Raw genomic sequence first — 273,828 nt, forward strand, 5'->3', positions numbered from 1 at the left:
TTATAGAATGTCACATCAAGTTGGAGATTTCAGTCCTTGTCTTGAAAGTACTAAGATATCTAGGCCCAGGATGATCATCCAAAGCTCTGGGACTTTGACTACTCCTAACAATTCTGCTCCTTGGTACAAAGGAATTGCTCATTGTAAGGGGTAAAGCTCATTTATATATGGGACAGGACATTCTTGGCAGCCCATCCAAGAGTGTAGAACTAAGGGTATGTCTACACTGTGATTAAAAAATCCATAGCACTGAGTCTCAGGGCACAGGTCTTATGGGGCTCAGGCTGTGGGGCTTTACAGTTGCACTAATGGGGTTTCAGAGCCTGGACTCCAGCCTGAATCTGACCATCTACACTGCAATTTTATAGCCTCACAGCTTGTGCCCCGTGACCTGAGTCAGCTGCTCCAGTCCAGCCACAGCCATGCCATAGGTCTTTTACCAAAGAGTAGATGTAACTTCAGCCCTTCATGACATAAGGGTGACCACAAATCTGGCTACTTTCTGATTCAAGTGGAAAGTGCACTTCTTCAATCTCACTTCCACCTATCAAAAGCATAGAGCAATGCACTTTAAAACAACAAATCATAACAAATAAAAAACACCCTATGCAAATTTTTCCAAAGGAGAGGAATGAAGAAGTAACTTTTCTTGACAATTGTTAGTCACCTCATTTTATAGTCAAAAGATGTTCAGGTATGATGGCGATGGGTGAGGTATAAGAGATTGGGAGAGAGAGATCCCTTGAACAAAATATTTTTCAGATGATCAAATTTCCAGTAAATAACTAGTACCTGATGTATGCTGTAATTTACAGTGGGGTAAGTAATTAATATATTTAAGTATCTTATCAAAGCTGAAAAATATCCCCTACATATACGCAATTATTCCCGTTTAAGGCCAATTCTGCTCCCAGTTGAAGCTAATGGTTATAATAAGCTATAGTTGTCTCTTCCTTCACCAAGATGCCTTTTATCAGAATTGCATTATTAACACACTTTATAAATTCTCATCCACAAATGATGTTTCTATTTTATATTATAGATTTTTTTTGTGAATCTAGTGTTCATGAAAAATGCCAGATTGGCAACTCTGTGAAGCCATATATTTATCCACAGAAGAGGAGCAGCATGGGCAGCAAGCAGTAGGGAAAGCTTCCCCACACTGATTCAACTTGAAGGAATCACAGAAGAGCTTGACAAGAACTTCAGTTGTTTACATTTATTCAACCATATTCAGGTACTAGTAATAAGGAATTCAGTAAGTGTTAATTATGGTGATGTTTTAGCAGTAAGAATAAGTATGCACTAGAAACTGAAGTGCTATTGCCTACTTATCCTATATAGACTACCAAAACAAATAAAAGAAGCCATCATGTGGTGACAAATCAATCCACTAGTAGCCTGGACCAAATTTATACTGAGGTCTTAGAGATAAAAATCTTCATATCCATTTATCAGTCCTTTAAACCATCCATTCCCCCTATGTTTTTATGCTTGCAGCTCTTGTTGTGCCACAGTCTTTCATCAAGCTTTCACTCTTTCTTCATGTAAGATCCCGGTCTGTGGTAGATAAGGGGTCAGAATCTGAACCTGGATCCCAGTTGAAATTTTGCATTCGGCATGTAGTTCTCTAATAGGCTAAAGCAAAACCAGTGAAGCAAATGATGGAATGATCAAAATTCAAATCCAAATCTGAAATTTTGCTCAACCCCTTCTTTGCTAACTATATAACTCCTATGCACAAACACATTGTGAAATGAATGTTAAAGCTGGATATTGAGCCAGAGATTAACAAATAGTAGAACAACATCAGAGCTGTTGTATTTTCTGTTGAGTAAAAATGCTTAGAATAATTTACTATTGTATGAAGTAATGCAGCTGTCTTACTTAAAATATTCCTCTCTTCCACATGGAGAGAGAAATGACCACAAGAAGTGTTCCAGAAAGCCATTTCATTCCCATGTGGCTTGTTTTGCTAAATGAGTTACAATGATCTGCTCCAAATGGTGCATTTTTTCCTGCCTCAACTTATTTTGTACTTGTTCAGTAAAATAGATTCCAAAAAAAGACAGGATTGTAATTTTTAATAAGATTTGTTAAAAATAGCAGAGCAGTGGTCAAAGAAATGACCGCAGGAAGTGATTTGTTTCCTGTGATCATTCCTCCTCCTCCTCCTCTGCCACTGGCCTTTTTAAGAATATCAGCAGAAGAGAAAATGTTTCATTAATCTCATTTAAAATTCATCATAAATAGCTAATTAATTGTATAATCTGCTGTCAATCTAATAAATTACATGTGAGTTTGAGTCTTTGGAGGATTGGGGGCTTAAGCAGTGAGAATTGTCAGAGCAGCAAGTGCTCTCATAGATTACAGTGACACAATGGTGTATAGGACAAGTGTCTTTCTAATGCTGATACAAGGCCATATTCTTAGCTCAGTGCAGATCCCTTTTACTGGTCTATGTGCCAGAGAGTTCTGGAGAAGCACTACTCCCCAGGGTTCATGCCCATCTGGTCCATGAGAGGGAAATGGTTTGTGAATTAATGTAGCGGTAGATCTAAGGACATCACCTCTTGCTTCCACTACGAGTCTATCACCTAACTCTCACTACAGTGTGACACCGAGACTCCATGGAGCACAGGATTTTGCAGACCTCCTGAGATGGTACTCTGCCTTCCCCCTCTTCTGACCTCCCAGCAGATCCAGTATGATAAATGCCAGAGCAGGTATTAAAGTTGCCACTGTGATGACTATAACAGTTTTGGGTTCACATATGTACTTGTACATTAGTTATCGGAGTGTAAACATCTACTTAACTACAGTTTAACAGATATGTCTCCTCCTGGAATTTTGCTAGTGTTTTAGGATTCCAACAAAAGTGATCTATTTAAACAGTTGTGCACCTTTTCCTCAGCAATGCCATAAAAGAAGAAAGATTAACAAGGCACTGCTGGGTATTGTGGTAGTATAACCAGAGTGACAAAACAAAGCTTCAGTAAGAGAAGTCAGAATTGCAAGGTTTGTCCAAATAAGCCAGGAAGCCTCTTCTTCTGATTTCCATAAACTGTCATTCATTTCAAACGGACTTTTCTGCTGGATGGGTTGGTTAGTTATTTCATTTTGACTCCATCTCCAGTAATAATAGTAACAACTGGAATGAAAGGAACTATGTGATGTTCTTTTGTCTTGGTCTAGGATGGATTAGTAGTTCGGCCAAGGTCTGACTGCCCATTGGCGCCAGAAATGAAGTATTAGTAGCTACTCAGATGGCATAGTGTAGACATGCAGACTCACCCCCGTGGCACCTCCTGCTGGTGACTCCTGGGAATTAGCTTTTTCCAGCCAGGAGCACCCTCTGCAGGCCGGTGATCCACCTGTCCGCTGGTCCCGTGTCCCTCCTGGACGCCAGCTGCTCTTTTAACTGGGGTGCTGCCCCCTGGCAGTACTCCACCAATCTGGATCTCCCTTCCTTGGGGAACCTCCAATCCACTATCCCCACCTTCCCTCAGTTTTGGCTACTTCCCAGTCTCCATCTAACCCCCATTCACTGGAGCAGACTGCAGCATCAGCCACTCATCATTGGCAAAGGGGTTTGGACCCGCTGCCTTTGCCTACCCCTTGGGCTGCCCTCTGCAACCCCCAGTACCTGTTGCCTTCTACTAGGCTGTAGCGTGGGGCTTTCCAGGCTGGAGATCCCCAGCTCCTTTGCCTTTCCCCAGCCCTGCTCCACTCAGGTACTCTCCCTCTAGCTCCCTGCAGCCAGGTACTTCTCTCTCTACAGGCAGAGGGGAACTGTTTGAGCTCCTGGCTCACCGCCTTTATAGAGGCCAGCTGTGGCCTGATTAGGGTGTGGCCCAGCTGCGTCCGCTTCCCCAATCAGCCCAGCTTTTAGAGCTGCAGCTTTCATGCCCTCCCAGGCTGCTTTTTAAACCCCTCAGGGCAGGAGTGGGTAACCAACCCGCTACACATAGTCAAACTGGGAGCATTGATATTGTAGTAGTTTTGGGTGTCTATTTTCTCTTCAGTGCTTACTCAGAGCAGCAGTTCAATTGGAGTTCCTTGCACAGCTTGAAGAGCCTCTCAGCTGAGTTTTTCCTTGCCAGTCTGCCTTTCTTACTTTTAAATAGTAAATTGATTGAAGCATTTTAAATAAGAATGATTTTTAGAAAAAAAGGATACTATAGAGACATCATTCAGGAAGCTATTCCCTCGAAATGGATCTGAACCAAAACCCATAAAAACCCTAAGTCATGTTGTTCAAATGCTTATTTGCAAGAGTAAATCATTTAGTGCAAAAGTTGCAGAAATGGGCCCTAATGGATCTAATGGGCCTTTATCTTCATTTTCTGTTGCAGTGGATTCTTCTAGAAAAGACTGAAGTATGCACAGAAAGATATAACCTTAAACATTTTCTCCTGCAAATCTAATATTTTTTGTTTTGTTATTGATGAAGAATTTAAATAGTTAATCTCTGAAAATATCTAGAAGAATGGCACTTTTTTCCTGAAAGTAGTCTTCTTAAATGTTTATATTTATACTAGAGAGGAACAGGAACCATTCAGACCGAACAAAATGATGCATTATATTATGATAACATATTTCTAAATTATTGTGGTGTATCATTGAAACTGATGAGTTCATAATAGACAATAAATTCCTAAGGAAAAAAATCTAATTTATTAAAGTCAATGGGTGGAGAGGTGGGTGGGTGGCTGCGTGTGTTCATGCTCCTCTGATTCTCCTTTTTTAGACATTTCGTAGACAAATTATATACACACAATCTCAGGACATGATACCAACATTTAGGCATGTGCTTAACTTTATTCACATGAGTAGTTCCACTGAAGATCTAAAATGTGATTTGCTAACACCGAGTGAGGAAATGTTTTGGGGGCTATGTAAGTGCAGTTCAGAACATGAATAAATATGTGCTAGATGGGGACCCTAGGGTTCAACCCTTGACCCATGGAAGTCTATTTACGTTTGCTATTGAATTAAAAGGGATCAGGATCAGGCTCTTATTCTTCTGTCTCACATGTTGTATTTTTAAATATTTCCTTTACAATGCAACCATCTGCTAAATTTGGCCTACCTTTTCTAGAATTTATTTTATGAACATACAAAAAAAATCACATTGTAAAAAAGCACACAGGCTTTTGAAATGCCATTTGTGAAATGTTCCAACTATGTACAACTGGCTCAGTTACTACAGTTCACAATTGCCATCTGAACATCTATTTTTCCAAGCATTTAAGAAAAGTGATGTGTACATTTTTCATGTGTAATTAGGCAGTGTAATGTGATCCCTTGCTGCAGTCAAGCTGCCATGTGCTGTAGCCTCACTGAATAGCTTCCAGATTTCAACCCAATCTCTTCTGTCTAGACTCTACGTTGCTATTTTTTTCCCTCCTAGCTTAAAACAGACTCCAATATAAAATGCCAAAAACAGAAGTTTTTGTCCCTCTTTCTCATAAAGATGTGGGACAGATTTCTCAGGCCCAGACGAGAGCTGTGTCCCAGACTTTCATAAGACACGTGTCATCTGAAACTGACATTAAAGATTGTGCAGGCATGTCAGCAGGTCATGCACACAAAAAAATGCTTAAAAATATGGTTTTCATTAAGAAAGTGAGTATTTTTAGAGAGGTGTGGTTCAGTTCAGATGAAAAAGAAAGAAAAAAAATTAGTGCAGCACAAGAGTTCCCAAACTGCAGCATTATTTATATTGCTGTTGAAATGTGGTATATTCTCTTTATAAAGTTTTTTGGGAGAGTGAAATAATATACGCCAGGTCAGAACCAGGTGCATATCCTGTAGAGAGTGTTTATAATCAGAGAGTTACAGGATAGCAGATTTATACTAGAACAAACTCTCTAAGAGAACCTTGCAGCTTAAGTGCATTGTCTTAATCCTGAGAAATTTTACATTATATCTTCAATTGAGAGTTCTTTACTAAAAAGAAAATAAAGTTAAAATGATTTCACAGATAATTTCAAGGAACTGTATATGGTCTTATGTAGTTATAAATGGCATATTCTGTTATCAACTTTTTATCTGACGACAGTTCATTTTATTTCAACTCTGTCAATATTGATAAAAAGTCCAAAGAAGTGATTCAGTTCCATGGAAGGATGCATTTGTGTAAGATAGGCAATAAACTAGGTTTTCTTTCTTTGAACTACATTTCTGAACCATTTGTTCTGAAAAATTGCTGCAGATTATGTATGCTGGATTAAATATGCCTTCCAAAAATTCCTCAAAGTACAGTTGCTCTGTCTTTTAGTCTAGAAAATTCACATTTTTTTTGTTTCATGGGATTTCTTTTGAAAAAATGTTCATCTGTTCCTTTTATGCAATTTTGCAATGCATTAAATTATGCTTTATTTGAGGTCGCAATGGAATGGTTGTTTTTCCAGTGAAAATGTGCCTTTTTCATATTTTTTAGGTGACTGGCAATTGGCTTGAAAAGTAGGCTTATTTTCACTCATTTCTGAATGGAAGTGTATTGTGTTTGCTCAAAAATGCCCATGCTTGCTTGAAAAGTGTCCCATTTTTAAATTAAAAATTCACATACTGTAGCAAACTTTCTTTTCCAAAAAATAAAGTCTCTTTTTTTTAATTCATAGCAAAACTGAAACTATTGAAATATTGAGGCATTGTGCTTGCTCTTAAGTATATTTTCTCACAAACCTACAAGGAAGTTAACCCAAAAATGTGATTTCTAAATGAAGATTTCTATGCAATTGCAAACAGTAAAAGAAAGTGAACCAGACATTTCACAGAAATTCTATCATAATTAAAGTATTTTAAATCAATTTTTGCAGTAAAATCAAGATTTGTTAAACAATAATCCTCAAATCTCATCCTAAAGTTATCATATTTAATGCTTTTCATCCACCGATTTCAACGTGCTTGAATAAGTAATGTTACCCCTATTTGAACAAATGGGGAAACTAAGATACAAAAAAATGAAGGGCCAGGCCCAAAGCAGCTACACAATGAGTGAAGGGGAATAGAACTCATAGCTCCTGAATTTTAGCCAGGTGCCCTATTAACTACATTATGCTGATAAATTGAAAACACATTGGGTTTATTGTTGACCATTACCTATCCCCATTCAATTTTCCATTTTAATTTCAATCACCATATCAGCATGACTAGATATAGATATACAAGGGCCATTCCAGTGTTCTCTTAAGGACCCTATTCTGCACTGAGTTACAACTCATGCAGCCCAACTAACTAAAATGGGGATTGCATAGGCTGTAAGTCAATGCAGAATTTGGACCAATGTGTCTAGGCAGACATTGCTAGTGGAGTTTTATACAGAGATCTATCCCACATTGTACAGATTTCATAGACTTTGTGGCCCAGAAACCATTCTGATAATCTAGTCTCTAGTTTGACCTGCATAGCACAGACCATAGAATCTCACTTGGTAATACCTGCATTCTGGCTTGTATCTTGTAATATTGTTCATTGCTATTACATTCCTTGTAATATATGATAAATCAGTAAGGGCCTGATTCTGAGCTCTATCCCACACATGCAGAGCACCAAAAATAGAATGTACAAAAATGTAAGAGTTTCTTATCCGGCTGCATACAAAATTGTAGTTGCCCTGTGATACTTTCATCCTCCATGGGTCATATTATGGCAGGTTATGATGTCCTATCTGTGTGATTAGACTAAATGAGGAAGGTTTTGGTCATCTGTTCATATATATTTATCTGAAAAAAGAGTATTGGAAGCACATGTCATGAGTGAAATGTATTGAATGTACTTTTTGAATAAACGATGCATGTGAGCCTGCTCAAATTCAGAATCAGTGGGGAGCTGTCTGCATACAAGTGACTTTAAATATTTTCCAGTTAATTCAGCGATCCAAATGTAAAACCAGTACTCAGGGATATCATGTAGATTTGGGATACTTTGAAACTATAAGACAACAAGTGACTTATGCTACTCCAAAATGTAATTTTTTTCATCTGTGATTGATAGTATAGTCTTCATTTAATAGCTAATCCAAGCATAATCCAGTACAAATTACTACTACAAATTAAACACATTCTTCATGTTCATTAGTTCAGAAACCATGTGTGAAAAGAATGCAACAGAATATACATTGATTATACTAATGAAAACTGCAATTTATTATGGCATGACTCAGTGAAGTAAAGGGAATGTGACATTGGTTGGATAGTGAGGTATGCATAGGTGGAATGCCATTGGAAAACCTCCTTTGTGGTGTTACTTCACTTAAATTCATGACATGTCCCCCAAATGCTGCCACCAAAGCAGGAAAAAGTAATCATGTAACTTCTGTATATAAATTCAGGATATATGTAACCAGGGCCAGCGCTTCCATTTAGGCGACCTAGGCGGTCGCCTAGGGCACCAGGATTTGAGAGGGCGGCATTTTGCCGCCCTTGGTGGCAATTCGGCAGCGGGGGGTCCTTCCGCACTCTGGGTCGTCGTCGGCAATTCTGCGGCGGGTCCTTCACTCGCTCCAGGACCTGCCGCCGAAGTGCCCCGAAGACCGGGAGCGCAGAAGGACCACCCGCACCGCAGAATTGCCGCCAACGACCAAGAGTGCGGAAGGACCCCCGTCTAGGGTGCCAAAAACCCTGGCACTGCTCCTGTATGTAATTTGTGACCACTATAGTCACAAATTTGATATAGAAAGTATGTCTGGCTATATATAATACTCATCCACACACACATGGTATTTCCTGTTTCAGGCTAAGATTGTTTATTCCTTCTCTAATAATAATCTCAGTTATTATTCTGGTTTGTGATAAATTCAGTAAAGAGATTACTTGTAAATCTGTGCTGGATTAACAAGGCAAATGTGGCACATGGTAGAACAAAGCTATGTAAATACAGATCTGTACATAGACATAAGAACAGGTAAAACACTGATCATATGTGCTAGAAGCCTGGCTACTGAAACTCCATTCGCTGCCAGTTATTCACAGATCTGCCAGGCAGAGTCGTGTATAGAATTGCATCATCACATTTATGCCCTTATAGGAACAAAGTCCATAGATTTGAAGGCAGAATTTAGCCAGTACCAGTGGAACATGAGAAATACAGAAAATAGAGTAGCTTAATTTAAAGAAGAGAAAAGATCCAGATAGTGCCTTTATTTAAATTATAGAAAAAGTATATGCAAGTCATATTGAGTCTTTGTTTAATTTAGTTTTTATTAAACCATCGTCTCTTCAAAGGTCATAATATACCACATAATCAAAGGCAATGGAAAAAGAATAAAGTATATGTGTAAAAAATAAACAAGTAACCTTATCGTACTTACGATTAATTGTTCTTTATCAAACACTTTACAAACAGAAATTTTTAAGAAGTCAGAATTTCCCTTATTTTCCTCAGATGAGGACAAGTTAGGACCTTTTATATTTAAATGCAAGTTCAAATTCTGAACTTATTTATTAAATAAAGTCACAATTTAAAAATCGTGATCTGAGTCTTTATGGGCTGAATTTTCAAATGTTTCTGAAAGTGTATTAATCATTTGGCTCTAATTTTTTTAACTTTGACCTTATGGTTGAAGAACTTCATAGTTCTTGAGAAGATGCAGCCAGTGATCAGTGTTTCTGCGATAATTCATTGGACTATTAGTTATTCCTTTAATCCAGGAAGTTATGCAGACAAAATGTTGGTTTGAAATTGGGAGTGAGGGAAATGTTTTGTATAAAATAAGAAATTACATGAGCAATTACCCTCTGACTCAAAATGAAGAACAACCGAGTTTTTCCAATAACTAAAAAAAGTTTGCTGAGTTGTTGTGTTCATTATTCTTGTTTGCAGGAATCTACTCTTCCTAGCTGTAGGTAGGCCAGGAAGCAGAAGTGCCAAAATACCACAAGAAATGTTGTTTACATCAGTGGTTCTCAACCAGGGGTTCGCATACCCCTGAGGGTATGCAGAGGTCTTCCAGGGAGTACATCAAATCATCTAGATCAGGGGTAGGCAACCTATCGCAAGTGTGCCAAAAGCGGCACGTGAGCTGATTTTCAGTGGTACTCAGACTGCTCGGGTCCTGGCCACCGGTCTGGGTGCTCTGCATTTTAATTTAATTTTAAATGAAGCTTCTTAAACATTTTGAAACCTTATTTACTTTACATACACCAATAGTTTAGTTATATATTATAGACTTATAGAAAGAGACCTTCTGTAAACGTTAAAATGTATTACTGGCACGTGAAACCTTAAATCAGAGTGACTAAATGAAGACTCGGCACACTGCTTCTGAAAGGTTGCCAACCTCTAATCTAGATATTTGCCTAGTTTTACAACAGGCTACATAATAAGCACTAGCAAAATCAGTACAAACTAAAAGTTCATACAGACAATGACTTGTTTATACTTCTGTATATGTTATATCAGTGTTTTTCACCCAGGGGTCGTGATTTATTTGATACTTATATGGTAAAAAGGAGAAAGTAAGCAATTTTCAGCAATAGTGTGCTGTGACACTTTTGTATTTTTATGTCTGATTTTGTAGTTTTTAAGTGAGGTGAAACTTGGGGTATGCAAGACAAACCAGACTCCTGAAAGGGGTGCAGTAGTCTGGAGAGGTTAAGAACTACTGGTTTACATGGCAGTTGTAGCTCAAATTTCTGATTCAGGAGATTTAGATAGTTTAGAAAATGTTCAGGGAAGCATCCCAACTTCCAGATTATTTTCCAAATCAAACCTCTGAAGCTTCTGAGTTTCATCCACCACTAGTTTGGGGCCTGATCCAAAGCCTGTTGAAGTTAATGGAGTCTTTCTAGTTGAGTTCAATGAACATTGAACCAGGCCTTTACCGAATAATTCCTGTTAGTTAAACCTAGCCAGCAGCTTGAACGAGCTTCTTCTTCTTACATGATTATATGAAAATTGCTTGATTTTTTTTAAATGGGACATAAGGGCTGCATAGTAGGTTGATGTTGAGTTTTGTCTGCTACACGGTTAATCAGATGAGCTTTTATTTTTCTTCTAATGAAGTATTTTCTTTTACTATTCATTAGTACTCTTAACACACAGGAATACATATCTTTACCATTAAAAGTCATCCTTCTGTAAAACATAATCCCAGTGTTCTTAGGGACCTGTCAAAAAGAGTCAGAGAGATTGTCAAAATGTCCAAACTGTGACTTAAGGGAATCTAAGAACATTCCAATAGTCATCTTTTCTGATACATTTAAAAGAGTTATCTGGCTGTATGTAGAGAGAGGGCTATATGAAAATATCCTCCTATCTGTCTTGCTTTAAATGTCATTTTTACAAGAGAAAACCTTTTCTAATGAATGCCATCCATACCTATGAGAGGTGATATTGATAGATGTGTCACCTTTTTATCACAAAAGCGCTTGATGTTAGTTGTTAGGTTTTATAGGGAAAATGTTAACCCTTTTGATTTTAATGTGGAAGGTAACCACTGAAGTTGTTTTTGTCTTCTATATAGTGGAAAAGGTGATTTTCTCCCCCATGTATATTTGAGTTTCATCTGTAGATGAATGTTTACCTTTTATACATTGGTTCATATTCTGACAGGAAAGCTTCTAATGCATATTTTTATTTATATCGTAATATTGTACGCATCCTCATCCTCATAAATAACTTTTAACTTGTATAGATCTTCCTTTCATTTGAGAATCTATATAATAAATTAGACACATCATCTCTGTAAAGACAATAAATATACAGATTTTACAGAAGGATAAACTCATGCACAGAGAGGTTAAGTGATTTGCCCAAATCCATTCAATGAGATGGTGACATAACTGGAAGTAGTCTTGGAACCTTGACATCCCCATCCAATCCCGTGCTGCTAATTCTTAAATAAGCAGCAATTCTATAAAACTCGTAAGCCATCAATGTATAGTTAAACAGAAGTTATGGGCTTGATTCTGAAATTACTGGGTGAGGGTCTTTGGCCCATGTTATGCATGTAGCTGAGTTGTGACTGCTAGTAGCAGATATCCCAATGACTGATGATGGGACACTAGATGGGGAGGGCTCTGAGTTAGTACAGAGAATTTTTTCCCAGGTGTCTGGCTGGTGGGTCTTGCCCATGTACTCAGGGTTCAACTGATCACCCTATTTGGGGTCAGGAAGGAATTTCTCCCTAGGTCAGATTGGCAGAGATCCTGGGGTCTTTTTTGCCTTCCTCTGCAGCAAGGGGCATGGGTCACTTGCAGGTTTAAACTAGTGTATATGGTGGATTCTCTGTAACTTGAAGTATTTAAATCATGACTTGAGGACTTCAGTAACTCAGCCAGAGGTTAGGAGTAGGTGGGTGAGGTTCTATGGCCTGCAAAGTACAAGTGGTCAGACTAGATGATCATGATGGTCCCTTCTGGCCTTAAAGTCTAAATGACAGTAAATTAACCAGTGTTTGGCCATATGAACTCTGATCCAATTAAGAGTAGGACCATCTCCCACCAGGTTAGAGAAAAGGGAAATTGGAACAATCATGGAGGTGCCAGCAATCTTTAACTTAGCAGGGCCCATTTCTGTTTTCTTTTATACCCTAAATTCCCATAGAAGAAGGAAGTGTGGTTAATTCTGTGAAAGTAGTCTAGGGATGGAAGCTTGTTCTAATGAGTTCGCAGTAGCTTCAATGGCTAAAGATTGTAGGCTATGCAAATAAGATTTTGTGAAGACCAACAAAATATTTCAGTAGTCTGTTTTTTAAAACCTCAGCTAATATGTCTGCCTGCACCATGGAATGACAATGAAAACCAGTTTTTAAATGTAGACAAAAATCTCCATAATCTTTTTACAAGCCAATCAATCTTCACATTAAAGTAGTAATTACACTACTATTGGATATTTCCATTTAAAAAATGATTCAGAAAAAACTCAGACATATTTGCAGATTGCAGTAAATTACTCAAATGTAATTTTACTAATGAATATCCAAGTTAAAACTGAAAATATGTTAGTGATCCTGGTAGACACGCATATATACCCTGGTCCATTTTTATAGAAACTTTGTCACTAAAACACAGTGACAGATGCACAATATGTTCAATATCATCTTATTCTGTGTGTTATGCAAGTTGATAGAAATTATGCATTATGCAATTTTATAAAGCAGTTTGTGGTCACTATGTGTTATTAAGAACTGCTGTGTGTACAGAAGAACTGCATCTGACACATGCTGCAAAAGTTCTAGACTATCAGTTTGCATGAAATTGTCTGTATCCCAGCCTAGCCACCATTCTTTGGGAATAAAGAGCATCAACTATTGGACATTTTAGTCCGTTTATCAATCATAAAGGCAAATAATCGTGTTTATTTTGTCAATCTAATGACTGAATCTTAGTATTCTTTCATTACACAGTAGCCACCCATACAAAGTAACTATAAAATCTATAACTACCTTAATATATTGTGCTACTTTCTGTGTCGAAGAAGGATTCTTTTGGGCCCTCTTCATGCTAGATATATGTTCTGTGAAGATTTAAGTATATTAGTATGGGTAATCTCACTCCATTACCTTCTATAAAACAAGATCTGTGACTTCCTCCCTGGTGTGCATTTACCATATCGAAATGGGCTACTATTTTCATATTTAACTCACTGGTAAATCATAAAATCAGTTTAAGGAGTGTCTGCCCAAAGAACTGAACATACAAGATGATAAAAGGGAGCTTTTATTACTCATAACAGTATTGATGTTATATTAAACATTGAACATTGACTATTGTTTTGAATTGCAGCCTTGGCACCCTCATCCAGCCTCCCTTTCAGCTTTGAAATAGACCAAATTCAGAAATTTACAAGGCTTTTAAAAAACCTAGATGAAGCAATTAAATCTCCAGATTGGAGGATGTGATCCTTTAAAGGCCCTTTACAGAATATCAAAAGAAAGAGAGGATTATATTTAGCAGGTGTGAGAGCCCACGCAGGACATTTCATTGAGAAAGAGCCTGATATTATCCAGCAACAAATACTTAAATTAATATAAAACATCTTGGGGGGAAGTGGATTTTCTTTTCTTTTTTGAAGTATTAGGAAATTATTACACTTTGTGGCTCCTTCAAACCTGAAAGGTCCAGATATACATGAGTCAATGTTATGTAAAAAAGAAAAAAGGGCAGGGGCGGGAGTTTAAAACAAAAAGACTTTGGTAGGACTGGGGAGACAAAGAGTAGGGGTAATTGACCATTTGCCTTAAAGTGAGCAGAGTAGCTCTGCATATTCTTTTTCTGTCTCATTCATAGATCTGCACCACTACCTAATGGACCAAACCAGAAACAATGGACCACAGACTAAGCAGCTAACACAATCAATGGCATAGCCTTCTGAATGGAGCTATGGAGTCAGATTATTCTTAGTACAGGGCTGGGTGTTCCAGGGAAGTGAGGGTGGGGGACTTAAAAGAACCAGATTATTGATAGCTGCCAAACCAGGTTTGTGTTTGCGTACTCCACCTTGATCATGATGGAAGCATCATCTTTCTTTCTTCTGTTTTCTGGCTCACTTGAGATGCAACCTTTCAATACAGAGTTAGTGTATTCTGATTGGTTTGTCTCTATCTAGATAATATACTCAATCATCTAAAGCGGAAAACTGGACTCTGTGGTTTTGTGGGGGGATGTACCTTCCTCTATTCCTTTATTCACCAGTGTGTGGTCCTAAATTTTAACCAGTTGCTATTTTTTGCTTTTCTTGAAAACAGTGAACGTAATGCCCCAAAGCCCCATGTGTTCCTGTTATAACTCAATAAAGCCACTCAATTGACACTTAACTATCTGTAGCACTAACAGTGTTTAAGAGAAAGGACGGGCCAATTAAATAACACTTCTTACTGACAGATAGGCCTAATCCAACATTTTATTTTGCATTCAAGCTACCCACAAAGATGCATTATCTTATCTCCATAAATTGATTAAAGTGATTCAGGTCTGGGATAGATGTGTCCTGTCCTGTCCCACCTTTTGTTTAACTTTTATCTGTATTTCCTTACTCACTATTAACCTGATGTGGACACATTGAAAGCTGTCCTTTGAGACCTAAATATCCTGTGCTTACTGTTTTGTCAATAAGTCAAAAATCTATGATGTGCTGAAACTGATCTCACTTATATGACTAGTCTTAGTGGGAAGGACACTTGTGAGACATCTAGATTCCTGCATTGCCAAGTACCGTTTGGCACCTACAGAGTTAAAGGTCCTCAGAACCTATAAGGTCTGGTCTAGGTAGTGTCTAAAATCAGTAATAGACCCACTTTATTTTTTCCTTAAAAACAGGAAATGGAGCCCTGAAGGCTTTTTAACTGGAGAGAGTCCGGAGGGGGTATACTAGCTCTGCCCATATGAAGCCCTGAGCCTGACCCAGACTTGGGGGTCTCTCTGTGTGGGTTCCCCCCCATTATTTTGGCAGACTTTTTGGAATGTCTGGGAGCTAAGGGCTTTGCTTCATGGAGCAGAATTCTGAATCAAGAAAAAGAGAAAGTTATAGACTAAACCACAGAAATGTAAACATGTCTGCAGCTAAAATAACTCCACTTTCATTGAAAACACTCCTCACTCACAATCAGACTTCTGTGTGCTATGCTCAATAAAACTGCACGTTAACAGTAAGCAATTAATACATTATGTAGCCCTGCTTTAAAAACCGAGACACTTTTAATTATGATTATTGTTATGATCATTAAAGGAGTACTCGATTTTCTTCTTTATATGCTTTGCTCTCCGATTGCGACTGTTAGCTGGGGTTCCTAGCTGGGAAAGTGCAGGAGAAGTGTCTTTCAGAACATGAGTGAGAGCAGCGTGAAATGAACAGAAGGAACATTGCGCAAGAGAAAGTAGGGAAAATGCAGTTTCAACACGGAGATAAGGGAGAAAAGACACCTCGGTAAGGACCCTTTTTAATTTTAAAATTCTTTTTTGTTTTGTTGGGAGTGGGGGTAGGTGTGTGGTGGTGCTGGGGCTGGTGGAGGGCAGCTTACAATCTAAATGACACTGAGGAGACCCTCACGTGGTTTGATGGATCTCACTTCACTCCCTTGTCTTCTTGCCCGTTTTTTTTCATCCTTTCCATTGCTGATGTGTTCTTCTCGGGGTTTTAGAATTGATGAACTGTCCTTACCATAGCTGTGTCTGCGTTCCCTTCACTTCCTCAACTTTAACACCCCCCGCCCCAGTGCCTTCACGCTCCTCTCCTGTCTCCTCAGGAGTGGAACAATATTATGACCGGCTTAAACAGTTGCCGTGGATCCCACCCCTTACTTGTCTTTCATTGCACGGAGGTATCTGGTTTTTACACTTTAACGTCGGCTTTCCCTCGGATCGGGGCGCAGTCTTGTATCTCCGGGCGGTCTTTGCAGCCAGCCATGCCTTGTAAAGTTCGCTGTTCCGGGGGGAAACACCCCGGACGCCTGTGTTCTCTCCCCCAGCCCACTCTGGTCAGTTTTCAGGTTTCATTTCTCCCCCGCCCCTTCTGAGCACCCGGCTCCCAGGCTGCAGCGGACCCCGCGAGCCCGCTCCTTCTAGCCCATCAGGTCTCTCTCACCCCCGCCCCCTGCCCATCTGCTGGGTCCGTGCCCACCCGGGGCCGCGTGCTCGGAGCGCCCCGGGCTGGTCGCGGCGGGACTGGTCCCCCCGCACGGAGGGAGCTGGGGAGAGCCTGGGCAGTTGCCCTGCTCCATGATTGGAGCAGGAGAGAGGCTCGCCGAGCCCGGGGCCCGCGCTCTGGGCCGAGCCCATTCCGAGTGAAGTGAGTCAGTGCAGCCCGCGGCTCCCCCGTGCACTCACTCACTCACTCACTCACTGGTGGCGGCGGCGGCCACTGGCTTCACCCGCAGCCCCGGACTCGCCCCGTGCCCGGCCTCTCCCGGTAAGTCCCTTCTCCTGCCCGCTCGGGCCGCTTCGGGGCAGGGGGGGTGTACACAGGACGTGGCCTCGGCTGCCCCCCCAGCAGCTGGGACTGGGGTGGGGAGGGAGGCAGGCAGGCAGGGAAAGTTTGACAGGGCGCAGTTCCCCTGCCCCCCGGGGAGCGCCGGGCGGGCACCTGAGGGGCTGGCGATGCCCCCCGGGGCGGCGCAGGGCCCGGAGCGCCGGCAGCCAGGCGCACTCCCTGCCTGCACTTCCGCTGGGACAAGCGGCGGCTCAGCCTGGCCGCCGCCTGCCTTGGGTCAGCCCAGCCCCGCGCAGGGTTCGGCGGGCGCTCGCGGCGGTGGGCGCAGGCGGGCGGCAAGGTGCTGCTCCAGGAGGCTGGGCTGGTTGCGAGCAGGGTGCCAGGCTCCGCGGGGCAAGTTTCCTGCCTCTGCGCTGGGTGTGTGTAATGTGGGTAACGTTACTGCCCCAGGTGTGTGTGTCTGGGGAGAGAGAGCCCAGAAGAGGTTAAGGATCCTCTGCAAACGTGCTGCCACCAGTAAGCTCGTGGGGATAGATTCCCGGCTTATTGGTAAAATATGTGGAGCCTTCCGTAGGGCAACCGAACATGGGACGTGTGCTCGGTGGTGTTGCCCGGCAATAAGGGCTGGATGAAGGTGCTGCCTTGGTTTTGGGTGAATGGCTGAGAGACATCCTTCTTTCTCCACAGCCCATGCATGTGTGTATAGCGCAGAGCATAGAGCTGTGAAATATGCGCCATCATCACCTTGGATTGATTATACGTGGAATAGTTGCAAGAGAAGTTTTGTGCCTTCAGAGTTGCTTGTTGTTACTGATATTTCGCAGTAATCCCACATCTTTCCACAGCACTTGTATGTTTTGAATATAAGTGCTTATTATTTTTGGTTTGATCATTAGATATACTGGATGGTGGCAGGAAAAGTATGTCTTTATGTCCACTGTCCCCACACTTATCCTTTTAAACTGTCTTCAGTTTTAATTTCTTCATACACTTTATTTTCTGCCTGGCTGCTGGGTTTGTGGCTATTTCCCTATGATTTCTCCATATTTGTTCCTTTTCATAATAGCAGCACCAGTATTTTTCTGTCCTACAATCCATGATTCAATTAACTGGTATCAGTGGTACCTTTTAAATTGTACAGCTCTTGGAAAAGTTAAATGATGCTTTAAATGTATTTTCCTAAACCTTAAATTAAACTGAGATTATCTAGTGAGATTCAGAATTGGTTGTGGTACATTTTAGATTAAGTGCACAGATATAAATATATTTAGTGATCAGATGACTTTCTAGCAGTATTTTGAATGTAAATAATCAGAGTTACAAAACTAAAACTACAAGTTAAAATTAGCATAAACTTCCGTTCATGACTGTATTTACTATGAATCTACAGAACAGCAAGTAAACTTTTACTTTTTAGTCAAAATTCTAATCCTACTCTGTATTAACAAAATATTAGTTTTGGAGTAATAGTTTGTAGTTTACATTCTGTCCATGTAATTTTGAGTTCACTAGGGAAAGTGGGATACTTAGGTCTATGGACTGCACATGGAGAACTGTCACATTCCTTAGTTTTAACCCTTTATCCACTTGCATAGTTTCACTCAAGCAAATGGAGCACACTGAACAGGCTGCTTCTGGCTAAAACAAGAAATCAAAACTTTAATGATATTAGCTTAGGTACTGTTGAACTCATACCTGATACATACATTCTGGTTAACTGGGGACTTTAAATTAAGTGTTTGACAGCTTCTTAATTAAATAAATAAGAAAAGACAAATCAAACCAATACACAATCAAAGTGATGTGATACAAAGATATTTTGGTGTTGAATATCTTATCCATTTCTTAAAAGAAGACTTTTAAAAAATATAGGGATATTGTAAATTAAGTTATAATTCGGGCCTTATATTACTGTTTCATAAACACACGCATGCAAACACTGGCTAACTTGTTACAAATTTGTGCAAATCTTTGCAGGAAAAAAATCCTCAACTCAAAAAGCATTTCAGGATTTTGTTTTGAATAGCATCCACCCCCACCTTCTCCCAATTTATTCCCCAAGGTTAAACAAATCATATAGTACTGGATAGAGTTACATGTTACAAGAATTTTATAAATGATCTGTCAGTGTAAGTTCTAGAAGTGTTTAGTGTGTTTTTACCTTAGGAGTTTGGTGCTGCTAAAATGTTACTCAGTTTTGATTATATGATGTGCAGTCTTTAGTCCCCAAACATAAAGTTTAACTATGTGTCTTATATATTAGACACATCTTTCTGCTTATACTTTTGTAGTAGTGTCTTCTCATCCCTTTTATTTCTCTTCTTTGAAATACTTTTAATGAAGTTTGCTTTGAATTCTTGTTATACTCTCAAACAAGACAAGACTTTAATGCCATAGAGGGATTTAAGTGAAATAAGCCATGAGAGCAAAATGCAGGTTGTCACAAATTTCAAAATGGACTTTGTTGTTGCAAATTTGTTATTTATATATTATCAGGTTAAATTTTTTTTATCTGAAATGACAATTTAATTTCCATAGCTAAAATCATGGTTGCTTTGAAAATATTTTCTTTGTCATATTGGTATTAGGACACGAAGCACTGATGTGACTTTGCTATCTGCTGTTATATGGAAAACTTATTTTGTGCAGGCACTGTGCACATGTGTAAACAAATATAAAATCCGTGGATAACAACCTGTGATCCAACAACATTGCATGAGCAAAATAACTAACCACTGATGAGGCAAATCCCTTTCTATTTCACTCCACACAAAATGCCAACTCTCCTCTACCTACACGTAAGGCTAATTTGATTGGTTCTTTTTCACCAAAGTAGTTTATTAATGATGCACTGTCAGTCGTGTCCAGGTAATCAGCAAAGCACTGTTTCATCCCATTCCTAGTTATATGCACTCAGGGCTAAAGAACTCCAAAATCTTTTGCAGTCATGATGGTATCTGGGCATACCAAAATGTTACATTTCTTTCCCCTCCTTTTATGTGTGTGCGCAATTCTTAAATACAGGAGAACTTAACAGAATGGGTTAGCAGAGCCTTTTAATGTAGTGAGACTGAAAAGGACCTTTTAATTGAAAACATCTTTTAGAAATGTTTTAATTACTATGGAACTGGTTATTTTCACGGTAAATACATTTTTCTGGAAAAGGCAAATGGACAAATGTAAGGTTACGCCTTACTTCCTTTAATCATGCAAATAGTTATGTGGAAGTCAATGAGACCTACTCCAGATAGAAGTTGCTTACAGGGAGTATTTGCAAGAAAGGGTCCTGCGAGCCTGATACAGCTTCCATTGAGGTCACTGGTGCAAGATCAAGCTCTGCATATCTAATGCTGCACAGTGCATTTTTCTAACATGAAGTTGCTCTTTTAGTCTATATTTTGTATTTGCAACTTTCCCATCTGTTAATTTTAAAGAGATTTGGTCATAAAATACATTTTAGCAAGATGCTTTCAGTATAATGTTGACCCATGAGTTGAAAAAAAATACCTTTCATGCGGTAATGCCTTACTCTGGTTTTCATTAGAGCCTGCAACTATTCACTTTCACAACCAACAGAGTATTTTTTCCCCCTCTTATGGTCTTGGTCCTGCACTTCTTACTCAGGTAAAGCTCCCACTGACGTCAAACATCTCAGAATTTTGTCCCAATGTAGAATTCGGGTTTGAGCTCTACGGGGTCACATTTAATTTGGCATTCTGCAAGATGATGAAGTAGGAGGGCAAAATTTAATATGCTTACTTGGTAGCATAGTAAGACTAGTGTAGGTAGAAAGCTGGCAGTCTAAAATTACTTTGCTAAATTTAAATGTAAGTAAAAAATAGGCAATAGAAAAAAATTAAAGGGTATGTCTAAATATGGAGCTATGGACGTATCTGTTATATTTAACCTGCATTTTAACCTCCTCTATTTATAGATAGTGGTGTGTGTATAATCTGTTGGACTTGATTGAGTATAGGAAACAGTGATTTAACAATGAAAACTAAAGGGTATACACTTTTTTAGATACAGAAGATGCATGCATACTACTGATTAACATGGATGTGTGTATGAAAAATAAAATATCTGAGTTAGACATTTTTTATGTTGACTGGAGAACTAAAGTAATATTTGATGTAGTATAAACATGAATAGATTCACTAAAGGTCTGATTCCCATACATCTAATGCAGGCAAAACTGCCACTAACTTCAACAACTGTTTTGCCTGCATAGAGTAGGAGACTGTGTCCTAAAGATTTTTTTCTCAAAGTTGCATTGCAGCCACACTCTGGTAGTCCTTTTTAATTTAGAAATTTGTTAGAAGAAATAGATTGTTCTTGCATGCTGCTTGCATCATATGTAATCCCTTCTTGGCACAACTTCATTCGAATAAGAAAAACTTTCTCCAAGACAAAAAGAACAAAATCACTAGTTATTTTTGTTATATAAGAAAATTAATATTTATATGCTGCATTATCAAACAGAAGACAATAACCATATGTTTTCATTTTATCTTGAGGTACAATACACAAAGAATCATAAGTATGCCTTGATGGAGAGTAGTTTTAAACTAAGGCCACAAGCTTGCAACTACTTACTACACGCAGGAGTAGCCCCAGTGAACTCCATGTGACTAGTCATGTGTGAGGTTACTTGTGTGTGTATGTGGTTTCAGGACTGGGACTTTATTTTTGAGTTAAGGATGTTTTAAAACAGATGATCTAATCCATCAGGAGCCCATCATCATGGCGTTTGGGTGGCTGTTAAAGTATTCTTTCAGTGTCATAACTTCCAATTTCTTAACCTGTCCGTCAACTGGTGATGTGCTTGTATTTGTGCCTTTAATATAGCAATCAGTAGATTACTCATATGTTCTGACATTGTATAGTATTGTTAAAATAATTAAAATGGTTACCTTTTAAAAAAGGGCTAGGCCTAAAGATAAGCATGATTTCCTTTCACTGCTTTCCACTGCATTTTGGGGCCTTTTTCAGGATCTTGCATTTAATCCAGAATTTTCAACCACAGGTGGCTAAAGTTAGGCAGCTAAATTCATGTTTAGGCTCTCAGATAAGGGGCTTGGCTTCCAGAGATGCTAAATATGGATTAAAACTGATTTTAGGAACCCAATTCTGAAAATTTTGGAGTAAAAAGCAGATTCTTCAGAAGGTTCAAAATGGAGTGCAGATGTATTATCACTTCACAAGGAGCCTGGAACTGGAGAGGCTGTTCAGAGGGCTTTGCAATGGCTTTATAGGTAACCTCTACTTGAGAACAGGGCACAGGAGTTTGTGGGTGGGACAGCAATGTGGAAGCAGAGAATGGCCAGTGGGTAAGACAATAATACCACAACCTCATTTACAGCAAGGGGACATAGTAGGTTATGGCCACTACTACAGCAAATGGGCTGGGCTGTAAGAGCAGCAGCATCTTGGCATGTCTACCCAGCAAAGAAAAACCTGCATGTGGCCCATGCCAGCTGACTTGGGCTCAGGCTGTGGAGCTGTTCCATTTGCTCCGCAGTCTTCCAAACTCAGGCTCTGGTACCCTCACATCCCGCAGGTAATAACAGTCCCGACCAGACTGGCGAGGAGTAAGATTCCATTCCCTGTCATGCCCCAGCATAGATCCCTTGTACAAATGTCTTTTACTTCAAGTTATGCACCAAACACCATTAATTGGCCATAACTGCCATTTGTTCTAAGGCTTTGTGTAATTAGGAAAACGTTGTTGTTGTTATGCCTCAGTATTATATCATGGGGATTTAAAAAACAAACAAACAACAAACAGTCTTCAGAACGTACAAGATCTTTAAGCATAAAAAGGGGAAAGCTACCACCATGAGTCACCAATCAACCCTGCCAAAAACTGATTCTGTAAGGGTGGGCAATCTGGAGTTTTGTTAAATTCTACAGAAATCCAGCATTTTAGGCGCTCAAATACATTCAGTCTCCTTTGAGTTCCCTTAAAATTCTCATAGTGCCCAAGAGCACTGCTGTTTTCTGGAAGTCACGGATCATGATGTCTTGCACTCCTAACATGTTCTTGAGCTGCCCCTTAGGGATCTCTTCAAGTGCTCCAGTAATCGCTGGGGTCGTCTTTGTTCTAGTTTTCCATAAACATTCTGCTTCGTGGCAGAGTTCTCCATACTTCGCTATCTTCTCTTCCTGTTTCTGTCTGCTGGCATGGCAATGTCAATTAATATAGTCTTGCCTGTCTTTTCTATAACAGCTATGTCCAGCCTGTTTGCCTGCACTATTAAGTCTGTGACAATTGCCAGATTGAATATTTATTTCATGTTTATATTATGTGGTAGTGCTGAGAGTCCGGTGTGCGGATCAGGGCCCTGTTGTGTTACGTTCTATACATATTCGTATCTTCTAAATTATGAATCATGCAGATTACAAAATTTAGCTAGGAAAGTGTTGTGATTAGCCGTAGTGCTGTGTGTTAGCTAATTTGTTTTTGCTGATTAAAAGTCGATATGTTTAGTATGCAGGACGTGTTGTGATCAAACTTTTTTTAAAACTATTTTCTTTCATTGAGCAGTTTCAGTGTATTCAGTCAATTAATGATTATCTTAACACAATTAAATTTATTCATGAAAGTTTCATAAGTTTCTTGAACTGTACAGTGAATCACTTAGAAAAGTTAAGCTCAATTTAAAAGCTCAGCACTGTACAACACAGTTTTATACTTACCAGTATTATTTAGAAAATTAAAATGGTCTGTGTAAGGAAAGAAATTATGATAGCTTAGAAACCTTTGCTTCTGAATAATTTCAGTTTTCTAGGGAAGTGTTGTCAGTTCTGGATAAACTCCCTAATAGATTTAAATTTTGATTTAAAATTCAGTTTATGAAATGGACTATTCTCTATAGAATACAGAAATTAGCTACTGAGGATTTATGGTGTTACTTCAAAAGTAACGTGATATATTTCTTTATAACATATAGTGGGACTGGACTTCAAAGTCTGCTTTAGAAATAATCCGATTTTTTTTTTTTGCAGAACCTCATGTAAAATAGGTATAATAAAATTAAGCCATACGTTTTCAAAAGAAACTTTTACTGTCACAATTGCTGCACTGAATGTAGTTGACTGTTCAAAAGTTTATAGGTTTTCTTAGAATACATTTGTTCCAATGGCATCAAAAGTAGATTTTAACAGAAACAGTTGATGTAAAAAATCAAGGGCCCAATTCTACCCTGATTTACACCCAATGCACATACTGATTTCATTAGGCTTGCCTAGGGTGAAATTCAGAGAATATGGTTCAATAACTTTCTTTCCATTTACGAGTTATCTAGCATTTTTACAGCCAACAATCCACACTATACTCGGCATCTCTTGCAAACAACACAAGCTAAATCATCTGCCACCAATATATATGTCAACATTCTGAAACTATAAGGAACAGATCTAAGTAAAAGCAGCAAAGAATCCTGTGGCACCTTATAGACTAACATATGTATTGGAGCATGAGCTTTCGGGGTGAATATCCACTTCGTTGGATGCATCTAAGTAAATATCACTAAGGCCCCAATTCAGCACAGCACTTGGGCATGTGCTTCAATTTAAGTATATGCTGAAGTGATTTGCTACATCAGAATTTAAGATTTTGATCCTTATTCAGGTAAATCCCTCACTGACTCAATAGGAGTTTTATTGAAATGAGAATTGCACCCTTAGGGTCTGATCCAAAGCCCAGTGAAGTCAATGGAAAGACTCCAAGTGACTTAAATAGGTTTTGGATCAGACCTCAGAATACTAGCAGCTGATTTCAGAGAGATTGAACAAAAATCATTTGACTATAAAGAGATCAACTGAACAGAATGCTAAATTCGTATTTTAAAATTAATAATAAAACTGCTTTAAAGTTAGCACATTATGTTTTTAATAGCATTTAATAGTCTTGTTTCTACAGATACACAAATGCAATATCTTGGGAGCTGATCATTGTTTAAAAATGCATATATATTACCAAAACAGCAATAAAGTTTGCCAGTCAAACAGATGCTAAATCCACTCTTACTGTATAGTACTTTCACCAAGAAAAGGAAAAGCTATTTTATGCTTTCTGGTGTGATATGTATTTTAAATTCAGTCAAAAATGTGAAATGTAAATGTTTTGTCCATAAAATGTTTCAATATTAAGTTAGTTCTGAAACAAGACAGACATATACTGTACTGTTACTGAGATTCCATTCTGCTGATGACAGAACCAAGATAGCTTAGAAATGTCAATTTGTATTTTTTTTAAAGAAGTGTTCAAGTGTGTTTGACATTTTAAACATTGAGTGAATTTTATCCAGCAGAAGGCCTCTGCGCCACTTAAATCTCTCAAGCCCCACTTGCACTCTCAAAGCAGGGCTAAAGCAGCACATAAGCTTTGTGCTGGCCCTCTGCATAGAGTTGTTTTTACTCAGTGAGTGGTATCTTATCATGTGACTCCTCAAAGTGTTAGCTGAGCAACTAGGTGCAGCTTACCTCTGAAGTTGCGGTCATATTTTGAAAAGTAACTCTGTAAGAGCTAGCATAGCGGGGGGTAGGGATGTTCCATGGTTTGTTGGCTTTCAGTGCGTTCCATGGCAGTTTACTGGGGAAAAGGGTTTAACTGCCAGCCTTGCAAACTTAATCTGTACGCTGAGCACTATTCCTTCTGGCTTTTGCAACAATGCCAGTGGTAAAGATTCTGCAGCTAGAATTTAGTGAACAAATTTCTTGATGAGGTGTTAGCCAGATTAGAATCCCTCTAAGTGTCTCATTGCTGTGGTTGTTCTGCAGGACTAAAGAGGACTGAAAAGTAGTGAAAAATCTATTTCAGTCACTGAAGTAAGCAGACATGACTCAGAATACTCACAGGGAACAGATCTGTTGAGTAAAAAGGTGCCATTTTTACACAGTTTTCTGCCCATAAGTGCCCTTTAAACTCTTACTAAAATAACATACTTGCTCTGGCACTTCTCGTGGAAAGCTGAAATGTGAGTGAGAGAGGGTTGCTTTGCTGTATTTCAGTGTCCGCTTCAAAACTGGACAAATTGTGTGTGATATTTGTAATGAATATGTGGCATCAGACCATATTGTACGTAAGAGAAATATTGAAAGAAGCTGTTTGAACTCACTGGGAAGGGGAGTCCTGTTTGGATCATTTCAACATTTGGAGGGGGGGAAAGTGTGATTCCCCTTTCGCTTAAATGTGTATGTTAATGGTAAAATGAATCATAATTTTCAAACATCCTGGATTCCCAATAAAAGTTCTAATATAGGCTTTGCAATTAAATTTGTGAGACATATATTAAGACTCTTGTAATCATTCACTGCAGGTTACACTTAGAATGTGCAAAGTGAGTGGTCTAAGCTAAAAATGAGTCTGGAACCACAGTGATGTAAGCCACCAGTATTTGTGGTCTTTGAGAAAATGATGTAATCACTGGCAATCAAAACCCTAAGTGGTAAAGCTGATATTCAAGTGAGACTAAAACGTTCACTGCTTCTGTGCATTTAAGGTCTAAGCCAGCACCCACTGAAGTCAATGGAGCTATGCTGATTAACACCAACTGAGGATCTGTCCCAAATGAGACTTTCCATTGATTTCAGTGGAAGTTGGATCTGGCCCCCGTATAATCAGCAACCTGGTTAAAGAGAAATGAATTCACAAAAGGCCGCTTACTCCTATATACACAATAGTAAATTTCTGAGCAATAGTCTGTTTTAAAAGACGCAAGTTGGGAGCCTAAGAATCCTGACTGGCTTGTGACAATTCAAACCCATTCATATATTTCACTTCAACCTCAAATGTGGACTTGTCAGTCATGTTATCCACTCTCAGAGCAGTAGTCCTATCAAAAGACAGAAAAAGTGTTTAAATGTTCTGTAACAGAGTTGGCACTATCCACACCCTCTCAGAGCTAGAGGTCATTCTACAGCACCCTCCCTCTGTTTTCCTCCCTCCTCAGGGCCCTTTAAGAACTCACTGTCCACACATCATTCAAACAAATCCCCTCTTGGCCCACTTTGTTAAGACCTTTGGTACACTCCTGTCCTCTAGGTCTTAAGCCCAGTTCAGTGCCTCTTTTCTGATTAACCCAAAATAATAAAAGCAGAAATTCTTAGTTTTCAACTCAGCTGGCCTTTGCAGTCTCTCCCAAGCCTACCTGCCTGGAGAGCTTTCTCCCACTCACTCCAACTTTTTCCTTGTCACTCGGGGGCCTTCTTGCTCCCTGAAATTATCTAAACTCTTTCCCCAACATTTTACTGTAACATCCCGCTTTTTATATATGGGGAATCACCTGTCCAACCCAGGTTTGGCTCATCCTGTAATCAGGGCTGGCTTAGCTCTAGGCTCTCCAGCCCAGAGGTAAGCCACTCTGTTACAGGTTCTGTCCATATTCAACATTTTCAGTTGGTTTTAAATAAAAAATATACCAAAGGGTCCCTATGCTTCCCTAGTTCAAAATAACCTAGGATGAAGGGTTTGGAAACTTGGCATGTGTTCTCTGTGGATGAAGACCTGATCCCATGGAAGTGAAGGGTATATCCCCACTGACCTGAAGGGGCCAGGATTTCACCCTGATTCTTCCATTGGAAGTGACAGAGTCTTCAGCCATGAAATCTTGCAGATCCCTCAAGATCTGCAGAATTTTGTGGGGGGTGGGGTGGTGAACCTCCACACTTATCTTCACACAGGAAGCAAATCCTGTCTTTTGTACAGAAGAATTAGAAGGAATTTCCCCAGAACAGACGAGCAGTGTTTCCAGCCTCTGTATGGGTTCTTTTCCTAGAGGTACAGGATTACATGCATACAGGCTCTGTGCCTCCTACTGTCCCTGTCGCTTTCCAGTCCCTTTCCACAAAGATTCAGGAGAGCTGTGCTGTCACGGACTTCTAACATCCCCTTCCCATGTCTTCTGTCATGAGGCCCAGTAGCACTTCCACTGCAGAATACTGCTTGTTTTGTCCCTTTAAAATGTGAAAGGCATTTAAGATATGACAAAATTAACAGAAAGCACACAGGTTTGCATTGTTCTAGCACATCAGCTCCATTTCTCCTTCCCTTTAAGTGGGATGAGTGATTTTCATGGTGAAGAAGAAAGGGGATAAAAATCATGTACTTGGGACAAAAATTCCCTCCACAGTTCTTGTTAATTGACACCTGTGTTGGCAATCTTAGCAGAGAGTCTAAAGAAAGAATGGACATGAAGGTAGAATTCTTCTCTCAGACCTGTTGGGTCCCCTTCAGAATAGAGTTGAAGAGCATAATGTAGGGAAAGTTAGACTGCAGCTGCTGTTCTTTGGATCGAGGATTTCAGTGTCCAGTGCCGTCAATACATTTCTTTCATGAGCTCTAAATTCACTTAAACAAATGTATGACATACAAATAAAAAGCACTGAATCTGCTTTATAATATAGACTGCATTCTTGACTACAGATTTCAAATGTAAGCAGGAATGATCTCCTTTTGAGCACATAACGGAACTGGGTGACTCAACACAGGGCATTCTGCAGCAGGGTTAACTCTACGCTTTCAGTTCCCCAAGACCAACCAATTGCTGAGTTCCTCGCAAAGCCTGGAATGAGGCTCACATAGTTGCTAAACATTTTGTTGCTTTAAAGAGTCACCTGTCCTTGCTGTTTAATTAAAGTGTCCCTCCCTACTCTATATTATTCAGGAAGCAAAAGTTAGCCTGTATCAGTGTGCAATGCTCATATAAACCCATTTAGGCTCACAGAGGTGGCTCAGGCATTATCTCAACACAGTTTGTTCATGTTGATGCTTCTGAGGCATGTGATGGTCTAAAGGATGCTATTCCTACATCCTGTGCTGTTGGCAATAATGAATGCTTTGGGGAAATGGACTAAGGCAAACCCATTTCCTTCACAATTAGGGGGAAACCAGTGGTGCAGAAAATCATTAAACATTAGACATTGATCTACCAAGTCCCTACAAAAATGCCCTCTGTTTAAATTAAGATCCAGTTATGACCCCATTATCTTGAAAGAATATCTTGAAAGAAAATCTCAAATAAAAATAAAGTTAGTCATGCAGGCCACATGTTAGATTGTTCAAAAAATGGATGCAACAAGAAAACATTCATGCCTGTTATGAAGGGGAAAACATCTGGAGTGGGAGGTCAAGAATAACTCTGCATCCTACCCCTTAAAATATATGACCATCATTGTCCTGCCAGGATCAATTTCCATAGGAAGTATCTGTTGCATCGTTGTAAGTCACAGAGATGGCAGCAATCCTTCTGTAGCTTCCACATGTGCACTTGATATTTTTCAAAATGTCTGCTGTCCTTGCATGAATGTAACTTGCTCTTTCATGACAGATCTTTAATGATTTTTCTCCATCCTCCTTTGGACTTGCTCACTGCCATTCAGCACATATGCTGTGTGTTTCCTTTACTGCAGTGAGTAGCCATATTTATGAGTAGCAGTAATAATAGTCCTTAACAAGCCTGTTCTACTCTTACAGTATGACAAATTTGTGCTGCTCTAAAGTCAGCTTAGCCAGCATCTTGAGGATTCTTAGGTGGCTCTAGGATCATGGAGGTGCAAACATGGCTTAAAACTACCTTTCTATGCCAAATCTTCCTCAGCAATCCAATGCAATGAACTCCTAGGCCAAAACTGAGGATCAGGGCAAATATCTCCAAAGTATGTTATAAACATTAACTGAGACAAAGAACTAGTTAAGTAACTTGCATAAGACCACAGAGGAGAGTTCAGTACTAGAGCTGGAATTAGAATTCAGGAGTTCATGGCTGCCAGTCCTGAGCTTAGGCTACTAAACCACATCTTTCCCATTGATCAGTTATTTTAGGTTAGACTGGAGAGTTGGAGTGCCCTAATTTTTATGCAAGTTATTAAAATTTTGGCCTTTGTAATAAAGAGCCCCTAATGTTTTTCATTGGGATGTAAATTATTGCAAGATCTCAGAAATGCTTCTTCCATGTGACATTACACAATGGCATTCCTAAGGAAAGACACTACAACCAGACAGTGTAATAATTGAACATTAAAGAATACATGGTTTTGAATTGTTACTCAAATAAAAATCATTAAACTCATAATTGATAATGAGAAAAAATAGCGATTAGAGGTTTGCCATTTTGGTTCCCAAAGAATAAAACCAACTTCATTAAGCTGACCCCATACTGTCCTTTTTCGGCCTCTGTGAAGGGCAAACACTCCTGAAAATCTGAAACTCATGAATTTAGGTAATAATTTAGTATTCACATTTGAGTAAATTCATCAAAATGCAGACAGAATATATCAGAATTCCAGTAATGAGGAGCGTAATCTTGCTTCCAGTGATATCAATGACAATTATGTAGGATCAGATCCTGTGTGTGTGCCTGGAGGAACAATCCTTGCTCCCTGCCACTCCTCGCCCCCAAATGTGCTAGTCAAACTGGGGCCTGATCTAACTCTCATCAAAGTTAATGAAAAGACTCTCATTTACTTCAGTGCGAGTTGGATTAAATTGATTTCAATGGGAGTTGGATCAGACCCACAGAAAGTACTTCCATTTACTACTCTGAAGTCTATTTTAGCAGTAGCTTTAGGACCCATGTGCTTTGGAGGGAAAAAGAGAGGGTTTTGGGGGGCTGTACACATATAATAAAAAAAGAAAACAGGGTTCTGCAGGAATGGTCCATAACACTTCAGCATACATCAGTGGGCTACTGCAGTATTTGGGGCAATGATTGTTTTTAATAAAGGCAGATGTTAGTAGTAATGTTTCCTCAGACTAGCCTTGATTCTAAATACGCATACAGAGCTATTGATGTTTTCATGCAGCTGCATTACATTGACTATGGTGTTTTCTCTTATGCAAAAGTGGAAAGTTTGGGTTTTTTTTCCCCTTAAAATGACCATTGTGCCTTATTCAAAACAAAAATCAAAGAAGAAACACTTTTGGGTAAAAGGCAAAAGAAACAGAACTGTGCCAGGGCAGATTTTTATGGAAATGCTCTCTGAAGTATTTCCATGAAAAGGCAACTTATTCACTCACAGATGGAGGCTGCTTTTTCATGACAGAGAATAATGTACCACACCCTGACGCTGACATGGTGTATAACTTTTCACATATTTTAAAATTAGGCAATAAGGAGTCCATGTTTAAGGCACAAAGCTTTTCTTCTTTACTGTGATATAATCAAGTTATCCCCAAAGAGGGAAAAAGTTAACCAGGAAAAATTTATTTTATGGAAGAAAAATTAAAATATAAAATTGCACCAATGAATGAGCTATTGAAATGGAAAATTGAAATATTATAAAAAGTCCAACATTACCTTTAAATAATGTTACAATTATATAATACTTAAGTCTCATAAGCTCTCCATGCATTGAGTTCCTGTTTAATTCAGTGGGAGTTTCATACAGTAAAGGATTTCAGGAGTGGCCTAAAAAAGCCTAATTATGTTTCCATTGAAGTCAAGAGGCCTTTTGTCATTCACTTCAATAGGAGTAGGATTGGGCCTAAAAAATAAGAAAGTGTAAAACTGCTAAAACCATGGGTGCTGACTCCGTGGATGCCCCGGGGCTCTAGCACCTACAGGAAAAAAAAATAGTGGGTGCTCGGCACCCACCAACCACAGCTGTTTGGCAGTGCTGCTGATCAGCTGTTTGGTGGCTGGTGGAAGGTGCTTGGGGGAGGGTGAAGAGCAGCGACTGGTGGATGAGTGGGAGCCTCGGGAAAGGGGGCGGAGTGGGGGGCAGGGCCTCAGAAGAAGGGGCAGAGTGGGGGAAAGTACATTTTGGGGTGTTTGTGAAAAGGAAAAATCTTCTATGGACCTTCAGTCTATCTGCATATATGCAGATAAATGATGAAGGCATCAGTGGTAGCTCCACAATTGAGGTTGTCTTGAGGTTTGCAGTTTTATGCCTGGATCCTACAATAAGTTTTGCATAAGCACAGAAGTCTGCCTGTGTGGAGATTATTCGCAGGATTGGGGATTAAATCTTAGTTTAATATATAACAAATCTGTATCAACACCAAATTTATAACATTTACTCTTTGCGTAAAGACTGAATTTTCAGGAAAGTCATAAGTGAAACTCTGTTCCTGCAAACGCTTAGATATGTGTATGTAAGTGTTTGCAGGACTTGGGCCTAAATCTGTTCTGTAGTTTAGGAGTTAGCAATTGAAAATAACTCCTTTTCAAAACTTATAATTTGAGTCTGACATTTATTTGGCTCTCTCTAGCTAGCAAGTAGCTGGGTTATTATGACAGTTCAAAGTTTAGATTCATGCAGCTCTAAACTAAATCTCCAACATAAGCTACTTACATGCATTTGACTTTATGTGACTAAGGGTGGGTGTCAGTTTGTATAGGAAGGGAATAAGTTGAGGTGGTATGTAGGCTGTCACTGTGGGTACGTATTATATGTGGGTGTGATGCTAAACCATGTGGGAGTTGTATGGATACTAATGTTAGCTAATAATTTCCTAGATTTGTATTAAATGTATATAATTTATTTTGATTTAAATAATTGTTGAAGATGCCTATACAAAGGCTCTCAGCACTCTGTCTCTTAATGACAATTATAACGTAACCCCAGTACATTAAAACTAGAGTTGTCAAAGAAAGGTAATTCTGTATCACAGAGGATTTTGATATTTTGCTATTTGGATTCATTCTGATTAGGAGGAACTTTATCAGAATCAGGACTCTCCATGGAACACTTGGATTTCAACAAATTGGTGAATTCTGACAGGAAAAAAAAAACAGTTTTGTTGCAGTTTTTCCAACCAGCTCTAATAGAACAATCATTCAGGCAGGAACCCTTTCCCCCTTCCCCAAAAAAAAGAAAAGAAAAAAAGAACAGAAGCAGCTTCTTTCTACCCCTTCATTGCTCTTCAAAAACCTTATCAAATAGATGTTCTTTGCCCCACTCTTGGAGGGTCACCACATTTGGGCTATTCTGGATCAAGGGTGTGGGAACAAATTCTAGAGTCCTGGGGGCCACTCTGCAAATGCCTTGCTACCTCTTGTATAATGAAGGGGTCCAGCTTGGGTGGTTCTGCTGACCACAACTGTGGCATAATGACATTGTGAGACATGACCTCTCAAGTAATCCAGTCCCCAGGTCATTTAGGGTTATATAGGACATAACCAACAACTTGAACTCCACCTGGGATGAAATGCTGGCCCATTGAAATCAATGGGAGTTTTGCCACTGACTTTAATGGAACCAGGATTTCACTTCTGGAGATCAGTTATTGGTCAGTGCAGCTAGAGAACTGGCATCATATGATCCCAGCAAGATGCCCCACTCTGTGAGTGAGCTGTTGCTGTACTGGCTTCAGTCTCTGAATGGTTTTACGGCATAGCCCATATAATGTGCAATACAGTAGTTTAATTGTGAAGTGACACAGCCATTAATACCAGTGGTTAGATCTGCAGCCGAAAGGAAAAGCTGTAACTTCCTAGCCAGAGGCAGATGATAGAAAGCTGAGGGGGTTACTGTTGTTACATGACCATCAAGCAGCAGCTGGGGGGGGGGGGAGGGGTTAAAAATCATCCCAAAGTTGGTTACCACACTGGTAATGAACATCAGACATACTCCATCAATCAAAGGGACTGATATTACCTCCAGTATCTCCTCAGGCTCTTTCCTTTAACCCACGATCATCACTTCAGTCTTGTCTAGATTGTGCTTCAGCTTGTTCACTCTCACCCATGCCCCAATGTCAGCGAGGCCCTGGCTGAGGTGCTGAACTGTATCATTCAAGTTGAGTGAGATACGGCCATACATTTGGGTACCATCAGCATACTGAAAATACTGCACCTTATGCTTCCTTAGTAACCCTCTTAATGGACCCATAGTCAAGTGGAGGCGACAGACTGGTACTCTGTGACACCCCACGTTTAAGAAAACTTTTGAAAGAGGAGCAATTGCCTACACTTAACCATGGAGATCGTTCTGAATTTATCAGGTTATTCCAGTAAGTCAGAGCAAACCTTTTTGCAGAAGAAATGGGAATACATTTTTGTATCCACGACTCTCCAGTGTACAGATCTTAAAATGTGATTATGTGTTCTTCTAAGAACATCAGTACAGAGTTGTTGAAATTGACTTGACTTTCTGCATTTGCTTTTGACACTTCAGATAGTAAGTTAGAGGCAGGGCCGGCTCTAGCCATTTTGCCGCCCCAAGCATGGCGGCACGCCGCAGGGGGCGCTCTGCCACTCGCCAGTCCCCCGGGACCAGCGGACCCTCCGCAGGCACGCCTGCGGGAGGGCCACCAGAGCCGTCTACTGCCCTCCCGGCGACCGGCAGAGCGCCCCCCGTGGCATGCTGCACAAGCATGCGCTTGGTGTGCTGGGGCCTGGAGCCGGCCCTGGTTAGAGGTAAAAATGCTAATCGCACTGCTCTATCATCTTAGAATTCATCACCAGAAAACAGAATAGGAACAATATTTGGGTATGGTATAGAAAGGTATGGTTTAGTTTCTTTGTACTGTGGTACTTACCAAATACTCTAGCTTCTTCCTAAAGGCATACAATTCTCTCACCACACTGAGGTTTTGTTATAGCATAACTTTAAAATTGGTAGTTATATGCTACTAATGGTTTGGGACTGAATTTATGCAAATATATGCAAATAGAGAGTATACTTTTAAAAAAAATGTTAAGGATAGGTAAAAATGTAGATGTGTATATATTAACACTTCTATGAAAGTTACTTTAGCAAAATAATCATAGTTAGGTATTTGACTCACATGCATTGAGGAGCTATGACAATTCATACCAGCTGAGAATCTGCCTCCGAGTCTTTGAGTTTCAGTACTAAGAATTAAATCCTGACTTCTGTTGAGTTGGTATACAGAGGAAAAAAGGAAATTGGGGGTAAGAAGCTTTTCCTCCCTCCATGGCATTCAAAGGAACTAGAAGTCATGCCCAGATAATGAACTAGTCCCTGTATGGCTTCCCCATGTTGATTTGTTTACTCTCCCTTCTGTTATATTCTGTATAAGTTCTTATACCATGTCATCACTGTAATATCTGAGGGCCTTCCTGTAGTGCATTTTTTAATGTGACTAGCATCTGACACGTTACTCGTTCTCTCACACACTACCCCAGACATTTAATGTATTTAGGGGTCAATCCTCTGAGGAGCTTAACATACTCTCCATGAAGTCAGTGGGACTTGCAGGTGCTCAGCATCTAACAGGATTGCTCTTCACCTGGTAGGATTGAGCCATGATGATGTAAACAGAAAGCAACAGCTGGCATCACGTAGGTACGCTCAAAAGAATATATCCATGTCTTGCTACAGGCAAATCCCTGTCCTTCAGGAGTCTTTCTGCAATAGATGCACTGATCAGTGCCCATACTCCCTGTCACTGAACCATCCAAGTCAGTATTTAGTCCATATATTAAATGAAAAATGCTACGGACAATAAATCAGTAACGTACATAGACATCAGTGGAACACTTGTGATGACTGAGAAAAGGGGTTCTATTACCAGAGGTTCATAACGCCCTTTCATTCCACACAGAACAAAATATTAACCCTTTGAGTGATGTCACAGGAAAAAATTACCACCGGTTTTTTACTGTTGCATTATGAGTTAACTTTAAAAGATATGTAAATGTCACCGGAAAAAAATAAAAATGGCCTGGCAGATGTTATAAATAACAATAGCTGTCTCCGAGTGAATGAATACAAGGCTGAGTTCAATCTGCTTCAGTCCGTAAACTGTTAGTGCAGTGCTCTTGTGGTTTATGATGTCAGAAGTGCATTGGAGTGAATTACAGCCTTCTGTTAACTCTGGGGCCATTTATTATCCTGTGCGTAGCTGAAGATCTGTTTCACTACAAGAAACAATTAATAGAATGTTTTTCCTAAAAAAGAAGAAAAATCAGTGTGTATCAATGCTTTCCTTCCTTACCTCCCTTCATACTAAGCATTAGGAAAGGGATATTGCATCTTTAAACTAAGTCCCCTGTGCCTACATTTTTCAGCCCACCACAGGAAAGTTCATAGAGTGTGTCCAGAAAGATGTTTTTGTTCCCCCACCTTGGGTTTCAGTCCCAAGACTGCCAATTAAATTATCCCATAAATCCTCCATTATAGGTAGTAAAACCTAATTTTAGATTTCCTGCCCTCTCCAGTGTCTTGCCTGATTGCTACCAGTTGGATAGAGGCTCAACCTGTTAAGCAGACAATTGTAGTGAATTGGCTGTTTCTTTCTAGGCCACATGTGGAGATCTTTTTTAATATGTGGAATTTGATTATAATTCTCTTTGGCTTTCTTTTACCTTTTAGTTGCTAAAACTTTTTGTAAGGGTGCAACTTAGACATCTGTAATTTATTCTTCTGTAGAAATTGTTTGTAGGAGAAAAGGTTATTAAAATGTGGACTGAGAGAAACGGTAACCTGACAGGCACAGCTAAAATAATATTTCATAATTAGTTCTTAGATAGCTCTTGTAAAAGACTGTACTGATAAGGCAAACACATTTTCACCATTCCTAAAATGTAAGATGAAAACCATCTGAAAATTAACTACGGTAGTTCTTTTTCTGTTTGCCCAAATCCAAATATATCTCCCCCCCTACTGTGTTTATTTTCTTAGTGACACATTCTGCTAACCTTTCTCATGCTGAACAGCACTTTACTCCACAAACGGTCTCATTGATTTCTTCAGGGAAGAGACTGTATTTTTGTTCTGTGTTCTCTATAGCACCTAGCACATTGGGGTCCTGGTCCACAACTAGGCAGGAGCGGCACCAGGGTTTTTGGCGCCCTAGGCGGGAGTCCTTCCGTGCTCCCGGTCGTTGGCGGCAATTCTGCGGCGGGGAGGGGGGTCCTTCCGCGGCTCCCGGTCTTCGGGGCACTTTGGTGGCGGGTCCCAGAGCGGGTGAAGGACCTGCTGCAGAATTGCCCCCGAAGACCTGGAGCATGGAAGGACCCCCCCGCCGCAAAATTGCCGCCGAGGGTGGCAAAATGCCGCCCCCCCCAAATCCTAGTGCCCTAGGCAACCGCCTAGGTCACCTAAATGGAAGCGCTGGCCCTGCAACTAGGTGGTATAGTAATACAAATAATATAACATAGACCAGGGGTCCCCAACGCAGTGCCCGCAGGGGCATCTGTGTGCGCCCGCCTACTGGCCGCCAGACAAGCAGCCACTGAAATCCTGCCGAGAAGTGGCAGCGTCAGGAAGTGCTACTGTCTAAATCCCACTGAATTTCGATGGCAGCACCTCATGATGACAGTCTTTCATGGCAGCATTTCGGTGGCAACGCCTCTTGACGTTGTTGTTTCATGGCGACCACTTTTCCAGCGGCCACAGTCCTCGGCAGCTAGTTGTCCGGCTCTCGCCCCCCAGGAAAGGTTGGGGACCACTGACATAGGCCCGTTTGTAAAGTAAAGTGCTATGCAATGTGAGTAAGGAGGTCAGAATCTGGCCCTTTTGGTTTCAGGTTTTGAGCCTGTAGTGAATTCTGGGCAAGTGGACCTCTGCATTTTCATGGAGCACTTTCTTTACTGGGACTCCATGCGAATGCAAGGTTCTCCCTGTGTCGAGTTCAGGAAAAGATTGGTTCCAAATACTAAGAATATTAACTTCTTCTTTTCCTAATAGATTTAAATATATCTGTGGTATTTTGGCTAGAACTAGTTCCTCCAAGTTCTAAAGTTCTTGGGAAAACGTAAGGACACCTCACTGCATCTCGCATCCTTGCAGGATCTTGCATATTCGAATGTGGTTCTATCTACTGCCCCAACCAGGTTGACAGGGTTTATTGCAGTGCTGAGATGGTTTTGAACCATGAGCTGAACATGGAAATCCAAGTTTTAGTGATGAGTCAGGAATGACTTTTTTTCATCTCCAGAATAGAGTAACAGGAAATGGTAATGTTTAATTCGCAACATAGGGCCAAGTCTTGTTAACACTTGTACATTTGTGTATCTTTGCTCATGTAAATAGTCACACTGAAAGCAAAAGGACTACTTTTGTGAGGCAATTTGCTCACATACAGGATCAGACTCACAGACCTAACCGTCATGATCACTGCCTTTTTGACCTCTAGGCTGGATTACTTTAATGCACTTTATGTAGAACTGCTTGTGACAGCTACTCGTTTGCAGCTATTGCACGATTACACAAAAGGTCTTGTAGTTTAGAAAAGAAAGGGTTGCTGTGATGGACTGTAGATGCACTAAGTGCAATCCCCATAAGTGCAGAGTTGTTTTACTGAATTGTATAAAGAGCAATATATATATAAATTAAAGTGTGTTTCATTACTAAAATTATCTTCATGCATGCACACATTTTGTTTATTATTATAGAGCTGTTCGTGAGTGGGGAGTTTTTCACTTACCGAATGATCACTGAAGCATTTTTTAAAAAGTAAAACACATATAAAGAATAAAATAGGCTGTGCTAACAAAGCAAAAAAAGAAAGGGTGGTCAAAATTAGGGCCTACCAGCCATGATAGTGTCTCTTTGATAATTTAGGAAATGATACCTGAAATTTCCATGTAGTATTATTTAGGTGCTTATTGTAAGATTCACAATGTAATAGATGTTTTCTAGCCAGACAGAAAGGAACGGTCCCTTCCCCAAGAGCTCATAAATGAAGACAGACAGACTTGTAGACAGAGAATAGGGGAAATGGAGAAAAACAGATGCTTTTTCTATAATGAAGTTATCTCTTTACCTAAAACTGTGCACAATATGTGGGAGTAACTAATAACACTTGTGTATGTTCAGAGCCCTGTGTACTCTGCAGTTTCTTGGCCATCTAATTTGCACCAGAATCCAGTCCCTGCCATAAAATTGTGCTTCATGATCAAAACGTTAGGCTTAAAGAGTTATGTTCACAAAGGGACCTACGCACATAACTGCCACTTCAGGCATCTAAATACCCAGATTTAGGTGCCACTGGTATTGATAGAACCCCTGCTCAGCTGCTGTTGAATCCTGTAGAGCACCTAAACTGCCTCAACCCTTAAGTTTTTGCAGTACAAGTTCCCTAGGCACCTATGCTTCTTTCTCTGACATGTGCATTGCTGCCTCACTTTAGACATCAGGATGCCTAGATCCCAGGGCAATTCACAAACTGGGGTAAGGTAGGCGCTCTTCATCTTTGTGGCCCTGATCCTGTAGGCATGCTCTTAGCATACCTACCTCCATGTGAAATGGGGGTGGGGAGAACAACCTCCCTCACAACTTTTAGCCCAGTAGGTAGAGTACTAACCCAGGGTGTGGGAGAAACCCACTTCAAGTCACCCCTCTGCCTCATGAGGAGAAGGAGAGAGCCAATACGCGCACGAGACTGAGTTAAAACACTCACCCAGCATATGTGTGACTGAGGTTCCACTCCTCTAGCTCCAGTGAGGCTTTAACTATTTATCCACAGTGGAACAGCTTCCACAGGAGAGGTTGAGGGAGACCTATATGAGAACATGCCGGAGACCAGTGGTTAAGGCAGTCACCTGAGACGTAACAGATCCCTGTTCAGATCCCTTTTCCTCATCAGGTGGAGGGGGGACTTGAACTGGGGCAGGGGGAGGATCTCCCACATCCTGGATAAGTTCTCTAACAGCTGAGCTAAAAGTTATGATGAAGATGGTCCTCCTCCTTTTCTTCTTGCAAGAACCACCTTAGGCACCGAATTCTAAGAGAGGGTGCATAGCTAAGAATCCAAAGCACACATAAGGGTTGAGATGAGAGGGGTTTAGAACACACCCCTTTTCTTGGCTTCTCACAATGAGAACCTTGGGTGGGAAGCTGCCTAGTGTGTTAGGCTTTTGTGAATTCCATTCTTAGGTGCCTGTCTCCTTCCATTCATTGTATTGGAAGCCTGAGCGCTTAACTCAGGCTTTCTGAATGCCAGTGATTTTCTAGGTACTTAAGTCTCTTTGTGAATCTAGCCCAAGGGTTCTCAAACTGGGAATCAGGACCCCTCAGGGTTCATGAGGTTATTATATGGGGGGAGGGTCATGAACTGTCAGCTTGCACCCCAAACCCCACTTTGCATCCGGTATTTATAATGGTGTTAGATATATTAAAAAATGTTTTCCATTTATGAGGGGCGGTCGCACTCAGAGGCTTGCTATGTGAAAGGGGTCACCAGTATAAAAGTTTGAGAACCACTGATCTAGCCCAAAGTCTCTAAACATTATAGTTGCAAAGATAACCTTTAAAATGTGAACTGAGTGTACACCAATGCAGATATGTCTGCTCAAGTCTGCAGATAACATAAAACACGAGTTCTGAGAAGCATGGCGTGCCCCATCCGTCTGGGGGAGTTAATTCTGAAACCTAATGCTGTCAATGTGAATGTCAACATTGTTAACTATTTATCAGCTGCTCATCATTATATTGGGCACTTTCATATTTACCTCAATAAATATCTCACTTTTTAAATTTAAATTAAAGCTGTTGCAGAGTGTCCAGTTTCCTGCATTGGAATGTGAAAGAATCAAGCTGCCTTGCTGCAGAATTCAAGTTAAGCTTGCTGCAGAGCCTATAGGGTCTTGGTTATGCTATTGTTACAAGCAAAAATGTCTCTCTGGTACCTTAAGAGATAGCAAGTGCAGGAGTTTATAATTTTGAGTATTACTGATGCTTTATTATTAATAGACTAGCGGGGATTTTTCCAGACTTCCATGAGTCAGAAGAGCTCACATTAGTAAATCTTACGTATTCATTTATTTATACAATTATATGTTGGGTCTTGTAGTCTTTTCAGCCCAGAAAGAGCCAAGATACTGGAAGTGTAAATATATTGATTGGTTTTTAGAGGTCACAAATATCTCCTTTAGGTTCTGATTCATTCTGAGCCGTGTGAATCTAAAGAGGAGTAACAACATTACCAAAGATGATGTATACTGCTCCCTAGGATAAACTGTGTATTCATAACCAGAGTGAAACCTTGGCAGAGAGCAGTTAGAATTAGTTGGCACCATCAAGGCTGCTTTACTTTATGAACTACAAGTTTGTATGAGTTGTATGCATTCATTTATTTTGCTGATTCAGGACCCAATCCTACTCCCAGCAAAGTCACTGACAAAACTCCTATTGATTTAATTGGTGCAGATACTATAAGAGCCTGATTCTGGGATGTGGGGAGATGAAGCTGCGTGCCTCCAGTACAATTAAATGCTGAGCACTGTGGTCTCTCACTGACGTCAATCGGAGTGCAAGGCACTAGCAGCTTGTTAGGAGTGTGTATTCCCTGCAGGATCAGCTCCATCATGGACAAAAAAAATTGGTTCCATCCTCAACTGTGCCCAATAAGTACTGGGAGCAGTTGAGGGGTGGGGGAGCTGTAAATAAAGAGCTATTTGTAGCTCTCTGAACTTGGAGCCAGTCCTTCATTAATCAATCTCTAACATAGTTTAAAACAGCCTCAGTTCTGCTGTAAAAAACAGTAGCTGGCATGACCCCAATTGGGCAATGACCTAGGCTGAGGATCACCAGAGATTCTCCAGCCATGCTCCCTACTGGCCCACTAATTCTAAGGCTTGGGTTGGCAGGAGAGCCATCTGTGTGGCAGAATCTTTAGACAAGATGTTGGTAGAGCCCTTTGAAAAAAGAAGAAATTTCTGTCTTCCTTTTTAAGGGATGACAAAAGGGATTCAAATAGTTCAGTGGAAGTCACATTTCTTTTCTCTCATGTGGCGACACCACGGCCAATGGAAGAGCTCAAGCTCCAAAACAGAGGGAGTTGTGGGAACAAGAGTTCAGGGGAGGAAAATTCTACCAGAAGCCTGGACAATTTTTCTCCTGTTAACAACAAACCCTCAGCCTGACAATCTTGGAGAGGCTGAGGACACCTGTGTGACTGTAGGGCATCTATTAAATTTCCTTACAAATCAGAAGAACTTCACCAAAAACAAATGGATATTTAGATTAATAAAGAGCAGGAATTTGATTAAGCAGGAAAAGTTCATTCAGTCAAGGACTACAGAGGACCTGCAGAAAATGGCGAGGATGTAAAAACATCCTCTAGCACCTACTTTCCTTAGAAATGATATAACAGGTTTCCGCCACAGGGGAAGCTGCTTGGAGTTTATTTCATCATTTTTTAAAATCAGACAGAAGAGATATAGAGAAATCAGAAGTGTGCTGGACCCCAGTGCCTTCCACAATGGCACCATGCTGGTGAGTAGCTACCAAGGGGATTTACTCATCTTAATGGATCTCAGCGATATAGCTATCCTTTCCAGTCAGTGAGACATAGATGCCTAAGGGCTGCTCATGGTCACTCACATTATCAGCTCAAGGTGCTTCCATTTGACCTCTCAACTGCATGGGTACTTTTCAAGATTTAGAAGCTGTCATTGCCAACCTTCACTTCAGGAGATCACACATCCACCAACTCACCCTCTTCCTCTATTGCCATCACAGCTGACCTTCTCTCTCAGGTTCCAAACAGCCACAAAGATCCAGGAAGCCTGTACATAGTAGCATGGTTGCTGAAAGGAGCAGAATAAAAAGAAATGGTTAATCCATTGAGATCATTGACATCTTATTGGTCTCCAGAAAATGTTCTGTATCATGGATCTACACAACCACTTGGGACAAATGTATAGCATGGTATGGAAAAAGAAATTTGGACCACCTGGTGACCCATATTCTGTCAGTTCTTCAGGTTGCTCAAGATATTTTATCCACTGGTTTGGATAACCAGCCAGCAATGTCAGCCTTAAGACCTTTGCTGCTAAATAATTTTGTTTCAGATTTTGTATTATATAAAGTGCAAGAAAAATACTTTTATCTGCATACAAATATAGATAGAGACTTGTATGAACTAGTGTGCCGATGTTAGTTTATGATACTTAAAGGAAAATTACCTCCAACTAATGCATCCAAACCAAGATTTTCAAAAGTGACTAACGACTTTGGGTGCTTCAATTTTTGGGTGTCCAACTTGAGACCTAGTTTTGGGAAGGTGGGTCCCTAGAGCCTTGTAATAATCATGCCCCTTTAATATGACTCAAGTTGGGGCCTCCAAAATCACAAGTCACTTCTGAAAATCTTAGCTAGGTCAATTTTTAGAACATTTACACTGCTGCCCCAATATAACACGACCTGATATAACTCGGGATCGCATACAAGACGGTAAAGCTCCGACATGCTGCTCTGAGCAGCGTGCTAAGGGTGCCAGCCCAGGCTGGGCCGAGGGGTTCAATAAGGGGCAGAGGATCTTGGGGGCGGTCAGGGGCTCCCCCCCCGGGTCTGGAGGGCAGGAGCTGTGGAAGGGCACTTTTGGGGGCCCCGCAGTCCCAGAGTGGCCTGTGGGATTAGCGGGGGCCTGGGAGCAGCCCGCTCTGCTTCCCTTGCCCCGTCCCCAGCTGTGTCGCTCAGGGGAGCGGGCTTGGGGGAAGGGAACTCCCCGCGCACTCACCAGCAGCAGCAGAAGCGGAGCAGCCCGGCCTCAGCCCACTCCACTCTACCAGCTCCCAGCTGCAGTGCTCCGCTTCCCGCTGCAGGTGAGTATGGGGGCATCCTTTCCCCAACCTCCCTGCATTCACCTGCGGCAGGAAGCAGAGCAGCCCAGCCCCAGCCAGCTCCACTCCGCCAGCTCCCAGCCGTGGCGCTCCGCTTCCCACCGCAGGTGAGTGCAGGACCTTCCCCAGCAACACGGCTGGGGCCGCGTCGCTCCACTTCCTGACACAGGTGAATGCGATGGGGGGCATCCTTTCCCCAACCTCCCCGCACTCACCAGGGGCAGGAAGCGGAGCGCCGCGGCTGGGAGGTGGCGGAGTGGAGCAGGCTGGGGCTGGGCTGCTCCGCTTCCCACTGCTGCAGGTGAGTGCCTGTTGTGGGGGTGGATAGGGGTCGGAGCAGTCAGGGAACAGGGAGCAGGGGGGTTGGGTTGGGTCCTGGGGGTGATTAGGAACGGAGGTCTCTGGAGGGAGCGGTCAGGGAACAAGGAACAGGGTGGGGGCAAAGCAAGTTTGATATAACACAGTTTCACCTATAATACGGTGAGATTTTTTGTCTCCCAAGGACCGCGTTATATCGAGGTAGAGGTTTATATATTAGGGGAAAAATTAGAAAGTTACAGATAGTTGCTTGCTTGAACTAAACAATCTCAGAAGGAAGACAGTTGTTTTAATTTTTTGCCTTTGATTGTTTTGTCCTGTAATCCCATCATTATTATAATGCAATTGTGTACAGATTTCACTTGTCTTCTTGATTATGGAAGTTGATTTGGGAGAATCCCCTACTCATTGCTCTTCATTGTATCACAATAAATGTTTCCGTGTGTTCTTTTAAAAAAAAGAAAAGGATTGCAAACTATCATTATCCCCCCAGGAACATTGTCTTGGGATTAGGTATGTCAACTGATTAAAAAAATTAATTGTGATTAATTGTGTGATAAAAAAATTAATTGTGATTAATCATGTGATTAATCATGCTGTTAAACAATAATAGAATACCATTTATTTAAATATTTTGGGATGTTTTCTACTTTTTCAAATATATTGATTTAAATTACAATGCAGAATACAAAGTGTACAGTGCTCACTTTATATTTATATTTGATTAAAAATATTTGCACTGTAAAAACAAAATAAATATTATTTTTGAATTCACCTAATACAAGTATTGTAGTGCAATCTCTTTATCATGAAAGTTGAACTTAAAAATGTAGACTTATGTACAAAAAAAAACCCTGCATTCAAAAATAAAACAATGTAAAACTTTATAGTCTACAAGTCCAATCAATCCTACTTCTTGTTCAGCCAATCACTCAGACGAACAAGTTTGTTTACATTTGCAGAAAATAATGTTCATGCTTCTTGTTTACAATGTCACCTAAAGTGAGAACAGGTGTTTGCCTGGCACTGTCGTAGCTGGCGTTGCAAGATATTTACATGCCAGATGTGCTAAGGATTCATATGTCCCTTCATGCTTCAACCACCATTCCAGAGGACGTGTCCATGCTGATGATGGGTTCTGCTCGATAACGATTCATGACCGATGCATGTTCATTTTCATCATCTGAGTCAGATGCCACCAGCAGAAGGTTGATTTTCTTTTTTGGTGGTTTTGGTTCTGTAGTTTCCACATCATAGTGTTGCTCTTTCAAGACTTCTAAAAGCATGCTCTACACCTCATCCCTCTTAGATTTTGGAAGGCACTTCAGATTCTTAAATCTTGGGTCGAGTGCTGTAGTTATCTTTAGAAATTTCACATTGGTATCTTCTTTACATTTTGTCAAATTTGCAGTGAAAGTGTTCTTAAAATGAACAACATGTCCTGGTTCATCATCCAAGACTGCTATAACATGAAATGTATAGCAGAATGCGGGTAAAACAGAGCAGGAAACATACAATTCTCCCCCCAAAGAGTTCAGTCACAAATTTAATTAGTGCATTATTTTTTTAACGAATGTCATCAGCATGGAAGCATGTCCTCTGGAATGATGGCCAGAGCATGAAGAGGCCTGTGAATCTTTAGCGGATCTGGCGTGTAATTATTTTGCAATGCCAGGTACAACAGTGCCACATGAATGCCTGTTCTCACTTTCAGGTGACATTGTAACTAAGAAGTGGACCACATTATCTCTCATAAGTGTAAACAAACTTGTTTCTCTTAGTGATTGGCTGCACAAGAAGTAGGACTGAGTGGACTTATAGGCTCTAAAGTTTTACATTGTTTTGTTTTTGAGTGCACTTTCATGATAAAGAGATTGCACTACAGTATTTGTATGAGGTGAATTGAAAAATACAATTTCTTTTGTTTATCACTTTTACAATGCAAATATTTGTAATAAAAATAATATAAAGTGAACATTGTACACTTTGTATTCTATGTTGTAATTGAAATTGATATATTTGAAAATGTAGAAAACATCAAAAATATAATAAATTTCAATTAGTATTCTATTGTCTATCAGGGCGATTAATCACAATTCATTTTTTTATTGTGATTCATTTTTTTGAGTTGATCGTGTGAGCTAACTGCGAATAATCGACAGCTCTACTTGAGGTACATTGGTTAAATGGTAAATGAGAGTAAAAGGGAGTGTTTTCATTAAAATGAAACAACATGGTTTGACTTATTTGTTCTCTGTGAGAGGTTACACAAGGATGATGAAAAATAATAATGCATCTGAATAGATTGAAACAATGCAAAGGTCTGTGTAGAAAATGCAGGGACGGTGCATTGAATTAATAAAGTTAACTATTCAGATGTTGGGCAAATTTAAGGCAACTTTGTGTGTATATATTTCTCTTTCAGTAGTTGTGGATGTGGTTGGAGATGCACCCCATTTTCAATCTAAAACAAGAGTTTGCATCCCTTTAGGCAGAACAAACGTAGGGCCTTGTGAAGGGTGTACAAAGCTGTTCTTAGAGCTCTCTACATTGCTCTCTACAGTGATCACTCTATAAGTGCCTCTCACAGTGTAAAAGCTGTTTTCCAAGAGAAGAGAGGGTTTAAATGGGTGACCCACATTGTCTATAACCGTACAACACATTGGTAGTGAAGAGCACATTGTACTGTTGTTACCCTGTACTGAAACTTCATGCACCATGTAATGCTGGAGAGGTTGAAACTAGAACACTTTGTATGCTACAAATTGTTTCACAATGCGACTGAGTGGTACTGGTAATAGGAACAGACATGAATGTGTCACCTGCTCCTCTTTTATCCTTGTCATTTCCTGTGTTCCTAAGAAAACCAGTATTTTCTCCAAAGAAAAAGTTTGTTTCTTTCCTAGCAATTTCTCTTCTCATCATATTCTCTACTTGTGGTCACTTTCCATCTGCTGATTGAACTCTGATAGGTTAGTGGAGAAGGAGACCTGCACACTAAACTCCTGCCACAAATAGTTCTTCCAAAGATTACCAAAACTAACAATAACAAAATGGTTAACCCTGTCATCAGCTAACTTTTATTTGTACCTGTGAACACACTTGGACCACATTAGACCAGTGCTCTGACCTGTGTTGGTTTCTAATAAAAGCTTTGGGGTGGATTTAAGGTGTTGATTTTAACCTATAAAGCCCTAGATAATTTGAGGCAGTTACGGAAAGGATCTCATCTCTCTCCTTGTGATGTACTGCCGCACTTGAGATCAGCCAAGGTGCTGGGGCTGCCTCAATGGAAATGAGAAGGAGCTGGTGCCGGGGTGTTCTCTGGGAGGGGTCTTGGGTCCCATCGTTGGCTGTCAGAGCCGAGATTTGTTAATCCCTTGGGCATGTTGCAAAAATCATCTTTTCCCCACTATATGTAAAGGTTGGTGAAGAGGGTGTGGGATGAGATGGTTATTCTTATGGACAGTGCTTTAGTTTGTTTATGTTGTGAACTTCTAATTTATGCGATAGACATTCAGAGCCTATGGGTGCCTATGTGGTGTATTTTAAAATATTTGAATAAATAAATAAGAATATTCTCTGCTTTGTATGCTTCTCTAATGCAGTTGTGAATCCAATAGAAATGTAGCCCGTGCGTTCTATCTTCTCTCTGTTTCATTCTCAGAAGGTCACAAATTGGGAATTAGATTTTCTTAACTGCTGTGTTCTGTAGAGATATATTTTTCAGGGCCCTTCAAACACCCAGATCTTGCAAGATCTTTCCTTACCTTTGTTGTTGAATAGCATAGAAAGAAAGTAGGAGATTGGACTCCTCTTGAGGATTAATTCCTCAGGGTTACTAGTGCCATCTTGTCTTTGTGTGTAGCAGTTACATGGAAAGAGTTCTGAGGTCTGATATTCTGAATACAGGAGTGATTGCTACCAGGCAAGATATATTAAGAGTTGTTAAATATAGGGAAATAACTGATCAGAGTGATCCACATGGTTGTGAAGTGAGAGATTCAAAAATCGAAATTGAGACTTCATGTTGGGCACTTGAAAACCTTGGGCCTGATTCTCTGTTTCCCTTCATCTCATGTAGTCACCCAGTTCAAGACACTACCAGACATTACTTGATGAGAATGGTAGGATTTTACACCAACTGCACAGTAACATGACTATATGAAGTGAAGGGCAATAGAGAATCAGGTCCAATAGGTCTGAGCATCTGCATTTCTCTGAGGAAATGTGATACATATGGGTGGTCTGTTAGTGATAATGCTCAAACCTTAAAATATTCAAAGGTTATTTAGATAAGCATGCTCATCCAGCACATGTCTGAACATTTTTCAGTTGAGAAAATGAAGGCCAGAAATGCCCTAAGATGAATTTTTCCCATGAAGTTTTCAACAAGTCTGGTTTCAAAATCAGGAAATGCAGAGAAGCACATATATTTAAATAAACAGTACTGAACTTTCCTAACCTCACTAAGATTTGAGTGAAGCTGAATTTTTTTTTTTTGAGAGAGAGAGACACAATTTTGGTCATTTCTTCTTTTACCAGAATGCATATGTTTTCATCCTTAAATGCAGGAAAGTCTTATTTTGCAAACTTTTTTCTATAGAGCTGAGTGCTTTCTTCAGCACCATGAATGTTGTTTTTTTTTCTTAAGCAACTTTCTTCAATTGTCCATGTGACTTGCTCAAGATGTAAAATTCTGTATTTATGTTTCAGCTTCTGTTTGGTTTTGATTCCAGATGTTGGGACTATGTTTGTACTTTGGTGAGTTTCCTTAAGTGGGTTACTCTGGCGCTATGCCAACCCTCATTGAACTCAATAGAAAGACTCACACTGATTGCAATTTTTTGGGGGTAGATATTATCTTTTTGTTCTAAGAACATAAGAACAGCCATGCTGGGTCAGACCAATGGTCCATCTAGCCCAGTGTCCTGTCCTCCTACAGAAGCCAGTGGGAGATGCTTCAGAGGGAATGAACAGAACAGGACAATTATTGAGTGATCCATCCCCTGTCCTCCAGTCCCAGCTTCTGATGTTTACCTCCATGTAAACCAAATGGAAGTTAAATTGACATTGGACACCTTTATTGTGAAATGAGAGTGTCCTCATACAGACTTGCTCTGAAGTAACAAAAGGTGTGAATTAAAATGGATTTAATTATTTTGGTACAAATTTGTGTACAGACCAGTCCTCAAGTTACTGGCTGAACTGGCATCAGTGGGAGAAAAGCAAAGTTTGTGGTTAGACGTTTATATTTCCTTAATGGCATTTCATTTAATATTGTGTGACAAAATTCTCAATAAAGAAGATATTAGAACAGAGACTGAAAATCCTTGAATTATTGGGCAGATGCCAGAGCTATGCTGATTTACACTAACTGGAGATCTAACCATTGTCGTTTTAAATTCCAGGTTTTTTCCCCTATTTAACTGCACTGATCCAAATGAAGCCATTAGGGATTTTCTGTAGATGGATGCAGTACATACTGTAACAATTGTGCACTCGCAGTATGCCCTCTAAGCTATTAAATACTATAAAATGCTGCTACACTTTGTTGTTTGTATCCTGTCATTGGGGTTCCCACTAAAGTTTTGGGGACATAACATAACATAACATAAAGTTTGGGGACATAATTCCATTCAGATTTAAAATGTTCTCTTTTTACCTCTGTGAAATAGGCCTAATTGGGACTAATTGTCCCTTAATCATTGACAACTCCTTTGCCCTGTTCACTCTCAGAGTAGCAGTTAGGGATTCTTTCTCTCTCTCAGATTTTACCAGCTTTCCAGAATGTACCTGATGGGAGGGGGAGAGTATTCTGACAAAATGGTTCATTTTCACCATAAAAGATGATGATGATAAACTCTCTCCTTGTCATGAAGTCATCAGCATCTGCTTTTTAATATGTGCATTTGTGTGGTGAAGTTTTTAAAACAGCACACTGAACTCTTCTGAAAACCATGAGCACTCTCCTACTCTGGCCTTTGTACAACAAGGAGAAGAGAAGATGCAGTGACTGATGATTCTAATATGGACAGATTTTAATTTTATAGAGACTGTGGCCTTGTGGCACGATCTAGCGGAAACTCCAAATCATTATGAAATTACTTGGCATTCTCAGGCCATATTCTAGTCACAGTGATTTCATTAGATCTTATGCACAATTAATCCTTAGGAAACACATATGACTTCTGCATACTGCAAAGTAAATACATCCTACTGATTTAATTGAGTCTTTGTTAAATATGCCAACAAATACACACTTTTGTAAAACTATTGTATTTTGATTTCTTCTGTTTTGGTTTTGGCATTTGGTTGAATGATCGGTACCTTTCTCAAGTGCCCTTCAAGTGCAAATGCTTCTTTTCTTGTTAGTTTAGAGCCTGCCCAAAGCCCACTGAAGGCAGTGGGAGTCTTCCCATTAACCATAAGCCCTTAGCTCCTTACAGTCTACATTTGTGGTTGAGCCATTTAGCTGCTCAAGAGATTTCCTTGCAATGTCTGAATTGGTCAAAAAGAAACATCTGAATTATCTTTGTCCTTACGTACTGTCCAGTGGTGCCCATGGAGGTATACATGTTACACTGGGTGCATACCATTGGCAGTAGTGTGGAGGAGCAGTACTGGCTGCCCCCCTACCCATTCAAGTTTGGCCCTACTGGCCCTCTGTGGCAGGGAGAGGGTCCAAGAGCTCAGGCTCCAGCCAAAGCCCAAATGTCTACACCACAATTTTATTGCCCAGCAGCCTGAGCCCTACCAGCCTAAATCAGTAGATACGGGTCAGCTATGCATGTTTTATTGCAGAGTAGACATACACATTACCCTGTTTCTGCAGTTCTCTAGTCTTGCCTCTTCTCTGAGTTTAAACTGGGAATCTAGTTTGGTGGGACTAATTTATTTAATTATCCATTTTAATTATTCCTTGAATGGTCATCCCTGCAGTGCCTTGGGTTAACGATATTAAGAAATATTCACAGTTGTTCATAGCAGTCTTTACTCTTTGGTTCTTCTAAGCTCAGGACATTATCTTTCTTTCTTTCTTTCTTTCTTTCAGGAATCTCAAAGTGTTCATTCAAAGATGGATTGACTTCAGTGGTGTTATTCCAGATTTTTTCTAGTGTAACTGAGAGCGGAGTCTTGCTGTAACAGTATATTGAATAGAAAAAAGTCAATTTTTCTTTGGTACTGGATTGTAACTTAGAATTAACTACAGGAGTACTATCAACTTACATTTTGAAGCCAGAATTAACTACAGGAGTACTATCAACTTACATTTTGAAGCCTGAAGTATCTTCTCTAACAGGATATATCAACTTAAAATTTCACTTCTGTATGATTTTTTAAAACCACTTACTATCGTTACAAGTAATATATATGATTATAAATGACACAGATTAGAGGAAACATATGTTTCCAGTTTGTTTACTTTGTGCATTTGACACCACTTTGTGTGCAGTCCCTTTCACTGTTACCCCAAGTAATCAGTCAGTTTATCCTGTTGTTTTTGTGGGTATTTCACACAGCAACAAACAAAAACATTTTAATTATGGGAAAATCTGATTCTAAAACCACAAAAATTGTCAGGGGTTCACAGCAGCAAGTGCTATACCTGAAACTACCTTTAATTCAGTTTGAACTTGACTACCTTTTAAATCAATAATGTTTCTGTAAAGGTTTAATATTCTTTCTCTCTCTCTCAAGATACACATACTGGAGTACTTAAAATGTATACTTTTAGCTGTACTGAATAATGTTGATGTCAGGTCAGTGCAATGAGAAGTAACAGCCAGACCCGTCTGTACAATGCAAGGATGAGCAAAGGTGCAGGAAAATGAAAAGGGGCCAAAACTTGCAGGAATGGAAGAAGAGGAAACTTTGTTTCATGATTAATGGCCTGAAAATCAAAAAGAAATCTTACAAAAAGTAGAGATATGGACAGATTTCTAAGGATGAGTACAAAAGAACTGAAAAAGCACATAGGGACAAAATTGGAAAGGCTAAGGCGTGACATGAATTACACATAGCAAGGGATATAAAAAGCAGTAAGAAGAGGTTCTATAAATACATTAGGAACAAGAAAGAGATGAAAGAAAGTATAGGTCCACGACTCAGAGGGGATGTTGTGACTTAGTTGTGACCAGATGATTAACACAATTCGTATTAGCAAGGGGAAAAAAACAGTTTAAAATATTTAGATAAGTTAGATGTATTTAAGTCAGCAGGGCCAGCTGAAATTCAACCTAGGGTACTTAAGGAACTGGCTGATGTGATGTTGGAACAATTAGTGATAATCTTTGAGAAACTCATTGAGGATGGGTGACATCCCAAAGGACTGTAGAAGGGCAGAACATAGTACCTATCTTTAAGAAGGAGAACAAAGAGGAGCCAGGGAATTATAGACCAGTCAGCCTATCTTTGATACCTGGAAAGATACTGGAGGAAATCATTAAATGATCAATTATAAGAACATAGAGGGTAAAAGGATTATTAAGAAATAGCCAGCATGGATTTGTCACGAACAAGTCATGCCAAACCACTAATTTCCTCTTTGACAGCGTTATTGGCTGGGTTCAGGGGAAGCAGTAGATGTGATATATCTTGATTTTAATAAGACTTTTGACACAGTCCCACGTCACATTCTGATAAGAAACTAGGAAAATGTGGTCTAGATGAATTACTATTAAAGGGGGTGCACAACTAGTTGAAAAACTGCACTGAAAGATAGTTATCCATGATTTACTGTCAATCTGGGTGGACATATCCAGTGGGGACCCACAGGGATCTGTCCCAGGTCCCATACTATTCAATATTTTCATTAATGACTTGGATAATAGAGTGATGAGTGCGATACAGCAGGGCCAGAGTGCAGCAGGAGACTGATAGATGGGAGATACATAAGCCACAGGATGATCAGAGACTTATTCCCTGGGGACTGAGGAGAAGTTACTACGGATTAATTAGAGCACCTGGAGCCAATTAAGGCCCTGCCAAAGACCTAATAAACCTCCCTGTTTCAGTCAGAGAGGGAAGGAGAGCTGACTGTAGTTTGGAGGAGCACTATTGTTAACCAGAAGATCCAGTACCAGGGGAAGGGAAACCCTGCTCAAGCAGAGCAGAGGGACTCCGCGGACATAGAGGACTGAGAGAAACCCTGCCAAGAGGGTAGAGGGCAGAAAGCCCGTGAAGATGAAGGAGCTGGGACCCAGAGTAGAGGATGGGCCGGGTCCTTCCCTTCTCTCTCCCACCAGGGCACTATCAGAGCCCTGATGCCCAAGAATAGGGGCAAGAGGTTGCCGCCCTGACCCATGAAGAGAAAGTACAGGACTCACAATAATAGCGCTGGCCATTTGCCACAGGAATATGCTTATAAAATTTGTAGATGACACCAAGTGATAGGAGTTGCAAGCACTTTGGAGGACAGGATTAGAATTCAAAATGATACATTTTAATAAATTGGAGAATTAGTCTGACCTCAACAAGATTAAACTCAGTTAAGAAAAGTGCAAAGTACTACACTTATGAAGGAAAAATCAAATTCAGAAATACAAATTGGGGAATAACTGGCTAGGCAGTATACTGATGGAAGGGACGTGGGGATTATAATGGCTCACAAAATGAATATAAGCCTAGCAACATGATGGAGTTATGAAAAATGGGGTAATATGCTGTGTTGTATATTTGGCACAGGAGGTAATTGTTCTGCTCTACTCAGCACTGATAAGGCCTCAGCTGGAGTACTGTGTCCAGTTAAAAAGAAGTGGACAAATTGGAGACAGTCCAAAAAAGAGCTGGCTGAGGACCTACTGGACTGGAAGAAAGCTAATGTACCAATTTTTAAAAAAGGTAAATGGAACGAGCCAGGTAATTATAGGCCTGCCAGCCTGACAATGAATCCTGGGCAAGATAATGGAGTGACTGATATGGGAATCAATAAAGAACTGAAGGAGGGTAATATAACTAATGCAAATGAACATGGGTTTATAGAAATAGATACTGTCAAACTAGCTTGATATTTTTGTGATTAGCTTACAAATGTGGTTGATAGAGGTAATAGGGATGATGTAGTATACTTAGACTTCTGTAAGGCATTGACCTGGTATAGAACAACACGTTGATGAAAAAAATAGTCCAATATAAAGTTAACATGACAACACATTAAATGGATTAAAAACTGGCTAACTGATAGGTCTCAAAATGTAACTGTAACTGGGGAATCATCGCTTGAGTGGGTCTGTATCAGTGGAGTCCCACAGAGATTGTTTTTTGGCCCTATGCTATTTAACATTTTTATCAATGACCAAGAAGAAATATAAAATCATCACTAATACATTTTGCAAATGACACCAAAATTGGGGGAGTGGTGAATAATTAAGAGAACAGGTCCCTGATTCAGAGCCATCTAGATCATTTTGTAAGCTGGGTGAAGCAACCAGTATGCGTTTTGATACAGCTAAATGCATGAATATATATCTAGAAACAAAGAACGTAGTCCATTATGTAGAATGTGGTTCTATCCTGGGAAGCAGTGACTCTGAAAAAGATTTGGAGTTCGTGGTGAGTAATCAGCTGAACGTGAGCTCTCAGTGTGACACTATGGCTAAAAGAGCTAAAGTGATTCTGGGATGCATAAAGAAGGAATCTTGAGTAGGAGTAGAGGGGTTATTTTGCCTCTGTATTTGGCTATTGATGCAGCTGCTGCTGAATACTGCGCCCAGTTCTTGTGCCACCATTCAAGAAGGATTTGGAAAATTGGAAAGGGTTCAGAGAAGAGCCATGAGAATGATTAAAGAATGAGAAAAACATGCTTTATAATGATGGACTCGAGCTCACTCTGTTTAGTTTAACAAAGAGAAGGTTAAGGGTTGACTTGATTACAGTCTATTAGAACCTACATAGGGAACAATATTTAGTAATGGGCTCTTCAAACGAGGTGAGAAAGATATAACACATTCTAAGAGCTGGATGTTGAAGGTAGACAAATTAAGATTGTAAACAAGGGTGTACATGTTTAACAGTGAGAGTAATGAACCATTAGTGATGGATTCTCCATCACTGACAATTTTTCAGTCATGATTAGATGTTTTTCAAAAAAGCTATGCTCTACGAATTATTTTGGGAAAAGTCTGTGGCCAGTGTATACAGGAGGTCAGACTAGATCAGTGGTGGGCACCCTGCGGCCGATGGGCCGCATGCAGCCCATCAGGGTAATCCACTGGCTGGTCATGAGACAGTTGTTTCCACTGACCATCTGCAGGCACGGCCACCCGCAGCTCACGGGTGGCTGCGGTTTGCCCTTTCTGCTCAATGGGAGGTGTGGGAATTGGCGCGGGCCACAGGGAGCTGTGCCTGTGGACGGTCAATGGTAAAAACTGCGTCACGGCCATGCCAGAGGATTACCCTGCCGGGCCACATGCGGCTTGTGGGCCGTAGGTTGCCCACCACTGGACTAGATGATCATAATTGTCCCTTCTGGCCTTAAAATCTATTTATCTATGAGTCTAAAGGAGAGCAACAGAAGTGATAAAAGGTTTAGAAAACCTTATCTATGAGGAAAAGTTTAAAAAACTAAGTATGTTTAGTCCTGAGAAAAATAGACTGAGGGGGACCTGATAAGTCTTCATATATGTTACAAAAAGGATGATGATCAATTGTTCTCTATGTTTACTGAAGGTAGGACAAGAAATAAGTATAAAGTCATTCATTAACCTATTTGTTTATAAGCCGACCCCCCAAAATGGATAGGTAAAAATAGCAAAAACTGTATGACCCGTTCATAAGCCAACCCTATATTTCAGGGATTGGCAAACTTTGGCTCCTGGCCCGTTAGGGTAAACCTCTAGCGAGCCTGGACATTTTGTTTACTTGGAGCGTTCACAGGCATGGAGCCCCTCAACTCCCTGTGGCTGCAGTTTGCCGTTCCCAGCCAATGGGAGCTGCGGGAAGTGGCGTGGGAACGGCCAGCCGCGGCCACAGAAAGCTGAGGGGCTCCAAGACTGCAGACGCTCTAGGTAAACAAAACGACAATGTATTAGATATTCAATTCAACAATTCCATAGAGTTTAAAATCATCAAATTTTGGTGTAGACCCGTTTATAAGCTGACCCATGTTCTTTGATGTGTCACATTTTTACCAAAAATATTTGGCTTATGAATGAGTATATACGGTCATTAACTTAATCTTCTGCAAAAACTCTCTAACTGTAAGGTAGTTAAGCCTGGAATAGGTTACCAAGGGAGGCTGTGGAATCCTCATCCTTAAAAGATTTTAAGGAAAGGTTAGACGAATACCTGTCAAAGATGGTCTAGGTGTATTTGGTGCTGCCTCAGCATGAGAGGTTGGACTAGAAGATCCTCCCTTTCAGTTCTGCATTCCTATGATTCCTCTTTTCCTGAACAAATAGATGCTCCTCCATGTGAAGACTATCACTGAGGTAAGGCAGGGATGAGAGTAGTGGAGGATAGAGTTGAGAACAGTCACCCCATGCAGTATGTCCTCCTAGCAGACTGGTAGATTTCCTAGCAAAAATGTGCATGGAAGTTGTTGCAGTTTCATGCAATGTGGATTGGAGAGAGAGTGGGTGCTGTCTGTTTGCACAGACATCCCATTAGAGAGGACTGAAAAAGTTTGTGTGTTAATCCTTGGGTGCTGCATAGTTTTAAGGCCTCCTTCTTCTCTTGTACAGCCACTAATAGATACCCACACTTCAAGAGACCAAGTGGTGGCAACTCCATGAGTTCCTGCTCAGAAGTTCCATAGAGGAAAGAGCCTGCTAGCCTCAGATTAAGGAGACCTATATTATCTTCTTTGCTCAGCCACAGACTTCCTATGTGATCTTCTTCAAGTCACTTTGGCCTGATCTACACTGGGGGTGGGGTGGAAGTATCGATCTAAGATATGCAACTTCAGCTACGAGAATAGCGTAGCTGAAGTTGACGTATTTTAGATTGACTTACTTCATGTCCTCGCAGCGTGAGATCGACAGCCACCACTCCCCCGTCGACTCCGCTGTCACCTCTCGCCCTGATGGAGTTCCGAAGTCAATGGGGAGTGTGTTTGGAGATTGATGTATCGCATCTAGTTGAGACATGATACATCTATCCCCGATAGATGGATCACTACTTGCCGATCTGGTGAGTAATGTAAGCTTATCCTTAGCTCTCGTGTCTCTGTTCCCACTTCTGCTCCCTACTTCCCAGGGCTATTTGCAAAACAAGTACATTAAGGATTATGAGGTACTTAAACATCATGATATTTGAGTATCTCATAATCCTTAATGTATTATGTACCTCAACACTTAGTCATATAAGTGCCTAAAATAGGAGTTGTTGCTTTTTTCCTTGGTGTTTGTACGGGTATAATGTCCGGTGCTTGTGCAAGGGCCAAATTTCTGATAAGGTATAAAACTGGTCTTGCCCTTTTGTGGTTATTAAAGATTGCATGCATTTTCACAAGTGATAAGGGCTTTATCTTGATCTCCTAGCTAAAATTGCATTTGGATAATTACTCTCTCTAAAATTTCCAGTTTAGTTTCAGTTAGCAATCTTCCCTCACTTCCTAGCCTAAACTGTTTTCTAAGGTTAGTATGGCCGGTTAAATAGCTGTTGTTCTTTCCAGAGAGGATTGTATTCAGAAGTGGGTGAAGTGATTCCTGTATAGGAAGTTAGGTCCCTATACTGCACTATTGAAGTCAATGGTAATTTTGCCATGCACTTTAATGTGACACAGGCTGAGCCCTCTGTTGATCAAGTGTGTTTGGAAATCTAGCCGGATAAAAGGCACTGCAATAGTGTAATAAGACGATGAAATTTGTCTTTTTTATTTAGAAATGTATGTTGATGCCCATCTGCATGTCTTAGGCAATAAAAACAGCCAATTAGCAATTAATATAAAAGGACACTCTGCTTGTTAACAAACCTTTCGGTCATCCAACCTCCTCCTCCAAACTTCCAGAGCTGTGTGGAAAACAGTTTTCCCATCTTGTAAAAGTTTTGGAGAGTTCAAATTTGTTTCCCAAATCAAATATAATTTGAAAAGTCAAAATATTGGAAGTTTTTCACAAACTGATGATCAGAAATATTTTCATGTTCGCTCAATTGAATGTTTGTTTTAATAATTTTGAAATGTTCGTTTCAATTTTGACCTTTTTATTTTTTAACTGGTTTATGTATACATTCACTCATTTTTTTTTTAAATAAAAAGTTATTTTGAACTGGAAAACAAACTTAGCATTCAAAAATGTTGAAATGGGATGTTTGGATAATTGTGAAACTTTAAAAAAAAATTATTGGGAAACTTGTTGAAATGGATCCTTCCTGTGAACAGTTTAGGCTGCAGTGAATTGGTATTTTCTTATGAAAAAAGCTTGGTTGGAAATTCCTGACCAGTTCTACAAACTTCTTACTATTAGAAAGGTAAGCTGAAATCCTGGACAGATAGACTTAATTTATCCCACTGAGTCCTGCCCGTGAATGAAAACCACCCAACCTCTGAGTCCCAGAGGGATAACTATAACTCTGGTTTTGCAAAAGCTTATGCACATGCTTTACACACTGTAGGTAGACCCATTCACTTCTATGAAACTTCACTCAGTGGGCAAATTTAAGCATGTGTGTAAGTCTTTGCAGGGTTGGGGCATATGTAAATTGTATCACCCATGCATGCCAGGGTGAGTGAAAATGCCTTACCTCTGAATTCCTTTATCATCTTAGTTTAAACAATAATCCTTAGAATTTTGTTTTAGTGCTTCTTTTAACAATTCTATGTAATCTAAATGCCAACCTACAGAAATTCCACTTGTTTTTTCTTTACTTTTCTCCTAACGGGTGAGCAGACTCAGTACTCTGAGTACATTATTCTTGTATTTTGTTTCTAAATAGAATATTAGAGAAATCATTGACACTACTTTTGAGGAATAAAGACGTAAACTATTTAGTATTAGGCTAATGAGTTTCATACTAACTTGAAAAGAATTCCTGTACATTTCGAACCCAACCTGCTCCTTTTCTGGGTAGAAAGTGAATAATGTGTTTGTAAATTTTATGACATGGTTTTCATCACTGCTAGGAAGACTTTATACACACAAAAATCATTATTCTAAGCTTATTAGAATTTACAGCTTCACAAGTGATAGGGGTCCAGTGTCCATCCACTAACTGCTGCAGAATCCAGATGCTGAAAAAAATAAGTCCTAAATTATATATGCAGTCAGTTAGCTATTTATAGACATTCTTAAATGCATTTGAATAAAATGAAACAAAGCTGTGAAGGCCACAGATCAAAGTATTATTAAAGATGACTGTATCCCTTCCAACATACTTGTTTAGCTAAAGGTAACCATATTTCTATTTTATAATGTATTCAGATTTTATTAATAAGCCTGGATTTAAATGCAATGCAAATGCCAGTCTTTCTGATACCTACTTTTCCAGAGCTTTTGCAATAAAAGTCAACACTTATTGAAAATCACTTTCCTCTCTAAATGTCTGATGTTTATACAGCTGTGGTTTTTTAAAAAAAATCATACATTTGAAATGGAGGTGCCGTAAGTTAAAAACAGAAATTAAACCAATAGAAATAAGGGGTTTATGCCAAAGACAAATAACAAGGATGAAAAACATAAAGGGAAAATGGATCAGAAGACTTTCAAATCTACTGATGGACTGTGTTTTCTGTCATATATTTGTTCTGCATAAAAACAGCAATAAAAAATAAAAATATCATTTTTATTTGATAAATGTTTTAGAGAGGCATCACTATGTATTTAATTGTTTTATATTAATAAATTTGAAATTAAAAAATAAACATTGCCAGTCACAGCAGACAGGCTGATATTGGTGACAGTATAACCCCAAACATTTAAGGATGCATATCAATGTCTGAAAAACAACAAAGTGGGATGTGATTTCACCAAAATTAGAAGTGCTAGTCCCATATTCCATCAGTTCCTATATTTACTAACTTCTGGACCGATGTATTGTGAACCTTTTTTAGGAGGTTGGATCATCCACTCTATTGTGGGAAGGGAGTATGGAGGGAAAATCTCATTCTATTGGGGTTTTAGGAGAGATTGCTCCCTCATTGATTAGGTCCCCCTCTGTTGGCTCTGGCCTCCTAGCAAACTCCTGGTCTCGGATGCCTCCAGAATCCCCAAGTATGGGTGCAATAGGGTCCTTCAGTGGCCAGGCAGCTTAATGGCTAGATCATGGTTAGGGGACCTGTACGGGGACCTGACCCCCTTCTTCTCCCTCAGGTCCTGGCCCAGGATCCTGTGTCATTCAACCCCTAAACACTGGGAGATGGACTTTTTCTCCCAGCTGTGGGGGTGATGGGGGTCAGGGCCTGTTCTCCTGGCTGCTCCCTATGTGAGACTTTTTTGAGTTAGTTGGGCATGGCCCCACTAGTCCAGTTGCCCACAGTTGGACTTATCTGTAGGTTCCCCTTGGCAGGGAAAGATTTACTTGCCTCCAGTGGCTGCATTAGCAGGCAGCTTACTGGTCGTGCCTTCAGGCAAGGCATACAGAGAGCTCCTGTCGCTTCGCCAGTCAGCCCCTTGACTCAGCCAGGCTCCCTTCTTTTTCCCTCCTCTAGGCCTGGCATTGGCAGCAGGTATAATGGAAGTGGTGCTAACTGAGTACAGAGGTTTTCTTTAACCCTGCTGTGCCTGGCAGCAGTCTCTCCACTCCTTCAATGGGGCTACAAACATAAAAATCTTCCAGGGAATCTCCACATTGCCAGATGGGGTAATTTGTATCCCTCTTCAGCCGACTTATTTGTTATTCACTTCCTGTTGTGCACCCCAGCCTGTGGTGTATGCCCCAGTAGGGGATAGTGATGCAGAATCAGCTCCGCTCAGTACCATTTTGTATGGGAGGGGACTCTCCATACAGGGCTATAGGATGGGAATGATCAGGCCTGATGAGTGTCACTTAATCCAAACCTATGTTGGAAAAACATACATGTGCCTTCTTAGATGCATATTCAGTAGGGAGTGTTTTGATTATATATGAGTTTATTTCTCTTCAGTACTTATATGTCAGTACTCAAGATGCAAAAATTCAGCATGCAGTGCCATCATTTGGATTTGTCACACACTCCCTGAAGGATTTTGAGTCCATAAATAAAAGAAAAGAGTGTTTGTGTCCATATGGAGAATCTGCCACAGATTCTGTATTATATGGAGAATATGCTTCAATCAGGACATGCAATAAAATGTACACTGAAATATTCTGCTTTTGAGTTAACTGTTTCAGAAAAATATGTGTTATAGCAAGCCTAGTATTTCATCTGCTGTAACTTCAGGCCCAGGAGGACCATCTGACATTGCACTCCATATTTTTTATGGAAATATGCTAATGAGTGTGAATATAATGTAACTGGAATATGCTTTATGTCAAAGATCTCTTGTAAGGTATCATTACAAGGCTTATATCTACTGAGTGTGTTCACCCTATTTGTATAAATGTTCATTCTTGTATCTGAAGCTAGAAATATGAAGTATTACTCTGATGCTCTATTGTAACTATGCAAAATGTGGGCCCATTAATGGTGGCTTGAAATCTTGATGGCTCCACTATCTAGGACAATTGGTTGTGAATGGCTCTGTTTACTTGTAAGCCTTCTGTATAGGGTGTGTTCCAGGCAGTGGGTAATGAAGTCTCACAGAACATGTGAATATGTCACATGATCTGGAATCCATCTTAAACCTGGTGCGTTTCCATTTAGAAGGAGGGGTGTGGGAACCAGAGAGAGACAAAGAATTCCCGCCATGTGCTAAAGCTATAAAGGGGGTGGAGCAGGACAAAAGGAGACCAGTCATGAGAAATCCCTTAGCTACCACCTGAGCTGGAACTAACAAGGACTGTACCGGGGAAAGGATTGGGCCCAGACTAAGAAGGAGTCTAGTCTGTGAAAGAAGCTTATTGGAACATCTCTGAGGGTAAGATTTACCTGTAATCAGTTTCTTAAATGTATTAGGCTTAGACTTGCGTGTTTTGTATTATTTTGCTTGTTAACTTACTTTCTTCTGCCTATTATTACTTGAAACCACTTAAATCCTACTTTTTATACTTAATAAATCACTTTTGTTTATTAGTAAACCCAGAGTAAGTGATTAATACTTGGGGGAGCACAGCTGTGCATATCTCTCCATCAGTTTTATAGAGGCGGACAATTTATGAGTTTACCACATATAAGCTTTATACAGAGTAAATGGATTTAATTGGGATTTGGATCCCATTGGGAACTGGGTGTCTGGGTGCTGGAGATAGGTAACTTGCTAAGCAGTTTTTGGTTAAAGTCTGCAGCTTTGGGGACCAGACTGGGTCTGTTTTGCAGCAGACTAGTGTGTCTGGCTCAACAAGAAAGGGTTTTGGAGTCCCAAGCTGGCAGTGGAAAACAGGGTCATAGGTAGTTTCAGCACATCAGGTGACAGTCCCAAGGGGGTCTCTATGACCAAACCTGTCACAGACTCCATTGGTAGAAAACCTGCCAGGGGAAGTCTAGAGTAGTGCAAAGTAGTTAAAGCTTCCTCGTTGCCCCAAAGGTCCATTGAGCTACCCCAGCACAAAAATGGGAATGGTAGTGGGAGAGGTGATCTGGCTTGACAGTCCAGGGAATGTGCCACTTGAGCACATCTCCACAGCACTTTCCCCCTGTGAAGGTCCTGAAGGAACTTTAAGTGTTTTCCTTGTTCAGACTCCCCCAAGGAGGACAAGGTATGATTTAATTGACAGTGTTCCTTTGGGTGAATCCCCTGGGGTTTGATGGCCAGGCTGTGGCAGACAGGTGCAGTTTGCACCACCCTAAACCTGCAAGAGTGAATATGGTCACAAGTGTAAGAGAAAACAACAAAACAATAGTGCTCATAGAAAATTTGTGAGTAGGGGGTTGCTTTTCACTTCACAGAGACATACTCCTGTCACAAAACCCTTCATTTCATAATACACAGATTTTCCTCTGGTAAATTCTATTGCTGAACAATAGGTATTTCTGAATATGACAGTGGAGAGAAATATAAGAAATAGAGCAAATGTTACTATATTTTATTTCCTGCTCTATATATCTAAGCTAAGCTGCTATAGAGCTTGCACTCCTATTTCTAACATAAACTAATTTTAATCATTATATTCTCATGCTAACCTATAAAATGACAGAAACTTCGCCATGTTTGGCAGAGGATGGTGAATAATTTGCGGAGACAATTTACTCAATAAATCAGCCTCTGCTTTGGTTCATGAATTGTCTGCAGACAGCTTACAAGGACTTTGAATTTGCTATTCAAATTATTCACTAAATTTCTGTGAGTAATGTTTGTTGTGTTCATAGTTTTGTGGAATCTTCATTACAAGTACTCAAATCTAAGTGGTGCTGTATAATTTTGATTGGATACATAGTCACATGGTGTTGCATGTTGCAGAATTGGGTGACTAATTCTTAAAATTAGTTTGTTATGTAATTACTTAAGTTGAGGTTCAATCTATCTATATTTATCTAATTTGTTTTCTAATATTAGTTTAAAATGTGTGGTTTCTACCATCCCTGATGATGCAAATTCAATTATTTAATCATCAATATTCACAGAAAAGTTGAGTTGATTCATCCAGTTTTATTTAGATATTTAAAATATTGTTTCTTGTTTCTTATTTAGATAGCATTAGCCTTTGGCAAGTGCTTACATATGAATGAAAATGTTAATATTTGGATCACAATGTTGTGTAAAGCAAAGCCAATTCAATTTTTATCCGCACTTTCAGTGAGTATATATAAAACAGTGATATAGTTATCTGATTCGAAACCGATCCAGGGTCCTCATGAAAGGAGCTCTCACCCTGGTGTGCCTGGACCCTAATTTAGCTCTGATGGAAACGTGATCTTCAGAAAAAATCCATAATAGATTTCCAACCAGAAATCTGATTACAGTTTTCAAAGTTGTTTTTGCAATGAAAAGTACTAGAGACTTGCTTAAAAATATAGAAAAGCTGAGAAATAATAATAATTCTCCTTTACAATCCTAGTAGCCCCGATTAGTGGGGGAGAGCCGCCTGAAGGTCATAGACTTTTTGGTTTCAGACCGCAAGATTCGGGACTGATTATGCAAGACATCTGTGTGTAGAACTATTTAAACTCAAATGGAGTTCAGCCCATAGAAGCTTGCAGGAAACAGATACATGGTATGCATCTAGAGAATATCTGTTTGGTTACCCATTGTTTATTGAGAAGGATTTCATAATCATGCTTTCAAAATACTCTTATTTGACTTTACCTTTCAACAAAAGATATTCCATTTTCCTAGTTTGTGAATTCAGTCTGGAATAATCTCTCAGTATTCTTTCCCTTTTATTGCATGTATGAATGTGTATCAGCTGAGAATAAGTATTGCATGGGTTAAAGCTTTTGAAAAGGGCTTTGTCTTTAACAGTGAGCTAAGCATAAATTGGAAAGAACCACCATTTGGAGAGATATTCCTGTCCTGACGTCACCTTACTTTCAGGCGAGGCCCTATTTTTCTTTGGAAAGTTGTATTTCTGTAGAGTGCTTGTGTGCATAATTGTAACCTTCAGGCAGAAATTACGTGGTGGTCACTCCAGTGTGGTATGTTTTGTTTTTGTGAAGTTTATGGCTCTGCACCTTCAGGTTAGGAGATGGCCTGAAAATGTAGATATAGAAATATGACAACTGATCTGGAGTGAAACAGAATGGCAATAAAACAGACCAAGCAAGAGTTTTATTCGATCCAGCAGCTTTTTTGGTGAACTCTGTGGTTTACCACTTGGAATCCACAAGGTCGTGGATACATTCTTTACTTTCCCCAAGGTATTTCATGCATGTGTATAAGTATCCTGTAACAGGATAAGCATCAGGGACTAATCATTATCAAACACTTCTACACTGTATTGAAATAGACAGTCAAAACCTTGAACTATGGAAAGCAGTCATCGTAGTTAAATGTGTCAGACGTGACTCAAAAGTCTCCTTCCTTTCTGAAGATATTACTTCATTCATTTTAACCACATTTGTAAATGGCCTGGAGTGAAGAGATACTGTTTGGGGAATTCCAAACTCTTTTATACATAGTTGGAATGTTCAGGAATAGCTGCACTGCATTCCACATTGATACATAATCCAAGTTATAGGTTTGAATAAAGACATGGTATTTTTCCAAAAAATAAAAAATGTTATTGGTCAAAAGCGTATTGTATTGGGAAATAATAATAATAATAATGAAAACATTTTTGGCTGGTCCTACTGTGGAATAGCTAATTTAGGGCTGTATTTTGCCATGAGATCTGAGGGTTAAAACTTAAATTAAGCAGCAGCAAAAATGATTTATCTGTGTTACATTGTGGAAATGTGACTTCTCAACACAATTCCATGTTCTAAAGAGGGTTTTCCAAAGCTTCTGTCTACTGCTCCATTGGTCCCTGTGGATCTCCAAGCAAGGGACACTGTTTGGTAAAAAGGGGAGGTTTATTACCTACCAACAATATTGATTTTTTTTTCTTCAAAATGTATGCAGCTTAGCTTTATATCATATGAAAAGGATGCACCATCTCCTAGATGGATTAAATACTGCTTAATGGCTGCTGCAGGGGTAGAGACACAAGGGTGATAGCATCTGTTCGCACATACAGATGTTAAGGGCAAGCATTCATTGATAGTATTGAGTTCAGCATGGATAGGGTCATCCAAGAGCCTACAAAATCAGGCCATTAGCTTGTGAAAGATGTCAGAAGCATGATCACATATGTCTCGATTCTCAGTTACCATCTTCCTCATGCCAACACGCTGACATGTTACAGCCCAAAAAGAAAAGAATTAAAAAAAATATTTAAAGTATTTTTTGCTGAAAATGCTCTTTTTGAAGCTTTTCAGGTTTTTGTCAAAACATTGTTTTTTGTTTTCTGTTGAAAATGAGTTTTTGCATGTATATGAAAATTTCTATTTTGTCAAAAAGCCATTTTCCATTAAAAAAACGTTAAGGGAAAATTGTCAACCAGTTCTACTAGAAGCACAAATTTAATTTAAAAAAAGAAAAACACTTTATTTAAATTCAGCTGCCAAAGAATTTACAATTTATTTAATATATTTTCAAAAATGGAATTTACTAACATTTCTGGACAAAATTCACAGGTGTTTTGTTAGGTGGTAGTAGACACTCCTTCTCATCCCTGTCTGACTTCCACCACTACTGCTGTAAATCAGTATATATTGGTGTAACTTACAATTCTAAGAAGCTGAGGAAGGTGTATAGTGTATCAATTTGTATTCCCTCATAGGGTGTTTGAGTGGGTGTAAGGAGATCTAACTGACTCTGGGGGATTGTAAGGTGTTCTGATTTATGTATCACTTCTGAATTTGGTCCTCTGGTTTTATATTGTTGTTTTACTCCCTTCATTTAGAGTGATGAAATCCCGCTCAAATAGTGTACACTGATAGTGTCAATCAGCGGTTTCAACCTTTTTTTCATTTTTGGACTCCTAAAAATTTCAAATGGAGGTATGGATCTCCTTGGAAATCTTAGACATAGTCTACGGAACTCCAGGGGTCCATGGACCACAGGTTGAAAAGCACTGTTATGGATGAAGCAGCTGCCTCTGCAATGAAAATATTTCATCCAACATATTACCTCTGCAAGGTTTATTCTTGTGGGTTTCTAGAGTGCATGGATTATGACAAAAGAAACAACAATTAAAATGGTTTTAACTCAACCACAAAATAAACAGAAAATCCTCAGCCAGTGTTATACAACTCAGTGTGGAGATCTGCTCTTCTGTTCTGGCCTAGAAGAGCAGGGATGGTTATAGGCAGCACATTGGCTGAGTCTGCCCATACTATCCCTGATTTATAAATTCTGATTCATAAACAGTACTACGATTCCAGTTCTGGGATTTTCTCAAGCAGATACTCAGAGGCAGCTTTACCATATAACACAGGTTGCCCTGGCATGGGGCCCCCCAACAACAGGGGAACCCAGGGCCAGGCAGCTGTGGGGCCAGAAGCTTGGTCCTGCTAGCTCCTGGGGCTCCTGCTGCAGGCTCCGCCCCCACTGGCAGCCAGGCTCCTCCTCCCCCACCTCTTCTCTGCCTCCTCCCTCAGATGCAGCATTCCAACCCCTCCCCCATTCTCCCCGCACTGCCCTTGCCACCAAACAGCAGTTTGCCAGTGCTCAGGTCGCTCCGGGAGGGAGGGGAAAAACAGGGCCACAGCACACTAGGGAGAGGGGGCGGGGCCTTGGGGAAGAGGGTGGAATCGGGGCAAGGTGGAGCAAAGGCAGGCCCCCGCACTCTCCCTACACATCCCCCCCCGCCATGAGCTGCTCAGCAGAGGGCTGAGATGGGGCTGGGAGCATCTCCACGACCCTAGCCCACACCCCCCGCCCCCTGCTCTGACTTCGCACCCCCCCAACATCCCTACCCCACCCTGAGCACCAAATGGGAGTTCCTGCACCCCCCCCATTCTTACCAGCACCCGTCGCACCAAATGGGAGCTGCCCCAGGTAAGCGCTCCACACCCAACCTCCTGCCCCAATCCTGAGCCCCCTTCTGCATCCTAACTTCTGGTCAGACCCTGCACCCCAACCCGCAATCTGCTCCTGCACGCCGCCCACAGCTCCCTGCCCTCCCTGACTACTGCACCCTCTCATACACCCCCAGCCATGACTCCTGCACCTTCTCACCCCCAGCCACCTGCCCTATCTGACTCCTGCAACCCCCCAATACCCTCTGCCCCCCCCCAACCCAGCCCCTGCCCTCCCTGGCTCCTGCACCCCACCACACTCCCAGCCCCCAGCCCACCCTGACTTCTGCACACACACACACACACACACACACACACACACACACACACACACACACACACACACACACACACATCCCCACCTGCACCGCTCACACCAAATGGGAGCTGCCCCAGGTAAGCACTCCACACTCTGACCCAGCCCTGAACCCCTCCTGCATCCTAGCTCCTGGCCAGACCCTGCATCCCAGCCTGTTCCTGCACCCTAACTTCCTCCCAGACCCTGCACCTCCAGCCCTGAGCCCCTTCTTCACCCCAAGTCCTGGCCAGATCCCACACCCCAACAATTGTTTACATTTTTTTTATAAAGCGCTCTTATCCAAAGCGCTTTACAATAGTTAGCTAACAGTATGAACATGTTTGGAAAGATCATTAAGCGGTCCGCCGAGACCTTCAGCAATTTTCAAGTGGTCTGTGAAAAATAAGTTAGACTACAAAAACAATCAAGGTACCTCACTTTATTTTCATTTGCTTCCTATTACTTATAGGAGGAGGATGAAGAAAAAAAGAATGAACAACGGGGCAGGGGAGCAGGATGTTCTTTTTCTTGGCTGGGTGCCCAAGGAGGGGCCCCAAAAATGAAGCTGAGCACAGGGCCCCACTACTCTAAATCCGCCACTGCAGATACTATTATTGTCATGAATTGTGTCATGTGAGGAATTTACCTCTTGCAAAATATTCCTTCGAGGTGCACAATAGTCACTTTTCAGCTCTGAAGCAGTTTCTCACAAGCCTATGTGGAAAGAGAAGATTCTCATTTGCTCACTGGAATCCATAACAATTGTTCTGGCTCTGGAACATTTCTCTGTACAGAACAAGTATTTCTTTCTTTCATGGATTCCAAAATGTATTATATCATTTTCTTCTCCTTCAGAGCCTCCCACATGGTAACTAAGGCTGGGTGAAATCCTGGCCCCAATGAAGTGAATGGCAAAAATCTCATTGACTTCACCCCTGAACTGTAAGAGTACCAATAAAGGACTTAATTCACCTCTGAGTGCAATAGTGAAATGAAAATTGCACCCCCTGCGACCAGCAGAACAACTGTGTCACCTAGGGCATACACTTACCAGGGGAGAGCAGCTTTAATTTCTGGCAGTAGCCATATGCTCCAGTTACACAGCCACTGGGTCTGATACAGGCTGTCCAGGGAATGTGCTGAATCATCACCTGTCCTAGGTACTCTAACCTGGTCTTGCTGTACCCCAGTGGTCCCCAACCTTTTCGGTCTGGCGCCTGGCAGACGAAAGACCGTGGCAGCGGTTGAGCATCTGCCAAAATGCCACTGAAATTTGGCGGCATTTCGGGCGGCGACCGCCTCTGGATGACACCACGTGGCAGCAAGACCGTCATCCAGAGGCGTTGCCAGCCGAATTTCAGCGGCATTTTGACGGATGCTTGACCGCCGGCCAGGGTGCGGGCGCATTTAGATGCCCCACGGGCGCCATGGTACCCGTGGGCACCGCGTTAAGGACCCCTGCGTACACCCTGCCAGCTAGCTCTAGGTGCCCAGATAGAGTGAGATTAGCCTGGGTTCCATTGGACAGGGACTGGATAGAACCTAGGGAGTGAATACAGCTCCACCTTTTAAAAATGCTCAAACATCTTAAATAGTTTTCTGTAAAATATATGACATGTGCAGGCTACATGATGGTGTGGTAGGGTTTAAAGGGCTTTACTCTGGCACTCATTTGGGATGATTTGTATAACTGACTCCTGGATTCACCCCATGAATAATAGTAATGATCCCAAAGCCCTCATGCTAATAAAACCTCTGTACAATACCACATCATATTATTCGCTACATTACACACGTGTGTGCTTAAGTAAAATTTCCACTGCTGTCTACCATTCATAGCTTTTCATATAATCTCATACTTACATATTTATGAACTGTACGTTTGTACTGCTGTTAGGCTATGTCCTTTTAAAGGGGTGATAAGAGGCTGTTCCCAAAGTGTAATTACCAGCTGGAAGGGGGCTGTTGAATAAAATTCCACCATCCTTCTCTCTATAACTGGCTGTTTGGGATGTTCCTTTAATATGATCATTGCCTTCAGTGGAGCTATACCAGTTTACACCAGCTGAGCATCTGGCCCATGAAATTTAGCAGGTCAGTTTTCATACACAGAGGATTCCATTACGGTTATGATGATATAAATGCAACAAGCTGGAGTTTGCATATTATACATTTCTCAGATTGATATTGTGGGCCAAATTCCACCCCTGGTATAACTACATGCTTTGAGTTGACAAAAATAGCACTGACAGAATATAACTCTAAATTATACTAACGGACAAATTCGGCTCTGAGTTTCAGTATATGTAGCTCAGAGTGGAATTTGGACCTAAATCTGAGTTCATCTGTTAAACTGAATGGCAGGACATACTGTCTTACTGTGTTTTAGTGGAATACGTAGAACCTGCATCTAGATAAGCATAATGTGCCAATCTGTGAAAAAAATAATTTATGCTCTCATTATGAAGGGAAAGATTGCACAGGGGAAACACTACTAATGTAACAACAGGTGAGTAGACCCTCTAGAGTACGGGGAAGACTTTGCCAAATAACTAAGAGTTTATCATTGTGTACATTAGTCTGATCCTTTTGATATGACTCTAAAGAGAAAAACAATTTAATCACATCCGTTCATATTTCCAAGGCTCTTTGATGTATGCCTACAGCTTTAAGATATTCCAGTTGGAGTTGCAAGTATAAATGGAAAGGGTAGTAGACTCTATAGTTTATATCGGTCTTCAAATATGGAATTTACATATTATTGGTAGAGAGTATGACAGTAAAAATGCATATCCAGATTTGGTTGATTGCATCCTGTGCCATCATTTTATTTTATTTTCTTATTGGCGTTCAAATAGACCTGAACACAACTGTGGAAATTGTCCTCCTTAATTTAGTATCTAATGAACAATGCTACTTTGTTATGTTCTGTATATGTGCTTGTAAAACAAAGTGAGTGAAACTTTGTGTAAACTAGGGACACCTGGAACTATAACAATTTTGCTGAAGTACGGTTAATGTAAGAATTGCTCTGTAAACACTAAAATATGCTCTGGCTCACCATTTAGGCGCTGATTCAGGAAAACACTTAAGGACATATTTAATTTCAAGTATGTCCTTAAGTCCCATTAACTTGGGACTTAAATACATGCTTAAAGTTAGGCACATGTTTATGTGCTTTCCTAGATGGAGATGCTTTCCTGAATCCAGCCTTTATAGCTTGTTACTGCAAGGTGCTGAGCAACCTCTGGGGGTGCTCAGCACCATTCGGGATCAGGCTTTTAAGCTAGAGGCATGCTTAGCAAATATTACAGTTCAAAATATACAACTAAGGGCAGACCCTTTGACAGATTGTGACGCACAAAACATGACATGCATGAAGCTCGGGGGTTGGGGGTATTATGACAAAAATACTGTCTGGTTCAGAAAGTTAGTACCAGATGTCTGAAACATCTATATCCGACCAGTAAAGGTGAAGTGAAATGATTTAAATAATGGTTTTATTTTCGGGGGGAAAAACCCAAGAAATATAATGAAGGTTTTTTAGGCAATGATTTGCTAAGATAGGAATACAAAGTTGTGCTTTCTGTAGTATGGGATCTAGAAGGGCACTGTTTCTGGCCCGATGAAGCTGTAAATGGTTATCCAGGTCAGAATTAAGACTCTGTTGTGAAAGATATGGCTATTTCCTGCCATGCCCTTGTGAGAACTTATTGAATTAAGTTTAAATATCTTTGCGGTCCACTGGAGAGTTTTGAAGGACAGACACCTACCACAGCCCAAGGTGGAGTTGAGGTGACCTCTGGCAAGCTTTTTAGCATATGTGTTTTCTTGTTTTTAATATGTTTTCTCCGTAATACATTTCTTCTTAAGGTGAAAATGTTTGCTTAGTGCTGCATGGTAACGTAACTGAGGGTGTCCTGGGAGTCTCTACTTACTATCGGAACACTTCCGGCTGGCCATGTCTGGGGGTTAGCTTGGCCAGCCCAACACCCTCTTCTTGCAGTTCCTCAGCCTGCTGTCTCACTTTGTGGCCCCTCTCTTGCTCCTCAGGAGCTGCCACATCTCATCTTCATGACCTAGCCCTCCAGCCAAGTCACAAATAGTCCTCCCCTTCCAAGGTACTATCAAGGCCTTCCACACCATCCCAGATGGTCCTTAACTGCCCTGACTGAGCCACTCCATTAGTACCCAGAAAAAGTGGACCTATACAGTCTTCAAGTTCACTGCCCAGATTGTACCTCTGATTCAGTGGCTGTTAGGGGAACCTAGACTTTCCCTCTACTCTGGGTTCCAGACCAGAAATCCTGCCTCCAGTACCCAATGTGTGTACAAGCAGAAACCTTTATGCCACGCCTCTGCTCTCCTTCCTATCGGTCCTGTCCCAGGCTCTTACTCTCTACCCTTTTAGCCAACCCCCTATCTCCTGGATCTGATAGACAAACCCTTCCTCTTGAGTCCAAATCCCTTTCTCTCCCTTGTCCCAGGGAGAGTGACTGCAGTCTCTTTTCTCCTATCAGCTTCCTGTTTTTATAGAAGCCCCACCTGTTCCTACACAGGTGACTTTCTCTTACTTAGAGCTCTCCTATCTCCATAAATATTCCCCAGTTTTCAGCCTAAGAAGTCCATTGGCCCATGGTTAGGTTAACCATTAGGGTTAATTTGAGTGTGAGGGACACGCCCTATCACAGCAGGCAATATGCTGAGCATAGAGTCTGGAGAGAAAGCAAAGTGAAGTCTGTGGTCTTTTAGGCAGTCAGTCTTGCTGGGAATATTACAGTGTTGTCTGGGAAGTGTGCAGCCTGGAAACCCCCTGGTTAGGAGGGAGAGAGACATGGGTCTCTCTGCCCAAAAGAGGTGATGGTTGAAGATCCAGGTACCTAGGTTATGTCTAAACTAGCACTTTTGTCAGTAAAACTCTTGTCTGTCAGATGTGTGAAAAAACACACACACATCCGCGACTGACAAATGTTTCACTGACAAAAGTGCCAGTGTGAACAGTGCTAAGTCGGCAGGAGACTGTCTCCTCCTGACATAGTTACAGCCACTCATTGGGAGATAGTTTAATTGTGCTGGTGGGAGAGCTCTCTCCTGCAGGCACAGAGCAGCTACTCAAGAGACCTTACAGCAGCATACCTGCATTGGTACAGCTGTGCCGCTGTAAGGTCTATAGTATAGACATAGCCCTAGAGTGGGTGCCTTTGGTGGACCACAAGTGGGGAATTCAGGTGCAGTGGCCCTGAACTGTGACAAATGCTGTTGAAACAGCAACCTCCATGTGGGAGCACAGCTACAGATGAGTGCCTTAATAGGAAATATATAAAATTGCCATAACCTATCCATGTTTCAAATTCAGACTGAACAAACATTTTCTTTGATTTCCAGTTGGATTTATAAATTTCTCCCACCCTCTCTTTGTAAAGAATTCTCTGTTCTGGTGTCTAGATGTAGACTGAAAGAGTACCAGCATAATCCAGTCAGTTTTGCCTGAACTACTGTTCCTGGCTGTTCGCGCCAGGCAAATTTAAGATCTGATGCTATGTCTACATACACTGCAGTTAGACACCCACAACTGCCCTGTGCTAGCCAGGGCCGGTTCCAGGCATCAGCCAAGCAAGCTCGTGCTTGTGGCGGCAGATTCTAAGGGGCAGCATTCCGGCCAATCCTAGGGCGGCATGGCCGCCCTTTTTTTTCTTTTTTCTTTTTGTTCACCACTCTGGCCACCCTGTAGGGAGTGGTGGCACGGAGGAGGGGAGCGCCCTGCTGGGAGCTGGCCACACGCTCCATCTGCCCCAGCCGGTGCCAGGTCTGCAGCAAGCCTGGCAGCCCGCATCCTTCCCTCCCCTCCAACTCCCTTCTCTCTCTCCCCTCCCACTCTCTCCCCCTCCCCCCTGCTAGCCAGGGTGCACACTCCACTGCTCGGGGCACGTCTGCAGCACAGAGAGTCCCACTAGCCAAAAGTATGCATCCTGGCTCCGTCTGCCCTGCAGGTTTTATTTTGCTTTGCTGCTCCAGCCGCCCGCAGGTTTTTTGTTTTTTTTTTTTTGCTTGGGGTGGCAAAAAAGCCAGAGCCAGCCCTGGTGCTACATGACTCGGGCTCGCAGGGCTCAGGCAAAGAGGCTATTTAGTTGCAATTTAGACGTTCCGGCTCAGGCTGCAGTCCGAGCTCTGGCACCCTCCCATCTCTCAGGTTCCTCGAGCCCAGTCTCTAACCTAACTCCAACATCTAAACCGCAATTGAACAGCCTGTTGCTCTGAGCCCCATGAGGCTGAGTCGGCTGGCACAGGCTGGCTGCAGGTTTTTAATTGCGATGTAGATATTCCCTAAGAAGTCTGGTGATCCTGTTCCAAAAGTACTAAACTGAGGCCTGTCATAGTTTTCCCATGCAGAGTGAAGCCCACATATGTTAATAACTGGTGATTAGTGAACGGATGTATTTAAATTCTTCATCAGGGGCCAGATTTTTCAAGATATTTAGGTGTCTAAATATGCAGATAGGAGTCTAATGGGATTTACAAAGGGCCTAAGTGATTAATTCCTATTTAATTCAATTGGAGTTAGATACCTAGGTACTTTTGAAAGTCCCATGAAGCACCTATCTTATATTTAGGTATCTAAATACCTCTGAAAAATTGCCTCCAAATCTTATTTTATGGGCTAAATTGTGGCAGCTTTTTCTGCATATATGTTAAAGGAGACGGGCAAGCTGGGCAAAACCCTTAACCACGCTTTCTGCACCCAAACCTGCAAAATTCACACACTGCAGATCCTCCCTGATCAGACCCATGAAGTGGCATTCTTGTTTGGTTCCTGAATTGGCGTGTTCAGCTGTTTATCATGGATACTCCCTGTCCATGTTTCTCTTTATCTCCCATTAGCCTCCCTCACTATGATTTTAGTCCTGCAAGGTGCAGAACTCCTAAACATCCTATTGACTTATGTGGGTGTTGCTCTTCTGGCAGGGAGAGGGTCACAAATGTATTCAGGTCTTATCTTGGTTAGCAATTCAGTCACAATACCTGACTGAGTCTAGCTATCTTCTTAAAACCTGAATGAAACATTTCAAAATAGATATAATCACTGGTGCAGCAAAACTCTAAATTTTCTTTGATAATTTTTCACATTTTTCCAGTGGCTGTAAAAATGATGACCATGATGATAGAGGGAGTGAAATAAAATCTCACAATTTATACAACTCTAATATTTTAATATATGACATTTTGAGATCTTCAATTTTTTATCCCATAAAACACATTGGATAATGCTGCTGATGTTTGAGAAGGGGGTTGCAGTTGAAAAAGGAGTTAGGTTCATTTGTTCAATAGTTACTTTTTAAAAAAATTAAAAATTGCACATCTGTTTTGCATGAAATGTACCAACACTTCAAATCACGTGGGAGAGAAATCTCCAAGAACACAATCACTTCCAACAACCCATATGACTTTCATGGCTAGCTGGGGGAACTGCACCAATGGTGCACCTAACTGGAATTTTGCTTGCATTGGGCTTTCCAAATTGGGTCTTAAAGTTTACTAGCCCATTCTGATTGACTCAGGTGGGGGAAGGTTGGGCCCTTTGAGTAGTAAAAGGAAAATTCACTAATGGCCAAATTCGATACCTTTAATCACACTGAGTACTACCTTATTCCACAATGGTCCATTAAGGTGCAACACAGTGAGTCAAGGTATTAGCCTTTGGCCGTGACAGGTAAATAGAAGTTTGAGTCTCAAATGATCTTAACTGTAAAGAACAGTATGAATTAATACATCTCTGTCACTTTAAAAGACAAAAGGAGTTCAAGAATCTAAAGGAATCACTCTGCATGGAAAATGGGGATTTTCTAGGCTTTTAAGGGAAAACAAAGAAAAAATGGGTATCTTTTGCTTTAAATGAACTAAAATTGTTATGTTTTTGCATTTGTGTTCTTACTACAAACCATGGTTCTTTAGCACATAGCTAATGTTCCTATTATTGAGCAATATGTTATTTTAGATGAGACATTACTTAAAAAATAAAAATATTATCTAAATAATACTGTACTATCAATCTTATATTGGGAATTTCAAAAGTTCTGTGTTTTAAAATGCTATTGAACTAGATGATGGGGCAGAGCCCTAGCTCTTGTAGATGGGCACCAGCTCCATGGAAGCGATGCTTATTTACATCAGCTGAGGATCTACCCAATTATGTTGCATCTAACAGGGGAAGAAGAAATTCTAGAGCAACTCTGCCCTATATTAAGAATACCAGGGCTATACAATTAGAGCACTGGTATTCAGTTCTTATTCAGGGAGAATTGCCCTATTAAGTTTAAAGGAGAATTTTCCTGAATAAGGAACACAGGTTTCAACCCCTACATGCTTTCTCCTTTAATAAATAAACCTTAATGGAGGCTATAGAACCAATAATATCTTTCTTACAGCATCAGTTGTATTTGCTATAGGGGAAAAAAACTTACTTCTCCAGAAAAGAAAATAGAGTCTTCTTGAAAATAAATATAAGCATATAGACTCTTACATGATTTTGTTTTCTTGTCTGTGCAGCTGCCTTGGGGTTTGAACTGTTAAACACATTGGCCTCTTAAAGGACATGATTCAGACTGTCCCAGATCCAGCAGCTCATATCAAGGTAAGTTTTCTGTTGACTGTAAGTCTTTAAATGTTCAGAAAATAATAATGTTAAGGATTGTATATTCATATTACTTGCCTTCTGAATGGCTCTAAATTATATTAATTTACCATATTGGCTTTTGCATTCTCTTATAGTTGTACGTTGTCAATATTCACAATATTAACTCTTTTTTTGGCACTTGTTCCAAAGACTGAAATAGACTTCAGTTGGTCCTATCACATCAAATTTTGAGGATAAGTCTCTGTGGATTATAGAGCTATGTTTTTTTTGCTTAAAATTCATGATGCTCAATAAGTGAATCCACCTGGAAAATACAAAGCTCACACAGCACAGATCCTGTTCCATTGAAGTAAATGGCAACATTTCCACTGACTTTATGGCAGCAGGAAACTGCATGTAACATAGAAAACAAAGCAACCAAAAACCCATTAAAAAAAAAAGAGAGTAGAATTCTTAGTTGTATATAAATCAGTGGGAGTTTGGCCACTAACTCATGGGACTAGAATGTAGTCCAAAATGCAAACACTGCTTTTCTACATCCTTGAAAATGGTAATATTTTTTGAGCTTCACTGTGTACATCATAATAGAGCCCAAAGCATTTTCTTGCCCTTCTATCATGGAACAGATAATATTTATCTAAGTAGACTTACAAATGTAGCCAACTGCTATATTATTAAGAACGCTACAGTTCTGGAAATAGAACATATGCAGTACTGTACCACTTGAGCCCAACAAGCTAATGTTGAATACTGTATTTCTGCCTATAGATCATTGTAAAGGCCTTATTTGGAAGAGTTCATAACTGCTTCGGAAATGACAGATTTACCTCCTAAAGAACACAGCTGGAACTGTGATTGTCCAGTAAAGAAATGTATCCACACCAGTGTCAAAAGCCTACCGATATTTATTTACATCCAATACTTCAAGACTCAGTTGTTTAGGTTATCATTGCTCCAGCAGCCTAAAGATATCACTTGATAAATAAAATTGCACTAGTAAGAGAAATAGATTGACTGTGCGTTTGGTGCTGAGCAGATTTTAAATGAAATATAATGTTTCTTTTGATATCCAGTTCTGAGTATTAAATCTTCTGGATTTTATTTGTATCTTAACATTGGGTTTTACAGTATTTGATTCAATTATTCTGTTTGCTTGGTTGTAGTCTTATAGTTCTGTTCGCTTTTTTGCCTTCTGTGGAGTTCCTACTCAGTCAACTGAAAAATACCAGTCAGTGGGCACAATATAGAATAACTGCATTTCTGAAATTTGTTTTTATTGAGCTGTGAGTTAGAACAAAAGTACATGGTTGTGGGAAGAAAACACTTTTCACAGTCTTCTTGTATTCAGATGTTTTTAAGGAATATGAGCAGTAAAATATTGATGTGCATAATAATCTGATATGAAAATGGTAACAATTCAGATGTTTTTAAGGCATCAAATATATTTTTGCAGAGTGTTGGTATTTTCAGAGCCAAACATAACACCAAAAAGAACTGAATTTCATATATTTTGCCAAAAATGGCATCAGAAGTAGTTTTTTTCACACTGGGATTTGAATTCAAAGGGATGGGAGGTGCGTGTGTGTGTATGTGTGTGTTTGTGTGTGACTTTTGTGGGAAGTCTAATAATGAATGCTTCTGACAGACTGGCAATTGCAATCAACCATTTTTTCCTACGTGTATAGAAAACACACAAGCATAGGTCCTACATCTTCCAGTAACAGTTATAGGCTTTTTATAAACTAAATTTGAACCAGGCCTGAGACGTGTCTATATCCAACTGTGCTCGAAAAACACTTACTATAGACACAGAAGGCTTATGTTATTCTATCAACCTAGCACTGCTAAGCAAGCAAACTATATAGTTATAGGAGTAAGAAATGGAGTCTGTTTGCCACAGCTCCTGGTCAGCGGTGCAGCAGGGGGGCTGCTTAAGGCAGGCTTCCTGCCTGTCCTGGCACTGCAGACCACGCCGCGTCCTGGAAGCGGCCAGCAGCAGGTCTGGCTCCGAAGTGGAGGCACACAAGTGGTTCCACGTGGCTCTCGCCTGTAGGCACCAGCCCCCAGTTCCCATTGGCTGGGAACCAATTGGTGGAGCTGGTGCTTAGGGTGGGGTAGTGCATGGAGCTTCATGCCCCCCTCCCGCCTGCCTAGGAGCTGGACCTGCTGCTGGCCACTTCCAGGGCGCACGCGGTGTCAGAACAGGTAGGGACTAGCCTGCCTTAGCCAGGCAGCACTGCTGATGGGACTTTTAGTGGCCCGGTCAGTGGCGCTGAGCAGAGCCACTGCGATCCAGTGCATTATATTCTGTGACCCATACTGAGTCGCGACCTGCAGTTTAAAAACCACTGATTTAGATAATGGCATACAGAGTACACTCACAAAGTTTGCAGATGATATCAAGCTGGGAGGGGTTTGCTAGTGCTTTGGAGGATAGGATTTACATTCAAATGCTCTGGAAAACTGGAGAAATAGTCTGAAGTAAATAGGATGAAATTTAGTAAGGAAAAATGCAAAGTACTCTACTGAGAAAGGAACAATTAGTTGCACACCTACAAAATGGGAAATGAATGCTTAGGAAGAAGTATTGTGGAAAAGGGATCTGGGGGTCATAGTGGATCATGGATGAGTCAACAGTGTAGCACTGTTCCAAAAAAGCAAACCTCATTCTGGGATATTAGCAGGAGTATTGTAAGCAAGACATGAGAAGTAATTCTTCCAGTCTGCTCCGCGCTGATACAATCCCAACTGGAGTATTGTGGTCCAGTTCTGGGCGACACATTTAGGAAAGACATGGACAAGTTGGAGAAAGTACAGAGGAGGACAACAAAGATGACTGAAGCTCTGGAAAACATGACGTATGAGGGAAGATTACAATTTTTTTGTTTGTTTAGTCTGGAAAAGAGAAGACTGAGAGGGGACATGATAACAGTTTTCAAGTACATAAAAGGTTGTTACAAGGAGGAGGGATAAAAATTGTTCTCCTAAACCTCTGAGGATAGGACAAGAAGCAATGGGCTTAAATTGCAGCAAGAGTGGTTTAGGCTGAACATTAGGAAAAATGTCCTCACTGTTAGGGTGGTTAAGCACTGGAATAAATTGCCTAGGGAGGTTGTGTAATCTCCACTGGAGATTTTTAAGAGCAGGTTAGAAAAACACCTATCAGGTATGGTCTAGGTAATACTTAGTCCTGCCGTGAGTGCAGGTGACTGGACTAGATGACTTCTTGAGGTCCCTTCCAGTGCTACAATTCTATAATGCTGTGATTACTGCGCTTTACAATGAGAACTGAGGAGTGCCTGATCCCAAAACCCATATACCATCAAACTTTTGGAGTCTTTTAAATCTGAATGTATAGTTTAAGCCCATCTCTGATGAACGTTAAGCTTTAAAATTATGCAGCCTGATTGAAGCATTTATAATTTTCATTGTTCATTATTTTCCTCTTCGTTCTCAAAATGCAGTTGCCTCAAACCACAGTTTTGTGTTTTCATTCAAAATTGTTTGGCAGGAATGAAAAGAGAAGGATAATTTATGTGGACAATGTACCATGAAAGTATTCAGTTCTAGCTTGGAGTATGCAAAGAGGATGAATGGCTTGGAAATTTTGGTCCTGATCCTGCAAACACTTACAGATGTGCTTAAGCTCTGTTTATCTGAGTGGTCCCATTACAGTAGGGCCCTACAAAATTAATTGCCATGAAAAACATGTCATGGATCATGAAATCTGGTCTTTTGTGTGGTTTTACCTTATACTATACAGATTTCACAGGGGAGACCAGTGTTTCTCAAATTGGGGGTCCTCACCTAAAAGGGAGCTAAATGGGGGTTGCAAGGTTATTTTAGGGGGGATCGTGGTTTCACCACCCTCACTTCTGCGCTGCCTTCAGAGTTGGGTGGCTGAAGAGAAGCAGCTGTTTGCTGGGCACCCAGCTCTGAAGGCAGTGTACTGCCAGAAGTCGTGCAGAAGTAAGGGTGGCAATACCATACCATGCCATCCTTACTTCTGTGCTGGTGCTGGCGCTGGCAGCGGCTCTGCCTTCAGAGCTGGGCTCCCAGCCAGCAGCCACCGCTCTCCAGTTGCCCATCTCTGAAGGCAGCGCCGCCGCCAGCAGCAGCACAGAAATAAAGGTAGCAGTATCGCAAACCCCCCACACAATAACCTTGCAACATGCCCCCAACTCCTTTTGGGTCAGGACCCCTACAATTACAACATGGTGAAATTTCAGATTTAAATAGCTGAAATAATGAAATTTACAATTTTTAAAAAACCCTGTGATGATGAAATTGACCAAAATCGACGTGAATTTGGTAGGGCCCTACTCATATGGGTAAAGTTAATCATGTACATAACTGTTTGCAGGATTGGGACATTAGTTTGTCATTTAGACAGAGTTATTACTGGCGAATAAGTAGTGGTTAGTCACATGAGATTGGTGTACTAGGTAACTATAAACAGTAAAGATGTTTATTTGATTTAAAATAAGATCAAGAAATTCTCAAAAAGCTTCAATTAATATAAAGAAATTCATGTTGGACAGTCATTTGTAAAGTTTTTGATTTGTTGAAAGTCTTGTAGTACCAGGACCAAGTGTTTATGACAAAGCTTGAGTGCCCTGACTTTTCCAGAATAGTTTTGCTGTAGGAGGATTTTGTGCTGAAAAGATGATGACATCCAGTACTGTTTGAAATAGAACAGGTTTCCTTTATTCCTGGAAGAGGGGTATTGTTTTAAGTTGGAGCTGTAAGGAATTAGATGCAAAACATGATATAAAAGATTATTTTATCCATGGTACCACATAATCAAGATGTGTTTTGGTATTAACAGAATATCAGGTTTGGGCACCTTCAGCTGAGTCTGAGGACTAGCCAGCACAGCCTCCAGGCAGACTATGATTGCAGCTGAGTTGTAGTAGGACAGCCTGATTGGCCAGACCACCTGCATTTGCCAAAGGGAACCAGCAGGCCTGCTTTTAAGCTCAGCAGTTGCTGGTTGCTTAATGCTTTGGCCTACAGCTGTGATTGTGGTTGCTCCTGTCCTGCATTAGCTTCTGCCTTGCTCTAGTCCTGCTCCAGCCTTTGTTCCTACGCTGATCCTGAGTCTAGCTCTGACCCTTGCCTCTGGTTCCTGACTGGGGTTCTGACTCTTGGCTCTAGTTTCCAGCTCCCTTGGCCTGGTTCTAACTATTGAGCTGGATTGCCAGTGCTCAGGCCTGACACAGAAGGGTTCAAACTTAACCAAAAGTTCCTTTGTGCCATATGTATTAAGGGTCAAATCAAGAAAAGACAGCATTAGTATTAGCTTTTATGGAGGGTACGCAGTGAAAACATGGAATATGGAAAAACATGGAATGCTCTTTTTCTCAGAGAAGCAGAGCAAAGGCTTCTGGTGTTCTTCTTTTCCTTCGTGATAAGTGGGTATCTCACTGTTTAGCATTTAAGGGTGGAGAAGCTAAACAAGGAGCCAAGTAAGGTTTTTTTTTTGTTAGTCTATAAGGTGCCACAGGATTCTTTGCTGCTTTTAAAAAAAAGATTTTAAACTTAACAGTATATCTATTCATATCCAAAAGAGAGGTTATGGATGTTTTCAGAAAGGTCAGAGCTTAACTTCTCTTTGCAAGGGCAAGACTAATTGCCATTTACATAGGTTTTTACTTGACTTTTTTGCTCTACTGTTAATTAAAAACAAGTACTTGTAACAGTAGTCATAGCAACACATTGTGCAAATGCTACCTAAGATGAGCAGGGCTTGTTTTTAAAGGAACATACCTATAAAACACTAATAGTTAAAATAAAAGCTGTATTTTTTTTAAGAGCCAAATTCTGTTTTCAGCAACCTGGCCTGCAAATGTCTAGTGTTTTTCTGGAGGCCTGGATGTGATCCATTCAGCATGTTTCATGGCTGTGGGGGAATTTCTGGAGTCATATTTCAAGAAAGATATTAAGTCCTTTCTTTCTATCCTGCAGTATCCTCTAATTTGGATCAGTCACTTGGTTTTCTGAGGACAGAAGTTATGGATATGTAATAATGGAATTACACTATTTATTGAGCTAGATCCCCAGCTTGTGTAAATGGGTGAAGATCCACTGAAGTCAGAGCAAGGTTGATTTACATCAACTGAGGATCTGGCCCACATATGTCTACGTGGTTCAAAATTTTCTTTTTGGTGGATGACAAAACAAGAAGAGAGGCATAAATCTCTTGTGGGGGGGGGGAATGTTTATTTTTGATGTTTTGCTCTGGGGACTTTTGAGCTGTGATCTTCAGAGTAGTCATTAACAGATGCAGGATTCACTGACATCTGAAAAGTTACAGAGTAGTAGAGACATTTGTTGATTGTACTGTGTGAGAAGTTTTGAGAGAATATTTGAGAAGTTGAAGACAGAGGGGATGCTTTATCTCCTAGGTCAATTGTGGCACTTTTTGAGGAGACTTGTCAAGAAACATTTTAAACCATGGGCCACATTCTGCGGGCATACACCTGTCAACCTCATTGGTTTTGTAGGTATAACCAAGAAGAGACTGGCACACTGAATCTGTGGCATTGGAGATATACATTTGAAAGCTGTATCTAATATTATAATCAAAGCAAAGAGAGCTTTTCAGAGGAAATTGGAACTTTTGGAAAATATCTCCAGACTTTGAAACCTGGTGGGAGGACTTAAGCTATGTTGAATAGGAGATCCATGAAGGGTACTAGTGACTTGCAGTGTACAGTTATCAGAGGCAATATTTTACTCCTTCACCTCAAAATAATATGAAATAATTTCTTCTGCCAAATGTGAATACATTAATCCCGAATGTAAGGATTATTGATAAAGTAATGGGCATCACATCTGGAAAGGTCTTCTGTGTGAGAGTTTACACTCTGCCTTAGGGTATGTCTACACTACAGGATTATTCCGATTTTACATAAACCAGTTTTGTAAAACAGATTGTATAAAGTCGAGTGCACGTGGCCACACAAAGCACAATAATTTGGCAGTGTGCGTCCGTGTACCGAGGCCAGCGTCGATTTCTGGAGCGTTGCGCTGTGGGTAGCTATCTCGTAGCTATCCCATAGTTCCCGCAGTCTCCCCGCCCATTGGAATTCTGGGTTGAGATCCCAATGCATGATGGTGCAAAAACGGTGTCGCGGGTGATTCTGGGTAAATGTTGTCACTCATTCCTTCCTCCCTGAAAGCAATGGCAGACAATCATTTCACGCCCTTTTTCCCTGGATTGCCCTGGCAGATGCCATAGCATGGCAACCGTGGAGCCTGTTTTGTCTTTTGTCATTGTCACCGTATGTGTACTGGATACCGCTGACAGAGGCGGTACTGCAGTGCTACACAGCAGCATTCATTTGCCTTTGCAAGGTAGCAGAGACGGTTACCAGTCGTTCTGTACCGTTTGCTGTGCCATGGTAAATTGGCGATGAGATGACGATTATCAGTCGTTCTGTACCGTCTGCTGCTGTCATGGGTGCTCCTGGCTGGCCTCACTAATGTCGGCTGGGGGTGCAAAGACAAAAATGGGAATGACTCCCCGGGTCATTCCCTCCTTTATGTTTTATCTAAAAATAGAGTCAGTCCTGCCTAGAATATGGGGCAAGTGTACTAGAGAGCCAGTGCATCAGAGAACCAGAAAGCACAGCCGCTCCGTGTTGGATCCTGCAGAAATGATGAGCTGCATGCCATTCTAGGGTGTGCCCCTGCAACAACCCCACCCGTTGCTTCCCTTCTCCCCCAACCCTCCTGGGCTACTGTGGCAGTATCCTCCCATTTGTGTGATGAAGTAATAAAGAATGCAGGAATAAGAAACACTGAGTTTTTAGTGAGATAAAATGAGGGGGAGGCAGCCTCCAGCTGCTATGACAGTCCAGGCAGGACATTAAATGGTGGGGGGAAGAGGAGCCCAGCATCCTGCTGCTATGATAGTCCAGGCAGTACAGAAACTTTTCTTTAGACATGAAAGGGGGGGCTGATGGAGCTCAGCCCCCCATTGCTATGATGAGGACAGTTACCAGCCGTTCTGTACCATCTGCCGGGAATAACCGGGAGTCATTCCTATTTTTACCCAGGCGCCCCTGGCCAACCTCACCTGAGGCCAGCCAGGAGCACTCACAGGATGATGACGAGGACAGCTATCAGTCCTTTTGTACTGTACTGTCTGCCACCGGGGAGGGGAGGGGAGGGGAGAGGATGCTGCTGTTCAGTGCCGCAGCACCCCGTCTACCAGCAGTATGCGGTAGACATAGGGTGACATTCAAAAAAGTTAAGAAATGATTTTTTTCCCTTTTCTTTCACGGGGGGGGGGGGAGGGAAGGGGAGGTATATTGACGAGATATACCGTGAACCACCCCGGACAATGTGTTTGACCCTACAGGCATTGGGAGCTCAGTCAAGAATGCAAATACTTTTCTGAGACTGTGGGGACTGTGGGATAGCTGGAGTCCACAGTACCCCCTCCTTCCCCCCATGAGCGTCCATTTGATTCTTTGGCTTTCCGTTACACTTGTCACGCAGCACTGTGCTGTGGACTCTGTATCATAGCCTGGAGATTTTTTTCAAATGCTATGTCATTTCGTCTTCTGTAACGGAGCTGTGATAGAACAGATTTGTCTCCCCATACAGCGATCAGATCCAGTATCTCCCCTACGGTCCATGCTGGAGCTCTTTTTGGATTTGGGACTGCATCGCCACCTGTGCTGATCAGAGCTCCATGCTGGCAAACAGGAAATGCAGTTCAAAAGTTCACGGGGCTTTTCCTGTCTAATTGGCCAGTGCATCCGAGTTCAGATTGCTTTCCAGAGCGGTCACAATGGTGCACTGTGGGATACCGCCCGGAGGCCAATACCATCGATTTACGGCCACACTAACCCTAATCCGAAATGGCAATACCGATTTCAGCGCTACTCCTCTTGTTGGGGAGGAGTACAGAAATCAGTTTAAAGAGCCCTTTATATCGATATAAAGGGCCTCGTTGTGTGGACGGGTGCAGGGTTAAATCGGTTTAATGCTGCTAAATTCGGTTTAAACACGTAGTGTAGACCAGGCCTTATATGCAAACATTAATGTTTATGCTGGCAACACTTTTTCTACTTTTCTACTTTTACAAGTGGTGTAATGAGTCTGTTTTAAATCTCCTAACCCTCTTCCCAATGCTGCCAGCCAGATCACAGTTGTTGTGCCTTTATTTTTCCTAAACTGAATTTTTTCTTTGAATGTTCTGAATGATATTGATGGTTTATTTTGAGTGCTCATGAAAGGAAGAGATATTGGCGAGGACTAGGTTTAGCAGTGAATGTGGGTGAAGTGCAGTATTGACAGAGCTCCATAATTTGGTTCATTCATGTGACTCCCCAATCTGCTGGTGGTAAAGTCTGGTACATTATCCCTCCACTGTACCTCCTAATGCCTCAGATGGAGTTATCTTACATGTTAGTTACTTACATGTAACTCACCTGTCAACAAAGGTGAGTTACAATGGTTATTTTGACATTCTTACATGTATCTGGATACTGGTTCCTCCTTACTCTCAAAGATGAGGTTACGCTTTACATCATTTTGCATTCAGGACTGAGACATAATTGTTGCCATAGAGATTACAGCGGTCAAACTCTTTCTTTCTTTCTTTCTTTCTTTTTCTCACCAGCCTCACCGCCCCCCTATCCCCAAGAAAACATCATATTAGTAAAAGAAACGAGAAATAATGGCTTCTGTGTGCTGTAATTGATGAACTTTCAGCATTTCTGAGCAAATTCAAGATCTTTGCCAACAGCCAGATGGAAAACAGTGCTAATGACATGTTCAAAGGGAAGCATGTTATTTTGATAGAAGCTGGTCTAGAGACTTTAATCTCTATTGTTCTGGGGACAAATAGCACGGCTACCTCCTTTAATACAACCACTTTTAAACAACAATTATCTCTTTCATAAGCAGGAAGGGGCATGCTGCAAAGTACTTAATGCATTTTTAATGCACTGGCTAGCATGTATGTTTTCCACTGTCCTGTGTTGGATGGAATCAGATACTTTCAAATGTTATTACAACTGATGGAGGTTCTCCTTCCGTTCATATTGTAGAGGACTATGGTTTTGAAACCAAAGAGGATGGAGTCTGACTGGGATGGCTAAGCTGTGGGGAGAATGGACCACAGTGGGGGAAGAAGAGAGAAGACTGGGACAGAGACAGACTGCAGGGGAGTGGGAGGAAAGCTGCTGCATTAATGATATAGGATTATGTTCTTTACTCCCTGGAAGCAGAAGGGGTCAGGAGTGAGGTGAACAGAGGCAGAGGGGACTGCATCCACTAGAGAACACTTCCTTCCAGAACCTGGAATGCAACCTCAGATTCCTGAGTCTCATCATTCCTGACAAACTATATGTCTCATCCTCTTCTAATTCGCGGCCACACAGAGGATGACAACCTGCTACTGTTTTCAGTTACAGTGCTAGCTCACATGGCAGGGTTTTGCTGTGAATCTAAAGGTTCCAGCCCTGCTGATGACCCATGTGGATGTCAGTATGGTTCCACATGATAGAAATTCTATTGTTTTTTTTTAATTTGCTTTTCTAAAAATGTAAGAAATTACACACAAAAAATGATTAAAAAAATTGAGGTCACTAAGTCAAGCAATCAAAAGTTAGCAAATCAAACAATTAAGGCTGGATCGGGACTTGTGGGCAACATAGGCAGAGGAATGTCTAGTCTGAAATGCCACTGCATTACAGTTCCAAGCAGCTTAATAGCTGTGGGCTGGCTTCAGGACTTCTTCAGGTTTGCACATGGCTACTGGCAGAAATTTAGGCATCTACAGGGTTAGCAGAAGCTCAGCAGTGTTTTTGAGAATATCTGTGGCATCTAAAAGTTGGACATAGGTGTCTACAGTGAATCTAAGCCTTAGTCCCTGTATTTGCAACCTAGCAACCCCCTCAGCCCATCCAGTTTAGCTCTGACCTTCCATGTGCCTTGAGCAGTCCCTCCATTGTTTCCAGCTGTCTTTACTACATAAAAGGGGCTCAATTCTTTTTCTCATTGAGTCTGAAAGAGTGCTTGGCACATGCTTTAACTTTAACAAGGTGTGTGATTGTCTTTGGATTAAAGACCGATTTAATGGCGGTCATTAGCACCCGCTCTCATAACAGTAGGGTTTTGAGAGACATTGAAATCTGCTATTTCAAATTCAGTAAAATATTATTTTAAGTGAAATGCTATTACTAAATGAAATAAATATGGTTCATTAAGGTTATTCCATGATGAACCATCACAGTTTTTGTTTCACCATACCCTTGTCCTGGGTATAAGTTTTCCAGGAACCAAAAATCTGGTAAAGGTAACAGATGCGAATAATAGCCTCTAAGAATTCTACATAACTTCAGAATTCCTATATCCAACAGAGCTACCGCTGTGTTCTAACAGTATAAAACCTTTAATACTAGGGATCCTGTTTATAAAGAATATGTTGTACTGTATTTGTTTTAATCAGGAGTCAATAAACACAACTCACATCTGCATGCATACATGTCTTACTGCTCCTCATCAACAGGGAACATTTAGGGATAGGAAAGACCATTTGGTCCCTGAAGGTAACCATTCCCAGATCTCACATAACTCTTCTACCATGAGGCCTGATCCTCTAAACCCTTGCTCACACAAATACTCTTTGCTCAGGCACATGACTGCACACTGAAGTCAACAAGACTGCTTATATCTATATAGCAGCTGAGAGGTGTAATTTCCAGCATGGGTAGATAGATACGCTAGCTTTGCTCAGACTAGTGCACTAAAAACAGCAATGTGGCTGCAGCAGCACATGCAGCAGCTTGGACTAGCCTCCCCAGTGCAATTCCACCCAACTCTCTGGGTATGTACTTGGGCAGCTGGCATACAATGAAATGCAGCCACATTGCTCTCTTTAGCACTTCAGCCCCAGCTACGTGTGTGTGCACCTCCCAGCTTCTGTGCAGACATACTCTAAGAGGCTGATCCAAACTCAGTCAAAGTCAAGGAAAAGATTATATCAGGCTTCAAGAGCAGAGCAATTAAATTCATTTCATTAGAAAAACTAAACAGAGAAGTGAACTTTTGGCAGGAAACTGCCTGATTTGCATTTACAGCATCAGAAAACCAGTTGCACTTTTAAAATTCTCTCCCTTAACTGTATTCTTGCAGTGTTCTAGCCAATCCATTAACAGAACATGATACTTCTCAACAGACATCATTAACTCAGACAGAAGAAAATATACTTTAACTTATTACAGGATAATAAGATACAAAATAACAAATGCACACAACAGAAGCAATTATAAAATTAAACATTTAACTCCAAGATTAATTATATAAGTATAGTTAAAGTGCTATAGTTACATTGGTATAAGTCCCCCATGTGAATACTCTTATTCCGGTATATAAGTGACTATTTTCAGCTTATTTTAAGCCACTTCCAAAATGACATTAACTAAGGTCATTGAAAAAGGTCATCTTGTACCTGCATAAGATCATCCACACGGGGAGTTACACCAATATAATTATAGCACTTTAACATTTTATCTTATACCAGTGTAACTAAACTGTGTAGACTAACTCTAAGTAAACAAATGTGCTTTCTTGAGCTACTATTTCGTTCCTCTCTTTCCACTGAATCTACCTCATTTTTTATCTTGTGATGTCTGTGGGTATGAAGTCTGTGGAAGTCTGGTTTACATGGGAAGAACAGTATCTGAGATGAGTACTTTAAGATTGCCCCATCTCTAGATTCCTTTGTCTTCCGGGTTTTCTGAAAACACGTTTTACTTACAGCTGTCATAAGATCACAAATCATGAGCCATTTCTCAATGAAATGGACCTGTCAAATATGAGGAAACAATAAGGGCTGGTATAAAAAGTGAAAAATATTAATTCTTAAGAAAGAAAGACAGATTTCTTTTTATGAGGTAAACAGGTAGGGGACCAATATCTCAGCAAATGCCCTTGATGTCTTCCTTTCCAGTGGTAATCCCTATTCTTTTGAAAAGCTAATAAAAATGGTGTATGAAAGAAATTCCTGCGGCTGTGCAGAACTCACCCTCCTATGGAGAGAGCCAGATGTGCTAGTTAATAATCCATCAAACATCCAAATCTAGGGTAGGGATCACTTGGTATCACCTAAACCAGACATTCCATGTAGAAAGAATGCAATATTGCAGGCTGGTCACATTCAGACCAGAGACATGTGCAGTCTTATTTTTTTTTAATAAAGAGGGGACACAGACAGTCAGAGACAGAGACAGTATGTCTGTTCTGAGGAGCAGCGAAGTAGCAGGCACACTCTTCCACATGTGCATTAGTCTGTCAGCATGGATTCTGTTATCCAGATGTTGGGATGTATCCTATGGCAAGGACTGTGAGGGAAAAATATTTAAAAAGAAATCAAATTTCAATGATGAAATTAAGGTTACCAGACTTTTAAAAATACAATAGTGTAGTTTTGAAGAATGCTTTGGGTTTTTTAATTTTATTACTAATTCTAGACATAGTGCTTATTGTTGTTGTTATTTATGTATCTTTCTGTGCATCTTCCAAGTACAAATTCATTTAACTTAAGCTTTAGCTTAAACTTACCTATCAGCTTTAACACTGGCATGCCTCAGGATAAACAATGACATACACTTTTATTAAAATGTTTCAGATCAGCTCTAATAAACTGAAGAATAACTTGTGTTATTTTGCCAATTGGGTCCAGAGTTGACAAAGTACATCTTCAAAACTGATTGGGATCTCTTCTGGTCTCCCTCCACCAATTCCTAACCCAACATGACCTCTTTTTTCATTCAGATATGTCAGTTATTAATCCAGAAATATATTTGAAGTGACAATCAAAATAAATCAACATAATTTAAGCTTACATAAATAAATAAATAAAATTTACTTCTCCTCCCTCCATTATATGGAAAACTAAATTACTGATGGCATTTGTAATTTGAAAGCAAGAGCTTTGAGTTACTAAGTATAATATGTGTTGCATACACACAGATAATTATTATAGAAGTGTAGAGTGGTCATGGTTCTTTCCCAATCAATCAAGAGGGGAGACCACACCCCCTCGCTGTAATGCTCCTAGAGCCACTCTGTTGAGGGGGAAATTAGTCAACAGTTAATCAGTGCTGGCCTTCAGTCCAGGCCAGGCAGCAATTGGATCTGGTAGCCCCGACACTGCCAGAGCAGGGCAACTCACAGTTAATGGGTCTGGCCTGCAGTCAGGGAGGGTTGCGGCACGTCTCTAGGTCTAGCATCTTCAATTATGATGGGGCCATAATCAGCTGAAGGGGTCTGGCCTGCTGTCAGGCAGAGCAGTAGTGAGTCTATCTGTCCAAGGCCCTCAGTTGGGGAGGGCAGCAGTCAGGTAAAGGTTCTGGCCTACGGTTAGGCCTAACAACCAAGCAGTCTAGGGGAGATGAGCTCTCTGATGGGAGAGTCAGCGAAACAATCTGGCATCCTAGCTTAGGCAGGCGTCAGACCAATGCAGTCCTCCTGGCCTAAAGGTGGAGAGGCTACCACCCCTGATGGTGGGGTGGTAGGAGGACATAGGCCCGCCCACTCCACTGCGTCCCAGCCCAGGGCCCTAATAGTGGTGGAGTGGTCTGCCACTGGGTCAGCGGGGAAATCCGGCCACAATGCACTGGCTGGCTTACAGTCAGTAACACAACCAAACCCTAATTGGTTTCCCTGGGCTCCTTCCTATGTGTCGTTCGCCTTGCTGGGGTATACGGCTAGCGGCAGCCCCAACAGCTCCTCAATGTCCCTAGTGTCTGGCAGCTCCAGAAGCTCCTCCAGGTCTCTGGCAGTATAGTGGCCTCTGTCAGGTCTGGGCTCCAGCAACAGGGATGGGTGGGTGGGATGAGGGGTCCTGCTCCTTGCCCCAACTGAGCTGGAGGGCCTGCCTTTTATAGTTCCAGTTCCTGTCCTGTCCCTCTGCTTCCAGCAACCCTGTGTGTCCCAGTTCTGCCCATCAGGGGGCAGTCATGGTTCTCTTCCTGTCAATCGTGGGAGAGGGGGAGACCATGCCGCTTGCTACAAGCAGACAAGTCTTGGCGTTCTTTCTGTTATGCTTGGTTTCTGTGGCCCTACTTCCACAGTGAGCTCCACATGGGCACTGGGATGCAGAGCCTCATTGCTTTCAGTGGGACTCATGGGGTGAGGGACAGAGCCCACCTGCATGGAGCTCTTTGTTGGATTCTGACTTCAGAAGGTTTAGTAACAGAGAAAATGTCATGCACTACTGGCTTGAAATGATAATCACAAAAGAGAGGCAGAGCATCTGTGAATCAACATTACTTTAATGAGATAAATTGTATGGTTGCTCATCTTGACTGTAAATCTTCTGTGAGGCCCCAGAATCAATTGACATAAATTGATTCTGACATTCAAATGTTACTATCCTCACGTTCACTGGTCCTTGATAAGCCAAGGCTGCTGTACTTCCTGTTGTTAGAGAAAGCGAGACCCCCCCAGGTACAGGAAAACTTTCATAGAGCATATTTTGGTAAAATGTCAGACAGTGGGTACCAGAGCTACTTTATATCAATGTTGGTTACAATTTACTGTGGAAAGGCAATCAGAAAATACACAAAAAGAACTATGGCTGCAATAAGCAAACAAAAATGACATAGATTGTCCATGTATCATTTTTTCAGTTAGGTTGTCGGTTTAACAGGAGTTATGAGAAGTCTTGTGATTTCAATGAGAACCAAAATTCCAGATGTAGATATTTTGCTGAGCATTCTGAGAGTTGTCATAGAAACATATGACCTGTAGAGGTAAGTAGGATGCTGTCAGGGACCAGACCAGTTATGGCCAGCTGCTGGCCTGCTCCCTGACTGGCTTCACTACTGGGCAATCAATTAGTCCAGCTACACTGCCTTGGAACTGACCGAGTGGCCACGATCAGTGCAGATCAATTTATTGTATGCCCACAGCTCAGCTGTGCTTGCCCTTGTTCCAGTGTCTACTTCAGCCTGCTTGCATTCCCTGCTCTTGCTTTTTTCGAGCCATTGTTGAAGAGGTGAAGACAGCTTAGAAGTGTCATGCCAACCGACACTGTCAGCCAATCCCTAACCTTAAGGTAGAGTTTAAGGTTTGGCTGTCCACCCAAACCTGTAATCCATCTGTACATCCATGAAGCTGGACTACAAGTACTTGGGGCCATCCGGTCTCCCCATCTCAAAAAAAGATATATTGGAATTGGAAAAGATACAGAAGAGAGCAACAAAAATTATTAGGGATTTGGAACAGCTTCTGTATGAGGAGACATTTAAAAGATCGACTGTTCAGCTTAGAAAAGAGACCACTAAGTGGGGATATGATAGAGGTCTATATAAAATCATGAATGGTGTGGAAAAAGTGAATAGGGAAGTGTTATTTACCATTTTACATAACACATGAACCTGGGGTTGCCCAATGAAATCAGTAGGCAACAGATTTAAAGCAGATAAAAAGAGGTACTTCTTCACAACACACAGCCAACCTGTGGAACTCATTGCCAGGGGATGTTGTGAAGGCCAAAAGTATAACTGGGTTCAAAACAGAACTAGATAAGTTCACGGAAGACAGGTCCATCAGTGGCTATTAGCCAAGATGAGCATGGACTCAACTCCATGCTTTGGGGTGTCCCTAAATCTCAGACTGCCACAAGCTGGGACTAGATGACACGGGATCACTCAAAATCTCCCTGTTCTGTTCATTCCCTCTAAAGCAACTGGCACTGGCCATTGTCAGAGGACAGGATACTAGGCTAGATGGACCATTGGTTTGACCTAGTATGGCCAATCTTATGTTCTTATGTTAAGATATTTTCCTCTGCCCATCATATCTCTCAGACCTGGATTTGGTTTCACCAGCTGCTCTTCATCCAGGTGCTAATCCTATTCCATCACTGGGAAAACTGTGTTGAGAAGTATCTGAAAGGTCTCTTTAATTTTAGAAAATTCCTATGACGCTGTCAGACTTGCCAACAGACTCCAATCATCTGTCTGAGGCTGTTGCATTCTCAGGAGGGATTCTCAAGGATTATCTAATTTTACATTTGTACCACTCTAGTGCTTATCAAAACCATCGAAAAGGGTACTCAGCCAAAACCACAGTTTTGCCTGATTCAGTGCTTAAGTCACTGAATTTTGCTTAGATTTAGTATCAAACCATAATTCCCCTTCGCAGTACCTAAAACTCGACCCCTCTTCATTGATAAGGAGAACCTATTTGCAATTAACCCCAAGTTTCATGTGGCTTGGAGTCTCGTTGAAAATTTCACATTGTTTATTCCCAGCAATGTAGTCTCCTGTGCCTATTGCTTGTGCCCCCATCTGTCCATTGATGCCCTTTTGTTATTCCAATGCCTTTTTTGAATGCCTTTTTCTAGTTTGAGTTATATTGAACTGGCTCTTCCTGTTTGTATATGAATAGTAGCTTCCTTCACATACATTCACCGCTACCCCGACCCCTCCGTTTTACAAATTTTGCAGGTGTCTAGAATTAGGGAAGATTTTGCCAGCCTCTGGCGGAAGATATACAATACTGTCTACAATACTGTCATTCCTTTAAAAATTCCAGGAGCAGCAGCACAGCAGCAGGTTTATTGTGTGCAAAGCATGGCACACATATGAATTGTCCATCCTGCACTGCTTTTTCCACATGGATTCCATTGAAAGTGCTAATAAAATGAAGGGGGCAGGGTGGGGGAGAAGGCAAGAAGTGCTTTAAGGAGGCTACACATGTATTTGGACCTGAAACTTTGGTTGCATGCTGGCTGCTGTTATCTTTATTTAAACCAAGAGATGCAAAATAAAGGTTAATTCTGAAAGTCATCACAGTTATTTCATAGATTTTAAGGCAAAATAAAGCCATTTGTGATCATTAGGGCTGCAGGTTTGTCACAGTGGGGAAAATGATACGGATACTGTGATTTTTCTCTTTGTCTGTGACTTATCTTTGTGTCCATGATTTTTAAGAAATCACCATGCAGTGGTAACTTCTGCGGCTCCTGTCCTAAAAGGCTGGGTCCAACTCCTGGCTCCTAGTGCATGGATTCATAGTACTGCTTCAGTTTGACCCAGCCACGCTTTCAGGCAGCCAGGCCAAACCTGAGTGGGGTTGCGACCCCGTGCACAACCCTATAGAACAGGAGCTGCCGGGGCTGCTGCTCCGAGTTGAGTGCGGGGTGGACTCCCTTCTGCCGGATTTTGCCTTCTGGTCATGCTAGGATTAGGGCTTCAGAGCTGGGTCAGAGAGTGTTGCTGCAGTTGGCTGGTTCCCCCTCGGCAGGGCAAGGAGGAGGAAAAGGATATTGGCCTATGATTTTAACAATGTATAAAGCGACAAAGAGTCCTGTGGCACCTTATAGACTAACAGACGTATTGGAGCATGAGCTTTCATGGGTGAATACCCACTTCCTCAGATGCATGTGTTCTCAAACTGGGTGTCAGAACCCCTCAGGGGGTCGTGAGGTTATTACATGAGGGGTTGCGAGCGATCAGCCTCTACTCCATACCCCATTTTGCCACCAGCATTTGTAATGGTGTTAAATATATAATTTATTTTTAATTTATAAGTGGGGGGGGGGCACTCAGAGGCTTGCTGTGTGAAAGGGGTCACTAGTACAATAGTTTGAGAACCACTGATCCAGAGGACTAGAGAGCAGGAACAGAGTGCTGTAACTTTCTCACTCAGGAGTGTGAAACTGACCCTCTTCCTCCAGCCCCTCCCCCACCCCCCCAAGTGCAGCAAGTTTCAGCACTGTAAAGTGCCAGTGTAAACAGTGCACCAGTGCTGGGAGCCACGCCTCTTGTGGAGGTGGGTTTTTGCTGTGCTGCGACCACATAAGCCACGTTAAAGCGCTGCAGCAGCAGTGCTTTAGCATTGCCAGTGTAGACTAGCCCTAAGACTGGTATTGTTTAATATATTTACTAATTATCTGGAAAAGTAAGTGAGCAGTGAGATAGCAAAATGTGCAGATGATGCAAAGTTATTCAGGTTAGTCAAAATTAAATGAACAGTGAGGAAATTCCAAAGGTCAAATCTTCACAAAGTCAGATGATAGGGCAGCATGGGGACAGATGAAATTGAAGGTAGTTAAGTGTAAAGTAACTCACATTGCATAAAACAATTTGAGCCATGCATACACGTTACTGGGATTTCAAGAAATATATTAAACATGGATTCTGATACAGATCTTTGGGCACACCACTCTTAACCTCCTTCCATATTCAAAGTTGGCCTCCTACTCTGTTAAACCAGCTTTGAATTCATGACAGAACTTTAACCTCCCCCCATGAGTGCATATTCTTCTCAATAGAAGACTTTCTTAAGGGCTTCTGTGGAACCATGCTGCCACTTCAATGGGGAGTCCAGCTGTAGTGTGTGTAGGTGGCAGAGAAGGGAAGCTTCAAAATGTAATGCAGCTATATGCAATGTTACATTTCTGACTGGAGCTCCAGGGAAGCGAAAAAGAGGGGTGCCCTGTGGATCTACCTTGACCAGTGCACTCAGTCACTCACCCACACACTGCAGTTGCACTTGATTAATAATCATCATAATAATGCCATACTTGCTGTTGATGCCACTATCATTGTCTGTTGTGTTTATCTGGTTGTTAATGCGTTTGTTGAGTGGGATGGGTATGGAACCAGCTACTGCTACAGAGAATCATACTTGTATAGTGTTGTTTTTTAAATATGAAAATATGTTGGACTCAGTTTGATGCAGAGGAGAATTCTGATTATCAGTGATTGCATTTGCTGTCTCTTAGCCCTGTAAAAATGACCTATTTTACTTCTATGGATTCAGGAATAGAGAAGTGGGATATAAAACAAAAGTACTGAATAGTTGCTGTTCAGTGACATATTAGTAACCCAAGTCTGAATTTCATCCATAATCAACTTAACTTATAACCTCAATTTTTCTTTCAGAGTTTTTTTTTGTTGTTGTTTTGGTTTTTTTTTGTTGTAACCTCTTTGGCCAGGTTTTCATGTGATCTTAAAGAATGTCTTTTAAAACGAGCTTTGAGGTTTACTTGTGGCTCCCACAGGATTTTTTTTCTTCAGTATGAAGTTTCCACTTGGATAGCATGTCTTTGTGTCTGAATTCAGTGCTCAGGAAAGACATCAGACTGACAGTATCGGACACTAAAGTTCTCTATTTATCCACAGAACAAATACAGAGCAGTCATTGGCAGTGCAAGCTTCCTAAAATTGCTGTTGGAGTGGGTCAAAATTGGTTCATCAGAATGATTTCCCAACAAATATGCCCTTTTTGTAAAACTGAAACTTAAAATTTTTTAAATTTCAGTTTTTCAGAAAAATTTTGATTTTCCTTTGGGAGCATTGAAATAATGGCTCCCCTGCTGCCTGCCTGGAAGGTTCTTGTCAATTTCATCTTCTGCCTGGTGAAACTGGCAAGTTTTTCCCAAGGGCTGCCAAGGCTGAGTGCTTTGACTCCTTAACTCTCTAACTCTCAGCCTTCTCCCTAGCCCTGGGCCTAGAGAGGCGGAGAGCCTAGGTACTCAGCATCTCCAGCTGCAGAGCTGGGGGTAGGTGAGAAGGCTGAACATGCTAGTTCTCCGCCTCCCTGGCATCTGAGCTGGAAGGCTCTTGTCAATTTCTAGTGGACAGTGGGGAAACTGAAAAATTCTGCTTCTGTTCTCCCAAATAGATTTTTTTCTTGAAAACTCTTCCTATAAAAAAAAATTAAAAAATGTATTTTGACATTTTGTCCTGGGTTGGGACAATTCTCCCCAGCCCCAGCCCCCAACGTGAACTTGTTTTACAGAAAGGGATTTCCATTTTTCAGGCCAACTCTAGTGGCTCTGCCAGTATGCTTCACTCCTGACCTGAAACAAACATTGGCAGAGGTGAAAGGGTAATTCTATCTCTTTATCTATACTATGTTTGCCAACAGTGGGTATAATTACAGTGGCGGTTTCTGAGATCTAGATACCTGCTCATTGGGAACTGATCCAAGACTGTCACATGCATGTTGTATAAGCCACTGAATAGCCAGCCATCTGCTGGTAACAACTTTTGTTCAATACTGAACTGAGCTGGATTTAAAATAACTTTGTGGAAGGCTATATGTCCCATTTCTAGTCTCCCAAGCTAACCTGTGCTCCAATATCATATCTTTTCTTAAGAAACCTACATAATACCAATACCACACTTTTCTTTCAAACAGTCTCCATTACAATTAGTTTATGCAGACCATCCCAAATTCTGCTTTTGATTACATCTGATCAACCTAAGTGATTTGAATCAGATCATCCATGGTATTCTATTTGGTTTGAATCAGTGAAGCTATATGGCTATAACTGCTCACTCAGTGTCACCATCCTTCTAAGAGGCACCTGTTTCTTGATTTAGAGTGAAGATTTTCACTTTCTACAGTGCGAAATCTTATCTCTGATTAGTTCTATCTGTTCACGATGTCCCTTAGGTAAGGTCTTTAGTTATGAAGCCCTCTTTAGCTCAGTCTCCCTTTGTTCTTTGCAAATACTTTTTTCCTGAACTTGACGCTAAATGACTTGTATACGTATAGGCTGACTGCTTCTCTAGTGGAGAGAGATATTCACTCTTTAAGGGGCTTCTATATTGAAAAGGAATAGACACTTGCTACCCTCAGCCATAACAATAAAATAGATAGTGAAAAATCTCACCAAATATATTTACAGCTACTATCTTGGATTAGGTCCATCTGAGTAATCACAATGGCAAGTTTTACAGTTTTAAAATGTGTTTTGAACAATAAAATCTGTGGTTCTAATACACAGTGATGCTTTCCAAGCCACAGGAATTAGCTCTTTAGGTTTACAAAATTCAAGATGGCGGCTGTGTTTTCATGATTCCTGGGGAATGTGAAAAATGTAGCTTTTGGTCTCATGGGACATGATACTTTTAAAAGGTACAGAACTCTATTTTATGTAGTAATTTTCATTTCACTAGTACTTATAGGTTTACAAGCAATTTTAGAAAGCATATATAACCATCCTGTAATTTTAAGAGTATAGAATATTCTGCTTTAGTGCTCTGTCAGTGCTTGGCTGAGCCTGTTAAGTAAATACATGTGAATCAGTTCTTTGAAAAAAAGAAAGAACCAAGTTTCTCTTAAAGGGATTCAAATTCACAACCTCATTATTTACATTGATGGTATCATTGCTAACTAGTATTCATATGCCTCCTACAGATGTGAAATTTTTGCGGACAAGGAGGCATTCTTTGCTATTTGCAATATATGGTAAATAACTTACATTTATAGTGTAGTTTTTATCCTGAAGGAATCCCAGATTGCTTTACAAACTATTTTTATAGGAATCACTTCACTCATCACTGAAATGGAGCCAGTTCTAACATGATCTAACATGGCAAGTGTTCAACCATAATTTAAACTGCAAAACTTCTGCTAAATTGGAACAATTATACAGATTTTAACATTTTTGATGACGTTTCCGATTAAGGGCCAGATTCTCAACTGGTGTAAACTGGCATTTAGCGTCATTGACTTCTGTGGTATTACACTAATATACACCAGTTGATGAGCTGCCCCTAAGTATTTTTTTCGCTCTATAAAGGTTTTCAAGAACTTCAGAAGCCACTTCCATTCAAATTCACACTTATGAATTATGCAGCAGCTGCCAGAAGAAAATGGCCCCAAAATCTAGGAATGAGCACACAGTTCAGAACGTCCTGACTCCTATTCTCACCTCTGCCACTGTCTGTCCTTAATAATGCTTCCCACTTTTATACCACATTGCCAAAAAAAAAAAAAAAAAGGCCACATTCAGAGTCCACATTAGTTCGTTTTAGGATGACAGAAAACAAAATAGACATATCCTTGCTTTCACCAAGTGGACACATGGAAGGGCACCCCAGCCCAGAGAGTAGACTGCAGAAGCTAGGAAGGGGGCATAACCATGGTGACCTCTTTATGTTGATTTTAAGTAAAAGATGTTTGATAATGAGAAGACTGGATGTATGGTCTAGTGGCTAGGGCACTAGCGTGGGAGTTGGGAGACATGGATTCAGTTTGTTGCACTGTCACTGGCTTCCTGTGTGTCCTTGGGCAAGTCACTGGTCTCCACTGGGGAGGAGCAATCCAAGTTATGCTACTTCAACTATGTAAATAACATAGCTGAAGTCAATGTAGTCACCACGGTGTCTTCACTGCAATGAGTTAACAGCTGACGCTCCCCCATTGACTCCGCCTGCGCCTCTTGGTCCAGTGGAGTACCAGAGTCGACAGGAGAGTGCTCGGCGGTCAGTTTATCGCATTGACCCCCACTGGATCAATTGCTGTCCGTCAATCCTGTGGGTAACGTAGACAAGCCCTTAGTCTCTCTGTGCCTCAGTCCCATCTGTAAAATGGGGATATCAATGCTCCCTAACTTGCCTGGGTGTTGTGAGGATAAATGCACTAAAGATTGTATACGTTCTATGAATAGATTTCAAAAACTGCCATGATAGTCACTTTGATAGTTTTTGGCTTTGTCTCTGTTTTAAGATATGAAAGAAATTTGTGATTTCATATTTTAGGCATCCAAGATAGTGTTGGATTGTTGGTTTGCCAGAGAGCTATTTTGTTTTTGTTTGTGATCCGTTCAAATATCTGCAAATACTGGGTCAGTTCTGCAGTTCTAACTCACTTCTCACTTCATCAAAACTCCCATTAAAATAAATGGGATATTTGCCTGAGTTAAGGACTGAACGATTTGGTCTGGTCTGCATAGATGCTACAAACTTTGTGCTCTATGCTAAGGAAAATTGTATTTTGAGGAAATGAATCAACAGTTCCTTTTCAGCAATGATGTTTTTATTCTAAAAAGTATGCAAAGTCTTATGATCTAGTAAAATATATGACAGAAAGCTCTCCAAAACATATTTTTAGTCTCTGAGTTCCTATAATCCAGGAACTTTCCACTGGAGCTAGCTGTCCTCTTCTGAAGGCTTTTATTGTGAGAGACTTCAAGAATGAGGACCATCACACAGTGAGGGGAATTGTGTTGAATAGGATAGGTGCATATAAACACTGCCCCTCCACCACGCAAGAAACTGGAGAGTGAGTTCATGCTTTCAGATGCTTTACTGTATATTGCTAGTGATCTTGATGAATGTGTCACTCTGTTCCTCTCTTGACTTATGTTCATATAGTATGCATTCTCACTATTGTATGCTTTACAGTTAGTGTAAGCATTACAATCTAGTGTATGTGTGTGTGTGTGTGTGTGTGTGTGTGTGTGTGTGTTTTGAGTAAGCTTAAATGACTTTATTTTAATAAGAATTCAATCTTGGAATTCCTGCCTATAGCAGTAGGACTGCTAGTATTTGAGTTTTTGGCTTTATAGACCCAGGAAAATTATTCTAGAGCCAAAAGTGTGACTTACTTGGCTGGCGGTAGAATTTCCTCTATCTATCTCACTCTGCATGTGGTAGAACTTAAGACATTATTTCATTTATGACAAGCAAATAGTTTGCAAAAAAGAAAAAAAATCTACTTGAACATTGATGTTAAGGATCTGTGTCACATATGTGTAGGTGTAAACCCATTACACATCCAGGCTGATATAGAGACCTCTGTCCACAGGCAAAGTTTTCATAGGATTGTTTTCTGAAATACCTCAGCGAAATGAGCACTAGAAAGTCTCTGTTTAGTATGTGTAGGGACTTCAAAGTGATGACAGAATCAATAATTACTAGGGCTGTCAGGCGATTAAAAAATTAATCGTGATTAATCATGCAGTTAAGAGGATTAATTGCGATTAATCGCACGATTAATCGTGCTGTTAAACAATAATGGAATCCCTTTATTTAAATATTTTGGATGTTTTCTACATTTTCAAATATATTGATTTAAATGACAACACAGAATACAAAGTGTACAGTGCTCACTTTATTTTTATTACAAATTTTTGCACTGTGAAAAACAAAGTAAATAGTATTTTTCAGTTGACCTAATACAAGTACTGTAGTGCAATCTCTTTATCATGAAAGTTGAACTTACAAATGTAGAATTATGTACAAAACCCCCTGCATTAAAAAAAAATGTAAAACTTTAGAGCCTACAAGTCCAATCAGTCCTAATTCTTGTTCAGCCATTTGCTCAGACAAACAAGTTTATTTACATTTGCAGAAGATAATGCTGCCTACTTTTTGTTTACAATGTCATCTGAAAGTGAGAACAAGCATGTGCATTGCACTATTATAGCTAGTGTCACAAGATATTTACATGCCAGATGCACTAAAGATTCATATGTCCCTTCATGTTTCAACCACCATTCTAGGGGACATGCATCCATGCTGATAATCATCCAAAGAAGTGTAGACCGACGCATGTTCATTTTATCATCATGAGTCAGATGCCACCAGCAGAAGGTTGATTTTCTTTTTTGGTGGTTCGGGTTCTGTAGTTTCTGCATCAGTGTTGCTCTTTTAAGACTTCTGAAAGCATGCTCCACACCTCGTTCCTCTCAGAATTTGGAAGGCACTTCAGATTCTTAAATCTTGGGTTGAGTGCTGTAGCTATCTTTAGAAATTTCACATTGGTTTCTTCTTTACGTTTTGTCAAATTTGCAGTGAAAGTGTTCTTAAAACAAACAACATGTGCTGGGTCATCATCCAAGTCTGCTATAACATGAAATATATGGCAGAATGCAAGTAAAACAGAGCAATAGACATACAATTATTCCTCAAGGAGTTCAGTATTTAATTTAATTAACATATTACTTTTTTAGCAAGCATCATCGGGATGGAAGCATGTCCTCTGGAACAGTGGTCAAAGCATGAAGAGGCCTATGAATCTTTAGCGCATCTGGCATGTAAATATTTTGTGACACCAGCTATAACAGTGCCATGCAAATGCCTGTTCTCACTTTCAGGTGACATTGTAATGAAGATGTGGGCAGCATTATCTCTCATAAATGGAAACAAACGTATTTCTCATAGTGAGTAGGACTGAGTGGACTTGTAGGCTCTAAAGTTTTACATTTGTTTTTTAATGCAGGGGTTTTTGTACATAATTCTACATTTGTAAGTTCAGCTTTCATGATAAAGAGATTGCACTACAGTACTTGTATGATGTGAATAGAAAAATACTATTTCTTTTATGATTTTTATAGCGCAAATATTTGTAATAAAAATAATATGAAGTGAGCACTGTAAACTTTGTATTCTATGTTGTAATTGAAATAGATATATTTGAAAAAGTAGAAAAACAAAATATTTAATAAATTTCAGTTGGTATTCTAATGTTCAGCAATCTGATTTATCACGATTAATTTTTTAATCGCAGTTAATTTTTTTGAGTTAATCACGTGAGTTAACTGTGATTAATCAACAGCCCTAATAATTACATATCAGTTTCATTCTAGGGGCCAATAGTAATGATCTTCAAGTGGTGACTGAAGGTTGGGCACTGAAGTATTGCGGGGGTTTCATTGTTTTAGGTTGTATCGATGTGGAAGTATTTAAAGGTTGACCTCATATTCCTATATAGTTACATTTATAAACAAAATAAAACTTTATAAGAAATATTTCTAGAAATGTGGGAACTGATTATCTCATTGTTTAATGAAGCTAATCAAAGATGATGAATTCTTAGGAGATGTTGAGCATAAGATTATTATTATTATTATTACTATTATTAAGTTCTGATAATGTGTTCAGTGCTGCATAATACACACACTTTTATAATTTATTATTTCTATTGTAGTGGCCAGTAGCCTCAGGTATGGACCAGGACCCCATTGTGTTAGGCCCTATACAAACATAGAAAAAAAGACAATCCCTGCCCCAAAGAGCTTACAATACAGACTTTCCCCGACTTATGCAAGCATTCCGTTCTGAAACGTCTTGCATAACTCGAATTTTGCATAAGTCGGAAATGTATACCCGACAATTACACACACACAAAATAACCACAAAAAAACATCCGCACCATCCTCCTATTTCTAGCTTATAGAACTTTTTCCGTAAGTGTGGATTCGTGTAAATCAGGTTTGTGTAACCCGGGGGGGCGTCTGTATATGTCTGAGACAAGAGATAACAGATGAGTATGGTCAGATGGATAGGGGAGTACAAGGAATGAGAAAGTATAGTTTAAATAGACAAGTCAGTCATGGTGGGGGAAGGGATAGAACACACAGGCAGAGTAAGCAGTGTGATGATGGCAAGGGTCACATTTAGTTGCGTGATTGATTGATTTATTGGTGTGTTGACTTCAGAAGAGATCAGCTAATTGGAAAGAGTGAGGAGGTAGGAAGGGTTGGTGCAAATAGCCAATCATCACTGGCCAGAGAAAGTCAAAGAACTTTCTACAAATGGAACTTCTTCCATTTGACTGGAATGTCCAGCAATCCAGAGGTCCCGACTTAGACTACTTCTGGTCCTACTAGTCTTTGGCTGGCAGCTCTCTGCAATTTTCCTCCAAGCCACATGGTGGGGAGATGAGGAAGCTCCACCAGGACTGTAGTGACCCAGAGTGGCAGGGATGACACCTGCACAAAATACAGAGTTCCCTGCCCTGCAAAAGAGTTCTGTCCTGAGACGGGATAGACAGAATGCACTAGGAAACCCAGAGGAGGAAATAATTATGATTTTAAAAAAATAAATTATTAATAAAATTTATAGTAAAAAAATAGTCACATGAGACCTACTTTAATTCCTTTTGGCTGTTCACAAGTGAATTGGATTACGTAATTATGCTTTTCGATAGTTGGTGGGTATGCCAATGTGTTTTGGAAGTAATCCAGCAAGTTGATTGACTAAGGCCCTGAACCTGCAATGAACTCAGCACAAACAGAGCTCTATGCCTACACAGGGGCTGCTTGGTATGAATGCAGCATGGAGTATGTTGCAGGATCAAGGTCTAAGTGATTAAGTGTCGTCACAGTTGACGCTCTCCTGTTGACTCCGCTTGCGCTTCTCATTCTGGTGGAGTACCGGAGTCAACAGGAAAGCGCTCAGTGGTTAATTTAGATGCAATGGATCGATCACTGCCTTACTCTCTTAGGCACTTTTGAATACCTCCTCCCAATATTATAATTTGAAATCCTTCCTTATTAGTTAAGGATAAGGTGACCATACGTCCCATTTTGGCCAGTACCGTCCCTTTTTTAAGTCCTGTCCCAGCCCTCATGATTTTTTTTCCAAAAGGAGGCATTTGTCCCTTTCGCTCTCACTGAGTAAGAGCAAATGGGACAAATGCCCACTTTGGTCAAAAAAGTGTGTTGCAGTGTGGAGGGGGTGAGTGGAGATGCTAGCCCCTGGCAGGGGGAGGCAGGGCTGGAGGGGGAGCAGGGTTCCATCATTTCCCTCCCTTCCCCCCCCCCCCACAGGGTTCGAGCGACCAGGCAACAACCTCGCTGTGAGGGGGGATCCAGCCAGCAACAGAATGCGGGAGGGGCCTTGGGTGAGCGGCTGGGGATGTCTTATTTTCTCTTTGGGAAATATGGTCACCCTGGTTAAGGAATAGCATTTGCATGAATAGCTAGGATGAAATCCTGGGTCCATTGAAGTCAGTGGAAATTTTGCCATTGGCTTCACTGGAGCCAGGATTTCACCCTAGCTATTCGTGCAAATGCCCACTGACTTCAGTGGGGCCGGGATTTCACCCTAAATGACTATTGCTTTACAGATGGTGAATTGCATTACTTAAATTGCTTTCATTGTGTTTTAACAAGACCTATCATTCAAAATGTTTAGTTGTTTTTAAAGATATAGTTTGTATTTTGTGCACTCAGATTGCTGAATTTGAATAGAGAGACTAAGTATGCTCTTCTAAGTGTAAGAAGAACACTGAAAATCTGCCTTAATAAGGACTGTTAAATTAAAATTAAGAGATAGCAAGACTAAACCAGAGGATGATAACATGTGAAACAGGTGAGAGAGGGCTTAGGCTAGCTCTGGGCAAACATGTTGAGACAAACAATGTATTCAGTAAATTTATTTTTCCCCTCGTGTTTGTGAATAGTCCACGAACATACAGCAATTTTTTATGTGTTTGCTCTCTGAAATTGTTCAGATTTTTGTGTGAGCAAATTTCTGTCTATGGATTGCTCATAAACTATTCATTATGATAATTACAACTCAGTAACCAAGCTATATGACTGGTCCCTGTAATCACATGGTATTGTTGTTTCTTGAATAGGTGACTGAAATTGTATAAACACTTCATCCAGAAACAAATGTGGCATTACTCAATTCCCTATCATTTTCAAAATTAATCCTCTTTTGGGACAGAACTTCCAAGAATGAGGGCTTCTGTGAGGGTAGGAGGACATACACTGGGCTAGACTTTGAAACACTCCTTTGCACCCCCAGATTCCAAATGCATTTAGCCAGTGATTCTCAACCTTTCCAGATGACTGTATCTCTTTCAGGAGTTTGACGCCTGAGCCCTGCCTCCTGAGGCTGAAGCATGTAACTTAGATTTGTGGGGCACCTTTGATTCGTGGCATGGGCCCAATGCAGTTGTCGTGCTTGCCACCCCCTAATGCTAGCCCTGCACTTGCAATCCTCTTAACCTGTTCCACGACCCCCTGGGGGTCATGATGCCCAGGTTGAGAAATAGTAATCTAGATGATTCTGGAATCTGGAAGACATCTGCATACCACTACATGTACCCTTGGTTGAGAACCACTACACTAAGCTATTTATACTCTTATGTCAATGACTTAAAATAAAAATGTAACTAATTTTAAAATTACTGGGGCATGTTGCTCAACAATAGTTCTTTCTAATAAAGGGCCTAACACACAGGCTTCCTAGGTAATTCTGTACTATTATTGATTTACCACTGGTGTCTCTAATAGTAGCATGCTTTAAAGGAATTGACAAGTCCTACTGAGTTTTGTCCAGTAGTAGTTACTTAATTTGCTTGCAGAGTCATGAACTTCATTTCAAAGTGATCAAAAATGGCTGTCTGTTAGAAATACCCTACAATTAACATTCTTTAAAATATGCAAATATTTGTATCATTGCCTGCATAAATCTAAGTATTCTGACACATAATGAAATTGCATCAAATCAGGAATACATTAAACAACTGTGATAACCACTGAGATTCTATTACATCTTGATGATCTTTCAAAATCCAGCTGATGTAAACACTGTTAAGCCTTTAGTAGCAATGATGTAATTTGCCTTGTAAACAGTTTGAGGGCTTTAGATGAAAAATATCAACCTTAGCACTACAGTTTATAAACAAGCCACCAAAAATGTACATACAGAAAAGTCACACATTTCAACAATTTGTGCCTACAAGATATTAATCAGAGCTCTGTAGGTCAGGGGTGCTGTTTTTTTGTTCTGTGTTAGTACCGCATCTAGCACAATGGGGTCCTGGTCCATGACTAGGGCTTCTTGGTGCTACCACAAGACAAATAATAATAAATACAAGGACATCTCACTCTGGCCCAAAGAGATTTGGATGCCCAGTGCTCATTAAAATTTAATGGAGACTGGGCATCCAAATCCCCTAGGCATCTTTCAAAATCTGAGTCCCAGCATCTACCACAACAGTTCCCTCAGTACCTTGGTGGCACATTGGTTCAAATTGACTCAGAAAAAAAAGCGTGCGCCTCTTACAGATTCTGTGTATTCCTTTTAAAATTCCCATTGATACATTTACCAAACCACACCATGCTTGTCTTATGAGATCTGATAGGGTTCGAGCCTGAGGTGGCATGGCTTTAGACAAAGCACTATAAAAAGCCTTAAAAAAAAACAACACCTCATCTCACAGACACTATAAGGAGATCTATCCTAAAACAGCTCTCACTAAGTAAAAAATTACTGCTCTTAATATATGCTGCTTTCCCTACACCATTGCATTGACTACAGTTCATATGGCGCAGAACCCTCAGTTTCATGAAAAAAAACCCTGCTCTATAAGCAGTGTTTCATTGTATAAAGAAGGCCTTCATGACAAAGATGCAGAAGGCCATGCTGTTTGGGATGAGAGTGCAGAGGGGACCATTCCAAAGATGTTCTGTTTTGAGGGGTATGGGGACATGGTGACTCCTTGAAATTTTGTATGTGGGAAGGGCTTTCCTTGTGTTATGTTCAATTGTAGAAAAAATGGAGCTGTCCAGCAGTGCAGGCAAAAGATACTACATTTTCTTGGGGATATAGAAACCAATCGCCTGTTACACAAGTGTGTGTGTGTGTGTGTATGAGAGAGAGAGAGAGAAAGAGAGCGAAATGCTCTCCTACCACTTTCCTGCCCCCTTTCTACTAGCATTCTTGTTCATTTGCAGTCTGTATTATTTTTAACATTTGCCCATGCTGTAGGATCTAATGAAACACTGAATGTTTCTGACATTATCCACAAATGTTAAATACAAGTGGAGCTGGGTAGATGGACGTTCTCCTTTTCAAACACACTTTGAAACGCTGCAGTCTTCAAAGCTGGCTTACATACACTATGTCATGATATGCAGCCTTTTGTTTTGCATAAGTGTTTGTTTTAATGAGGTAGCCCAATGCAGCTCATTGAAATCAAAACCATATGATGCACCCCAGGCAAAAGAAAGGCAAAAATAATACAGATTTTTGAAGAGGGCTAGTCATACCACAGGTTACCATTATTACAGAAAAAACAAGAAGAATTTTAATATAGCTGTCTGGCCAAATATATTAATTTAACTTGAATGGCTTTTTCTGATATTATAGCTGTGAGGCACAGTGTTCTACTGGCAAGCATCTTCAAAACCTTTTTAAAAAGATTCATTTCAGATTATTCCTGTGCACTAGATTTTGATGGTATGTACATTTGGGAGTCCCACAAAAAAGTACCTTTTGATCATTTTGGTGACCTCTTTTGGGGTTTGACCTAAACGGAGAAAGTTTTAAAATGTACCCCTTTGTATTACAATGTGTCTTATTGTAAAAATTTCAAAATCTAGCACTTTGGTCACTGCAAGAAGCATCCTGAGGTATCTATGGAGCAGCTCTTTAAAATAAAACAAATGCGGACATGAGCCAGCACAAGAATGCACTTTTTATTTAATGTAATCCCCTTCACACAGATCAGAACCTTATATAGTTTTTTGGTCCTAGGTTTCCAAAGAGCTCACTATCCAGAAGCTCCCATTGCTCACAAAAAAAACAAAACAAAAACCCCAGCTGTTTGGTACTGAATGCTCGTGAACATCTGGACAATTCATTTAGGTGCCTAGATGCAGGCTGAGCTCATTTAAAATCTGGTTCTTGTGGTGGATGCTGAGCACTTTTGACAAACTGACCTTTATTGTGTCAATTCTTTGTCATACTTTTATCAACCTGAAAATGCTTTTTCCCCCTTAACCAGTTGTGTCCTTTTCTAGTTGACAAATCTGGGACATTCTCTCCCTTGTGTGTAAGTAGAGAGAACATGATCTCTTCTGTTTTTTCTTAACACCCATGTCAGTTTACATACCAACAGCACCTTGTCTCATCTGAACATCTTTGCACAATGGTATCATCCCATGGCAGCATAAGTCGGAGACATGGCAAGCTCCAGAATTCTCAATATGCTGAGCACCCTCAGCACCCATTCATGTCAGTGAGAGTCAAGGTGCTCAGCTCCTTTCAGCAACTTGCACAACAGAGCCCATTACAGTAACTCCCCACTTGAAGTCGTCCAGTGTAACATTTTGTTGTTACATTGCTGATCAATTAGAGAACATGCTCATTTAAAGTTGCACACTGCTCCCTTCTAATGTCATTTGGCAGCCACCTGCTTTGTCCACTGCTTGCAGGAAGAGCAGCCTCTTGCAGCTAGCTGGTGGGGGCTTGGAACCAGGGTGTACCGGCACCCCCCATCAGCTCCCAGCTCCCCTAAGTTCCCTGTGCAGCAGCTGCGCAGCAGGCTAGCAATTGCAGCTGTCCTTCCCCCCACTGCCATGAGCTGCTCCTGCCTTCTGCCTTGGAGCCGCTCCCCGAGACTCCTGCTTGCTGTGCGTGGGGGGGCAGAGGGGGGAGGAAGAAGGGGGCTAATGTCAGGGTGTCCCTCTCCCCCGTGCTCCTGCACCCCGCTTACCCCATCTTCTAAAGAGCACGGGGGACACATGACAGGGCTCAGGCTGGAGGGAGCTTGCTGGCAGCAGCTGCGGTCTCAGCAAGCTGATCTAATTAACCAGGCAGTGTACTTAAAGGGGAAATGCGCATCCATCTCTCTCACGCACAGTGTCTCTCTCTGTCTCTGATGCTGTCTCCCCTCCCTCCATTCCTACTGCCTTGTAGAGTGTGAGAGTTAACCCTTGAGGGCTCAGCCAATTGCTTGTTCATCATTTAGCAGTAAGGCATTCCCTGGAAAATATCCCACCCTCTGACTCCTCCACCTCAACCAAGCTTCACAATCATCATCACTGTGTACCAGTATTAAACGGTTTGTTTAAAACTTATACTCTGTGTGTGTGTGTGTGTGTGTGTCTGGTGAAAAAAAATTCCCTGGAACCTAACCCCCTCATTTACATTAATTCTTATGGGGAAATTGGATTCACTTAACATTGTTTTGCTTAAAGTCGCATTTTTCAGGAATATAGCTACAACATTAAGTGAGGAGTTACTGTTTTAGTTTGCTGCTGGTACAGAGCCAGAGGAATTGTACTAAACCCTATTGGCTCAATACTAACTGCTCAGCATAGCTGAAGGAGGGGGGAAAGTGTCTATAAGTTGCCATCCTGCTCACCTGATCCTGGGCTGGTTGGTTCCCAAATGGTGGCAGGAGTAACTTAGAACAGCCTATGGGATACTCTAACTTACACAAGCTGCAGTGATCCCATAAGAACCCCTGGGCTGGCTGTGGATCAACAGATGCTGGTTCTGTGCCAGCTGAAGTTTCCTCTACATCAAAGGGAATCCTCAGTTACCCCTTTACAGCAGCTTTTTGGCTGCTTTGTGGAAATGCTAGAGCATAAAACAGTTGATCAGGGCCAAAGATCCGACTTTATGTGCTTATCAAGGCAACAGAACTAATTTTAGAAAAGAAAATGATATTTTGTTTTGTACCTCTTAAAATTCAATCTCCGTTTAAAATAGCCACATAACCATTTACTTTTCTCTATATGCTTTCAATGATTTTGGAGCCACAAAAACAGTTTAAAGCATTTGTGATAAGATCATTTGAGGAAATACAATAGAAGTGGATGAAATATTAATATTTTATCACATGTTGCATTATGCTGTACTGTAACTGAATTAAAGTTTCTCAGTCCCAAGCAAATCACGAAAACACTATAATGATTTTTTGATGTTTAATGCATATCAGCAGTTTGAGGTATATCATAGCATCTTTTCTCAGACACAGAGAGGATGAAACACACTAATAGAGAGCCTGCCACTATGGATGGTAGTATTGTTAATCATCATCATCATGTTCATTTCAGTGGTGCCTAGTGGCCTACCAAGAATAGGTAAATATTGTGCTAGGCACTGTACAGAGTAGTAGCTGTTCCCTATTCAGAATGTTGTATCATTCCCCCTCCCTCTGATCCCATGGAAGGGCTTCTGTGAAAATATCATGCAAATGCTCCAGCCCTCTGCAGACATACAGTATTTTGAAACTCAGTATTCTTCAGGGTTGGAGAACTGAACCATTCTACTTGCATTGTTCATGGGAACAAATCCCCACCCCTCGTGCACCCCACATGCACACACACATTCCTGCCCCCAGCTGATAACATGCTATCTCTGGAGCTTTGCCCATGGGGTTTCCTGTGAGAGGGCATGATAAGGCCCATTGTCAATAAATCTAAGACAATTTTACGCAGTATTTTTGGTTTATGTTTCTTCCTTTGCCTTGCATTTGTGTTTGGTGATACATTGCCTTTCACATCTATGAGAGAGATGGGCACAGACTGAAACCTTGGATCCTTCAGACACAATTGAAATTTGTAGGGAATGGGGTTGAGTACAGAATCATGGCCAGCCCTTATCTGGGCAATGGGCAAAACCAACTCCCTCCCAGACCTAAATATCCCACACTTTGTGGAATTCAAAATCTGAATCCTGAGCTGAATTGTATTGCTCAGGCCCATTTCTATCATCAATACATACACATGGCTAGCAAGATGAACAGGGAGCTATTGTATTGGATACACTGCCTTTGATGCCTTCAATAGTCAATGTTTTTTTAAGAGGTAGTATTATTCTTTAACTAGATATTCATCTTTCCAGTAGCACCAACAACTATCAGAACCATTTTATTAATGGAAAGAGGATTTATCCAAGATGTAAAAGTTGTCTGATGTAGATCAGAAGATTGATTTGTATCCACACACAATTTTCTAATGAACCTGCTTTCTAGGTTTCTTTATATAATGATTCTTTGGCATCCTGGCTGGCTAAGTTTGCACCATTGGTCAACAGCTATGTTAAGGTTTCAACTTGACAAAGCTGGTTTTCCTCAGAGTTGTGTGTCTTCAAATGATTGGTTTGCTGTTCTAAGCATTGTTGGAGGATATCCAAACTTGAGTCAGATCTGGGTATTTTGCAACAAAATGTTCTTGTTGATAAGGATTGCCTTGCTTTTATGAAGCTGCATCTTTTTTTGTTTGCTTTATTGAGGCATCTAGTTTTAACTCTTAGTGGGCCAGATCCTGAGAGATGCTGAAGACTTGTAATGCCCACTGACTTCAGTAGAATTGATGGACAGTGCAAACCCTCAGCACCTCTTGGGATATGGCCCACAAACATCAGTACATCTTTCTCTGTGCTCAGTGGTTCTTCTCCAACTTAAGTGACTTGCGAAGATTTCTGCCAGATCATTTCACAACATCAAAAAAGTAGATTAATAGAGTTTGTACTAATTTCTCCTGTGAATCATCTTGGGGCAGCACCATTTATTTATGTTCTGTTTTGTTGCTCTCTGTTCCTTTTCATTAGTTTGTGCTTTTCTGGGAGAGCAAATCAACCACTTCTCTCTCTAATCTCGTTCTCCAAGGTTTTCTTCAGGGGTTTCTTCCATTTCTACTTATTGTAGCTGCAATCATGGGTTTTTTTTATGGATTTTCTAGGAACATTCCTAATGTCTTTTATCATCCTCCTTTAATCCTAGTTTGAATTTTTTTCACTTGTTTCTAAGCTTATCATTATCAGCCTACTTCCCAGCTTCCATTCGTACTCTCTGAAGCCTGGGTTCAGGAAATCATTTAAGCATATCCTTCATTTTAAGCTTGTGCTTAATTCTCACTGACTTGAATGGGACTTAAACATGTGCTTAAATTTAAGCGTATATTTCCTGAATAGCAATGCTTTCCTGAATCGGAGCCTGAGTGCATTGTCTTGGAAATTGTCTTGTCCTTATAGATGGTCCACTTCAGTCTCTGTTCAGAGATGGTTAGTCTGCTAAAAGAACACTACTCAAGGTTCTAAACTAACCACTACTTTTCCTCAGTTTCAGCCTACTTGATTTGCCTCTGCCTATGCTCAAGTGTTATCATTCCAACAGTTTTCAACTTAGAAACATGGGTATTTTTCATTTCCTAATGCTATACCAAAAATCATGAACACAGATTTGATGTTGCTTAGTAGCACCATGTTACCTTTCCAGAACATGGAAGCTGTCAGATAAACTGAAATCTCTAAGAAGCAGGAAATGTATACAACAAAACACAAAAATTAGAAAACCAAGAAATGCCACAGACACCTCCATGTCCTACACTCAGTCCCCTTTAGGGCAGGGAACACAACATGTAACCCTCTGAAAACACAGAAATACCACTGTGACACTGCACCCCATATTCTTCACAGTGATATTATAATGATAGGATTATGGCATAATTATGATGCATTTTGTACAAGATAAGTCATGTGAGGTCATTGAAAAATTATGATTTTCTGAATATGATTATCCTATTTGTATGCATGTATCATTTTTGTATCTGAAGTTATGAATATGGACTATGTATCTGTATTTCAAATGTTACACCTGGGTAACGCTCACTAGACAAGATGCTTTGAGCCATCAGGAAAAACAATACGCCTTAGGAGAAGCTTATCTCCCACTTGGGAAGCCTTCCTGAGAACACTCCAAACAACCTGTACGTAGTGGCTGCTACAACTCTACAAGGATGTGTGACCAGGCCACATGATCCTGGACTGCATCTTGGGATGTCAGTATTTTTCCACATACTGGTCTGGGAACCAAGCTTTGGAACAAAGGGTTCCCGCCATTTGAAAAAGCTGTATAAGGCAGGGAGTGACTTCATCTGTGGCTCTTCACTCTCCACACAAGAAGACTCTTGGAAACACCTGAGGAGCAAAGACTGAACTGGGGGAAGTGCTGGACCCAGGCTAAAGGGATTTCTAGCCTGTGAATGAAACATCTGGGAATTCCAAGCTGTAAAGCAAGTGCAGCTTGCCCCTTAAGAATCTGCAGCCTGCTTGTATCATCTCTTAGGGTGAGAATCTGCTAATTCATATCCAATGTATTTAATATATTAAGCTTAGTTTGCAATTTTTGTTTATTTCCTAGGTAATCTGCTTTGATCTGTTTGCTATCACTTATAATCACTTAAAATCTATCTTTTGTAGTTAATAAACTTGGTTTTGGTTTAATCTAAACCAGTGAGCTTTGACTGGAGTGCTTGGGGAAAATGTTTGCTTGGTTACCACAAGTGTGCATTTTTCTCTTCACATTGAGGGAGAGGTGGACCGGATATTAAACCCATATACTGGCCAGATTTGACCATGGCACGATGGTACTGCTCTGGGGTCCCAGGCTTGGAAGTTGGTAGTTAGAGAGCATGTGTGTACCTCCAGGGCCGGTGCTACCATTAGGCAGACTAGGCGGTTTCCTAGGGCACCAGGATTTGGGGGCACCAAAAAGCGGCACCCTCCAATTTTATTTTAAGTGTTTGAACGGCTGCTGTCCTGGGAGGAAGAGGGAGTCTGAGCTGCCACCGGCAGCCCAGGGATTCCCCTGGGTCAGCACGCCGCCGCTGGCAGCCCAGGGGTTCCCCTGAGTCAGTGGGCCACACGTTCTGCTTCTTTTGCTGCTGGAGTTCCTGGGATAGCCTGGCGGTTCAGGGATCTCCTGGAAACCACAGCGGCAAAAGGAGCACAACATGCAGCTCCTTCGGCATGGCTGCTGTGCCTCCTCCAGCATTGCTCCCAGCCCTTCCACGCAGCTGCGTCTCCTGAGTCCTCCTGCCTGGGGTCTGTACAGCAGAAGTCTCTGGCGTAGCGGGAGGAGAATAGAGCCTCCCCACCCCGGTAATGTGGGATGGATGTAGATCATGGGGAGGAGACGGGAAGAGTGCGGAGGCCACAAGCTGGGGGCAGGGCAGGGAGGAGTCACATGGGGAGGTCATGGGCCCCCTCTCCTTTGTGTCCCTCCCATGAGTGCAGCATACCGGCAAAAATGTGATTTCTACTTGCACTGCTGGGAGGCTCAGTGGCATTCCAGTTCCAGGTGGCACCCCAGAAGGAACCCGTCACAACCACATTAAGGTAGTCTTTCCCACATTGCATCAAATACAAATGTAGGTTTGACTTGCCACTGACATACAGAAATATATGGTGTCAAAAGTAGCAACAGTTCAGCCATGCACAGCAACACTACCTTGGAGTTTAGAGCAAGATATGAATAATATCTTGTCCTGTTGAAAACAAAAGGGAAATTTACATACGCAGCAAAGAATAACTCAAACTGATCTCTTTTGAAGATAGCTACTTCAGCAAACATTTGCTCGCTAACACTATATAAACTCAAGCAAATACAGTATAACCTCAGAGTTACAAACAGATTGGGAATGGAGGTTATTTATAACTCTGAACAAAACATTATGGTTGTTCTTTCAAAAGTTTACAATGCACACTTACTGAATACAGCTTTGAAACTTTACAATGAAGAAAAAAATGTGGCTTTCCCTTTATTTTTTCGTTTAACACAGTACTGTACTGTATTTGTTGTTGTTGTTGTTTTTGCCTCTGCTGCTGCCTGATTGTGTACTTCTGGTTCCAAATGAGGTGTGTGGTTGAGCAGTAAGTTCATAACTCTGGTGTTTCTAACTCTGTGGTTCTACTATATATCTAACTCAGAAGGATATGTGCCACCTACTGAATCACTAATATTTTTCCTGCTACATTCTGGATTTTCTTTGGAGATTTTCTATCCATGTACTGACCAGTTTTGACTCTAGTTAACTGATGAGATCACTGCCCGAAACAAGATAGTTGCATATACATATGCAGCTATCAATTACAGAGTGCTTTAGCGCATGCACCTTTAATTAATAATCAGTTAATTGGAGTGGAGTTTTATTTGCTGTCTTTTACATTTTTTTCATAGGCAGGCTAATTATTTCTAAGGTAGCCAGCTGTTTTCAGAATAAAAGGTACTACAGCCAGGGATGAAAGTAACTGAGGACACTTACTGGTACGAGGCCGGGGCAACTCTGGCCCCAGAAGGGGCAGGACCTCTTGCAGAAGGGGTGGGGCTAGGAGGATCAGCATTCCAGGCTGCCTGGCCGGTGCCATACGGGGCTCCCGTGTTGATTTAAAGGGCCCAAGACTCCGGACGCTGCTGCTCTCTTCTCTTCCCTCCCCAGAGCAGCTCCTCCCTCCCCCCTCAGCCTGCTGGCAGCCGGGGGGGCAGAAGGGGCAGGGACGTTAAAGCACTGTAGGGTCCTTTGCTGTAGCAGTGCTTTAATGGTTGCTGCAAACCACCCCCGCCCTGGTCGGCGGTCCCGCTGGTACGGACCCTACCAATGGGGGGGGGGGCACAGCAACCATTAAAGCACTGCTGCGACAAAGGACCATTCTTAAAGTGCAGTGCTTTAATGTCCCTGCCCCTTTTGCCTCCTTTGCCTCCCCTTTCGGCGGCCCTGCCGGTACAGACCCTACCAGCAGGGCCGCCAATGGAGGGAAGGGGCAGCAATATTAAAGCACTTTAATGTTGCTGCCTCTCTCCCCCCCATTCCCAGGGCTGCCGACAGGGGAGGCAAAATGTGGGCTGGGTATGAGCCAGTGTGGGTTCTTACTAGTACGCAGTACTGGCTCGTACCGGCTCACTTTCACCCCTCACTACAGCATATATACTTTACTCTTGCATTTTTAAATTTATTTTTCTAACAGAAGTTCAAGCTGGAAACCCCACTTCTTGGCAGTTGATTAGAACCATTTAGCAAGATTTTTGACACTGCTGTTATGTGGTTCTAAGTGAAATATTGCATTCCAAATTCTTTTGTCATGGAGAGAACTGGCAAACTTTGCATTGTCTAGAATGGATTATGCTTTTGATATTGATAGAAAAACAGCTGTGATCTGCAAATGATTGACTTGAATGAAGCCTGCTCAAATATGCTTTCTAGAGAAATACTCTGCCTAGTATTATTACTGTTATTTATAGATGTATTGCAGTAGCACCCAAAGGCCCCCAGAAACAATTTGGCCCCATTGTGCTAGGCACTGTACAGACATAAGACAATGTGGTCCTTGCTCTTGTAAGCAAAGTCAGGATGAGCTCTACCCTGACATCTGGTGGTGAATTGTGGCATGTTATGGAAAAGAACTTCAGAGGCTGATCTTGTTTGCATAGGCACACCCACCCTGCCTAGCATGATCCCTCAGCAGCCCAAAATGGTCACTTTGGCTGCTGTGGGATCCCCAGTTTCTCTGTTATTGGGGCAGGAAGAACAAAGTGTTGTTACCCTGATTATGTGAATCAAGGACAATGAAACTGTTTTATGACAGAGGGACTCGCCATCAACTAAGTAGCACTCGCTAGACAAGGGACATGGGTTCCAAAACCCAGTGTATTGAGAGAGGTTGAGAGAAGGTATTTGTACCTGATGGCATGGGTCCCTTTTGAGGGCCTGAAATACCAATTGCACTACTTCCTCTCTCTACTTGGAATATCAGTGCTAATTTTAATTCCATTAGGAGTCTAGTTACAGGCTGCTGAGCTGAATTCACTTTGGGTTACTGGTGCACCAGTAGTGAGGCTCCCTTACTACAAGCTGAAATCACTGAGTGCTGTGGAGGGGCCTGAAGATCTGTTGCTGAATAGCTGGCAGAGCAGTCTGCAGGATGACTGGAACGGCTCGTAGGACAGCTGGTGGAGTGGAGCAGTTTGCGGAATGGCTGGTAGAGTGGGGCAGCTGGTGGAGTGGCTCGCAGTGAAGGCTGCAGCAGAATTCCATGGAGAGGTGGGGCAGTCGGCCTCGGACCATGTAAGGTGCCCCTTAACACCGCTGTCCCCCTCTCCCCCCGGCTGGGAGGTAAAACTCTGCAGATAAACTTTAAAACTCTCGGACTGCACTGACCAGGGACAGAGACTTTTGGGGTGTTGGACTTCTGGGTGATTTTTTGGGTTCCTGGACTTAAGACCCCAAGGAGAAAAGGACACTGCCAAAATTACTTGGGGGGGGTGTCTTTTGCTCAAGGTTTGTCTTATGAATCCTATTTGTGGTGTTTCCCCAACATAATGCCGCGTTGTTTCCCTCCTTTATTAAAAGGATTTTGCTATACTCAGGTTGTGTACTTGCGAGAGGTGAAGTATTGCCTCTTAGAGGCACCGGGGGGGAGGTGTATCTAATTGTCCCAGGTCACTGGGTGGGAACTCGAGCCGGTTTTGCATTGTATTATTGAAACGGAACCCCTAGATACTGAACCTGGCCCTTGTTGCTGCCAACTCAGATAGGCAGAAGGGTTACGCTCTGAAGAGTTTACAATCTAAGGCCTTGATCCAGGAAAACACTTAAGCATGTGCCTTCCTGAACTGGGGTATTTTCCTGAATCAGGGCCTAATTTGAAACAAGAAACAAGAAAGGCCTCTCCTAACTCTATTGGCAGTGACTTCTTTGGAAGCAGGAGAGGTCTCCAATGGAGTGTAAGAAACCAATAGGAAGGACACAGGGAAAGATGTACACATACCTCTCAAATATTTTTCATTCCAAGATATGTCACTCATTTCAGTTCTAAAGTTCCTTATGCTCCACTTCTAGTGTTCAAAATCATTTATACGATAAACAAAGGATCATGATGAAGCTGAGATTACAGAAAAATTCAAGGAAGGACCACTGTATCATTTTAACTTTCCTCCCAGAATAACTTTGTTGTGCACCTCATTGCATCCCACATTTCGGCTGTGGCCGGGTGAGAGCTATGGGGGCAGAGGATAATGGTATTACATGGGCTAGCTATATGCACTACTTAATAATTTCAAATCACTTGACAGCTTTTTTTCCTATAAAGAAATGAAGAATATCAGCTCTCCCCCAACTTTGCCATAAGATAAATGACAGAGAACTGGTTGATTGAAATTGTTCTGCCTTCAGCTGTCATACAACTAAAACCTGTACAAATATGCAGCTTGATCCTGCAAATTCTTCCCACAAAAGAGCCTCTACTCATTAAAGCAGCTCTACTAAGGTCTGATAAACACTATCCATGTGGGAAGAGTTTGCAAGATGGTGCCCATAGCTTTGCCCTTGGACAAATAACTGGGCTCGAGTATTAGCATATTGAATCAGAAGGCTATCTTCTCAATGACTGATTTTGATCTTAGGTTTTGAAGATCCAGAGGAGAGACTGAATAAACTGACATAGCATTACTAAGTATCTTTAAGAGACAGAAAATTGCCTAGCTGCCTACAGCTGTTACATTACTGTATGTTCTTTGAATACTGATTATTTGTAGATAGTTGGTCTTTCAGCTCAATATGTGTGAAAGACCATTGATATCTGAGTTTGAATTGGGTGTGTGGGGTTGAGCTGGGATTTTTCTTCAGTTGTTTTAACATCTGGATGCTTTCATGTTGGGTATTTTTGTTTATAAATTGTCTGACTTGCAAACATTTGAGATTGGTGCAATGGAATTGAAATACATAATACATTTCCAGTCACTACTAAGAAAATGAATGTTCGGTGTCATTATTTTGTAAGATACTGAGACTATTACTAGTAGGTCAACTCAGGTTAGAAAGATAGCACTACCATATCTATACAGGGCTGAATTTGAAAGGGGCTCTTGTATTTTTCAACAAACCCAGTCACTAACGTCAGATACAAATAAATGATGCCTTAATTGTGGAGAAATGTATAGCAAATTTAGGAAAATTAACTCTTTCTACTCTGATTATAATTTAAAAAAAGATGATACGGAGACTGTTTTAAAGTTTCTCTTGTGTGTTGTCTTTATCTTTCTAACTTTGGAACAATAAATCACTGCTTTCCAAATCAGCCAGGGAAGGTCCAGATTTTCAGACGCTCACTGCCAGTTTTGCACCAGCAGTTTTGATCACCTGGAAATCTAAGTACATGATGGCACTTATAAATCAAGTATTTAGATGACCTAAACTGGGAGTTCCAAACAGTGTCTTCAATTATTTGCACCTCCAATTTGTGGTTGCATGAATAGAAGCCCAGTTGTGGTTTGGGTGAAAATTTGGCACTAACTTGTTTTAAATAACTAAGGCCTTATTAATATGCAAAGTCATATTCATATGCTTACCTTTGTACACTGTGAGCAGTCCCATTGAATCAGTGGAATTGTAGTGTCAAAAATACATTGTATACAATTAAGCACATGTGTAAGTCTCTGCTGGATTCAAGCCTAAAACTGTAGTATTTCCAAACCCCCCAAAATAAAGTTTTAAAAAAATACAGTTAATGTTTCTAAGTGACAACAATGCAGTTACCTGTCATGTCATTTACTAACTTAAGAACTTAGAAGCAATGAAATATTAATAGGTAAAGAAACAATAAATCTTGGTTACTTTGAACTCTAAGGAACATTTTCCCACTAAGATTGAAGAACACTGGCCAAACCATTTTTTGGGTGTCAGGTTATTAAAATTGACAGTGATTTGACTAATGTGTCTCTCCTTCTTGCTCATAGCAAGTTTTGAAGTTCACAAGCCAAACAAAATTATCAAGAGTAAGTTTCTAGACTAAAATAGGACTATAAAATGGAAGCTGGTAGTAAGTGTAAATGGAAGCCACTGCCTCTCCATCAGAAAGCAATAAGTATACATGGGGCTGTATAAGGGGGAAAAACATACCAAATGAATAGCAGATTCCCTGCCTAAAAATGTAAAGGCGTGAATGAGTATACAACGTACAGAACAGAATGCTGCATGTTCTTTACTGGCATTGTGTGCCTTCATTGTTTTTGGAGATGTGAAGTAATACTTTGCATAAAGATTATTAAAAATGCAATTTCTTTCTTTTATGGAGTAATGAAAATCTAACATTTTAGTGGAAAAGGGCCTAATTCTGCACCTGTTAAAGTCAATAGAAGACTTACTATTGACATCAGAGGAAGCAGGAGCAAGCCCCAAGCAAAGAAGAAAAATGGTGTTTGAAACTTTTGGTGTGTAGAGTTTTGTGAGAACCTGGCAATTATGGACTAGAACCCTCAAGGTGCTGAGTGCCATTAGTTGAGGGTTATCAGACTTTGCAGAGTTAGACCCAAAATACTGAACCTGTTAGTGTATATGCCGTTTTGAGTGAATAATAGATATAGAATATAAAATTCAACTTCAGCTCCATTTTATCTCAGCTAAATATGATGCATCTCTTTCTTAGTTCTGATTGTTGGAAAATTCTGGGCTAGGAGGTAATTGGGCAGACGTGTTTTAGCATGTCTGATGACCTATTCATATTGGAAGAAGGATTTAGGGATGTATTCTTTGGCCTCAGATCATGCATTAAACTCTTATTGATTACTGACTCCTGGATTTATCCATTTCTGCTCATCTTCGCCAGGTTATTACACGTTTTGTGACTTGTAAGGATATTTTATTACAGTGGAGGTATCTGGCAGCACTTCAGTTTCCACGTTGACCCTGGAAATGAGACTTGTGGAATTCACAAGAATAGATTGAAAAATTAGCAATGTGTGTATCCTATGTGGTTTTCTGTTGTAATGTTTTACACAAAGTCTGCATTTTAGTTTCTGCTGAACAAATTTATCTTTGTACCCCATTTGTCTTGATCCCTTCAGACTTAATTTTGCACTTGATTTGATAGTCTTTATGAGGCATAACTTCCAGTATATTGGGATTATTTCCTAAAAAGCTGCAATATTGTTATATTGCTATTTACATGTCAGCTGAAAGTATGCATACATATTTGCACACATATGCAGTATATATATTTATTCATACCGTGTGTGTATATGCATATATGCACATACAATGCACATACTTGTCCAACCTAAATAATAATATTTTCATGACAAGGACTCTGAGGTTATGTCTACACTGCAATTAAAAACCTGCGGCTGGCCTGTGCAAGCAGACATGGGCTCATGGAGTTTAGGCTATGAGGCTGTTTAATTGCAGTGTAGATTTCTGGCGTTGCGCTGCAGCCAGAGCTCTGGGACCCTCACATGGTCCTAGACCCCGGGCTCCAGCCCAAGCCCAGACATCTACACTGCAATTAAACAGCCTCACAGCCTGAGCGCTGCAAGCTCAAGTCAGCTGGAATAGATGAGCTCTGATTGTCTAATTGCAGTGTAGATATACCCTGAAATTTTGGGCTCATTGGTGTTAATAGGAGTATTGCCACTGATTTCTACAGGGCCAGGATGTCACCTCGTCTTCTTTGTTTTCTAAGATCCATGTATTATAATTATCATGGCAGGTAGCTGGGTGCATTGGTTTCTTAAACCAGATAAACCTCCTATATTCTTCAACTGCTTCCATTCAAGTTATCAAGAATTCTATCCATCTTTTTACTCATTTCATTGCAGAATCATGTAGTCATTATGATCAGATATTCTGTTTTTGGTAACCAAAGCATTTCATTTCACCATGACTTTCCTAAAATATTCACATCATGTTCCTGTTTCTATTTTTTAAAATGCATTTACAAATACACTGAGGTTTTAGTAAAATGATCATACACGTATCAGGTCAAGAACAACTTTTTCAAGTGATATTTCTTGGATGCTGGAAACACTCAGTATTTATCATTATATCTCACACACCCACGATGTCATGTTATTACAAACTTATGCAAGTTCCCTGGGATGTTCCATTTTGATAGTATAAAGTGTCTTCGTAAACTGTTTGGGCAATACCAAATACAGTGAACTACCACAATCACCAAACAAAAGCACTTATGCTATGTGAACAAGGCAGACATGGGCTTCCATACACATATATTATAAAGCTACAACACATGGGATTTTACTTAAGAGTAGAATCAGTGCTTTCATTGCCAAAGAGTTTAGTGAATAATTTGCAGCACATAACTTATTCCTGGTCCTGAAGTATCCATAAGCAAATTGCAATTTCCACAAACTTTTTGTTTGTGACTGGACCAATTTATTTTGCTTTGCTCTATGGATAGATCATGAATTGTTATAGTTTAGCTCAATACATGATGCTCAAAAATTGAGCTGTGTTCGTTAGTATTGATTGGTTGGTCACAAGTACATGGTGGCACAGGAGGTGTTAATCTCTTGCAGTGGGAGGGATAGCAGAACATGCTAGGCAGCAGTAGCAGAGAAACCAGATTAGAGAATTTTAGAAAATCATGAACATTTTTCTTTGTGGGCCACACAAGTCTGGCCTGAGGCATCTTTCCTAGAAGAAATAAGCTACTGTCACATTTACTGGCTGGGTGCAAACTTTCAATTTACATTTTGTTCATCACATTGCCACAACAGAATTGTGCAGTGGCTATCCTTTCTTCCTGTTTCCATGCTTTAAAAAACTCCAGTTAATTGTATCACTGTAGTTTGGACAGTCAGTAAATATGTTCCTAATCGGAATGCACTCATTTTGCGGTTATGAGATACGTGAAGAGGTTCTACTTTTACCCTATGCAACATGTGTTTAGTGTTTGGAAATACAGGGACATGAATGGCTCCCCATGGAGCTAAAATTTGTACATTATGGTTTCGACCAGAAAAATGTGCACTTTTAAGGGAGTATAGTATATGTGTCATCCCATCACCCTTTTTTAGCTTCAAGTCTCATACACAACCACTGAAGGCCACCAAAGATGTGCTTTTTAAGTCAGGAAAGAGTGTACAAGTTTTATCTAAGCATATAATATAGCCACATGCATGACATAAAAGTGAAGACCAACACTGTCTATTTGCACCTATAGCTTCTGTTGTTTCTCTGTCTCTTTCTCACCTCTGAAAAGTTTGTCTCTCTTTGAAGATAGTTGTATGAGTTGAAACAGGCTGATCTGAGGTTGGAATATTTTTTTTCATGCCCCTGAAGACTCCACCTACCTTTGGTTTAAATTGGACCATCTCTGGATACATAGTTAACAGCAATGGATGTAAATGCTCATTGTGCAAGACCCTTAGCATTTGAATAGAAAGAAAGAAAGAAAGAAAGAAAGAAAGAAAGAAAGAAAGAAATCTAGGTGGTCAAAGGGTGGCAGTTTTGAGTTATGAAGAATGATTTGGATTAGCCCCAGTCTCTGAGGGTGACTAGGTTCCAAACACAGATATTTCACATCTGTTTCTTGTTCGCAGTCACTAACAAAGAAGCACAATATGTACACACTCACAATTTTAGATGCATGTCTGATCCTTTAAGGAACTGAGCTAGCTATTTTTAAAAAGTACAGCCGTACCTTGTATTCAAATTTACAGATTAGGCAAAAGCCCAGAGGTGAAAGGTCATTTAAAGCAGTTGTAAGCATTTCTAGGATTTCCTGATTGGAGAGGAAAAAAAAGAGTCCTGCAGTTCTAAAAGTGTGCCATAAAAGCCAAAGTAATATGTGAGACAGTTTAATGGGTTCTATTCTTGATGAATATCTTGAAACAGCTTCACTAATATGGTATCGAAATCCAATATGCCAGACATATTATCTGTGTGAAATGTCTTATTATCTAGGGATGAAAAGACCTGAAGGGCAGTGCTCAATATTAAAATATTCAAACTGTTATATATTTGAGTTAAAAAAAATCCAACTTAATAATTTTAAAAAATATTTGTGAAAAAATGACAAAAATCATTACCTTTGACCTCACTATTATTTTTTCTTCCTGCGCAAAATTAGCTTTTTTGAGTTGTGGTATGATTGTCACATATAACAGCATTAAATTAACATTTAACATAATACTAATAGCTTTCACTTCTATAGTGTCTTTTAACCAAGTATCTAAAAGCATTTAATAAATATTAATTCTCACAGCACTCCTTTGAAATAGGGAGGTATAATTGTCATCATTTTACAGATGGGGAAATTGAGGCAGAAGAGGAATCAGAGGAAGGCGAAGGATATGTCTACAGTGATAAGCCAGGGATCTGACTCAGGTTAGAGCCCAGGCCCCTCCTTCTGTCCACATTTAAATCAGTCTGACTCAGGTCAGCAAGCACTCAGGAACTGGGTCCTAGGACCCTCCTTGGAGCCCAAGTCCCCCTGTAACTCAGTCCAAGCCCTGTCACTTTGCAGTGTGGATGCACCCATTACAGAAGTCTGCATAGTGCAGGATGGATGCATTAGCGCATCTGTGAGACCCCAGGTCCAGCAATTGTAAACCTAGGTTTACAATGCAGTGTAGATACTCAAGTGCAGGCTTAGAAACACTGAGTCCACAAGTCCAGGACCCAGAGACATGTGTTTACAATGCAGTGTAGACATACCCTTAATGCCCTATGCCGGATCACAAAGGACATCTGTGGCAAAGCTGAGAGGGAAATACGGTCCAATTATTACATTGATAGCTTGGGACTTGGGAGTCCCTTTTCAATTCTCCTCTCCTCTGACCTTGGGCAAGTCGCTTAGTCCCTCTGTGCTTCAGTTCTCCATCCGTAAAACTGAGATAATAGAAATTCCCTATATCACAGGAGCACAGTGGAGATAAATATCTAAAATATTGTGAGGTGCTCAGCTACAACCATAACAGGTGCTGTACAAGTAGCTAAGGTACTCAGAGCTGGGGATATACTCAGGACTCCAACGCCTGTGTTATTTTTCATGAGTGAGAGAGCGCTGGCCTGTAAGCAGGTTGAGAGTGTGTGAGTGTAAGGATGAAGACAGTAAGACAAGGTGCGGTTCTCATATTAGCATTTTTTATATATATTGATATTAAACTATGACTGAGAAGCCTCCTTGAAAGAGTGGATTTTAAGAAAGGATTCAAAGGAGGAGAGGGCAGAGGTATAGCAGATAAGGTGAGGATGGCAGTTCCTTGTATGTGGTTAGCATGAATGAAGGTATATGGGCGTAGGAGAAGGATGTGAAGGGAGCAGTCAGCTAAGCAAGCTGGGATGAGTGAAGACAGTTTAGAGGGGGCAAGAGAGGAGGCAAGGACAGAAAGGAGCAAATTTGTGACTACCATTGAAGGCAAAAACAAGGAGCCTGAATATGATTCTTTGTGGGGAAGAAATCTGCTTCTGGTAGAACAGTCTCTTTTGTGTAATCCTTGATGTTAGGTAGAGAGACTTCCTATAATTGTGTAGCAAACAATGCAAGTAGGCTAATGAGACAAACCAAAGCATTTCTTTTAGAGAGGCACTGAGCACCATCTAGTGACAATTACTATAACAAAGAAAAGCACTAGCCAGAACTCCGTATCTAGCTCACATTCAGTTCAGAGTAATCTAATCGAAACAAACAAGTAGTGCACACTACTTAAGGCATGCATTGCATGCTGTCCCAGTTCCACACTGCATGTTCCTTTTTATAAGGATATATCATTTGCTATTAAAAACAAAATCTCTGTGTTTGAGGAGATGTCAAAAGGAGATTGACGAGTTCTTTCTCTCTCTCTGCTATTCAAAATCTGATAATGCAGTAAATTAGAAATGTGAAGCTTTTTATGGAAAACATGGGCATAGAGCTACTTTGGATCGGAAGTTGCATGGATCCAGTGGCTGGAAGCACCTCCGTGGGGGGTATGGAGGGGCAGCAGCTACCATTTTAGACTATAGATTGAAAGAGCAGGCATGGAAGGCTTGCCCTGCAGTTTGGCCCTGGTTTGTGAAAGTGGATTATTTTCTGATGCACCCCCACTTAATTCCCTGCTTAAAGCCCATTTATGTGAGTTTTATTTGTGTGAGGGGATGAATTTAATCTCCTGTGAACAGATTTACTGGATTTATTTTTTTGAGTCAATGGAAAACAGTGAGTTAGAGAAAGGAAGTCCTGATGGAGAGTTTGGTGAAAACCTGATAAGAATACATTTTTCCCTCACATACTGTGTAGGTTTAGCTTGGCCAAACTGTATGAAAAGCTCAGAGCTATGTTTAATCAGAATACTGTGCTTTTTTAAATAACAAAAACTTACAAAATATTATTTGAGTAAGCGGCACTATTGCATGTTGCTGTGATGGAATGACCAGATGTGTCATGCATTGGATCAAAAAAATTCTTCTGTTTATGAAAATCTACATCTAAAAAATAATGCTATGAAAACTGTTTTTATTCCTTTCTACTTATTTTGTAGCAGTTTGGTGCTACTTCAAATATATTTCTTACATATAATACCCGTTACTTTTGGTGGGAAAATGCTTTGCTTTTTGCATACAGATAATTTCGCTTGATATATTCCAATAGGTTTCAGTCTTCACCAACTGAGTTATTCTCCTTTTTGGACAGAGCCAAGTTATTCATAAGTGTTTTGAGAGAACATTACTTGAAAATATTTATATTTAAAGGCATACTGCCAACTTTAAAAAACATGCTGTAAGCAAATAAATGAATTTACTTACGATACTAACAACACCTTAAAATATTGAAAAGGAAAGAATTTTAAGAATGTAATTTGCCTACCACTATTTATATATTTTGTTTACTTTTAGTATTTCTGACAATGAAAATCGATGAGGTCAGTCACTTTTGTTTATAGAGGTTAACTTTAAGACAATTGACAACATGGGGGGGACTACTTTGCCCTTACAGAGCTTCAGTGACAGGGCTGCCCAGAGGGAGGGGCAAGTGGGGCAATTTGCCCTGGGCCCTGCAGGAGTCCCATGAGCCCTGGCCCTGTGGCGGTCTGGGTCTTCAGCAGCATTTCGGTGGCGGAGGGCGCTTCAGTGCTGCTGAAGACCCAGAGTGACTGAAGAGCCCCCCGCTGCCGAAATGCCGCCGAAGACCCAGACTGCCACTGGATGAGTACAAGCGCCACAGCTCCCCCGCTTTGCCCCAGGCCCCCTGAATCCTCTGGGCGGCCTTGTTCAGTGAAGTCACTGAGGCTCTGCTCAGGCATATCATTAATCAGCATTCAGTAAATTGCATGACTGGGGCCTTAATTTCTTGGATCCTTATCCATTGCCAGCTGAAGTCAATGATGAATGTCCTGATAACTTCAGTGGTGTCATTTCAGGACCTTTGTGATAGACTTGATTTCAAACACTGCACAGGAATGATTATATGTTTTATAACAACTGTTTAAATTACTTTTTAAAAAAAATTATGAAATCATTTCTGCTAGTCAGATTTTATAAAATTTTGTTTTTACAAAATTTAAACTTTGGAATGTCCTTTCATTTAACTAGCAATTCAAACCAAAATTTGAAGTAACCCTAAGTTACTTAGCATTATGCCCAGGTGCAATAGATTGACTGGTAGAAAAGACTTTGCTACTGTTGATGCTTTGAAACTACCCATATCAAGACTGACTTTTATTTATATGAGGGCTGTCAAGTGATTAAAAAAATTAATCATGATTAATCATGCAGTTAAAAAAAAATCATGTGATTAATCGCACTGTTAAACAATAATAGAATACCATTTATTTAAAATTTTTTGGATATTTTCTACATTTTCAAATATATTGATTTCAATTGCTATACAGAATACAAAGTGAACAGTGCTCACTTTATATTTATTTTTTATTACAAATATTTGCACTGTACAAAACAAAATAAATATTATTGTTCAGTTCACCTATACAAGTACTGTAGTGCAGTGCTTCTCAAAGTCAGGCCAGCACTTGTGCAGGGAAAGCCCCTGGTGGTCCGGGCTGGTTTGTTTACCTGCCACGTTGGCAGGTTCGGCCGATCGCTGCTCCCACTGGCCGCAGTTCGCCGCTCCAGGCCAACAGGGGCTGAGGGAAGCAGTGCAGGCCAAGGGATGTGTCACAGCCAGCGGGAGCCACAATCGGCCGAATCTGCTGACCTGGCAGGTAAACAAACTGGCTTGGACTGCCAGGGGCTTTCTCTGCACAACCAGCAGACCAATTTTGAGAAGCACTGCTATAGTTCAATCACTTTATCATGAAAGTTGAATTTACAAATGTAGAATTATATATAAAAAAAACTGCATTCAAAAATAAAACAGTGTAAAACTTTAGAGCCTACAAGTCCACTCAAAAGTTTGACATTGTTTTGTTTTTGAGTGCAGTTATGTAAAAAAAAAAATCTATATTTATAAGTTACACTTTCACAATAAAAAGATTGCACTACAGTACTTGTATGAGGTGAATTGAAAAATACTGTTTCTTTTGTTTATCATTTTTATAGTGCAAATATTTGTAATAAAAATAATATAAAGTGAACACTGTACACTGTATTCTGTGTTGTAATAGAAATCAATACATTTGAAAATTTAGAAAAACATCCAAAATAATTAATAAATTTCAATTAGTATTCTGTTGTTTAACAGTGCAATTAATCACGATTAACTTTTTAAACCACGATTAATTATATATAAAGAAATCCTTAAATTAGCTGATAGGGGATTCTTTACTCAGTGCTGATATTTGACTCCAGTATGGAGATTTGTGAGCACTTAAAACCCCACCTTACATCAATCAGCATTCATGCAAATCATTTATCACCTTGTGTAAACTTTGGTCCTTTGACACACCAAACTACAGAATCATTACATATATTCTATCTATATTTTTCATGATGAAATATATCTCAGCTATCTGACTGAATTCTTAGATAAGCATCATTCACAGAGTAGATGCCTATCATTCTCAAAAGATATTAATTAGAGCTGAGTCAAGACTGGGAATTCCATTTTGTGGAGGTTTTTGAGATTTCAAAATTTTGTTTTAGTTTTGATTTGGAATGAAACCCAACATTTCAAAATTCTCCATGAAAGAAATTTCTGAAAACAATTGATTTTGGATCAATTAAAATATTTTGTATTGACAATCTAAATATATTTCATCTCCAGTTTGACTTTTTTTTATATATCACAAATTTCCAAAACTTTCTACACAAAAAGTTTTTGTTTGTTTTTGAAAAAATGCATTCTGAAAATGTCAAACAGGAAGTTTTTGACATTGACAGACCTTCCTCCCCTCCCTTTTTTCTCCATAACAAAACTTTGATGGTATTGACATGATTTCACAAAGCATTTCTATTTCAACATAATTGCATTTTCTGATGGAAAACTATTCCACAGAAATTTTTCCAACCAGATCTAGTATTAATGTTCAAGAAGCTGATGCTGTATTATTTACATAGGCAAGGAAGTCAATGGAAATTTTGCCTGCGTAAAAAGCATGATATCAGGCCATAAGTAGCATCATGCAGCTTGAAAATTTTATGTAGCATTTCATATTACCCAAAGGACATACATTAAGGAATATCTTCTATCTTAATGAATATTGTTATGAAATAGGGAATCACTTGAATTTATAGTCTAATACTGGGCTTCTCAAACTGGGGGTTGGGACAACTTCAGGGAGTCATGAGGTTATTATATGGAGGCACAAGGTTATTACATGGGGGATCACGAGCTGTCAGCCTCCACCCGAAACCCTGCTTTGCATCCAGCATTCATAATGATGTTATATATATAAAAAAGTGTTTTTAGTTTATAAGGGGCAGAGGGTCACACTCAGAGGCTTGCTATGTAAAAAGCCTCACCAGTACAGAAGTTTGAGAACTACTGGTCTAATACATTTCATAAAACACAAGGCCACAGCCAGGACTTACAGGGGCTGGGACAAGATGTTTTGTAAGAGTGGGATCTAATAAGCTGGGGGGCAGAGGTTAGGTTGACGGTGGAGTTTGGAGACACCTAAAAGTGGAAATGCAAAACTGATATGTAAAGGTGTATCCAGAAGTTAACAGCGCCATAAAAACAGTGCTATCTATGGGGGCATCACTCCCACTGCCTGCTAAACAGCTGAACAGTGAGTGTGTGGGGAAAGTGTGCTGTGGTATTACTGCCTCCCTGAAGAGGGCAAAAAGAGCTCATATCAGGCCTCCTAGTCAAGCTGGGCCCAGGACAACATTCCTGGTTAAATTCCCTGACAGCAGCCTTAACAAGACAAATTGCAGATCTATTTAAAACATATGTGTCATCTCATGTTAAAATATATATTTCCCACATTGTAACACTCTCATATTCATGACTTATAGAATCCAGGATCTGAAACAATCCTACCTATAGTATGAAAACCAGTCCGCTTAGGATAGGGTTGGCAATTATGGTTGCACGTATCCCTGGAGTTTTCATCACACCACATACTCTTTAATTAAAGACTAATCTTTAATTCCTGGAGACTTCAGGACAATCCTGGAGGGTTGGCAACTCTAGTTTAGGAATGTTTTAACTGTACACTTTATTCAGCTAATTGGATGTGTTTTAAAAATATGTGCAGTCCATGTTATGAGGCATGGAGGATAAGAAACATTTTTCTCTTTTGGAAATTTCTTTTCCCATTTTGGTCTCAGTCTTGCACATAACTTTGCATGGTTAGATCCTTGGGTCTGTGTAAAGCTCCACTAGCTGTACCAGTGGCTGGAGTAACTTGCAAGGTTAGAGCCTTTGTCAAGTCAGGTCTCTGAGTCTCCTCTAATAAACAAGAAGTTTAAGTTTAGAAAAGACCACAGCACTGCTCACTCCCTGTGATCCTGACTCAGCTAAGCATTTAAGCAAATGCTTATGTCTGTCCCTATTCAGGAAAGCATTTACGTATTCCATTGAGGTCAAGGGTCTTAGACGTGCTTAAAGTTAAGCACATGCTTATGTGCTTTGCTGCACTGGGGTTTATAGCTGCAGGTTTCAATGTGAATGAAAATTTCAAAAGAAAAACACTGAGACAAGCCAGGGAGACAGGGTTAAGAGAGAAATCTGAAGTGGGAATGTTTGCTGATCCTAGCAGTCTTTCCCCATCTAGCACGTTTTTTTGTCTTTATTTTATTCATTGACAAAAGCTGCAATTTTTTAAATCTTTGAACCATTATTGAAAATGATAAATAATATATAATGTAACATAACTAACATTCTTTCTATTTAATCATAACAATTTAAGAAAAGATATAAATTAATAAAAAATTTATATTGTTTTTGTTTTATATGGGCTGTGATTTGATAGGCCAATATTTTCCTGCCTGTTCAATACCAGTGCCCAGCCCTGCAACCAAATCCACGCAGACAGATCCCTGTACTAGTGGGGAGCCCTAATGAAGTCAAGGGCTCTGCATAGGCTCAGGGCTCTTCCTGTTCTTATTAGCTTGTAAGGTAGATAGTAATCTCTCGTCTATTGTGCACTGAAATCAACTGAAGTCAACAGGAGGTTTGGGTGAATGAAGAGTATAGGCTGGAGAGGGATTATTACTGACGCATGCTTTTAAATGGTTGTATGGGAACTTCTTCAGACTCTGTGCATGTTGGAGAGCTGGAACTGATATTTCAAGCTACATAATATTTTTGAGCACAAACATAAACTAAGTTATGAAGTTAATTAGAGTGGAAGTCACCCAGCGTAAGCATTGTACAATGCTTTGAAAATTTCGACAAAAAGGTTCTAATCTTTTGGATGTCTTGCTCATTGTTTGGAGATGAAAAGGGAGGAAATCAACATCCTCCTGGAGTACGATTACTGTAAATTGCTTTCTTTTCTTACTGTTCATAAAGAAAATGGGAAAGTAACCACAATTACCTACTCTGCATAAGCACAATAAAGTAACCACAATTTACCTACTGTGCATAGGCGCAATAATTAAATTAAATTGACATAGATTGTGAAAAGATACCATGCAGTACAATTGGAGTATATAAAAATTACCATAGGCGGACAGTAAATTATCTTATCACAATACTAACTCTGAACTGTTCTGATGTTACAAGTAGACATGCTGCACTAACATTAAATCATCCCCTCATTCTTTTTGTCACCTCTACCAGCCTCTTGGTATCACCTGTCTACAGCTGCAGTTTTCTTGCAGGTCGCTTTGAAGCAAAATGTAATGTCTAGCAGAGGAGAAGTCTGTGAATGAGTAATCAAAGCCAGATAGGAAATACTGGAAGGAATATGGGGCTCTGTGTGAATCCCTTAGAGTGAAAGATGGAATCATAACTAAAGCTATGGGCAGAACTTATCCCTGTGCTGGTGCGGAGCCCAAATCAGGGAGGGAGGGTAATGAAGGCTTGTTCAGCCTTGAACTCTTGTTAGGGCAGCCCGGAGGCTCCTCAGGCATTATTTGGGGTACAGGGCCACCCTGACAACACTCCCTCCTACTCCCATGAACACATGCCATCTTCCCACAGAGTGGCCTCGAATAAATCCTGCACCATGAATTGGCCCCTATTTTTTTTGCTTCTCTAGTGGGGCACTGTGTTGTGAAAAATGTCGACTAAATGCCAAAGGGGGCAGTACTAAGCAAATAGTCATCAGTTACACTAGAGGTAGGCGACCTATGGCATGCGTGCCGAAGGCAGAACGCAAGCTGATTTTCAGTGGCACTCACACTGCCTGGGTCCTAGCCACTGGTCCGAGGGGCTCTGCATTTTATTTTAATTTTAAATGAAGCGTCTTAAACATTTTAAAAGCCTTATTTACTTTACATACACCAATAGTTTAGTTATATATTATAGACTTATAGAGAGAGACCTTCTAAAAACATTAAAATGTATTACTGGCACATGAAATCTTACATTAGAGTGAATAAATGAAGACTCAGCATAGCACTTCTGAAAGGTGCCGACCCCTGAGTTACACAGTGAAGCTTTATTTTCCCTTTGTTTCATAAATGGGAGGGTAGTGGGGCAGTGTGAGAGGGTGGGCTCGTAGGCACTGGCTATTTGGTTTTCTACTGTCTGATATTTGTGTGCACCCACCAAGAAGCTTCCAATCTACTTTCCTGCTACCACTTTATTATTATTATTATTTATTTGTTAGTTGGGCTAGCACCTAGAGGCCCCAAACAGAGCTCCGTGCCCCATTATGTGAGGCACTATATGCTCAGATGGCAAAAAGACTGTGTACAGTTATTATTATCTTGTGGGGCCCTCATCCTGCAATGCTGATTGCCCATTGCGAGATTGACACCACTCTTAGCTAACATCTTGACAGTGGGAATGTTTCTTGTTCATCACATTTTTGGTACAGACTTAAAATAGCTGTTTGGGAAATCTATTCATCCTTTAAAGTGTGCCTTATGGGGTAAATTCTGCTCCCACCACTCAGCCTGGGTAACCAGGCTCTGCACTCGAAAGGTCTGAGATGTCCAGGGGAGGAGCAATCCTGTCCCCAGCCCATGGAGTGGCTGTGAGGCTGCAGTAGCTCACATGGCCTCTTTGCTCACCTTCCACAAGGGTAATGACTGTGGATTAGCGTGGTCACAGAGCCACCAGCCTGCCCCTGTAACACATGCAGTCAACCCTACAGAGCTGTGTTCCATAGCACATAGTTAGTAGAGACTCCTTGCCATATCCTTGGGAATCCTGTTCCTCCTTGCACACCGGTTCTGCTGCTTGCCCTGCATCTGCTACAATGCCTGCAGCATTGGGGCAGAGCATATTTTCCCTTGTGTGAAAGGTGAAATCTGTTTCATAGTTACACTACAGCCCCCAATGTCATTAACAAAGGGGAAACAGGCAAAACGATAGTCCCCAAAACAATTTCAGCTTTTATTTTAAAAAACCCACCACATTTCCATACTTCAATATTGTCATCCCAAGCATTCAGAAAGCATGAGTCAGGACTCCAAAACACCATGAGATTGGCTTAAAAAAATCACGAGTTTTAAAAGTAATCTGTGTTGGATGCTTATTGTTTTTCCTTCTGGTTTTTGAGCCTTTATGAGTCATGGAGGCTAGAAGCTTATTTTTTGTTGGTTTTTTTGTTGTTGCTGTTTGTTGTTTCATTTTTTATTTTATGAAAGCAGAGATTTTCACGTCATCTCTTGCCTCCAGGAGCTGGGGCTTTAACAAAAACATCAAACGTTTTGAGACATAAAATAAAAACACAAGAGCTGGGAACACTGAATTTGAGTGCTTGTGTGCATGGTTTTTAATTTTGTCCATACTGTATAACCTTTTCATCCTTCCCAAAACCATTAAAAAAATAAAATAATATTGCCAGCAGTTCAGCTCTCAGCCCTTTGGGGGCAGGGATTGTCTTTTTTTCCATGTTTGTACAGCACCTAGCACAAAGGGGTTCTGGGCCATGTGTGGGGCTCCTATGCATTATGATAACATAAAGAATAATAATTAATAACAAAGCAGCATCATGTACACACTCAGTTGAGAGGGGGAATAAATTACGGGCTCCAGTTCATTTGCTTTATAGCTAAAAATAACAGTATAATAGATCAGACAAGATATAAACTGTCAATACCTCAGGTAACTAGGCCTGAGATTAATGCACATATTCAGACATGGTGTAAATAGATTAGACTTCTCTGATGTCAATAGAGTTGTACACCAAGTCTGACTTTGGCCCTGAATCAGTAAATCCCCAGGGGATAGCCTATATGAAACCCTGTCAAATTTGGCCCATTTCATCTGACATCTGCATCCTGCTTCAGAGTGGCATGTCACACTTACTGCACATCAGATCACACCTGCCTAAGCTGTCATAGGCAATTGACTTTTTTTTTTGTTTAAAAAAAAAATCTGGTAGCCACATATCATCAAGAAAAACAACATTGTTTTTAGGACCTCTTATCTCTTCACTCCCAAATATCCTGTTTCTTCGAGCTGCAGTAGCCAGGACCAATAGAAACCTCTTCCTGCCATTGGCTGACTTCATTTCCCAGAGTTAGCACAATCTCATCCGCTCTAAACAACCTCATCAAAACTTCTTTCTGGTCAGAGCGAAGCAATAATTATTATTAACAAATATTAGCGATCAATAATCTTAATCACATTATGGCAAGCACTATTAAGGTAAGAAGGGGGTACATTTTTATTGGACGTTTTTTCAATAATATGTTCTTTGGTTTCCTTTATCAACACAGATAAGTTACAACTGGGCAACACCCCCACTGCCACAATAGAGGACAACAAGATTTCCTTTGTACTGCCTAGTAAATTTCCTTTTTCCTACTCCAACCATCCGCAAGGCTTAAAAACTTCTAACTCGGAAAAAAAATTGGGTTTTTTAAATTCACTGTTCAGTGCTGTGGATTGCATATGCAAAGCCCTTTTATGAGAGCTTCGAATTTTCTTGTAGGTATCATTTCTGACAACTTGGATGTGTATCTGGATTGCCGTAAGGGGATAGGTTATTCACTGAAAGAGAAGAAAAAGGGTTCCTCAGACTGCTGAACCTTTGGATACTTTTAAATGCTTCCCCTATTGACAGGGACACAAACATTTGCAAATGGAAATGAAGAGACATCAGCTCTTGTTTTGAGTAATGCAGATGTTACAGATTTATTTTTGTGGAAACTCTATACTAATATTCAGGATTTTTCTTAAATGTTGTTTTAATGGTGGTGGCAGTCTGCTTGGTGTGTGCTTTTTGTCTTTATTTTTTGGACAATAAAAATCTGTCATTGATTCATAACTAACTTTTATGAGTAAGCATTATTTTAACAGCTGTTTAAAAGTCTGCTTTGCTGAGTTTTGTAGGTTTCTTTGCTCAGATAGCTGAATAAATCTATCTAATTTTTGCTGTATTATGTTGCAATAGATAGCAGTTACAGATATAGCAATAGCTATGATTAATTGCAGAAGAAAGCTAACTGTAACTGAATGCCTGGTGATAATGAAACCAGTTTTATGTGAAGTACAAAACTACACATACAATAAGGACTCTGCATCAGTGAGTTATTTTTTTTTCAGATACAGGACTGAGATATTTAATCACTTTGAGGTATTACGTATTTTTATACTTTTCCAATTATGATGGAGATATAGTAAATGATATAGGACAGCAGCAATGGTAGGCCACTAAATAATTGATGCTGATGTTTGATTCCTGAATAACTTCTGCGTTGTTGTTTGAATTCGTCAGGTGTTTGATTGCTCTTTTTGTTAAAAATTTTGTAATATGAAAATCTTGCCTGAGGATTATTTGAATTGTGTGCATGTGTGTGTATGTTTGTATATATTTGTAAAGCAGTCTGTTCTTATCCTTTTGTAATGAGGGATGCTTTCAAGAGTCTACCTACAGAGATCAAAATATGAATCTACTTTGCTTTGTGGGCCAATACATGTCATATGCTGAGTACACCCTGCAACAGCTGGCTCCTATTGATTTCAGTGGCAATTTACGGGCACTCAGCACCTGGCAGGAGACATTCAGCACTTTACAGGATCAGGCTCTTTATGGAAATTTTGAGGTTCCTAGAGTCAACATGTTTGCTGCTAAGAGAAAGTGCTGTGTATTAATTTAGTAATGGTGAGCTGACATTTCTTTTGAGCAAGACGATCCTCCTAATGTGAGTGGGAAATTTTGCTTAAAAATTGAAGGCACAATATGCCTAGATGAAGTATAAGGTTTTTTGGTTTTATATATTTCTATATTTTTCTTTAGTATATTTATAGTCAGGTCAATGTTATATTGACAACTATATACACCACTATTATAACAACAACTATTATAACACCATTATGTTGTTGTTATATTACTGCCTTCCAGGACAGTGATAAGAACAACTAGCTGCATTTTACACGGCAGTTCCTTAAATTGAAGCTTCAGTAGAGATAGCAAAGTTCTCTTAAGTGAAATAATAATTAGATTTTGCCACCTCATTTTGGGCCAAATCCTACAGTGGAGTTTTGCCTGATTAAGGCCTGAAAGACTGTGGCCCTACTTTGCTGGAAAGTCCTTAGTTTTGATGCGAAGATTTCATTTATGTCCATCCACAATGTAAATTAACTGGGGCGAAATTATAAAAGTTTTACACTCTAAACTAAGCAAGTATATTTAACATGAAGATCATTTCCAGTCCCAAAATGTTCAATTCCTGTTCTAGATAGAGTAAATGAAGCAAGTATTTGACTGAGAGAGTGATCAGAAATAAACATTTCTGTCTATAGGCTTAAAATGTAAAAAGTAACTGTGTAATTTCTCACTGTTTTGCCATTTCAGAATAGCAAACTAGCTCCTCAGCTGGTGTAAATCAGTGTACCTCCGTTGATGGACTACATTGATTTACTCCAGTGGAGGATCTGGACCAAAGACTGAAAGCCTTCTAAATAGTCCAAATTGGATCTATGCATGTGGCTTTTAGTCACTTCTATGGGAGCCTTACACATTCATTAAAGGTGAGAGTTTGGCTCAGAATATTTTTGTTTTTATTTATAACTGAGTAGAATTTTTTTTATTGATTTATATGCAGAGAGATGGACTGTCGGTATAATTCATTGATTCACTGTTCTTTAAAATGCCTAAGGGCCCAATCCTGCAAACACTTAACACTCTTAACTTTAAGCACAGGAGGAGTAGTCCAATTGACTTTATTGGGACTAGTTGGTATATTTAAAGTTAACTATGTACATGAGTGTTTCCAGGATCAGGGGTCTCTGTCTCGAATGTGATATCTCTGTGATCTTGTAAATAAGCTAATAAGCGGATGCGCTCATGAATTCTAACTCTCTACTATCTCATAATAACTGTCCCTCAATTATATGGAAAGCAGAATGTCCTGAAATGAGCTGTCAAACTAATTGGCAAAACTCAATAGATTCATAAGCTTTTTTGCTAGCAATCCTGAACTTTTGAATAAATTATTCCATATATACTTTAGGAATAACCGTACAGAATCAAACCAGTTGTCCATAGAGTTCAGTATGTTGTCTCCACCAGTGGTCAACATCAGCTGCTTTAGAGGAAAGTGCAAGAAACCCTATGATGGAAAAATGTAGAATAATCTGCCTTCAGAGAAAGTTTCTTCCTAAACCCCATAATTTAGTAGTTGTTTAAACCCGAAGTATGAGGGGTTATATATCTAATTTGTTTGTTTATGTTACCCATCTAACTCATTATTCATATAAATGGCTAAATCTTTTTTGGCATCTGAAGGATAAAATGTTCCTTCAGGCAGAAGTCCTCCTGACAATTGGGATATCAAATACTAAGAAGCAATGTTTTCTTCCAGTGCAGATTGTAACCTGAAGACGTGTACAGTGTATGCAGAACACTATGTACAGAAAATGAGGGTTAGAAAATAAATACAGTATCATTGATTGTAGGCTTCTATTTTTCTTTCTCAGAATGACATGAAAAAATAATCCAATCTCCCCTTGTGGTTGATATTAACATACTTCTCTTGAATTTCTTTTTTTTTTCTATCACCTTTCGGTGATGGAAGGAATGTCAAATGCAAAAATGTCTATTTTCAACTGGAATTTTTAATTCCACATCCTACAGCAACCCCCACTTATTTTGTTCTCCTTGCCTGCCAGTGCAGTTACAGTTATTTTTAATAAGAAAAAGCTATTGAGTAATTAATAATCGACATTTTGTAATGGCTTATCAATTACACATGTGGACAGTTCTCTTAACCTAATCTACCTCTAAATATATATGCACTCTCCTTTTTATGACTTGTTTCCTTTCTGTGGTTGACTTCAAAGCGATTGTTTGTGAGATAAAGCGTCTACATGTTTGATACAGGAATTTGGAATACTTGAGGTTGCCAGGGCTGGTGTTACAAATTCTGTAGGTCTCCATGGACCACTGGTGTACTGATTAAATCAATATATACTGTACAAGAACCTTTCATCAGAAATCTTAGTGTTCCACTCTAAGCTACTCTGTATAGCACTGTTGTCCCCCTCCCCTCCTTTGAAAAGCAAAATACTTATTTCAAATATTTTTGAAACCAAGCAAAATTGAAGGCAGTTTCAAACTCTGCTGACATCTTATGGAAAGCTTTGAGAAATATTCTTCTTAGAGATGGGTGTGATTACTTTACCGCAAGCATCATTTGTGCAGTATTATGTATTTCTGTTAGTTGCATGAAAACAAAATATTAAAAGTTCATCGGTCCTTGTTACTTGTTCCTCATTTGGATTCAGTCCAACAAAGCACTCAAGCATGTGCTTGACTATAAGCAAGTAATAGCCCCATTGACTTCCATGGGACAATTCATCTGCATAAAGTTAAGCACACAGCTAAATGCTTTGCTGAATCAGGGCCTTAAAGCTTTTTGGCCTGATACTGTACTCCTTAATTCAGAATAAACTGTCATTGATTTAAATTGGAGTTTCGTTCAAATGAGGACTGCAGGATCAGGCCCACAATTATTTCCAGAACCAAACAATTATAGTGCCACAAACATAAAGTTATGACATCAAGTAGAAGTAGATTAAATCTTGTAAAATAAACAAACAAACAAAAAAGGGACCAAATTCAGCCCTGTTGTATCTCCACTTGATTTATGCCTGCCTGCATCAAGCCTGACTTTGATCCAAAGATACAGTTTCCATATAAATGACTCTTTAAGTAAAGAAGAAGAGATGAAAAATACCTAATGGATTTTTTGTTTGGTTTGCTTTTAACAGAAGCTAAGCTATCTCTAAACAGCATGTTTTTGAAAAAGTTCCATGAGACTTCAACAGGCCTTTGAAGCGGTAATGTTGGTAGAATTAAACATTCTGAACACACTGGAGATCTCCTGGTGAGAAATGCAGAGGCATTTTAAAGAAATGTTAAGGCAAAACAAAAATGTTTATTTTTGAAGTGGCAATTCATAATCCAATAAGAATATATGATACCATTCATTTAAAAATGATTACTCCATATCACTTAGCTTTCTAAAGCAGCATAGCAGGTTTCTTTCGAAAATCAGTTAAATGGGAAAAAAATTGGCTTATGTCACTTATCATTTTTCGCAAGATAAAATTAAATAGTGGGGCACATTGGGTCTCATCCAAAGCCTACTGAAGTCGGTGGGAGTTTTTCTAATAGCCTTTGAATCAGCCCAGTAATCAGCTAATTAAAAAGTAGCTTCCTTTGCTGGATGATGATAGAATAGGGTGAGTGATACCTGCAGTTATTTCTACTGTCAGCATTGAAAAGGTGCATGCTAATGGACTGAGCAAATTGTCATATACTCTGCTTATTTTACTGTTATTTATTTCTAAATTATTTGTTGATCTCTGCATGTGCTCATCACTGTACAGAACAGAGAAGTGGCCATGAGACTTGCCCCAAGAGTTTACATGTGCAGTTACTGAATCTTATACGTAAGTGCAGGGCCGTCCTTAGGATTTATGGGGCCCTACGCAGTATTATTAAACTGGTGCCCCTATGCCGGATGGCAGCCCAAGCTCACAGCCTGGTGGGGGAGGGGGAGGAGGGACTTGACAGCAAAGGATAATGAGATGCCTGACCTGCCTCATGCAGAGACTTCCATGCCCTCTCCCTCATGCAGAATGGACATGAAGAAAGTACCTAATTAAAAGCACTAAAATTTGGGAATGAAAAATGTCAGTCACAGGTTTTTTGATATGCCCTGAAGTTTGTCAGAGATTTATTTGCAAAAACTTCATAGTAAGGGTGAGTCAGCTGTCCTGCTGAATACAACATTACATATAATGGAATATATGATGCAGCTCTTCTCTGTTTTACATTTTCTTAATCAGTATTTCTAAACTGAATTTATATTTTAAATGTACTCAAATCTTAAGCCAGCGTTCCAGATTACTACATATTTAACTCACTGAAACAAAGACATTCTTTTAAATTAATCAGAGAGGTTTAGTGTGTTCATAACAATGTTCATTGCTTTTAGAAAAAGGGAACAGTAATTTACTTTGTGTGATCTCCATAACAAGGGACATGGTTATGAAATTTCACCAACTTAAAAAAAATATGTTTCCAAAGATTTTAGGTATAACAAGGATTTTGTCTTACTAAGGTACTGATTTTGCTGGAGGGTTCTTTTAAAACTAGTTTGTCGGATAGTCAGAAGTAAAGAAAGGGAAACTGTCCAGCTATCTGGAAGGGAAGGACTGTTGTCCCTTTAAGGGCTCTCTTCAGTGGGGAGTGGGGGGAGAGGTGGTGAAGGGATGGACAGAAAGGACACAGGAAGACTTGGAAGCACTTTTTTTTTTAACTATAGTAATTAAAATGTGTATTTTAGATAAGGGACGTCTTTTGAAGGATTTATTTAAAAAACTGTATGTCTGAAGATCCACACATTTAAGGCTAAAGATGATTGTGCATCTAAAACTCTATGCAAGCATTTTTTAGAAATGTGATTTTATAATCTTCACCAGCTCACTAATGAAATATTTTTAAAGCAAATTTTAAACTAAGGTCCTGTAGACTGACATGTTCTGTGTAAATATTACATTAATGCACAACTGTTTTTGTCAGTAAAGTCAGAAACTGACAGTATAAAAATTTATTTGGGCATAAGCTTTCGTGGACATCTGATGAAATGGGTTCTAGTCCACAGAAGCTTATGCCCAAATAATTTGTTAGTCTTTGAGGTGACACAAGGACTCGTCCTTGTTTTTGCTGATACAGACTAACAGGACTACCACTCTGAAACCTGTCAGTATATACCTTGTATATACCAAACGCCTGTTAAATGGCTTTATTACCCCTTGAATGTCTCTTTAACAGTTTCAGTGTTGTGCTAATAGGTCTGGCAGGCTGGAGGTTTTTTCACTTTTAACTACTAGATTCCCTCCCAAGGAAGACTCACCAGGCTTCAGCAGCCATCTGTGGGAGCCTGCAGGAAGGGTCAGAACAGGGATAGGAAAACAAGAGGGTGGACACTAAGACCCAGCGGTGCCCCAAATTTTCAGGTGCCCTACGCAGCTGCCTATGTTGCCTATGCCTAAGGACAGCCCTGCCTAAGTGTGGGATATGTGTGTATGGGGCCAGGACATAGTCGGCAGCATTATGAATAAGCTGTTTTCAGACTGGATAATGTCTCATCCCCACTTTATTTTTTAGCAATTAAGGGAGTTGTACAGTCTCATAGTAATACCCATCAGGGTGTTTAGGGGAATAGAGGTTGCAGGATATTTGGTGAGATTTGTCTTGGAAATCAATAGTAAGAGGAAGTTCCCATCACACAAGGGGCAGACTCTTCATGCTGCTTTCCATGTTTTCTCTCTCCCCAAGCATGCATGGCTCCATTGAGAACAGTGCTGACAGTTTTTGTTATGTGGATACCAATCCCATTAGGAACAGAAACGAGAACAATAACTTATTTCACTTAGATCATGATATAGATATTGGTAATGATTTTCAATCTGCTCTCCTGTGCTTAGTTTGAACTAGTGACCTAGAGGTGAAAGACACTGTGGAAATGATCATCCTATTTTACACTAGTAAAATAATGGAACAAATATTAACATAAGAACAACATCATTAAACATCTAAAGATTACAAGAACCCTGGGCAGTAAGCAGTGTGTAAAGCCGGGGTTCTCAAACTGTGGGACAGCACCCCTGAGAGGGTCATGAGGTTATTACATAGGGGGTCACGAGCTGTCAGCCAACACCCCAAACCCTGCTTTACCTCCAGCATTTATAATGGTGTTAAATATATTTTAAAGTGTTTTTCATTTTTAAGGCGGGTCGCACTCAGAGGCTTGGTATGTGAAAGGGGACACCAGTACAAAAGTTTGAGAACCACTGGTGTAAATAATGCATTGTGCCAGACAATTAAATTGTTTTCTAAACAGAGTTTGAAAATCAGCGGCTGGGAGAATGCAGTAGATATAATGGGTCAAGTTCATCCAGGGCATACCTCCATTGATGGGAACAGTGACCTTTGACTGATGTAAATTGGTGTAGCTCCATTGGTTTTGATGGAACTATGCTAATTTAGACCAGCTAAAAAAATGGTTTATTAAAAGCAGAATGTACATAGCTTGATTAAGAAGAGAGAGATGATAAATTACAAGTATTTGGAGTGAGTAAATTCCAAGGAAGGAGAATGATTATTTAAAATGGTATTACCTAAAAATGTGGCCATAAAGGACTTTACAACCGTCAGAGAGAGAGTCAGCCCCAGAGCTGTGAAGAGAACCCAAAAGTCCTCTGATTCTCTAGTCATTAGTGCACTCCCACTAGAAAAAGGAAATTTCTCACCTTGATCACCATTTGCAGTTTTGTTGAGAGGGAACAGATGATGGCATTTGAGCGCTATTTTGAAGTTTATGATTAAATACAGTGATATCACATAAGATTTTTTTAAAGCCTTGTTCTTTAGAGCTGAAAAACATCTTTTTTTAGACTATATGTTTATTACTTTGATAAACACTAAAATGCTGCCACAGCAATTACCTTGATGATAAAAGGTCTGTAGACAGATACTTCCTGTGTTCATTTCCTACCCTGATAACTTGCCAAATCAGGGAGTACCAATACAGGAAATGCTTTCAATAGGAACTTCCTATCTGCTAATATCTAATTCATTAAAAGGAACTAACCACTAAGTGTTCAATATAATGGGAATTCTCTAGCTATCACTGTTTCAATTTAAACCACAGTGCACCAGATTTGTTTACATAAAGACCAGAGATAGGCCGTTACTGCATTCAGCTACAAATTCTGTCTTATCACATTGGTGGCCCTGTATATTACGTTATGTTTGTAAAGTACTTTGGGATTCTTTAAGACCCCCCCTTCCTCATACCCCATGTGCTGTAGTAGTAGTAACACGAAGATTGGGTTTTATTCTGTTTCATAGCCTCATGAGTTAGAGATCTTGAATCTTTAAAAACATATGGACAAAGTTATGAAAGTATACCGTAGGGAACAATCTTTCATTGGTGGCAAGATGAACTAGAGGAGTCTTTTTCTTCCTTGATGTCTACCATTCTATGTATTCATTTCTTATGTGAATATCTTTTCTCATGGGTTCTGTATTAACCAAAGGCTCCTCCCTGTATTGGGCCGGGTGGTTTGGTGGCAGGCCAGGTAGAGTGAATGAGGAACTGAGGAGACTTGGCAGGGATACTCTCTGCCTTCCCTATTTATGTGCTTCTGCCACTCAGTTAACACTTCTCACCAGAACTAACACAGGCGCGTCCAATATGTAGTTTAGGGCATGGTCCAGATAGACTACTGAGTCAAAGATGGCGCTTGTAGTCTACTATGCAAGGTACAGTCATTTGAATTAACTGAAATGGAAATTTTGCCTTATTGGGCAGACAAATTAGGCAATGACTGACGTGCAAGTCTGGACTTTAGGTATGGAAAAGAGAAACATGGATCAAGGGAAAGAGAAACAAAGGCATAAAAACTCAAATGGCAATAGTAATATTTAGGCAAGTAGTTTCAGATACATGAATAGAAAGGACAAATCTTTTAGAAACCTGGAATGCTATCCAAGCCATATTGAAGTCAATGGGAATTTGGCCATAGATTTCAACAGGCCAAGAATTTCACACCAGTTGTTCAGGGCCTTGGGATTTAGAACCTGCTTCCTGTCTTTAGACCAGATTCTGGTAATTGTTCAGCCAGTAACTCCTTGACTTCCAAGGAATCACTCCAGTTTACTGCCAGTATAACTGAGATCAGTATTTTAGCCTTTGCCAACAGGATTGAGCACTGCTATGCCACTGAGCTTGTTCTATATCATACACATTGTGGCCTTGCCTTTGAAAAATAGACCCAAGTTCTGTTACCCCTAAACTGCTACCACAATGATGGATATCATTTTCAGAAGGACAGTTATTTAAACTGATATTACTAGTTAAAAGACCATGGCATTTTAACTGCAGCTCTTAGAGTTAGACTTATAGACGCTTTCAAACATAACTTGTGCTCCAACCAATCTGTTGGTATTATCTGGCAGAAGAAGGCAGTTGTGTACTGAGCAGTCTTCACAGTTACATTAACCTCAAACCTGCTAACTTCTGGAGCATACCTAAACTCCACCCGTCCACAGGGGAAAAAACTAGATTGTTCCTAAACGTGAGCCTTGAGGAGCACACTGGTGGTATAATGACCCAATCTGTCCTGCCAGGATTGTTAAACTAAAAGGGATTTAACATAAGCAGACTGAGCTAATTCTTGTCAACTTGCAAAGATTTTTGTTGTTGTCATTAATCTTTGACGTACTCACACCAACTTCGCTGATAACTTATATGTAGGATATTCCCTTGGTACAATAGCTACTGGAAGTGGTCAGAATGATTTCTTTTTGCTAACCAGATCAGCCACTAAGGCAAAGGCCAAAGATACAGTTCACAGCATATGCAAAAGCCCACTGCCATTTCATAATTTTTCTTGAGATTTAGCATCAGTGCACTGTTGCACATATAGTTTTCATGGAATGAAAAATCTGATTATTTAGTCTACACAGAAAAAAAAGAAAGGAAGAAAAGGGGATCCTGTGCCTTTAATGCTGTTTATAACGGTTGGACAGAGCTTGTCAGGTGAAGGTTAATTGCTCTCCAGTTAAAGCAGTTCTCTGCACAGATGGGTTATCAGGGCTGAACACTCGTTACAAGATTAATCTCATTTCCGACAAGACTTCCTTTTCCTTCAACTGATTTTTGCTCAGCCATTGGACCTGTCATCGGCCGTTAAAAGAAGGGTGGATTACCTCTGGGATATTAATGCTTGTGTGCAGTAAAACAATACAAAATGTGTGTCATATCGGCAGGGAACATCTTTAGGAGACAGCACATTTTCGTGCCTTACAAAGGTCGAGATTCATAAACAACTGAAACAATCAAGAGTATTTGAATTGATGCTCTTAATGAACACAAATGCAAGCTGATTCATCCAGAGGCCCCTTTTTGAATGTCAGGCCTTTTCTAAATGTATGATTTTTTTTAAGTTCCCAAACTGTATTTCTTTGTTGACATTTCAAATGAAAATTTGAGATTTCTGAGATGTGTACTATTTGTGGTGTGCTACTGTACTCTATAAAGATTACTTCAAAATAAGCTTAATCAGACCCTTTTTGTTAAGAAAAGAAATGAGAAGCTTGAGTGGTTCAATCAATATTTGTTTTAGCAAGAGGCAGTGTGGCGCGGTGGTGAGAGTACGGAACTCAAAATCAGAAATGTTGGGAATCTATTTCTGACTCTGCCAACTGAACTCACTGAATCAGATTTTCCACTCCCTTATGCTGAGGTAAATTAGAATTAAATCCATTGACGTGAAAGGGGCTACAGTGGTATAAAATGGATGTGCGAGGAGAATCAGGCTCATAATGTGGCCTTGGACACGTAACCAAATCTCCATTTTACCCAGCATTGTAATGATGTGGGAAACTCTGAGGTTCTGAGCAGCTAGACAGACTGAGTGAGTTCACAGGAGGCACAGGTCTAAACGCAGAACTCTCTCTGGAGTTTGGGTTTATTTCAGGAGTTCTGATATAACCAAAATAACACAACTTGGCAAAGTCTCTGGTTACCGAGTTTCTTCCTTGCAGATTTACAATCAGTAAATTCCAAAACAAAAAACAAATATTAAAACCAACAAACAGGGTAGTTCTTATGTTTCCTCAGAGCTTCCTGTCCTGGCTTCTGATCAGCAAAATCCGTGTCCATTTAAGGTGCTGAGTCTTTCCACTGACTACAATGGGCTTTGAATCAGGCTCATAGTGCTCTGTGTCATTCAAGGCTGTAGATACAGCTAGAAAGAGAGCTCTGAGGAGGGTCTAAGGAGGAAAACTTGTGAGTGCGTGGGCATTATAGTTCTGATCCAGCAAAACACTTACGCACATGCTTAATTTAAAGCATGTTAGTGGTCCTCTTGATGCCTAAAGTTAACCACATGCTTCCATGATTTGCTGTATTAAAGCTTATGGAATTTAAAGATGTTTTGATCCCTAAATATTTTTATTGAACTAACAAGACAAAACACTACTTGTACACTTTTAAGTGCAGTGGTATCTGTAATGTGTATGAAAAAGGTAGTGGAATGTTAGCTAGTACAGGTGGTTGCAGATCATATGTACGTGGTGAGATATGAAAATAGTATTGTCTCCAATCTGGAGTGGGAATATGAGAGTGGGAGGATTTGGTCATTGATCTGTGAGCAGGTCTACACTATCACTTAAATCAATCTAATTTATGTCACTCAGGGTGGTAAAAAAGACACCTCCCTAAGCGACACAAGTTACAGCGACCTAAGCGCTGTCCACATCCACACTATGTCAGTGGGACATGCTCTCTTGCCAACATAGCTTCTGCCGCTTGCAGAGGTGGAGTAACTGTGCCAACGGGACAGCACTCTTCTGTCAGAATAGAGCATCTTCACCAGATACTCTACAGCAGCGCAGCTGTGCCAGTGTAGCACTCCGAGTGTAGACCTGCCCTGTGTCTGGTAGGTAAGAAGCAAGATGATGTACTCTAAATGGCTCATTCCTGGAAGGTAGGGCCCCTGTGCAGTGAGGTTATAGTTCACATGGTATTATTAGAGCTTGTCAGAAATGTTCTTTTCCCTTAAAAAAGTTAAACAAAATCAGAATTTTCTCCACAAAAATTTCCATTTTGTTGAAAAGCCATTTTTCATTCAAAGAAGGTTTGATTATTGGTTTTAACCAGCTGCAATGATTAGGCAAAGCACAGGCTATTAAAGTGGGAGCATTTGGCTCATACAGAAATTGATAAAAGGTACAAAGTGTGGTTGTATAGGTTTCTGTGGTATTGATATGGATTTAAGTTTATTTGTGGAATCTTACCCCTGTATTTCCAGAGTTTCAAACATTTGGGATTTTTTTCACAAATTTACTCTTAATTTAGAATCTCTAGGATTTCAAGCATTTACTTTTTATAACTACAAGGCTGAAATTAAATATGGGCCTGAGTTTAACTCTGCAGAAGATTAGATCCAGGTCCATATTTTACAGGTTGGGGCCATCTCTGGTTCTATTAAGGGAAGAAAAGTGGCTGGTAAATCTCTCCACCTCTAACTGTATTGTAAGAGTTGTTTGCCTGAGAATTCAAGGTTACTAGGATATATTTAAAAACAGTGGCCAATATTTTCAAAAATAGGAGCCTGAAGTTAGTTTCTTAAGAACATATTTAGGCACCTTTATAAGTGGCCTGATTTTGATCAGGATTGAAGCAGGGATAAGCAGTAGGCTATAAATTCTGAACCTGAGGAACTGGCAAGTATGCTGCAGATTGGGCAGGTATCGACTCTTCCCTTCTGAATATGTGTTTCTAGATGTTAAATACCTTTTTAAATATAGTACCATCTATAAAATTATATTCAAGTCACAGACATTTAATTTTTCAGTCCCCAGGCTTCATAATGGTGCCTAGATCCTTTCCAAGCTATCTGAATTATATACATCGTGATAATCTCCAGATTCACTTTACTTTTTTGAGAGCACTCATCACGTACTATGAGTAAACTTTTTGGAGTATATACCATACTCAGTTCCATTCAAAGTACCTTTGCTTTCAGGGGCTGTTTTGAAGTCAAAGCTGAGATTCTCATGTATTCAGCTGACTCTAGAAACTTAGGCTTTAAGAAAAACACCAAATATTGTGAGATATAAAATCGTGAGAGTTGGCAACACTGCAGTGTCTATAGCAGGAGTCCAAAAATAGCCATATGTGGAAACGTACCAAGTTGGACGTCAGGGATCCTAGGAATTAGCCTCTTAAGACGTATATTGTAGAATAGAGTTGGGTATAGAAAATGGGTTTTGGATCATATTGCAAATGAAATGTCCAAGTTTGCAGATGACACTAGAACTCAAGACCGAGCAGAAAGAGGAACAACATAACTTGTTTAAAAAAGATTTGCAAAAGATTGCTCAGGTGACTGGAGCGATCACTGATAAATGCAATACAATGGTGTTAAATACAGAGCAGTTATTCTGGGAGCAAAGAACCTAGCAAGGGAATTTTTGGAAGAAGGAATGAATCATCCCCATGTTGAAGGGGGAAAGGATTTGGAAGTTTTTGCAGAAAAATTACCTGAAATTATCACCCTAGCACAGAGCAGACATCTAAAAAGGCAAAGAAGACACTAGAGCCTGAAGCCTGAATTCTCATGTACACTGAAGTGAGAGTAAATTACAGTCTCACCCACTCTAAGGCGTATTTATGCTGCCAGACTGGTGTAATGGGGCAATAGTGTGTATGAGAATCTAGCCCTATATATTAACAGACACAGAGAAAATAGACGGTCAATTTTTCAAAAGGTGTATATCCACAAGCAAGTGAGAGGTTTCAGAATAGCAGCCGTGTTAGTCTGTATACACAAAAAGAACAGGAGTACTTGTGGCACCTTAGAGACTAACACATTTATTTGAGCAAAAGCTATCGTGGGCTACAGCACCACATCTTCAGATGCATAAAATGGAACATATAGTGAGGAGATATATATACAGATACAAAGCAAATAAGAGCCACACAAACTTATGCCTGTGATTCATGATTATCAGTGAAAATCAGGCAAGTCCATTAGCAAACCAATGGTCAGGCACTAACTAGCAATTTGTGATTGTATTTGTGTGTGCAGCTGGGTAGACCTTGAATCTCCATTTTAAGATTTGGCTCATAAAGTGAGTGTTATTTGCATAATCATAGTGCTGCACTGAGAGTGGGATAGAGCCATCACAGCCCTAGGGGAGCTCACTAGCGTGCAGGAGTATGTATGCTGCCACTCCCCCTTGATCCACTGGCCTGTATGTGAGGATTGGAGCTATGGCCCTGCTGCCTTCCAGTGCCACCCTGCCCCTTTGGGGTGTCTTGAGCCCCAGCAGATGAACAGAGGAAGTAGTGTTTGTATCCCTGGGAGCATGGGGCCTGCAGTTGTGCCCAGATGCTGCCTAGGAAGGCAATGAGGATTTTTTGCACCCACCCTTACCAAGTTGTGGAACAGCCATGCACAATCTGGTCTAATATCTCACATTCACATTTTCAGAGTCGTCTTAACAATATAGAACTTAAACCTGGTGTATGCTAAATGTATCTGTATGAGGATCAGTTACGTGTTGTTATTCTCTGGATGTGGTTTCTGACAGATTTTTTAAACTTCAGCAAAATACACAGAATGAGTCCTGATTTCATGGATTTTAATGCATGCTCTGTGCTCTGCACACACCATTTCAATTCCAATTTTTGTACTAGACTGATCATTGAATAAAAGTGCCAGTAGAACAGAGATTCACATATCATAACAAGGACATTTCTCAATAGTACTGGCTTAGTAAAGATTTCCTGGTCTGTCTGAAGAGCAGAAGAAAACATTATTTCACAAATTACTTGTATTTTTTTCATGCTTTATCTTCTCTAGTAGTGCAGTATGGAGATTAAAACCATATAAAGTCTATTCTAGTCTGTTATTCAACACTACTCTAAAAATACCAAATACCAATTCCATCACTTTTTTGGAGCCCAAGGGAACTTTAATGTAGAAGCCTGTAAACTTATATACCTCACCAAGGAACTTTAGGGAGTAGCAGAGGAAGGTGGTTATGGTTTGCAAGGTTTCTGTTTGCATGCTGAGTTTTTTGCAATAATAACAAATAGACTCTCTCATATAACTTCTTTTTCCTCTCCCCGGCTTGCTCTGAATATCTCCAATGCACCAAAATCCACTTATATATTACCTTAACTCTCTCTGATTTCTATAGTCCCCTCTGATCTCCTTTCTTCACTCTCAAGGTCTTTCTAATATCCTGTTTCCTACAGGGACTTCCCAGTCTCAAAGATTTCAGCCTGCATTCTAATCATCTTCTGAGGCTTCTCCAGATCACCCTGATCACTTCTAGGACTTGATTTTGCCATCTCTGCCTCCCATCTCACCCAAATTACTCAAATTCTCTCTCAATTCACCTCTTTCCTTAGCTGCTCTTTGGCTCTGCAATCTCCATCTCCCTTTAGCTTCTCTGGGCTTCTTAATACCTGCCTCTGGAGGACTATACTGGTCTTATTTATACAATCAATCCCTCTAACCATCCCCTACTGCCCCAGACACACTCACAATAACACTGTTTACCTAGCTTTACCCTACATCTAGGATTAGGATCTAGATGACATATTTTTTTAGGGGAGTTTGCTTACTAAGCTAGGTCCCTTTTCCTTCCCTCTCTCCCCTCCCCCCACCCACCCGAGCAATGGTAATACCAAAAGAAGAGTAGATCAAACATCTTTCAATATTTTAACTCTTTAACCTGCTACTTATTAGTTGTCTATTAGACTTTGTATATTTTTGTTTAGAGATGAATTTTTATAATTGTTAGTAATTAATTTGGGCAGGAATATGGAATATTTTGTATTTTAATTAATAGGTTGAGTAATGCAATAGAGGCAGATAGTGTGTTTGTTTGTTTTAATTCACGAGTCAAAATTGGTTCTCTAAATACAGGTTTAGTAGTTAGAGCACAGGACTAGATGTCAGGATTCCTAGAATATATTCACAGTTTTACCACAGTTTCACTGTTTGACCATGGGCAGGTCACCAAGGTTTGAATTTCCAAGTGTTCACTAATTTTGAGTGCTCAACCTGAGACATCTACTGCCTGATTTTCAGCAGTGCTGAACATACACAGCTTCCACTGAAGTCAGTATAAGTATTAACTTCTCTAATTTAGTTTAATTTATTGTTTAAGTGTTTTGGGAAGCACACAAATATAGAAGATTATTAATAATTATTTATGAGAATAGTCCCATTAATGTCAGTACAAATATTCACAAGAGTAAGTGTTAAAACATCTTCCATTTTGCCTTTAACTGCCAAGTTTCGAGATCAGCAATACGGTTTTCTTTGCAAGAGTTGATTTCAGCGCTAACACCTAATCAGAGCATTTGGTGTTAGTAATGCTTTGAATAGAAGCTGGCGAAACACAGAACCCAGGACTTGATTTTCAAATTATTAATTTTATAGTGTATGTATTTGTGAATGTAAGTTTTATGCTAGCATGTAGTACATGAAATGGTTTGTAAAAGAAAGCACAAACACAGCAAGGCATGGCAGAAATTAAGTAAGTGGCATATGAAGACATCCTTGAGACCAAAATGTTTAACGTAATTAGAGGGAGCTACAGCACCATGTAGCTGAGGCAAATTCTTTATTCCAGTGACAACTAACAAAAGTTGCACTCCAAGTTCAGTGTCTTGCCTTTAATAGTGACCTTTGCCTGATGCTTCAGAGAAATGTGACAGGTCTATAATGTACATGGTCAGTGGTGCAGTTTTCTATGTGAGGAAGCAAAATGATCCTTGTGAACCCAGAGTGATCAGTTGTCTCATTGAAGGATCAGATCTGATTGCCTCTGTCTTACAAAATAGCTTGTTTTGAAGGCAATACTCTTTTTTACAGTCCCACAGGAGATGTGTTTGAGTCAAAGGCTTCAGATATTTAAAAGACACCCGGATGGTCCAATGTCAGTGTGAGTTTTGCCTTTAATAGGAGCAGGATTGGCCTGTAATCCTTTATATTTAAACATGTATATCTGAACCCCTTTTGCCTTGGTTACAAATATTGTTTGAAATCACCAGTAGTTACTTATCACCAAATGTGCTATGTATATGGCCCTAATGAACTGAGGCCTATGCCTGATGCTTAGTTCAAACTTGAGTACCTAATGCTAGGCACCTAAATTCATATTTAGGTATATACAAGTGGTGGCTTGATTGCAGACTTGTTAAACACCCACAGATACCGCTGTCCTGTTCTAGATGAAGTGTTTACTATATGGTGAAAACGTCTGTTAAAACTTCACACTGTCAAATTTCAACCTTCAGGCTTTCATGGGAAAGAAATGTGGTTCAAACAAACAAAAACACTCCAGCTTCCACTGACTAATAGCCTTTGGTTTGCTTGCAGTGTTGGTTGGTTCATTACTTCTAAGAAGTCAAGTCAGCAGTTACACTAAAAGATGGGGATTCTTTCAGGTGAAGTGTAGAAACATCTTAACCTTTATAGATGTGCTGCATGGGAAATTCACTCCAGGATGTGCAGGCCAGGATACTGCCACCTGCATTTCTTTGCAATTTCTGCTAGGGGAGGGGAGCTTTAATCTCAGTGGGGCGATTCCATAGGAAGAGTGCTATAAGGAGTGACTGCCAGTGGCATATATTGAATTAATGCATCCCCCAGCTGATCTAACCAGGGCTGGTGCAACCATTTAGGTGACCTAGGCGGTTGCCTAGGGCGCTAGGATTTGGGGAGCGGCATTTTCTTCGGCAGTGACCGCAGCAGCTGGATCTTCCGCCACCCCAGTTGCTGCCGGCATTTAGGCAGAGAGAGCTGGGGCAGGGGAGCGCAGGGAGGGCCGCCTGCAGCAAGTAAGGAGGGGGCAGCATGCAGGGGAACTCCCCGCCCCAGCTCACCCCTGCCCCACCTCCTCCCTGGGCACACCGCGGCTGGTTCGCTTCTCCCACCTCCCAGGCTTGTGGCGCCTAAGCTGATTGGCGCCACAAGCCTGGGAGGTGGGAGAAGTGAAGCAGCGACGGGGTGCTCAGGGAGGAGGCAGGAGAAGTGAAGCAGCGATGGTGTGCTTGGGGTGGAGGCGGAGCAGGGGTGAGCTGGGGTGGGAGGGATGCATCAGGGCGGGGTGGGGAGCTGCCACACGGGGGCGCCTCAGGGTGGAGGGGGGGAGCTGCCATGGGTGGGGGGCTCAGGGCGGGGCTTGGGGACGGGGGAGGGCGCAAGGTGGAAGTTTCGCCTAGGGCGCAAAACATCCTTGCACCGGCCCTGGCTCTCAGCAGACACCTTCCTGCCAAATAGCATCAGCCATTTTTAAGGTGGTGTTGGTCAGCTGCAGGCTGCCCAGAAAGGAAGAGGTACCTCCCCTTTGCTCTGCCATGTGGCCTTGGGGGGCAAATGCGGAGAAGAACAAGCCAGTGGCTCCATTCAATAGGAGCAGCTGCAGAAGCAGCCAAAGCAGGGAGATCCAGATATTCAGATTCAGATAACTTTCTGCAGTTTTGAGATGACCCTTTCTGTCTTGTGCTGATTTACTGTTTGCTCCAATTCTTTCCCAATTAAACACTCAAGGCTGGCCTGTGTCAGCTGACTCGGGCTCGTGGTGCTCAGCTACAGGGTTGTTTAATTGTGGGGTAGAAATTTGGGCTCAGGCTGGAACCTGGACTCTGGGATCCTGGAATGGGGGAGGGTCTCAGAGCTCAGGCTCCAGCCTGAGCCCAAACATCTACACAGAAATTTTTAGTCCCACAGCCTGAGCCCTGCGAGCCTGAGTCAACTGACCCTGGCCAGCCATGGTCATGCAGCAGGTCTTTTATTCCAGTGTAGACGTACCCATGTCTCTTCACCTCAGCTTCTCTCCATGCCTTCCCATCTTACCCTCTTCTCCTATGCCTTGTCTCCATCACCCTTTTCCCCTCAATGTCCCCTTTTCCTTCCTTTGTCTTTCCAGTTAACTGATCCCCTTCAAACTAAATCCACTTAAAAATACAAAAATTAAAACTAATGTGCCATTTAGACTCATAGACTCATAGACTAATAGGTCAGAAGGGACCAATCTGATCATCTAGTCTGACCTCCTGCACAAGGCAGGCCACAGAACCCCACCCATCCAATTTTATAACAACCCCTATCCCAGGATCGAGTTATTGAAATCTTCAAAACTGGTTTGAAGACCTCAAGCTGCAGAGAAACCACCAGCAAGCGACCCGTGCCCCACGCTGCAGGGGAAGGCGAAAAACCTCCAGGGCCCCTGCCAATCCGCCCTGGAGGAAAATTCCTTCCCGACCCCAAATATGGCGATCAGCTAAACCCTGAGCATGTGGGCAAGACTCACCAGCCAGTGCCCAAGAAGGAATTCTCTGCAGTAACTCAGTTCCCATGTCATCCAACATCTCCCCGCAGATCATTGAGCAGACCTATCTGGTGGTAATCCAAGATCAATTGCCCAAATTAACAATCCTATCATAACATCCCCTCCATATACTTATCAAGCTTTGTCTTAAAGCCAGGAAAGTCTTTTGCCCCGACTACTTCCCTCGGAAGGCTGTTCCAGAACTTCACTCCCCTAATGGTTAGAAACCTTCGTCTAATTTCAAGTCTAAACTTCCTAATATCCAGTTTATACCCATTCGTCCTCGTGCCTACATTAGTACTAAACTTAAATAATTCCTCTCCCTCCCTAACGTTAACCCCCCTGATATATTTATATAGAGCAAGCATATCCCCCCGCAGCCTTCTTTTGGCCAGGCTAAAGAAGCCAAGCTCTTTGAGTCTCCTTTCATAAGGCAGTTTTTCCATTCCTTGGATCATCCTTGTAGCCCGTCTCTGAACCTGTTCCAGTTTGAATTCATCCTTCTTGTACATGGGACACCAGAACTGCACACAGTATTCCAGATGGGGTCTCACCAACGCCTTGTATAACGGTACTAACACCTCCTTATCCTTGCAGGAAATACCCCGCCTGATGCATCCCAAAATCGCATTTGCTTTTTTAACAGCCGTATCACATTGGCGACTCATAGTCATCCTGCTATCAACCAGCACCCCAAGGTCCTTCTCCTCCTCCGTCGCTTCCAACTGATGCGCCCCCAACGTATATCCAAAATTCTTATTATTAGTTCCTAAATGCATAACCTTGCACTTTTCACTATTGTATTTCATCCTGTTCCTATTACTCCAGTTAACAAGGTGGTTCAGATCTTCCTGAATAGTATCCCTGTCCTTCTCCGTGTTAGCAATACCCCCCAGCTTCGTGTCATCCGCAAACTTTATTAGCACATTCCCGCTCTTTGTGCCAAGGTCAGTAATAAAAAGGTTAAATAAGATCGGTCCCAAAACCGATCCTTGAGGGACTCCACTAGTGACCTCCTTCCAGCCTGACAATTCACCTTTCAATACGACCCTCTGGAGTCTCCCCTTTAACCAGTTCCTTATCCAACTAACAACTTTCGTATTCATTCCCATCTTTTGCAATTTGACTAACAGTTCCCCGTGCGGAACCGTGTCGAACGCCTTACTGAAATCTAGGTAAATTATATCTACCGCATTTCCTTTATCTAAGTAATCCGTCACCTTCTCAAAGAAGGAGATCAGATTGGTTTGGCACGATCTACCTTTAGTAAATCCGTGTTGCAATTCATCCCAATTACCATTGACCTCTATGTCCTTGACTACTTTCTCCCTTAAAATTTTTTCCAAGACCTTGCATACTACAGACGTCAAGCTAACAGGCCTATAATTACCCGGATCACTTTTATTCCCTTTCTTAAAAATAGGAACTACATTAGCAATCCTCCAATCATACGGCACAACCCCCGAGTTTACTGACTGCTTAAAAATTTTCGCTAACGGGCTCGCAATTTCACGCGCCAGTTCCTTTAATATCCTCGGATGGAGATTGTCCGGGCCCTCCGACTTCGTCCCATCGAGCTGTTCAAGTACGGCCTCTACCTCAGTTGCGGTAATATCCACTTCCATATCCACATTCCCGTTTATCATCCCTCCATCATCCCAAGGTTCACTAGTCTTATTAAAAACTGAAGCAAAGTACTTGTTTAGATGTTGGGCCATGCCTAGGTTATCCTTGATCTCCATTCCATCCTCAGTGTATAGCGGCCCCACTTCTTCTTTCTTTGTTTTCTTCTTATTTATGTGGCTGTAGAACCTTTTACTATTGGTTTTGATTCCCTTTGCAAGGTCCAGTTCAATGCGGCTTTTAGCCTTCCTCACTTTATCCCTACACGTTCTGACCTCACCAAGGTAGCTTTCCTTGCTGATCCTGCCTTTCTTCCACTCCCTGTAAGCTGTCTGCTTTTGTCTAATCCCCTCTCTGAGTTGTTTGCTCATCCAGTTTGGCCTACGACTCCTGCCCATGGTTTTTTTCCCCTTTCTCGGGATGCAGGCTTCCGACAGTCTCCACAGCTGCGACTTAAAGTAATTCCAGGCCTCCTCCGCATTCAAATCCACAAATTCCTCCGTCCAATCCACTTCCCTAACTAATTTCCTTAACTCTTAAAATTAGCCCTCGAGAAGTCAAAAACCCTAATCCCAGATCTACATTTGTTTATCCTTCCATCTAGTTTGAACTGAATCAGCTCATTTGTTGCCATCACATTGTTCTCTCTGCTTGTTGTTAGACTCCTTCCCCTACCCTGTGCCTGCCTTGTTTATTTCAATTGTAAGCTTTTGGGGCCAGGGACTGTTTGCTACTGTGTTTGTACAGTGCCTACCACAACGTGTCCACATTCTTGGTTGGTCTCTAGACATTACTGTAATAATAATGATTAATAATAAGAGAAGGAGAGCGCCTCTTTCTTGATACAACACCAGGCTGTTAGAAAGTCCACAGTGGGAAGTCAACATATATCCTGGGTGAATGTGGCCCTATATGCTTGTATCACCTTCCTAACAGAGTACATATTTCACATTCATAACAAGCTAGCATTAATTCATGGTATTATTTTAGACAATAGGTTTTCATTGCAAATGATTAGAAAAATCTGTATTTCACCTTTTATCTATAGAAATCAATTATCAACCACATTTCTGAACTGGAAGAACAGAATGGGCTCAACTTCAAGTCATTTCTCAGATGGTACCAATTCATTAATGCGGAAAATGTATTACAGTTGCCAACAGAGGCAGTATTAGCTCATTGGGGTCCCTAAGCAGGAATATTTTTGTGGCCTGCCCCGCACAGCACATACTAAAAAGTGAATAGGGGGCCCCCTTGAGCTGCTCGGGGCCCTAAGCAATTGCTTAGTCTGCTTGTGCCTAGTGCGGCACTGATTACCAACTTTGTTCTAAAAATGGTGTCTTCTGACTTGCAACACTGTTTTGGGTAGGGCACCTAAAATACTTTGGCACTTAGTTCTGTTCCTTATTTTCTGTTTTTGTGTCCTAGACAACCCAGATATGGAAACAGGAGTTAGAAACAACACTGATATTTGTCACTGGCTTTTACCAGACGTGTCTCCATGAACTGTGTGCACAATACCTGCAGGAGCTCAGTGCTTGAGTTTTCCTGGTTTAAACGAGTCTCATTAACTTCAAAGATTGCACAGTTCATCCAGGAAATAAATTAAATTAATATTTTTTTCTGCATTCTTCTTCTTACCGAGTGAAGTGTGTTGTTTGCCGCACTTTGTGTTATGAACTTTTATTTTTGCTGGAAGCATAAACTGCATTTGTTTACATTCATTACTGAAACAATTGAAATCATGACTTGTACATTGTATAAAATGATACAACTGTTTCTGGCTCTTGAACATATAAAGGTGTTCCTGGAACCGTAAAACCCAAGGTGAAAATCAGTTAAGCTTCTGGATGATTTTGAAACCTCAAATCCTTTGAAATAGTTGGCAATATGCTTACTGCATATTTGCAGTTGCACAACTCTTCCTCTTTGTGACTTTTAAAGTTCCTCCTTCCTTTTTTCTTCAAGTCCCTTGGTGGGACAGCAGGGTTTTTGTTTTGCTTTGTTTTTGTTTTATTTTCCCCCTCTCATCTTGGTATAATGCATTGTTCTGTGGAAATGGGTTGTTTTGAGTTCACACTTTGTTTTCCTGCTGTTTTTCTGGGAAGTTGGATATGGCACAAAAGATATGAGAACAGCTTGTAGGAAATGGGTTTGTTTGGGGAAACAATAAAAGAGCAACTGATTGCATTCCTCCCAGATGTATGTTTTAATGTATAACATACAATATTTTCTGTGGCATTTATAAAAACAAGTGGAAGATAAACAAATCAGAGTATTTTCTTTTGAAGTATCTTAAGCTTTGTATGAATACTGCTTCATTTCACATTCAAATGACTAATAGTATCTAGTTTTACTACATTTCTAATGTCTTCATTGGGCCCTGAGTTGTGTGTGGTGGGGGAGGGGGAAGCACCTTTACTGTTTCCTACTCTAATATAAATATCTAAATGCTCTGGGCTATGTATTGCCCTCATTCCACAACTAAATCGCTGATGTCAGTCTAAAGCAGTACATAGTCCTTTCTGTTGACTATAGAGGTTAGTGATGTTGCAATGGTAAGACGTCCTGAAGCAGAAGTGCAGACGATTCTTCTAATTGAACTGACTATATCAAGCATCAGAAGCTCAACTAATCTATGCTTGTCTAAATCTGCTATGGATACAAATCTGCACAGCTTGCTGAGGTTTATTCATATCCATTTTTGGTGCAGTGATCATCTGCACATATGTTTTCTTTCTTTTACATGTATACTGTGATATATTATAAGTCAGATCTCTTTAATTAGTCATATACACCTCTACTCCGATATATTGCTACCCGATATAGCATGAATTCCAATATAACATGGTAAAGCAGCACTCCAGAGGGGCGGGGCTGCACACTCCAGCGGATCAAGCAAGTTTGATATAACACGGTTTCACCTATAACACGGTAAGATTTTTTGGCTCCCGAGGACAGTGTTATATTGGGGTAGAGGTGTATGTAATACTTGATCTGACCCAGTTGTATCCTTTAGATAACTCTCTAATTGTACTCTGGCTACATTTAATAAAAAATTGTTTGCACTGAACCAAAGACCTGATTCAACAAAGCACTTCTTAAAGTTAAACACATGCATAAATCTATACCTATTCAACAAAACTATTAAGCATTTGCTTAGCTTGATGCATGTGCTGAAGTCCTATTGGGACTTAACTGTGTTTGTGGCTGAATCAGGGCCTTACTGTTATAGCATTGAACTTGATATTCATTTGATCAGAGCAAAAGAAAAAATTAAAATGTACTTAAGTACAAATTGAGATATTGATTACAAACTATTGTAGAAAGGTATGTTAGGCTATACACTGTAAAAGCTGTCATGACAGGAAGTCATAGTGCACATATACAGGGGGCCCACTTAAAAAATTCATTCTGGTTTTAGAGAATACTTCAGGGCCATTACTATACCTCCCTTTGCAAGTGTTGTGTGTGATTTCCCCATTGCTGGTCTAGGATGGTGTGTCCCAGTGGTAGCTCTACTGCAATCCACAAAACTCTCACCAAACCTTGCAGGTGCCTAAATTCACTTGGTGCCTAATTTTTCAGGGTAAAATTTCCCTTGGCATCTGTGTTTCTGCCCCAGGTAAGTGCACTGCTCTCTCCCTCTAGGTATCTGGTCACACATCTCCTACCTAATGCCCAGAATGGTCATGAACTGGGGAAAATAGACAGCTGCCTAAGGATCTCCAATCCAGTAGGCGTGCTCAGAGGCTCCCTACCAGATCCGGTCCAATTCAAAATTTGACTACAGAGGGAAGTGCCCACCTCACTCCCTAGGCATGGGAGAGACCCAGGTTCAATTCTTCCCCTCTCTGCCAGAAGGGGATAAATGACTTGAACATGGGTCTTCCTTCTCTGAGGCAGGTGCTTTAACCACTAAGCTATGAGATGATCTGTTCTAGGGCTTGCTCCATCTCTCTTGTTGAAGCTGTTCCATAAATAATGAAAGAGTGATTGCAGCAAGGATTGGCTCCCAAGGTCTCCCATCTCTCTCTCCCATCTACTGAATGACAGAGTCTTTCTCTCTCTCTGTGGCCTAATGATTGTTTCACTTTGGATAAATACCTGAATAGTCATTGGCTAAAAGTTATAAGGTAGGCACCACCTACTCCTCTTCTGGCCATTTTGTGCAGAGTGAGGCAGACATCTAACCCATTCCTACAAGAAACTGCTGAGGCACCTAATCTTTCCGACTCCAAGCTGGTTTCCATTTGTGGATCACTAAGCAGAGCTAGGTGCCTCCCTGCAGCCCACACTTAGAAACCTATCTCTGAGAGAGGGGCAGGGCTTAGCTCACACTCCTCTCATTGACATCTACCATTGGCTACCTTAGGCAGCCCCCACCTAGCATACTGGCTTTTGTAGATCACATTCTAAGGTGCCTACCTCTCCCCATTCAGTGTATAGGGACCCTATACGCACCTAACTCAGCCTTTGTGGATCACAGTGTTGTTCCTGTGATTTTCTAGTTACCTACAAGTAGGCACTATGATGCTCAGCATTGCAGCCCCTAAGTCCCTTTGTGAATCCCATCCATTGTGGGTATAATAAGTGGTCGTAGGTTATGGTTAAGTGGTGGGAAGAAGAGTTGTTAATGTTTGCAATCTTATGTAACTTTGAGCATGTCTCTGGAACCCCTCCTCACTTAATCAGCTTCATTGGAATCTTAAATAAGATAGAAGAAATCACATGATGTCTTTGTTTTGAGATTTCCGGGGTAAATAAATTGCAAATCCAAAACCACAACGACTCAAACTGCATTCACATACAAACTGTAATTCCATATTGAGATGAGTAGCTTTGATAAAACAATTCTTTAAGACATGGTATTTAGGTTGTTGAGGCTACCTGTTATTTCAAGGATGCAGTATAGACACACCAAAAGAATAGAACTGTAAGACTAGAATGCTGTCTGTGTATAGGGTGGGGCAGCTATTTTGGCTGCGAGACTAAATTTTACAGTGTCATTTTGATCTAATAGCAAGGAAAGTTCTTAGCAAGAGTGGCATGCAGCCTCAGCTCATTTCCTTTTGGGCTGTGGCCCACTTTACAAACCTGCCACCCATTTCGCCAAACAAATCTTTGCTTGAAAGAAGACTGAGACAAAAACAGATGTTTGCACTTTTAACAAAGTAGAAGGCTCTTTCAGATTGATAAGGTCCAATGCTGGAGTAGTGCAGGACAAGCAGCGTGCTGGCACTGGTCCGACAGATTAAAAGGAGTTTTTGATCCAAGTACTCTCAGTTCTTTAGCTTTTTTTGAGTCCCTAAAGTTATCAACAAAACTGAAGAGTAAAATAGTTTGATGGCTTTCAAAGTTCATAGCTGAGAATAATATCAGAATGAAAAGGAATATAGGAATCCATTTAAATCACTTAAAGAAATAGCCCTACATGCCTCAGTGTTACAGTGTTTTACAGTATGGAAGTCCTAAAATAAACATTCAAAGTGTGATATTCTTTAATGTTACATATACAATATACAATGGGACTACTGAAGAATACAATTGTATTTTTTGGCACTTGAGTTTGTCTGGACCTGATTGTTTAGTGATAAATATTCTGGGCCTGATTGATCATTGTGTTGTTCCAGATTTAAACCAGTGTAACTACATTGATTTTAGGCTTTCTGTTCCATAAAGGACAGATTTTCAAAGGCACAAAAACTTGTTAGGTGCCTAACACACATTGGAAGTCATAGAAGTTGTGCATCTAATTCTCATTTTGCCTTTGAAAATCTCACTCTAATTTTTCTGTTCAGTATCTGAGGTGTTTATCTTTAATTTTTCTGTTTAGTATCTTTATAACTATTATAATCCATGGTAATAAGATAAGACCTGCCCCTAATTTCTCTGCTGTATTCTATACTTTTTAGTTCTTATTCTGGAAATATCATGTAATTGGATGAGCAGACAACATCTGAATACTCAGTCATTTTCATGTCATTGATATTTGGCCAGAATAGCTCAATAATCATCAATTTTTTTTTGTATAGGAAATATGTTTGTGCTCATAGACATCAGTGCACAAGGCCAGAAACCTTTGCCCTCTTTAGAGATTTTATGTAGTTAAGATAATGATGGAACTACTGCAAGCTTGAGCCAGTCACAAGCCGCAGTGTGCCACTTGTTTGAATAGCAAAGTGGCCAACTAATACATGAAGGTTAGAGCTATCTGAGCCATTAAGGATTGACCAATAGACCTTGCTGTTTGTGTGGAAGAAATAAAGGTGCTAGATCCACCTGTGCATAGCTGGAAGAATGTCTTGTTTTATCATGGGATGCCTGTTCCCTGATCTTGTGAATTCTGAGGTCAGCTCCCTATCAGAGACCTAATGAAATGCCTTGTGCTATGATCCTGCCACTTGCTCGGTGTAAGCAGAACCCTGTTCCCTTGGGTACCCTATTGAAATCATGCTAAGAGATCAATTGTGCTGTACAAGTGTTTACCCATCCTAAACCTGTTGCAGGACTGGGGCTTTAATCTTTGTAGCTGAACAAGACTGTTGTATGACCTTATAAGAAAACATAACAACGCTGTACACTGTTTTTATGAGACAGTGTTTATGTTGTATGATGAGCATGGCATAAGTGAAATGGTTTTTCTGTTTCCATCATTTAATTCTTGTCTGGGACCTTAGTTTTTAAAAATTTAAATGTTACATAAAATTATTCTTAGGTGGTTTGTGGAACACTGCACTATGAAATGGGAGGTCTTTAAGTCAGGCAATCATTTAGACTTTCTGATCTATGGAGATGATTTGTCCACAAATCTTCTGGATGTTATATTGTTATTTCTATGCACTGGAGACAGAATGGCCCAATAGAGGGAACTAAGCTAGGAATCAGAAAGACCTAGCATCTAGTCCCAGATTCTTGGTCACTATACCTCAGTTTCCCCACCTCTGAAATGGGTATCAATGATATTTGTCTTCCTTTGTAAAGAACTTTGAGATCTATAGATGAATGCCTGATGCTATAAATCTTATCTCATGGACAAAATGTTAAGACAAAAGCATGTGTAGCAGTCTCCTTGGCAAAAATGGGGCTTGCTGATGTTCTGGAAATGATATGCTATACAGTAAAATTCCCTGATAATTTATACTGAAGCTTTGTGCATTTCTAGTAATTAGAAAAAATATTTTCATTACAATACAAAATATAAAACCTCTCGGTTTAGTCTTTCAGCCCTTATCCAGAATCTTAGTTTCAGTGAAGTCAAAAGAATGACTCACGTAATTAGGGCTGCAGGATCAGACCTCAGCTGCCCAGGGCTTTTTCTCTTCGATAAATCTGGCCTTCAATTTTATAAACTTGTTTTGATTTAGGATTAGATTTTATTATTATCATTATTATTATTTACAAGTGGGACTGTAGCAGTGTCTCTCCCTTGCTTTCAAAATATCCTTTGTATTTTTCCCAGCAAGAGGTCAAGATATTAGATAAATGGCAGCACCAGGTCTTTACTTGGATTACCGTTGACGTCCCAAGTGCCCTTTTCAGATGGATAGAGGATGTTAACTGAACTGGTAATAAGATTCTCATGGGTGGAGGTGAGGATGACATTTATCTTGTACTAGCCAAGGCTTTTTGTTGTTCCTGAACTCTCTCATGAATATAATCGGCAGATTTCAGTCTGATCTAATGAATCCATGTCTCAGAGATGTATGGGTAAAACACATTCCAGATGTGTGCTGCAACTCCTGAAGCAGGTGGCTGCATTTTAGGTTGTAACTTTTTCCAACATATTCCTTACAGCCTATTGTGTATCTATTGATGATGCTTCTTTTGAGGATGGTCAGAATAGAGTTATAAGAATGGCATGGTCTAATAAGCTGTAGCAAGGTTTCAGCATTAATCATTACACTTTCGTTTCACTTACTATTGCCTGATACAATGAATTCAAGGCTCAAAGATTTGGCTATAAACTAGGCTGCAAGTTTGGGCTGAAACTCCTTCAACAGTTTAACCTCAGCATGTGTAGAGCCCTGCAGTGGGACTAGGATCCTGCGGGTCCCACAGGCCCCACTGCCATAATAGAGGGATCAGGTAAAATGTATTCTGCTGTGGGCAGGATTGGGTGGGCAAAAAAACAGACTGTGGGAAATTGCGGGAAAACATTAAATCTCTCATCAGTTTGTCATAAATATAATTTCAGCAATGTAAAGCAATTTTTCTTTTTTTTTTTTTAAATAAAGGTTTTAATGCTTAAATTTAAGTAAGGGCTAGAAAGAGATTTGATGTCTATTATAACAGGAATTTTTACGTAGTTTAAGCAAGATTTGTTTTATTCTTTCAGTGGTAAAATTTATATATATATTAACCAACCTCTTTTGTTTTGTTTTAAAGCAGCATGGGGGGAATCTTGCAGGATCTAAGATTTTTGTGGGTGGGAGCGGGATAAAAATGCAAGAAACAATGCAGTAGTGAGTGGGAGTGGGTATTGCAGGGCGGGACAGAAGTGAGATTAAAAATATAGTCCCACACAGGGCCCTACTCCAGCGCCCTGTGTTGCATGTTTCAGACCTGAATAGTGTGGAGTTGTCAGCCTGAAGGATTGCCCAATGTTCTGTGAGCTATCATTGACTGTCTGGCCACTGGCCCCACCTATGAAATCTGTTGCAATGTAGAAATGACATTCTTTAGCCTGTTTGAGATGAAGCTTTACTACCCAGAGAGCTACTTCCTAAAGCTGTGGAATAAACTTTTTAAAAAAGAACGTACGTAAATGAACACAATAAAAGTAGCAAGATGGAGTGATGAATTTCTGAAAACTTTGCTAAAAATCACCTGAAATGGTTACATTAGTCTGTACTGTGTGCTCTTATCCTAGCATGGTCTGATCTTTATTTGACTCATTTTTATGACCACAGTTTCATGCAATGACTTTTGATTCAGAAAACTGATATTTTACTCATTATGGGCCAGACATTCAGGTTAAATGGATGTAACTCCTTTGAAATCAGTGGAGTAATACCAATTTACAGTAGCTGAGTGTCTGCCCCAACATTTAAAAATGTTTTCACTAAGCATTGGGAAGATAGAGATTGGCTGGCTGGAAATCTCTTATTGCTGTCTGGCTCTTGAACAAGGCTGCCCAGAGGATTCAGGGGGCCTGAGGTCTTTGGCAGCGAGGGGCCCCTGTCGCCAAATTGCCACCGAAGACACAGCACCTGGGCGGCGGGTCCCGGGTTGGAAGGACCCCCTGCCACTGGTCTTCGGGACACTTTGACAGCGGGTCCCGGAGCGGAAGGACCACCTGCCGCCGAATTGCTGCTGAAGACCCGGAGCGGAAGAAGCTCCGGAAGCCCGGGCCCCACGAGTTTTCCGGAGCCCCCAGTGCGAGTGAAGGACCCTGTTCCAGGGGCCCCAAAAAACTCTCGTGGGGGCCCCTGTGGGGCCTGGGGCAAATTGCCCCACTTCTCCCCCCACACCCGGGCAGCCCTACTCTTGAACATGAAGATTCTTTTGGAAAGGTTTGGAAGGTTCCTTTTTAGATCCTTTTAAACATTCAAGCAAGAAGAACTAACTCTTCACATACATCCCATAACTCTTCACATACATCTGTATGTTTTTGAATTCATATACATCATTTATCACTATTGTACCTAAACCAGCTATAAATTCTACTAGATAGACAGATGGATGGGGGAATGGAGAGAAGATGCAAACATGGGGTTTCATAAGGTGAAGTGCAGGGACAAAGCCTACTTAGCGTGTTCATTAGTACATGAAAAATGGAGCTATAGAAACAATTGTCCAAATCTTCAGATGTTGTTGTAAAATATAAGCAAGAACATTAGTACATTGAAGAGTGGAACAACAGGAAGTATTTAGCAGAGCTGGTCAAGACATTTTTGACAGACCAGTTTTCCATTTCTCCAGATCATGTCAATAGTGACATTTTTATTGGGAAAATGTCAAATCAAATCATTTCAACTTTTTCATGTTAATAGTGACAAAATATTTAGTTTTGATAGATGAAATGTTTCATATTGATTTTATTATTTTGATTCATTTAGCTTAGAATGGTACATTATATTAAAAAACTAATTTTAATACTATACTATATTCGTATATTCTGTTTGATATTCTGTATATATAATATTTTCTATTGTCTCATAATACTTTGACATTGTCAAAATAAAACATTTTGACATTATTGGAACAAATAATTTAGATCTCTGTCACTTTTCCGGAATTTCCATTTTGTGAAAAAAATTAATATTGCAACTATTTTTGTTCCGATTCAGAACAAAAATTTTTTTTAAATGTCAGAATTTCCTGCAAAACAGAAAGTCCATTTTCCAACTGTAGTGTTTAGATAAGCAAGGGAAATGATTTCCAACATTGGGAAATATAAGCTTATGCATCTGAGAATATCCAGGTAAATAAGCATTATAATATAGATTCAAGTTGGATGAGGGGAAAAGGAACTGATAGCGATGATGAGGAATATCATGAAAATAGGGCCATGAAAAGTTTATGTATTTAAGTCAATACATTTAAAAACAAAAGAACTAAGTTCCTTTATTTAAGGGGCTAAAAAAGGCTGCACTTGGAATATTATTTACATTTTGCAGATATACTTTTAAGAAATGATAACCAGGTTATTGAGAAAGTACAGTGGAGGGCAACATATTCATTTGTGGTACTGGAGGTCTGTTTTGCAAGAAAAGGCTCAAACGATTTAATACATTTCTTCTGGGACATAAGGAGACTGGGAAATCATCTCGTTACAGATTTCAGATAGTTAAAGGGAATAAAAAAGATCTAGGATATCTGTTCTACCTGTAATAAAGAGGGTCCGAATCATGGCCATATTTTGAAAAAATGGGAGGAAAGAGTGAAACTAAATATTAAGAATTCCTTTTCTTATGTCTGATCCAACTCCTATCAAAGTGAATGGAAAGTTTACAGCTGACTTCAATAGGAGCTGGACTGGGCCCTTAGTATGTTATTGGAATGTTGAACAGTCTATCATATGATGATATGGGAGCAGACTGCATAAATGAGTCTCAAACAAAGAGGTGTATGTTCTGTACCTGGAATAAAGATAATACCATTATTTCATAACATTATCAAAATTCATTTAACATCCTGCTACAGTATATTTTTCAGTAATCTCCTGCATTAGTAGATTACACTGGTTAATGGTATACTACATTAAGAAGTATATTCTTCTCTTGGTTCTAAATTCTTTCACTGTGTCCTCAATGTTTGAGATTGGAGTAAAAGAAGGAATTGATCAGGTTGTATATACCCTTCATAATGTAGAGCATCTCAGTCATTTGTCCTGAATATTCTATTTTCCAGGCCAAGTAATCATGCATTTGATTAAATAAACATTTGTCCTAATTATTTTATCCTATTTTAAAGCCATTACTGTATCTATTGTTATAGTTGTTTGTCAGTCTGTTATTCTTTCTTTTTCACTTATCAGCAAAGTATAAACCAAACCCAAATACAAATACGAAAAAACTTTTAGTGCTTTTATCACTGGAACAAAAAGTCCAAGGGAAAAGCAAGAAGCCAAGTATCGTGGAGTAGGAGGGGAAAAAAACTCTCTGTGAAAAATGTATTTTCTTTTGGGCTGGTGATACTCTCAAAGAAATTTATGCCCAAAAAATTGAAAATATTTGTCTAATATGAATTTTATTTTTCATAATTTATCAAAGCATTATATTTCATGCACATATGTGAATAATCTTTCCTGTCTGCCATGGTAGCATGTGTCTCTTCATGCCGTGTCATGTCAACCACTAGTTACTGGAATTGAAAGCTTTAACTTCTGAGGTGTCATGAAATCCAGGAAGATGATCCATCCATTACTGTAGCTGTTCCCATAAGGGTACAAAACTTGGCAAGTTTAAAGGAAGTCTATTAATGGGTCTGTTTACTAATATATTAATATTTACTTTGCTTTATCCCACTGACCTACTTGAAGCTACTAAACTGGTTGGGTATGAAAAAAAAATTAGCATGAAAAGGAGCAATGCAAATATTTAATAGAAATATAACTGACATTCATATGCAAAATTACATTTTGTTGATCGATTACAGTATTAATACATGTAAGACTAGATCATGCAACTATTATTCACATTGATGAGCACATACATCTGACTGCAATAGGGCTACTTGTGTGAGTAAGTGCTTACCAATATAAGCAAGATTATACAGTCTAGTCTACAGTGAAATTATTTACATTACTCTTTAAAATTTTAAATGTAAAAAATTATTAAAGTTTTTTACTTTACATTTGTATTTGCAAAATAATGACAAAGTGTGTTATGTCAAATATATTAAATATGAGAAATTGCAGTTAGACTGTTCCTTTCCTGGCCTTCATGATTGAGGTAAATGGCATATGAAAGTCATTTTTACTCATTCCAGTTTAGACCTGATTAAGTAATAAAAAGTCTGTTCCCAAATAACTTCTTTGACAATTGATGAAGGAATTAGTGAATAATGTTTTAATGACTATCATTTGGTCATTTATATAGAGCTTGTTACAAATGGAGAAAACATAAAAATTCAGAATCACCGTCTTAGTCAATAGAGAGAAATCAAGGATAGATAGTATGGGCAGAAGTGTAGGAGGAAGCGTTGAAGGCTATTTACCATCTGTTTTTATATACCATATTGCTTATTGAATCAGAAGATTTTATGTAATCAAGAGACAATTTCCATATTTCTTAATATAATTTTTGTATTTTCCTACAGTACAAATATTTGTCTTTAATATGAGACTGTCTCTCTTATTATTGTGATCCATCGTTAAATTGTTAGGTATTGCTTCATCTTTGCAGTATCTAGGATTGGCCATTAATTGCTCAAACCACCATAGGCTTTAAGCTTACAACAAAAGCCATTAAAAAATCAGTATTTGCCAATTCTCACCACACAGTGCCCACACATGTACCACAGGTATCTTCTACTTAAAGTACAGGGAAAAGCTGTGGTAGTCTCAGATATAATTGTGTGGTAGCTGTTGACACATCATGAAATTTCAATTGCAGCCACTGTACTTTGAAAAGAAGCAGATGGCAGAGAGTATGATTGCATGACGGGAGGAGTTGTGGAATGGCAGTTAAGCATATTGCATATTTCCAGAGATGAAATCCAAGCCCCACTGAAGTCAATGGCAAAATTCCCATCGACCTCTGGGGTGAAATCCTGGCCCCACTGATGTGCTGGAGAAGGATGATGAGTCATGGAGGAAGTAAGGACAGTCTGGTTTAGGTCATGCTTTTACATATGTTGACTCCACAGACTCACGGAAATGCTTTGTCAACCACTGCAACTTATTCTGGCTCAGAGATGAAATAAGACTGACTCTGTTGTCCACCCTGTGTCCCTACATCCTTCCCAATGGAGAGAGGAGACATGCGGTGTCACCCAGGGCTCAATAGGAAAACATCAAGGGAGCCAGTAAAGGTTGAATAGTTGTAACGGAGAGTTCACTCTGCCTGAAAGCCCTCCACATCAGTTAACCCAGCAACCAGTCTCAGAAGATGACAGATGCACAGATATTCCAACATTGCCTCCATAGCCCTATACAAACGTAATGGCTGCTAAATCACAAAATAGGGTATAGACTACTAAATTAGATGAGGAATTCCTATAGTGAGTTGTGCGTGTTTTCCTTGGAAATCATCTATAATTGAATATTTTCTTGACATATGAAGCTAGACTCAGTCTCCTGGGTTTGGTTTTTCTGTCACAGTCTCTCAATTATCCACTGTAATCCTAACTAATTGGCATAGTCTTTCTGGTGGTCAGTATAACCTGCACACAAAGTTAAAATATATGTACTTTTTTTCCCTTTGTATGATATAATGTGTTAGATTGTGCATTGATAACATATTAAAATGTAATTAAGATGTGAGGCAGATACTATTGTTTTACACTTATTTATCCCAATATATGCAAATTTAGTAAATCTCATCTCTTACAATCTCCATTTGTTTTCTATAGTTAGCCCAAAATTGTCTTCATTTATGTTATTTTAAGCCAGGTTTTGTTTTAATGCTGAATAAATCATGTTTTTTATTCAATTGTGGGTGGGAGATTAAGTAAATAAAATCAATGAGTGGCATTTTGATGCCACTTCTGAAGACAGCTTAATCTGTAAGCAATATATAATAACATCCTGGCTTGCCATATTTGCAATTTTGCTTCTGCTTTCTCTTGTATAATTCACACTTTCTTATACATATTTATGGCAATCAGTATTGCCAAAGTTAACATTACATAATGTGTTATTCTTATTTAGTCCCTGTACTGACTGCTCAGTGGAGCAGAGGCGAAAGAAACGGGTAGAAAAGAGTCTCAGACACTGGATGTCAGTCCGTTCAGTGCTGCGGGTACGTGGTCAGGGGTGTGTGTATTTTCATGGAAAATTACCCAGAACTTTGTAAAACAAAATATTTTTTCCCCCAAGTAACTTTGTTACTTTAAATCTTGTTATATGAAAATAGAAAAACTTGGATTTAAGGATCCCTAGCTAATTTAGTAACTGACTCAGCATCAGCATTAAGGGACATCACAACCTTTTTCCCTCAGCCCTCCCTCAGGCCCAACCTCTGTGGAGCCAGGCTTTGAGGGCAGAAGGCCCCAGCAGATAACCCACACTCTAGGAACAGTATGTAGGCTGGAGCCCTCCACAGACTTTCCCAGCAGAAATTAAGATGACCAGGTGTCAAGGTTCCTTCCCCACTCTGAACTTTAGGGTACAGATATGAGGATCTGCATGGACACTTCTAAGCTTAATTACCAGCTTAGATCTGGTATTGGTGCCACCATCCGCCAAGTACTACTTTTTTCCCTGGGTAGTTTTGAGGGACTTCACCAATTCCCTGGTGAACACAGATCCAAACCCCTTGGATATTAAAACAAGGAGAAATTAACCATCCCCCTTCCTTTCCCCCACCAATCCCTGATGAGTCCAGATCCAATCCCCTTGGATCTAAAAACAAGGAAAAATCAATCAGGTATTAAGAAAAAGACTTTTAATTAAAGAAAAGAAAGGTAAAAGAAAACCCTCTGGGAGAGATTAGCATACCAGCTACTCTCACAGAAAACAGATTCAAAACACAAAGGATGTTTCTCTGAGCACAAATTTAGTTACACAAAAAATATGCAAATACCCAATTTGATTCTACCTCTAATTGCATAAGACAGGTTACAAAGAAATAAACATAAACCTATTTATTCCTTTCTAAAACTTACTACTCTGATAAGAGGCTGGTTCCTTGATCTTTTTCTCTCTGGCTGAAACTTAAACTCTAAACAAAGGAAAAACTTCCCTCCTTCCTTTTGAAACATCTTGTTCCCCCATTGGTTCCTCTGGTCAGGTGTTAGCTAGGCTAGGTGAACTTTTTAACCCTTTACAGGTAAAAGAGGCATTAACCCTTAACCATCTGTTTATGACACCAGGTGTCTGGTTTTCATCTGGAACACCTGTTCGAAAAGTGACCCTGGAGGCTCCAGTCAGTACCACCGACTGGGCCATTAAAAGTCCAGTTGGCGGTGCTGCAGACCTAAGGCAGGCCAGTCCCTACATGTCCAGGATCTGCACTGTGCCCTGGAAGTGGCCAGCAGATCCAGCTCCTAGTTGGGGGAGGCATGGGGTTCTGCACGCTGCTTCTACCCCGAACACTGGCTCCGCACTCCCATTGGACGGGAACTGCTAGCTTGATAGCTCATATGCTGCTGTCAGCTGGGGTTGTGTGTTGCTCAGCCACCCAATCACGTCCATTTGGTACCTTGGATCTCTTCCTGGAATCCTAAGCTAGTCTACCATTGATCCCTTGGGCAAAGGACCCACTGGGCAATACCTGCGCCCTTCAGTTCTGTATCAGCCAGAGCAGAATTTGGCACTAAAGGGTGCAAACCTGCCCTGGGCTGCATGGGTGCACAAAGTTGCTATTATATCTCCCAAAATCTTGTCAGCCAATTCTAACCAAGCTACAGTGACTTTAATTAGTTCATAATAACAACAAGAAGAAATGAAGTAACAGCATTAGCTGCAATGGCATAGTAAGAGATAAGCTTATAAGCTACATACAGCACTGCTTCATTGCCGGGTTCAGTCTCCAACTAACTAGAGCTGCAGCTGCCTTCAAAATGACAAATCTTTTGAACTCTGCCACCCAGAATGTTGCAGTCCATAAAGGTGCAGTAACCATGCTGTCACCGCAGTGGAGAAGAGACTGTAGAGAACCTCTTCCACACATGCAGCAAAGTAGGATCTATACACACTGCTTGAGGAAGCGTTCTGAGAGGGAGAGATGGCTAATGAGGTGGTCAACATGCCACATCCTCAAGTGGGTGTGGTTTGTGGTTTAGGGGTGGTGTCCAGCCCACCAGCTGGTTAGCACCTATTCTGCAGCCAGCAACAAGTGCTAGGCTGGCTTGCATTTTGTTTCTGCTCATAGGAAGAGCAGGATCCCTGAAACAGAGGTTGGAACCAGCTATATATCTTCTCCTCGTCACTGTATTATCTTGGAAAGAAATTGGTTCAAATTCTATAGGCAAGAAGGAAGAGAAACTCCCAGAGAGTCAGCAAAACCAAACCTTATTCATCTTATAGGGGAATTAATGCATGGTACTCATTGTTCCTTTCTCCAAATATGGCTTTTTAATTTCTTTATTTTAAATGGGTTAAAGGTTTGGTTAATTCAGTGTTGCTTAAAGATGCTAGTTAAACAACTCAGGAAACTGAACTTCTCTGTTTGTCTACTGAAAAGCACAGTGGCAGAGCATGCTTCCCCACCACACTCATTCCATCACAGTGCCTGAATCATGACCTAGAAAGCACCTTGAGGGCAAGAATGTAGTATATTCTCCAGGCATCTCCAATCCTTGGCCACTCTACTGAGACCAAAAAAATTGTCAATTGTGATGATAGCTTTTCTGATGTCAAAAATTCATTATAGCAACTGAATAGAGACCATTTACTCATTTCAGAAAGACCTCCAAACAGAGCAGACAATAATGACTTTTGGACACTTAATCTGGGGCAAAGGTGATCTGATGACCTATTGGACAGATAAATGCTCAGTATTCCATTACACGTACCCTAAACCATCCAGTCCATTCATGGTATATGAGAATTCCAGGATACGAAGACACCAAGATTCCGAGAGTAGAAGTTTCAAGGACCAGATCATAATTTGGTATAAAGTTGTTGAAGTCAGTGCAGGGTATGTCAGTTTACGCCAGCTGAGAATCTGGCCTCTAAGTTCAAGCCTTGGAAGTGAAAGATTTAAGTTCACTGCTACTTCTGCAGTGTTCTATTTAGTCATTAGCTTTCCGTTATTTTTTCTGAACTGTTAATAAAGCTTGAACATGGTGCATTTTAGTTCCTGATTGGAAACATCTAACAGGTAAGTTCTCTGGGCAGTTACTGCCTTTTGGTTATAGGTTTGTACAGTGCTTAGCACAATAGGGCCCTAGCCTATAGCTGCTACCGTAATACAAATAAATAATAATAAGCATGCAAACAATTAATGTATATATCCCACAAGACTTTTGAGACCTATTTCATTGTCTTAAGGGATTTTGTAGTATCTGTATGACTTCTCTGACACAGTGTCATGTTGATTTCTCTGCTTTGGTTTTCAGGAAGCTTTATCAGTAGTAAGTGAAGACCAGTCCTTGTTTGAGTGTGCCTACGGAACACAACACCTTACTAAGACAGAGATGACTGCCTCCTCTTCCAGTGAATATGGGCAGACATCAAAGATGAGTCCGCGTGTCCCCCAGCAAGACTGGTTATCACAACCACCAGCTAGAGTCACCATCAAGATGGAATGTAACCCAAATCAGATTAATGGGTCAAGGTAATGAGACTAGAGTTTAAAATTACTAGCAATGATGCTTTACTACTATCTGTATCTTACCTATCAAGGTACTTATATGGTCCTTACCACTTTAGTATCAGAGCTCCTCTACTTACCAACACAATGTGGAAGTATCTGTCCATGTCAAAATAGGATTTAGGGGGAAAGACATCACAATAATTTGAGGCTTGTGTAGTTTTTGCTGTTTTACTCTGACTTGAGTTTAATTCATAATATTGTGACGGTAGATGTAGCAAACCTATCTGATACAATGTATTTACTAAGTGTTTTTTCAGAAGCTAAAGAGGATTTAGTGGGAGAATATACCTTTAAGAATTGTAATTGTCTGATAAATAGAGCTGTACTAAATTGGAGAGTGCTTTGCCCATGTGTTTCACATAATGTTTCATCATGAGATTTTGGGAAACTGAATATTATTCACAAAGCTACTTCTGTGCAAAAAGTTTGTGAACTTAGAAAAAGGAGTAGGTATCCCACCCAAAAGCCACCTGTTGTTATCTTCATCCAATTAAAGTTACTGTAGTTAAATTAAAAGTTATGATTGGCTGATTGGACTTTGAAAGACTATTTTGGCAGCCACATTTGAAAACAGGCTAATTATTTCCAGTGAATAGTTTTATCCTTCTGTATTGATAAATGACTCAACCAGTATATTTTTGTGGTAAAATTATTACAGGAGTATCTTATTTTAATCGTGTTAGCTAAACATGCCTTTGTGTTATTTTTAAAAGGTTACATTGAGCCAAAAGGGGCCCTGGAAGAGTTTTCTTGGGTTTGTGATCTGGACCTGATCTTGTTATGAGAAAATGGTGGTAACGAATAGCTAGGTGTTTGAGCTGCTGTCTCTGCCAGAAATGTAACAGGACAATGCAAAAAGCAAGTCCTTATAATGACAAGCAGAATGATCTGTTCAACTTTACTCCCATGAGACTGCATGGAGTGACCTGAGGCCTCATGTTTAAAGTGCTTCACTCTAGAAACAGTTCGCGTTTTCATGCAAAATTGCTACCTGTGTATAAATAGAAGGTACAAATTCCCATCACCTTGTAAAAAACCTGCATTTATTCACACATTAATCTGATCTCCTACACTCAAATTATTCAAAACAAAAACCAAAATCTAAAATAAAAAACAAACCCTCCCCCCTCAAAAAAATAAAAGATCACATGTACTATGCTTCTGGTCATATTTGCTGCACTGCCAAATATCAGTGGTATAGGTATGATAAAGCAGTCCAGCTGCCGTGGATACTCAGAGAGGAATTCTGTACAGTAAATTGTGTATCATTAATGTAATAAAATACATTTTCAAAACTGGAGATAACATTCTATGAATTTCCACCAAATTGTCAAAAAATTGTGTAACAGAAATTAACAATTAACTGTGGTCACTATATGTAGTCTTCTTGTAAGTCCAATCATTTAGAGACAAATTTCTAGTTTTGTGTATTAAAAAGGTTTATTCATACATAAGAATGTAAATGTTTTCATCAATTAAAAAAAAGCAATTTTTCCTCCTCCCAAATATTACATTTAAATATTCCCCTTTTGTTTCGTAGAATCTATATGAAAATTGGTGGTTACAGTTTCTCTGGACAAGCTTAGTGAAATGGGTGGGGGGATATCTCAGTGGTTTGAGCATTAGCCTGCTAAACTCAGGGTTGAGAGTTCAATTCTTGAGGGGGCCACTTAGGGATCTGGGGCAAAATCAGTAGTTGGTCCTGCTAGTGAAGGCAGGGGGTGGACTCAATGACTTTTCAGGGTCCCTTCTAGTTCTGTGAGATAGGTAAATAAATAGCATTATTTAGATTTGTTGTAATTGTCTGTGGTATTATTAATAACTAGGGGTGCAAAATCTTAGCTTCAAATGCTCCCACATTTATAAGCAATCTGTGAGTCCATCTGAATTTTGCAGTTAGTCCCATTTCTATGATGGGCTGAACCAAAATTCTACATTAGAATTCCCCCAGATTTTGGGATGCTTGAGAGCCACACCAGTCTGAATAATATAGCTTGGAGCCATCTCTGTTAGTAACACAGGTACAAATTTTGTTTAAATATATGAGGGCAAATCCCTGGTTGCAACCAAAAAATGCACAGCGTGGTTCAGGAAGGGCTGCCAAATGTGGCTTAAAGCCTTCTTTCCATGCTGTGATACTGAGCCAGATGTGAACTGGGCTGGTCCCATGGTATAATTTAGGCTGACCTTCAGGCTGATTGAAATCATGTCAATTGTCATTTGCCACAAGAGGGGGTATTATGCGACCCAGGAGTCACCAAAGCACCTAGTCACACACCTTTTCCCTATCCCTATGCACTTCGCTGGCCAGAGGCTGTGGAAGTGGCATAGGAGCCATTATATGAGCTCTGCACCACTGGAGGACCACCCTACACTAGGGAAATGCCCACAGGGCTGGTTGTCCTGACAGTGTGGTGCAAACTAACTGCAAAGCTGGCAAGGTTTGAGCCCGTGATTTTTTATCTTGACAGTATCACCTAATAGAGTAATTGAAGATACCAAATGGTTACCATTCTTCTCCAGTTATGAACCAGTGTGATCTCACACATAAAATTGTATTCCAGGTCATGCTGTCTTAGAAGATAATGCAAGTCACTGTTACAGTTTTAAAAAACATGTGACAAGAACAAAGATCTTCTAAAGTAGTTACCATAGCGAATTCTGATTCTATATCTAAATGGAAGGAACATAATTCTTAATACACTGATTTTAAAATAAGTGAAGACACTATGTTTGAAGTAAGGTTCAACTTATTAATTTTGTTCTCATCAATGTGCCACATTGACAGAGCAAAACAAAACTGACAAATGACACTGCACTTACTATAGACAGCTAGGAGAATGTATAAACCTCTGCAACAGGGGTTGTCAATTATTTTTTGTCAAGGTCAAAATTTCTTCGTCATGGTATAGTCAACATCCAGACTCCAGAGAAAATAATAAAAAAATAGCAACAATAATGATAATATTAAGTAAATAAAAAGATTTTGGGATCCATTCAAAAGCATCTGGCCCTTCAGATTTGACCCGCGGTCCACCTATTAACTACCTGTGCTCTACAGTTTCTGAGACAAGAGGGTATATTGAAAAATAGCTTAACACAAGCACAACATTTTTCATGCATATGCAACTGCGTATTTAACACAATTTTTTGTAACTTTACTAAAGTAATTAAAAATAATACAAACTTTTTCTAGGGAAAGCTATTATTTTATTGAGCCTAATAGGTACATGCAAAAACAGATCTGTACTTAACTCTTCTACAGCAGTGAATATACTATCGGTTTTTTTAAAAACTTGAATTTGAAGCAGTACCAAATATTCTTTAAAATGAGTGGAAAATGCAGCTCAATCTAAGTTGTAATATAAGGCACTACTGTACTTGAATTTCTTCTTATAGCACAGGTAAGAATTTTCAAAAGGATAAAGGGACACGTGCTTTTTTTGGTTCCATGCAATGCAGTAAATGGCCCCAAAAGTTACTACAGCTAGAACCCAAAAAGGTCTAGTGCAAGAGAAAACCAGCTTCATGTTGGTTTGTCACATCACTGCATAACTGCGAAAGGGATTCTCTAACAGATAGTACAAAGCAGCACCTCTGAAAATCATGACTCCTTTCCTTAGATTGTGAGTAGTTGCATGTTTTTGTTATGCATTTGTACAGCACCTAGCACAATGGGAGCTTGATCCCTGATTGAGGCCCCTTAGCACTACTGTGATAAACAGTGAAATGTGCCCCTGGCAAAGTAGCGTAACAGCCAACAGGCATTACATCACAGGAGAATCCTGTTCAGAGGAATACCCACCTCACCTGTGCAGACTAGCAAGGTGTTCAGATATCATGCTCATGAATGCAGACTATGTCCCTAGAGCAGTGTTTCCCAAACCTGGGATGCTGCTTGTGCAGGGAAAGCCCCTGGTGGGCCAGGCCAGTTTGTTTATCTGCCGCGTCGCAAGTCCGGCCAATTGCTGCTCCCAGTGGCCGTGATTCGCTGCTCCAGGCCAATAGGAGCTGCTGGAAGCAGCGGCCAGCACATCCCTCGGCCCACGCCCTAGAGAGACAAGTAGGTTACAGCAGCTTGAAAGGAATATAGTGGCCATATGCAGTGAGTATATGTGTGTGGTCTGGTACAAATCTGGAAATGATGTGCTACATACTGGCATGTACCTGGGCCCCTGACACTTGCTGCTGATCCATGTGTTAGGGCACAATGTTCCACAGCTTTCCTGACAGCCTGTATGCAGTTTGCCTCATGTTTAGTTCAGTGGTAGTCTGATACTGAGCTGCATGATACTGACTGGACATCTGCTTTGCAATCTAGTATATCTCTTCATGCCTTAGAGCTTATCTACACTTACAGCACTGCAGCAGAACAGCTGTACCTAGCAAAGACACTACCTACCCGCGAGGCAGTAGCTGTATCAGCGAGAGAAGGCTTGCTGTCAATATAGTGCTGTCTAGACCATTGGGTAGGTTGGTATAGATATGTCCCTCAGAGGTGTGGATTTTCCACACCACTGAGCAATGTAGTTATATCGACATAAGTCTGTAGTGTGGACCAGGGCTTAGGGTACGTCTACACTACGGGATTATTCCGATTTTACATAAACTGGTTTTATAAAACAGATTGTATAAAGGCAAGTGCACATGGCCACACTAAGCACATTAATTTGGTGGTGTGCATCCATGGTCCGAGGCTAGCATCGATTTCCGGAGCGTTGCACTGTGGGTAGCTATTCCGTAGCTATCCCATAGTTCCCGCAGTCTCCCCCACCCCTTAGAATTCTGGGTTGAGAGCCCAGTGGCTGATGGCGCAAAAATCATTGTGGCGGGTGGTTCTGGGTAAATGTCGTCACTCATTCCTTCCTCCGGGAAAGCAACGGCAGACAATCATTTCGCGCCCTTTTTCCCTGGATTGCCCTGGCAGACGCCATAGCACGGCAACCATGGAGCCCATTCAGCTTTTTTTTTTTTTTACAGTCACCATATGTGTACTGGATGCCGCAGACAGAGACGATACTCCAGCGCTACACAGCAGCATTCATTTGCTTTTGCATGATAGCAGAGATGGTTACCAGTCGTTTTGTACCGTCTGCTGCCAGTGTAAATTGGCAATGAGATGACGGTTATCTGTCTTTCTGTACTGTCCACTGCTATCATGGGTGCCCCTGGCTGAGATCAGCCGGGGGCGCAAAAGCAAAACTGGGAATGACTCCCCGAGTCAATCCCTCCTTTATGGTTTCTAAAAATAGAGTCAGTCCTGCCTAGAAGATGGGGCAACTGTACTAGAGAACCAGTGTATCAGAGAGCACAGCTGCTCCATGTCAGATCCCACAGAAATGATGAGCTACATGCCATTCACGGGGGGGGTGCCCCTTCAACAACCCCACCCATTGCTTCCCTTCTCCCCCGACCTTCCTGAGCTACCATGGCAGTGTCCCCCCCATTTGTGTCATGAAGTTATAAAGGATGCAGGAATAAGAAACAGTGACTTGTTAGTGAGATAAAATGAGGAGGAGGCAGCCTCCAGCTGCTATGATAGTCCAGGCAGGACATTAAGCAGTGCAGAGGAGAGGAGCCCAGCATGCCGCTGCTATGATAGTCTAGGCAGTACAGAATTTTTTCTTTACACAGGAAAGGGAGGGGGCTATTGCTATGATGAGGACGGTTACCAGCCGTTCGGTCCCATCTACTGGGAATGACCAGGAATCATTCCTATTTTAACCCAGGCGCCCCCGGTCAACCTCACCTGAGGCAAGCCAGGAGCACTCATGGGCTGATGGTGACAACAGATATCAGTCTCATTGTACCATCTGCCACCAGGGAGGGGAGAGGAGCGGATACTGCTCTTCACTGCTACAGCATCGCGTCTACCACCAGCATTCAGTAGACATAGGGTGACATTGAAAGAAGTCAAGAAATGATTTCTTTCCCTTTTCTTTCACATGGGGGGGGGGTAAATTGACGAGCTATTCCCTGAACCACGCCGGACAATGTGTTTGAACCTACAGGCATTGGGAGCTCAGCCAAGAATGCAAATACTGTTCGGAGACTGCTGGGGACTGTGGGATAGCTGGAGTCCTCAGTACCTGCTCCCTCCCTCCATGAGCATCCATTTGAGTCTCTGGCTTCCCGTTACACTTGTCATGCAGCACTGTGTAGCCTGTAGATTTTTTTTTCAAACGCTTTGTCATTTCGTCTTCTGTAATGGAGCTTTGACAGAACAGATTTGTCTCCCCATACAGCAATCAGATTCACTATCTCCCGTATGGTCCATGCTGGAGCTCTTTTTGGATTTGGGACTGCATTGCCACCCATGCTGATCAGAGCGCCACGCTGGGCAAACAGGAAATGAAAATCAAAATTTCGCGGGGATTTTCCTGTTTACCTGGCCACTGCATCCGAGCTGAGATTGCTGTCCAGAGCAGTCACAGTGGTGCGCTGTGGGATACCGCCCGGAGGCCAATACCGTCGATTTGCAGCCACACTAACCCTAATCCAATATGGTAATACAGATTTTAGCGCTACTCCTCTCGTCGGGGAGGAGTACAGAAACCGATTTAAAGAGCCCTTTATATCGATATAAAGGGCCTCATAGTGTGGACGGGTACAACGTTAAATCGGTTTAACACTGCTAAAATCTGTTTAAACACGTAGTGTAGACCAGGCCTTACTCTTTTGCGGATGTCTTTTCTCTCCACATTGATTTGCAACCCAGAGGTTTGTTTCCTTATTTTAATAATCCAGTTCTTAAAAGTAATCCAAATAAACACAAAAAATAAATGCACATAGTAGATGGAGTGTATGGTCCTGTTTCTCATTTACATGGAAGCCCTTTACACTGGTCTAGTTACACCCACTTTAAGGCCTCTTTACCAGATCAGTGTGAAGGGGCTGTAGTGTATGTGAGAATAAGATTGTATGTGTATATAATGTGCTCCTTTATTTATGAATTATGTTTCTTAATTGGGTCATCTGGGATCTTCAGAATATCCTCTAATAATTGTATCTCTGGGTCTGTATAGCGTGAGAGGTAGAGCATGCAAAAAAGAGTGCAAGATGCTACAAAGGAGCACAGAAAATGTGGTTAGTTGCATATTGTTCTGTATGTAGCAGGACAGTAATTGAAAAGTTCCTTGTCATGGCATTATACTGCGTCCTGACCATATAATCTATAGTTTGGATGAGGATATAAAATGGTAAGAGTGTACAGACACTCTAACAACACACGAACAAAGTACGCTTTCTAAAAAGAAATATACTCCACTTTAACTCTTCTTTCCCTGATAATGCTTCAGCAACTTTGCTGTACTTATACTGCATTCAGCCTCAATACAAAATAGTCCCTGTTATAAGGACACTTGTGGATTATATTGGAAAAATTTGGCTTCCAAAACTATTACTGTTAAATACCAAAGAAACTACATTAAAGTAACATTAAGGAGTTATTTGCAGTGCGTTGCACAGGGAGTTAGATATGCAGTTTCCTTTAACAATAACAGTATTTGTAAGACTAAATCCCAGTGCACAACACTAGAAAATGTAGCCCTAAGGCTTACCTTAAACCAAGTAAAGCAAGGAAATTTGGAATTAAAGCTGTAATTTAGCTTGATACTGTTGCACATACAATTTATATCATAATACACTGTATCAAATTCACACTTCCTTCAAGTCCATTATCAATCAAGCCATTACATTTCTGCCAGTGACACCAATAAAAGAGTACCTTTGATGCTATTATACAGTCAACCTTTTGCCCGAATTTTCCAGAGTAACAATACTGTGCACTGGCATTCTATTTCCATCATCAGTTGCAAATGATTCAGTATGTTAATGGAGTATTACTGTACAAATCAGGAGATTGCATTTGTTATAGTGCTAATTATTTTTATGTTTATTATGTTATCTATTATAATTATAAATAATAAAATTATGTTTGCAGATTTCCATTAAAATTAATGTATACAGGCCACAAAACTATACAGAAGATGAAATTTACTGTGGTTCAAATGCCTACACAGGTTGATGGCTCTGTGTACAAGGCCCTGTATACCATTTCAATCCTCTGATTCTTCAGTGGCCTCTTTATATTCTTACTTAAAGGATTTAAAGTTCCTGATAAATAGCCTGTCTTTTTAAAATGGGGCCTAGATGGTGTATAGGGGTTTTTGTGACCCTTAGGGCTGGGATGAATTCCACCTATTATGAAATGTAACAATTTCCTAAAAAGCATTATGAAAATTAGCTTTAGTGAAATCACAACAGAAGTTTTCCAGAGTTAGCTTTGCTGATTTAGTTGCTTTAAACAAATGCCAGAAGTAATTATTTGGCATTAAGGTCTAGATCATTTGCAAAGTATTATTTTTCCGATGTCACCAATTGTGCTCGAGAGTTGCTTGGAAAACACTTGAAACTGAAAATTCATTTTTATAAACTGAAAATGTCATCTTTTTGGTTGTCTCTTTTGGGAATCCTTACACATATATATATATTTGCCTCAAACATCCTGGCAAGTCTGAACACATACTGTACAATGGAAGACTTGTTCTAATCTGAGTCCCCAATTTTGCCTCACATTCTTATCATCCATAGAACCTTGTTTTAAGATCTTCTAAATAACAGCTGTCTGTTTGATACTTTACATACAAAAAGGATAGAAAGAGAATAACTGGGATGACGACTGGGAGGTAGATCTAATTTTATTGTGTAGGTACTTTTTATCCATCTTAAATATTAACAACAAAAAGTCCACCTGGCAGAAATCATTTTAATACCATTCATTTTTCAGGGGCATGTTTTTTCCATAACTGAAGTGTAGCCATTCAGCTGGTGTTTGACGCCGTCCTTTCCATCATTGGTAGTTTATTGCTGGCACTCAGTACTAGTATTCTGGTTAAAACCTTGGCACAGACTAAACTATGAACCTAATCCAAAGCCAACTGAAGTCAATGGGAGTCTTTCAACTGACTTCAACAGGCTGATCAGGTCCTATTTCACTTCACAACAAAACAGAGAGAATTATCTAATGGGATGACTTATCTAATAGTCTTTATTTGAGCAGGCTCCATAAGGGAGCTGCAATCCTGGGAAAGGAATTTGGTCTTGGATATCCTACTCAGATACCTTTATTCCCACTGACTGGGTGGTTGGTGTTGGTGGCTGTGGGCCAGACAGAGAAAACTGAAACTTCAGTATCTTCTTCACACTGAGCTTTGTGTTTGTCTGCTTTGTGAAGCAGTTCATTGCTCTGAAAAGCACCAGTTTATCATTGTTTCTGATTTGGCTGTGGTTTCGGCACAAACATACCGCCAGGGATGGGAAAAAATGGTCTATCCAGCTCAACTTTAGAGTAGGGTTTTTGGTGTGGTTTTGGCTGGTTGATGCTGCTCAGAAGCTAATTATGTTACCACACTGTCTTCTTAGCAGGGTTGATGTGGTTCTGGTCTGGCAGGTGTGAACTGTGAAGAAATCACTTGACTCTCCAATCAAATAGGATTGGTTTACTTTAAACTGAAACAGATGCATCTCAGATTGACAATTGTTACTGAAATCATAAAAATTTAGAAGAATAGCTAAATATGACTGCATTTTTCACTTTTGAAAATTTAGACCAAGATTTTCAAAAATGGGGGCCTACATTTAGATTTATGACCTTAACCTCAGTCTCCTGAAAATATTGAACTAAAACTCTGTAAACCCCTTCATGATCATTCCTATAAGGTCATATGCACCCATGGGCAGAGGTGCAGCACAAGGCCTACGTGGCATTTAAATCCCACTTATGCCCTATTTTGAAATCTTAAGTGATGTGTAGGCCTTGTGGTAGCCCTCAGCACAGGGTCAGTTTTTTGCCAGTAGAGAACTGTAGGACATTAAAGTGTGTAAAACTCTGCTGGCTCATACCAATACAGTGTGGTGTTGAACATTTACAGTTTAATCTATAAAATATAAGTATCAGAGGAGTAGCCGTGTTAGTCTGGATCTGTAAAAGCAGCAAAGAGTCCTGTGGGACCTTATAGACTAACAGACGTATTGAAGCATGAGCTTTTGTGGGTGAATACCCACTTCATCGGGTTAGTCTATAAGGTGCCACAGGACTCTTTGCTGAAAATATAAGTAGTATCTGCTATGTTTAATGAGAAATAGATAATAGTACTTTAAAGACAAAAGAAAGAATTTTATGTGTGCAGTGTTGGTCAAAGGATATGAGACAGATAGGGTAGAATATCAGGGTTGGAAGGAACCTCTGGAGGTCATCTAGTCCAACCCCCTGCTCAAAGCAGGACCAATCTCCAGGCAGATTTTTGCCCCAGATCTCTAAATGGCCTCCTCAAGGATTGGATTCACAGCTCTGGGTTTAGCAAGCCAATGCTTAAACCACTGAACTATCCCTCCCCCAGTTGAGGCGATAACTTTTATTGGACCAACTTCTGTTGGTGGATGTTACAAGCTTTCAAGCTACACAGGCCTCATCTTCAGGTGAGGGGAAGGAAGCAGAGTGTCTGAGGTAAATACAAATTGAGAGAGATTGTTAAGCAGAAGGGGCAACACATGCTGGAAGCAATCACTTGAAATGAAGTGGGCAATTTGGGGTTAGACTGTTATGCATAAAGGATTTGAAGTGGTCAGTTAAGGGTAGGAGGGAGCGTGGTGTGTTACAAGTTCTTGTAATGAGCCATAAAACCAGTGTCTGTGTTAAGTCCATGGCTTTTGGTGTCTAACTCAGTTATGAATTTGTTTACTAAGATAAAGAAAATGGGTTAATCTTTTTAACTTAATATGTTTGTGCACATCAATTTCACAGCACATGTATGCTAATCACAAAAATCAGCAGACATTCCACAGACACTGGGGATTGTGGTTTTCATACAAGATGTCATTTCTATGTATGCATGGCATTCTGTACTTTGCTAGCTTGCTAGCTTTCTATATGATCTCTGCCCACAAAAGAAGGAATATGTGGTTTGGGAAGGGCCCCGACTTCCAACACACTAGTATTTTGTGAAACCGCAAACACAACAGGCTTATAAGCTCTTGAAATGAAATACAATTTGAGAAATGTAATCCATTACCATTATAATAGAGTTTCTATAAAAATAATAAAAGAAAAACAAGAGAAAATGGGTCCTGAAAGGTATAGGCCAACTGGGAAGTTATTGTGGCTTTGGCTTGACTACCACTGTATCAGACTTCAGAATTCTCCCTGGCAGTAATCTAATTGTAAATTATGTATATACAGAACATCGTTTCTTAGCTTTGGCTGTTAGTGCCCCCCTCTCCTTTCCCTTTCTTCACTCCAACCTCACACATAAGAAATATTGAAGTGTTTGTACTAATGGAGAAATGACAACGTGCAGTCAAACTTAAACCAGCTGTTTCCCTGCACTGTGAACACAAAGAGCAGGGCTGGTAATATTTATAGCTTGCCTGGCCTCTAGTGAGCTAGATGCTGACTGCCTTAATTTGCTGTGATGGCCTTAAGGCTTGAAGCAGCTGTGGATTGTGACATAGCCAGAAAAAGGCAGGAGTGGGGGAGGGGAGATTGTTTCAATTAGCAAAAAGTTGTTTGATTGAAAATGTATGGCTGCTGCATATACATCTTGGTAAATTAGCATCTTTCCTTTTGCTTGCAGAATTTCAATGAGGTTGTATGTGTTGGTACATGGAGTTTGCTTTATCCTTTTGCTATGTGAAATAATAGAAGGTTTTGATTTGACCCAGTTATAACAACACCCTGGTTCCATGTTCGTATTTGAGATACTCTCCAAAAATGGGTAAACTTATCCTGGTTAGAAAAAAACAAATACACAGTGAGTCAAAGTGTACAAGCATAGTTGTATGAAATGCTCACCTGCAAAGGGAATTGGCCATAGAGTGTGCAGAGCCAGGAGTTGTCTTCCTAGAGGAATAATACTAAGCTAATGATAAATAGTGAATGAGTCCAGTAATGGTGTTCTTTTCCATGGGCACTGAAAAGTGCCAGCAGTGGAACTACCATGAAGGATGTGTCCTGGGAAATAGTTTAGTAAGCTATGGAGGAGGGAAAATATTTTAAGACATTTTTATACAAGGCGCAAACCTGTTCTCATTAAATTCAGTGGCATAAACCCCATCAACTTCAGTGAGAACAGAGTGCTTGGTATGACATATTTATAACCTACGTGCATTTTTTGGTATTTTCATGTCTGCGTTATATTGTAATCATGTGTAAAGAATGTCATGAAGCTTTCATAAGAAAGAGGCTATGCAAAAATAGGAGTGTGTTCTCTCAATGCATCTACATACCCAGTAAACATCAGTGGGAATTTGCTCGAGTAAGAATTGAATAAGAACCACAGTATTTGCCTGCCTATGCACCTATAACACAAATTAGCCATAACTTCAGTGATGCTTTACATGGGAAAGAACATAGATAGCATTAATTGAACTCTGTCAACTAGTTTGATGTTCCGATATCATTACTGAAATCTGGTTTCATAGTCTCAGTTCACATGCAAAGGAATTGCAGTTCATGCCAATAAAGTCAGCCTTTAGGGTCTGCAAAGTTTCTAGCTGTTTCTTGACTCTTTCTGCAAGATTATGGCAGTTTGGGGATGGCTTTGGTTCCCTGAATGCTCCTGGTGTCCCAGGCAGTGTTGGTACCCAGCAGTCTTTTTCATATTCATCTGCTAAAGCAATTTGCAGCTGACGTGGACATTTCCACAGTAATGCAAACATGTGATTTAGGCACATAACTGGCCATGTAGTTTACGTAACTGTTGCAATGAAAAATATTGATTAAAAATGTAGTGGAAAATTTTGAAAAGTGTCAAAAAAGTCAATGCTGGTAGGGAAAAACTGTTTTGTAAAAAGGCCATTTTCAAAGAAAACGCTTTTGTCTGAAAAAATGTTGAGCACCTCTACTCAGTAGAATTTATGTTTGTGCAGAGAGAGAGGAATAAACTGAGTATAGCCTGGAACAACCTAAATATAGTTTGATCTTCAAATGGTGTAATTTTGGTCTAATATAATTGACATTTATTGGCCCTGCCTTTCTGAAGGATACTTCTTTGCATGGCAGGCCCCTGCCTTCTGTGGGAAAGGAGGCACGTGGAAGGCTCTCAGGTGTTGGGACAGCACAAAGAAGGAGTGTGGACTATATGAGCCTGCAGCAGGAATTGGGTGAGCCTGGTTTTGGAGATGGAAGGATAAACTCAGAGCAGAGCGAGTAATGCAGCCTGGAGATCTGTAAACATTGCGATGGAACCATGGTTCATGCCATAGAATCTAGGGGAGAGAAACCCATCCTGCTTCCCAGCACCATGGTGGGATGTTCTGAAGGGAAGCTCTACAAGGAGATTCTCAGAATTCTCCTCTCATGAGACCCCCTCCCGTGCAAATAGCCAGGGGAGGGAATAATCCAGGCTGTTATTAAATTAACCAAACCAAGCACTGTACAGATATTTCCATAACACAGCTGGTTTTATTTTTTCCCCTCTGGTAAATGAAAGAGAGTTTTTTTTTCAAATCATCCAAATGCTACAAAGAGATGGGTTATAATCAAAATTACTACATTATATTTCATTTGTCATCTTTTGTGTTTACACACAATATACCATAGGTATTTTACATCACTAATAAATATTTCCTTGAATAATGAAGAAAAAAAATTGTATTTCATATATTTATTTATGAACTCAATCCTGCTTCCATCAGAATCTATGAATGGCAAAACTCCCACTGATTTCAATGAGAGCAGGATTCAGCTCTAAATCTCCCCTATAAAATCATCTTGATTTTAAATGTTCGTAAATAAAAGGAACATTCTCAGTTCCAAAAGCCGACAGAGAAATATTTTGCTCAACAAACATTTAGCAGCTCTTAGAATCGAATTAGCTCAGTACCTGACAAAACACTAAGAGTTCTGCTAAACTGTTCTCGGTTAGTAACTATTGTAGCCTTTTTGAGGCTTTTGTAAATTCCAGGTGTAACAAAGTGTATTTACAAAAGGGTAAAAATAACGTGCAGCTGTGAAGAAAAACATCTCAGGTTTCAGTTCAAGCCTGCAGTTCAGAATGAATCACTGCAAAGCTGCACCCTTTGTACTTGGGCACACTTTCCGAAGGCAACTTTTCCACTGCCCTCTGTCCCCTGATGATTCAGAAATAAAGCAGACTCACGAAATGTCCTAAAAAAACCTTTTTAAAGACAATACCTCTCTTGTTGTTCTGTGTAGTAAAAATATTTTTTTTCTGGTGGCTGCCCTGCTTCTGTTTTCAGTTCTACTCTTCATATTATGAAAGTCAGTTTCATTTGCTGAATTAGGTCCGGTTCAGTAAAGCAATAAAGCATATGCTTAACTTTAAGGACTTGGGTAGTCTCTCTAGCTTTGTTGGTACTTGCTGGAAGTTAAGCCTGGGTTTAAATGCTTTTCTGAATGGGGGCTTCAGTCATTAATCCAGTAGAGTAAGGAACCAAACTCTTGACCGTCTGCTTCTGGATTTTAATGAAATATGCTAACTTAAGTTGTGATCCTTTCCCCCATCTGCTCTGTTTATAGTCAGATCAGAGAACCACCCTAGCAGTCCTGTCAATCTGCCAAAAGCCTTTTGCTACTACTGGATCTTTCACATCATTTATTGTTTAGTGTTTACAGTAGTTTTTTAATGCATGATTGCCTGTGGAAATGGTGCAGGCTAAAACTGATGTATTTTACAGATACAACAATCCTTTTAAATCCCTTACGTTCTTTTTATAGAAAAAGAAAATTAAGTAATTTTGCAAATTAGACCAGAGGATGTGGCTAGTAGTCTGTTTCACAAAACCATTGAAAATAATCTCATCATACAAAAAAATCAATGAACAGGCCAAACTGCCCTCACTGACATCCATGTAATGCCATTGACTTCCATAGGGTTGCACCGATGACTAAGGGCAGAATTTGGCCTGTGTCTCTAACTATAAATGGAGTTAAGTGTGCAATCTCATTTATGCACAGGTGCCATTTCTATTTGTTAAAGGTAAACAGAAAAAGCCAACATTTCAGCCACAAAGAGATTTTCTAAGAAACTTCCTCACAACATGTAACTATGTCTGGGAGAATTTTTTTTTGTCTGTTTACCTCTGTGTAGTAGAAATTAGGTACAACAGGCTGAAGTAGTTAATTCAATTTATGTTTTGAGGTGTGCATCGGGGAGAAATTTACTCTCTTAAAAATGTGTAAGTATTCTGACTGCATCTGGGCAGTGGTAAAATCTACCAGCACCCAACCTGAGGCCAGGGTGAGAAGCTGCTGTGAAACTCCTACATCCACTCACAGGGCTGTTTATTCAGGCTTGTAGTCTGGCATAATGGTTGCAGCAGCCTCACACCAGGCAGTTTGCACACAGAATATGTTGTGCAGGATGTTTTACATTTCCCTCTTGATTTCCTTATTACAGGTATGTAGGTATCCTCCTTGATTTCTAAAACCATCTTGTTTTGAGCCTCTCTACCTAATACGTATATCAAAACAAGATGGTTTTAGAAATCAAGGAGGATACCTACATACCTGTAATAAGGAAATCAAGAGGGAAATGTAAAATATATATTTGAATTTCCCCAAATCAGGGGAAAGAATCAAAGTTATATTTACCACATATTATGCATCTTGACCATGATGTTAAAGCCCCGGGGAGGGGAAGAGGGAGAGGGGGCAGTGGGAGCTGTCTAAAGCATAATTAGACACCTGAATGTTACTTGACTCTTTTTGTCTAGAATGTGGAGCAAATGCACCTCCTAATGCCATCAGAGCAGTGGTGGGGCTAGAGCTGAGGTCTCTGATCTCCTACTCTGGTACCCAGAATGCTGCTGGCTTATGTTTTGTGTGTGCCATAGACAAACAATATGTGGTAAATATAAATTTGATTCTTTCCCCTGATTTGGGGAAATTCAGATGGTCAGCCAGTTCTCACTCCTGGTGGTTGAGGGTCATGGAATCCAAAAACAGAGGAGAGTATCTCAAGATTGGTCCTTTGTCCTATTTAATTCGTCTGCATGACATGGAATTAGCAATTAGATTGGTATTGCTGGGTTAATTCTTGGTACTGCATGGCATGTGCATCTATCAAAAAATAGCAAGTTCAACTAAAGCAAAGTCCTCTCTCTAAGGCTCAGATTATTGCACTGTTACTGAAGGAGTATCTATTAAATAAAAAACAGCTACAGAATTCACCCAAGATCTACTGAAATCACATTCTGGGATCTGGAAGACAATATGTTCCAATGGATACAAAATGGGACTGGAACTGCAGGGGTTTTCCTGGTAGTATGTAACCTTGGGCAAGTCACTTTAGCCAAACTTTGCCAAAGTGTGCCTTGTTATGGGAAGCCACAATCTGAGACGTATGTGGGGACCTGATTTTCAGAGATGCAAGAACCCACAATAGCAGTTGATCTCAACTGGATATGTGGGAACTCAGCACCGTGGAAAATCAAGTGCTGTATTCAAGTACTGCACAAATGCAATTTAATATAAAATAAAAATAGACACACCAATAACTTGTGGACACTTTGAAAATTTGGGCCATAACTTCTTTCCATCTCCTCTCCTCATGTGTAAATCATTCTTCGTTAAATGCTGTCTAATTTATGGTGAAAAATGCTATATAATTGCTCGGTATTATTCAAATGCACATATGAGATTATTATAAAGTGCATATAGATAACCTATATTGGTAGTTTGGTTGTGAAATGTAGACTTAGGGTAAAATATCTGCCACAAAAGTCCCTTTAAGAAGTGTGTTGAATGCCTAATCTGTGTTTTTATGGCCTAATTTCCTGTCCAGGATCAGCCTAGAAGAACTCCAAACTGAATGGAACAGAAGTGGCAAAAGCAAAAGCCTTATTTCAAGAAGTTTCTCTCTTGCTGAAGTATATGCTCTAGACTGTATATTGTAACGTCATAGCCACAGCACAGTAATGGCAAAACAAGAAGTCCACCAAGTATTAAATGAGTTCAGCACAAAACTTTTTTTCATACTCACTGAAACAATTTGGTGATATTGGCCCCAGTTCAGCAAGAAATGTAAGCACATGCCTAACATTGCCTTCAATGGGACTATTTATAAGCCCAGTGGTTTTCAAAATTTTTGTACTGGTGACACTTTCACCTAGCAAACCTCTCAGTATGACACCCCTCCTTCTACATTAAAAATGAGGAAGGGTAATTTAATTTAATTTAATGAGGGCTCTGGGCTGTCAACACCACAGAAATGATAGCTCGCGATCCCCATGTAACCACCTTGCAACCCCCTGAGAGGTCATGACTCCTGGTTCGAGAACCCCTGAGCTAAAAGTTAGGCATGTGCTTAACTAACTTGCTGAACTGGGACCTGTAGTTGGGCTTTTATTTAGATATTATTTGATATTTGAACAGTAAAAATATTAGCATTTTTAAAATGAATCCTTAATTGAAAAGAATACTTTCATATAGCTATACATGTTAAGGTAATCTTTAGGAACTATCCCATTTAACTCATCCTTCTACATATGGTGTATAGACTCTGGGCCAAAATTGTGGGTCCTCTTCCCACTTTTGTCCTCAAACAAGTGCAAAGTACAAGTGTGAAAAAAAATGTGCAGAATCTGGTCATGTGTGGTCTTCTGCAGCGACACCCACGCACATTGCTTGTACCAGGAGCATAAATAATCTGAATTGGGCAGATTGAAGTGATCATGCCAAAACACATGGACCATATTGCAGGACCATTTTGCCCTACCCTGAAATGGACCTCCATGATTTAATACATGGAAGCCACTGCAGGTTCTGTGGAGTGTAAACTGATCGGGTTTGAGAGGAGCCAGGACTGAGGTGCAACTATATTTATGGGGTTAAAATGTCCAGGAAAAGAACATCTTTTAAGAGAGTAATTTTCTTGTAGACAAAATGTCTCTCTAATCAACATGACCTGCTGCCTATTACACACATCCACAGTACAGATGCATTATTGCAATAGCAGAATTAAATGAATGCTTAAGATATTAGTGCTGTATAACTTTAAAAAGCCCCACCCTCTTTACATTTAAAGATATTCCTCTGTGGTTATGTTCTTTCTTTTGATTTTTTGAAGCAATATTTGTCTATATGATGAAACACATTGAAGACATTAAATTAAGGGTCAAATATGCCTGTGTCTGGCAGAAAGAAAATTGTGATGCCATTAAAAGGCCATTAAGGAACCCCCTATGGAATGTTAAACTCTAAAGGCTCTATTCAGAAAGCAAAGCCAAAAGTAAAAAGGTGTCTGGTTGCAGATCCTCTGCAGACGTCCACTGCTTGACTACAGTACCATGGAGACTGTTAGGCAGGAGCTGAAAGTCTTTCCTAGTCATGCATGTGGTATTTTGAATCATGGCTTTGGCAAAAGCCCCTTTTATATGGGCATACATGAAAGTGTATGCACTGCACTACGTGATATGCATCTAATGGAACTGAGCACATACCTAGTGAAACAATGGCAACAATGGATGTAGAAAGTTCTCCAAAGCTAAGTAATAACTCTGGCTTTAAGTATATCTGTGTATTTTGCCATTTTCTCTATATCTCATATTTAGAGAGAAAAGCAGGGTCGCTGCCTGTGACAGTCAAGTCTAAATCCTCAGGCCCCACCTCTTAAAATAAATTAATTACTGGCTATAGTATGTTTGCAAATATAGGGCCAGATTCTCAGCTAGTGTAAACGGATGTAGTTCCATTTAAGTCAATCATATTTTCAGAGATAAATCAATTAAGGAACCAGAAGCAGGGTCTTTTGGTACTAGCTGCCAAGCTTCCCAGATAATTGCTCAACACTTACAATAAAGTCTCTCTCTCTCTCTCTCATATACAATTTGAATGCTAACAAAAATATTAGTGGCGGTGGTATAACAATGTAGGCAAATTCTGATTGTTTTTCTAGGAATTCCCCTGATGACTGCAGTGTTGCAAAAGGAGGGAAGATGGTCAGTGGCTCAGACAATGTCGGGATGAACTATGGAAGCTATATGGAAGAGAAACATGTTCCACCACCAAACATGACAACTAATGAACGAAGAGTGATTGTTCCAGCAGGTTAGAAGCTTTAAAAGAACCCCCCGCCCCCTTTTAAGTAACAGAATCTGTTATTGGTATTACTAGGAAATCTGTTCACCTGATAAGATTGAAAGATTACCCATTTTTTTTTATTAAACTAGATATGCAACATGTAAAAGACAAAGACAGTCTGGTAAGAGAGATTAGAAAGAAAGACTACTAAACTCCCAGAATTGTTACGAAGAATGAGTTGAGAAATATAAAAATAAAGCAACCTCATCAGCCAATGCTGCCCACATTTTGGAGGTTTCAGATGCCTCCTGCCCGGGGTGTTTTCCCTAGCAGCCCCTTTCTCTCCCCTAACCATAGAGGCTACAACTGTCACCTACTCTTGTGCAGAGTACACAAGAGGAAGAAATGTTCCTTGCACAATTTCACCCACTGCAAGTGACAGACGCAGTCTGCTCCTAAGCACAGTAAAAAGAGGCTCAGTTTGTGAAATTAAGCAATGTATAATAATCCATTTGTCTAGATTATTCTCTGTGTTTGAACAGTGTAATAAATTTTAATAAGCAAACTGACAACTTCCTGTAAGACAATGGTGCAGGCTGATACATTCAGTAGCTGGTAGGAACCTTTATTATGGAATTCAGAAGGTAGTTGGACAAGGGGACATTCACTACTTTGTGCCCTGTCTTCTTTGGGTACCTCAGGTGCTGGGAATATGCTTCATATTGTAGAATGATCAGCATGCACACGCCCAAACTCAAAACAACAGACAATCATGTTACAATATAAATATATACACAGGATATCCAAATCATGTAGACAGAAGAGTATAATTTGCTATTAGTTATTGATCTGCAGAAATGACTTTGTATGAAACATTCCTGCTGCTGCCACATTGCATAATGTTTTTACAGTTATTCAGTTGCTAGGCTCTGCAAGAGTACTAGCTGTGGCTAATTTTGCAAGCTGTAATTACATCGGTTATTTGTCAAGCAACATACACATACATATACACACACACACACACACATTGCACAATGCTCACATGTATTTGGACAAGGCTTTTTCTGAACTGTAGCAAAGAGATTCAGTGATAAAGTCTTCTGCAAAATTGGAAACAAGCAGCACTGCACATGATAGCATTCATATGTAACTTTGCAAAGTGAACACTTCTCTCAGTGTTAGCTCTTGACTTTTCCGAGCTTTTAATTACTGTAGGCTTGTAAAAGTGATACAGATGTCTTTCCTTTTAGCATCTCCCTTGAGATATATTTTCAGATGAATCTAACTGTGAGCTAGGGAGCAAGATGATCATAGCTACAACTAGTTATTTTGTAAATTATACAAAAAAAAAACCTGGGTGAAGCACATCTGTCACACATCTAGGTGTTTTTATTTCTCTCCCATAAGTGCAATGTACATGATGATGTGGCAATGCTTAGGAAAATCAGAACACAGGATTTATAACTTGCAGTTAAGCTAATGACAGAGTTCAGAACTCCTATTCAGATTCATCACTAAAAATAAGAAGCATTTAAAAAATCTGTACATATAATAAAATGGTTGGCGAACCACCGAAGGTTTGGTTGTTCACTTCAATTTAAACTGAATTTAACTGATGGACTTCTTGTGTTATCTCAGTCAGGACTGGGCAACCACTGATGCTCTCATAAAGAACACTAGTTCTAGCTCCCCCCATCACCCAGGATCCTTTCCTTCCTCAGGAACCAGACCCCCTATCCATGAAGATCACCAAGGTCCCTCAGACTAGCATCATGCCCACTAGGCTGTGAGCTGCCACACACGTCCCAGTAATCTGATCATTCTCTCTCTTGTGTGCTTCAAAATATAGGAGGGATCTCTAAAGTTCCTGAGAGCTAAGGACTCAGACCTTCAAAGGCTTAAAATCGGTATAGCATAACTAAATGGGAAGCCCAGGGTGCATGGAAATTGAAGTGAGCAGCTGCATATAGTCTGAAAGACTTTGATGAGCACTGTAGAGCTTTAAGAATGGCTTTGGGGAGCAGAATGGGTTAATACTGATTAGGATAGGAAGGGAGATTTTGAGGTTAAGACACTTACTGCACAGGCATGCAGAAGGTCAAAGTGCAATTCCCATCTCTGCCATGAGATTCCTGTGTGACCTTGGGCAAGTCACATAATCTCTTTCTTCTCAGTTCCCGATCTTTGGGAATGATGTATCTTATATGATCTTTTATCTGTTTAAAATATAAGATCTTCAAGACAAGAGCGGTCTCTTACTATCTGTACATAAAATGCATGGTTTGATGGAGCCAGATATTGGTAGAGGCCTCTAGACATTATTATTATACAAAGAAATAAAGGGAAGAGTGGTCAAGGGCTAAATTCATAGGACTGTTTGGGATGGTAGTGGAAAAAGGGAATTCAGAGGGAAAAGTGATGGTAGAGTTGGAGTTAGGGATTAGAACTCTGTGAATAACTGATTTTTTGTTCAGTGGATGAACTGAAAAATTGGAGGAAAAAAATCCTTTCATGTCAACCCAAACCAAAAGTTTTAGAAAATTTTGGGGGAATCAAAAAAGTCAAAAGAATTTAATTCTGGTTCATACTAAATATTTTGTTCACCCCAAAGCAACATGTTTTTTTCTTTATGTTGATTTTTATTTTTTTTTAAATTATGTAGATCTAATTTGAAGTAACATTCAAAAGGATAAGTTTCTCAAATCAAAAAGTCAAAGTGTTTCAACATTTTGACTCTTTTGGGAATTTTATTTTTTGAGGTTTTTTTTCAACTGAAACAATTTGGTGAATTCAATACAAATTTGTAAAATGTTTCAGTAAACATGAATTTGCAGTTTTTAGTGAAAAAACTTTAGTCCACAAATTTTGCTCAGCTCTTAAAAAAAAAAAAAGTGTGTGGTGGGGTGGGGGGGAGGAGAGGAATGGGCAAAAATTTGGACCAGTTCATTTTTCTCCCACAGCAAGTTTTGTCAGGATCTGATATAATTAACAAAAACTAGTGCAAGGCAGGATCTGGTTATTAGCATGCAGGAGTACATCACAACATTCTGGGACAGGGCCAGATTAATGAGATTGCAGGCACAGGGGTAATGTTTTTCAGAAGCCCCCTTTTCCTGAACCCTGTGTTAATGAAGATAAAAGCATACCCAGCTTATAGCAATAAACAAGTCATGTATATTACTAAATAAACTTGAAAAGAAAATTGAAGAAAACGAACAGGTTACATACTGCCTGGATAAACAAAAAATATAAAACTTTAAGAGTCAAATGAAATGTTGTAGGTTTAAACTGGCATCTTTATGCGATTCAAATTCACTTTTGAATCCTCAAATGACAGTAAATGTAGTAAATCCCATTCAGCTGACGTGATTGCAAGAGCATTAAGCTTTGTTTCACCACAGCAAACCAAAGACAACTTTTTATTCAGACAAAGCTTAGAAAACAATTACTCTGCTTCACAGCTGGCAATGGGTACATTCAAATACAGTCTCAATGCAATTAAAATATTCGGGAAGACATTACTCAGATCTCTGTCATGAAAAAATTTGATGATTTCAAGAGCACTCTTATCCTGCATGTCACAATATATTATATGTGCTGAAAATTGATACATTTTGGCAAAAAGCTCAGGCTCTAGATCATTAAAGTAAAGGTTGAGCAACCAGTGAGTGCACGTTTTCTCCTCTTCACTTTGTACTTTTAAGGTTAGGAAATGAAGAATGCTCTATCTACCTGAACCTATGCTAACTTATTAAATAACAGGCAAAACCTTGAAGTCTTTACTTAGTCTTCACTTAGAAAAAACTGGTCTTGAATTCACTGAGCATTTTGCTTGAGTAAAGAACATGAACTTCACCAGAAACCTTTGAATATGATAGTTACTGGCTTCTGTCCTGCAATAGGTGCTGTGAATGCAAACACCTGTACCCAGTGGTACTCTTCATATGGACAGGAATTGACATTAGTATGTGAACAATAGTGTAGGATAATGATGAGACATAACAGGTGGAGGTCAGAGATGTGGGAGGACAAGTTAACAGTAAAATGAATATGTAATAAATAATAAACAGCAGTCCCAGCTCATCACTGTACTCTGGACAGCCATTTCTCAGGTCTTCTTTCCCCCTAATAGGCCACATTCATTTTTTGTATTACTACACTGGAGTTAGTGCATCATGGATTATCATTGTCCGGTATGACAATAATGTACTTTGTTAATTTAATATTGGTCCCAGTATAAAAAATGGCAGCATGCCCCAGGGGTCGGTCCTGAGGCCGGTTTTTTTCAACATCTTCATTAATTATCTGGATGATGGGATGAATTGCATCCTCAGCCAGTTCACGGGTGACACTAAAGCTGCGGGGGAGAGGTAGATATGCTGGAGGATAGGGATAGGGTCCACAGTGACCTAGACAAATTGTAGGATTGGGCAAAAAGAAATCTGATGAGGTTCAACAAGGACAAGTGCAGAGTCCTGCATTTAGAATGGAAGAATCATGTACTGCTACAAGCTAGGGACCAACTTTCTTAGCATCAGTTCTGCAGAAAAGGACCTGGGGATTACAGTGGGCGAGAAGCTGGATATGAGTCAACAGTGTGCTCTTGTTGCCAAGAAGGCTAATGGCATATTGGGTTGCATTAGTAGGAGCATTGCCAGCAGATTGTGGGAAGTGATTATTCCCCTCTATTTGGCACTGGTGAAGCCATATCTGGAGTATTTCGTCCAGTTTTGGGGGCCCCACTATAGAAAGGATGTGAACAAATTGGAGAGAGTCCAGCAGAGGGCAAGGAAAATGATTAGAGGGCTGGGGCATATGACTTACGAGGAGAAGCTGAGGGAACTGGGCTTATTTAGTCTGCAGAAGAGAAGAATGAGGGGGGATTTGATAGCAGCCTTCAACTACCTGAAGGGGGATTCCAAAGACGATGGAGCTAGGCTGTTCTCAGTGGTGGCAGATGACAGAATAAGGAGCAATGGTCTCAAGTTGCAATGGGGGATGTCTAGGTTGGATATTAGGAAACAGTATTTCATTAGGAGGGTGGTGAAGCACTGCAATGAGTTATCTATGGAGGTGGTGGAATCTCCATCCTTAGAGGTTTTTAAGGCCTGACTTGACAAAGCCCTGGCTGGGATGATTTAGTTGGAGTTGGTGCTGCTTTGAGCAGAGCATTGAACTAGATGACCTCCTGAGGTCTCTTCCAACCCTAATCTTCTATGATTCTATGATTCTAATTTTATGCTTTGTGAAACCATTCAGATCCTACATTATGGAGTACTGACCATGTACGTCAGTGGTTGGAATGGGCCGTGAAGGAATATGGACTTCCAGACGTTGACATCTTGTTGTTCCAGAACATTGATGGGAAGGAACTGTGTAAAATGACCAAAGATGACTTCCAGAGACTCACCCCAAGCTATAATGCAGATATCCTCCTCTCACACCTACACTACCTCAGAGAGAGTAAGACAATTTCCCTTCTTTATGATAGTTAGAATAAATCTATCAACAGGATTTCCAGTTGTAGTGCCTTTTCAATTTGGGATTTCAAATCTCCCTACCTCAAATGTTACTGCTTCTGAGAATATTATGTAGGGCCTGAACCAAAGCTTATTCAAGTTGATGGAAAGACTCCTATTGACTGGAGTGGGCCTTAGATCAGGCTCATTGTGACTACTTTCAGAAATTATCTTAAGAATATCTCCAAATGTCCATATTAGGCAAAAATTAATTTGAACCCAGCCCATTCATCCACAATACTGTAGGAAGAAAATCAAAGGGACTTTTGGTTATGATGTTTTTTCTGGTCACGTACTCATCTTTCCATTTTAGGTATGAGAACCCTAAATGAGAGTAAAAACATTGATTTATAAAAAAAATTCCAGGCATGATTCTATGAACATAAATGGTCTGTTCTACTCTGCATAGGTGCGTGTAACTCTCATTGAAATTAATAGGAGTTATGTACATTCATGAAGAAGAGAACAGAATCTCCTAAATCTGAAACCAAAGGATTTGTAGCTGATGGCTAACACTCTAAGGGGGAAGAAGGGAATAGTGAATTAATTATTTGAAGGCTGTAGTCTTTGCATAATTTGCATAATTTAAAACATTAAAATTAGTGAATATGGTTTTAAAAACAAACAAACATTGCAACACCAGTGAGGTGCAGTCTTTTACACACACACACATATCGACAATCAGACCGAAATATTATGTATTAATAATATTATTTAAATGAATACCCTAGTTTAAGCTTTAACACACACACCTCCCCCACAAACAGCAGAACTAAACTGATTGTTACTATACTTGCTTTAAAACAATCCTATAAGGGGGAAAATGTTTTTAGAAGATAATTCTCAATTTTTTTTCATTTTGGTGTTGCTTTTTGTTTTGTTTTGTAGCTCCTCTTCCACATTTGACTTCAGATGATGTTGATAAGGCCTTACAAAACTCTCCACGGTTAATGCATGCTAGAAACACAGGTAATGCTGGCACCGCTCCCATTCCTATAGGTCATCTTCTAAAAGCACAGGATTCCTGTTTGAGTTGCATGCTAAAAAATGGAAATGGTAAATCACCAGGGAGACAGTGTATTCTCCCTTGATATTTGTGTAAGATTCATATTAGCAGTTATGGGAGTTTTCCACACACACACACACACACACTGAACAGAGGCAAGAACATTTAGGACCAGATTCTGCAATTGGATCCCTGTGTGCAAACTCTTGTACCCATGCAGCTGCAAGGGTCCACCCACATGCAACAAACTGCACTTAGTGTCTAAGGCTCTGATCCTATCCTGTCAGATCCACACAGGTGGATCCTTTTGCCTGCATGGAGCCCCACTAAAGTCAATGGAGCACTGCACAGTCCAGGAGTCCACCTGCACAGATCAGCTTGCAGTATTGGTGCCTAAGTCTGGTTTATTTCTCCCATTCAGTATACTACATTCTGGACCCATGCAGTATACTGGATCACCTATTTAAATACTATTTTATCACAGAAAGACCTGGATAAGCAGGGATTTTACTTTTCCCCATTTTAGAAGACAATACAGACTATTTTGTTGATGGAGTATTTCCAGTTTTAATCTTTTTAATTTAGACTGTACCAACAATCAAATGAAACCCACTAATTTAAAACGGTTTTTATAACCTCACAAAATGTAAAAGATGTGTGGAATTTTTTAAAACCCCAAATCCCTTTTTATCATGCTAGGCCATTATCCCCTACTACTGCTATGCTTGGGCCTTTTTAAAGTTGCGGGGTGGGGAGAGAATGTATTTTATGGACTGCTTCCTGTCCCCAGGTTTTCATGCTGTCTCTCTGAGTCTTGTTCTGTGCTGACGTACTACTAAGTGCTGATTCCTCTCTCTGTACAATGCTTTATAAATACGCACATAACTCTCCATCACATGCATTGTCTATAATATGTGACTTCTCACTAAGTCTCAGCAAAGTTTGATCTTATTTAAATTTTTTTTTAAAAGTTACTATTCACTCTTCTATGAACCACCCTGGACAAGTAGGAAATGAATATGAAACACTCCTTAAAAGTTTATTTCTTCCACAAAATTATATGATGTTACAAAATTTCACTCAAATATTTATAAAAAGAAATCAGTGGAAGTTTTGTTTTGTTCTAGCAGTTGCGTAATAGAGGGTGACATGGAATGCTATGTATTATAATTTGATTAAATACAAGTTTTGAATATCACGTTATCATGCCTGACGGTATTAGTTACCTACAGTGACCAGAAATAACAACTATTTAAGAAATGGAAAAGCTAATATAAAAAAGAATGTGAAATATTCTGCAATTTTTCTCCTTCACTGTAATAATTAGCACTGTTTCCTTGCAAAATTACAGCATAGTTACTCAAACATTAAATGCTCTTTGCTAAGATCAAATGTTTCATATCCCATATCTCCTCTGTCTAGGATAGATAGAGGATTGATCCAAAGTCCATTCAAGTCAGACAGAACTCTACATTCACTTTAATGGACTTTGGAACAGCCCTTAAATATTTCATTTTAAAAGTAGATGGACTTGAAGGTCTTTTCCATCTCTGTCAGTCACAATCCTAATTTAGCAATGAACTTCCCTGCACAGTTATCCAGTAGTTTCTCAGTGAGTCCCTGTTACTTTTTTCTCTGTAATTGCAATGATGTTGAGATTTTTTAGTTTCTCTGCCCAAAACAAAATAATCTGCATTTACTTCACTGGGATTATTGATACACTACAGCTACATAGATGACATTTTGTCAGCAATATCATACAGTATGTAAAAAAAAAAGAAATAATAATAATATTTGTTCTGTTTGGTTCTGTTTGTATAAAAATCTGGGATGGGAACTTCAAGCCTGAGGGGATTAGTGTCCAACTTTTAAAAGTCACATAATCCCCTTAGATTTCTTTCAAATTTCCAACCATGATAACTATAAATCTGTTAACATGGTTAGAGCTATTTAAATTCCTGAAATAGTCAGACATCATTTTCTGCATCAAACTGGTTATTTTTATAATGTTTCACTATACTCCAAGAATTAATTCTCTGGGAGACTGATCCAAAGCCCATGGAAGTAAATGAAAAGATTCCTACTGACTTCCATGGACTTTGGACCAGGACCTAGTTTATCTGCTGATAATATCCACAGGTTAGGGAGATGTACACACTAAATAAAGATAAGGCAACATAAATTGAACTTCACAACAGCTGTGAAACCTGCTGAAATCTGAGGCCAGTTTTTCTAAATTTAAAAAATATGAACTTAATTCTCTTCTTACTTACCTTGGTTTACACTGAGGTATCTCCACCAATTTGAATGGATTTACACTGATGTAAATGAGACTAGAATCAAGCGCTATAAACCTCACTGCTGGGTGATAAAACATTTATTAATATGCTTCATTCAAATACATTGACCGACTGTAATACAGTTACCACTGACAGCACTGACTGTGGAAAAAATAGTCCTTATGAGTTTTGTCTCCACTTTTTCTTGCAGGGGGTGCAGCTTTTATTTTCCCAAATACTTCAGTTTATCCAGAAGCGACACAAAGAATTACAACCAGGCCAGGTATGAATGATGATCTTTTTATGTGATGTGATCTTGCTCACTCCCACTACCCCTCTTTCTTTCTCCTTCAAATGTCTCCTATAAAACAGCACAATATATAAATGTTGAGTAACGTATATTTATAGGTATATATGGTCCCCTGTGTGGGATGAAGTGGGAGGGAAGAGCAGCTTAATTAGTCTGTTTTTTCTATAGTCATCTGTTTTTGAGGCAGTGTGGCCTAGTGAACTCAGGAGACTTAGGTTCTGTTCCCAGCACTTTCCATTGGCCTGCTGAGTAATCTTGGGCAAATCACTTCATCTGTCTGTGCCTCAGTTTCCCATCTGTAAAATGAGGATAATGATGCTGACCTCCTTTGTGAAGGGCTTTGAGATCTCCTGGAGTAAGTGCTGTGTAAGAGTGTGGTATAAGTATTATTATTTGTTTCTTCTCTCTCTGTTTACTGTTTATTTTTGAGACAAAACAACTAGATACAAGGATATAAAAGCATAAAAATAAACAACAAGAGATTCTTTAAGTATATCAGAAGTGGGAAGCCAATGACAGAATATGTGGGTCTGCTAGATCACCAGGGGTAAAGGGAACAATGAAGGAAGAAAAGAACAATACTGAGAAGCTACAGGATTTCTTCACTACTGAGGATATTGGGAAGATACCTAGCCTGGACCTTTACTTTTCCAGTAATAAAGAGCAGGTACTAGCAGGGATTGAGGCAACAGAAGAAAGTGAATAAAAAGCAATAAGTCACCAGGTCCAGGTGGTATATATCCAGGAATACTGAAAGGACTTAAAATTGAAGTGGCTGAGCTGCTAGTAAAGATATGCAACCTCTAACTAAATCAGCTAGCACATCAGAGGATTGCAGGATAGCAAATGGTGTATGTATATTTAAAAAATGCTCTAGATAGTAATCCAGGAAATTAATCACAACTAAATCTTGCACTAGTTGAAATGATAGTTAAAAATTAAATAACTAAAAAACCCTTAGAAGTTCATAATATAATAGGGTCTAACCGGCACAATTTCTGCAAGGAAAATCATGCCTCGCTTTATTGATATCAATAAAGTATTAGATATAGAAGAACCAGTTGACGTAATTCATTTAGACTTTCAAAAGACCTTAAACAGAGCCCCTCACTAGAGGTGACTAAAGAAATTGAGTAGTAATGGGATGAGTGGCAAAATATTGTCATGGATCCAAAACTGGCTAAGACAGAATGCTAAAAATAGGAACAAATGATCAACTCTCATCGTGACAAGAGGTTAACAGTAGGTGTCTCACAGTTCAATTAGGATGACTGATGCTTAATGATTTGGAAAAGGATGGTGACAAAATCTGTGACAAAAGTAAGGAAGCAAAATTTTCAAATGGCACAAAATTATTTAGATTAGTTAAATCCAGAGAGAACTGTGAGGAACTTGAGTGGGAATTAACCAAGCTAAGTGAATGGGCAATACAATGGCTGATGACAGTGAATGTTGATAAATGCAATACACCTCTATCCTGCTATAACGCGACCCAATATAACATGGGTTTGCATATAGCGCGGTAGCAATGGGGCTCTGGCGGTGCTTGAAAGGGTCCGGGGCTCCAGCTGCTGCAGGGAGCCCCAGGCCCTTTAGGTCACCGCTGGAGCCCTGCTGCTGCTACCCTGGGGCTGCAGCAGCAGGGCTTCAGCCATGATTTAAAGGGCTGGGGGCTCCCTGCAGCAGCCCAGAGCTCTTAAAATCACCGCTGAAGCCCTGCCACTGCTACCTGATGGCTGCAGCAGCAGGGCTCGCCGGCAATTTAAAGGGCCCAGGGCACTGCGGGGAGCCCCAGGCCCTTTAAATCATGGCTCTGAAGCCCTGATGCCGCTACCCCGGGGCTGTGGCAGGGGGGCTCCATCGGCAATTTAAAGGGCCGGGGGCTCCCTGCAGCCGGAGCCCCAGGCTCTTTAAATCACCGCTGCAGCCCTGCCACTGCTACTCCGATATAACGGCATTTCACTTATAATGCAGTAGGGATTTTTGGTTCCCCACAACCATGCTATATCGGGGTAGAGGTATATAATGCACATTGGAGGGAAAAATTTAAACTATTCCTATACTGAGTTTTAAATTAACCTCATTAATTCAGAGAAAAGGACCTGGGCATCACTATGGGCTGCTCAATGGAGACCTCTGCTCAGTGTACAACTTCTGTAAAAAAAAAAAAAAAACCTAACAAAATGTTAAGCTGCATAAAGAACAGGGTGGAGAATGATATGGAAAAGATTATTGTGCCACTATATAAATCAAGAGTTCAGCTTCATTTGGAATATTTTGTTCAGTACTGGTCACCCCATCTCCAGAATTATATTTGCAGAATTAGAGGGCATTCAGAGAGAAGTGATGAGAATGGTTAAAACCCTGGAAAAGCTTCTCCTATGGTGAGCAATTGGTAAGTCAGGGATTTTTTCATCTTAGGAGATGACCAATGACAGGTACATGATAAAATTATTACAAAATAGTGAGACATTTAGAAAAGGTGGATTGGGAACTTCTGTTTTCCATGTGTCTCAATATAAGAATGAGAGGACATTCAATGAAATTGAGAGGAAGCCAATTCAAAACTGATAAAAGGAAATACTTTGTCATACAACACATGAGTAGACTTTGGACCTCGTTGTCATGGGATGTTGTTGAAGCACAGAGCTTAGCAAGATTCAAAGAGAGATTGGACATTTATATGGATAACAAGAATATTCAATTAGAGTAGTAATTATAAACACAAATTTATATCAGATATGAAACCTGATGCTTCAGAGCTCTCACTAATCTCTAACTAGTAGGGATAGGAGAAGACTACATTGGGAGGAAGATTAGCCCACATCTGTCTACTGTGTGGAGTCTTCAGTCTTCCTCTGAATAACTGGAAACAGGATACAGGGCCGGTGCAAGGATGTTTTGCACCTTGAGGCACCCCCCCTGCTGCAGCTCCCCATCCCCCACCCTCCGCCCTGAGGCATCCCCCCACATCTCAGCTCAGCCCTGCTCCGCACACGAGCACCCAGAGCACGCCGTTACTGCTTCACTTCTCCCGCCTCCCAGCCTTGCAGCACCTAAGCTGATTGGCGCCGCAAGCCTGGGAGGCAGGAGAAGTGAAGCAGCTCACCCCTGCTCCGCCTCCTCCCCGAGCACGCCATCGCTGCTTCACTTCTCCCGCCTCCCAGGCTTGTGGCACCAATCAGTTTAGGCGCCGCAAGCCTGGGAGGCAGGAGAAGTGAAGTGGCAACGGCATGCTCAGGGAGGAGGCGGGACAGGGGTGAGCTGGAGTGAGGAGTTCCCCTGCATGCCGCCCCCCTTTACTTGCTGAAGGCAGCCCTCCCCGCGCTCCCCTACCCCAGCTCCCTCAGCCTAAATGCCTGCGGCAACCGAGGCGGTCACTGCCGAAGAAAATGCCACCTCCCAAATCCTAGCGGCCTGGGCGACTGCCTAGGTTGCCTAAATGGTTGCACCAGCCCTGACAGGATAGCAAACTAGATGGAACACAGGACTTTGCCAGTATGGCAATTCCTATGTATCTATCCTTAGTGCATAGTCCTCTGGATGGTTCATTCATTTTTTTTTTAATACAGGAGAATCAAATATGATTTCCTTACATAAAATGAAAGTAATTTCTTATATATGTATTTCCTTTCTGTCTGTATTTGTATTATTTGTTGTTTATTCTGTGAAACAAGAATTTCGATAAAGGTATGTTTAAAATATGATCAAATACATTAATATGATCCCTGAAATAACACAAACAAGAGTTATACAATAAAATTGTATCATGCCCACTCTCATTATGCTCCCCCATGGTACACCACAGGGCTTGGTCAGAAGAGAAACCACATTGCTTCATGGGAGATGTAGTCTAGCCAGGGAGCCCAGCCCAGAGGAGAGAACTGCAGCTCCCAGGAGGCTATGCAACACCAAATGCAGTATAATGTTGAACTGATTCAAAATGAAACGTTCTGGGTCAGTTCAGTCCACCAAAATATTTCAGTTTGGGTCCAGCTGACCTAAAATGTAAGATTTCATTTGATTTTTCCCAATAGAAAATCAAAACAATTGAGTAAAATAGAAATTTCCAACAGAAACTTTTGATGTTTCAGAAATAGTATTTTCTGTTGAAAAATCATTTCAGCAGAAAATTCCTGATAACTCTAGTTTTCAGACAAGGTCTAAATCTTAAGTGGAATGGGAACAGCCTAACTTTTACAGAGAAACTATTCCATAACTAAATGCCCTTTTGTTAATAACAGGAGTAGATGTGATTGTCCTCGAGGCAGTCATTGATTACAAGTAAAAGGAAAAAGAGGCATAGAGGATGCTAAAGTAAAAATGCATCAGCCAAACATTGGGAAGCAATTCCAGAGAGTGAATCAAAATTACACAATTACCATTGTTAAATGAATATAATGGAGAATAGGAAGTGAGTGAGGTTCCTGAAGAATTAGAATGACAAAGTCATATTTCTTCAGCTGTCCTGGCAATTGAATACCAGGAATTTTTTGCAAGTTAAAAGTGATACACTGTAGTAGCTCAGGAAGGACTAATATGGGATTACCTAAATGTCTCATCAAACAAGAGGGAATTACAAGATCTATTCTAGATAAGAACATAATGTTCCTATTTCTCATGAGTCAAAACAGACCTGCTTATCTATGATAGCAATATGTTTAACAAAATACAAATCATTGTTCAAATAATCTCCCAGATCCCGAACTAAGAATGAAGTCTTAATTTTGATGCTGTTTCAAGTAGGGCTGAGAGCTGGATCTTTCCTTTAAAAGAAGGGCCAGTCACACAACCATACGAGGATGTGTTTTGCCTCTTGACTGAAGAGTTTTCTCACAGTACTAAATTTATACTATTTAATGAATTTCAGGTATGTTGTATTTTAAAAATAAAATCCTAACAACTAGCACTTCTGTGCAGATGCACAAGTGCCATGCCACTTCCCTTTATATACAGTTACACAAGCGTTTACAATCTGAGGTTCCCTCCCCCCCTCCCCCTCAAGAAAGCAAACAAAGAACGGGAAAGAGTGCAGACTGGCTGGTGACAGGCACATATCTCATTAGTTTCATGTTTTTCCCCTTTCCTACCTTCTTTGTGGGAGAGTGAAGGGTTAGGAAAACCAACATCAGAGGGGTAGCCGTGTTAGTCTGGATCTGTAAAAGCAGCAAAGAATCCCGTGGCACCTTATAGACTAACAGACGTTTTGAAGCATGAGCTTTCGTAGGTGAATACCCACTTCCTCAGATGCATGAAAACCAACATGTGTACCTGACATGACCCTTTCCCCACTTTGCTCGTATATTGTGTCTTACTCCCCCTCCCTTTGGGCTAGATTCTTGGCCCAGCTCCAGATGTTGCACACACTGGTCACATACCGCGTCTGCGAATACCACCAGCATGGAAGGGTTCTCAGCAAGTGCAGGATAGCCATCTTGTGCACCTCCCACGATACTTCCTGGTGCACAGGGCTTGTAGGTGGAGGATATAGGTCTGACTAGGCTGGCAGCAGCAAGCAAAGGGGAGTGGATGAAGTAGGTGGCACTCTGACAGTTCTCATCTGGCTTATGATCGTGGATCATAGCCACCTAGTGCTTGTTTAGAGTAGCCCCCAGGCTGCTCTAATCTCCTCGTCCAGAGCTGGGCAGCAGATCAGGATCAGCTCCCTGACAGCATCCCCTCCGTTTCCACTGTGTGCAGTAGAAGCTGGACACAGCACACAATTTGAAACTTTGTCTGTCTTGGTTTTCCTTTTGGATGGTAAGTTCTCCAGGGAGACTATCTCTAACTATATGCTTTAATGATACTGAGCACAATTGGATCCTCATTTGATTGAGGCTTCTGGGTGCGACTATACTGTATAATAATAAATAATTATAATACTACTTTATACAGTTACTTAAATCAGGGATAAATACCTATACAGTTAGCACTATTTTCTCTAATTCTCTGTTTCCACAAGAGAAGAATGTGGTATAAAAAGAGAAAAATCAGGGAAAAAAGGCACAGTTACTTAAAATGTAATACAGAACAAAAAGTGTGTATCTCAGCAAAACCAAAATTTTGAGAGTGTAAGATTCCATCAGACCACAGTGATGGCAGTGCCAATTATACACTCAGGCCAAACAGACTAAATAAATTAAAGGCAATTTGGTTGTGAATTACACATTACACTTTGTTTCCATTCAATTCTCCCTCTAGTAGTGTCTGAGAATGGGCAGATATACAAAAGCCACACTCAGAGTTAAACTGCCTTCTCAGCTTGTTCACTACTTCCTACCTGATTTCATTTTTAAAGACCGTCAAAGAACCCTTCTAAAAGAAATCTAAGACACTATTAAGAATCTGCCATCCATCCAAAGGAGTCTATGTTCCTACCTTAATACAGCACTGATTTGGCAATAGGTGTATTTTATTTCCTTTCTTGAGCTCTCAAACCAGGCTCAAAGTTAGTATATTGTATATCTTATAGTTACTGGAGCAGAGCAAAAAGAGGCTCCATATGGCCCAGACTAAGGCTGAAATTAATGAAAAGGGAGGACGTGGAACCACACAGCTTCCTTCATCCCCAAGCTAGCCAATGAGTGGCTGGACACTCCTGTGTCCCCTCACTGTGTGTTCTCCTTCCCCGTTCAACTGGGGCTGTCCCAATCACTGCTGGCCCATCGTTTCCTACCTACTGAAGTGGTTGGGTGGCATTGCAGTGTGAAGGTTACAGACATGTGAGCTGTCACTGTCATGTTAACTTGTAGGGTGTTTCAGTTTCATTTTGCAACTATCTGAAATTGTTTTTATGGGAATGACCGTGGGGAATGCTCAAGTGTAAGCCATCAACTAACTGTTAGCCAAAAAGAGGTGTGTTTTGTGAATGATTCTGAAGGAGAGTGAGATTGCTTGGTGCACAAGAGGAGAAATACTGTATCCAGTGTAAGAATAAAAGAAGGAGCCATGGGCAGGAGAACAAAAGGCAAATGAAGGAAGCAAAGTTAACAGAGTAAAGGGCACATGCACAGGGAAAAGTAGGAGACAAGGACAGAGATATAGGTATAGCAGAGGTACTGAATATTTAACACAGCCCCACTGGGTCCAAAGGGTATCAGGACTAGCCATTGCCTCAGTTACAGAGCAAATCCTTCCAAATGCTCTGTGATGAATAAGAATAAATAATTTCTTTATTAAAAAGTTACATAACATTAAATAAAAAGAAAATTAAGTTTATCAAAAGTCTTAGTAGTTACTTAGCGGAACATCATAATAACAAGACCAGTACTGTACTGTCCCCACTAATATCCTCACTGGATGTGACCATATGTAGCTCTCAGGCCTTCCACATTGCAAACAGCAGCTACAGAGCCTCATCTCAAGGAGTGACAGCAGCAGACTAACAAGGCAGTAGAAAGACCAAAGTCCATTGTCTTAAAACAATGAATGGTACAAGAGACTTTCATCTGGTGCACGTGATGGGAAATCTCACTTGAGTGACTAATACTTACTCCTGTCTCCAACCTCCATGGATCCTTGAACCTATTCCAGTCAGCCAGGCTCTAGCATGAGCTGTCAAAGTGCCTGCTCAGTCCCTTCCCCTACATCCCACTGGCAGTGTGTGTGTGTGGAGGGGGAGAGGTTAAAGGCAAGAGAAGAGTTGTGAAGACCCTTGAAGGCGAGAACAATACATTTGAATGTGAGGTGGAAGGAGACAAGAAGCCAGAGAAGAGACATGGTCACAGCAGTGAGGGAGAGCCAAGATATTTTTGCAGTGGCGTGGTGAGTAGACTGCAGGGGAGAAAGGAAATAGGCAGGTAGTTAGTGAAGCCCGGGTGCAGTTGTCAGGGTGAGAGATGACTCTCGTTGCAATGGGGATCCTTCTCATTTCAGTAACCTTCTCATGTCCAGTGATTTAGCCATTAAGAATGTGTCACACTTCATGCCATATATACTTAAGACAATTTATTTTTCTCTACAGATTTATCATATGAACAAGCCAGAAGGTCAGCATGGACAAGTCATAATCACCCTGCTCCTCAATCAAAAGGTTAAGCATCTGTTTACTTTCTAGCATAGGGGCCCAGTTCATGTCAGGAATATCCCCTCTGGAAATAGAATTCAAACTTGAGCACCTATGTTATGCCGCAGAATTCTGCATTTGAGTATTCAAATGATTATTTGGGTGTCTGAAACTGGTACTTGGATATCAAAAGGCTAGTCTGAGAATTTAAATAAGAATTTGAGTATTTTAAACTTAGGCACCCAAATTTGAAAATCCACCTCCAGTAGGCCTATTTTTGATATTGCTCACTCAGGAAAAGAAAAGTAGTATGAGTTTGGATCAATGTAAAATCCTCAGCTCTACCAATAAATCAAACAGAGATATAGAGTGTAAGCACTGCAGACTCTGCAGAAAAAATAGGTTAATACTTACTGAGTAGTTGAAATGTTTTAAAAGCGATTTGAGTATTCCTTCTAAAGTTTGTTCTTTAAGGTTTCGGGTCCCATTTTCTCTTCTATGACTGCAAGCAGAGAGGAGTCTAAGGGAGAACTCTGCCTCTGTGGCATGGTCCCCTTCCCTTCCCATTCCAAGAAAACTCCTTCATGGAGACTGTCTGGGATTCTAGCTCCACAAAGTTGGAGGGAGCAGGCCATAGCTGGACTCCTCTGGATTCTCCCCACCCCAACCTGCAGGAGAACACAGGGCAAGACCCTTATCAACAGTGGATGCCATGAGATCCACAAGGAAAAAGGGGTTAAAACACTAGCTGCTTCTACTGGGGCAGAGGGAAACCACACAGACACCCCTCCTGTACCACAAGGGAAGAATTCAGAGGAAACACTATCTGTAAATCATTAGAACGCATAGATTTTCCTCTCCCCTGCATGGGTTAGTCACGTATAAGGAAGAACAGAGGCACTTCTTTGCGATTTATACAGTATATGCTCCCTCCAAAAAGTAACTTTACATGTACGTTATTTAGGAGAAATTCATTGTTTCTTTTCCACCCTACATCAGTATCTTCAACAGGAAACAACAGATATATGTTGTGTTGGAAAAGGTCAAATAGTGACAGAACTTGCCTTAAGCTGAAGACTTTCTGCTTTAGAATTTCTCATATGTGATACTGTCTTAGCAGACAAGTCCAATAAACATGTGAATTAATGTAATTAATGTGCCAGATGTAATTATCAGTAACAGCTATGTCCTTCCAGGAAGGCCCAAACCTGCTCTTATTGAAGTCACAGGCATGTTTGCATTTATTTTAATGGGGGCATGATCAGGTTAGATCAGTTTAACATATCAGGGCAAATCTCATAGTTGACATCACCAAGTGCTGAGCTGTTGAAGTCAGTGAGTTGACTCTTCTTGTGCCAGCGATGACTTTGGTCCACCCAATGTAAGACAGTTTTGGTGACTGATTTTGAAACTAGAAAAAATAGATAACTCTATGAATTTTTCTATTTTCAGCTACCCAACCATCATCATCAACAGTGCCCAAAACAGAAGACCAGCGACCTCAGTTAGGTGTGTGTAACTTTATTTAAGTTGGATCTGGGTTAAATGGAGTATATTAAATGTGATCTGAAGTGCACTGTCGCCTACCAACAAATAGCCAACTATGAGAGCAGACGCAAGCAATTAGCAGAGATCCCCTCATAGTGGCTGGGCTCATTGTAGCATCCTGCATGGTGGCTGAATTGTGTGTTCATGTCTTGTGTGTACAGGTGACTCAAACTGAGACCCCCATGATCTACAAATCAAAGATTCAAGAATACAAATTAACAATTTGCTGGAAAGTTGGATGTGGTGGACCTCCAAGTTGCCAACATGCTGTCACAGCTCACTGTGACTTTCTTTTAGTAATTCTTACAAGAGTCTTGTTGCCTTCAAGGGGATCAATGAGCTATTACACAAAGCACGCATATTCAGTTCAAGTACAAAAATGTGGAATCTAAGGATTTCAAAGGATTCTGTTCATAATGACTGGCTGGAGTATTAGCATCAGAAAAATGTACAGAAGTGAAGATTTCAGTATTTAGGAGAAATATAGATAAAACTGGAATTCTTCACACAATCCTACTAGAGTTTGAAACCCTGGACTCCTGAAATACAGGGCTCAAAGCTGGAAGGATTTTCACTTTGTTGGATAACTATCAGGAGAAATTATCAGTTTTATCAGATAATGTTCAAGTAATCTTGAAAGGCGAAAGAGTTTTTTGGCTGCAGAGCAATTATTGTATGGGGCAGAAACCCATAGTATTAAGTTATATTGTCCCTTGAATGAGAAAGTACATCAAAAATTCTGAGTCAGTAATGCCTTTTACTAATGGCAAAATGATAGAAATGGGAGATGAAGTACATCTGCAGGATAATCTGGATTCAGATGGACACCGATTCCGTGTTTTTTAAATGGACTTTCCATTATTCTGGATTTTGTTATAGCTAAATAAGAATATGTGCATGACTGAATTTCATTAGCTTGAATTGTTTATGTGGTTTGAGAAGTATTATTATTGCTGGTTGTCAAAATAGCATTTCTTAGTTTAATATAATCGGGCCTCCAAAGGCTTTCAAGAAATATACAGTAACTCCTCACTTAATGTTGTTGTTGTGTTCCTGAAAAATGCAACATTAAGTGAAACGATGTTAAACAAATCCAATTTTCCCATAAGATTTAATGTAAATGCGGGGGGTTAGGTTCCAAGGAAATTTTTTGAGGGCAGACAAAAGGCATTATATACTGTACAGTACTGTACTATACTGTGGTTAGGAAGTGCCCCTGGCTTACCCCACACAGATACAGCCCGCTGCAGGCAAGGACTCTAGGAAGCACTTTCACAGCAGGAGTGGCAGTTTCCCTGGAGAAGAACAGGCGCTGACTTTGCCGGGGGATGCTCCAGGCCCACCTCTTCCCACCTCCTCTCCGGAGCACGCTGCATCCCTGCTCCTTCCCCCTCCCCCCACCAGAAAGTCCTAAGCACCGCCAAACAGCTGTTTGGCAGCGATTAGGACTTTCTGGGAGGGAGGGGGAGAAGTGGAGACATGGCGTTTCCCCACTCCTCCCCCTCCCTCCCAGCACTTTGCGCTTAGGACTTTCTGGGAGGGAGGGGGGAGGAATTAAGACACGGCGCTTCTCCACTCTTCCCTCTCCCTCCCAGCGCTTCTCTGCTGCCAAACAGCTGTTTGGCAGTGCTTAGGAATTTCGGGGGAAGTGCAGACGCAGCATTTCCCCGTTCCTCCCCTTCCCTTCAAGAAAGTACTAAGTACCTGGGAAGCACTGGAAGGGAGGGAGAAAAGGCGGAAAAAAGGAACTTGTGCAATGCTCCCTTGTAAAGTTGCTGCTCTTCCACAGAATCTTATAAGCAGCGGATAGAGCAGGCAGCCAAACGATGTTATAAGGGAGCATTACATAACTTTAAATGAGCATGTTCCCTAGCTGAGCAGCGAAGTAACTTTGAAACAACGTTAAGCGGGTGGATGTTAAGTGAGGGGTTACTGTATTGGTAATTTATGTAAACTTTTTGAGAACATTTAGTTGCTGTGCGTGTGCTATGATTAGTATTTTACATTTATAAAGAATGCAACCTGAGTACACTCTTGGCTGTAAAGCTGGCAGCCAACTGAGAGCAGCTGTCAAGTGGCCAGAGAACTCAAGGCCTTGAGAAGGACTTGAAGGTCTTCTACTGCCCTCTAGTTTTGGCTTTGGTATTTGTGGAACAGAATCCCTTTTCCGTTTGTTTCTTGATTTGAATTGGGATTTTCAAAGGAGCCTAAAGGAATTCCATGCAATAATCATTGAAATGCTATGGGAGCTGGGTGCTTAACTCCTTTTGGCTTCTTTGAAAATCCCAAGCATGGGTCTTTATATAGCATATTCCTTGATGGATCAAATTTTCATAGGCGGTTCAACCCAACCTCCATTGTATGCATTCAGCTATGCACTTGCAAAGCACTTAATGGATGCTATTTTTGTACATTAAAGGTTTTGCTTTGCCTTCATAAAGTCTGCTATTTGTTTATGCAAAAATAGTGCACAAAAATGAGTGATGTGAAACAAACTAGGTCACACAGAAATAGAGGCCACATTAGCATTTCACCAGTTTTCATTAATTTAGGGCAAATGTCATTACTGGGGCATATGCTATGTAAATATAAGTGATGAAAACCCCCTTTGTTCTGGTCTAACAAGTGAATTGGCCTATGCCTACTAGCCCATATAACGTTTCATTGAGATTCACACAAAAGTGAATTGGCCTATGGCTCTGATCTGAGCTGGCAACTGCTAGACAGCATCACATATATTATTCTCAAAATGACTGACCAAGTATTATTATCTTATGAACTACAAATGGCTAATAACATAGTAAAAACATCCTGGTTGGTTAATAATTTAGATTGGTTAACGATTAAACCACACAGTGGTTTAATATCATGCTGCAAAGAGATGCAGGAGTAGGGTGACCAGATGTCCCGTTTTTAAAAGCACAGTCCTGTTTTTTGGGACTTTTTCTTATAGAGGCACCTATTACTCGCCACCCCCTGTTCCGTTTTTTCACAGTTGCTATCTGGTCACCTTATGCAGGAGACACATTAAAGAGTCACTTGTGGCTCGCAAACCTCAGCCTGAGTATCACTGATTTAAAGTAAGGAAGGATGGGAAGGGGGCAACTCCTCCTTTTCTGCTTGCTTTGGATAAGCTGCACTTCCTCAACAGCTCTTCTTTCTCCTTGGCTGGTCCCTTCCTATTTCAATGTACTTTAACCGCTGGACTTTGGCAGGAGATCTCGTGTGATACCACAGAGTTTGCAGGTCCTTAGGGTGGACTGAGTATTTGTGTATGTATCCGTGACAGTTACGTGCGCAAAGAGGTGTGTATGCATATTTGCGTGCACTGAATTCCGGCTATGTTTTGAAAATCTGGTCCTTTGTTTTGCCATTTAGAACTTATTCTAAAAACACTTTTCATTAAAATGAACTCAAAACACAAGAAAATAATGTTCTTAAGTAAATCAATTATTTTAAAACCACTGGGTGATAATTTCACTTTGTTTTTAATAATCCTTTTGTTGGCAAACAAATGCAGAAATTGCAACTTGTTAACAAGACTCTGAAGTAGAGTTTTTTGCCTCTTTTGTAATAACACCGGGATTTCAAAAATGATTTTATGTAATTACAACCTTTTAATTTGTTTCTTTTGTCCATATTTTTCTAGATCCATATCAGATTCTTGGACCAACCAGCAGCCGTCTTGCAAATCCAGGTGAGAAGGCGTTTTGCTGCCTGAGGGATGATTTTTCTTCAAATTTTACATTGTATCTCTATCACTTGTTACAGTTGGAAGGCAAGGTTCAGCAATGCAGTGAGCATTCTCAGCTCCCATTGAAATCAATAGAAATTAATCTGGATGTTGATGGCAGCTAGTGGATTGCAAGATTGGTAATCATATAAATAGTGTTACTGATTCAGAGAGGGTCAGTGCTAGGCATATGCAGTACTTAAGCCTTATTTTGAGGGCTTAAGTGGGATTTAAGCAGTGCATTGGACTTGCAGTGGCCCGTTGCACAGGGTTGGATTTCATCCAAAGAGAACAAGGCAAGTAAAATTAGTCCCATTTTTCGATTGGAAAGGAAAGGAGAGAGCAGTGAATATTTGGCCAGTGTCTAATGTGGCAGATTTCTCCAGTAACTTAGACCTTGTCCACATAGGCAAACTGTGTTTTTTATTATTAGGAATATATTTAATCCATTAAAAAATGCTATCCAAAATATTAAATAATGGCAGTTCATTTCATTCGTATGTTCTATACATGGGGCCAGATCCGCAGTTGGTGAAGCTTAACATCCAGTTTACCCTCACTGAGGATCTGGCCCAGGATGAAAATATGGGTTTGAGTGGTTCATATCACAAGTAAAACCACTAAGTGAATATTTCTTTTTGACATTGATTTTATTATTTGCAGAAATGATGCCACATACTAAACTAGGCAAATAAAAGAGACTTTTAAATAAATAACTTTATGAACTGACAAGCAGTAAATGGGAGCAAATGGGAAAGCAGAATCCCCTCTGCAAAGAAACAACTGGGTTAGAAGTCTCAAAGACATTCTCCCAGTATTGTTCCAAGAAAAATCAGAAGATTTTGTTTAAATATGGCATTCCATCCAGGAATATCTTACTGAACACAATCCAAACTATGACCTATAATGTTAAAAGGCGAGGGTGGGGGGAGGGCAGGGGGAGAAGGTGAGGGAGCTTCCTTGTAAACTGTTATTGATATACTATGGACCAGGCTGATGTAATTGTTAATCTGACTCCACTATAGTCAATCTGGTTTTACAACCATATAATTGAGATAGACTAACAATGCATATGCCAAATACTGTTACCCCTTCTTTGGCAGCCAAAGGGTAGAATGCTCCTTTCTCTCTACTCCCTTTTCCTATTGTTAGTAAGATTTATTTCTGTAAGAATGACTGAATCATCGTGATGATTCTTTTGATGATATTCGTGTGACCTGTTTAGGTTAGGAGTGTTTCAACACTAAACATTCTTTTTCCCTTTCATTTAGCTGTACAGTATAGTTACATCAAACAAAGTTATAGTTTAGTTTGCACTTTAAGATAAAGATTTTTGTATTCCATAAAAAAACAAATGAGAATTACTGCTGTTTTCAAGAGGGCTAAAGGAATTAGGTTTCTAAATCCCATTACAATTCATTGGAAGTTGGGCATCTAACTCCTTTAAACTCCTTTGCAAATCCCAGCATAGCACATATAGCATCAACTGGCTTTTCGCTAGCCTTGTGCCTATGGCATTGTGAAAAGAGCTAGTGTGAAATGCCCTGGATAGAGATACATGTTAACATTTGGGGAGAGCCACGGGTATGGAATTTCTATAAACTATTATTCCTGCACTTTAACAAGTTTTGTGTATTTATAAAATGGTGAAATTACCTTCTCATTAAAAGGAAATTGACAGAAACCATTTATTTTCATATGACTATATATTACATTTGGAAGGCAAGTGTTTATATTAAAACATATGTTGGATTGTTTATTCAGAAATTTGTGTTTTGTCCAGTGCTGGACTGTTTATTGATGTTCAAACTCTAATCCTCTAGTTATATTTCATGTATTAAAAGTGTGTGCTTTGCTCATACCATGGATTCTTTTGTTTGTTTGTTTGTTTAATCATGTTAATGGAACAGAAGATATTCATTAAGTACAGCTTGCATGAATATCATTTAAAAGAATAAAAGTTTCAGTTGCACTGAAGTATAAACTGCTAATATATTTCAGATGTGACTTTAGATTGATATGATAGTCCACCCTCATAAACTTTCTTTAAAAATGCTCATTTATTAGCTCCACATATCTGCTTTTTAAAAAAATCTAATTTTTGGACAGAGATATAGAGTACTTAGAAGTTAGCACCGAAAATCTGTTTGGCAGATTCTGCTGACATTGCGACTGCAATATACAGAGCATTGAAATCTGTTACAGAGTATCAGCGCTGCTTTATCATAAAATACAACTTTTTTACATGAATATTGGTGGCAGGACCTATCTAATACTACTGCCAACTGTTTAAAAGGTTCATATTTTATTTTTATAATGTTGTGTAGAGATCTACTGCAAAGTTGTCTAAAACAACACAAATTCTCTTTCTTTAAGATTTAATTCCCAAAGAAGGGAGAAATACCAGTGTTTGGAATCGTAACTTCAGCAGTCGTTTTCACTCCTGTTTGACAGAGAACAATTACAAGAACTTTATAGACCTTTTAATTGTTTTCTCAAATGCTGTGCAATGCAGTCAGATGCAATGCAACAGCAATCTAATGAGTTTCCATTCCTAACATTTCCTTAACTATTGGAAATGGGTGATATGGTTTGGAAAAGATCCAGCTTTCTCTAAACTTCTCCATTTTGTGTAGGTTTATTCCATAATGGAGAAAATTTAGTTGCAAAACGATATTGTGGGAACAAGAAAATTATTATGCAAGTGAAAGTTGTTTCTCCTGAACTTTAGAGATTAGTTTCTTATATCTGAGTTGTATTATTTCACCAGCAGTTTTCCAAAGCAAATGACAAGAGATAATTATTAAATATGCACATAATGGCATTTTGCCTGTCAAAATAGGGAAAACAATACTTTAAATTATGGCCCGGCTGTGCAGAATTTTTTTTTTTTTTTTGAGAGAGAGAGAGAGACTAGTTAGACTGGGAGACAGAAGCAGAAGTTGCAACATTTCCTAATTAGGGATCTGTGGTGAAAATGCACTTGGATTTCATATGTGAAAGTTGGGAAGTGTTGATGTTCTAATGTTATTAGTCATTGGTTCTTCACTTTCCTTCCCCCCCCCCCCCCCAACCATAGGGAGTGGACAGATACAACTGTGGCAGTTTCTGCTGGAACTCCTGTCTGATAGCTCCAATTCCAATTGCATTACCTGGGAGGGCACCAATGGAGAGTTCAAGATGACTGACCCTGATGAAGTAGCCCGGCGCTGGGGAGAAAGGAAAAGCAAACCCAACATGAACTATGACAAACTCAGTCGTGCACTCCGTTACTACTATGACAAAAATATTATGACTAAAGTCCATGGTAAGCGTTATGCCTACAAGTTTGACTTCCATGGAATAGCTCAGGCCCTCCAGCCTCATCCTCCAGAGTCATCCATGTATAAGTATCCAACAGACCTACCCTACATGAGCCCCTACCATGCACACCCTCAGAAGATGAACTTTGTAGCTCCCCATCCTCCTGCTCTACCTGTAACTTCCTCCAGCTTTTTTGCTGCCCCTACTACATACTGGAATTCACCAACTGGAAGTATCTACCCTAATACTAGACTTCCAGCCACCCATATGCCTTCTCACCTTGGCACCTACTACTAAGTAGGAAAAAAATTAGAGACACTTCTCCATGGAATATAGTACCCAATTAATTATGATGAACTATATTGGAGAACATGAATTAAAAATGCCTAAAGAGACATGAAAAAGTTTGACTTGTGGGAAAATGTCAAAAAGACTCTTTGTAGTAGGGAAAGTACTCAAGACGTATAAAGATGCTAAAATGTAATGTATATGGGCATCAAATCTGTGGACCAAACAACAAAAGACTGTTGTAGGTAAAAGCATGAAATGATAAGGACAACCTACAAAAGAAAGTGGTCTTAAAAAGTTGATAAGCTTCTGTGCAAAGTTTGATATCTTGCTAATGCAAACTGGGACTATACTATAGCAATATAAGGATCATTCTATAGTGACCTAACATACAGTATATGAATTTATTAAAAACAAACAAACAACAACAAAAACCCCTCAAAACTAAAAAGACCCACCTGTATTTAAAAAAATGGAAACATATCAAAAAGACTGGTTGAGTGTGGAAGCTGATTTGGAATACACCACCATTGTTTTTGGTTAAACTCAAAAGGCATTCCATTCATTGTAAAGATATCAGCTATTTCAAACTGTGAAGACAACCGAAGCTTTAAGATTCCTTGACAATACTACAGGAACCCTGAGCCAAACATTGGAATTGAGAATGTGCTGGAAGGCAAGAGTGTGATTGTAGATCAAGGGCCTGCATCTGAAACAGGAAGTAGAAAGGAGGAAGAGGAGGACGAAGATGAGAATGGGAGAAAAGAAACTTCTTTACCAGTAGAAACTGAAGAGACTGAAAACTTGGTAGTGTTGGGACTATAAAGAATTACATGTTTGGATTTCAGAAATATTTTGATATACCATTTCCAGTATTATAGAAGGAATAGACTTGATTTTTTTTAAGTGGAGAAAGGGAAAAGCAGTAGAATTCAGAAATCAGAATATGCATCTCTTTAAAAAATGTAAAACTGGAATTGTCTGATATTTAAAAGTAACATTTAGGACCTCATCATTATTAAAGGAGTGTGTTTTCTACTGGTTTAAAGTAAAAGACAACCCCCGACTGCCAAAATCAGATATCATGTAAGTATTTTTGTGAGGCGGGCGCCAGTTTTTCTTTTTCGAGTCGCGAACGCTGTGCGTTTGTCAGAATGAAGTATACAAGTCAATGTTATTTTTTTTCCTTTTTATATAATAATTATATAACTTATGCATTTATACACTACGAGTTGATCTCGGCCAACCAAAGACACAAAAAGGGACAATCAAAAATATTGTGGCCTTGAATTTTAACTCTGTATGCTTAATGTTTACACTATGAACTTATTAGTACTTAGAATGCAGAATGTATGTAATAAAATAAGCTTGGCCTAGCATGGCAATTCAGATTTACACTGTAGTCTGTATTTGCATTTCTAGTGACCAAGATACCTATTAGATCCTCTTCCTAAATGCTTTAAATATTTTAAAATATTCTGTTTTTAAACAAAAATTATTTATGAATTTTAGCAATCATGAAAATGAGGGACAGATCCACACAGTTCTGTTAATACACCTGAATTCTGCCCTACAGCACCTCTGTTGTTTCTGTCCTGAGATCCTCTTGAGTGGAGATTGTCAACTGTGCCAAATTTTTTGACGGCTTTGTGGCCAAACATGAAAAGTAATTCTAAAACTAGGGGAAGATTGTGATCCAGAAATTCTTTTTCATTATCATATGAGAAATCCCAGCCTACGTCTTACTACTATATTAGAGTTCGTTTAACTATCATACAATCTTGCTATTAACACAAAACCACTGCAGAGGTGATCCCGGCAATTACAGGCCGGTAAGCCTGATGTCAGTATTGAGTAAACTGGTTGAAATTATAGTAAAGAACAATATTGTCAGATTATAGATGAACATAATATGTTGGGGAAGAGTCAGTATGTTTTTTGTGAAGGGAAATCATGCCTCACCAATCTACCAGAATTCTTTGAGGGGGCCAACAAGCATGTCAACAAGGGGAATCCAGTGAATATAGTGTACTTAGATTTTCAGAAAGCCTTTGACAAGGCCCCTCACCAAAAGTTCTTAAGCAAAGTAAGCTGTCATGGGATAAGAGAGAAGGTCCTCTCGTGGGTTGGTAAGTGGTTAAAATATATGTATAGATGGTCAGTTTTCAGAATGGAGAGAGGTAAATAGCGGTGTCCCCCAGGGGTCGGTACTGGGATCAGTCCTATTCAACATATTCATAGATAATCTGGAAAAAAAAGGGTAAATAGTGAGGTGTCAACATTTGTAGATGACACAAAATTACTTAAGATAGTTAAGATCAAGCAGACTGCAAAGAACTACAAAAGGATCTCTCAAAACTATGTGACTGGGCAAAAAAATGACATGAAATTCAATGTTAATAAATGCAAAGTAATGCACACTCGAAAACATAATCCAAATTATACATATAAAATGATGAGGTCTAAATTAGCTGTTACCGCTCAAGAAAGATATCTTGGAGTCATTGTGGATAGTTCTCTGAAAACATCCACTCAATGTGCAGCGACGGTCAAAAAAGCGAACAGAATGTTGGGAATCATTAAGAAAGGGATAGAGAATAAAACCAGAAAATATCATATTGCCTGTATGTAAATCCATGTATTGCCCACACCTTGAATACTGTGTGCAGATGTGGTCACTCCATCTCAAAAAAGATATATTGGAATTGGAAAAGGTTCAGAAAAGGGCAACAAAAATGATTAGGGGTATGAAATGGCTTCCGTATGAGGAGAGATTAATAAGACTGGGACTTTTCAAATTAGAAAAGAGATGACTAAGGGGGGATATGATAGAGGTCTATAAAATCATGACTGGTGTAGAGAAAGTAAATAAGGAAGTGTTATTTACTCCTTCTCATAACACAAGAACTAGGGGTCACCAAATGAAATTAATAGGAAGCAGCTTTAAAACAAACAAAAGGAAGTATTTCTTCACACAACTCACAGTCAACTGGTGGAACTCTTTGCCAGAGGATGTTGTGAAGTCCAAGACAATAACAGGGTTAAAAAATAATCTAAATAAATTCATGAAAGATAGATCCATCGATGGTTATTAGCCAGGTTAGGCAGGGATGATGTCCCTAGCCTCGGTTTGCCAGAAGCTCGGAATGGGCGACAGTGAATGGATCACTTGATGATTGCCTGTTCTGTTCATTCCCTCTGGGGTACCTGGAATTGGCCCCTATCGGCAAACAGGATACTGGGCTAGATGGGCCTTTGGTCTGACCCAGTATGGCCGTTCTTATGTTGATATTAGTAAATAAAATGTGGAATGAATAACTTCCATTATTCCTCACTTTAAAACTGAGCGAAAGATAGCTTTTCAGTTTGTCATTACAATCCATCTTTAGTGTTTACACTGGGTAGAATATTTTCTTTGTATTCTGGATTCAGAGTATTTCCACACTGTACATGGGGTCCAGATCCACATTTAGTATATAATCGCATAACTCCATTTTTTACACCAACGGAGGAGCTGGCCTTGTCATTTAGGAATGGCTCTCCACAGCAGGCAGTGTTTATTGTGAAGAATACATACAATTAAGACTTCAAATGATGTTCCCTTCTTTGCTTTTCTTCTGCACCATTTAGTTAAATGGGTATGGTTTCATATTTTATTGTGAATATTTTGTATAACTATTTTTCATTTTGATCATCCTTGCAGTGCAACAAGAACTTAGTTGCCAGACCTCCATGTTCTGGATATCTTGGCAATAGTCTGTAAATGTCGGATTACATTTAAGAATTTGAGCATTACTCAGATTGAAAGCAACAGCACAATCAGTCATACAGTAGTAGCCTGGAAAAGATCCATTCGGAGCATGCAGCTCTTAAAAAAAGAAAAACTAAATGAAAGGTTACAAGAACTATGCTACTGAAAAAGGTTAGTCACTTGCTGTTTTTGAAAGTCAAGCCAGGCACACCTACCTTCTGAATATAAGCATAATAGTTTTCTTTTCTGTGGAAACTCATTTCTACAAATGTCTGATATTACATTGTGCACTCTACAGTAAAAAAAGTATGTTTATTATTGAACCACCTTTTAATTAAACATTTTTAAAATCCAAATAAAACAGCAGCTGTATTTAAAGAAATCATCTGGAAGGGGCATAGGAGTATTCACAATAATGCCCATAGAGTTTTAGAATATGTCTCCTCGCTGCTCTTATCTGCAACAGGAACGACGGGTCTAATGCCTCTGTTTTGACCCTTGCAGAGATTGCTTGGATCAAGATGAAGTATCACATCACATGTTGGAACCTGTGGCCAGTATAGGCCACACCTCTTAACAATTAAGAGCATGATCCTTGGGTGTGCCTTCCCTGGGGATCCTGCTTGTAAAGCAGCCAGTTGAATTGGCCCTAGAAAGATTGCTTCAGTGTAGGAGTGATGCCTCCCTCTGTCTCTGCTACTGGTGTAAGTGACATGGCCAAAGGGTAAGGAGTGTGGCCAGGAGTATGGCCAGAACATTCAGTGGATAATTCCTAAATGCCATTTCAGCCCACAGCACAGATGTTTCCAATTATCAACTTTTAAGAGTGTCCTCAGCAACCTTTACATTCCTTTTCTGTGTCTAGCATATTCCACCATTTGGATCCTGCAGATCTTCTTAGCCTCAAGCCCTAGATTCTTTGTATATTCTTCATGGAGACAAAAGGACTCAGTGATTTTGAGTGAGTGCTGAACATTCCTTGCTCAGTTCATATTGTGCTAAAACTCTTAAAATAAGGCTTAAGTTGGGCAAACTTCTAAACAGAGAAACAAAACCTAAACTTTAAATGAGCCTTTGTATATTTTTACACCTTTCTTTTCATTCTAACACAGAATTTGAAACAAGAATCTTCCAAGTGCCTCTTACAAAATAAACTCAGGTCACATTAGTTGCCAAATGAGGTGCTCCTCATAGCAGATTGGGTAGATATTCAAAATATGATCATGTATGCTCTCTGGGCTCCATTCTGCCAGATTCCTTGACCTGGGCTCCTTCTTGATCAGGAGGAGGGGAAAAGTAGTGGCATTCTCCCAAATGCCAACTACTTGTGGCACCAAACTGATCCGTCACTCACAGTAGATTGTGGAGATCTGTTGTATTTTTTACCTGCTTTCATGAGGAATGAAATAATTTTAAATGTTGACATTTATCATCACTGGTCCTCTGCATTAACCACTCTCTCTGAGTAATGGGACGTTCACACCTCTCAATACTATTGTTATCTACTGCTCATCTTGCTCACCTGTATGAGAAGCTGCTTGAGGACACAGAGGTGATATAATTTGTAGTGTTTTCAGTAAGCAGATGATGCTCTTATCCCCACGTGTGATGTCCCCATGTCATCAAACTGGAATTATGCAGTTCAGAGGCTCTCAGAGTTTAGCCAAAATGGGAATTTTAATGAGAGCTGACAGAATGAGTTACCATCAGGGAAAGATAAATAATGCAGTTAGGCTGACAGAAGCATTTGGTGGAAATGGTGCAGGAAATACATAATCCTGATAAAGGGAGTTTTGTCTGCCTTTTGTCACTTAGGTTTGCAATTTCAGGGGCTAGTTGAATTCTTGGCAGCTCCTAGTTGCTCAAATTCAGAAGTGGCCAAGAGCACTTGGTCATCTCTGCTTAGCTAAGAGCTTGCATCCTTTCTTTCAGGAGGAGGATTTCACCACAGTTCTCCATGCATTTGCCACCTACAGATTGGATTACTGCATTGCTTTCTCTTTGAGCTATAGAAGGCCACTCCAAAACTTCAGCTACAGCAGAACACAACTGCCTACACGCTCTGCAGGGCTTCTCACAGGAAGCACATTACACTTTGCTGAAGACTACACTGGCCTTCATTTCATTTTTAAGTGCACATTTTCATGTATGTAAAGTACTCAGTAGTTAGTCTCTTGCATGTCTTGGGAACTGGCACTGCCTTAATTATACACAAGGTGGTTGAGAGCATCTGAGGTGCTGGAGCTTACAACCTCCAGAGTTAAACAGAAGAGGAGTTACTCTCACTTATGCAAGGCAGTCTCAGCATAGGACCTTGGGCTCTGGAATTCACCCCTCCTATTCTCACAGGGTATGTCTCCACTGCGATAAAAAGCCCTCGGCACTGAGCGTTAGAGCGCGGGTCAGCTGACTCAGGCTCAGACCTATAGAGTTTGTGTGTTGACTATCAGGAAATGTTGCAAAGATTGGCCTACTTCTCTGTGTTTTCTGTGAGGGGTGCATTGAGTGAGGATTTTGAAGAGAAGGCATTGAGGCAAAGGTTGGGGAAGGTTTGTTAATGAGGCCAGTAGGCCATCTGGAAAATTGCCTCTTTTAAAATGACTTGTACATTTCCCCCCATCTTTGGAAAGGTGCATTTGAAAAATGCAAATAATTAAAACAACCCGACCAGCTTGATTTTTGAATTACGCTGAGATAAGATTTTTAGTTTAGTTAATGCTTCCCAATCATAGTCCTTTTGCATTATGTACAAGAATAAAGGGATGTTAGTGTCCTAATCCCATGTCATAGAAGAAATAATGGAAAAGGCCAGCTAGATCATCCACTCCATCTCTCTGCCACTGAAGAATTATTGTCTATTGCGTATTCACTGGTATTTACTCCCATCTCATTTCAAAAGTCCTCAGCTCTGGGGCTTCCATCCATTCTCTTGGGAGACTATCCCACAGGCTAATACATCTTACTGTCAATGAGGTTTTCCTGCTATTTACCCTCAGTTTTCCCTTCTGTAATTTAAATACTTTACTCCTAATTATAGAATCATAGAAATGTAGGGCTGGAGGGACCTAGAGAAATCATCATGTCCAGGCCCCTGTGCTGAGGCAGGACCAAATAAACGTACACCAGCCCTGACAGAAGTTTGTCCAATCTGTTCTTAAAAACATCCAATGATAGGGATTCCATAACTTCTCCTTGAAGCCTATTCCTATTAACTGCCCTTATGGTTAGAATATTTTACTAATATCTAACCTAAATCTCCCTTGTTGCAGATTAAGCCCATTACTTCTTGTCCTACCTTCAGTAAATATGAAGAATAATTGAACACTCTCCTCTTTATATCAGCTCATAACATATCTGAAGACTATCAAGTCCCCTCTCAGGCTTCTTTTCTCAGGACTAACCATATCTAATGATTTTACCTTTCCTCATAGGCCAGATTTTCTAAACATTTTATAGTTTTTATTGCTCTCCTCTGGACTCTCTCCAATTTGGCTACATCTTTCCTAAAGTGTGGCACCCAGAATTGGGCAGAGTACTCCAGCTGAAGCTTCACCAGTGTGTCTTACCTACGACACTCTTGTTAATACTCCCCAGAAAGATATTAGCCTTTTTAGTAACTCTGTCACATTGTTGGCTCATATCCAATTTGTGATTCACTATAACTGTCACAAGAGAACCTGGATTTCACATGGCCTGGACTTGACATAACTTGCAGCCATCTTGTGTACTCAGCTAGCCACCACTGGCTGGAAGTGAGGATACCACGTAGCAAGAAAGAATTTGACCTTGCTTAGGCAGACAAAAACCACTGTAGTGGCAGTATTACTAGCAAGGAAGCTAACTTTGAGTCTTTGTGCCTCTGGTTGTAAGTTTCTTGCTGAGAAGTTGCTTTTGCTGATAAAGATTATGAATTCTTTGCTGTTGCTAGGGAAACAGTCAGCCCATTAGGGGTTATTATGAGTCGTAGTTTTGTTTTAAGTTATCTGTAAAAGAGTTTAGTCAGTGTACTTTCGAGAAGTTTTGGATTTCTCCGAGTCAGGATACACTGACACTCTTCTCCCCAACATGGCAGAAGGCTGGCCACCTGAGAGCTGCTGTTGTCACTCATACCAGCTCAAAGTTTGGGTAACTATATTTTGGGGTGCTCTAAGACTACTGCTAGGTTTTTATGTGTGCTTTAGACTCATTAAAAAGGATTTTTGAGTGAAAGCAATCATTGTGTGTACCAATCATTTATCTGATATGGTGCTGCATCCTCACTGATTTATGTCTTGACACCAACTGGAAAATAGAGATTAATTACCATAGCTTTAGGTTCAGATAACCTTTAGCAACATAACCTCCATATCCTTTTGAGCAATACTACTACCCAGCCATTCCTCCATGCATCACACTAAATAATTTTTTATCCCTCCTTAATGTTTACATTTTTCAGATATTTGTATCTTGTTTCACTCCATGCTCTGGGTGTCCCTAAACCTCCAACAGCCAGAAACTTGGACTGACGGTAGTTGATAATTGCCCTGTTCTTTTCATTTGCTGTGAAGCAGCTGGCACTGGCCACTGTCAGAAGGGCTAGATAGACCATTGGTCTGATCCAGTATGGACATTCTTATGTTAGCATGTCCCCCTTGACTGGCACTTAGGCAAACTAGACATACTTAGCTTTGCAAAGCAACCCATTTATGCCTTTGATAATTGTTGATATTTGCTGGTTTTGCACTTCATCAATCTTGATGTCTCTTGTACAAGACTTGGCCATCTGCTCATCTTTCACTGCAGCCTCTTCCTTTGTGGCTTTCATGCTTATGCTGCTGATCGTGATCCTGCGGCTGCACCATATAGAACTCCCTTTGACCTCTATGAATGTTCCATTCTTAGTACCTAGAGGATTCAGCCCCATCATATCTGTGCTTTCTTCCATGCCACCCCTTTCATCTGGAACAGACTCTTTTGTACACCAAACAACCTTTTTCTCCTTCTTCAAATCCCTCCTCACAGCATAATGTCTGTTAAGCTTTTCCAAGTGATTACTGCAAGATCCTCATGCTCCCTCCAGCTCATTTAGTATGTCATCTGTTGTTCATTTCTGACCTATTTTGTCTGCATCCCAACCAGATTGTAAGCTGCTTGGGGCAGAGACTGTGTATTCTTATTTTGTTCTAAAACACAAATTGATAAAATAGTGATTTCAAATAAATTTTCATATATGAGGTTACTCATGATGAATTGTTCCTTTGTTTGGAAATTTCAGTGCTGCTCTGAAAAAAAGAGCACAGTTTTCCTTTAACCAGCAGAAGGTCAGACTAGATCAGGGGTCGGCAACCTATGGCATGTGTGCCAAAGACGGCACGTGAGCCGATTTTTAATGGCATGCTACTGCCTGCTGGAGTCCCGGCACCCAGCAGACAGCATCATGCCTTTAAAAATCCGGCCTGGCCCAGCCCGGCCCGCTCGTCTCCGGCCCCCTGCTCCCTCCCACGAGGGCAGGTGGTAGAAGCTTGGTCCTGCCGGCTCCCCTGCCTCTTCCCGCAGTGTGCTGGGTTCCTGCCCCTCCTCCGCCTCTCTGTCCCTCCCTTCCTGCTGGCCAATCGGCTGATGGCCCTTTTGAGGGAGTGGGTGGGAGAGGAGTGGAGTCAGTGTGCGGAGGCAGAGAAGAAGCGGGGGCAGGGCCTTTGGAAAGGGGGGTAGTGGAATAGGGGCATATCCCCTCCAGCCCCCTGCCGTGAGCACCCCACGACCCCAGCCCACAGCCCCGTCCCTCTGCTCTGAGCCCTGCACCCCGCACACCCCCAGGCCCCTGCCCTGAGCCCTGCAGCCCCACACACACCCCAGGCCCGTGTGCTGAGCCCTGTACCCCCCTCACACACACCCAGCCTTCTGCTTGACTCTTTCAATCCCCCGACCCCAGCCCTGACTGGCACCCCCACACATACACAGGCCTCCCACACCCAATGCCCTGACACCTGCACCTCCCTCACATGCCCCCAGCCCTCTGCTTTGACTCTTGCACCACCCACATCCCCAGCCCCCCACACCCTATGCACCCCCCACATCCTGACTCTTGCACCCCCCACATCCCCACCCTGAGCACCAACCGGGAGCTCTTGCACCCCCCCACACACACACATTCCCACCTGCACCCCTTGCACCAAATGGGAGCTACTCAAGTAAGCGCTCCACATCCAAACCTTCTGCCCCAACCCTGAGCCCCCTCCCTCATTCTAGCTCCTGGCCAGACCGAGCAGATGGAACCCCTGAGCGGCAGTGAGCTGAGCCGCTCAGCCCACTGCTGTTCTGGGGTCCCAGCCGCAGAAGCTTAGTCCTGCTGGCTGCTGCTGTACGGCAGGCTCCGCCGGCAGCCAAGCTTCCCCCTCCCCAGCCTCTTCCCTCAGCGTGCTGCATCGTGCCCTGCCTCCTCTCCCTCCCTGCCGCCAATGGTCCTCGCTGCTCAGACCATAAAAGAGGCAGAGAAGAGGCAGAAGCAGGGCCTTGGAAGGTGTGGAATCAGGGCGTATCCCTCCAGCTTCCTGCCATGAGCCACTCAGGGCAGGGGGCTGGGAGCACACACCCCCAATCCCAGCCTACCTCCCAGCCCTCTGCCCTACCCCTGAACCCCACCTCACACCCCAGCCCCTGCACCCCCCCCACACCCCATGCCCTGACTCCTGCACCCCCCACACGCCCACCCCGAGCACCAAATGGGAGCTCCTGCACACCCCCCCCCCACATTCCCACCTGCATCCCTCACACCAAATAGGATCTGCACAGGTAAGCGCTCCACACCCAAACCTCCTGTCCCAACCCTGAGCCCCCTCCCTCATTCTAGCTCCTGGCCAGACCCTGCACTCCCACCCTCAGCTCAGTGCAGAGAGAGAGAGAGAGAGAGAGGAAGAGAATGGATCAGAACGAGGGAGAAGGTAGGTACCCACTGTATGTGGGCAGGGCTGGGACCCCAGGCTGGCAGCGGGCTGAGCGGGGCTGGCAGCTGGGACCCTGGCTGGCAGGAGCCAGTGGACGGAACCCCAGACCGGCGGCGGGCTGAGCCACTCAGCCTGCTGGTCTGGGATCCTGGCCACCGGCCCCACTCAGTCCACTGCCGGTCTGGGATTCCAGCCCCGCTCAGCCCACTGCTGGTCTGGGATTCTGGCTGCTGGCCCCTTGCCAGCTGTGGTCCTGGTCTCAGGCCCTGCTCAGCCCGTTGCCGGCCTAAGTGAACAGAACCCCAGACCAGCAGTGGGCTGAGCGGGCCGGTGGCGTAAGATCAGCATTTTAATTTCATTTTAAATGAAGCTTCTTAAACATTTTGGAAACCTTGTTTACTTTACATACAACAGTAGTTTAGTTATATTATATATGGACTTATAGAGAGAGACTGTCTAAAAAAAACATTAAAATGTATTACCAGCATCAGAAACCTTAAATTAAAGTGAATAAGTGAAGACTCAGCACACCACTTCTGAAAGGTTGCTGACCCCTGGTTCAGACGAAGGGAGTGTGAATAATATCGGACACCAAAGTGCTGCACTGTAACTCCCCATATAGCCGTGAACTTAAAGGTTCACACGAATGTAGTTCACACTAATGTAGTCCTATTTGAAGAGTCTTTGTGGGACTTAATTAGTGAGTATGAGTCTTAGTGCAAATGTGGGATCTTTAAGTTTGCGCCTGCGGCATCCACATGAGGGAGATACAGCACAGCCTTTTGATGTGCACTGCTATTCACGCTCCCTTGGTGTATCTAACCAGATACTTATCGGCTCCATATCACAAGATATGCTGCAGGCTAAACTTTGCCTTCCACTGTCAACAATAGCTTCCATTTGTGAAAGTATTTATAGATTGCAATTGTAGATATCCTACATTTAATCTAAAATTCCCAAATATTTTTACATAAATCGTGATCCTTTTTCAGAGTAGATGTCACATCCCATTCACCAGACATATGCTGAATTGGAAATTTACACTATTTGGCACCGGAAAGCCACATATTTGAAAGGGAGACTGCTGTCTGTCCCATAATCACGTTAAATCCTACACCCAGACGCTAACCCACATCGTTTAACCCTGCATCTCGTCATCTTCAGGGAAGCTGCATGGTGCTGGTGATAATAAAGATTATTAAATACAGGCCCTTGTTGATTTCTGAAAAGTTCCACACCTGTCTGTGGTTTTTGTTGTTACACGTTAGTAGTTTGCCTCTTACCTATTTATTCACTGTAGAACCTTTGGAATTGACACCCTTCACTGTGAGTGCCTGTGCATTCACTTACACTAGCCAATTTATTCCTTTGGTACTGATTTTTAGATCACTATTATTGGAGTAAAACTTTGACATTCATGACACTGCCCTAGGTAAGGGGTAGGGAGAAGGTGCATGTTCCAGGAGGAGCACCTGAAAAAATTGTACCTATGGCAAACGTACTGGGCCTGATCATAGAAACATAGAATCTCAGGGTTGGAAGGGACTTCCGGAGGTCATCTAGGCCTCAAAGCAGGGCCAATCCCAAACTAAATAATCCCAACCAGGGCTTTGTCAAGCCTGACCTTAAAGACCTCCAAAGTCAGTGGCAGTCTGGCAGATATGTTTTGTTCAGCGGCTATTTTATGCTCTTTAGCATCTCCAGGTTGGAACAGATTGCGCTCCCTGGGGCACTGGTTCCACTGAATGGGCTGCTGTGGAGGGTGTAGTGTGAGCCCATTCCCTCTGTTACACCCTGTCCTTTTTCCACTCCCTTTTCAGTATAGCAACCAGGCCTCTGAAGAGCAAATGGACTTACTGTGAGTGGCCCTTGTGCAGGGTGAGGGAGGTTTCTTGGGTCCCTTCTGATGTTGACTGGCTGTACAAGTTAGGAAGGATGGTCTTGAGGTTAAGGCACTGGACTGGGATGCAGAAGATCTTGATTTCATTCCTGGCTCTACCACGGATTTCCTGTAGAATCCTGAGCATTAAATGCCCTCTGCCTTCATTTTTCCTTTCTGTATAATGGGGATAATAACACTTCTCTATCTCACAGGGGGGTAGTGAGGATAAATCCAGAAAGTACATGGGAGGTACTCAGATATTGTGGTGCTGAAACCATATAAGTACCTAGTACCTTCCTTGGACTGAAGTTTCAGTTTTCTATAAATTATTATTTTTCATGCCTTCCATAGTGGCATGGTCATAAGTGGCTCTCTGCAACAGCTGATCTGTGCCAAGCAAATCAGAGTCCCTGCCAAACAGAATTTACAGTCAAAAGGCAGGAGATTCAGAACAAATCAGTGACCCACCATAAATGTTCCAAGCTGCAATGTTCCATGGAAAAGATTGATCCTCAGAACTGTTATGAAAGTGAGAGAGATGGCTCCTCAGACAGTAACTGTGATGCTGTATAAAATGAAAGATCACTAGTGCAGTTACCATAGTTGCAATAAATCTTGTACAAAGTATGTCATGTAAGGTATCAATGGAAAAATTATAATCTGTTAAGTATGATTATCCTGTTTAAATCCATGTATCATCTTTGTATCTATAGTTATGAATATTGGCTATGTGTTTGTATCTCAAACATGTTGTTTTCTTCAGTGACGCCCCAAGACAGATTTGTATCAAGGGTTGCCCACCTGCTTGCTGGCCCATTAAAGACAATAAGCTTGCCCAGAGATCCCCTACTGGAGATGTTTCAGAGGGCACTAAGGCAATGGCTGCTCCATGATTCGGCAAGGCATGTAAGGACATGTGATCTAAGCCTCCATCTTTTTTCAAAAGAAACAGGAGTACTTGTGGCCCCTTAGAAACTAACACATTTATCTGAGCATAAGCTTTCGTGGGCTAAAACTGTTTTAGCCCACAAAAGCTTATGCTCAAATAAATATGTTAGTTTCTAAGGTGCTACAAGTACCCCTGTTCTTTTTGCAGATACAGACTAACATGGCTGCTACTCCAAAATCCATCTTTTTTCAGTAATTTCCATGCACAGGGGCTGAGGATATAGACATGGAGGCTGTGAAATCACTTTTGTCTTCATTGCTGCTCCACATTTCTAGACATAATTTCTAACAAAGGAGAACATTGACCAATGGACTAATGACCCCCAATCTGATGGGTGAACCAGGGAGACTTGTTACAAACTAGCTGATTTAATATAACTGCTCTTATCCTGACCTGAAAACTCTGAAATCAGTTGTAATGTATGATTTCTTTAACTGATCCATAACTCTTCTTTTCTTTTTATGTTAATAAACCTTAGTTTTTAGTTACTAAATAATTGGCTACAACCCTAGTATTTGGTAAGATCTAAGGTATATATATTGTGACAAAGTTCCTCCTCTACCTTGGTGGGTCCTGCGCTTATTGGCAGATTTGCTCACCTCAGTGATCTTCCCCTCTTGTGGAACCCACAGTCTGGGTCAGCTCCTCCTGTGTCTGATCAGGAGTTGGGAGATTTGGGGGGGAACCTGGGCCCACCCTCTACTCCGGGTTCCAGCCCAGGGCCCTGTGGATTGCAGCTGTCTATAGTGCCTCCTGTAACAGCTGCATGATAGCTACAACTCCCTGGGCTACTTCCCCATGGCATCCTCCAAACACCTTCTTTATCCTCACCACAGGACCTTCCTCCTGTCTGATAATGCTTGTACTCCTCAATCCTCCAGCAGTTCGTTTCTTTCTCTCTCTCTCTCTCTCTCTCTCTCTCTCTCAGCTCTTTGCCCTCTTGCTCCCAGCTCCTCTCTCACACACTCCTTCTCCTCTGGCTCCTCCCTGCCTGACTGGAGTGAGCTCCTTTTTAAACCCAGGTGCCCTGATTAGCCTGCCTTGATTGGCTGCAGGTGTTCTAATTAAAGTAACTATCTCCACTGCCTTCTAGAACGATCTTAATTGGCCCCAGGTGCCTTGATTAACCTGGAGCAACTGCCATTTGGTTACCAGGGTCCTAGGGATTTGTTTAGCCTGGGGCTAACATACCTGTTTCTCAGTACTTTACTGTAGCCATCTGGCCTTGCCCCATCACAGTATATATTGACCTGGGGAGTGGCTGATCCTTTGGGATTAGGAGAACCTTATGGATGATGAATCTGTTTTTCAGTAACCTCTCAGCATAAAGACCAGATGTCTGGGTGGTGATAGGAGCTGGAAGGCCTAGAGGACTGTGTTTTAGCTTCCTGTTAAACCAGAGTGGTGACACAGGAGCCCTCTTTTGTTACTTACTGGCTTGGTGAAATCTAATTATAGAATAAGCAACCAGTTTTAGGGTGTCTGCCCTGTTTTTATCAGTCTGTCCTGAATTTGGTGTTCAGCTGTGATCCACACCAGGCACAGCCATAATAACTGGGAACCTATTCAACATGTAATGGATGTCAGGATAACATCAAGAACAAGAGGAGGAGAAAACGGGTATGTCTACACTGCACACTCCTTATAGTGGTATGTGAAGCATTTACACTGCAGGCTGCCTTAGCACAGGTATAAAGAGCAGCGTAGATAGTGAGGCACAGCTTAGGTGAATAAAGACATGCCAGAACCTTAGTTATATACCATACATAGCTCTCTACACACCCAAGCCATGCCACCTCCATCTACATTGCTATTTTAACTGTGTAGTATCCCCCTGCTTTCCTACTGCCAGAGTGTTTCCCTGCCATAGGGATCTGCCAGAGCCTTTCCCTAATGCAGGGAAAGGCTCTGGCAGTGGGCCTGTCATAAACAGACAGCTAAGGGTTAATGTCTCTTTCACTTGGAAAGGAGTAACCTGAAACACCTGACCAGAGGACCAATCAGGAAACAAGACTTTTTCAAATCTGGGTGGAGGGAAATTTTGGGTGTGAGTTCTTTGTCCTTTGTCTTGTGTCTGACCCTTTTGGCTATGAGAGTGATTTTTCTATCTCCAGCTTTTTAATCTTCTGTTTCTAAGTTGAAAGTACAAAAATAGTAAGGCAATAAGGTTTATATTGTTTTCTTTTGTATTTACATGTGTGTAGTTGCTGGAATGTTTTGAATTGTATTCTTTTTGAATAAGGCTGTTTATTCATTTTTCTTTTAAGCAATTGACCCTGTATTTGTCACCTTAATATAGAGAGACCATTTTTATGTCCTTTTCTTTCTTTTTATATAAAGCTTTCTTTTTAAGACCTGTTGGAGTTTTTCTTTAGTGGGGACTCCAGGGAATTGAGTCTGCAGCTCACCAGGGAATTGGTGGGAGGAAGAAGTCAGGGGGAAAATCTCTTTGTGTTAGATTTACTAAGCCTGACTTTGCATACCCTCTGGGTGAGGAGGGAAGAGAGATTAGCTCTCAGTACTTCTGTTTTCCAGGACTGGAAACAGGGAGGGTGGAGTCCCTCTGTTTAGATTCACGGAGCTTGCTTCTGTATATCTCTCCAGGAACCCAGGGAGGGAACACCTGGAGGGGAGGACGGGGAGGGGAAATGGTTTATTCCCCTTTGTTGTGAGACTCAAGGAATCTGAGTCTGGGGGTCCCCCAGGGAAGGTTTTGGGGAGACCACAGTGCACCAGGCACTGTATAGATTCCTGGCTGGTGGCAGCTTTACCAGGTCCAAGCTGGTAACTAAGCTTGGAGGTTTTCATGCTAACACCCATATTTTGGACGCTAAGGTCCAGATCTGGGAAAAATGTTACGACAGGGCCAGTAGTGGGGAAAGGCTCCAGCACCTCCTTGTTGCTGGAGCCTTTCCTTTCTGACCCTTTCCTCTGCCAGAGCTTCTCACTGTCACATGTAGCTACACGTACCTTATGCGCTCCTGCCAGTGGTGTGCAGTGTAGCAATAGCCAAATGGAGCTGTCAGGGTAGCCACTTGTGCGGAGCATAGGGAATGGGGAGATGTGTAGGAAGAGCTGAGCTGCTGGTAGAAGCAGCATTATGGAGTGCTTTAAAGATGATGAGGGAAAGCGTCATGTAACATGAGACAATACTACCCTCATTAATATCTGTTTACAGCAGCACCCACTATATGTTAGGCACTCTCCAAAAACTCAAGAAGAACAGTGGGGAGAATGTGGGGGAGAATGTGGGAGAGTTCTTTATTAGTTTTATGAATATTATATGTGTCTCAGGTTACCCGACTGATATTACCCTATAGGCCTGCATGGAATTAAATCAAAAGGTGGCGGCGGGGGGGAGGACAAACCAAAGAGAGACAATCCAGAGCGAATACCAAGGTTCATCAACCAAACAAATGGGAGGCTATTATTTTAGAAATACCCACCTGGCTGGTTCTAACTAGGCCAGCAGAGTTATTTTCCCCAGACTTAAGCCTGGGATCAAAAGGGCACTAAACCATTAATCAGTCCTGCCAGGAAAGTGTTGGAGTAGCAGTGGCTAAAGTGAGGTCTCTGCCAGAGCGCCACTGAGATAACACTGCAGGGGTTGTTTGTCCCTCCCATCCCCAGAGTAGGGGTGGCTAGACTGAGGGGAATGTACCCAAAACTGGCAAGGAAAGAATGATGTTTAGGTAAGATTCATATGCATAAGCCTTCTTTGTTATTTTAACCCATTTCACTGATTACTGTGTTCAGGGCAAGTGCTTTCATTTAGCGACCTAGGCGGTCACCTAGGGCGCTAGGATTTGGGGGGGCAGCATTTTGCCACCCTCAGCGACAATTCAGTGGCAGGGGGTCCTTCCGCGCTCCGGTTCTTCGGCGGCAATTCTGCGGCGGGTCCTTCACTCGCTCCGGGACCCGCCGCCAAAGTGCACCGAAGACCAGGCACCGTGGAAGGACACCCCCCCCTCCACAGAATTGCCGCCAATGACCGGGAGTGCAGAAGGACCCCTGCCTAGGGCGCCAAAAACCCTGGCGCCGCTCCTGACTGTGTTCCTGCTGACTAATAAATAGTACCTTGTTCTGAAAAGTTTGAACTGTCTCACTGCAGATGATACATTGTCTGGTGGCAAAGCTCCCAAGAGAGAAGATTCCTGAAGGGACCCAAGCCAGACTGGCTCTGGTAAAGGAGCCACAGTGAGAAATAGGTGTGTTGAAACCTAGGGGCCCAGTCTAAGAGTGGCAGAGTCACAGGACTCCCCCTTGCATGACGTGGAGGCCCAGGACCTAACACCAGGAAATGTGCACTCATGAAAGGCTGCTGAGGGATACAAGGTATAGCACACCATGTGATGATCCATGACGGGGGCAGTCTCTGCTTCAAGGAGCTCACAATCTGAGGAAAGACAGACAGAGGTTATGTGAAGGGAAACAACAATAGCGATTTATACAGGAAGCAACTCAATTCACTGCAGCAGCACAGCAGCAAATATTTAAGAGGAAGTCAAATTTGGATGGAGTAGGGGCCTTGCTTTACCATACATAGGGGGCTGGATGGAAGAAGTTACAGAGGTCATTGTGCAAGAAACTAATAAATGGATAGAAAAGGCTGGGAACTTTGAGACAGAGGCTGTAGGAATGGAAAGTCTAGGATGGATCTTGGAGATGTTGAGGAGGAGGAAGGCGCAGCACGATGTATAGACTAGAGAGAGGGAGATGTCAAAAATAATCCCAAGACTGTCTTCCCACTGCTAGAGCCTTTCCCTGCGGCAGTGAAAGTCAATGATGAGAAGGATGCTGGTGGTTTTGAAAGTGATGGGGGTGCAGAAAGAGTAGAAAAGGGTTGTTGGGAAGATAAGGAATTCCATTTTGGCCAAGATCAGCTTAAGATGATGACAAGACATCCAAAAGGAGAGACAAGTTGGGATACAAGATTGGATAGAAGGAGAAAAGTTTGTGGTGGATATCTACAAGTCCTCAGCATAGAAATGATATCTGAACCTGTGTGAGCTGATGAGATTGAAGATTCTATAAAAGTGATACATGATTTCTCTTTCTTCACTTACCACTTTATTATATTTTCATCTAACAGTTCATTATAATTTCCACAAACATTTCATGTCGCAATTTCATTACAATGCAGATTGCAAGCAGAACCGCTGTAAAACAGCCTTCCCAGTGCAGGATAATTTCCACTGCTAATTTACTAACCAGTTACCATCCACTGAAGAGTTCTATGTGAAAGAAGTTAAACAACTTTATTTTCATTTTTCTAACAACCTATCATAACAATTAGACATTGTATTACAATGCTATATTTAGAGTATATAATAAATCACTCCTGACTCTGTAAAAAGCATCAGCTGATGCATCTTTGTTGTTTTGTCATAAACTGTATAAAATGCTGACTCAGCCCTCAGTAAATTGCTTGGGTCGATCTTTTCATTTTAATTGTATACCAAACAACTGTGGAGTTTACTGTATACAATGTCACATCTCTCATTGTTTTCCAGACCTTATGTGTTCTCCTCAAAGGAACACGGTCTCCTTTTTCACAATCATGATGAAGAATTTTAACATTGCAATTGATAGGAAGAAAACTATACACTGCTTTTGTTTTTTGTGTAGTTTGTGGAGAATGCACACTAAATATCATGAATTCTTCTTGTGCTGCTTAGTAGAGCTGGAATACATTATGGAGCCACTGCAACCTTCTTGTAGTTAATGTGGCATTTTAGTTTCCATTACAAACTAAATTCCCTAAAATGTACAGCAAATTGAATATTGGCCGCAGAATTGACACATTTTGTCTGTGGCTATTGTAGAATTTTTCTGCCGCGTCTGAAACAAATCAGGCAATGATTTCATTAATTCTAAGATGCTAAAAATATAGTCATCAGAGTACAAAATGTCTTTTAGCTTTCATTCTGCCAATGTGTAACATAAAAATGGAAAGGAAGGGAAGAAAATTAAAGCAGTTTTAGATTCAGCTAGCCAAGGGCTGGTGCCCAGAACCAAAGGTTAGTTGATTGAGGGTGAGATTTTCAAAAGCACCAAAGTATCTTAGGTGTGCAAGTCCCACTGACTTTCCATGGGACTTGTGAACCTGTCACTCAAGCACTACAGAAAAACCTATCCTAAGCTCTGATTTTTAAATAGTAATGTTAAAATGGAATGGTGGTTCTGAGTGGATATCAGTATATCATGACTACTTGAGTCCTAAGTTTTCATTTAAAAAGTTAGTCTCTAGACATACTCTTGGAGAGACAGATGTCAGAATGTAAAATAATCACTGCCTCTGAGCTAATAGTATTTACATGGAACAAAGGACACTGGGCCTCAGATCTCCCACTGCACAATCTTGTTTATCACTATTAGGGGAGCCTTGCTCTAGAGCAGATTCCAGCTTATACTGCAGTACCTTTGTGAAAAGGGAAACTCCCCAGGTAAAACTGAGTGTTGCAAGGGTATTGGAGCTACTTAAAAGAAAAAAAAACCTAGAAAAACAGGACATTCAGTGTCAATGTTACAAGAAACTTTGCTTTTTTAAATTAAAAATATAGGAAATTGTAAGTTAAGGTTAAAATTTGAAACCTGTATTCATGAGACCAAGGAATGTCACAGTAGAGGTCACCTAAACAGTCATAACTCTTCCCTTGTAGCGACTCCTAAATTCCCTTCTTTGTAGTTTAGTCTTCAACATTTCATGGGCAGAATCTAGGATATCTTGGCTCCATAAGCTGCACTGGCTTCTAGAGCTGCCTGGAAAATGGCAATTCCTTTCTATGAAAAAATGTTACATATCTGAAAAACATTTTGTGTCGGTTTGAGGTGGAAAAAAAGAAAACCGTGGCTTTTTTTCAGGAAGGGATTTTAAGAAAAATTCCACTATGGGAGACCTGGAATCGAATTCTTTTGGTTTCCCACTTGCTCTCCTGGAAGGCTCTCATCAGTTTCCAACCTGGCTGCTGGAAATGGAGAAAGCCTAGGGTGCTTGGACTCTCCCACCTGAGAGGTGGGGAGACTGAGTGCTCAGCTGTCTGCCTCTCCAGCTCTGAAGCTGATGGCGAGGCTGAGAGCCACAGAGGCAGACAGTCAGGGCACTTAGCCCTAGCATCCCTTCTGGAAAGCTTTTGTAATAAAGGAAATTGACAAAAGCCTTGGAGGCCTGCAGCTGGGAAGTTGCCATTTCAAGGTTCCTGAAGGCAAACTGAAATTTTCATGTGGAAAATTCTGATTTTGCAAAAATGACCTTTTTTGATCAGAAAATCATTTTGATGAAAAGTTCTTCACCAGCTCCAGTGACTTCCAACTCCTTTCAGGGTACAAATCAAGGGATTGGATTTGATTTCCAAAGTCTTACTTGGTTTGGGTCTTCAGTGATAGCCTTTCCTCATGTTCTATCCAGGAAGCTGAAGCTAGTTAAGGTGACCATGCTGACATCTGGTAAATGTGCATGGCTGGGGGCAGAGCCCTCCATGGAGATACCCTAAATTCTCAGTGGAAGGGCCTTCTGTGACATTGCACTCTATATGATTTTATGACAGTATGCTGATGAGTGTGAACATAATGTAACTAAAATATGCTTCATGCAAAAGGTCTCTTGTAAGGTATCATTACAAACCTTATAATCTACTGAGTGTGGGCATCCAATGTGTATCAATGTATCACTATTGTATCTGAAACTAGAAATATGAAATATAACTCTGAGGGCCTATTGTAATTATGCAAAGTGTGGGCCATTAATGGTGGTTTGGAATCTTGACAACTCCCATTAAGCAGGGCAATTGACTGTAGATGGCTCTATTTTACCTGTAAGTCTTCCTGTATACGTGTGTGTTGGCAAGTGGGCAATGAAGTCTTGCAGTGGCATGTGATCATGTCACCTGAACTGGAATCCATCTTTAACCTGGTGCTATTCCATTGAGAAGGAGGGGTGGGAACCCAGAGAGGGACAAAGAATTCCCGCCTTATGCAAAAGATATATAAGTGGGTGGAACAGAGAAAAGTGGGGCCGTCATGAGGAATCCCCTAGCTACCACCTGAGCTGGAACAAGGGCTGTACAAAGGGAAAGGATTGTGCCCAGACTAGGAAGGTGTCCAGTCTGCGAAATAAACTTATTGAAACATCTCTGAGGGTGAGATTTGATCTGTATTCAGTTTTATTACTGTATTAGGCTAGATTTGTGTGTTTTGTTTTATTTCACTTGGTAATTCACTTTGTTCTGTCTGTTACTACTTGGAACCACTTAGATCCTACTTTCTGTATTTAATAAAATCACTTTTTACTTATTAATTAACTCAGAGTATGCATTAATACCTGGGTGGGCAAACAGCTGTGCATATCTCTCTATATCAGTGTTATAGAGGGCAAACAATTTGAGTTTACCCTGTATAAGCTTTATGCAGGGTAAAACTGATTTATTTGGGTTTAGACCCCATTGGGAGTTGGGCATCTGAGTGTTAAAGACAGGAACACTTCTGCTGGCTGCTTTCAGTGTAAGTCTGCAGCTTTGGGGCACATGGTTCAGACCCTGGGTCTGTGCTGGAGCAGACTGACATGTCTGGCTCAATAAGACAGGGTGCTAGAGTCCCAGGCTGGCAGGGAAAGCAGGGGCCGAAATGGTCTTGGCACATCAGTTGGCCGTTCTCAAAGGGGTTTCTGTGATCCAACCCATCACACCTTCCACTCCCTCTTTGAGCAGAGGAAGAGGAGCTGCACTTCCCCATATTTAGCTCTTGCTTAGCATCTCTAGTTGGCTGGGCTAGTGACAAGTCACAGGGCTTTGTGAGACACTAACAGTATCTTCAATGGCTGTTGGGAAGGCTCAAGACTTTATGAGCTCATTGGATCACCTCTGCTTTGCTGGACTGATTTTAATTTCACATGTTTTGGTGAAGTCTCTGGCTCAGCTTCTTTCACATGCTGGGCCGCTGTGATGAAACAAACTAGTGAGCTCAGCCTCTCTGTCATGCTGGTCTAATGTCAAGACACAGGTTTCTGAGGGGCGCACCTCAAGCTTGTTAAGCTGATGGCAAAGTACAGGCCTCTGTCAGTTCATTGGCTCAGCACCTGAAGCTCGTTGGACCGCTGTCAAGGCACAGGCCATTGAGATGTCACTGTATTAGCACCTTTAGCTGCTAAATTTATGTAAAGAGCCAGACTCGTCATAGGTCTCCAGCTCAGCACATCTAGCTGGCTGGAATGATGCCAAGGCTGAGAGCTTTGTGTGGTGCCAGGGTCAGTAGCAGTGGATACAGTTAATCAGAATAGGAAGGAGGAGCTTACCAATTTGGCCATCATAGGGGATGATGTAGTGATGTCTTATAGCGTCTTGTGCAAAGGGACATGGCGAGTGGAAGATATGGGGACAAGGCCATACATGTTTATAAAAAGGACTCTTCGTGTTCAAGCAGGCCCACAGCCAGGTAGCCAACATGTGCATATGTGTGTGTGTAGCAAAGGGAGAACAGGGTATGTGCACAGGCAAACGCAGTTTGGAACTCTGTAGGGGACATCTATCCCCTAACTCCCCGCTTAAAAACAAAACAAAACTCTAATGGAGAGCCAAGAGGGCTGAGGGAACTGACAGGGCCATTCTCCTCCCCTTGCATTCAGTCTACAGGAGGGAAAACAATGGCAGGATTACCTTCTTCTCATGGAGGGAACAGACTGTTGGAGGGTGCAGATTCTGCCTCCCGCGTTCTTTCTACTCTAGAGGGGAAGCAGGAACCAGTAGGGAGACAGGTGTTCCAGAAGAAAAAAGGAGGTGGGAGTAGATGGGGGGGGCCCCCCAGGGTTGTACAATTCTTCTCCCATCAGCTGCTGGTGCTGTTCCACCTAGTGGTGGCCTGGAAACCCATAAACTCCCTCTGGTGTTGGATTAAAGAATTTTTGGGCCTTGTTTGCTGTGGAAATTAGGAGGCTCCCACCTTCACTCTAATTTGGCCCCTGTCATGATGGAGCAGTGGCCAGGCCAAACGTGAATGGCGCTGTGATCCCACGCATCAGGTCATAACACCACCCACCTAAATCCTGGAGGCAGGGGCCTCCCTGAGATGGGGTCCTGTGCAAGTGCACAAAGGCTACTCAGGTACAGCTCCTCCTGCTGCTCCCACTGCCAATATTTCTGCCAGATGTAGTCTCATTTTATCAGCCAGCAAAAGGCTAGGAGGAGGAGGAAATCTGAGGGAGCTAGACTCCCCCAAGTGCAGGCGAGGGAAAGGAGGGGAAACTTTACTTCTGCTTTTAGCAAAAGGGGGTGAGCTACACTCCCACATGCTCCCTCTGTAGTCCCTTGATGTATCTTCTCCACATGCAGAGCCTGCCGGAACTCCTGTAGCTTTTGTTGCAGTAATATCACAATCACTACATTCCCTATACCTAGGAGTGTGGTGTTCTGAACAGCAAATTAGAAGTTACTCTGTTTACATTCCTCTAATACACCTGCTAATCAAGTCACTTGAGAGACTCTACCTGGCTTGTGTTTTCCCTGATAGCACTTTACTGGTGTTGTATCTATTATTTAATATGCTAAAGGAGTATAGATTTTAAGAGGATCGGGTTTTGTAAAGGGAGGCATAATCATTTCTCTGGTACCTTCCTCCCCACCCCCATCTCCTCACCTCCTTGGGCTGAGCAAAGGTTGGAGAGTGGGAAAAGGAGGTCACGTTGTTTGTTTTAAGATGCCACCTGTGCTGCTAATCCTGAAATGCCTGGCCTGAAATCTAGACTGTGCCTATTTGCCCAGCCCAGAGTAGGCAGGAGTGCTGATTCACAATGCCTCAGTGGCACAAAGAGAGTGCTCAACCTGCAACATTCTTAGGATGGAGAGACAAATTAAATAGCCCAACTCCCTGCCCCCAACCATCACCACCTTTGCTGTGATTTGTACCCATGAGTTTGCATGGAGGAAGTAGTCCATGGACTCTCTTAGTGAAGGGATTGCAATTGTTCTGCACCCTTGCACTGGGCATGTAAGCAGTGAGGTTTCCTGCACCCTCTCCTCAGTGGGCACCAGCTTAAGGGCCAGGGACAACCTAGTCCCATGTGAAATAGACTGGGAGATAAAATAACTGGGATAACTCTGCTACTTGTATTCTCCATCTGTCACGGCATATACAACTTTCCCCCAAAAGATGGCACTAGGATTCACTGGAAAAGAGTGAACCTCCTGTCTGAAGATTTTATGTATGTGCAAAAATTCCATTGGAACTCTCAGACTTTCCTCTCCACAATTCTACCTCCAATAAAACAGATAGCTAAACATCTCCTGCAAGAAATAGAATCACTGCTAGCTAAAGGGCCCTTAGTTATGACTAATAATGACAGAGTAAGACAGGGCAAGATTTACACATGCTGAGGAACGTAAGACAGAGGAATACACAACAAAGGAAGGATTTCTTCTATGATATGAGAAGAACTGATTGTTTTTGATAATATCTGAACTTTGTTTATAAGGCAGAAAAAATGTGAAAAAAATGTGAAATTTAGAAATATATTATATTGGAAGGTTAGAATTAGGGTACTGAGATCTGCTATTATCTGCTACAAAATACTAATGCTGTGAGGTTTTGTACTGAGTAGTTTTATTATAGCATCACTGTTCATAAACCTGTAGTTTAAGTGACAGGGTCTGTGTGGTAATTTAGGCCCAAGATTTAAGATTCTGTAAAAGCAAATTATTTTACATAATAGTATCTATAAAATAACAAAATATATTTAGGGACTTGCATGCTCCTGCAGTTTTTGTAAAGTATAAAATAAGAAGTTTATCAGTTTAGTAAATCAGTAGTTTTTACCTGTAAGAACAGAACAAATGCCAACTTCCAAGAAAATGGACTCTACCCATCCAACTGCAATACCCCTCACCACAGTATTTAGAAAGATTTTGTAACATTCAAAAGATAAGTGGACCAAGAACATAACTCTGGCAATGAGAAAAGGTTTAGCCAGACTCCTTGTTGTGCTGAAAAAAGATGCAATTAATACACTGTACCACCAATTCTATTGTGGCAATATTTTTAAAAATTGAGGTCATACCTTGTAGAAAAGCACCACCTTAGAGTTATGCTCAACAGCCATCACAGATGCAGAAACACTAGGTCTTTCGGTGGTCCCAGTCCTAGCTACTCATATACTATTGTTTGCTTTGGCAACTATTAGTTAGGAACCTCAAGCTATAGACACTCCTTGCAGGATGAGTCCTCTTGTACTTTGCAAATGTGGGCTGGTACCTTCTGGAAGGTAGTTATCCCACTCACGTGTTCAAAAAGAGAGGATAATGTTACTCCTGGGGGAATTCTGCACCACTGCACATGCATATTTCATGTGCTGCGCATACTTCTAATTTTTTTTTCAGAAAATAGCATCTGCTGAAAAGTTACTGCAATTCCGCTCACTAGAGGGTGCTTTGGTGCTAGAATAGAGCAGCTACTCATGGGCAGCCCCAGCTAGATAGGGAAGGGAAAGGGCCTGCCTTCTTCATAGCGCCTGTTGGGTCAGGTCAGGAGACGTGCAGAGAAAGACAGCACGAGGCTGCTGAGGGGTCAGACAAGGCCTCATAAGTGCTAGTGGGGGAGGACAGACTGGGCCAGTGGCTGAATGGGAGTGGAGGTGCAGGGCCGCAGGGATGAGGGAGGTGTAGGGCCACATGGGCAAAGGGGGAGGAGTGCAGAGCTACAGGATGGAAGGGGGATGGCTGAATGGGGACACAGAGACATATGGGTACAAGGGCAGATGTGCCTGACTGAATGAAAGAGGCTAGGGGGTCAGCCAGGTTCTGCACAGGGAAAGCTCCCTAACAATCCCTCCCCACCTCCCCCCCCCCCCAAAAAAAAACCCTGCTCCATACTTTTCTCACCCACACCCAACAACTCTTCACGTTCATACTCAGCCTCCTTCCCAGCAATTTCTTCCCTCTCTCTCAGCTCCTCCATTACCCCTGACTCCCCCATGTGTTTGCTCTGCTTCTGAGGGGTGCGGGAAATACATTTCTGTATTGTAGTTTAGTGAATTATTGCTCAGAGTTCTGTATTAATATGCCTAGTAAGGACTCTATTTGTCAGAAAACATTTCCTGGATCTTTTTGTTTGTTACAGACATAAGAACATAAGAATGGCCATACTGGGTCAGACCAAAGGTCCATCTAGCTCAGTATCCTGTCGTCCAACAGGGGCCCATGCCAGGTGCTCCAGAAGGAATGAACAGGTAATCATCAGGTGATCCATTCTCTGTCACTCATTCCCAGCTTCTGGCAAACAGAGGGTAGGGACAACATCCCTGCTCACCCTGGCTAATAACCATTGATGGACCTATCCTCCATAAATTTATCTAGTTCTTTATTGAACGCTGTTATAGTCTTGGCCTTCACAACATCCTCTGGGAAAGAGTTCCACAGGCTGACTGTGTGTTGTCTGAAGAAATACTTCCTAACATACTTGCTGACAGATATTTTGAAATAAATCACCAAAATAATTGAAACTGGTGTGATTATATTGTGTTATTTTGACAAATAAAATATGCAGAATTTTAAAATATTGTGTGGAGAATTTTTAATTTTTTTGGCACAGAATGCCCCTGGGAGTAATAATGTACATGTGATCGGCACACTAGCACTCAGAAATAGTCAAAAGACTCAGCTCTCAAGATGACTAAGAATTGTCACTAAAATAGTTGCATGTTATTAGAGAGACACTTGTGAAAAATGGTCTGTGAATTATTATCAAACCCAGAGTATGAGGGGTCCTTAAATATGTGAATACAGCACCAGCAGTAATATGGATTGCCAGGCATAGATGCATAATTTTAAGAGTATAGACTTAAAGATGTCATGCACTAGCCCTACTCAATTGACATTACGACACCTGAGCACTATGTTACTTTGATTCTGAGATGCAAGATACATTTTGCCCTATTACTAAAATGCTCATTTTTTTTTAATAAGGCAGAGAGCCTTGTTAATTTTTGTATTATGTTCAGCAAAGCTGTTACAGACTTTGTTCCTCAAGGCAGGGAACGAGTCTTCTCATATGTCTATAAATTTGTCATGCATAATTATGGCATGGGAAATGATCACTACAAAGAAGAAGATATTGATGACAGTGGTGCAGACTTGAAGGAGAGGTCTGCCTTGTTCTAGGAATTATCATTCATTGCATCAGAATCACTTCTACAGCCCTTCTAGAGGTCAGAGGTTTGTTGACTTTGATAAATCCATAAGTCTATCCCCCTGACAGATAACTGTTATAAAGCATATTTTAAAACCACTCAGGCATATACAGCACATGGAAGGAGTATGAATGCAGGGTGTAAATTTTGGGGGTAGAAGGTACACTCTGGGGGGGGGGGAAGTGTGGACGTTTTAAAGTGTCCAGACACTAGGTGGTGCAGTGGGTTAGAACATGAACCTTTCACTTTGGGAAAACTCATTTTGTGCACATTTCAGGAGCATCCTACAGTTTGGCAAGACTGTGCACATTCTTGTCAGCTTCAGCTCAAGAGAAGCCAGGCTCTGAAACAGCAGTGTAGTTGCAGGTCTGGACTGAGGTCCTTTGGCAGAGCTGTGGGCAGCTACTTGCAATGATGTCTGCGTGCAATGTGGCTCAAGACATTGCTTTCATTCGCTCCCCTTCCTTAGCAATATAGTTGCATAGAAGTTAAAAACAAAAATATCTACCAAAAATAGACTTCCCAAACACAATACAGCAGCAGGCGCCACACTGCAGTTGCATTCTGTTTGGCCAAAATGGATATAGTTGCATTTAATCATTCCTAGGCTTGTCCTCTCTCAACCACAGAGGTTAATCTGAACCTAGTATCAGAGCGGTAGCCGTGTTAGTCTGGATCTGTAAAAGCAGCAAAGAGTCCTGTGGCACCTTATAGACTAACAGACGTTTTGGAGCATGAGCTTTCGTGGGTGAATACATACATGCATGCATGCATCTGACGAAATAGGTATTCACCCATGAAAGCTCATGCTCCAAAACGTCTGTTAGTCTATAAGGTGCCACAGGATTCTTTGCTGCTTTTACAGATCCAGACTAACACGGCTACTGCTCTGATACTTGATACCATGCAAGGCACTGCATTTAGCCGTATGGCGTGGAAATCCATCAACCTCATGAAGAAACTTGCACAAATACAGACAGATATCATCTTCCTTTCCAAATGCAAACGGATGGACATCATACCAAATGGACTAAAGGTAAAAAAATCCACTGCTATCTGCATACTACACAGACCACAGTGAGAGATTATGCCATACTCTATCAAAGAAACTGAGGAACCACCTGATCAGCATCCTATACAGCAAACAGGAAAACATCAAAAAAGAGCTCTCCAACCTGGAGACTCTCATTAATAACCAAACTTCCATACAAACGGACTTCACTAAAATAAGACAGGAGATCTACATTACTCACTTCACCTCTCTACAAAAGAAAAAGGACTGTAAGCTGTCTAAGCTCCTATCTGCCACATGGGACCACAACCGTGGTACCCCTAACCCACCCAGCAATATCGTCAATCTATCCAACTACACACTCAGCCCAGAAGAAAAGTCTGTCCTATCTCGTGGACTCTCTTTCTGCCCTGCCACCCCCACCAACATGATACAGTTCTGCAGCGATCTGGAAGCCTACTTTCGCTGTCTCCAACTCAAAGAATACTTTCAGGACGATACTGAACAGAGCACTGATGCACAGGTACCCTCCCACCAACAGTACAAGAAGAAGAACTCCACGTGGACTCCTCCTGAGGGTTGAAATGACAGTCTGGACCTATACATTGAATGCTTCTGCCGACGTGCACAGGCAGAAATTGTGGAAAAACAACATCGCTTGCCTCATAACCTAAGTCGTGCAGAACGCAATGCCATCCACAGCCTCAGAAACCACCCTGACATTATCATCAAAAAGGCTGATAAAGGAGGTGCTGTTGTCATCATGAACCGGTCTGACTACCAAAAGGAGGCCACCAGACAACTCTCCAATACCAAATTCTACAGGCCACTTCCCTCAGATCCCACTGAGGAATACACTAAGAAACTGCACCATCTACTCAGGACACTCCCTACACTAACACCGGAACAAATCAGCATACCCTGAGAGCCCTGACCCAGGGTTATTCTATCTACTACCCAAGATCCACAAACCCAGAAATCCTGGACGCTCCATCATCTCAGGCATTGGCACTCTCACTGAAGGACTGTCTGGATATGTGGACTCTCTACTCAGATCCTATGCCACCAGCACTCCCAGCTATCTCTGTGACACCACTGATTTCCTGAGGAAACTACAATGCATTGGTGACCTTCCAGAAAACACCATCCTAGCCACCATGGATGTAGAGGCTCTCTACACAAACATCCCACACACAGATGGAACACAGGCTGTCAGGAACAGTATCCCTGATGATGCCACAGCACAACTGGCTGCTGAGCTCTGTGCCTTTATCCTCACACACAACTATTTCAAATTTGATGACAATATATATCTCCAGATCAGTGGCACCGCTATGGGCATCCACATGGCCCCCCAAAATGCCAATATTTTTATGGCTGACCTGGAACAACGCTTCCTCAGCTCTCGTCCACTCACGCCCCTTCTCTACCTACGCTACATGGATGACATCTTCATCATCTGGACCCATGAGAAGGAGACTCTGGAAAAATTCCACCATGATTTCAACAGCTTCCACCCCACCATCAACCTCAGTCTGGACCAATCTACATGGGAGGTCCACTTCCTAGACACCATGGTGCAAATAAGTGATGGTCACATTAACACCACCCTATATCGAAAACCTACCGACCGCTATGCCTACCTTCATGCCTCCAGCTTCCATCCCGGGCACATCACATGATCCATTGTCTGCAGCCAAGCACTGGGGTACAACCGCATCTGCTCTAACCCGTCAGACAGAGGCCAACACCCACAAAATCTCCACCAAGCATTCTCAAAACTACAATACCTGCACGAGGAAATAAGGAAACAGATCAACACAGCCAGACGTGTACCCAGAAGCCTCCTACTGCAAGACAAACCCAAGAAAGAAACCAACAGGACTCCACTGGTCATCACATGCAATCTGAACATAGAAGCCAAATGAGAATGTTCTGAGGCCCTGATGCAGCAAAATACGTAAGCACATGCTTAATTCAGTCCCTATTCAGCAAACCAATTAAGCACGTGTGTAAGGCCCGTTGCCTTTGATGGGACTATGACCTTGCTTCTAGCTAAGCACATGCTGAATTTCTTTACTGAATCATGGCCTAAGAGCTTGTCTGCAGGTGCTGAGCACTCTGTTGGGGGTGCTGAATGCCTGCTACTCCCATTGACTTTAATGGGAGCAGAGGCTCAGCACCTCACAGGATTACTCAGCCCTTTTGCAGGCTAGAGCTTTTAACGTAGTGCCATGGACCCATATTACTCGCCACCCCATCCCATTACACCCACAGAGTAAGGTATTACTCAGTGTGTTAAAGAGGGGTAAACTGGCATCAAGCTGAAAAGTGGCCAAAACACATAAGAACCTTTCAGGAGATTTTTGGCAATATCAAATTCATCCTCAAACCCTGGCTCTCTGGACCTGTAACCTGAACCAAAACCGAAGCCTAACCCTAATCTGAGACTGGAGCAAACCAGTGTCGTCTTAGACCCATCTCTAGTTAAACCTCCTGTAAGCATCTGCATGGTCTCTGATTAAAGACAACTAGAGAAGTGCATTTTCATAATTAGGCCTGTGCACTTTTGTGTTTCTTTATGATGTAGAAAGTAGATCTGACAGCTTGGCTAGCTTTCAGTTTTTTAAGGCTTTTTATCTGCTGTTTTTCACTTTTTAAATGTTAGGAATGTCAGCGCTGGTCTTCCTTGATTTCACTGGAAGATTGGTTGGAAGTCTGCAGTTGAGGCAGAGAGACTTCCTTCCAGTACAGAAGGGGTTAACTCCCCCTGATGGGCTCAGGAAGTGGAGGCGCCTGCAGGAAGTATAAGAACAGGGCCCTGCAGCTGAGTTGTGGCCAGAGCAGGGGAGGAGGCAGATGTCCCTCTTGGGGAGCTGAGTAGAGGCGGAATGAAGATTTATTGGGACCCTGGGCATAAAGAACGTTTGGGCCGCCCCCCGACCACCAGTCACAGGACCCCACCCCCTGCTGCTCCCCCAAGGCCCCATTGTCAGGTCTGGCCGGAAGCTTGAGTCCAACCATGGTAAGAGCTGCCGAGGGAGACCGGGTTGCTTTTGGGGAGCCCTGGACCCTCCTCCTGCCCTGGGCAGTGTGCCCTGGGAGGCAGGGACACAGGCTGGGGACTGCTCTCAGGGCCCCCGCTCCCCCACCCTCAGCAGCCCGGGCTCCCTGGGCAGCTCTTAAGTGAGTCACGATCTCAGCATCTCTCTTTCTCTGGCTCTGGAGGGGGTTAATCCTTAAATCAGGGTCAGGGCTCCATTTCATGAGACTACACAGACATCACAAACACAGAATAGAGGATGGCACCTACTCCAAAGAACTCCAATCATTCTTACAAGCCAAGACAACACGTGAACATGATGGATGATAGGAGGGTAGCGATGAGGGACTCTTGCAGTTTACGAGCCTGACAATAGGTAGGTCCTCAAGCAGGTATTTTATTAAAAATAGTATTGTTAGAGTTCCCTACTAAACCAGATCCCCTGGACTCCCTCAAGGCCCCAGCCCTGCGGCCCATTGTTTTTAGAGCATTTTATTTTATTTTCCCCTTCTGTACAGATTTGCCTCACCAGGGCCCTTTACCCAACATCATTGATTCCTATCTCTTCAGCCCCCACAAACCGTGGGCCAGTGTCTCAGGGTGTGTACTCCCCATCTCTGTGTTGCTACGCAGGGGGCTAGTATGGGGTCATGAAGTATAGGGCGTCCACTGATCAGTTATGGAATGCCGGCTTTCACGTCCCTACCTGTGAGGGTGCCACTGGGGCCTGCCCGTTACCTAACTCCCTACTTCGGTTGCCTGTCACTAGGAACTTACTTATTGCTATTGATCTTATGTGGAAGGCTTATGAGAGACAGAAGGACAAAACCCTAAGCTAGCAAGCCAGACATCTCCCCCACCCAGGAGTCAATCTCCCACACCGACAAAAACACTTCCAGAGTCTGGAAATGCTGAAACCCAAGGGGCTCCTCCCACTAAAAGGAACCTCTATGTCAGGGGTTGGCAACCTTTCAGAAGTGCTGTGCCGAGTCTTCAGTTATTCACTCTAGTATAAGGTTCTGCGTGCCAGTGATACATTTTAACGTGTTTAGAAGGTCTCTTTCTATAAGTCTATAATATATAACTAAACTATTGTTGTATGTAAAGTAAATAAGGTTTTAAAAATGTTTAAGAAGCTTATTTTAAAATTAAATTAAAATGCAGAGCCCCCCGAATCAGTGGCCCAGGACCCAGTATGAGTGCCAATGAAAATCAACTTGTGTGCTGCCTTCGGCACACGTGCCATAGGTTGCCTACCTCTGCTCTATGTAGAGCTTCTGAGAGGGAATATGGGGCTCCCAGGGCCATGTGCTCCCAAAAGCCTGGCCTCACAGAAAGCAGGGGCCAGAGGTCAGCTCCATTACTAGTTGCAGTTAGTAGCAAGATGTACCTCTGTCATAACAGCCCCTTTGCACTGCACAGAATGCCCCTTGGAGGTAACGGTCAGAGCTCCCTGCTCTCAGGAAAACAAAACCTCCTGTTAGCCCCATAGGCTCAGCCCAATAACGGGAGAGGGAACCAGAGGCTGCTCTGGCTCACACATCACCAGCAGGTTGGTTAACTGGGCCACATGCTCTTGATTACATGTGGGCAATCTAATGAAGGCAATGGGGTTAGGGTTGTGTGGGGCTCACCTGGGGGCAGGCCCCAAAGGTGATAAAGGGGAGAGAGGATGTGGCTGTACATGGGTCACCTGAGGGTCTGAGCTGAAGGTGATAGAACAACTGGGGGGGACTAGAGATCAGGATGTGGCCTGCTGAATCATTCTTGCTTTGATGCTACAAGGTTGGGAAGACTTTAGCATGATTCCCAGTTCCTGGGTGTTTGAGGCATTTGTGCCACTGAGATGATGAATCCAGGGTCCCGGGACGTGGATTTGACAGTCACTCACTAGAGCAGAGCTGCTCAGTGACTCACCATTTCACAGTATGGAGAGGCCATACTGTCCTGCTAAGCTGGGCCAAAGGCAGGGAGCTTCTGCCCCTGGGAGAACTTCCTGAGCAGGGAAGGGGCTAGGAAAGCCCTTGCAAAGGCTCCTCCCCGCCCCGATGCTGCTCGTCCTCATCTCCTGCATGAGCAGCTTGCGTCCAGATGAGGTGCTAGTAGTAGGTAGGATGCCACAAAGCGGCAGACTGTGATTGCTCATGGAGACTACAGCTTCCAGGAAACCCCGGGTAGCACGTAGGGTTGCCAACTTTCTAATCGCAGAAAACCAAACATCCTTGCCCCGCCCTTTCTCCGAGGCTCCACTCCCACTCACTCCATTCCCCCTCTTTCTGTCACTCGCTCTTCCCCACTCTTGCTCATTCATTCATTTTCACTGGGCTGCGACAGGCAGTTGGGGTGCAGGCTGGTTGAGGGCTCCAGCTGGGGGTGCATGCTCTGGGCTGGGCTGGGGCTGGGGATGAAGGGTTTGGGTTGCAGGAAGGGGTTCCAGGCTGGGGCAGAGGGTTGGAGTACAGGGCGGGGTTCAGGATCCAGGAGGGCGTTTGGGTGAAAAGGGGGCTCAGGGCTGGGGCAGTGGGTTGGGGCAAAGGAGGGTGCAGGCTCTGGACAACACTGACCTCAGGCAGCTCCTGGGAAACGGCAACATGTCCCTCTGGCTCCTAGGTGGAAGTGTTGCCAGGGGGGCTCTGTGCACTGCCCCTGCCCACAGGTGCCACCCTCGCAGCTCCCATTGGCCGCAGCTCCTGGCCAGTGGGAGCTGGTGCTCGAGATGGGAGCAGCACACAGAGCCCCTGTCGCTGCCCCTGAGCTGGAGGGACATGCTTGCCCCTCCCCAGGAGCCACATGGAGCTGAGCAGGAATCTTGCAAGCCCCCTGCACTGCCAACCAGACTTTTAATGGCCTGGCCCTACAACCATACTGCAGAGGTGCTCAGCAGGACACTGCATGGTGGGGAAATGAGATGTTCAGCTGGGCTCAGCACGGAGGAGGGAAGAAGTGCCTGGGAGGGCTCCACATGGGCAGGTGTGGGTGGGAAGAGGTGCTCGGGCCAGCTTTGGGTAGAGGAGAATTTGGACACCCTACCTACCACAGCTGGGCTCTGGCTTCCAGCCTGGCCAGTGGGCAGAGCCTCGGGGGGGAGCAGAGGAGTAGGGTGGCAAGGCCCTGGGTGTGGCGTGGAGAGGAAGAGCAGGGATCCCACAACCAGCAGCAGGAAGAAAAGGCCAACCACTGCCCAAGGAGATGGAGACGCCTGGAGAGAGCCCTGAGGAAGCATTGCCTGACAGAAAAGCTGAGCTCCATTCCCAGTGGCCAGGGATGGATTAACTTTTTTGTGGGCCCAGTGCCAAATATATTTGTGGGCTCCCACTGGGGAAATAGGGCATGTGATGGGGGGCGGTCGGCAGAGTGAGGGGCCGGTTGGGGGCAATGAGGTGCAGCACAGCAGGAGTAGCACTACTCAGCCCAGCAGAAGGGCACTGTTTACAAACTCCAAACTGCTAGGCGCACACTGGCCCATCCAGCTCTGCGCTGCCAGCGTGCTCCTTCCACACTGCCCCCCTGCCCAATGCCCTGCCCTTATGCCCAGAACCCCCTCATCCAGAGACTTCCCCCATAGATCTCTATGCCCAATGCCCCTGGACCTACTATGCCCAGCACCCCCTTCCCAGACACCCCTCCCACTGACCTCCCGCCACACCTGCACAGCACCTTACAAACCATACCTCCTGCCCAGCTCCCCCACCCACAGATCCCCTACTGTCCAGCACCCCCTTCACAGTCCCACCATCACAGCTGTACAGTGCCCCATATTCCTGAGGGAATTTTGCATCAAATTCTGTGCATAATATTTTAAAATTCTGCAATTTTTTTTTTAACAATAAATAAATGTGGAAGCTCCACCATGGCAGGAGGGAGCACAGGCCACTGGCTGCCTAGAGGGGGAGATCACCCTGCAGCCTCCCTGACCCCTGTGGAACAGGGACTTGGCAGTGAGGCTGAATCTGACCCTGACACAACACAAGGACCATGTCTGCCACAGAAACACCCTGGGGCCCTGCCCCCTTTGCGCCAGGCGCATCAGATGAGGGCAGGAAGGCTCAGCCTGCCAGCAGGATCCAAGTGCTGGGGGACTTAGTGTGGGGGGATCCGGATGGGGGTAAGAGAGTTCTGAGTGGGGCAGTCTGGGTAACTCAGTGCTGGATCTGGATGCACAGGGAGGTTCCAGATGCAGGGGCAATGGGACTCTGCAGTGGATCCAGGTGAAGGTGTTTGGGGCTCAGTGGAGGGGTCTAAGTGCAGGGGAGGTGGAGTTCATTTGGGTGAGGGTCAAGGTGTAAGTGGTTGGGGCTCAGTGGGGAGGGTGTTGGGGGAGGCTCATTGGGGTGGTACAGATGCACGGGAGGTGGGGCTTGTCAGGGTGAGGGTTTGATGGGCCTGCTTAACAGGGGAGCCCAGCTGCTACCAGGGGAAGCCGCATGCTGGGCCCCTGCTTCCCGTATCCCCTTCTCTTCCCCATCCCATGCCCTTTCCCCACCACTCCATCTCCTTCCCATCTCACCCCTTTCCTTCCCCACTGCTTCTTTCCCCCCTGCTCTGCCCTGGCCCACCATGGACACTCACTGTTGTACAAAATGAAAGATGTCGAGTATCAGAGGGGTAGCTGTGTTAGTCTGGATCTGTAAAAAATGACCAAGAGTCCTGTAAAAGCAGCAAAGAGTCCTGTGGCACCGTATAGACTAACAGGCATATTGGCGCATGAGCTTTCGTGGGTGAATACCCACTTCGTCAGACACATGTAGTTGAAATTTCCAGAGACAGGTATAAATATGCAGGAAAGAATCAATCTAGAGATAACGAGGTTAGTTCAATCAGGGAGGATGAGGCCCTCTCCTAGCAGTTGAGGTGTGAACACCAAGGGAGGAGAAACTGCTTTTGTAGTTGGCAAGCCATTCACAGTCTTTGTTTACTCTTGAGCTGATGGTGTCAAATTTGCAAATGAACTGAAGTTCAGCAGTTTCTCTTTGACTGCAGGATGGCTACCTTTAAATCTGCTATCGTGTGTCCAGGGAGGTTGAAGTGTTCTCCTACAGGTTTTTGTATATTGCAATTCCTAATATCTGCCTTGTGTCCATTTATCCTTTTATGTAGGGATTGTCCAGTCTGGCCGATGTACGTAGCAGAGGGGCATTGCTGGCACATGATGGCATATATTACATTGGTGGACGTGCAAGAGAACAAACCGGTGATGTTGTGGCTGATCTGGTTAGGTCCTATGATGGTGTCATTGGTGTAGGTATGTGGGCAGAGTTGGCATCGAGGGTTGTTGCATGGATTGGTTCCTGAGTTAGAGTTACTACGGTGCAGTGTGTGGTTGCTGGTGAGAATATGCTTAAGGTTGGCAGGTTGTCTGTGGGCGAGGACTAGCCTGCCACCCAAGGCCTGTGAAAGCGAGGGATCGTTGTCCAGGATGGGTTGTAGATCACTGATGATGCGTTGGAGGGGTTTTAGCTGAGGACTGTATGTGATGGGCAGTGGAGTTCTGTTGGTTTTTTTCTTGGTCGTGTCTTGCAGCAGGAGGCTTCTGGGTACACGTCTGGCTCTGTTGATCTGTTTCCTTATTTCCTTATGCGGGTATTGTAGTTTTGAGAATGCTTGGTGAAGATCTTGTAGGTGTTGGTCTCTGTCTGAGGGGTTAGAGCAAATGAAGGATGCCTCCCAGCACACAGAAGGGAGCTCAACCAGCACTAGGACCCAGAAGGTGGTGTCCAGCTGCAAAGTCCAGGGACCTGGCAGCACCTTCTTTTTTCAGCCGGGCTGGGCAGCTCTGCATTCACAGAAATGGCGGGTGGACAGTGGCATGCGACCTTGCACCCCATGTGGCCCCCTCCCCTCGCCTCTATTTGGGGGACAATGCCCTCAAGTTATGCCATGAACATTCCTAATCACGCACCCCTATTCCTCCTTCACTTTCTGCAGGGAAGCAAAGAATGCTGCAGAAGGGGGACCTGGGCTGTTTTCATTCCCCCTGGGGCCAAGAAGTACCACACACAGGAATACCCCACACACAGACTCCCACTGCCCAGCGCCATCCCCAGAGACCCACTCCCCCCACCCTGCCTGCCCCCAGTTACACTCACCGGCCTGCTGGGTGCAGGCTATTTGCCTTGCCTGGGCTGAGCCAGCATCAGTGGGGAATCAGAGTGGGAGGGGCCTGCCTGGGCCAGGCTCCCTCAGAAACCCCTTGCCCGGTGCCAAGAGAAGCCCCTCTCCTCCCCATGCTGGCTGAGAATGACCCAGCCCCTGCACTGGTCTCAGGTGGCTCAGTCCCGGGAGGTGGTGGGAGGAGCAAGACTGCCCAGAGCCAGAGCTGTGCTGAGGTGCAGGGCAGGCAGACCCTTGTGGGACATGACCTCCAAGAGCCCCCCTTAGACTCTTGCTATGCACCCAGCCAGGAAATTGCAGCTACCAGCTGACTGGTGGGGTGCTGAACCCTCCTTATGGGAAGCCAGAACTGCTAATTTCGTGATTATGTGGCTGCAATGTAGACCGCCTGACGAACAGCTGGCGGACATACTGACTCCCTGTAACCCCCAAACTGGGTGCCCTGACCCCAAAGGGGAGGACGGTTACAAGATCTCATAGAACATATTTTGTTAGCACTCACAGCTTCAATTAAGGGCAAGTCTCTTGAATGTTTTACAGAAACACTCTTCCTGAAAAATACTAATTAGCCACTGAAGTTGAAAATATGTTAACAAAACCCCTTCCTGTCTCACTTGTTCAGCTTGCAGTCTCCTGGCTCTTGTGGTACTTTCATTTCAACGTTTTGCCAGTCATCCTAAAGTCTTCCCAGACAGAGAGGACATGAAAGGCTAATGTAAAAAACAAGCCGGAACCCCCTCCCCCACAAAAAATTCTTCAAACCTTGCTTATACCACATAAAAAAAAGAGGAAAAAGACACAAGTCCAATTTTTGTAGATCAATTTTAACCTCTTTTGCAATTTCTGGTGTCTCAGAACTAGAGATGCCTTTAGGGGACTGCAAATGAGCTATTATGTTCTAAACAATGAAGGATTAAGAGTGAAGAAACACGGAGCCATATCATAACTGAATACGCCACAACAAAAGCAGAATTCCCTAAATAGTAATTTATTTTTCAATTGTGCCTCTACACTCACCACAGATCAGGAGATTGCTCCCTTGGACAGTAACATTTCTTCCTTAAGGTTCTTTAGCAGAAAAAACACTTTGTGAAGTTATTTTTTTCCCCGATAGAAAATCAGAGTTTAAAAGACAAGAAAAATGGGAATAAGATGAGTTTTGGGGGGCAGAAAAAAAAATAAAAAATAACTATTGAGCTAAAATCTGATTTCACTACCAGGCCTGCAGCAGCAACAATTTAGACACTCTTATGGAGTACATCTAGATGGGTAAAAAACTGACTCAGGAATATTTTTGTAAAAAGGGAAGTGACTTTGACTTGTTCTGATTCACAGATTCTAAGACCAGAATGGACTGTTAGATCATCTAATCAGACCTCCTGCATTACACAGGCCATAGCATTTCATCCAGTTACCCCTGTATTGAGACCAGTAATCTTGGGGTCATATTATTATTTATGACTATTCAGACAACTGCAGAGCAGCTGTGAAAATCTTCACAGATTCCTTGTTTCACTAACTTTAGCACAAATGTTTAGCCCTCTGAAAATTCATCCAATGCATAATTTATCTGCTGTTTGTTATTATCTCATTTTAAAAGTATCAGGCTTCCACTCAGGAAGCAGGAAAAAAAAATACCCCATAACTTAGGTGACCCACACACTTCATAACTAATCAATTGCCAATAGCTGAAGTGAATAGTTTATAGGCTGAAAATTATTTATCCAAAATATTCACCAAATATGTAATAAGGAATACATGCAAAGGAAAAGAGGAGGAGTTTGTGAATAATTCGGCAACCAAAGAGCTAAACTGTCACTTTTAGTAGCATTATAGCATTATCTAGAGATCCCAACAAAGATTAAAGCCCCATTGCCCTACGTGCTTGGGTGGTGGGGGGATGACTTAGGGCTTGTTTGTCCACACTGTGGGGTAATGCACTCTCCGAGGAGCGTGATTTCTCTAGGGCACAAATGTGTTGCACATTAATTGGTCTGTGTAGACCCTGCTTGTGTGCTTTAATGTAATGCTGTTGGAAGCAATACCATGTTAAAGCACCCTTGGGAACCTTTATTGTGCTCCATCTGGACCTACAGGGAACAATTAATGTGCAACACATTAGTGAACTTGAGAAATCAACCCCCTAGAGCGCATTACTCTATTGTGTAAGTAGGCCCTTAGTAAGGGCTAGTTCCCGTCTCAGTGTTTCAACACTCTAAATAGACAAGGCAGACAAAGGGTAGGAGAAAGGAATTATTATCATCCCCATATTATAAATAGAGAATAGAGTCACAGAGAGATTAATGTTGGATCCCATTTACTAGTACGCAGTAGTCACTTAGGTACATTTGAAAATCCATCCCTAAGAGACTTGATCAAAGTGATACAGGAAACATATTGTAGATGTAGGAATTGAACCCAGGGTCCCAATTCAGTACATTAAAACACAAAATCATTTTTTGTAAATAATAATTCAACCCAATGCAATCTAGAGCAGGAGGTGGTGCTTCTAATTAAAAACACTGAGATTGATGCTTCGGGGGATTTTTTTACAGGTAAAAATTAAATCACCATTTGCTTCAATGGCATTTTTTCTTGTCTCATGGTGGGTTTTTATTTAGTAGCTAGATTTTTGTCCGAAACAAGTAAATGTGTGTGTTACACTGTTCCAAAACTGCATGTAACTCTGTCCAGGTTATCGGAAGTGTCCTTCTCAAGGACACAGTGTAAACACATTTCCACAAGAAAACATTGTCGGGACAAGAAAACAAATATTTGACTAAAAGTGTCATTGACTATTGTTCAAGAACTGCCACCTGTTCCATGGTTTCTGGCACTATCTCAGAATCGGACAACATTGCAAACCACTGACTTCAGCCAAAAATCATGCAACAGCCAGCACTTGATCAGCATTCAACAATCAAGTAAACACTCCACTCACTCGCTGTTTTTCAGGCTGGGTCATTTTTGATAACAGAGGAAATGTTCTGAAGAAAAAGTGCAAAGGCAACTAGTTCTGCCTCGGCTACAGCTGTGTGAAGGATATTACATATGTGGTACCATATTCTGCATTTAGATGCATGCAAGTGTTCCCGTTGCCTTCAGTGAGGGTTTTGCCCATGCATCAGGAGGAAGAAGCTGACATGTGTAGTCAAATTGGCTTACTTGGTTACTTCATATTTTCACAGATGGGCAGAAAAAAAGTCACATTTCAATTTCTTTCCACTCAAAAAAAAATGTTTTTGCTTGACTAAACTGATAGCCGTGTGCCTGTGGAGTTATGCAGTCAAAGGGGGATGACAGGCAAAGGGAGACTACATCTTAAAGCATCTAGTTTTAATCTGAATCTGAGTAGCTACACCCAGTGTGAGTATGAGAAGAATTGAAGGGGTCCGAGGGGGTGGAGCTAGCCAGCTGTGCAAGGCAAGGAGTATCATACCCCTTAACATGGTGTAGCAGTGTCCATGCTTTCCTCACACATTGTAGTGTGTTGTTGCTGCTACAGGTTCTGAGTTGTACTTCGCCTTTGCTTCTCACTTTTCTGTTCACCACCATACTAAACCTGGAACAATTATTTGCCTTATTACCAATGGATGATCCCCTCTCTGTCCCTGCAGCACATGTTGTATAATAACAATACAGTCCAGAAATGGAGTCTCACATTCTGACCTATTCCACTGTTATGACAACTCCGTTATTTACCTTAGCTGTTTACATTTGTCCAATAAAAGTTGGAATTCTACCTGGTCACTATTGCTTCCTAATTGATCCACTGAGGATGACATGCTGATTTATATATCATAGAATCATAGAAGATTAGGGTGGAAGAGACCTCAGGAGGTCATCTAGTCCAATCCCCTGCTCAAAGCAGCACCAACTCCAGCTAAATCATCCCAGCCAAGGCTTTGTCAAGCTGGGCCTTAAAAACCTCTAAGGAGGGAGATTCCACCCCCCCCCCCAGGTATCCCAGTCCAGTGCTTCACCACCCTTCTAGTGAAGTATTGTTTCCTAATATCCAACCTAGACCTCCCCCACTGCAACTTGAGACCATTGCTTCTTGTTCTGTCATCTGCCACCACTGAGAACAGCCTAGCGCCATCCTCTTTGGACTCCCCCTTTAGATAGTTGAAGGTTGCTATCAAATCCCCCCTCATTCTTCTCTTCTGCAGACTAAATAATCCCAGTTCCCTCAGCCTCTCCTCGTAAGTCATGTGCCCCAGCCCCCTAATCATTTTCCTTGCCCTCCGCTGGACTCTCTCCAGTTTGTCCACATCCCTTCTGTAGTGGGGGGACCAAAACTGGATGCAATACTCCAGGTATGACCTCACCAGTGCTGAATAGAGGGGAATAATCACTTCCCTCAATCTGCTGGAAATATTCCTACTAATACAGCCCAATATATCATTGGCCTTCTTGGCAATGAGGGCACACTGCTGACTCATATCCAGCTTCTTGTCCATTGTAATCCCCAGGTCCTTTTCTGCAGAACTGCTGCTTAGCCAGTTGGTCCCCAGCCTGTAGCGATGCATGGGATCCTTCCATCCTAAGTGCAGGACTCTGCACTTGTCCTTGTTGAACCTCATCAGATTTCTTTTTGCCCAATCCTCCAATTTGTCTAGGTCACTCTGGATCCTATCCCTACCCTCCAGCATGTCTACCTCTCCCCCCAGTGTAGTGTCGTCTGCTGAGGGTGCAATTAATTCCATCATCCAGCTCATTAATAATGATGTTGAACAAAACTGGCCTCAGGACTGACCCCTGGGGCACTCCACTTGATACTGGCTGCCAACTAGATATCGAGCCGTTGATCACTACCCATTGAGCCTGACAATCTAGCCAGCTTTCTATCCGCCTTATAGTCCATTCATCCAATCTATACTTTTTAAACTTGCTGGCAAGAATACTGTGGGAGACCATATCAAAAGCTTTGCTAAAGTCAAGATATATCACATCCACTGCTTTCCCCATATCCATAGAGCCAATTATCTCATCATAGAAGACAATCAGGTTGATCAGGCGTAACTTGCCCTTGGTGAGTCCACGTTGGCTGTTCCTGATCACCTTCTGAACTTCTCCAAGTGCTTCAAAATGAATCCCTTGAGGACCTGCTCCATGATTTTGCCAGGGACTGAACTGAGGCTGACCAGTCTGTTGTTCCCTCAAGTTCTCTTTCTTCACTTTTTAAAATATAGGCACTATATCTGCATTTTTCCAATCATCCAGGACCTCCCCCAGTCACCACACATTTTCAAAGATAATGGCCAATGGCTGTGCAATCACATCAGCTAACTCCCTCAGCACCCCTGGACGCATTAGATCTGGACCCATGGACTTGTGCACATCCAGCTTTTCTAAATAGTCCTTAACCTGTTCTTTCACCACTGAGGGCTGCTCACCTCCTCCCTATACCGTGTTGCCCCATGCAGCAGTCTGGGACTGAGCTTGTCTGTGAAGACCGAGGCAAAAAAAGCATTGAGTACTTCAGCTTTTTCCGTATCATCTGTTACTATGATGCCTCATTCAGTAAGGGTCCCACATATTCTCTGACCTTCTTCTTGTTGCTAACATACCTGAAGAAACCTTTCTTGTTACTCTTCACATCCCTTGCTAGCTGCAGCTCCAATTGTGATTTGGCCTTTGTAACAAGGTCCCTGCAGGGCCCTCCTGGTTCCTGCCCCCACTGGGGTGAGAAAGTCACACAAATTTGGGTGCAGCGCTCACCTAATGCTTTTATTTATGGGCTGTGCTCCCACCACCTTCCCACCATACACATAGTCCCCTTCTTACAGTCCACCAGCAGGAGAGAGGGGACAAGCATGCACGTGCATGTGCACGCACGCATGCACGCACGCACGCTCTCTCGCTCTCTCTCTCTCTCACTGCCTTGCCTTTGCTGCAACTTCCCTCGTTCCAGCTCCTCCCACTAGCTGCCTTCCTCTGGGGTTTTTATCCACCCCTAGCCTGATAAGGCAGCAGCTGTTCCAGCTTCCCTAATCAGGGCCAGGTGATCTACCCAGCTCCAATTTATCTCCCTTAATTGGAGCTGGAGTGACTGAGGGTTGGCTAAGCAGTTTTCTGCTCAGCACCCTGTCACAGTCTTCCTGGTTACATCCCTGCATGCTCTAGAAATATTTTTATACTCTTCCCTAGTCATCTGTCCAAATTTCCACTTCTTGTAAGCTTCCTTTTTGAGTTTAAGCTCACCGAAGATTTCACTGTTAAGCCAAGCTGGTCGCATGCCATATTTGCCATTCTTTCTGCACTTCAGGATGGTTAGTTCCTGCGCCCTCAATAAGGCTTCTTTAAAATACAGACAGCTCTCCTGGACTTCTTTCCACCTCATATTAGCTTCCCAGGGGATCTTGCCCATCAGTTCCCTAAAGAAGTCTAAGTCTGCTTTTCTGAAGTCGAGGGTCCATATTCTACTGCTCTCCTTTCTTCCTTTTGTCAGGATCCTGAAGTCAACCATCTCATGATCACTGCTGCCTAGGTTGCCACCCCCCTCTACTTCCCTTACCAATTCTTCCCTGTTTGTGAGCAGCAGGTCAAGAGGAGCATGGCCCCTATTTGATTCCTCCAGCACTTGTACCAGGAAGTTGTCCCCAACACTCTCCAAAAACTTCCTGGATTGTCTGTGCACTGCTATTTTGCTCTCCCAGCAGATGTCAGGGTGATTGAAGTCCCCCATTAGAACCAAGTCCTGTGATCTGGAAACTTCAGTTAGTTGTCCGAAGAAAGCCTTGTTTACCTCATCCTTCTGATCTGGTGGTCTATAGCACACACCCACCATGACACCACCCTTGTTGCTCTCACATCTGAACTTAACTAAAAGACTCTCAATAGGCTTTTCTTCAGTTTCAAACTGGAGCTCTGAGCAATCATACTGCTCTCTTACATACAATGCAACTCCTCCACTTTTCCTCCCATACCTGTCCTTCCTGAAGAATTTATGCCCATCCATGACAGTGCTCCAATCATATGAACTGCCCCACCAAGTTTCTATTATTCCAATCACGTCATAGTTTCTTGATTGTGCCAGGACTTCCAATTCTTCCTGCTTGTTTCCTAGGCTTCTTGAGTTAGTGTATATGCACCTAAGATAACTAGCCGAGTGCCCTACTTTCTCAGTATGAATCAGGAGGTTACCTGTCTTGTAGCCTGCTCCTTATGCAGCTAGTCAAATACTTAGCCAGCTGGAGTAACTATAGACTTTGACTTCATGAGTGTTCTGTCCTGTGCTGACTATGGGAAGTTCTATGAAGACAAGGTGCAATACATGACACACTGGCAAATTCCTCAGCCCCAGGACACCCACTGCATTTATGCCAATATAGAGGGTACAACAGCAGCTTTAGCCCTAGAGAAAGGGCAAATTTGTTAACTGCTCTATCTTCTGCTGTGTCCTTAACTTATTCACAAATTGGTTGGCTCCTTTTCCCTAACAGAAGGCTTTCCGCTAATATATTCTCTCTTCAGCTACATAGTGTTGATTGAGCAAGATAACCATGGCACTTGCACTCTCCTTCCAATTTCTCTCTTCCAGCTCCAAGGCTTGGTATTCAATAGAGCTGAGCAAAAAAATCAGAATTTCATGGGAAATGTTGATATTTTAACATTTCCCCTCCCCCTCCCCCAAATTGGGAGGAAAAGTTGAAATATTGCATTTTAAAAAAATGAAATATTTAAAAAAAATCTATTTGGAAGTGGTGAAACATTCCAATTCAAGTCAGTTCAACCACTGTAATTCCTTAGATTGGCACACTGTCTCATGAGAGTTGAAGTTTGGGTCTGGTTCCCACATTTTCCCTTATGGGCCATGTTCCCCGGCAGACTACACCTCCTGTAATGCACCATGCCATTCAGTCAGAGGCAAGACTGCATTGCATCTTGGAAATAACCCTTTCTTTTTGGGGAAAACTTTCTGATACCCAAATTGCCAGATATTATGATATATGGAATCCCAGTCTATCTTAAACAGGAGGCCTTTATTAAAGAAAACCACTGCAACTCCAGACAAACAGACTTTCGTGCAGCTTGCGCCCCAGCTTTGCCTCCTTTGTTTACCAGAGATCACACCCTTTCTGGAACTGTATACAACTCATAGAGACGTTTGGTGGATGAATATTATTCTGAAAATAAAATTTCATTATCCCAGATGTGTTTTTCTATAGTTTATCCAAAAATGTAATAATCTGTTTGCTACCATTCAGCAAAAGTTTTCAGTTTTTTACTTCCACTAAAAGCCCCAAGTCAGTTAATGGCCAAATTCATGGCTGTTGTAGCTCCCTTGAACTCAATGCCCAAGAGTTTCCAGATCTCTCCAACTCCATTATCATTTACTTTTTCTTCCCAGATCTCCCCTATTTATAGGAGTCTCTTACCACTTTCAGAACATTTCCAGAATTGACCTTAACTTGACCCTCCTTCTGCTGACATTCTCACTCTCTTCTTCTCTCACCTATTGTAAGTCCCTCTTTTATGACAAGCTTAAATCCATACTCTCTGAGGTCCTGTCCACACTGCACAAATAACCCTGTTTCAACTGTGTTATGAAACATTGTTGAGGCAAGGTTATTGCATGGTGTATTCTTGCTTGAGTAGAGAGAAAAAAAACATACAGCACCATATTTTAACCAAAGCTTAAACAGGGCTTCTTCAGGGAGGATAGCTCAGTGGTTTAAGTATTGGCCTCTTAAACCCAGGGTTGCGAACTCAATCCTTGAGGGGGCCATTTGAGGATCTGGGGCAAAAATCTGTTTGGGCATTGGCCCTGCTTTGAGCAGGGGGTTGAACTACATGACCTCTTGAGGTCTCTTCCAACCCTGAAAGTCTATGATTCTTCATCCACAGAGGCAAGAAAAACTGTGAACATATTTGATCCCCAACACTGTTTAAATAGGATTATTTTCATAGCATAGATGGTGCCAAAAACTTCAGGGGATCCACAATACTGAGGAAGTGGGATCATCTTGCTGCAGGAAGTGAGACATTAATAAACGCATTCTTCATCATTTACATCTGTTTTCTATCTGTCTTCTATTCCAACCTGGAGTGACCTTCCTGGTTGTCAAAGCTCTCTATGGACTCACTCCATCCCTTACTTCTGGCACTGTATCCATCTACAGCACACCATTGCCCACTCATGGCACTGTTCTGTGGCCCCTCTGCTGGGGAGATAGGTGAAAGACATCCTGTGCACAGATGACCTTCTTTTAAAATGGTGGGAGTCAACAAGGATACATACATGTGCATGCTGGAGTACCCCTGCTGATCTGAATTTCTTCCCTCTCTGGATGTCTTTCTTTGAGTTACTGTAATTTTGTTATTACTTTCAGGGCTGGTGACAAGTCAGGTAAACAAAGAGTTCTGTTAGACAAACATCTCAAAATAACCTCACCTTTTACCTCTTGCAAACTCCTTTTTCAACCCCAGATGCTAAGAGCCCAAAGCAAAAAAGCTGCTTTCCCTGTGTGTATATCAGGGGAGATTGCTATCTCTAAAACATGCCACTGTGCAAAGCATGCATTTAATCCACAAAAGGCGAGGAACTGTACAATCTCAATTCATAAATGGAGTCGCTCTCCTTCTCTCTGAGCCTTCAAGGGGCTTGTCATAAACAGATAGCTAAGGGTTAATGTCTCTTTCACCTGAAAAAAAAGTAACCTGAAGCACCTGACCAGAGGACCAATCAGGAAACCGGATTTTTTCAACTCTGGGTGGAGGAAAGTTTGTGTCTGAGTTCTTTGTCTGTCTGCCTGCCTCTCTCTCAGCTTTGAGAAGTGATTTCTGTTTCCTGCTTTCTAATCTTCTGTTTCCAAGTTGTGAGTACAGAGATCATAAAAACAACAAGGGTTATTGTTTTTCTTTTGTATTTACATGTCTATAGTTGCTGGAGTGCTTTGATTTGTATTCTTTTTGAATAAGGCTGTTTATTCATATTTCTTTTAAGCAATTGACCCTGTATTTGTCACCTTAATACAGAGAGACCATTTGTATGTATTTTTCTTTCTTTTTTTTTTATATAAAACTTTCTTTTAAGACCTGTTGGAGTTTTTCTTTAGTGGGGGATTCCAGGGAAATTGAGTCTGTACTCACCAGGGAATTGGTGGGAGGAAGAAGTCAGGGGGACATCTGTGTGTGTTAGATGTACTAGCCTGACTTTGCATACCCTCGGGGTGAAGAGGGAAGTAATTCTGTTTTCCAGGACTGGGAACGGGGAGGGTGGAGTCCCTCTGTTTAGACTCACGGAGTTTGCTTCTGTGTATCTCTCCAGGAACACCTGGAGGGGGGGAGAAGGGAAAAGGTTTATTTCCCTTTGTTGTGAGACTCAAGGGATTTGGGTCTTGGGGTCCCCAGGGACGGGTTTTGGGGGGACCAGAGTGCCCACCCAAAAAATCGCCTGTAGTATCCGGCCAATCCTAAGAAGGATTGGACCTGCTTCTTGGACCGTGGGACAGGCCACTTTTGGATAGCATCCACCTTGGCCTGTAGGGGATTTATGGTTCCTCGACCCACCTGGTGCCCCAGGTAAATCACTCTGTTTTGGCCTATTTGACACTTTTTGGCCTTAACAGTTAGTCCGGCCTGCCTGATGCGCTCAAAGACCTTTTCCAGGTGTAGTAGGTGTTCGGGCCAGGAGTTTGAAAAAATGGCCACATCATCGAGGTAGGCAACTGCATATTCTCCCAGTCCTGCTAGTAGACCATCTACCAGCCTCTGGAAGGTGGCGGGTGCATTTCGAAGCCTGAAAGGAAGGACATTGAATTCATACACCCCCGCATGGGTGACGAATGCTGACCTTTTCTTGGCAGGTTCATCTAGTGGTACTTGCCAGTACCCCTTGGTTAAGTCTATTGTAGAGATGAACTGGGCACGTCCCAACTTCTCCAATAGCTCATCGGTGCATGGCATTGGATAGTTGTCCGGACGAGTTACCGCATTTAGCTTACGGTAGTCCACGCAAAAGCGTATTTCCCCATCTGCTTTGGGTACCAGAACCACTGGAGATGCCCATGCACTGGTAGATGCGCAGATTATACCCATCTGTAGCATGTTCTGGATCTCCCATTCTATAGCAGCTTGGGCATGAGGAGACACCCGGTAGGGTGGGGTTCTAATGGGGTGAGCATTACCTGTGTCCATGGAGTGGTATGCCCGTTCAGTCCGTCCTGGGGTGGCTGAGAACAATGGGGCGAAGCTAGTGCACAGCTCCTTGATTTGTCGCCGCTGCAGACGTTCCAGGGTGGTTGAGAGGTTCACCTCTTCCACGCCACCGTCTTTTTTCCCTTCGTAGTAGACATCGTCAGGCCACTCAGCATCATCACCCTGGACTGTAAACTGACAAACCTTTAAGTCTCTGGAATAGAAAGGCTTGAGAGAATTAACATGGTACACTCTAGGCTTTAGTGAGGAATTGGGAAATGCTATGAGGTAGTTCACAGTTCCCAGGCGCTCTTGGACCTTGAATGGCCCTTCCCATGATGCTTCCATTTTATGGGCCTGTTGCGCCTTCAAGACCATAACCTGGTCTCCTACCTTGAAGGAACATTCTCTGGCATGTCTGTCATACCAGGCCTTTTGCTCTTCCTGAGCATCCTTTAGGTTCTCTTTAGCAAGGGCTAAGGAGTGTCGGAGGGTGCTTTGTAGGTTGCTTACAAAGTCCAGAATGTTAGTTCCTGGAGAAGGCGTAAACTCCTCCCATTGCTGCTTCACCAACTGTAATGGCCCCTTAACCTCGTGACCATACACAAGTTCAAACGGTGAAAACCCTAAACTGGGATGTGGTACAGCCCTGTAGGCAAACAGCAACTGCTGCAACACTAGGTCCCAATTATTGGAGTATTCGTTGACGAATTTACGTATCATGGCCCCCAAAGTTCCATTAAACCTTTCCACCAGGCCACTGGTTGGATGGTGGTACGGGGTGGCAACCAAGTGATTCACCCCATGAGTTTCCCAAAGTTTTTCCATGGTCCATGCCAGGAAATTAGATCCTGAATCTGTAAGGATGTCGGAGGGCCAACCTACCCTGGCAAAAATGTCTGTTAGGGCCAGGCACACAGTGTTAGCCCTGGTGTTGCCTAGAGCTACTGCTTCCAGCCATCGGGTAGCAAAGTCCACTAAAGTCAGTACGTAGTGCTTTCCTCTGGGTGTCTTTTTTGGGAAAGGACCCAGAATATCCACAGCTACTCACTGAAATGGGACCTCAATTAGGGGGAGTGGCTGGAGAGGGGCCTTGACCTGGTCTTGGGGTTTTCCCACTCTTTGGCATACCTCACAAGACCGGACATACTTGGCAACGTCCTTGTCCATCCCCTCCCAGTGGAAGGACTTCCCCAACCGGTCCTTGGTTCTGTTCACCCCAGCATGGCCACTGGGATGATCATGGGCTAAGCTTAAGAGCTTCCCCCGGTACTTAGTTGGAACCACCAACTGTTTTTGCGGCTGCCATTCTTCCCGGTGTCCACCAGAAAGAATCTCCTTGTATAAAAGTTCTTGGTCGATAACAAACTGGGATCAATTAGAAGAGCTGAGAGGCGGTGGGGTGCTCCGTGCCGCCGCCCAAGCTTTCTGAAGGCTGTCATCTGCTTCCTGCTCAGTCTGGAACTGTTCCCTTGAGGCTGGGGTCACCAGTTCTTCCTCAGACTGTGGACTTGGGCTTGGTCCCTCTGGAAGCGATGTAGGTGATGGGGTTGTTTCCGTTGCTGGTGAACCACTCTCCGCTGGTGCACCTGAGGGTATTTCAGGCTCTGGCTGAGCCTTTTGGGTATGGCTGTCTGTTGCTTCTGCCAGTTTTGGCTCGCTGGCGCCCTCTGGCGTTGAGTTTGAAGATGTGGTTGCACTTGCTGGTGCTGGTTGCTGTTCCCGTTCTGGGCCTAGGACTGGAGGTGCTGTGGAGGTTTCAGTGATTGGCATGGTATCCGGGTCCACTACCTCTGTCTGGGTCTCTGGTAACACAGACGGGGTGTCTGTGGACGGCTCAGGAACAGGAATGGGTCTGGAAGCTTGCCTGGTTTGGCTACGTGTAACCATTCCCACTCGCTTGGCCCGCTTCACCTTGTTGGCCAAGTCTTCCCCCAGTAGCATGGGGATAGGATAATTGTCATAGACTGCAAAAGTCCACCTTCCTGACCAGCCTTTGTACTGGACAGGCAGTTCAGCTGTAGGTAAGTCTACCGCTTGTGACATGAAGGGGTAAATTATCACTTTGGCCTTTGGGTTGATGAATTTGGGGTCTACGAAGGATTGGTGGATAGCTGACACTTGTGCTCCCGTGTCTCTCCATGCAGTAACCTTGTTTCCGCCCACTCTCAAATTTTCCCTTCGCTCCAAGGGTATTTGAGAGGCATCTGGGCCTGGGGATCTTTGGTGTGATGGTGGTGTAATGAACTGCACTCGGATGGCGTTCTTTGGACAGTTGGCCTTGATATGTCCCAGTTCATTACACTTAAAGCATCTTCCATCTGATGGGTCACTGGGCCGAGGTGAGTTACTGGAGACTGGTGAGGTGGTAGAATAGGGCGTCTGTGGCTTTACTTGGGTTGTATGTGGGGTCTTTGGCTGTCCTCGGCTGTAGGGTTTATGGTCGGTGTGCCCCCTGGGGTATTCGTTCCCCTTGACCGTAGCTTTCTTGCTTTCTGCCACTTCCATCCATCTGGCTCCAATCTCCCCCGCCTCAGCGAGATTTTTGGGTTTTCCATCTTGTATGTATCGTGCTATGTCCTCAGGAACACCATCCAAGAACTGCTCCATTTGTATGAGAAGGTGCAGTTCTTCCAAGGTTTTAACATTGTGTCCTGATATCCAGGCCTCATAATTTTTCCCAACGTAGTAGGCATGTTTGGGAAATGACACATCTGGTGTCCACTTTTGGGTTCTGAAACGCCGACGGGCATGATCCGGGGTTATCCCCATTCTGTATCTGGCCTTGGTTTGAAAAAGTTTATAGTCGTTCATGTTCTCCTTAGGCATTTCGGCTGCCACCTCTGCTAAAGGTCCACTGAGCTGTGGCCTCAATTCTACCATGTACTGGTCTTCAGGGATGCGGTACCCAAGACAGGCTCTTTCAAAATTTTCCAAGAAGGCCTCGGTGTCATCACCTGCCTTGTAGGTGGGAAATTTTCTGTGCTGTGGAACAATCATTGGCGTAGGGTTGTTAGGGTTGGCTGGCGCATGCAGCCCAGCTTGCGCTAAGTCCAGTTCATGTTTTCTCTGTTTTTCCTTCTCTTCATTTTCCTTTTGTTGTTTTTCCATTTATTTTTGTTGTTTTTCTATGTCTCGGCGGTGGGCCACCTCTTCTTCTAGTTTTCTGTGGTGGGCTGCATTTTTGGCATCTTGTTCTCTTTTATGGGCTGCCTGTTTGATCTGTTCTTCTCTTTCTTTCAGCTCCACCTCTTTTTCTCTTTTTTCCAGTTGTCGCCTGTGTTCTGCTTCTTTGCTTTGTTCTTTGGCCCCCATTTTTGCCTTTGAAGTCATGGTTCCTGTTTTCTTGTGTTGGGGTGTCCTCCGGTGTTTATCTTCTGAACTGCAGGCTCTGTTGCCTCCTGGAGTCTGCCTAACAACAGTGCCTTTTTCCCTTTCTTCCTTTAGCTAATTTTTTCAATGTAAGGTAAACCAGAAAAACCACTTTATTTGCATGTATATAGTGCTGGTATATGACTCCTAATGGGAGTGCTATTGTCTGACAAAAGACCTGTTTGTCACAGCTTAATGGTTCCTTGCTTAATATGCAAGCCAAACTGCCAGAGAGAGCAGAGAAAAAAAAATTCTCTCTGGTTCCTTTTTAAAACCAAACTGTTTCTCTCTGCTAAAAAGCCCCTAGCAGAGAAAAGAAAAATATAATATTCCTACTGGCTTCTGGATTCTATCTTTCCCACTACGCTGCCACTCATGTCATAACTTAGTCCCAGATTTGGACCTTAGTGTCCAAAATATGGGGGTTAGCATGAAAACCTCCAAGCTTAGTTACCAGCTTGGACCTGGTACTGCTGCCACCATCCAAAAAATTAGAGTGTTTTGGGGCACTCTGGTCCCCCCAAAACCCGTCCCTGGGGACCCCAAGACCCAAATCCCTTGAGTCTCACTCTAATTTTTTGGGTGGTGGCAGCAGTACCAGGTCCAAGCTGGTAACTAAGCTTGGAGGTTTTCATGCTAACCCCCATATTTTGGACGCTAAGGTCCAAATCTGGGACTAAGTTATGACAGGGCTCAAAAGAAAATTGCTGGTCTGTGACCTACTGAAGCTGGATACTATAGGATAGCTAAGTCACTGCCCAGTTAGAACAAACTTTTTCAATATAAATTGGATCAGCATCACAGTACAGCAGAGATCAGAAATTGGAGACAAGCTTTGCTGACCAAGAACACTGAAAGCTAGGTAATGTCCTTGCACAATAACTGCAAGATTTGCTTAAGTAGAGAGAAGAATGGGGACCAGGGATTTCTGCCAGAAGATTGCTAACAAAGGCTGCTGCTTCTAACAATTCTAGGGCTTTTCTCATTGTCTGCGCTAGGAAAAATCAGATGTAATTAGCTACTAATGGAGCTTTATTTGTGGTAGCAGTGGTAGAAGACATGGCATGGGAGATTTTATTATTGTCTAACCCTATTCAGAATAGGGAGGTAGGGGTTAGGGAATAAGAGTAATTGAGAATGGATTCTTATTTGACAGCATGATTGGGGCTAGACTAAATGGTGGTAAAAACACCTTTAGACTAGAGCTTCCACCATTTTTATCACTGATGGAGCTATGCCGTTCTGAATTTCCCCATCTACACACTGGGACACCACAGCCTCAGCTGGTGCAAGTAAGTTGATTTATTCCAGCTGAGGACCTGACCCATTGTGCAAAGTTTTAGCTATTGCAAGAGGAAATGATTCCTTGATGCATGCCAGGTCTATAATTGGGGAATGTACGCAACTGGGAAACACCTAGGCTTTTCTTCATTTCTTTTGAGGAAACTGAGGCATTTGTCAGCCAAATATTTGTTTTTGTGAATGAAGAGGAAGTAGAGGTGTTTATTCATCAAAGGAAACAGGAGGGCTCAGCTGCTTCTCAGAGTCATTGTCTGAGTGTTTTGCATTTACACAGAGAATAGGCCTGCCATGCTCTCATCCTGTTTCCATTACTGCATAGGAAGTTATCATCTTTCATTCTGCTAATACACATTGTGACTGCTAAACCTAACATTTCATACATATTGTGATGCATGTTTTGAGTTACAAGTTTTCTTTTTTCTTTATGTCTGATCTTTGAATGATGCTGCCAGAAAAAGCCATAGCAAAAATTGATTTTTATTTATTTTTTTTTTTAAGCCATTGTGTATAGCTCATTCCCTCACTGGCTGCATGTTTGATTCTACTTTGGGAATGCAACCCATCAGAAAATCTTTTTTTCTAATGGCCTGGGCCAACATCCATCGCAGGTAATGGAAAGACTCTCTTGCCTTCAATAGGCATTCTGCTCTTTATAGATTCTTATACTGCCCTCATCCCCATGCTATCTGAGTGCTTTCCAGTAGTGCATACGTGACATGATTAATATCTATCACATGGTTCATTCTTGTTCTG

At 41.3% G+C, this 273,828-nt stretch overlaps 1 protein-coding gene across 6 annotated transcripts; it reads left to right on the forward strand.

Moving 5' to 3' along the window:
• Nucleotides 1-16,658: 16,658 nt before the first annotated feature.
• ERG (ETS transcription factor ERG) lies at nt 16,659-220,794 on the forward strand. 6 transcript variants are annotated; one of them, XM_030577692.1, is made up of 11 exons: nt 16,660-16,854; nt 76,031-76,115; nt 174,129-174,346; nt 193,303-193,454; nt 198,687-198,890; nt 199,835-199,915; nt 202,443-202,514; nt 210,505-210,573; nt 211,999-212,055; nt 215,744-215,791; nt 218,907-220,794. In XM_030577692.1, the coding sequence occupies exons 2-11, from the start codon at nt 76,077-76,079 to the stop codon at nt 219,425-219,427; spliced, it is 1,461 nt and encodes a 486-aa protein (XP_030433552.1). In that variant the 5' UTR covers nt 16,660-16,854; nt 76,031-76,076; the 3' UTR covers nt 219,428-220,794. The 6 variants fall into 6 exon arrangements, with proteins under 6 accessions (XP_030433592.1, XP_030433552.1, XP_030433571.1 ...); XM_030577740.1 differs by lacking the exons at nt 16,660-16,854; nt 76,031-76,115 and adding exons at nt 147,039-147,043; nt 164,339-164,342; XM_030577732.1 differs by lacking the exon at nt 199,835-199,915 and having other exon boundaries at nt 16,659-16,854.
• The last annotated feature ends 53,034 nt before the right edge of the window (nt 220,795-273,828 follow it).

This window comes from Gopherus evgoodei, chromosome 1, assembly GCF_007399415.2.
Source record: "Gopherus evgoodei ecotype Sinaloan lineage chromosome 1, rGopEvg1_v1.p, whole genome shotgun sequence".
NCBI classification, from domain to species: Eukaryota; Metazoa; Chordata; order Testudines; family Testudinidae; genus Gopherus; species Gopherus evgoodei.

Coding starts and splice junctions, on each gene's coding strand:
- ERG (XM_030577692.1), top strand. CDS start 76,077: ATGATTCAGACTGTCCCAGATCCAGCAGCTCATATCAAG. Junction 210,574..211,998: donor CCCTGCTCCTCAATCAAAAG/GTTAAGCATCTG, acceptor TTCTATTTTCAG/CTACCCAACCATCATCATCA. Junction 212,056..215,743: donor AGACCAGCGACCTCAGTTAG/GTGTGTGTAACT, acceptor ATATTTTTCTAG/ATCCATATCAGATTCTTGGA.